The sequence below is a fragment of the Oncorhynchus gorbuscha genome, linkage group LG22 (assembly GCF_021184085.1).
Source record: "Oncorhynchus gorbuscha isolate QuinsamMale2020 ecotype Even-year linkage group LG22, OgorEven_v1.0, whole genome shotgun sequence".
Taxonomy (NCBI): domain Eukaryota; kingdom Metazoa; phylum Chordata; class Actinopteri; order Salmoniformes; family Salmonidae; genus Oncorhynchus; species Oncorhynchus gorbuscha.
In genome coordinates, this window is record NC_060194.1 from 21,228,812 (window position 1) to 21,517,169 (window position 288,358).

The 288,358-nt window shown below is 44.1% G+C and overlaps 4 protein-coding genes across 20 annotated transcripts in view; 1 reads left to right on the forward strand and 3 right to left on the reverse strand.

The window, feature by feature from the left end:
• Window positions 1-7,533: 7,533 nt before the first annotated feature.
• LOC124009227 lies at window positions 7,534-32,907 on the forward strand. Its single transcript, XM_046320810.1, has 9 exons — window positions 7,534-7,651; window positions 7,948-8,082; window positions 13,378-13,544; window positions 23,030-23,170; window positions 23,323-23,430; window positions 24,101-24,155; window positions 28,133-28,199; window positions 29,578-29,689; window positions 31,092-32,907. The coding sequence occupies exons 2-9, from the start codon at window positions 7,960-7,962 to the stop codon at window positions 31,756-31,758; spliced, it is 1,440 nt and encodes a 479-aa protein (XP_046176766.1). The 5' UTR covers window positions 7,534-7,651; window positions 7,948-7,959; the 3' UTR covers window positions 31,759-32,907.
• Window positions 32,367-132,294, reverse strand: LOC124009225 (sodium- and chloride-dependent glycine transporter 1-like). Of its 10 annotated transcripts, none has more exons than XR_006834250.1 (14): window positions 81,506-81,711; window positions 56,414-56,570; window positions 54,603-54,734; window positions 53,941-54,226; window positions 50,909-51,041; window positions 50,548-50,682; window positions 50,166-50,269; window positions 49,066-49,303; window positions 48,622-48,756; window positions 38,301-38,400; window positions 38,081-38,181; window positions 37,526-37,696; window positions 36,913-37,231; window positions 32,367-36,803 (listed from the first exon to the last, which is right to left on the reverse strand). XR_006834250.1 is itself a non-coding variant. In XM_046320807.1 (14 exons), the coding sequence occupies exons 2-14, from the start codon at window positions 103,528-103,530 to the stop codon at window positions 37,013-37,015; spliced, it is 1,941 nt and encodes a 646-aa protein (XP_046176763.1). In that variant the 5' UTR covers window positions 103,531-103,776; window positions 132,037-132,294; the 3' UTR covers window positions 32,367-37,012. The 10 variants fall into 10 exon arrangements, 6 of the variants coding, with proteins under 6 accessions (XP_046176763.1, XP_046176760.1, XP_046176761.1 ...); XR_006834251.1 differs by having other exon boundaries at window positions 32,367-33,775; window positions 33,812-37,231; XR_006834253.1 differs by having other exon boundaries at window positions 32,367-33,379; window positions 33,488-37,231.
• Window positions 132,295-135,733: 3,439 nt separating this feature from the next.
• Window positions 135,734-138,454, reverse strand: LOC124009680 (Krueppel-like factor 4). The gene is made up of 3 exons (XM_046321730.1): window positions 138,232-138,454; window positions 136,695-137,724; window positions 135,734-136,598 (listed from the first exon to the last, which is right to left on the reverse strand). The coding sequence occupies exons 1-3, from the start codon at window positions 138,316-138,318 to the stop codon at window positions 136,423-136,425; spliced, it is 1,293 nt and encodes a 430-aa protein (XP_046177686.1). The 5' UTR covers window positions 138,319-138,454; the 3' UTR covers window positions 135,734-136,422.
• A 116,148-nt stretch (window positions 138,455-254,602) lies between these two features.
• Window positions 254,603-288,358, reverse strand: part of LOC124009403 (E3 ubiquitin-protein ligase RNF220-like) — a 174,238-nt gene continuing 140,482 nt past the window's right edge. The window contains exons 5-16 of one of the 8 annotated variants that reach the window (XM_046321210.1): window positions 286,381-286,476; window positions 284,039-284,081; window positions 282,336-282,440; window positions 280,769-280,812; window positions 278,269-278,398; window positions 271,862-272,045; window positions 271,689-271,744; window positions 271,444-271,558; window positions 264,579-264,687; window positions 262,289-262,489; window positions 261,959-262,033; window positions 254,603-256,314 (exon numbers count right to left, since the gene is read on the reverse strand). In XM_046321210.1, coding sequence (XP_046177166.1) covers window positions 256,243-256,314; window positions 261,959-262,033; window positions 262,289-262,489; window positions 264,579-264,687; window positions 271,444-271,558; window positions 271,689-271,744; window positions 271,862-272,045; window positions 278,269-278,398; window positions 280,769-280,812; window positions 282,336-282,440; window positions 284,039-284,081; window positions 286,381-286,476 — 1,230 coding nt within the window. In that variant the 3' untranslated portion in view covers window positions 254,603-256,242. Of the gene's footprint in view, window positions 256,315-261,958; window positions 262,034-262,288; window positions 262,490-264,578; window positions 264,688-271,443; window positions 271,559-271,688; window positions 271,745-271,861; window positions 272,046-278,268; window positions 278,399-280,690; window positions 280,813-282,335; window positions 282,441-284,038; window positions 284,082-284,240; window positions 284,471-286,380; window positions 286,477-288,358 lie in introns of those variants that run through there. The other 7 variants (XM_046321209.1, XM_046321212.1, XM_046321211.1 and 4 more) reach the window with 7 other exon arrangements.

A 288,358-nucleotide genomic window follows, 5' to 3' on the forward strand; every position in this document is an offset into this window, starting at 1 on the left:
CATGTTTTGGATGCTCTGGACCGACGTGTACGAACGACCGTGTGTCCAGTTCCCACCAATAGCTAGCAACTTCGCACAGCCATTGAAGAGGAGTGGGACAACATTCCACAGGCCACAATCAACAGCCTGATCAACTCTTTGCGAAGTCGCACTGCATGAGGCAAATGGTGGTCACACCAGATGCTGACTGGTATTCTGATCCACACCCCTACCCTTTTTAAGGTATCTGTGACAAACAGATGCATATCTGTATTCTCAGTCATGTGACTGAGGCAGCAGCCACTCTTCCTGGGGTCCAGCAAAAGTGACACAGTTATATACAATTATGGGTCTCTGACATTCTGATAGTGAGTTGTTTATAGTTTACAAAACTATAATATTCATACACAATGTTAATGTTTCTTACACTAGGCATTAGCTTTCAGAACCTATTTTTTCACATCTACAATGTTCCATTCATATCAAATTCAAACGCAATGGAGATGTTATACCTCAATTAATAAAATCTTCCAATAAGTGTAACATCTCAAAATGTAGGGTAGTCTCTATAATCTATATTACATCGAAACAGTCTAACTAGCGTAGAAATATGCATTTACTACTTCACTGGCTTAATCCTTGTTTACAGTATACATACAGTTTAAGGAGGCAGTTGGGTCAAACTGCCCCCTCCTTCAACTACATTAGGAAATGTTTTCGGCAAGGAATGTTCAAAAGATAGTTCACTCCCAAATCTAAGTTAATCAGATGTGTTTTCAGATCTTAAAAGTGGTCTAATATCAAGATGAGAATCATGAGATGGTCCCAAACCATCTGTTGTGTAGATCCAGCTATCTGCCTCTATCTCCCAAAAAATAGATAGTGCAATTGTTTCCCATTCATTTGGGATGGAGGCTTATAGTTGGAGCTTATAACATAATATATATAATATTTAGCAGGCGCTTTTATCCAAAGCGAGTTACAGTAATGCATGCATACGTTTTATGTATCGACAGAAGATTGTGTGGGACGTTAACTCATCTTGACATTAGACCACTTTGAAAGCCTGAACAAACTTTGATTTGAGATTGAACTGCCAACACACAAGTTCATTCATTGATAGTCATTTGGAATAGGTTTAGGTTTAGACAAGAGAACGCAAATAGATCCACATTGGTACTACATGCTACAGTTAGTGTCTCTTCCTCTTCAAGTCCTGCTGATAACCACCTAAGTAACCTTCAGCGGTTGCCCTCCCAGTAGCCAGCGTCACCTGAGTCGTGACAGTGACACTTTGTGCAGGAGTCCACCCATACAGGTTCCCCCCCTGGGATCATCTGGCTGCGGGTCAAATCCACATAGCAGGAGGGCCCTGGGGAAACACACAATAATTTATCTTAACTTGCCATTTGGTTGTGATATTTTGCATTGCACTTCTCTTTCCATGAGGATATAACTGTCACCTCTACCGTAAAGAGGAGAGGGTATTTTCAGTGGAAGTTTAACTACAGACAATAAGACTTGATTAACTCTGAATTACTGTAATTTAAAAACTATGTATACTTAATTGTGCAGTCATAGACCACCTAAAATCAAACCATGAATGCATCTTCAAATGGCTATTTTCCAACTCGATAAACTGCCTTTTAAATAGCTATTGTGTGTCTCAGGTAGAATAGGAGAGAATGGATCGGTCATTGGTAACGGTGTGTGAAGAGCATTATTTCATGCTGATATAGTTATTCTTCCCCCACTACTTCTATTTGTTTGGATAAATGATCACATTCATACAGTATATTGCTGCTTGTGGTGCTGACAACAGTAATGTGACAAAACTAAGGGCATGCATCAATCACAATAAGAAGTCAATTATGAACAACTGTTTCTGCACAGAGAATAGACAATGTGAGGAATGTGAACATCATCTTCCCTGTATCTAGCCCTCTCTCATCTCCCTTTGACCAGAGTCATTTAAAATAGAATGCTTCCTTGTCAATAAAGTATTTGATGACCTGTGATATCGCACAGCCACTTACTGTAAGCGTGTGTGGAGAAAAAGAGGTGCTATTTGAGTGAGTTTTGCTAATTATTATTTAGGAATCATGATTGTAGCTAGCTAATATTGACACTGATGGATATGCTAGCTGCTACTTAGGTGAAACATACTTAGACACGTTCCTTCTTTCCCTCAATGTTCTAGATCATCCACAGGAGATGACCCACTTCTCTGTCTCTCTGGGACATCTTTCAAAACATTGTAATCCGTTCACAGATTCTCTGTAATAACCACGAGGTCAGTTCACTCACCCTCTGGGCATTCAGGGCAGCACTTCCCATTGGTGTTGACAGGGTTGACGCAGGGCGGGGGGGGGGGCACTAGGCAGCGGGCGATGCCATCACTGTCACAGGTACACTGCTCGCACTCACTTGGCTGCCAATCACACAGAACAGAACACAGGCTGTCAGAGACAGAGGACGGTGTCCCAAATGGCACCCTATTCCTTTTATAGTGCACTACTTTTGACCAGAGGCCATAGGGGAATAGGGTGTAATTTGGGTTGCAACCACAGACATAGTCCTACCAGTGTTCTTTAGACTGCCACTGGCAGATATTGTATCACTGTTAGACATGAGCAGTTGGACAGAAAATACCTCCCAGGATGTTATTTGTCATTTATTGAGACAGGGCACTCGACCAAGTCCATATTATGGCAAGAACAGCTCAAATAAGCACAGAGAAATTACAATCCATCATTACTTTAAGACATGAAGGTCAGTCAGTCTGTAAAATTTCAAGAACTTTTAAAGTTTCTTCAAGTGCAGTAGCAAAAACCATCAAGCGTTATGATGAAACTGGCTCTCATGAGGACCGCCACTGAGAACAGGGTAGGTGAATGGATGATAACCACATTAATGGTTCCCACCGTGAAGCATGGAGGAGGAGGTGTGATGGTGCTTTGCTGGTGACACTGTCTGTGATTCATTTAGAATTCAATGCACACTTAACCAACAAGGCTACCACAGCATTCTGCAGCGATACGCCATCCCATCTGGTTTACGCTTAGTGGGACTAAAATGTGTTTTTCAACAGGACAATGACCCAACACACCTCCAGGCTATGTAAGGGCTATTTGACCAAGAAGGAGAGTGGTGGAATGCTGCATCAGATGACCTGGCCTCCACAATCCCCGACCTCAACCCAGTTGAGATGGTTTGGGATGAGTTGGACAGCAGAGTGAAGTAAAAGCAACTAACAAGTGCTCAGCATATGTGGGAACTCCTTCAAGACTTTTGGAAAAGCATTCCAGGTGAAGCTGGTAGAGAGAATGCCAAGAGTGTGCAAAGCTGTCATTAAGGCAAAGGGTGGCTACTTTTTTAATTTTAAATTTTATTTCACCTTTATTTAACCAGGTAGGCTAGTTGAGAACAAGTTCTCATTTGCAACTGCGACCTGGCCAAAATAAAGCATAGCAGTGTGAACAGACAACACAGAGGTACACATGGAGTAAACAATTAACAAGTCAATAACACAGTAGAAAAAAATGGGCAGTCTATATACAATGTGTGCAAAAGGCATGAGGAGGTAGGCGAATAATACAATTTTGCAGATTAACACTGGAGTGATAAATGATAAATGATCAGATGGTCATGTACAGGTAGAGATATTGGTGTGCAAAAGAGCAGAAAAGTAAATAAATAAAAACAGTATAAAAACAGTATGGGAATGAGGTAGGTGAAAATGGGTGGGCTATTTACCAATAGACTATGTACAGCTGCAGCGATCGGTTAGCTGCTCGGATAGCTGACGTTTGAAGTTGGTGATGGAGATAAAAGTCTCCAACTTCAGCGATTTTTGCAGTTCGTTCCAGTCACAGGCAGCAGAGTACTGGAACGAAAGGCGGCCAAATGAGGTGTTGGCTTTAGGGATGATCAGTGAGATACACCTACTGGAGCGCGTGCTACGGATGGGTGTAGCCATCATGACCAGTGAACTGAGATAAGGCGGAGCTTTACCTAGCATGGACTTGTAGATGACCTGGAGCCAGTGGGTCTGGCGACGAATATGTAGTGAGGGCCAGCCGACTAGAGCATACAAGTCGCAGTGGTGGGTGGTATAAGGTGCTTTAGTGACAAAACGGATGGCACTGTGATAGACTGCATCCAGTTTGCTGAGTAGAGTGTTGGAAGCCATTTTGTAGATGACATCGCCGAAGTCGAGGATCGGTAGGATAGTCAGTTTTACTAGGGTAAGCTTGGCGGCGTGAGTGAAGGAGGCTTTGTTGCGGAATAGAAAGCCGACTCTTGATTTGATTTTCGATTGGAGATGTTTGATGTGAGTCTGGAAGGAGAGTTTGCAGTCTAGCCAGACACCTAGGTACTTATAGATGTCCACATATTCAAGGTCGGAACCATCCAGGGTGGTGATGCTAGTTGAAAAATAAAAAATATATTCTGATTTGTTGAACACTCTTTTGGTTACTACATGATTCCATTTGTGTTATTTCATAGTTTTGATGTCTTCACTATTATTCGACAATGTAGAACATAGTAAAATAAAGAAAAACCCTTGCATGAGTAGGTGTGTTCAAACGTCTGACTGGTACTGTATTTGTAATGTATGTTTTATTGTATTGGGTTCATGTAAACCGTTAACAGATGTTTTCCCCTGTCACGGTATTGGATGTTTATCAGCATCTCTGCATGTGGTTCAGATACAGATGTTGGGTTAAATGAAGTGGAAGAAAATAACACCATGAGGCTCTGAGCTTAATGTCTCCTAGCTCATCCAGTGCTGTGTCAGAGGGCCTCTGATTATCCCCTTAGGGATCTCCCATTAACCATAATAACCTCATCAAGAGGACAATGAGCCAAGAGTAAATCTCACTGGTTTGGCTTTTCTATTGCCAGAGTCGTTTCATATTTTAATTCATTGACTGAGGGGGTATTGCCTTTCTGCTTGGCTTTGTTGGCTCTGCTATCCTCTTTCCCTGAAGAAAAGGAGTTTATTCTTCAAGCAGGTTGAACTGTGGCTAATGATTCTGCTGATTACAGCAACAGACAACAAAGAGTTGTATGTAATCAATAGCACAGCAACCTAATCACAAACTAGAAACATAGATGCAATTAGAAACAAACAACAAATATTACTGAAGAACCCATTCAATGGTGTGGATGAGGACTATGAAGGAGATTATCAAAACACTTACAATGTGCCCCGAGAAGAATCTCAATATCAACTGGGTGATTTATGTCTATATCTGTTCTCTCAATTTACATCTGCACTGTCACATTTGAATAGACTGGCTGTAAATGTAGCAAGATTCAGCATTTAACAGCAGCATACTGCCTCCATGTGGCAGTATCTCCACAAGATACAGTCCCTGTCAGTAACAGCTCTTCAGCTACTAACCCCATTGAGCAGGTGTAAAATTAACCAGCTATACTGTATCCAAACAAGATGGCGTAGCAGTCAGACGTCTTTGTCTTGTCATGTGTATATCTTTTTATATATTCTTTATTCGCATATATTTAAATATTATTCTTAACCTCAATTCCAACATACTCTCCTGCAATCCGCCTCACTTAATATGGTATGGATCTGCTATTTTCTTTACTTTTGAACTGGAACCCCCAACAGAAGCTAGCCAGCTAACTAGTTACTATCTAGTAGTCAGCTAGCCACTGCTAGCGGTCATCAGCTAACCTTTAGCCCGAACAACACTTGCCAGTCTGCACAGCGTGATTCAAACCAGAGCAAAGCATACTTCTTTTTCTCCATATCTCTGGATTTCTACCGCAAGCTCTAAACCTTTTGTCCTGAATCTAGTCATGATCAGAGTGGTCACTCCTGGCTAACGTCTCTGTCCCAAAACAAGAACCAATTAGCCTGGAGCTAGGCCCATCTCCCGGCTAGCAGAAGAGGTCCATCAGCCACTCCTTGGGCTACAATACCTATTTTTCCAATTGGCCTGGACCCCTTTTACTGCCGACACAGAGCCCGGCCGATTCATCATGACTTGACTACCGACGTAGTCTGCCCAAGGGGGTTTTTCAACTGGCTCACGACATCCCCTGAATGCCCATCTGCTAGCCGCGGCCCGCTCGCTGTCTAGAGCATATCGGACTGTTTGCTGAAGAGGCCCATTGGACAAATTCTTTGGCCACTATTCCTATTTTGCCAATTGTTCTGGACCCTTTTATCACACGGAGCCCTGTTGATCCATCACGACTGACCTGCCGACAGTAACAGCACGAGAGGGCTACAACAGACTTCTTCTTCCGCTAGCTTGCTAGCTCCGCTAGCTGTCTGAATCGCTGTGAGTTTATGTGGCCTACCACTTTGCGGCTGAGTGGATGTTGCTCCTAGATGTTTCCACTTTCAAAATGACAGCACTTACAGTTGACCAGGGCGCACAGACAGACTTTGGAGCGCCCACTTCAGGAGGTAGCAGAACGACCACCATGACAGTAAGAGGAAAATCAATATACATCAGTCAACTCAATAGACATTTGAGAAGTAAATGACAACCCAGAAATATGATTTTTATTAATTACGGCAATATTTATTGTAGCCTACCTGGAAGTTTTGTCCCAGTTCGTACACCTCTCCCCTGGTACTCACAGGCTATCTTCTCACATCTTGGGCAGCAATCAGTGGGATAGTGGCTGACATGGATGCAAGCGGTGTGCAAAGAGATGCATTCCGTCCTTGCACAAGAAGACCCCTCTGTGGTGCATTCACACTGCTGCAATGGTCCGAGTCTAAAAAATGCCATTCTCCTACATAGTAGACGCTGCCGTTTGCATCACAGGTGTTCTCTTGTCCAGCCACAGAGAAAGCCAGACCGACCTGTACACAGAACAGTAGAGACATCACGGAACGCAGAATCCCCATCGAATAGTGCTTATTTAAAAACATTTTCATGACCAAAAAAACTATTAAAAAACCCCGAAAGATTGTGTTCCAGTGTCCACGATTTAAAAATGCCAAAATGTGCTTTAGTGTTTATGGTTATAGAGCTATATCTGCCACATTGTTGCAGAATATAACATCCTCACAACATTTCTTCAGATGTCCTAGCCTAAAACTTCTCTAAGGTTATGTTCTCGACTCCCGGTCTTTCACAGATTAGAAATATGTAGAGGGAAAGTTATTACGCCTCTATGTGGGTTAAATTACAATTCACACGTGACGACCTAGTCCAGTGCACATACTCTGCTCGTCCGTCAACTGTCTGTGAGCTATAGCCTACTAATTTATGGTCAAATTATGAGAAGGGGTTTTCCCCTACAGAAATAACTGTTATTCATTGTCTAGACAATATTTGAACTGCTTTGAGATAATATTAACTTCTTTTTTTATCGTACCATTTTATGAATTAACAGATTAATTAAGATAAATGTGGTTGTTATATAGATAATACTTCTTGTTTGACTTTGTATTCAATCTTGGTAAAGACATTTGAAAGTAAAAATAAAATAAAAATGCAGCCTATTATATTAAGTAGTAATAATGTTCCCATGGATTTCACGCCCAAAATTAAACCTTTGAACATTTGATTTACATTAGCCTGGTGTTAGAAATAATTTATTCCAAGACGAGGGAGAGTGATCTCGCGATATTTCTGCCTTGGAGACAAGAACGCTAACACTGGAAACAGAAAGCAACAAGGTAAGTTTACTATTTTTTATTTAGTAGCATGTTAGTTCCTCTGAACAGTTGTAAAATGTAGAATTTAAGCACAAAAGTAACGTGCATTAAACAACTAAGTGAATGGTTTTACTGAGACGCTGGACGTTACCCAATTCCGGTTAACGTTAGCTACCGATGCCAGGCAATTGAGGCAACCAACCCACGCTAGCATCCTTCTTGCAAACCGGCTAGGACGCAAAATACTTATAGCCCAGACATACAGTATTTCACTGACAACTTAATTATTCCCTCTGTTATTACCTTTCAACTTCTAGATAAAGTTCCTCATGGAAGAAACCGAATCAGTGTGGAATATTATCTCGGAGCATGTCCCAGAGTCAGAGCTCTCAGAGATCCGGGTCCTTCTTGGAGATGCTCTGATTGACATATACACAGAGATGTATTCAGAGGTAAGGACAAACACATCTCTGTAGTGATTGATAACTGAGCATGAGCATTTTTCCAAACATCTGAATTTAGGTAGCAATCAACAATAGCTGCAATTAACACTTGGCCCCCCCAAAAAGGGTGGAATACAATCGAACAACGTGAAACTATGGACATGCCATCATTACAGGCAAATCACGAGAAGGCATTTGTAGTCTTTGAAGTAGCTCCAATTTAGCTGCATTACATGAGTGAGGCTATACATACAGCTATGTAAGACTAGATCCTCAGATTGTTCCAAAACAACACACTCATTGTGGCCCTTGAGACTATCTTTAGGCCTACGCACTGTTTGTTCTGGAGCCTGTTCTGAAACCACACATTTCCTGTCTAGGTTATCATACAGTTATGTTCTGATAGGGGCAATGGTTTTAATATCCATACTAGCTCAATTAGTTCCATATTAGTTCAATAGTGTAATTACATTCAAACTACACAGGCCAAATTACTAATAGAAGGAGACCCCTGGAATAGAGTGAATAGAGCATGCATATGACACAGGCCCTCAAATTAGCGAAGCAAGTCAGGGGACCAATAAAGGGGTTGAGAGGGCTACCCCTGTCTTGTTGCAAAGACCATTAAGGGAAAGGTAGTACAACTGAATGCCTTCAACTGAAATGTGTCTTCGGCATTTAACCCAACCTCTGAATCAGAGAGGTGTCTTCGGCGACCGGGGAACCGTGGGTTAACTGCCTTGCTCTGGCAGAACGTCAGATTTTTATCTTGTCAGCTCAGGGATACAATCCAGCAACCTTTCGGTTACTGGCCCAACACTAACCACTAGGCTACCTGCATTATGATCATATACCGAGTCATACTGTTTTTATACAGTATACATTCCATGGCATAGATGACATGACCAGGTGAATCCAGGTGAAAGCTATTATCCCTTATTGGTGTAACTTGTTAAACCACTTCAATCAGTGTAGATGAAGGGGAAGAGAGGTTAACAAAGGATTTTTAAGTCTTGAGACAATTAAGAAATTGATTGTGTATGTGTGCCATTCAGAAGAGGAATGGGCAAGACAGAAGATTTAAGATGCCTTTGAAGGGGGTAGTAGATGCCAGGCACAGCAGTTTGAGTGTATCAAGAACTGCAATGCTGCTGGGTTTTTCATGCTCAACAGTTTCCTGTGTGTATCAAGAATAGTGCACCACTCAATGGACATCCAGCCAACTTGACACAACTGTGGGAAGCATTGGAGTCAACATGGGCCAGCATCCCTGTGGAACGCTTTCGACACCTTGTAGTCCATGCCCTGACAAATTTAGGCTGTTCTGAGGACAAAAGGGAGTGCAACTTAATATTAAGAAGGTGTTCTTAATGTTTTGGACATTAGGTTCAAGACTCTTTAGATATCCAGGAAGGACTTAATATTTCTAGTAAGTATTAGAAGGTAGCCCTATTCACACAACAAGCCTTACATTTCCCTCATTCATTTTGTTTAGCTTTTTTCCCTGTAGTAAATTAATGCTTTCCCTCAGCATTAGATCTCTAGATGAGAATCATAGTAATACTATCCAGACTGGCCCTCTCCATCAAGGTCACCATTGTTTGAAGCTGTTCAGAGACAAATAGCCAGCTCCTTTCAAGTTTAACACAGGATATGACACAAGACATGTTTGCTTGAATCTCTGCCAAACCATGTGGGTTTGAGCTATCATGTTCTCTAGACATTTGTAATGCCTGTGTCACTGGGTATGGTTAAGGTACAGTCAATGTTTGGTTTCTTAATGGATAGCATGAAAAAGCAATAATTCTTTTTTTAATAAAGAAAAAAACATACTTAGCCTATTTCAATTGTTTATCACATTCAACCTCTTCAATCTACATGTTGAAGTGAAGTTAACATGTCAATAACCCAGTTTAACTGCACTGGAGTTCCTCCCCCATTTCCTCTGATGGGTTTCACTTGGAGATTTACACAGCAAGGAGCAGCTTGTTACTGTTGTTAGCATCCTGGGGGCTCACACCATAAACACCTAAGTGGACAATGGCTGGCTGGGGAATTACAGGAAGCAGTGTCGCTGCCTGGCCGGAATTCAGCTAGACATAGTGGTAGTGTATGTGCAAAACACTGGGATCGACCGTGTTTAAAGTTCTCCTCTGGACAGCAGTGGGCTTTGAAGTTGTCCTCTCCGTGGAGAATAGGAAGTGAAGGTCAGGGACCAAGTGTAGAAAACGTTAAGACTCCAGACTCTTCTTTACCAGCGCTGTTGTTTCTACCACAGGCCAGATTATTTGCTTCACTTTTTCTCTTTTCTCTTTCTCTTCCTGTCTGGCTTAGAGTTGCAATGGGAGGGTATATTACTGGAAACTATCAATGTTTACCTTTAAACTGCCAGTAAACTTTTTCAAGGACATCTAGTGGCCCTTTTGGGTTCTTCAGATTATCACAGGTGTCTAGAATTATCTCTGGCCCTCTGTGGCCTTAGCAGATGTAAAACATATAATTAAATAAGAATTTTAGAATGACCAAGGTGTAAAACATTCTGAATATAAACCATTAACTTAGTGAATTGGTGTTTATTACGAGGGTTTCAGCATGAAATATATATATATACACACACACACACACACACACACACACACACACACACTGGGGCAAAAAAAGTATTTAGTCAGCCACCAATTGTGCAAGTTCTCCCACTTAAAAATATGAGAGGCCTGTAATTTTCATCATAGGTACACTTCAACTATGACAGACAAAATGACAAAAAAAATCTAGAAAATCACATTGTAGGATTTTTAATGAATTTATTTGCAAATTATGGTGGAAAATAAGTATTTGTTCAATAACAAAAGTTTATCTCAATACTTTGTTATATACCCTTTGTTGGCAATGACAGAGGTCAAACGTCTTCTGTAAGTCTTCAAGGTTTTAACACACTGTTGCTGGTATTTTGGCCCATTCCTCCATGCAGATCTCCTCTAGAGCAGTGATGTTTTGGGGCTGTTGCTGGGCAACACGGACTTTCAACTCCCTCCAAAGATTTTCTATGGGGTTGAGATCTGGAGACCGGCTAGGCCACTCCAGGACCTTGAAATGCTTCTTACGAAGCCACTCCTTTGTTGCCCGCGCGGTGTGTTTGGGATCATTGTCATGCTGAAAGACCCAGCCACTTTTCATCTTCAATGCCCTTGCTGATGGTAGGCTTTGTTACTTTGGTCCCAGCTCTCTGCAGGTCATTCACTAGGTCCCCCCGTGTGGTTCTGGGATTTTTACTCACCATTCTTGTGATAATTTGACCCCACGGGGTGAGATCTTGCGTGGAGCCCCAGATCGAGGGAGATTATCAGTGGTCTTGTATGTCTTCCATTTCCTAATAATTGCTCCCACAGTTGATTTCTTCAAACCAAGCTACTTACCTATTGCAGATTCAGTCTTCCCAGCCTGGTGCAGGTCTAGAATTTTGTTTCTGGTGTCCTTTGACAGCTCTTTGGTCTTGGCCATAGTGGAGTTTGGAGTGTGACTGTTTTGAGGTTGTGGACAGGTGTCTTTTATACTGATAACAAGTTCAAACAGGTGCTATTAATGCAGGTAACGAGTGGAGGACAGAGGAGCCTCTTAAAGAAGAAGTTACAGGTCTGTGAGAGCCAGAAATCTTGCTTGTTTGTAGGTGACCAAATACTTATTTTCCACCATAATTTGCAAATAAATAAATAAAAAATCCTACAATGTGATTTTCTGGATTTCTTTCCCCTCATTTTGTCTGGCATAGTTGAAGTGTACTTACGGTGAAAATTACAGGCCTCTCTCATCTTTTTAAGTGGGAGAACATGCACAATTGGTGGCTGACTAAATACTTTTTTTGCCCCACTGTATACATTTTTTTCACACTTTTATTTTACATTGCCAATATGTATTTGTTGTCAAACTATTGGCAGTTGTGAACATAGTCAATAGTTGGAAGAGTTGCAGTTGATTAAAAATAATGCCATTATTGATTCGATTATTTTTTCATTAATTTGGGACGACAGGGTAGCCTAGTGGTTAGAATGTTGGACTAGTAACCGGAAGGTTGCGAGTTCAAACCCCCGAGCTGACAAGGTACAAATCTGTCGTTCTGCCCCTGAACAGGCAGTTAACCCACTGTTCCCAGGCAGTCATTGAAAATAAGAATATGTTCTTAACTGACTTGCCTGGTTAAATAAAGGTAATTTTTTATTTTTTTTTATTAGTGTAATGAACACGATGGGAGACAGAGAGCTGGTTTCAAGCCCAGGGCGCAGCAGGTGTTTATTGTAAAGGACCACAGGAGGAGGCAGGTAGCTGGGTCCAGTGGCAGGCGGAAGGTTGTACACAGGGGATCTAAAAAGGCAACAGTACAGGCAGGGAAAAGGCTAGTAACGTAGTCCGGGAGATCAGGCAATAGGTTGATAACAGGAAATCCGATAGGCTGAAGTACATACAGGGAATAGGCAAAAGGCATCGTTAGTGAGGCAGGCAAAAACTATCATACACGAGAGGATTACGGGAAAACCAGTGCTTCGACTAGAAGTGTGTCACAAAACAAACAATCTCTCACAATGTTGGGGGGGGGGGGCAAAGAACTGAACTAAATAGTGTGTGATAATTACATACAGGTGTGTGAACAGGTGATCAGAATTAAGGTGATTGGGATCTGGAGAGTGAGCTGCGTTCAGGGGATCTGCGTGTTTGAGAGTGTGAGTTGGAAGCAGATGTTACAATTAGGCTATTTCCTGTTGAACCATATGGTCTATCTACTAGAAACTCATGGACAATATGGATACAGATTTAAAAAATGTGTACTGTATGTATGTATGTGAATATATTAAAGTTATTCAAGTATAAATTACCATTGCCATAATTACAAAAATGTCTGAAGTTTCTGGTAACTTTAGTAAATTACTGGTATTTTTGCAACCCTAGTCTGGCTACAGTTTTACTACACTTTATATTTTTCCAGCAGTAGCCACTTTAATAGCTTTTTCCCTGAAGGAAGTGTTTTTAAAGAATATGGTTTAAACTTGTTGGGGGAAACCAGCCAACTGAAAACACATGCAGTAGTTTTATGCCCAACAGTGGTCAGGGAACAGAACTAAATAGAACACCTCCATTATAGGATGTCTATGGGCCAGGGTCTCAATTGAATATCATGTACATTTCGCAGGCCTTTCTGATACTGTATCTCATAATTCATAATGACTCATCACTCTTTATTGTAAGCCTAAAGTTACACAGTGTTGTCTCCTGATGTCCTATCCTGTGTCTCCCCATGTTTCCTACTGCCAGGTCACTATGTGGCAGCAGATTTGGCGGACGTTGCGCCTTAAACAGGGTAACACGCCGAAGGCCCCTCGCTGCCCCCTGGCGGACCCCCCTGCTATCAAGGAGCTGCTGAAAGCTGAGATCCAACTGCTGCTGGCCACTGTGAGAGAGAGAGCAGCCCAGGAGGGCAGGTGAGGAGAAGACTCCTGTGTGATTTAAAAAAAGACATAGTGCACAAGTAGTGCACTATGTAGGGAATTGGGTGCCATTTGGGACAATACCCATTAAAACTTCTTAAGGATGACGCAGAATACAGTTCCCATGCAGGAACATCAATCAGCGGAATTTCAGAGCGCCACCTATAGTTTTTGATAAAACTCAAACTTTCATTAAACTTTCATTAAAATACACATTCAAGGTAGTGAATTAAAGCTACACTCGTTGTGAATCTATCCACCAAGTCAGATTTGTAAAATGCTTTTCGGCGAAAGCATGAGAAGCTCTTATCTGATAGCATGTACCCCCAAAATACTGCAACGTCACCTAACACGACAGATTTTGCGGCAGCCGGCGCTACCCAAAACGCAGAAATAAAATATAAAACATTCATTACCTTTGACGAGCTTCTTTCTTGGCACTCCTAGATGTCCCATAAACATTTATTTGGGTCTTTTTTTCGATTAAATCGGTCCATATATAGCCTAGATATCGATCTATGAAGACTGTGTAATCAAGGAAAAAACTGAGTTTGATAACGCAACGTAATTTTTAAAAATTAAAAAAGTTGACGATAAACTTTCACAAAACACTTCAAAATACTTTTGTAATGCAACTTTAGGTATTAGTAAACGTTAATAATCTATCAAAATGATCACGGGGCGATGTTTATTCTTTAGCTCCACGTCTTGAAATCATGTCCGGATATTTCTCAACCAAAACATCCTGTCGGAGACCGGAAGAAATCGGCTCCCTTGTTTCGGTTTGACCAAGAAACAAATCCGAGACAAATGACAAGACTGTTGACATCGTGTGGAAGCTGTAGGTATTGCAACCTCGGCCCCATTTAATGTGGGTCACTTTTAACAATTGGTTGAAGTTGCGCATGGATATATTTTCCCATTTTCAGTGATCAGATTTTCCTGCACTTTTCGATGAAACGCACGTTCTGTTATAGTCACAGCCGTGATTTAACCAGTTTTAGAAACGTCTGAGTGTTTTCTATCCACACATACTAATCATATGCATATACTATATTCCTGGCATGAATAGCAGGGCACTGAAATGATGCGCGATTTTTAACAAAAAGCTGCGAAAATTCGCAGCCTCCCTAAGTTAAGTCCTAAGTAACAACAACATGTTTATGGCCTATTAATCATTGTTGCCAACTTGTTTGAATATCAGCACAAGAAGCCCTGGAAGAAAATACTATTATAACGCTTTGGGCATTCCTTCCCCTTCCTTTTATTGTTTTCTCTTCACGTTGGAATTGATAAAACATTCAGTAAATTGTCTTACACCAACACTTCTTCTTATATCACGATGTTTGATTAGCCTAGTACTTTAATTTTTGTGATAAAAATATGTTAACATTTTCATTCACCAGACAGAGGACCAAGGAGAACGTGACGTTGTTGGGTTGAATGTCTGGATCTCGTTTCCCAGGCCATGCTTCTTCCTGTCTTTCTCTCCCTTCCTGTCTCCCTGCCGGTCTTTTTTAGTTCCAGGTGATAACTGTTCAGACCCCATTAGAACCATTGAGACTTTTATTTCCACTGGAAAAGGGTTGGGTCTAGTAAATAGAACAGAGTATAGGGAATACCTAATCAGTTGCACAACTGAATGTATTCAAATGAAATGTGTCTTCCGCATTTAACCCTGAATCAGAGCGGTGCGGGGGGCAGCCTTAATCAACGTCCACGTCATTGACGCCCGGGAAGCTGTTGTTGGGGGTTAACTGCCTAGCTCAAGGGCAGAACGCCAGATTCTTTCCATCTTGCCAGCTTGGGGATTTGAACCAGCAACCTTTCGGTTACTGGCCTTATGCTCTTAACCGCTAGGCTACCTGCCGCCCCACTAGAAGACAGTAGAAGCTAATGTCACAAGATGTCTGCAAATCTCCTACATTTAAGTACTGTTCTATACTGTGTAGCCTAAAGAAACAAGCCTCCCAGATTTGATTGGACTTTGGATGCCAAATGTGAGCCCCTATTTTTATACCTCCCACCCAACAATAGTCCTGCACCCGGATGAGCCCGTTTTGTTGCACCCGGATGAGCCCGTTTTGTTGCACCCGGATGAGCCCGTTTTGTTGCACCCAGATGAGCCTGTTTTGTTGCACCCGGATGAGCCTGTTTTGTGCAACAAAAAGCAGTAATTTACAGGTACCCATGTGAAGGAAGGCCTTTCCATCTCTCAGCAACCGGTAGGAAGCTCTGAAGAATGTAGCTCTGCCTCAACTCTTCCCGTATAATTAGAATTGTGTAACTTTTTGGGGGGTAAAATCAAACAGTTACTAAAGATTGTTTCCAATTTATGTGATGCACCAGTTCAGTATTTTGGCAGTGGCTATCTCACAAAAAACAAATACATAGCTGTAATGTAACATAAAATCAGACCGCCTTATCTTCAACATCAGATTTAGCTGAGACTATGAGACTATTCAAGGTTATTCTATGAATGTGTATCCTATTTATAGTTATAGAACCAAATCCAACCATTGAGGGATTATTTCACTTAAAACAAACCCCGGCGGCACATCCAGTCCTGTGGACAGATCAACGAGGTGAAGACTTTGGGTATCAGTGCCATGTTAACCCTGCTGCCACGTTATGCTTTTGAACATCTGCCCAGTTCCAACCACCCTGCTGCCTGCCGGTTGGTCCTGTTGGTCTCTGCCTCTGCCCTGTGTTTGTGGTTGTGTCCCAGATCAAATCAAATGTTATTTGTCACATACACATGGTTAGCAGATGTTAATGCGAGTGTAGCGAAAAGCTTGTGCTTCTAGTTCCGACAATGCAGTAATAACCAACAAGTAATCTAACTAACAATTCCAAAACTACTACCTTATAGACACAAGTGTAAGGGGATAAAGAATATGTACATAAAGATATATGAATGAGTGATGGTACAGAGCTGCATAGGCAAGATACAGTAGATGGTATTGAGTGCAGTATATACATATGAGATGAGTATGTAAACAAAGTGGCAAAGTTAAAGTGGCTAGTGATACATGTATTACATAAAGATGCAGTAGATGATAGAGTACAGTATATACGTATACATGTGAGATGAATAATGTAGGGTATGTAAACATTATATTAGCTAGTATTGTTTAAAGTGGCCAGTGATATATTTGACATCATTTCCCATCAATTCCCATTATTAAAGTGGCTGGAGTTGAGTCAGTGTGTTGGCAGCAGCCACTCAATGTTAATGGTGGCTGTTTAACAGTCTGATGGCCTTGAGATAGAAGCTGTTTTTCAGTCTCTCGGTCCCAGCTTTGATGCACCTGTACTGACCTCGCCTTCTGGATGATAGCGGGGTGAACAGGCAGTGGCTCGGGTGGTTGTTGTCCTTGATGATCTTTATGGCCTTCCTGTGACATTGGGTGGTGTATGGTGGAACCCTATACCCTACATAGTCTAGGGCTCTGGTCAAGAGTAGTGCACTATGGCTGTGTTTACACAGGCAGCCTAATTCTGACCTTTTTTTCACTCACTTTTTCACTCTGAAAAATATTTGATGTGAAAAGATCTGATGTGATTGGTCAAAAGACTAATTAGTGGAACAAATACCAGAATTGGGCTGCCTGTGGTATGCCTTGTCAGTTGGGAGTAGGGTGCCATTTGGGATGCTGCCTGTGTGTATATCCCCCATGATCCCCTGTCTTTGATTAACTAATTAAGACGTCACTGTAAATCAGATGAACTCCTTTCAGGACAAAACTGCTGGATTATTTCCCTTTAATATTGCTCCAGGTTTGGGCGTTTCTCTTTTTCCTTGCCAAATTCTTCCTACCCAAAGGAAACTGTTGAGTTGACTAAATACCCTGCAGCCTAGGTATTTTTAATGAACAAGGGTATCTCAGTAGAGCAGCTAGAATGAATCTTTCTTTGAAAGTGAACTGATTTAATGGACCTGGTTGGCAGCTGTTTGGACCACCTCTCCCCTTGTGTGGTCGTCCCTCCGTGCCATTGTCTTTGTGATTTTGTGGTTGGCGTTCTCAGTGCAGCTGCACCAGTTCCATTTTGGAGAAATAGAGGGGGTATGCTGAATTCCCATTGATTAAAGACCCTACTCTGAATAAATAGGCTTCAAATGGTGGTTTGATTTCTGAAAGCGGGCCCAAGGAGGTCCTAAATTCACAGAACGGAACTAGCATAACAATTGGAGCTGGGAAGTGGGTTAAAAGTAGTTGTGTGTGTGGTGTAATGTATTTTACAGCCGTAGATGATCAATCTTCCAGGATGGATGGGGATTTGAACAGTCTTTTTTTTGTGTATTGTTAACATGGTGTGGTTTTTGATGTCGTGGCGGGCATCTATGCCATATTTGTGAACTGAGATTAGGACTCCTTCTCTCCCGGGGATTAAGGTACTTAGTGATCTATACTACACTGCCTCACAATGTAGCCTTTGTTCCTGTCATTACAGCTATACCGGGTAGCTCCACAAGCAGCCTGTCACTGGAATGGGACCGTTACATCTACTCACTCCCCCCCTCCACACACTCTTGATTTATTCACCACACACCACATAACCGCAGCCGCAAACAACACCGATACAAAGTCACAAGCACAAATATTTATAACTTCTGGTTGGTCCCCCCTTCTGAGTCTAGGATAAATAATCAATCTCTGTTGCTGGGCAGGGGGTGTTATCATCCCAGCTTGAGTCTGGAACCTTGGTTCTCCTCCACGCCTCTCTCAGGACTTCTTACATTTACATTTACATTTAAGTCATTTATTCTTATCAGACAGGAGAGGCCTAGAGTAAGGGAGTCCACATTCTTGCAGTCTACCACAGTCCACTAGATAATTATTCATCTCATACACAAAGAGCATAAACCTAACAATACTTTCAATCCCTAATAATATGTATAAACTGTAGATTCATATTAAGACCATTTACAGTAATGGTAAAGAACAGTGAAGATATTAGACAGTGAAGATATTAGACAGTGTTATAGAATAGTAATTACAATCTATCAGCCCTAACTCCAGAAACTTTGCTCCTATTCAACCCTTATAGAATAATTATTGGCCTCAGAGACAGGCCCTCTTTGTACTTTCTCTCTGCCCAAATACAATGCACATGTTCCATCTAACCCATAACACAATAATACATCTACTAGGCTAATTATACAATTATAAACAGATCAAAACTGGCTCAAGTCCGTAGCCAACACTATGCTACGGCATTGTTACTTGGTTTGGTAACCTGACAGTGCAGCTCAAAGCCTAAATCTTGAGACTGACCAAGACAGCAGGGAAGATTACAGGTATGACACTTCCCTCCAGGAGACCATCCTCAGACAGGCCATTAAGGTCATATTGGACCCCACACATGCACTGAACGTAGAGGACAATACATTATTATCATATATCAAAACAGGCCGTGGTCTAGAAAGTTGGCTTTGACCAAAAGGATAGGGTGTATTTTGTAAGTTTCTTAGGGGGGTAGCAGACTAGCTGCCTGTTTTCCACTTCGATTGAGCTGTATTTCTCCATAATGTGATTTCAAAAAGGGGGGTTGGGCATGCTTGGCCAGCATCTGCAACAGCCTTTTTTCTGGAGATCAAAAGCGTTTCAGCAGGTGCAGGTAAATGGTAGTGTCCACTCTGTGGCAGCCTCCTGATTTAAATCCCTCAGCGTAGTAACACAACATCCCCACTTTGACGCAGCTGGCTGTTCTCAACCATAATCCAACAGACCTCGTTCCAGGGCTGGTGACTCTTGGAAGCAGGACTGCTGCTGCTCTCTCCATCGCTCTCTCTCCTCTCCATCGCTCTCTCTCCTCTCCATCGCTCTCTCTCCTCTCCATCGCTCTCTCTCCTCTCCATCGCTCTCTCTCCTCTCCATCGCTCTCTCTCCTCTCCATCGCTCTCTCTCCTCTCCATCGCTCTCTCCATTGCTCTCTCTCCTCTCCATCGCTCTCTCTCTCCATCGCTCTCTCTCCTCTCCATCGCTCTCTCTCTCCATTGCTCTCTCTCCTCTCCATTGCTCTCTCTCCTCTCCATTGCTCTCTCTCCTCTCCATTGCTCTCTCTCCTCTCCATTGCTCTCTCTCCTCTCCATTGCTCTCTCTCCTCTCCATCGCGCTCTCTCCATCTCTCTCTCTCTCCATCGCTCTCTCTCCATCGCTCTCTCTCCATCGCTCTCTCTCCATCGCTCTCTCTCCATCGCTCTCTCTCCATCGCTCTCTCTCCATCGCTCTCTCTCCATCGCTCTCTCTCCTCTCCATCGCGCTCTCTTCTCTCCATCGCTTTCTCTCCATCGCTCTCTCTCCTCTCCATCGCTCTCTCTCCTCTCCATCGCGCTCTCTTCTCTCCATCGCTTTCTCTCCATCGCTCTCTCTCCTCTCCATCACGCTCTCTCCTCTCCATCGCGCTCTCTCCTCTCCATTGCGCTCTCTCCTCTCCATCGCTCTCTCTCCTCTCCATTGCTCTTCTCTCTCTCCATCGCTCTCTCTCCTCTCCATCGCTCTCTCTCCTCTCCATCGCTCTCTCTCCTCTCCATCGTTCTCTCTCCTCTCCATCGCTCTCTCTCCATTGCTCTCTCTCCATTGCTCTCTCTCCTCTCCATTGCTCTCTCCTCTCCATTGCTCTCTCTCCTCTCCATTGCTCTCTCTCCTCTCCATTGCTCTCTCTCCTCTCCATTGCTCTCTCTCCTCTCCATTGCTCTCTCTCCTCTCCATTGCTCTCTCTCCTCTCCATTGCTCTCTCTCCTCTCCATTGCTCTCTCTCCTCTCCATTGCTCTCTCTCCTCTCCATCGCTCTCTCTCCTCTCCATTGCTCTCCTCCTCTCCATTGCTCTCTCTCCATCCTCTCTCTCCATCGCTCTCTCTCCATCTCCATTGCTCTCTCTCTCTCCATTCTCTCTCTCTCTCTCTCATTGCTCTCTCCTCTCTCTCCTCTCTCCTCTCTCTCTCTCCATCTCTCTCTCTCTCTCCTCTCTCAGCTCTCTCTCTCTCTCCATCGCTCTCTCTCTCCATCGCTCTCTCTCTCCATCGCTCTCTCTCTCTCGCTCTCTCCTCTCCATCTCTCTCTCTCCATCGCTCTCTCTCCATCGCTCTCTTCTCTCCATCGCTCTCTCTCTCTCCATCGCTCTCTCTCTCTCTCCATCGCTGCTCTCCTCCATCGCTCTCTCTCCTCTCCATCGCTCGCTCTCTCCCTCCTCTCTCTCTCCTCTCCATCGCTCTCTCTCCATCGCTCTCTCTCCATCGCTCTCTCCTCTCCATCGCTCTCTCTCCTCTCCATCGCTCTCTCTCCTCTCCATCGCTCTCTCCTCTCCATTGCTCTCTCTCTCTCCATCGCTCTCTCTCCTCTCCATCGCTCTCTCCTCTCCATCGCTCTCTCTCTCTCCATCTCTCTCTCCTCTCCTCTCTCTCTCCATTGCTCTCTCTCCATTGCTCTCTCTCCTCCATTGCTCTCTCCTCTCCATTGCTCTCTCTCCTCTCCATTGCTCTCTCTCCTCTCCATTGCTCTCTCTCCTCTCCATTGCTCTCTCTCCTCTCCATTGCTCTCTCTCCTCTCCATTGCTCTCTCTCCTCTCCATTGCTCTCTCTCTCTCTCCTCTCTCTCTCTCTCCATCGCTCTCTCTCCTCTCCATCGCTCTCTCTCCTCTCCATCGCTCTCTCTCTCTCTCCATCGCTCTCTCTCCTCTCTCTCCATCGCTCTCTCTCCTCTCTCCTCTCTCTCTCCATCGCTCTCTCTCTCTCTCCATCGCTCTCTCTCCATCGCTCTCTCTCCATCGCTCTCTCTCTCTCATCGCTCTCTCTCCTCTCCATCTCTCTCCATCGCTCTCTCTCCTCTCCATCGCTCTCTCCTCTCCATCGCTCTCTCTCTCCATCGCTCTCTCCTCTCCATCGCTCTCTCTCCATCGCGCTCTCTCCTCTCCATCGCTCTCTCTCCTCTCCATCGCTCTCTCTCCTCTCCATCGCTCTCTCTCTCTCCATCGCTCTCTCTCCTCTCCATCGCTCGCTCTCCTCCATCGCTCTCTCTCCTCTCCATCGCTCTCTCTCCATCTCCTCTCCATCGCTCTCTCTCCTCTCCATCGCTCTCCTCTCCATCGCTCTCTCCTCTCCATCGCTCTCTCTCCTCTCCATCGCTCTCTCTCCTCTCCATCGCTCTCTCTCTCTCTCTCCATCGCTCTCCTCTCTCTCTCCATCGCTCTCTCTCCTCTCCATCGCTCTCTCTCTCCATCGCTCTCTCTCCTCTCCATCGCTCTCTCTCCATCGCTCTCTCTCTCTCCATCGCTCTCTCTCCTCTCCATCGCTCTCTCTCCTCTCCATCGCTCTCTCTCCTCTCCATCGCTCTCTCTCCTCTCCATCGCTCTCTCCTCTCCATCGCTCTCTCCTCTCCATCGCTCTCTCTCCTCTCCATCGCTCTCTCTCTCTCTCCTCGCTCTCCATCTCTCCTCTCTCCTCTCCATCGCTCTCTCTCTCTCTCCTCTCTCTCCATCGCTCTCTCTCTCTCCATCGCTCTCTCTCTCCATCGCTCTCTCTCCTCTCCATCGCTCTCTCTCTCTCCATCGCTCTCTCTCCTCTCCATCGCTCTCCTCTCCATCGCTCTCTCTCTCCTCTCCATCGCTCTCTCTCCTCTCTCTCTCCATCGCTCTCTCCCTCCATCGCTCTCTCCCTCCATCGCTCTCTCCCTCCATCGCTCTCTCCCTCCATCGCTCTCTCTCTCCATCGCTCTCTCTCTCCATCGCTCTCTCTCTCCATCGCTCTCCTCTCCATCGCTCTCTCCCTCCATCGCTCTCTCCCTCCATCGCTCTCTCCCTCCATCGCTCTCTCTCTCTCCATCGCTCTCTCTCCTCTCCATCGCTCTCTCATCGCTCTCTCCATCGCTCTCTCTCTCTCTCCTCGCTCTCTCTCCTCTCCATCGCTCTCTCTCGCTCTCTCCATCGCTCTCTCTCCTCTCCATCGCTCTCCTCTCCATCGCTCTCTCCTCTCCATCGCTCTCTCTCCTCTCCATCGCTCTCCTCTCCATCGCTCTCTCCTCTCCATCTCTCTCTCCTCTCCATCGCTCTCTCTCCTCTCCATCGCTCTCTCTCCTCTCCATCGCTCTCTCTCTCCTCTCCATCTCTCTCTCTCCTCTCCATCGCTCTCTCTCCTCTCCATCGCGCGCTCTCCTCTCCATCGCTCTCTCTCCTCTCCATCGCTCTCTCTCCTCTCCATCGCTCTCTCTCTCCTCTCCATCGCTCTCTCTCCTCTCCATCGCTCTCTCTCCTCTCCATCGCTCTCTCTCCTCTCCATCGCTCTCTCTCCTCTCCATCGCTCTCTCTCCTCTCCATCGCTCTCTCTCCTCTCTCTCTTTCTGCGTCATTGCTTTAATCTTTTCAGCATGGGAGTCATGAAGATGCATGAAGATTAGGACGGGGGATTTGTCATATTATCCCTTCCTGTCTAACTCCACAGTATGTTGGGGGTTATTTGTATGTATCTATTTACTTTCAGGGATGCAGACGCAGACTTGTTCCGGTACAGTCCTAGTGTGGTGAATTATGCCTTGGGTGTCCCGAGCAACCGTTGCGACACTGTGAATAGTAGGCCTACCTCTAGTGGAATACAGTTCAGCCAGAGTCAACATGTTGGAAGGTTAGTCTAACTGTTAAGAGTTAGAAACATTCCCACACTCTAATACAAATGTTACAACACAAGAGGAAAGCGTGCAGCTGAAAACACACATGGTGTATTTCTTGTTATCTGTCATATGGATAGACCTTAGACATGCGTTTCTGGTTCCACAGGTCCTGTTCACAGAGCTCAGTCACTTCTACTACCAACCAAGGTGACATTGATGCCATGAGACACATGCTGAACATCACCCACATAGACGACATTGTGGCCCACCTCAAGTAAGTGACTAATTCCATCAGTGCAACTGTATAAAAAAAAATCAAAGTAGAGATTTGTAGGCAATAATCCCTATAAAATGCAACCCATTTGAAATGAGTATTGTGATAGTCAGTAGTAGTTTTAGTACAGTATGTCTGGCATCAATGCAGGGGAGCTGGGGGAGATGAGGAGGGGTGAAGGCTGGGGGACAACCTGCCCTCTCCTCTCTCCATCCCCCCACAGAACAAAAGCCCCCATTGTAAGAAAGTGAATACCAGATCTTAGCATGCAGAAGATTCCTTTGCTTCTAAAAAATAAAGAAGTGCATCAAGTCTACAATAGTTATATAACTGAGAAAGAGAAATATGCCACTGCTCCCTGAACACCATAAGAAAAGTCTAAAAGTGGATATGGATGTAGTGGTCCCTTTGTGGACTCAGTCTCTGCTTTTGGCTGTTTAGGATTCAAGGTTGTATTCTGTGAAAACAGGCGGCCGGGTTCCTGGAAAGCTGCCCCTTGATTGCATGCTAAGTTAGAATACACATTTTATTTAGTATTTGTTTAACGTTTTTCACTTTTCTTTAGTTTATTCGTTTTAATTAAATGTCTATCAATTCATATGTTCAAACAGTCATTAAATGCTATGGTTTTAGAATTTGACGAACAGTTGTGTCCTCTCCTCACTACCAGATCAGTCCTGTCAGAAGAATGCAATGTGCTGAAAAGACAAGTTCAGTTTCTACAGGTAAGATTCGGTTCGATTCCAGTCAATACCAGATAGTTATTTTGGAAAATAACACTTTTTTTTGTTCCAATTGAAATATTGCCTGTGCTCTGAGAAAATGTTCTGCATGTGCAGTAGTCTGTTGCACTGAGATACAGGGTCTGCTGTACCAAGGGTCTGAGCTATAGCCAGACGATGATATGAGAAAATGTTCTGCATGTGCAGTAGTCTGTTGTACTGAGATACAGGGTCTGCTGTACCAAGGGTCTGAGCTATAGCCAGACGATGATATGAGAAAATGTTCTGCATGTGCAGTAGTCTGTTGCACTGAGATACAGGGTCTGCTGTACCAAGGGTCTGAGCTATAGCCAGACGATGATATGAGAAAATGTTCTGCATGTGCAGTAGTCTGTTGCACTGAGATACAGGGCCTGCTGTACCAAGGGTCTGAGCTATAGCCAGACGATGATATGTATTTGTATTTATTATGGATCCCCATTAGCTGCTGCTAAGACAGCAGCTACTCCTCCTCGAGTCCAGCAAAATTAAGGCAGTTTATACAATGTTAAAAACATTACAGTACATTCACAACAGATTTTACAACAGATTCTTAAAATATATATATATACACACTACAGTTCAAAAGTTTGCGGTCACCTAGAAACGTCCTTGTTTTTTAAATAAAAGCACCTTTTGTTGTCCATTAAAATAACTGGAGTTGAGTCAGTGTGTTGGCAGCAGCCACTCAATGTTAGTGTTGGCTGTTTAACAGTCTGATGGCCTTGAGATAGAAGCTGTGTTTCAGTCTCTCGGTCCCAGCTTTGATGCACCTGTACTGACCTCGCCTTCTGGATGATAGCGGGGTGAACAGGCAGTGGCTTGGGTGGTTGTTGTCCTTGATGATCTTTATGGCCTTCCTGTAACATCGGGTGGTGTAGGTGTCCTGGAGGGCAGGTAGTTTGCCCCCGGTGATGCGTTGTGCAGACCTCACTACCCTCTGGAGAGCCTTACGGTTGCCGTACCAGGCGGTGATACAGCCCGCCAGGATGCTCTCGATTGTGCATCTGTAGAAGTTTGTGAGTGCTTTTGGTGACAAGCCAAATTTCTTCAGCCTCCTGAGGTTGAAGAGGTGCTGCTGCGCCTTCTTCACGATGCTGTCTGTGTGGGTGGACCAATTCAGTTTGTCTGATGTGTATGCAGAGGAACTTAAAACTCGCTCCCCTCTCCACTACTGTTCCATCGATGTGGATAGGGGGGTGTTCCCTCTGCTGTTTCCTGAAGTCCACAATCATCTCCTTAGTTTTGTTGACGTTGAGTGTGAGGTTATTTTCCTGACACCACACTCCGAGGGCCCTCACCTCCTCCCTGTAGGCTGTCTTGTCGTTGTTGGTAATCAAGCCTACCACTGTTATGTTCCAATGACACATTGTGTTAATAGCTAATCCAAGTTTATACTTTTAAAAGGCTAATTGATCATTAGAAAACCCTTTTGGAATTATGTTAGCACAGCTGAAAACTGTTGTTCTGATTAAAGAAGCAATAAAACTGGCCTTCTTTAGACTAGTTGAGTATCTGGAGCATCAGCATTTGTGGGTTTGATTACAGGCTCAAAATGGCCAGAAACAAAGACTTTCTTCTGAAACTCATCAGTCTATCCTTGTTCTGAGAAATGAAGGCTATTCCATGTGTTAAATTGCAAGAAACTGAAGATCTCGTACAACTCTGTCTACTACTCTCTTCAAAGAACAACGCAAACTGGCCCTAACCAGAATAGAATGAGGAGTGGGAGGCCCCGGTGCACAACTGAGCAAGAGGACAAGTACATTAGAGTGTCTAGTTTGAGAAACAGATGCCTCACAAGTCCTCAACTGGCAGCTTCATTAAATAGTACCCGCAAAACACCAATCTCAACGTCAACAGTGAAGAGGCGACTCCGGAATGAGTTGCAAAGAAAAAGCCATATCTCAGACTGGCCAATAGGAAGAAAATCTTAAGATGGGCAAAAGAACACAGACACTGACAGAAAGATTTAAAAAAGTGTTATGGACAGACGAATCTAAGTTTGAGGTGTTCATATCACAAAGAAGAACATTTGTGAGATGCATAAAAAATGAAAAGATGCTGGAGGAGTGATTTACGCCATCTGTCAAGCATGGTGGAGGCAATGCGATAGCCTGAGGGTGATTTGGTGGTGGTAAAGAGGGAGATGTGTACAGTGTAAAAGGGATCTTGAATAAGGAAGGCTATCACTCCATTTTGCAACGCCATGCCATAACCTGTGGACGGCGCTTAATTGGAGCCAATTTCCTCCTACAACAGGACAATGACCCAGAGCACAGCTGCAAACTAAGAACTATTTAGGGAAGAAGCAGTCAGCTGGTATTTTGTCTATAATGGAGTGGCCAGCACAGTCACCGGATCTCAACCCTATTGAGCTGTTGTGGGAGCAGAAGTGCCCATCAAGCAAATCCAACTTGTGGGATTACCTGATTACCTGAACAAATTGACAACTAGAATGCTGTAATTGCTGCAAGTTGAGGATTCTTTGACGAAAGCCACATTTGAAGGACACAATTATTATTTCAATTAAAAATCATTATTTATAACCTTGTCAACATCTTGACTATATTTCCTATTCATTTTGCAACTCATTTCATGTATGTTTTCATGGAGAACAATTGCTAAGTGACCCCAAACTTTTGCACTGTAGTGTGTGTGACGCTGGGCCAATTGTGCGCTGCCCTATGGGACTCCCAATCGCGGGCCGGGTGTGATACAGCCTGGAATCCAACCAGGGTCTGTAGTGACAACACACATCTCCAACCCACTATCACACGCAGGACACATCTCCTGAGATGTGGGGACTAGGACAGGCTAGAACAGAGACAGTTTGTCAGTGTTTGATCTGTTAGGGATGTTTATTCCACCATTTCTGTGCTATGTTAAGCGCAATTCAAAGGCATACTCAAAAGTAGTTGACAGCAATTTGTACAAATGTAGGTATAATGTCCCACTTCTCCGAATGGGCAGTCTACGGTAATGACTAAATTACCACAATATCTCATGATCCTCGAGCTTGGAATGTATGTAGACTAGTTGACATGGTCACATAACACTGGTCTCAGTAGGAGAAAGATTAGACTGAGAAGGTGGTGTCGTGTGTTGTCCTTTTACCACTGCAATAGTAGGCTGTATTATTTTCACAGTAAAAGGGCTGCCATTTCTGTGAAACAGGGTTTGGGTTTCAAGTCGACGCTCCTTTGAGAAGCTGTGGGCTGTGTACATCCCAAATATTACCCTATAGTGCACTACTTCTGATCAGAGCCCAATGGGCCCTGGTTAAATGTTGTGCACTACATACCGAATAGCGTGCCATTTTGGAGTTTACTGCCAGTCTGGTATTCCATCTCCCTTGGCAGCAGCCTGAGCCAGGGTATAGTCTAACCACCCTCCTCTCAGACCTCACATCTAAAATGAATAGCCTCCTCTGTAACTAGATCCCTCCTTCTGTTTGTTTACATTTCAAAAACCAAGAGGATGGGCTAGGCACTCGACAAGCCTCCGCTAGCTAGACAGTGGGAAGTGAGGATGACGGAGAGCTCCATGATGCGTCAGTGGCACACAGTGAGACTTCACATAAATACCTCAAAGCAAAAAGCATGGCTGGTGGTGGGGCTCCTATAGCTATTACCATTCATTACCAGTAGTATTGTAAAATGAGGACCGATATGACCTGGCTGCCGGCAGAGTAAAGACCCTGTTGGTTGGAACTGTGGTTGATGCACTGAGTCTGGATATAGATGTTGAAAGAGAGACCAAATCCTTATGGAACGAACACTGCTGCTGCTGAATGGTTTAGTGGCTTGTTCTGCATGTAACACCCCTCTCCACCCAGCTTCCTTATTTGTCATTTGTTATATTATTACAGCTTAACGGTAGCTGGCTCCGGTAGTTCACCTGTTCTCTGGTGTCTTGTCTGTGGGATTTGTTCCTTGCAGGAGAGTGTGGAACAGGAGCACCAGACACAGCATGATGTCACTGAGGCTCCAGAGCCCACTGTAACAGGTGAGTGAAACACTTACAGTACAGTTATATAGTATCTGGATTGAACAATTCTTGTAACTTTACCAACATTCTCAGGTTTTAACAGAAATCCTATTTGGAATATTCCTTCCAAATCCAGCAATTCTCCAACCAGGATTTCCCCCCCCCCAAAATGTGGGTAAAGTTACTGTAATTTTGCAACCCTAACAGTAATACACTATCCTGGTTGACATAACATATCTATATTGGGCCAGCTGAACACCAGAACCCAGAGTTAATAGGGTTCAGATCTATAATAGTATCACGAGTTCTTCCGTAACATGTGAACTACACTGTCCTGACAATGACTGTCGGTCCCTGTTGAGGTATACATTAGTGTCCTAGGTCTTTTGACATGCAATGCACACTTCCTAAAAACCACCAAAAGCACAGTTGCTTTTCTTTATTGATGTATTGACCTGCCATAAATGACAGAGTCCTGAAAGTTCTGCTGTATCTCCAAGTCATTTAGATAAATTGAGCCTTACTACCATCTAGTGGTTTATTGTTGCAAAATACTTACTTTTTACATTTTGTAATTTCAACAGAATAACCAACAGAAGCCAATGTTGTCAAGCTCTAATCTGCAACAAATATTGAAAAACATTGCAACTTGAGTGAGTAGAAACAGTTAATGAAACTCCAGAAACACATCATCAGGTGAAAAGGGTAATGGTCAATAGAGTGTTAATTGAACTCAGTCAACAGGTATTACCTCTCCCCTCTCAAAGTCCTGTTATCTGGGGCTTTGTGTCCTGGCGCTAATTTCAAAAAGGTCGACCTGGCTTTCAGTCTTCTCACCATTTCCAATAGGATTGCGTGGTGTTATTGAACTTGTCAATCCCATTGGCATTGTTTCTCTGTCTAGTTGATTTGATCCAGAGTTGAGCCTTGCTGTTTTCTTCTCTGTTGCAGAGTAGAATGAATCCCTGGGAAGGTGTCTTTTCTGACCGACATCATTTGTAGCTTAATTAATGTGCTTTAAATTGAGGCCTGTCACTGTATACATCACAATGCCACCCTATTCCCCATGTAGTGCACTACTTTGGCCTCTGGTCAAAAGTAGTGCACTTAAAAGGGAATAGAGTGCAGCTTGGGACGCCTCCACAGTCACAAAGCCACAGCAGAGAAGAGCAGCCGTCTATAGGGGTAATCTGAACTCCTCTTCCTAGAAAAACTGCTCCACCACATCAGTCATTTATTTCCTTTTTTGTTAAGGGCCCCTGTGTTGGTGGTGGCTGTATGTCTTTCTGCCATTGGAAGTGTGGGTTGGAACCTGGCCCTGCCTGCCTGCCTGCTCTAGAATTGTGTTGTAGAAATGTGTGTGAGTGATTTTCTCCTGGTGTGGGTTGATTTGCAGAGCTTCAGAAGGAGAGGAGAGCCATCCAGATGGATATGAAAAGGCAGAGCCTCAGCCTCACCCACTGTCCCTCCTCCTCCCCTGTGGAAACAAGCCTGCAGATCAGATCCAGGTTGGCCTCTAGTCTGCCTATACTCTCCTTTCTAACAAAAACAAAATAACTATTTTACCACTTTCTGTTCTGTGGATTTACAGGCATTTCTTTGTCTGAAGGTTTACATGTGTACTTCCTAGACAAGAACAGTTCCTATTTGGTGAAAGTATCTGAAAGGATCATACTGCAGGGGCTCTATTCAATGACTTAGAATATGTGGACAACTACAAATACCTAGGTGTCTGGCTAGACTGTAAACTCTCCTTCCAGACTCATATTAAGCATCTCCAATCCAAAATTAAATATAGAATCGGCTTCCTATTTCACAACAAAGCCTCCTTCACTCACACTGCCAAACATACCCTTGTAAAACTGATTATCCTACCGATCCTTGACTTCGGCGATGTCATTTACAAAATAGCCTCCAACACTCTACTCAGCAAACTGGATGCAGTCTATCACAGTGCCATCTGTTTTGTCACCAAAGCCCCATATACTACCCACCACTGCGACCTGTATGCTCTCGTCAGCTGTCCCTCGCTTCATACTCGTCGCCAGACCCACTGGCTCCAGGTTATCTACAAGTCTCTTCTAGGTAAAGCTCCACCTTATCTCAGCTCACTGGTCACCATAACAACACCCACCCGTAGCACGTGCTCCAGCAGGTATATCTCACTGGTCATCCCCAAAGCCAACACCTCTTTGGTCGCCTTTCCTTCCAGTTCTCTGCTGCCAAAGACTGGAACGAATTGCAAAAATGGCTGAAGTTTGAGACTTATATCTCCCTCACTAACTTTAAACATCAACTATCTGAGCAGCTTACCGATCACTGCACCTGTACACAGCCCATCTGTACATAGCCCATTCATACAACCAACTACCTACCTCATCCCCATATTGTTTTTATTTTATTGTTTTGCCCTTTTGCACACCAGTATTTATACTTGCACATCTATCAATCCAGTGTTAATTTGCTAAATTGTAATTACTTCACCACTATGGCCTATTTATTGCCTTACCTCCTTACTTCGTTTGCCCACACTGTATACAGATTGTTCTATTGTGTTGTTGACTGTACATTTGTTTATGTGTAACTCTGTGTTGTTGTTTTTTGTTGCACTGCTTTGCTTTATCTTGGCCAGGTCACAGTTTTAAATGAGAACTTGTTCTCAACTGGCCTACCTGGTTAAATAAAGGTTAAATAAAAAATAAAATTATTAAGGAAGTTCAGCACTAGTGTGATTGAAATTTAAAGGCAATGTTCCCGCATTAGCATAGACTGCATTGATGGTAAACACTTCATGTCGTCTCAATCGAATGTTACCTTCACATTTTTATTGCGCAATCTGTAACACTTCAGATATACAGATTGAATAGAGCCCGACTTTGAAGGGTTTAATGGTGTTGTTGATCTTCTCAGGTCGACAGGATGGACAGGTTTTCCTGCAGATGAGACACAGAGACACTTGATACCTGTGGTGGCCACCAGACCCCATCCTCCTCATACCAAGCCACCTCTAGTAACATCTCTAGTAAGGAGTACTCCTCCATTAGACAGGATGAGAGGCCAGCCACGTAGCTCACCCAACACCAGAGAACCCAGCCCTCTCCAACCATCTAAATATGAACAGCTAAGGACTTACAGCCAGAGCTCTGAGGCTTCCCACACCTGCAACAGAGGACCCACCACCACCACCACCCAAGACAGGGACAGCTACCTACCACCCCTGGTCCTCTCTGCCAGTACAGTAACCAGCCTTGAACCCTACCTTAATCCTCCCTCGGAAGAGAGAGTAAAGGGCAGAACTTGCAGGCGTAGTGGTCAGACTGTGACTGAGGGAGCTCAAAGACATGATGACTCATGGTCAGACTCAGTGAACAGCTGGCCCTCTTTATCCTCTGGTGGACACTGTCCTCTAGGCTCCTCCACACAGCCTCCTGGGAGCAAAGGGAGCTGTGAGCAGATGAGCCCCATAAGGATGTTCCACCCTGCTCCCCCCACCGTGCAGAGACCAGCCAGTAGAGGGCAGAGTGTGGCCAGGCACATGTGTCTGCCACAGCGGGACAGCCTGGTCAGCTCCTTGTGAACTGAACTCTTTAGTACAGAAGAAGATTGTTTTTTTGACCAATCAGATCTGAAAAAGATCTGATGTGATTGGTCAAAAGAGCGATTTAGTGGGAAACGTATCATTATTGTGCTGCTTGTATAAAGGCAACCTCTGATACTGTAATATATGTTCTAGCTGCAGTCTGGTCAATATGTCACTCCTAAAATGAGATATCCTCACAAACATGTATCTTATCACAGGTCAATAGTACTCATACTTGTGAAAGGGATGTCGTAACCTCTTTAATATACAGAATGAGTGCTGGCATTGGCTTGTCTTCCACAATGAGACAACAGGCACAGGGATGTTATATGGTGATTTTACAGAGACTGGTAGAAGACCTGAAAGAGAACAAGACAATATGGTTGAATGCTTTTGAAATGATTAAACATTTGATCTACATATTCAACCATTTTAATGAATGCATTTTGAATAAATATGAATGTATTTGGATAAATGTTCATATGTCTCTAATACATGTTTTATTACGGTTCTGCTTTCTCCAATCTAGCGAAAGTGATTACCTGTTTAGAAAGAGAAAACACTGCATGCTGTGTAATCTAGATGGGACATAAACCACACTTGAGTGATCTTTAAAATAGATTTTATTTACCATTTGTAATTGAACAGTTTACGATATACAGCTGACATGACTAAGACAATTCAATGGATTTTGGCCCCAAGGTACAAGAGACATGGTTAGATATATATGATAAAGTACCAGTACTGTGTTCATTTCATTTGTGCTTTATTCTCCCTTATGATAGAATGTACATTGGCATAAATCATGTCTACTCTGCTGACAGTGACAACAGTTTACTCAGACCATTGTAAAGCCTTATTTCAAAACGGAAGTTTGTATTATTAGATCTGTTAAAAACACATGACTTGATTTAAAGTGCTGAAACAACTTGTAAAAAATTCAGACATCTCTGTGATTGTAGTGAATCACAGAGCAGATAAATCCGTTTTAGTACAGTAAAAGCCGACTATGTGTTTTCAGAATTGCTAACATGTATTCATTTCTTACATTCCTTTTACTACAGTGATTTCAATATGAGTTGATGAACAATTTGTTTCTATTACAATGTCACAAATATATGAATATTCATTCAATGTGTCCTTTTACACTACCTGCTTATGTTGATCATTTTAATGGAAGGGTCTCACCAAATGATAAAATGCCAAGCTAATGAAATAATAATCCCAAAAGGAAGAATAAGATAAACAAAATCACCCTTTCATACATAGTTCCCCAATACATTGATATTTTGATCTTATGTCATGTATTGCATTTACAATGTTATCTAGTATTTTATTCAGATCCCCATTAGCTGAAGCAGCAACTACTCTTCCTGGGGCCCGAGCAATGTTGCTGATTATGAGGTTTGATTTTATTTGATTATTTTATATATTTGCCACGTAATGCTCGTAAACTACTCCTCCACCAAATTGAAAAGGCCAGTCTGTTTACACAAAAAATGTACAGCACAGTCGCTATATTGTAAACAGATGTGACTGCAGTACAGTACCACAGTGTTCACTTAATACTGTTGGCATTATTGCTATGTAAAATAGATGAACACTTATTATGTACCGTCTCCAACAGTCATGTAGCTGCAGACATGTCATGTACCTCCAACAGTCATGTAGCTGCAGACATGTCATGTACCTCCAACAGTCATGTAGCTGCAGACATGTCATGTACCTCCAACAGTCATGTAGCTGCAGACATGTCATGTACCTCCAACAGTCATGTAGCTGCAGACATGTCATGTACCTCCAACAGTCATGTAGCTGCAGACATGTCATGTACCTCCAACAGTCATGTAGCTGCAGACATGTCATGTACCTCCAACAGTCATGTAGCTGCAGACATGTCATGTACCTCCAACAGTCATGTAGCTGCAGACATGTCATGTACCTCCAACAGTCATGTAGCTGCAGACATGTCATGTACCTCCAACAGTCATGTAGCTGCAGACATGTCATGTACCTCCAACAGTCATGTAGCTGCAGACATGTCATGTACCTCCAACAGAACATACTGGTAAATGAATTCCTTTTGAATTTCAAGTTTCAACCCAAGCTTTTGTTCGGCAATACTTTTGATATCAGCTGGCTTTTAGAACAAGAATAAGGTACTGTCACTGAACATGGATGATAAATTGTGTCGATAAAATACATGTTTGTTTTTTTTTGTACAAAAAAAGGTCTCTTAAATAGGTAGTTTGTGTTTTGTTAGATGTAAAAATGGATTGTTACTGATTGATTAGAATTACATGACATCAATACTGACACTATCGTGGTCTAAACATAGTAGTTATCAGTCGGGTATCCACTACACATAAATACATATTACACTAAACACTGGCTAATTATACTATAAGAAAATCAAAATGCACCCAAATAAAAACACACAAACACCAGTCCTCTGATAGAGGAAGAATTGTGGGGATAGCAGAGACCAAAGGGTTGCAATAGCATGGTGGTTATCCTAACTTACTACTTACTTACTCCTAACTTACTATTATAAAGAAGAGGACTACAAGTCAACAGTTCAACAAGAAGAAGAAATAAAAGTCCTAGAGGACTCCCTAGCCTCAGCCGGCATGTCGAGAATAATTCTGTTATCAAATGAAGTCACCAGGGTCATTATATACTAACCCACTTTAGCTCATTTACACCTGCTGTCAACTTCTTATTACCAAAATGATATGTATCCATAGTGTTTCTAACTTTTCAAGACACACACATCAGTTAAAAGCAACATCATTATTAATATCCTGTGCTATCGTCATTCCAGGAACACTACTACCCTGCTTTATAACAGATTCAGTAGTGTGGCTGTACTGTGCTTCTGTCATCATCATAGGAGAACACACTAGTCGTGTCTCCATCTGAAGTAAAACTTGAGTCTGTTGGGCTGCATCTAACCTACTGGTGTGCTTGTTTTTTTGTTTAAATAACCAAAAACTTTGGGTGGGTCCCAAATGGAACCCTATTCCCCATTACATAGGCAATGAGATGCCATGTGGGACAAAATAACCACTACCTACTCCCCTGAGTGTCAGACATGCCTCCTGTTGGACTGCAAGGTTTCGTTTCTATTTTGGACAAAGTCTGGATAGCTAATTGTCATGACACTTTTAACACAGTGAAACTGAAGTAAAATGGAAGGAGAACAACTCATAGTCATATGACAGCAGAAACTAGATTTGTGCAGTCAGATAAAGATGTTGAACATTATATACAGTGACGTACGTACTGGTTAAAGAAGAAATACAACATCTGTAGTTTCACCAAGATACGATGCTCTAGCTCTTACGTACGTACTGGTTAAAGAAGAAATACAACATCTGTAGTTTCACCAAGATACGATGCTCTAGCTCTTTAGCAGCTGCATTGCCAGACTACCTCTCTCCATCAGTGTAGGCCAGGCAAGGACCCAGTGGATTTACAATGTTACCACAGACTGGTCGTTGCCTCACTGCAACACAGATGCAACGTAACAGAGCGGAGACAAATGCCTCAAATTAGATGGAGAGATGGGACTTCTTGACAATTGCCAATTCCAGCAACTTGTGAGAGCACTACTCCCACCCTAAACACAACCACAACAGCATCCTTTCACAAAGTGACTGAAATACATGTCCCTCCCACTCCAACCCCCTAAAATAAAACAATTACCAGTAAAAAAATCAAGTCATGGATGAGGAATGGTAAACATTACTGTTATTTCTTAAGATACTGTTGCTTCTTACAACATCAACATGTTTTCCTTATAATTATTTACTATGTTAATTTACAATAATAAAAGATAAAAATAAGACAATTCTATAGAGAGAACGATACTATACAACTACATATAAACTACATAATTCAGTAAAGATGACTGAAGTTTTTTTTTATTCTCCTGGAGACAAGCTCCATTACCAGGCTAACCAATGGCCTCTCTCCTTCCTGTTTCCACATCCAGTCACACCATTACTTGGCTCAGAGCTTTAAAACGCCTGTAAATACATTTATTTTCCTCTGCAAAGACACCTGCTGATGCAAGTCTCTCAGTTTAGAAGAAGTTAACAAAGACACATACTCCAGCTATGTCACCCAGATATTAAAGTTCATGCATGTGCAACATGTTTTTTGGTTAACATGCCTGGTTGGGGCAAATCCTACTTGTGAGTAACAGAGGCTATGAGGCAACACCACTGTGTACTCCCTCCTCGATATGCTAGCTGCTTCGGTCCTCAATCAAATGCTCCCTTCACAAGTGAGATGCCACATTTCGAGATGCATTTCCCGCGGAAATGATTGGAAGACTAAAAAAGAGAGATGGCACTTTATTGTACTGAGTTGCATCCATCCACCCATTTGTTTTTGTGTGTGAACATGTTATGGTTGTCTTTATCTTAGCTCCCTCTCTAATGTAAAGCCTACCATAATCATAGAAACATTTACTCAGGTTTTGAACGTGTTCAGTAAGTAGTAAATTGTTTTGGGACCCTGAGAATGGGCATTGGGAAGTCATGTGCTTCAGTCAGGGTAGCTGTTCAGAAAGCTGGAGACCAACATGCTCTGTGTGTGTGGGGAGTTGGTGCTGTAATGCATGTTAGTTGTTTACATCATTGGAAGTACACGGGCGTAACTGTATAGTTAGTCAAATGAAATATGTGTCAGACGAGTAGCTAAAAAGCCATTGGCTTACTCCAATTTGAGTTGTTCTGGGTAACCCTAAAGCAGCATACGTAACAGTCTGAGTAGTGGACACTATATTGTATCAGAGGGTACTGAGAGTCAAAAGCTATACCGTAGATAAAACAGCAGAAGGGAAAGATCAGTCCCTAGAGTGGTTCCATTCAGATGTCTACAGCACTGACCCAAAGAACACCTGGCCTCCAGCTTTAAAACCCCCAGCACTGCCACTTGAAAAGTTGCCAATTCCGCTGGATATCTTTACAGATGAAGGAGAAAAATGTTGTCCCTCCCCTATTGTGCCATGTATTCACAGTGTGTACACACACCTGCATAATATGAAGAAGAGAAAAAAAAAGCATAATTAAATTATGTCGAAACAAGAGGTGAAATTATTTTGGATGACGGCCAATTTCTCTAGAAATAATAAGCCCTTACAATATGTAAAGGTCTCCAGTGAGTGGGCTCTCCCCCACGTTGCGGTGTGCTGTGGGAAAGGGTGGTTGGGTGGGGACTGGCACTAGCCCAGTGGGGGCCTCTATGCGCTGGGGGTAGTGTTGTGTGCTGTTGAGCCGTTGCTGCCCTGGATGGTGAGGCTGATCTCATCCCTCTTCTCATCCTCCTTCTCCTTCAGCTCCTCTTTCAGGGGACGCACCTCCACCTCTCCCTCTGAGCCTGGGGTGGCGTAGAGGCCTATCCGATGCTCACTCAGGGCCGGGCCCCACTTCACGTCTGGCTTGCACGAATTCTTCAACCGCTGTAAGGGGTGGAGGGTCAGAGGTCAATGTGAGTGAAGCGACATAGGTTCATTATGTATTGCTAATTAGAGGCAGGTAAAACAGTTGGGAAATGATGTAATGCAAGTTACGTAATAACAGAACACTCATCGGGTTCTCCCTTTTACCATCCATTTCTTTTAGATCGAGCGCCCCTTCGACGAAATGTTCCATTTAACAAACAAAACAAAAACGACACTTTCACCAGTCTTAGAATGCCAACCACATCTGCTTTCCAACACAAAACACAGACAGAGCGCTACTGTGGATTTTACCTCTAAAAATGTGCTTCCCTCAGACTTGGCGATCTTGTAGAGAGCATAGATGGGTATGCAGATGACGGAGGACATGGCCATAAGGAAGCCGATGGCTAGAGACCAGCCGGGGTACACATAGTCGTTGTAGGTGATCGGCTTGTACTGGATCACTGTGAAGATCAGGATAAACTGCAAATATAAAAGACAGAGAGGGACCATTCGTGTCAAGTACACATAGAGATCCTATGAATCACTAGTCACTTAGTTCTATCTGTAATTCTTTTGACAAGTAATGAATACTTTGAAACGGACAAACATTATTGACATTTGAAAAAAGAAAGTATGTACAGTATGCTCATCAAGTCGTGTTCTAGGTCTAGGTCATTCTGGTATTCAGACATATATTTTGCACAACAGGTTTTTGTTGAGAACAAGGCAAAAGTGAAAAAAAAGTGTAGCCATACAGATTAATGACAAGTGTGTGGAATGCAGAGCAGGTGAAGCCTCATAACATGTCAACTCTGGGGCCATGGAAGGTAGCTACTGGGAACGGGGTTGATGAAATGCTCTTACAGATATGATGATGGGGGACACAAATCTCCAGCAGACCCGGAAGAAGATTGGAGGGGGGAAACCCAGCATCATCTCAACGTCCTTGAAGTATTTCTTGTGTCCTGTACACAAACAGTACGGCTTGTTGTCAATTAGTTTTCTGATTAGTTTTCACCAATAGCCTTGGCAGAGCATTGTGCACAATAGATATTTATAATCAAGGAAAGACAGTTGGACTCACCATAGACATACATGATACAGATGCACATGATGCAGGAGATGATAACCAGAGAGAAACTAGCAGCATAGTTATCCATCAGCAGCAGCCAGTAGATCCCAGCCTAAAGACATGAGAGCACAGGTGGAGAATACAAAATCAGTATACATCCTGAACATTCGTGCCCTGGGGAGTATTCACTAGGAACCAGAACGGAAGCAAATGGAACAAAACGGTGAGGGGCCTACCTGAATTTGTCCAATAGAATCAACAGTTTTGTTACAAAACAAAAAGTTTTCCAACTGTTTGGGCTAATGATTATACCCCTGAATAATTATGTGTGTGTGTGTGTGTGTGTGTGTGTGTGTGTGTGTGTGTGTGTGTGTGTGTGTGTGTGTGTGTGTGTGTGTGTGTGTGTGTGTGTGTGTGTGTGTGTGTGTGTGTGTGTGTGTGTGTGTGTGTGTGTGTGTGTGTGTGTGTGTGTGTGTGTGTGTGTGTGTGTGTGTGTGTGTGTGTGTGTGTGTGTGTGTGTGTGTGTGTGTGTGTGTGTGTGTGTGTGCACATGCATCTATATTAGGGTTGAATGGTGGGAACTCAGTTATCAAGATTTCCCAGCCAAAACAACTCCCTTTTCCCGGGATAAATAACTGCGTGAAACCGAAACATTATAATAAATGACTTCTATGAGCTGTTAGATGATATGCGATGTCTGAATCTGGCTTCTCTGCGGCCTTCTGCTCTCTGCATGAATCATCAATGCTCAGGGTGGGGACATACTATCCCTCTCAGTATGGAGCACAGTTCACAATGCATGTAGACATATCATCTCATCATGGTAAGCCTACATTTGCTGCAGCATAGTCTATGCTACAGTAATATAAAGACAGAATGTGCGTCTAATTTACACATTTCCATCTCAGTGGAGGCTGCTGAGGGAAGGACGACTCATAATAATGGCTGGAATCGAGTCAATGGAGTGGTCTCAACCACACAGAAACCATGCCTTTGATACCATTCCATTGACTCCAAGCCAGACATACAAATATTGTTGTTTTAAATCCATGCAAGCGTGAGCACTCTCTGGCAGTCTTTCTTTCTCCATCAAGTCCCTTCAAATTGCATCCAAAATAGATAATCCTGTTCAAGTTTAAGTGGGATATATACTATATATATACTAGCCTACCTCTTTCAGGTAATACATTCAATGCAGTATTAGCCTTGTATTTAGATAATGAATGATGGGTTGTGCATAATAAGCTTCTAACTTATCGCCTCTGACTCTTGCGCAATACGCACAACCCTGTGCTCCGCTAGCCTCTACTTAAATAACACTCCTTAGCTCTTGGAGTCCCATGCAGGAAAAGCTAGTCTAGAATAGCTTGCTGGACATGTTTATTTTTTAGCATTTCTTATCCCGATTGGTTTGCTGAATGTTACATACAGCAGTCAACAGACCTCACGGGTAGTTTGAAGAGTGAACACGTGATGGCGGTAGGCTATAGCAGTTATTTATTCAGACCCAACCATTCAATCTTTGTGAAGATAAGTGAAAGCAGTCTGCATTTATTCTACTCCTATATTATTCAAGCATGTCATTACAATGATGAAGGACAACAAAACGTATTGAATTTAACTGTTGAAAGTGAGGAATGTATGAAGCAACAATAGAGAGTGAAAGAGAAGGTAGGCTAATAACATTGGGGGAAATATCATATGAAAGGTACATTGCCTTCGGAAAGTATTCAGACCCCTTCCCTTTTATCCACATTTTGTTACGTTACAGCCTTATTCTAAAATGGATTTAAAAAAAAAATCCTCACCAATCTACACACAATACTCCACAATGACAGGTTTTAATCGACATCCATGGCACCCGGGGAACAGTGAGTTAACTGCCTTGCTCAGGGGCAGAACGACAGATTTGTACCTTGTCAGCTTGGGGATTCGATCCAGCAACCTTTTCGGTTACTGGCCAAACACTCTAACCCCTATGCTACTATCTAGGTCAAATAGAGTAGAGGCGTTGTGCCGTGCAGTGTCACTTTATCTGTTTTTTGAAACCAGGTTCGCTGTTTATTTGAACAATATGAGATGAAAGGGAGTTCCATGCAATAATGGCCCTATATAATACTGTACACATACTTTAATTTATTCTGGATTTGGGGACTGTGAAAAGACCTCTGGTGGCATGTCTGGTGGGGTAAGTGTGTGTGTCAGAGCTGTGTGTACGGTGACTATGCTAACAATTTGGAATGTTTAACACATTAATGTTTCTTATAAAAAGAAGATGTGATGGAGTCAGTCTCTCCTCAACTCTTAGCCAAGAGAGACTGGCAGCATAGTATTTATATTAGCTCTCTGATTACAATGCAGATCAAGACATGCAACTCTGTTCTGGGCCAGCTACAACTTAAATAGGTCTTTCCTTGCAGCACTCGACCATACGACTAGACAATAATCAAGACAAGACTAAACTAGAGCCTGCAGGACTTTGATGTTTGGAATGCGATGTCATAAAAGCAGAGCATCTCTTTATTACGGACAGACATCTCCCCATGTTTACAACCATTGACTCTATATGTTTTGACCATGGCAGTTTACAATCTAAAAGGTAAAACCAAGTAATTTAGTCTTGTTCAACAGCCACACCATTCATTACTAGATTCAGCTGAGGTCTAGAACTTCGGGAATGATTTGTACCAAATACAAAGCTCTTAGTTTAGGGATGTTCAGGACCAGTTTATTACTGGCCACCCATTCAAAAACAGACTGCAACCCTTTGCTAAGGGTTTCAGTGACTTCATTAGCTGTGGTTGCTGATACATATACGTATGGTTGAATCATCAGCATACATGGACACACATACTTTGTTTAATGCAAGTGGTAGGTCATTGGTAAAAATAGAAAAGAGTAGAGGGCCTAGATAGCTGCCCTGCGGTACACCACACTTTACATTTTTTACATTAGAAAACCCTTTGATTTCTATTAGATAGATAGCTCTGAATCCACGATATGGCTTAGGTTGAAAAGCCATAACACATGCGTTTTCTCAACAACAGATTATGGTCAATAATGTCAAAGGCTGCACTGAAATCTCACAGTACAGCTCCAACAGTCTTCTTATTTTAAATTTATTTCAACCAATCATCAGAGATTTGTATCAGTGCAGTATGTTGAGTGCCCTTCTCTGTAAGCATGTTGAAAGTCTGTTGTTAATTTGTTTACAGAGAAATAGCATTGAATTTGGTCAAACACGTTTTTCCCCAACAGTTTGCTAAGAGCTGGCAACAAGCTGATAGGTCTGCTGTTAGAACCAGTAAAGGCTGCTTTATCACTTTTGGGTAGTGGAATTACTTTGGCTTCCCTCCAGGCCTGAGGACAAAGACTTTCCTATAGGCTCAGATTAAATATATGACATATAGGAGTGGCTATAGAGTCAGCTACCATCCTCAGTAGCTCTCCATCTAAGTTGCCAATGCCAGGGGGTTTGTCATTATTGATCGATACCAATATCTGTTCCACCTCTCCCACACTAACTTTACAAATTTCAATTATTTGTTTTTTTATGCATAGCTCACTGTTCATTGTAGCATTTCCTGCCTGAGTTTGCAAACTTTGCCAATTAAGTAGTCTTTAAAATAATTGGTAGCATCAAATGTTTTTGTGATGAATAAGCCATCTAAGTTGAATTGTTGAATTCGTCTTTCTGCCCATAATTTTATTTAAAGTACTTCAAAGTTTTTTTTGATTGTGAAGAAATTTCTTTGTTTGTGCTTTTCCAATTTGACTGAGATCATGCAAGTGACTGATTGATCATGCCTGGGAGGAATTCTCAGTCTCAGAAAGGACGTGTTAAGCTGTATAAGTGATTGGCAGTATGCCCAGTACCATGTTTTGAGAACTGAAGGGGTGTCTCAGTTACAAGGTCTCAGCCTGGAGAGAGGAAGCCTCGTGAGGTATTGGTCGGTCACATGCATGAACCAAACGTTAATGATGAATTAATTATGGATAATGAATAAGCTAAATCATGCAAATATTACTTGCCTGTGTAAGCAGTATATAAGAGAACTAATGGGACTGCCCCGGCGGAGTTCCCGACCAGCGTGTGCATTAAGTTTGTTAGAATCTCTCCAGTTTGCTGATAATAAATAATGATTTATTGAATATTGACTTCAGGTGTCCCTGGTGGTAATTTCCACAACACCATGCGTTATTTCATTGATCTTGGCTTCATCATACAGTTTATTTTTCTTTTCTTTTTGTTGAGTTTATTCACTTCTCAATTTGCAGTAAGTTAGCCAGTCAGATGTGCAGCCAAATTAATTAGCCACTGTCACGATCGTCGTAGTGAGGAGACCAAAGCGCAGCGTGATGTGAATACATCTTTTTAATGAAAGACGAAGTACACTAAACAAACAAACAGAATAACAAGACGAACGTGACCGCTATCAAAACTGAGTGCAAACATGCAACATTACATAGACATACATAAACACTTAGATGGTTAAAAAAACAAACCTACAAAACCCCTAGACAGTACAAAAACACATACATCACCCATGTCACACCCTGACCTAACCAAAATATATAAAGAAAACAAAGAATACTCAGGTCAGGGCGTGACAGTACCGCAGCGGGCCCCAGACTGAAGATCATCTTAGAGAGCGCCACTGGACGGAAAGGCGCCTCTGGATTGAGGAGCGACTCTGGCAGCTCTGGACAGGAGGGAGACTCTGGCGGCTCCGGGACAGGAGGGAGACTCTGGCGGCTCCGGGACAGGAGGGAGACTCTGGCGGCTCCGGGACAGGAGGGAGACTCCGGCATCGCCGGCGTGACAGGTGGCTCTGGCAGCTCCTGGCTGGCTGACGGCTCTGGCGGCTCAGGACAGACGGGAGACTCTAGCAGCTCAGGACAGACGGGAGACTCTAGCAGCTCAGGACAGACGGGAGACTCTAGCAGCTCAGGACAGACGGGAGACTCTAGCAGCTCAGGACAGACGGGAGACTCTAGCAGCTCAGGACAGACGGGAGACTCTAGCAGCTCAGGACAGACGGGAGACTCTAGCAGCTCAGGACAGACGGGAGACTCTAGCAGCGCTGGACAGGCGGGAGCACCTGTAGGGATGAGACGGAGAGACAAGCCTGGTGCGGGGGGCTGCCACCGGAGGGCTGGTGCGTGGAGGTGGCACTGGATAGACCGGACCTTGCAGGTGCACTGGAGCTCTTGAGCACCGAGCCTTCCCGACCTTACCTGGTTGAATGCTCCCGGTAGCCAGGCCAGTGCAGCGAGGTGGAATAGCCCGCACTGGGCGGTGCTGGCGAACCGGGGACACCATGTGTAAGGCTGGTGCCATGTACGCCGGCCCGAGGAGATGCACTGGAGACCAGATGCGTAGAGCCGGCTTCATGGCACCTGGCTCGATGCCCACTCTAGCCCGGCCGATATGAGGAGCTGGAATGTACCGCACCGGGCTCTGGGGAGACTGTGCGCTCCACCGCATAACACGGTGCCTGCCCGGTCCCTCTCTCTCTCCGGTAAGCACGGGAAGTTGGCGCAGGTCTCCTACCTGGCTTCACCACACTCCCCGCGTGCCCCCCCCAATACATTTTTGGGGCTGCCTCTCGGGCTTCCAGCCACGCTGTCGTGCTGCCTTCTCATACCGGCGCCTCTCTGCTTTCGCTGCCTCCAGCTCTGCTTTGGGGCGGCGATATTCCCCTGGCTGTGCCCAGGGTCCTTTGCCGTCCAGAATCTCCTCCCAAGTCCATGAGTCCTGCGTTCTTTGCCGCTGCTGCTGCTGGCCGTTACCACGCTGCTTGGTCCTTTGTTGGTGGGTTATTCTGTCACGATCGTCGGAGTGAATACATCTTTTTAATGAAAGATGAAAAACACGAAGTACACTAAACAAACAAACAGAATAACAAGACGAACGTGACCACTATCAAAACTGAGTGCAAACATGTAACATTATATAGACATACATAAACACTTAGATGGTAAACAACCCCATAAACCTACAAAACCCCTAGACAGTACAAAAACACATACATCATCCATATCACACCCTGACCTAACCAAAATATATAAAGAAAACAAAGAATACTCAGGTCAGGGCGTGACAAGCCACTACATTTGCCCCATCTCTTTCAACCATACAGTTTTTCAATTCCTCATCAATCCATGGAGCCTTAACAGTTCTAACAGTCAGTTTCTTAACAGGTGCATGTTTATCAGTAATTGGAAGAAGCAATTTAATAAATTAATCAAGTGCAGCGTCTGGATGCTCCTCATTAATCACATCAGACCAACAAATATTTTTAACATCATCCACTTAAGAGTCACAGCAAAATCTTTTGTATGATTTCTTATACACTATTTTAGGCCCAGCTGTTGGAACTTTGGCTCTCCTGGATATAGCCACAATATTGTGATCACTGCATCCAATGGGTACGGATACAGCTCTAGAACATTTGTATGATGTTGTTCCTGTACGGTTTGTAAACACCCTGGTAAATTGATTAATAACCTGAACCAGATTACAGGTACTGGTTACTGTAAGAAGCTTCCTCTTCAGAGGACAGCTTGATGAAAACCAATCAATATTCAGGTCGCCAAGAAAGTAGACCTCACTGTTTACATCACATACACTACCAAGCAGTTCACACATATTATTTAGATACTGACTGTTAGCACTTGGTGGCCTATAGCAACACACCAAAAGAAAAGGCTTTAGATGTGACAAGTGAACCTGCAACCACAACACTTCAATAACACTTGACATAAGATCTTCTCCAAGCATTACAGGCATATGGTTCTGAATATATATAGCAACACCTCCCCCATAAGCATTCCTGTATCTTCTAGAGATGTTATATCCTTGTATTGCTACTGCTGTATCATCAAATTAATTATCTAAGTGAGTCTTAGAAATGGTTAATATATGAACGTTATCTGATGTTAGCAAGTTATTGATTTTATCAACCTTATTTCTGAGGCTACATATATGGGCTATTTTCAGCCCAGCCCTTTCCTGGGTAGCTTATCAGAGATAGACATAATTTGGAAAAGTGCAAACAAAGCAAGAGAAAAAAAACCATTCAGCAGTCAATTAATCAGTTGGTGTGTGTAATTGTGTGTGCTGCGGGGTTGAAGCTACACACCCATAGGCTTGGCTCTCTCTCATTCCTTCCAGGCTTTTGGGAGGGATGGTGGACAAAGAGCCTGTCATAGCGGATGTAAGCAAGGTCCCCGTGAGCTCTGGCATTTTTCATGGCTGGGATAAGTTCTTTCCTCTTTTGGCGCACAGCTTCCGGATAGTATTCGTTGCGGAAGATATATGCTCCTCTCAAGTTCTTGGCTCTTTTCGGAACAACTACCTTGTCCTTGAACCTCACAAACTTGACCACTATCGGCCTGGGCCTGACACCTGGGTCGGTGGGGTTTTTTCCAGTTCTGTGGTCACGCTCCACTTCAATCTTCCTGTTGTCCATCTTCAGTTTCTCCAAGATCATTTCCCTTACTTTGTCCTCAGACTCCGTTCCAGGTCTCATGTAGAGATTCTGCAATTCCGTCCACAACCATGTTGTTCAGTCTTGATTGTCCATCGACATAACCTTGATTTCTCCATCATTCTTATTACATACAGAACTGATGTTCTCTCTTCATGATTTACAGATTGCTGTCATCTTGCCATTCTCCTGCTCAAACTCATCGAGCTGAACCTGGGAGAACGGCAAACTGTTCTTCAGGTCCTGGACCTCTTTGGTCAGGTTGTCCATTCTTTTATTAGTTGACTCTTCCAGTATTTGGACACTTGAATCTATGTTCTTGTTGCTGTAACAACTGCTTGTAGAACTATGTTCGTTCGTCTAAAAGATCCTTCACCTGTGATAGAGAGACACCACTGTCCTCAACAACATCGGTACTCCAGCCGTTTTTGGTCTTTGTCATGGTAGCAGCGTAGGTTACACGGTTACTCCTCGCAGTTCCAGACAGGGCAGGTCGTAGTGAAGATTGAAAACAACAACAAACAGCAGGGATCTCGCCAGCCACAATCCCGGGACAATCCTCGGTCCCAGCCACAATGGCTAACCACATTGCGGACTGCGTTCAAGCCCTCCAGAAAACACTGCTAGCTTGACAGACAGCTAGGCTAGCTGCTACTCCAAACAGATCCTCAGACCCGGCCTAGGTCGTCAGGAACACAGCAACTTATGCCAACCGCGTCGCAGGATCCACACTCAGAAGGTAGCTAGCTAGTAATAAACTTCTCAATAGACTTTCAAAACTGTCTTATAGAACAAACTGAGCTCTCCATCGTTCCACGTTCAACAGGAAGTGACAAAATGCATACTAAGAGGACAGTTTAATACAATACAGTGCAGTAATACAGTTCACACTGTATTAGCCTACTGGAGCTAGTTTCATTAATTTACCCAGGAGAGCATATACAGTTGAAGTCGGAAGTTTGCATACACCTTAGCCAAATACATTTAAACTCAGTTTTTCACAATTCCTGATATTTAATCCTAGTAAAAATTCACTGTTTTATGTCAGTTAGGATCACCACTTTATTTTAAGAATGTGAAGTGTCAAAATAATAGTATAGAGAATGATTTATTTGAGCTTTTATTTCCTTCATCACATTCACAGTGGGTCAGAAGATTACCTACACTCAATTAGTATTTGGTAGCACTGCCTTTAAATTGTTTAACATGGGTCAAATGTTTTGGGTAGCCTTCCAAAAGCTTCCCACAATAAGTTGGGTGAATTTTGGCCCATTCCACCGAACAGAGCTGGTGTAACTGAGTCAGGTTTGTTAGCCTCCTTGCTCGCACATGCTTTTTCAGTTCTGCCAACACAATTTCTGTGGGATTGAGGCCAGGGCTTTGTGATGGTCACTCCAATACCTTGACTTTGTTGTCCTTAAGCCATTTTGTATTCTTGGGGTCATTGTCCATTTGGAAGACCCATTTGCGACCAAGCTTTAACTTCCTGACTGATGTCTTCAGATGTTGCTTCAATATATCCACATCATTTTCCTATCTATTTTGTGAAGAGCACCAGTCCCTCCTGCAGCAAAGCACCCCCACAACATGATGCTGCCAGCACCGGGCTTCACGGTTGGGATGGTCATTATGGACAAATAGTTCTATTTTTGTTTCATCAGACCAGAGGACATTTCTCCAAAAAGTACAACCTTTGTCCCCATGTGCAGTTGCAAACCGTAATCTGGCTTTTTTATAGCGGTTTTGGAGCAGTGGCTTCTTCCTTGATGAGCGGCCTTTCTGGTTATGTCAATATAGGACGCATTTTACTGTGGATATAGACACTTTTGTACCTGTTTCCTCCAGCATCTTCACAAGGTCCTTTGCTGTTGTTCTGGAATTTATTTGCACTTTTCTCACCATAGTACGTTCATCTCTAGGAGACAGAATGAGTCTACTTCCTGAGCGGTATGATGGCTGCGTGGTCCCATGGTGTTTATACTTGCGTACTATTGATTGTACAGATGAACATGGCATTTGGAAATTGCTCCCAAGGATGAACCAGACCTTTTTTCTGGGGTCTTGGCTGATTTCTTTTGATTTTCCCATGATGTCAAGCAAAGAGGCACTGAGTTTGAAGGTAGGCCTTGAAATACATCCACAGGTACACCTCCAATTGACTCAAATTATGTCAATTAGCCTATCAGTAGCTTCTAAAGCCATTACATAATTTCCCCAAGCTGTTTAAAGGCACAGTCAACTTAGTGTATGTAAACTTCTGACCCACTGGAATATTGATACAGTATACAATTATAAGTGACATAATCTGTCTGTAAACATTTGTTGTAAAAATGTCCTAACCGACTTTCCAAAACTATAGTCTGTTGACAAGAAATTTGTGGAGTGGTTGAAAAACGAGTTTTAATGACTCCAACCTAAGTGTATGTAAACTTCCGACTTCAACTGTAGCTAGCGACATCTGTGGGCTTTTATGTTTTTCTGTCGTGCATATGTGCAGTAGCCTATATGTCATAAATGTATTGGATAAGGGCACCATCATTTGGGCTTTTTTGGGCTTGGGCTCATAAAATGTATTTAATGTATGACTCATCAGTCTCAGGTAGCGTCAGGCTTGAATGTTCGATCAAAGCTCTAATCAAATCTAGACATAGACCTATTTATATGCCTTTGAATGACACTTCTGGTTTTGACGGGAAATACCGGGTTACCCGGGAGAAAAGTGATTTATTCTCGGTTTGGAACATTATAAAATACCGGAAAAATATTCAACCCTAATGTGTATTTTGTGTGTACGCATGCAGTGTATGTTTGTGTGTGTGTAAACATCTCTTATCCATTACCTGTGTGGTGAGGGGCACCCCCAGCAGGAAGCCCACTATAGCCACTCCTCCTGTGACTACCGTCTTGTTCCTAACGATCCAGTCAGTACCAATCTCATCCACAATGGCTGTCACCAGGGTCTCCAGCAGGCAGAACTACACACAGGGACACATTGACAGGTTTATCACTCAGCATTGACTTCTTATATCTACTTCTCAAAAAAAAAAAAACTTTCTCCAACATGAAAATAAAATACAAAAATCTACGTGTCAAGTTGAGCCCAACTGACTATGTTCGGTCATGCAGCCCTTAAATTCTATAAAAAAAATGTGTCCTATTAGACAGATGCGGCATCCCAAATGGCATCCTATTCCCTACATAGTGACACATTTTCACCTGTGCCCTGGGGGAATATGGTGCCATTTGGGAAACAGCCAGGATGTCATGGTGGTTGACTGACTCACCTGCGTCCCGAGGCCCAGCAGGATGAGCATGAAGAAGAAGAGCAGGGACCAGAGGGGGGAGATGGGCAGCAGAGTGAGGGCCTCTGGGTAGGCCACGAAGGCCAGGCCGGGACCGTGGTCGGCCACCTCAGATACATCTACGTTCAGGTGGTGGGCCATGAAACCCAGGATGGAGAAGATGACAAAGCCTGCATACACGCTGGTCGCACAGTTGGTGATGCTGATGATGATGCTGTCTCTATATGGGCGAACAATCAAAAAAGAGAAAACAGGAAGAACATTTTATTAGTAAAAACTAAGAAATAGGACACGTTTTATAGGTCTCTGTGTAAGTAACCACTAAGAAGCCATCTGTGCATTTCACCATCATTCTTCCTTCCAGTGCAGATTCATGAATACTGAACAGTCAAAGTCTTAATGACATAATCAAAAATCATGATTATACTAAATAGTGAGATATTTTTCCTGGTTTCTTTCAACCGGTGGGTTTATCAGTCACTACAAGATCATTGATTCATAGTATCCTGTCTGCCACTTCACTGCTTCCACCACATGGTGGTGCTAATCAGAAGAGAAAACCTCTTCCAGTTTGCAAGGGAGCTTTGAGTTTGACTACTGTAAACTACAATGAACAGTGAAACCGCAGGTTAAACAAGAGTAAAAAAAAAAAAAAATGTGTCTCTCTACTCCCAGTGCGCGGCCTTTGGCCTCCACCTACAGTACAATGGCATGCAATGCACACCATCACACCATATTCCATCAATTCCTGCGATTTGCAGCTGCCCTCCTCCACTCTGCACCCTTTCTGTTAATCACTGCTGACACTGTAGCGTGATTGCACCCAGAGAAGCAACAAAGACCCTTTCTGATTCACTCCAACCAAGCATGAAAAAGTACTGCAGTGTAACCGCACACACTACCCTTCACTTCTTATACAACTCAGATTGCAGAAGTGGCCCAATTGGTATCAATTTTCCTTTATAGTGCACTACTTTTGACCAGGGCCTATAGGGTGCCATTAGGGACTCACACAGGGTTTATTTGGTAGTAGAGGGGAGAGTTAAGGGGGGAACTGCGGGGGAAGAGGAAGAGTAGAGTACCTGTAGCAGTTGTTGTGGAACTTGTTGTAGGAGGCCATAGTGATGAGCCCACCCCATGCACAGCCCAGAGAGTAGAAGATCTGAGAGGCAGCGTCTCCCCACACCTGGACAGACAGAAAACCATGTGTCAATACAACCACTGAAGAAGACTTATTTCATATCTGAGGCATATGACATCTGATTTTAAAGATGTCTCTGTGTGATGAGACAGCCTACAACGTTACGCTATGAAGAGCTACAGAGCTATTATATGAGTTGTAAAAAGTCAACGTCAACAACTCATAAAGTAGTTCTTAACTAGCTGCAGTAATGACATGGTAATGACATAGATTTACATGACTTATTACTATATTTACTACATTTGCCATATGATTACCCATACCTTAGCGTCGAGGATCTTATGCCACTGTGGGGTAAGGTAGTACTTGATGCCGGTGACAGCTCCCTCCAAGGTGATGCCTCTGATGAAGAGGATGGTCAGCACCACGTAGGGGAATGTGGCTGTGAAGTACACCACCTGAGGACCGCCGAGAGGTGAAGAAGGAGTTAGAACATCTCCTAATGGGTGTCAATGATACATTATGACTAGGAGTTTTTCTTGACTAAGTAACCTGACCGGGAAAAACTACTGGCCCAATCCAATAACTTTTGGAGGTGAGAGAGAGAACGTAGAGAGATGAGCGAGATAAGAGAGAGAAGAGAGAGAAAAACAGGGAGACAGAGCGATAGACACCGCTGCTCACCTTGCCTGAAGACTTGACTCCTCTAATGAGACAGAGGAAGACCACCACCCATGACACGGCCAGACATCCCAGAATAGGGAGACGGACTTCACCAAAATTCCCGATGTCGTCTGAGATCTGCAGAACGTAGTGTCTGTGGGGAACGCACACAATTAATCACAGTGTCTATTCACAACAACGCCTTAATAGAGAAATGCAGAATGTAGAGTCAGTGCCGCAGGGACAAACAATGGCTATACGTTCATTCATGAGAGATAGAGAAGGAGAATTGTTTGGATGATCCCTTGTGTTACAGCGAGCGAATCACATATTTCAATGTAGCAGCATGACTGAAAAACAACTTGGTGACAACACAATGGTTTATCTTAACTGACAATAGGCAGGAAATACAACTCCATTCATAGTATACTGAAGACATCACCCGGAATGAAAGCTGAGCACAAACCATTTAGAAAGCCATTAACCAAGCACACCAATCCCTTCGAATGGCCCCTATTTTCTATGCTAGGGGAATAAAACAGCTACACTACTGGGGATCAAGATACTATTCTTGTCGAGAAAAATATACTTAACATCTAATCTTGTGTACTTCAGACAGTCAACTACAGTATGTGTAATGCTTGATGAATGCGGGATGATTAATCATAGGCCAGGATTAGCAAGGCACACATGCCTGCCATCTGACTGGACAGGACTAGAGCATCTGAAACAACATTGCCTTACAGAGATACACAAACACTCTTCTGTTTACCTATGGTCAGACATGCACTAAGTGACTAAAAGTATGTGGACACCTTCTCGACGAACATCTCATTACAAAATCATGGGCACTAATATGTAGTTGGTCCCTCTTTGCTGCTACAACAGCCTCCACTCTTCTGGGAAGGCTTTCCACTTGATGTTGGAGCATTGCTGTGGAGACTTGCTTCCATTAAACCATAAGAGCATCAGTGAGGTCGGACACTGATTCTGGACGATTAGGCCTGGCTCGCAGTCAGCGTTCCAATTCATCCCAAAGGTGTTGGAGGGGGTTGAGGTCAGGGCTCTGTGCAGGCCAGTCAAGTTCTTCTACACCGATCTCAACAAACCATTTCTGTATCGACCTCGCTTTTCCTTTACTGGAACTAAGGGGCGTAGTTCGAACCACGAAAATCAGCCCCAGACCATTATTCCTCCTACACCAAACTTTACAGTTGGCACTATGTATTCGGGCAGGTAGCGTTCTCCTGGCATCCACCAAACCCAGATTTGTTCATCAGACTGCCAGATAGTGAAGTGTGATCATCACTCCACTGCTCCAGAGTCCAATGGAGGCGAGATTTACACCACTCCAGCCGACGCTTGGCATTGTGCATGGTGATCTTAGGCTGCTCGACAATGGAAACCCATTTCACGAAGCGACTAACAGTTCTTGTGCTGAGCAGCCTAAAAGGCAGTTTGTTACTCTTTTGTGAGTGTTGCAACCGAGGACAGACAATTTTTACGTGCTACGAGCTTCAGCACTCTGTGATCCCCTTCTGTGAACTTGTGTGGCCTACCACTCCACAGCTGAGACAGCAGAATTACAGTATGTGCCAAAACATTTTGAACACTACTTTACTACCCATATCTAGGAGCAGTAGAGTGTGTATTAACCCTTGCAGCATCTACTCCAGTCTCTTTAATCTTGTAGGCTTGACTCAGAGTCAGCCGTGCCTACACCTTCCCACTTAGGTACTGATGGGTTGCAGAATTACAGTAACTCCCAAAATTCCCAGAAGTTCTGGCTGGACGAATCCGGATTTCCTGCTTATTCCTTTCTGATTCCGGGAATCTTCCAACCGGCAAGTGTACACTCAGGCCTTACTTCCAGTACTCAACAGATTTCAAATAAAATCAGTTAGAATTCAAATAAAGATTGATAACCAACTCTGAGTCCGGATTATGCCTTACTTCCAGTACTCTACAGGTCTAGTAGTAACTCCCTGTCACTCGTGCCTTACTTCCAGTACTCTACAGGTCTAGTAGTAACTCCCTGTCACTCGTGCCTTACTTCCAGTACTCTACAGGTCTAGTAGTAACTCCCTCTCACTCGTGCCTTACTTCCAGTACTCTACAGGTCTAGTAGTAACTCCCTCTCACTCGTGCCTTACTTCCAGTACTCTACAGGTCTAGTAGTAACTCCCTCTCACTCGTGCCTTACTTCCAGTACTCTACAGGTCTAGTAGTAACTCCCTCTCACTCGTGCCTTACTTCCAGTACTCTACAGGTCTAGTAGTAACTCCCTCTCACTCGTGCCTTACTTCCAGTACTCTACAGGTCTAGTAGTAACTCCCTGTCACTCGTGCCTTACTTCCAGTACTCTACAGGTCTAGTAGTAACTCCCTCTCACTCGTGCCTTACTTCCAGTACTCTACAGGTCTAGTAGTAACTCCCTCTCGCTCGTGCCTTACTTCCAGTACTCTACAGGTCTAGTAGTAACTCCCTCTCACTCGTGCCTTACTTCCAGTACTCTACAGGTCTAGTAGTAACTCCCTGTCACTCGTGCCTTACTTCCAGTACTCTACAGGTCTAGTAGTAACTCCCTGTCACTCGTGCCTTACTTCCAGTACTCTACAGGTCTAGTAGTAACTCCCTGTCACTCGTGCCTTACTTCCAGTACTCTACAGGTCTAGTAGTAACTCCCTGTCACTCGTGCCTTACTTCCAGTACTCTACAGGTCTAGTAGTAACTCCCTGTCACTCGTGCCTTACTTCCAGTACTCTACAGGTCTAGTAGTAACTCCCTGTCACTCGTGCCTTACTTCCAGTACTCTACAGGTCTAGTAGTAACTCCCTCTCACTCGTGCCTTACTTCCAGTACTCTACAGGTCTAGTAGTAACTCCCTCTCGCTCGTGCCTTACTTCCAGTACTCTACAGGTCTAGTAGTAACTCCCTCTCACTCGTGCCTTACTTCCAGTACTCTACAGGTCTAGTAGTAACTCCCTGTCACTCGTGCCTTACTTCCAGTACTCTACAGGTCTAGTAGTAACTCCCTCTCACTCGTGCCTTACTTCCAGTACTCCTCGCTGGGGCTGGTCCTCTTGGTCTTATTGACCACCTCCACGGCAACCTCAGCGGCCCCGGTGACCAAGCTGCGGGTGACGTTGGCCAAGGTGTTGTTGATGCCCCTGGGAGTCACCACACCGTTGCAGGTGGGCGTGTTCCAGGGGTTGTTGCAGTAGGTCCACGGCAGGAGGTTGGTCATGGAAGAGAAGAAATAGTAGAAGGCAATGCAGATCACCACGTTGTAGTAGATACCGATGTAGGTGGACACCACCATCATCCCGTAGCCCACACCTGGTGAGGGAGAAAGAGAGAGTGGGAGGACTTCAGAATACTACCAGACAAGACTGTGGCTCTCTTACTGAAGACATGTTGAAAATCTGTGGGTTTTCTAAGAATGTTTACATATGCATTCTAAGCTGACAATAGATGCTGCCACTGACGAACGGCAGTGATATTAATGCCAATCACCAACACCAGCACTGGTTGTTGGCTCACTTTTGAACATGACTGAGCAATGGCAGCAGTGTTTTAAACATGACTGACCAACAGCATCAGTGTTTTAAACATGACTGACCAACAGCATCAGTGTTTTAAACATGACTGACCAACAGCATCAGTGTTTTAAACATGACTGACCAACAGCATCAGTGGTTGTTAACTGGCTCACCTTTGAACATGGGGCTGATCCTCCAAACCCCCAGACATCCCTGGCTGGCGAACTGTCCAAATGAGAGCTCCAGGAAGAACAGGGGGATCCCACAGAACACCAGCATGATGAAGTAGGGGAACATGAAGGCTCCTGTAGTGCACAACGCAACATATGGGTCAGTCAACTCTACAGGTCAACAGTTTTGATGAAATTGATTAGAACTCAGATTTGTGTTATTTAACTCTTTACACTATTACTTCTTGTAAGTAGGTCTATGTTTATTATTGCTGCTCACAACCAATGGCTTATCTAATGGTCATTCATATGAAACATTTATAAATATTACAGAAAAGTTCCATGCCATGACAATATCCCATTTCTGCTATGTAATGCTCGGTGAGTGAGTGGACGGATTTTAAGGTCATGTTTCTGTCTAGAATAGAAAATGAGTTCAGAAATAGAAGAGTTGTCATCCCATGACATTGACAATATCCTATTTCTGCTATATAATGCACTGTGAATAAGCAGTCTAATTGTAAGGTCATGTTTAGATCTAGACACAGAGAAAAGGTCATATAGAAAAGCATCCCATGACAATATCCTGTTTCTGCAACGTAGTGCCCTCACGGTGGTCATATTGCAAGGTCGCTGATGTTTTTTACGGCCGGCCAGCCAGCGGTGAGAAAATGTCATCAAGCCAAAGGAGGTGAATGGTGTCCACATCGCCAACAAATTATCATGGTCCAAATACACCAAGAAAGTTGTGAAGAGGGCACGACAACACCTTTTCCCTCTCAGGAGACTGAAAAGATTTGGCATGGGTCCCCAGATCCTCAAAAAGTTATACAGCTGCACCATCGAGAGCATCCTGACCGGTTGCATCATCACCTGGTATGGCAACTGCTCGGCGTCTGACGTAAGGCGCTACAGAGGATAGTGCGTACAGCCCAGTACATCATTGGAGCCAAGCTTCCTGCCATCCAGGACCTATGTACTAGGCGTTTTTAGAGGAAGGGCCAAAAATGTGTCAAAGACTCTAGTCATCCAACTCATCCACTCTAGTCATTTTTATTTTTTTACTTTAGTTTATTTAGAAAATATTTTCTTAACTCTATTTTCTTAAAATGCATTGTTGGTTAAGGGCTTGTAAGTAAGCATTTCACGGTAAGGTCTACACTTGTTGTATTCGGCACATGTGACAAATTCAATTTGATTTGAGTCCTAAGGAGCAACAGACAGAGAGTGATGCTAAGCGAGGCAGCAATCCTCTGTCTGCTTGATTGGTTTAACAGGGGGCCAATGTATCTGGGGAATAACAACCTCAGTGCTGTAGTCTGAGATCATGGGTTAAAGGAAGGACTGGAGAGTGAAGAGCAGACTGCATGTGTCCCAAATGGCACCCTATTCCCTATATAGTACACTACTAGGGTGCCTTTTGGGCTACAGCCCAGGCCACAGCCAGCTGATAAAGTCTACTGTGATGTTATTACTGCAGAGCTTTGAGCTACACCAGCCCCCTTGGCTATAATACGCAGCTATGTGATTGTGTGACCTAATGCACAGGCTACTGTATATGTATGCCCTTCTATGGCGATCCCTGGTCGCAAAATGTATAGAAGACTAAAGCCAACTGTAGGAATGAATGAGGAGGAATGAAGCCAAGAATAACTTGGATCCATCTCAAACAATGTGAGGAACGTAAACTTAAACTTGAACATACTTTCTACTTTGATTGCTTTTCAAAGCACTGCAAAAGGCATTGTGGATAAACTATAATGTATTGCTGTCATTACTACTATATAATCAGTGTGTTGAGTGTGAAGACGTACCTCCTCCATTTCTGTAGCAGAGGTAGGGGAACCTCCATACGTTTCCCAGGCCCACAGCATAGCCCACGCTGGTGAGGATAAACTCTATCTGGTTTCCCCAGTTCCCTCTCCTGGAGTTCTTATCCGTCTTCACAGGTTCTCCTGGAACAGCTCCATTCTAGAACACAAAGAGAGAAGAACATTAGAGATGTTAGAACGTTAGAGAGGAACTGTATCTATTCTACCTCCAGACTGGAGTAGGTAAGCCATTCTCTCATTGTGACACCCAAGTCAAATCAACAACAACAAACTCAACAACAGGCCTATTAGACCAACTACATTCAGCTGAATGTAAAGTTCCAGGGTGCACCAATTTTGAACACAAACCAGCAAAACAGTGTGAAATTGGCTACTGTGCTAGTGAGTAGACAGTAAACACTATACTGTATTAGATGTCCAATGGTCAGGCTAAAACTGCGGACGGCAAAATGAACAAATTATTTCATTCTAGAATACTTTTTTCATTTTCTCCAGTTCTAGGCCTAGTTCTGCATGGCATGTTAGAACTCTAAAGTCGAGATGGGCACATTGGAGCGAACTTGATTTAAACTGAAATAACCATTTGTTGTGTGCACAAAATCAACATTTGGTCTTGTAGTCCTGATTTGAGGTTTGCTCCCTCCATCTGTTGGTATCAGATGGTCCTCGTTCTGACTTGACCTCCTCACTAACCCCAGGAGTTGATGACTGAGATTCCATTACGTCTATCTGCCTCTAACTCACACAGCCTTGTCCCTTCACATGGCACTACAGAAGCAGTATAACAAATCAGTTTATATATTACACTTAATACAACTCCTTCAATTAAATGTTATACTGTAGTAATCATAAATGTGACAAAGGTTTGGATTGCTGTGGGGTTTTGGTGTCTCTTATGGTGTACAGTGGAGTGCACTGTGGAATGTGTACATTGGTTAACGTGCAGTCATTGTCATGGAAGGCTCAGTACGTGCACACGCACCCACCCACACACACACACACGTCTGCTTGCTGAGTTCCCTGGGCCGTTGCTCCCAGCAGAGTCGGCATCATGCAAGCAGGCAACTTATTCATCAGCAAAAAAATGAAGAACAAACCCCAGAAAAATCCCATATTTTCATGATTGCCCCATAGACATCCTTGGAGTCTGATTGCGCCCAAATGTTCAATTTAAAAATAAATGTAACCTTTTCACAACAATCCCCAACCATTTGGTCTTGAATTGTAAACTAAAGAGAGAATAAATACAATATCACCAAACAGAACTCTTGCAAATCAACAACATTATTACAGCCAAAATGTTCCTTTAGTAATCTTTGGCTGGCCATTGAGTGTGAGACGTGTGCACCTGGGCGGGTGCGTGAGAAACAGTGTGTTGAGGCTGCTCTCCTCAGCGTGATGTCTGTGTTTGTGTGTGTTGTGTAGAGTGCGATTGTTTTAGGTGCTGAGAGTCTGGAGGAGGCGCACACCTGCTCAGTGCGAGGTGAGGCCAGCTGTACAGCTGAGAGGTCCCAGGGTGGAATGAGAGCTCAGCCAACCTACACAGTACAGCACAAAACACAACAGACAGACTGGGCTACATGTAGCCTGCTGGCCTCCCACCTGTGAGAAGCCAGGTCTTTCAACACATGATCAGTAGGCACGTTTCCACTGACCCAGGTCAATTCGACAAAAGCAATGGTCGCAAAAAACAATAACATCGCGACATGTGTAGTAGGCCTTATAGAAACGGCAGCTACAGGACACGTGTTCTAAAGATCAACAACATTTTGATCCGTTCGACAGGAGTGGATATTTCTTTATGATGGAAACAGTCTTGTTCCAATAAATTATCATGGCTGAATCATTTTAAAAGGTACGCGGAGCACGATGTCATAGCGTGACTATAAAGCGCCACTCCATATTTAATTATAAACGCCTGCTGCTTGCTCAATACATTTTTTCAACTATAAAATAATGTTTCTTTGCAGGATTTTTGTCCTGACTTTCAAGAATGCCTGAATTGCATCGCCTTGCTCTTCTGGTTGGCTGCAAGTTTCACCATCCAATTAATTCAGATCTACAGGAGTGTAAGTTTCACCATGGCACGGACCATGGCGATACGTTGGCACAGGATAGTTATTAGAACATATGGCAAATATGAGTAAATTGTTGCATTCTACCCATGCTGGCTTTCGTGGGCTACCTGAGACATGAAACAGGTAAGAGGGCATATACAGGCTGTCGCCAATGTATTATTATGCAATTTGCCTAAATGGATCATGGAAACTCTTCAACCACTTCAGTTTGTTTTTTTGGTGTGACATCTGTTTTATTGACACAATACAGTTTAATGGAAACACATCGTGGCAATTTGTATGCAAACGTTCGATATGTCGACAGAAAATCCATGGACAAGTTAGTGGAAACATAGCCAGTGTTTTCCCCGAGGATTTTTTTTCAGCATTGTTTTAAAATGTAGTGGTTGGGTGGTGGATCGATGGCTATTTGCTAGGGGGGGTCTGGGGCATGATGAGGAGCAAGCGGTGGCTGTGCGCTCGTGGCTCTCATTCACACCACTGCCTGCTCTGTGCTACAAATTCGCTGTAACTTGTCACACTAATCTTAAAGGGATAGTGCAATATTTTGGCAATTAAGCCCTTTTTCTACTTACCCAGAGTCAGATGAACTCATGGATACCATTTTTATGTCTCTGCATCAGGGGTTGAAACCGGTTCAGGGAACAGAACTGAAAACTGAAAAAATACAATTTGTTTTCAAGGAACAGAATCAGAACCGGGAACAAAAGTGATCTACAATGTTCCGGAACATAACCACTATTTTAAAAGCATGGGTTAATAATGTTATTTTACATTCCAGGCAATTTGTATCAGTTCCACAAAATTTGCAACAAAGCACCTATGCAAAGCCCTCACTGTGTCACTCAGAAACGTATTCCAGTGTCTCTTCAAGCCAAGCCTCCACCTCCTTCTCCTCCTCCTCCACCATCTCTCACACTCTCCCCACCCGCAAAATTTCAGTAGTCTTGTGCCCTACACTCATCTGTCCAATGCATGTAGAGGTAATAGCTTGCCCTCTCCATAGCAAGCTGCTCTATTCGCACTGATTGGTTAAATAATATAATGTCGAGCTAAATAAAAAACAAATTTGGTTCGAACCGGTTCAGAACTTTATTTTGCTGGTCGAAACAGCTCTGCGTGCAGTTTGACGGAAATTGAAGGCAGTTTCGTGAGCCATTTAGCATGCTAGCTGTTCCCAAAGACTTCCAGTCACTGTGCTAATGGTAGTTAGCAACTTCTTTCAAACGGCATGCTGAGACATGAAAATTGTATCCATGAGTTCACCTGGCAAGTATAAATAGGCTTAATTAAGACATTTTCGCATTATCCTTTTAAAAGCCTGTCTCGGCAAATATGTTTAAAAAAAAACATTTGTTATATATTTTTGGGGAGTAACAATTAAGCAGTGGCGGGCCTGGTGGCAACTCATAGTTTACTCATAGCAACAAACTCAGCAAATAAAACAGACTGAACTTTGACTTTACATTTTCCATCTTGGCTTGAATCTTGAGTAAGTTAGAATTGTGTCTGCAATGAAGCCAGAATTCTAATATATTTCAATAGTTTTATGATTAGCCAATGTCATAATGTAGTTATTTTGTTAAATACTTCTCCCTATTATCTTAAATGTTATTTTTTCAAAGTCATTTTACCTGTCATGCTAGCTGTTCAGTCCGATCCGATTCACAAATCATGGGAATTTAATCGTGCCATGTAGACATTGCCTCCATCCAAGGCACGTATTGCTTGTCAACCCCCTGGACTTGTCCCGGCTAAATTCAATGTCAGAGACTTGCTAGCAAACGCTTATGCTATAAAACTAAATAAATACTGCACTCTGACCCATTTGCTAGATTCATGTTAGATTCATGATAGCAGTGTTAGACAAAGCACGGAAAGTGAACTACAAAATGTGATGGATCTTTATTGGGATTTGCAGTTGCATGCTAGCATCTGAAATAACTTACTCATCTTTGCATCCAGTGGTTCCCAACCTTTTCCGGTTACTGTCCCACTAACTGAATTTTGCTCTGCCCGGAGTACCCCTGAAGTACCACCTCATGTACATTTTACCAGTAGGCCTATGGTTTCATGAGTCCTCTCAAGTACCCCTTGTGGATTGTCCAAGTACCCCTGGTTGGGAACTACTGCTTAAATCAAGCATTGATAGGACTTTTTTCAATGCATTAGAGTTTGGAAAACTATTGGAAAACTATGGAATTAAAATGATTCCTAGAATTTGCTATATTCCGACTCCTCTCCACTATCTGTTCCGATACTCTCTCTCCAAGCTGTCTCTCTGGCTTGGCTACTTGCATCCCAAATGTCACCCTATTCCCTACACAATATGGGTCTTGGTCAAAAGAAGAGCACCAAATAGTGCCATTTGGTCTGTTGCTCTGGATGCTGGCTGTCCAGTGTTTAGGCCAGTGGTGTGTACTCCCTGGAGCACCCTGCTTGGTAAGTCACTGCAGTGAACAGCACAGAGCAGACAGACTGCCCCATTCAGATCCACACACTCAGCCCCATCTCTTCCCTCCCCATCCACATCGCACACACAGCTGGGCCCATCTGCCCTTTACGTAAGATGCACACATGGTCAGGCCATAGCCCTTCTCTCTCCATCTCTCTGAGGGGCCCTTCCAAATCAGTGGACCCAACCTAACTCCCAACACCCTGCCCTCTTCTAGCGCACTGCACACAGGTGCACCGCAAGAGAAAGGAAGGGGAAAGAGAAATAGAGGGGGGAAAGAGACAGCTTTTCAAATCATGCAAGGAAGTGCGAAAGGATGAGTGAGCTCAAAGTTTATGTAAAGAGGATTCCCATTCCCAAGACTTGGGCAAATACTGTATATATACAGGACCAGTCAAAAGTTTGGATACACCTACTCATTCCAGGGTTTTTCATTATTTTCTACATTGTAGAATAATAGTGAAGACATCACAACTATTAAATAACAAATATGAAATCATGTAGTAACCAGATCTCAAATGGGTCCATTTGAATGTGGGTCATTTGGTGCAAACATGGCTTATTGGCTTGTCATGATTTAACGTGGAGATTTTAGTTCTGTTGAAAGATCATTTACACGATAACCACAATAATAATTAGTAAACCTGCCTGGGTCTTGGTCCACATCTGACTAAAACACATACAGACCTACCATACCAGCTAATTTGATGGAGTGACACACACCTAACAAAGCATGGCCAATGACATCTGCGACCTTGTCGTGGTAATAGACATGCTCCATCTCCACTTGATTGTAAACCCAACCTAGGGCTTGACAGGACTCCCAGAGAAGCAGTCTAATATTACAGTACACACAGTATAGTAGACACTAAAATACAGAATTTTGGACAGACACATGGATCAAGACAAAAAGGGAGAACCTAAGCTCCTGATAATACTACAGTATATTGGTATTAATCGCTGCCTGGTGCTGTTGCCCATCTTTCATTATTGCCTGCTGTTATTGTGAAGTTCCAGCCTATGAGGCCTGCTAGCAACCCAAAGCTCCCTGGCATTTACTGACCGTTCCTGCGTGCATCCTCACTAGGCATGCAACCAGCACAAGCCATTATGTAGCCTACCGAACCTGGATGAGCAGCACTATTCCCAAGAATGTGTCCGTTTACTTGCCTGAGAGTGAGACATGGCAAGTTTTGTCTGAACTTTATTTGTCGTGCAAAGCACTGTGCAAAGGACTGGCCCAAATGACTGAGTGATAGGCAATAAACTACAGTATAAGGATACAACTCAATGATCAGATCAGCAAAGGAGAAATTCTGTAGAGGAGATTGAGAGAACGAAAACAAAACTGAGTTTTACACTACTATGTATAAGTGACTTTTTAGCACTGCACAATTGCCCGTTGCACTGTACATAGAGGGAGATTGTGCGTATTCACTTATCGTAGCTGAGTACACACAGGCCAGGGGACCTGAAGACACTTCTGCACATGTACTCCAGCACCTGATTCACACAGCTAGTTACCTCCTGTTGCACCACTATTACTGGGAATTGTAGACTCCTGACCATACCTGAATGTACAGGGTGGGAAGCAACCTAGCGATTAAGAGTGTTGGGGCAGTAACCAAAAGGACTGGTTTGAATCCCCGAGCCGACAAAGTGAAAAATCTTCCGTTCTGCCCTTGAGCAAGGCAGTTAAGCCCCAACAACAACAACAACTGCTCCCTGGGCACCAATCTGATTGAGAGGGGTTGGGTTAAATGCAAAAGACACATTTTGGTTGAATACATTCAGTTATGCAACTGACTAGGTATCCCCTTTCCTCTCATTACTATCAAATCAGTCTGTAGGCCTATGTACAGTAGATCTTGTTTTATGGATTCTTATTCAGCTCTTGGGCCTGGTCTTGTAAATATAGTTTTTAAGTTATGTGCGCAGGACTTGCTTGGCTGCCCTGGTGTTATGCAGTAGTGTTGAACGTGCAAGTCAGAAGGAGCACAATATATCACAAAAGAAGTACAAAAAAATCACAGTTGCATTTAACCTGGCCAGTGCACTTGTCTCTGCATGTGGGCTATAGTAAACTGCTGGTGAGATGGTTACTCAAACGGCTTAAGAATAGGCCTTGCCTATGATCTGTGTCACCGTCACATGCTAAGACAACCATCAGACAAGAGATTGAGGCTTAGCAGCCCATAGAACACATGTATAGCAGCTCTCTGACAATCCTCACCAACCAACGGTATTGTCACTGACCCCATTCTTAAATAAAGAGATAAGAAAGGAGTGGTAGAAGGAAGCGTCGATGGAGGGAATGTGCTCTGTCAGCACTTCTAAAAGGGCCTGAAGACATCTGTTCAAACCACACATAAAGGTTAGAACAGTCATCTGATCCTTCAGTAGGAGGTAGGTCACCTAGTATTCAGCCACTGGTCTGACATGATCCTCAACAGGGGGAGGGTCAGATTCCAACAAAACAATTCAAAACAATTATATATTTGCAGAGGGTGATCAAAAAGTACATTTAAATCAACTTTGTTCAGGTAAAACAATAGGTAAAATAAAGTTGTTTAACTAGTAATAATCCTCAGGTTTAAAGTTACAAGGTACTTATGTTGCCTAGCGATTCATCCTGAATTGAATTCCGCCGCTCCATCGATCGCTCTATACATCAGTCTACCATCCTAGAAGTTGTTTGTGCTGACATCAAAATGAGGTGATTCATTATTTGTGTAGTAGGCCAGCTCTGGTCCAACCCATCGGTTTCTGGGGCTAATCAGAACGGTGTGAATTTGTTTGCATTCGACAAGTCGTCGGGGAGGAAGCAAATCCAGACTCATTGTGTAGAAGAAATGTTAGTGGGCGTGGCATTTTGCTGCAGTGAAGGGTAGCCAGTCAAACTCCTGTCCACCAATTTTAACAAGCATTTTAGTGTAAAAACAAAACATGTATGTGACTGTTGGTTTTAAAGTTTTTCAATACAAAGTGTAACTCTTTTGCATTATTGCCCAGAAGCGAAAACTCTTCCACTGTAAGAACACCCTCCCAACAAATCTAACATTGGAATCGAAGTAGCCTAACACCTCTTCCACCAACTATTCTATCGGAGTTTGAATATCATTTGAAAATAACTGAAGCTGACAGAAGACCAGGTTGTTATTGAAATTCAAATCAAACAAAACCAAGAGTGATTTGATCATTGTAAGCTAAATAATTTCAGTAACAATCATTTAGTGGCACACGTAGATACCCTTGTTAACGAACAACAATTTAACAATAATTTTAAACGGAAAATTGGTGCGTGCATATGTATTCACCCCCTTTGCTATGAAGCCCCTAAATAAGATCTGGTGCAATCAATTACCTTCAGAAGTCACATAATTAGTTAAATAAAGTCCACATGTGTGCAATCTAAGTGTCACATGATCTGTCACATGATCTCAGTATATATACACCTGTTCTCAAAGGCCCCAGATTCTACAACACCACTAAGCAAGGGGCACCACCAAGCAAGCAGCACCATGAAGACCAAGGAGCTCTCAAAACAGGTCAGGGACAAAGTTGTGGATAAGTACAGATCGGGGTTGGGTTATAAAGAAATATCAGTAACTTTGAACATCCCATGGGGCACCTTTAAATTAATCATCAAAAAATGTAAAGAATATGGCACCACAACAAACCTGCCAAGGGAGGGCCGCCCACCAACACTCACAGACCAGGCAAGGAGGGCATTAATTAGAGAGGCAACAAAGAGACCAAAGATAACCCCGAAGGAGCTGCAAAGCCCCACAGCGGAGATTGGAGTATATGTCAATAGGACCACTTTAAGCCATACACTCCACAGAGCTGGGCTTTACAGAAGTGTGGGCAGAAAAAGCCATTGCTTAAAGAAGAAAATAAGCAAACACGTTTGGTTTTTGCCAAAAGGAAACTCCCCAATTATATGGAAGAAGGTACTCTGGTTAGATGAGACTAAAATTGATATTTTTGGCCATCAAGGAAAATGCTATTTCTGGTGCAAACCCAACACCTCTCATCACCCCAAGAACACCATCACCCCAAGAACACCATCATGCTGTGGGGATGTTTTTCATCGGCAGAGACTGGGAATCCGGTTAGAATTGAAGGAATGATGGATAGCGTTAAATACAGGGAAATTCTTGAGGGAAACCTGTTTCAGTCTTCAAGAGATTTGAGACTGGGGTGGAGGTTCACCTTCCAAACATTTAAATGTCTTGGAATGGCCTTGTCAAAGCCCAGACCTCAATCCAATTGAGGATCTGTGGTATGACTTAGAGATTACTGAACACCAGCAGAAGTCATCCAACTTGAAGGAGCTGGAGCAGTTTTTACTTGAAGAATGGGCAAAAATCCCAGTGGCTAGATGTGCCAAGCTTATAGTGACATACCCCAAGAGCCTTGGTGGCTCTACTTGGTGGCTCTACAAAGTATTCACTTTGGGGAGGTGAATAGTTATGCACGCTCAAGTTTTCCATTTTTTTTGTCTTATTTATTGTTTGTTTCACAATAACACATTTTTTTTGCATTTTCAAAGTACTAGGCATGTTGTGTAAATCAAATTATACAAACCCCCCAAAAATCTATTTTAATTCCAGGTTGTAAGGCAACACAATAGGAAAAATGCCAAGGGGTTGAATACTTTCACAAGCCACTGCAACTAACGTCACCTTGGGATTAAACAAGGGTGGGTTCAGTTCTACTCAACTGTAATTAAATAGACCCGGGTCCACAATGTCCTCAAAGGCTGCATTATAAAATGTCTGTGAGGTGAAAGTAATTCCACTAAAGACAGCGAGACTGTGGCTTCTCACCCGGCTAGCGGAGGCCCACATTCCTCCAAATCCCATTGGGCATCGTGTGAATACCTACTTTCCATGGTTGATTAATAAAGTGTAATGGTGAGTTGTCAGGAAAGACGGGAAAGTTAGGCACAATCACAGCAGACGGATGGCTACGATGGCCACCCAGAAGGTTACATCTCTGGGTTACATCACTCAAACAGTGCGTACAGCCACAATCATATCAAGTTCCCCTGGCTAGCTAGCTGGAAGACATGATCCTATAGTATGCATGATGGCCAGCAAAACATACATTTCTAGTTTCCACTGGCCTATGTTTAGAATATTTGAGATAGAGCTTTAAAACTTATTGAAAGTCATATCTTCTCATATTGAATTTGAAATTGTGTATCCATTTTTTATATAAAAACATTAAATCAAATGATTTGATCATTCATTCCCCCCCCCAAAAGCAACAAATTGAATTTGAAAACAAAAACAAGCAATATGTGAGATATTAGGTAGGCTAAATAGTCTGCAATCCCAAATCTAAATAACTAGCATATAACAAACAAATATACAATTCAACCCAATATCCAATCACAAAAACTGTTTCCCACTTCTTAATCAGATAAAAAAAGCTGCAACAATTGTAGGCCAAAAATATTGAAAATATTGAAAGGGTCGACAAATACAAATTCTACCTTTAGTCTGAATTTTTAAGGCCGCCAAATACATCATCAAAACACTGAAATCGCCTTACCTTTGAGATTTCCATTGTAAATGTTGGTCACATACCCCTTTCTCAGCGCTGATGCAACTTGAGGATCTGACTGATACTTACTGTAGGGAGTGTCTGGGGGAGCAGTAGGAGTGGTTTCCAAGTCAGAAACCAAGAGCTGCGCAAAACAGCCAGTGAGTAACACATCCTTACACAACAATAATTATTCGTACTTAGAAGCAGAACAATATTTCAAGTTGAACTAAAATGTACCTCCTTGATTGGTTTTCCTAAATATTTTTAAATGGCTTGGCATGTATGCTGCCCTTTTAATATAGGGTGAAACCCGTAATGGCATAGAAAAACCAATATAAATGTAATTATTTGTATGTTTAGGCTAAATGCGTTGGGAAAAACACAGGATTTGACAGAAAAATGCAAGATCAACTGCAAAAGAGGAATTGCCTTGCTAGTTGACAGTGTTAGTAGTTAAGTTACCACTAGTCTCCTACTGCCAGTCTCTGTAGGCTATTGAGACCCTGGTTCCATTACCACCTTCATGCTCATAATAATCACATCATAAGTTCATATTAATAGGATCATGTTCAAATCCAATAACTGGGTGGATTTATGCAGATAAAACAAAAGGATTGCAAGGCTGAAAGCTACTGACGCTCATACAGAAACAACTGCCTGCGCTGATTTGTGCAGACAACCAGGTCTAGCTTCAGCCACGCGGTTCGCTTAACTAGATCATTCAATTAGTGTGCACTGTGCATGGCTGTTAAGTGATGCGGGAGACTAGCCCGCGGAGCCATTGGCCAACGCAAGCTGTTCACCTGACCCTCGATCCCCCAATCACACACACACACAAAACCAAACGCACACACTCGCAGAATCACTTAAGCATACACAAATAGAAAAACACACACACACACACCTCATCCCCTCAACCTTATCCTCTCTCATCCCCAAATCCATCGCTCTCTCTTCCTGACAAAAACATCAAATATATCATGAACTCTGACAATTCACCTAGCAATACCTCTGAACCCCATCCCAGTTGGCAGAGAAGTTAGCTACAGGTAACTGGCCTTACTGCTCAACCATGAATGAGCATTATTCTTTGGTCTTCATTGGACTGTATAGTTTTGAGCTACAGTACACTTTAAAACAGACATCCCATGCTGTTCCAGAATACAGACAATGTACAGTAGACATCAGACAATGCAGACTACATTTACTTTAATCCCTGACAAGACTTAAAAGGCTAACTTTACCAATTCAATTCAAGGATGATACAATTTAAGACCTTTAAAAGAGTATTCATCATTGTAATAGTACTCAAGAATTTCAGGATTACATAAATTGACCCAGTTTTGTCTCTCCTCAAACAAGAGAAGACAAAGCCATGCAATACTGTCAGACGGTATGATTAGGACATAAACATCTTCAAAGTCTGTTAGCATACGGTCCTGACAGCCTCCCATCATCACGCACATGGCTGAGGTCTGGTTAAGCACACAGAGCTGGGAGCAGGGGAGGTCAGTTCATAATTTTAAAGCAAACCACAGATATTATTTGTGGTTTTGTCCAGCCAGTACCCAATATACAATAATGTGCAACTAAAAAAATTAACTAGGCTAATTATGTTGACTTATTGAGAACTTTTAAGTGACATGCCTGGGATTTTACGGTGGGTATTATTACTACATGGGTCTATAAAGATCTGCACCAATTACTTTTCTAAACTATCTTCAGACAACTGCATCCTAGATGCGTAGCACAATCTTTTGTAAAGATGTTTAGTTGAGAGATATGAGCATTTAACTCAAAAAGCAAGTTTTGAGGAGAGGGAGACATCTCATTCTATGCTTTTGCCTTCCGTTCATGACAGTCCCAAATCTGAGGACTAATTTGCTTCTTCCAAGCCGTGCTCCCTGTCTCCAGGGCATGGTCTGTCAGGTCATGAACAACACTGCACTGAGCTGTGGTAGAGGAGTAATGAAACTGTCCTGTATATGCTACTAAGTCCCTAGGCCATTTACACAGAACCTTACCTGCCGAAGTATGTGTCCCAAATGGTACCCTATTGCCTATGGACCCTGAACCAATGAAGTGCACTAAATAGGGAATAGGGTGCCATTTGGGATATACGCAATGCTTCAAAAAGGTCCAAAGCCTGAGGAAATAAACATTCACACACACTGTTGTTGAACATATTTAACCTTGCTCTTTAATGTCTGCACCAAACATTTGAATATGTTCTGGACGGTCTAATCTGAAGTAAAGACAACGGTCCTTAGTGGTAAACTCAGAGTAAAGTGTCATTAATCCCTTTAAGGGCAGACTCCCCGCCAGCCACATATACAGAAGAAGTAAAATCACATCAAAGTTTATTGGTCGTGTATACAGATTTGCAGGTTTTATCGCAGGTGCAGCAAAATTATTGTGTTTCTAACTACAACATTGCAGTAATAAAAAACATACACATAATCCAGAAAAATAACACAATTAGTTATACATGTTGAGCCATGACTAGATTACAGCATATACAGTGCCTGGCGAAAGTATTCATCCCCCTTGGCATTTTTCCTATTTTGTTTTCTTACAATCTGGAATTAAAAAGGATTTTGTTTTTTTGTGTCATTTGCCTACCACTTTGAAGATGCAATATATTTTTTATTTTGAAACAAACAAGACAAAAAAAACGGAAAACTTGAGCGTGTAAAACTATTCAACCCCCCAAAGTGAATACAAAGTGAATACTTTGTACTTTGGATTGAGGTCTGGGCTTTGACTAGACCATTCCAATACATTTAAATGTTTCCCCTTAAACCACGAGTGTTGCTTTAGCAGTATGCTTAGGGTCATTGTCCTGCTGGAAGGTGAACCTCCGTCCCAGTCTCAAATCTCTGGAAGACTGAAACAGGCTTCCCGCAATAATTTCCCTCTATTTAGCGGCATCCATCCTTCCTTCAATTCTGACCAGTTTCCCAGTCCCTGTCGATGAAAAACATCCCCACAGCATGATGCTTCCACCACCATGCTTCACCGTGGGGATGGTGTTTTTGGGGTGATGGGAGGTGTTGGGTTTGCACCAGAAATAGTGTTTTCCTTGATGGCCAAAAATAGAATTTTAGTCTCATCTCATCTAACCAGAGTTTTTTTTTTACACCTTTATTTCATCTTTATTTAACTAGGCAAGTCAGTTAAGAACACATTCTTATTTTCAATGACGGTCTAGAAACGGTGCGTTAACTTCCTTGTTCAGGGGCAGAACGACAGATTTTCACCTTGTCAGCTCGGGGGATCCAATCTTGCAACCTTACAGTTAACTAGTCCAACGCAATAACGACCTTCCTCTCTCTCGTTGCACTCCACAAGGAGACTGCCTGTTACGCAAATGCAGTAAGCCAAGGTAAGTTGCTAGCTAGCATTACACTTATCTTATAAAAAACAATCAATCATAATCACTAGTTAACTACACATGGTTGGTGATATTACTAGATATTATCTAGCGTGTCCTGCGTTGCATATAATCTGACTGAGCATACAAGCATACAAGTCTCTAAGTATCTGTCTGAGCTGTGGTAGGCAGAAGCAGGTGCGTAAACATTCATTCAAACAGCACTCTCATGCGTTTTGCCAGCAGCTCTTCGTTGTGCGTCAAGCATTGCGCTGTTTATGACTTCAAGCCTATCAACTCCCGAGATGAGGCTGGTGTAACCGAAGTGAAATGGCTGGCTAGTTAGCGCGCGCTACTCACTCTGAGCCTTGGGGTGGTTGTTTCCCTTGCTCTGCATGGGTAACGCTGCTTCAACGTGGTGGCTGTTGTCGTTGTGTTGCTGGTTCGAGCCCAGGGAGGAGCGTGGAGAGGGACGGAAGCTATACTGTTACACTGGCAATACTAAAGTGACTATAAGAACGTCCAATAGTCAACGGTTAATTAAATACAAATGGTATAGAGGGAAATAGTCCTATAATTCCTATAATAACTACAACCTAAAACGTCTTACTTGAGAATATTGAAGACTCATGTTAAAAAGAACCACCAGCTTTCATATGTTCTCATGTTCTGAGCAAGGAACGTTAACGTTAGCTTTCTTACATAGTACATATTGCACTTTTACTTTCTTCTCCAACACTTTGTTTTTGCATTATTTAAACCAAATTGAACATGTTTCAGTATTTACTTGAGGCTAAATTAATTTTATTGATGTATTATATTAAGTTAAAATAAGTGTTCATTCGGTATTGTTGTAATTGTCATTATTACAAATACATTCAAAATAAAAAATAATAATAAAAAAGAAAATCGACCGATTAATCGGTAGCGGCTTTTTTGGTCCTCCAATAATCGGTATCGGCGTTGACAAATCATAATCGGCCGACCTCTAGTTCGGACATCTACTTTGTGCATGACACAAGTAATTTTTGTTTACAGACAGATTATTTCACTTTCACTGTATCACAATTCCAGTGGATCACTAAGTTGACTGTGCCTTTAAACAGCTAGGAAAATTCCAGAAAATGATGTCATTCCTATAGAAGCTTCTGATAGGCTAATTCATATCATTTGAGTCAATTGGAGGTGTACATGTGGATATTCTTCAAGGCCTACCTTCAAACTCTGTGCCTCTTTGCTTGACATCATGGGAAAATCTAAATAAATCAGCCAAGACCCCAGAAAATAAATTGTAGACCTCCACAAGTCTGGATCATCCTTGGGAGCAATTTCCAAATGCCTGAAGGTGTCACGTTCTGACCTTTATTTCCTTTGTTTTGTCATTATTTAGTATGGTCAGGGCATGAGTTGGGGTGGGCAGTCTGTTTATTTTTCTATGATTTGGGGATTTCTATGTTTCGGCCTAGTATGGTTCTCTCTGATTGAGAATCATACTTAGGTAGCCTGGGTTGCACTGTTTGTTTGTGGGTGATTGTCTATGTTGATTGCTTGTTTCAGCGCAGTTCGCATTTGCTTCACGGTTGTTATTTTGTTTATTGTTTTTGTATAGGGTGTCAGTGTTCAGTGTTTTCTTTATTAAAATTAATGATGAACACATACCACGCCACATTTTGGTCCTCCGATCCATCTCGACCGTGACAGAATCACCCACCAACCAAGGACCAAGCGGCGTGGTAAAAGACAGCGACGACAGCAGCAGCAGCAGCAACAACAGCGGCCAGCATCACAGGACTACACAACTTGGGAGGAGATAGACAGGTGGGCGGTCGACCCAGGGAGAGTGCCGGAGCCCGCCAGGGATTTGATGGAGCAGTGCGAGGAAGGTTACAGGAGAATGAGGTTGGCGAAGCCAGCACGGCAGCGCGACAGGTACGAGAGGCAGAAGAGGTGTGGAGCTAAGCCAGGTAGCAGACCTGAGCTCACTCCTCGTGCTTATTATAAGCAGCGCGTTACTGGTCAGGCACCGTGTTATGCGGTAAAGCGCACAGTGTCACCAGTACGTGCCCATATCCCGGTGCGCTATAGGGCAGCCCCCCGAAAGTGCCATGCGAGTCTAGGCATCGAGCCAGGGCGTATGGTGCCTGCTCAGCGTGTCTGGTCGCCGGTATGCCGTTTCGGGCCAGGGTATCCTGCGCCGGCTCTGCGTGCTGTGTCTCCGGGCCGCTGGGAGGGTGCAGTGCGTCCTATGCCTGCGCTCCGCTCGTGCCGGGCAAATGTGGGAGTGGGCCTAAGGGAGATGTGCGCGTAGTAAGCACTAGATCTCCCGTGCTTACCCACAGCCCGGTTCAACCTGTGCCTGCACTCTGGAGGGTCCGGGCTAGAGTAGTTATCCAGCCTGGGGAAGTGGTGCCAAGGCTGCGCACCAGAGCTCCAGTGCTCCCCCACAGCCCGGTCCTTCAGGTGCCTCCACCTAACACTAAGTCTCCTGAAGGTCTCCCCAGCCTGGTGGTTCCTGTGGCAGCTCCACGCACCAGGCAGTCTCTCTGTCTCCTCCCTACAGGTGGTCCCGCCTGTCCGGCGCTGCCGGAGTCTCCCACCTGTCTGGCGCTGCCGGAGTCTCCCGCCTGTCCGGCGCTGTCTCCTAGAGACGAACGTACTTTGATGCGAAAAGTGGAAATCAATCCCAGAACAACAGCAAAGGACTTTGTGAAGATGCTGGAGGAAATAGGTACAAAAGTATCTATATCCACAGTAAGACGAGTCCTATATTGACATAACCTGAAAGACCGCTCATCAAGGAAGAAGCCACTGCTCCAAAACCGTCATAAAAAAGCCAGACTACGGTTTGCAACTGCACATGGGGACAAAGATCGTACTTTTTGGAGAAATGTCCTCTGGTCTGATGAAACAAAAATAGAACTGTTTGGCCATAATGACCATTGTTATATTTGGAGGAAAAGGGGGGAGGTTTGCAAACTGAAGAACACCATCCCAACCGTAAAGCACGGGGTGGCAGCATCATGTTGTGGGGTTGCTTTGCTGCAGGAGGGGCTGGTGGACTTCACAAAATAGTTGGCATCATGAGGGAGGAAATTTAGCCCTGACCTCAATCTGATAGAAAATTTGTGGGCAGAACTGAAAAAGCATGTGCGAGCAAGGAGGCCTACAAACCTGACTCAGTTACACCAGCTCTGTCAGTAGAAATGGGACAAAATTCACCCATCTTATTGTGGGAAGCTTGTGGAAGGCTACCCAAAACGTTTGACCCAAGTTAAACAATTTAAAGGCAATGCTACCAAATACTAATTGAGTGTATGTAAACTTCTGACCCACTGGGAATGTGATGAAATAAATAAAAGCTGAAATAAATCATTCTCTATACTATTATTCTGACATTTCACATTCTTAAAATAAAGTGGTGATCCTAACTGACCTAAGATAGGGAATACTTTTTACTAGGATTAAATGTCAGGAATTGTGAAAAACTGAGTTTAAATGTATTTGGCTAAGGTGTATGTAAACTTCCGACTTCAACTGTATATACTGAGATCGTGTGACAGAACATGTGACACTTAGATTGCCCTAATTATCTAACTAATTATGTGACTTCTGAAGGTAATTGGTTGCATCAGATCTTATTTAGGTGCTTCATAGCAAAAGGGGTGAATACATATGCATACACCAACAATTTTTCACTTCACCAATTTGGCCTATTTCATGTATGTCCATTACATGAAATTCAAATAAAAATCAAGTTAAATTACAGATTGTAATGCAACAAAATAGGGAAAACGCCAAGGGGGATGAATACATATAAAGTGGTTGAAATAGTATGTAAACATTATTACAAGTCACCAATGTTCAATGACTATGTACATTGAACAAACCAACATGTACAGTGTTGGTCCCATGTCACATGAGCTGAGAAAAAAGATCAAAAACATTTTACATACGCACAAAAACATGTATTTCTCTCAAATTTGGTTCACAAATTTGTTTACAGCCATATTTGTGAGCATTTCTCCTTTGCCAAGATAATCCATCCACCTGACAGGGGTGGCATATCAAGAAGATGATTAAACAGCATTATCATCACCCAGATGCACCACTATAAAATATGCAATTTTGTCACACAACACAATACCACAGATGTCTCAAGTTGAGGGCGCTTGCAATTGACATTCTCAAACCAGGAATGTCCACCAGAGCTATTGCCAGATAATGTCATGTTCATTTCTCTACCATAAGTCACTATAGGTGCATCTCGTGCTGGGGACATCAAAAGGCCACTCAAAAATGTGCAGTTTTGTCACACAACACAATGCCACACGTCTCAAGTTTTGAGGGAGCTTGAAATTGACACTCTCACCCTAGGAATGTCCACCAGAGCTATCGACAGGTAATTGTATGTTAATTTCTCTACCATAAGCCACATCCAACATTGTTTTAAAGAACCATAGACAAAGTGTATGGCGTTATGTGGGCGAGCGGTTTGCTGACGTCAACGTTGTGAACAGAGTGCCCCATGGTGGCGGTGGGGTTATGGTATGGGAAGGCATAAGCTACAGACAACCAACACAATTACATTTTATTGATGGAAATAAGAATGCACAGAGATACCGTGACGAGATCCTGGAGCCCATTGTAGTGCAATTCATCCTCCGCCATCACCTCATGTTTCAGCATGATAATGCACGGCCCCATATCGCAAGGATCTGTACAAAATTCCTGGAAGTTGAAAATCTCCCAGTTCTTCCATGGTCTGCATACTCACCAGACATGTCACCCATTGAGCATGTTTGGGATGCTCTGGATAGACGTGTACGACAGCGCGTTCCAATTCCCACAACTTTGCAAAGTCATTGAAGAGGAGTGGGGCAACATTCAACAGGACCACACACAATCACCAGCCTGATCAACTCTAAGCGAAGGAGATGTGTTGCGCTGCATGAGGCAAATGGTGGTCACACTAAATACTGACTGGTTATGATCCACTCCCTTACTTTTTCTAAAGGTATCTGTAACCCACCAATGCATATCTGTATACCCAGTCATGGGAAATCCATAGATTCGGGCCTAATTCATTCATTTTAATAGACAGATTTCCTTATATGAATTGTAACTCGGTAAAATCCTTTCTTGCATGTTGCGTTTATATTTTTGTTCAGTATACAGTGGCAGTGACTAAGATTAAGGGCACGGTAATGGGCGGGGACGTGGAGATAGACGTTTCTCAGTCTCTCTCGGTCCCAGCTTTGATGGACCTGTACGGTCTCCACCTCATAGATGGTAGCGGGGTGAACCGTGCTGACATCCATGCTAATCAACCACACAAAACATCCACGCTTGTAATGGCATGACACCCAACTAGCAACTGAATCAAAAGGTTCAGGTCAAAAGTTTTAGAACACCTACTCATTCAAGGGTTTTTCTTTATTTTTACTATTTTCTATATTGTAGAATAATAGTGAAGACATCAAAACTATGAAATAACACATGTGGAATCATGTAGTAATCAAAAAAACAAATCAAAATATATTTTATATTTGAGATTCTTCAAATAGCCACCCTATGCCATGATGACAGCTTTGCACACTCTTGGCATTCTCTCAACCAGCTTCATGAGGGAGTCACCTGGAATGCATTTCAATTAACAGGTGTGCCTTCTTAAAAGTTCATTTGTGGAATTTCTTTCCATCTTAATGTGTTTGAGCCAATCAGTTGTGTTGTGATGAGAGAGAGAGAGAGAGAGAGAGAGAGAGAGAGAGAGAGAGAGAGAGAGAGAGAGAGAGAGAGAGAGAGAGAGAGAGAGAGAGAGAGAGAGAGAGAGAGAGAGAGAGAGAGAGAGAGAGAGAGAGAGAGAGAGAGAGCGTTACAGTGCATTCAGAAAGTATTCAGACCCCTTCCCCTTTTCCACATTTTGTTACATTACAGCCTTGTTCTAAAATTGATTAAATTAATTGTTTTCCTCATCAATCTACACACAATACCCAATAATGAAAAAGCAAATACATGTTTAGACATTTTTGCAAATGTATAAAAAATAAAAAACAGAAATACCTTATTTATATAAGTATTCAGACCCTTTGCTATGAGACTTGAAATTGAGCTCAGGTGCATCCTGTTTCCATTCACCATCCTTTCTACAACTTGATTGGAGGCCACCAAGGGTAAATTCAATTGATTGGACATGATTTGGAAAGGCACACACCTGTTTATATAAGTCCCACAGTTCACAGAGCATGTCAGAGCAAAAACCAAGCCATGAGGTTGAAGGAATTGTCCGTAGAGCTCCGAGACAGGATTGTTTGAGGCACAGATCTGGGGAAGGGTACCAAAAAATGTCTGCAGCATTGAAGGTCCCCAAGAACACGGTGGCCTCCATCATTTTTAAATAGAAGAAGTTTGGAACCACCAAGACTATTCCTAGAGTTGCCTGCCTGGCCAAACTGAGCAATCGGGGGGCGAAGGGCCTTGGTCAGGGAGGTGACCAAGAACCCAATGGTCACTCTGACAGAGCTCCTCTGTGGAGATGAGAGAACCTTCCAGAAAGACAACCATCTCTGCAGCACTCCACCAATCAGGTCTTTATGGTAGAGTGGCAAGACTGAAGCCACTCCTGAATGCCAAGCTTCATGTCTGGAGGAAACCTAGCACCATTCCTACTGTGAAGCAATAATGTTTTTCAGTGGCAGGGACTGTGAGACTAGTCAGGATCGAGGGAAAGATGAATGGAGGAAAGAACAGAGCAAATAGCTGTGCACCGACGCTTCCCATCCAACCTGACAGAGTTTGAGAATATATACAGAGAGGAATGGGAGAAACTCTCCAAATACAGGTGTGCCAAGCTTGTAGCGTCATACCCAAGAGGACTCAAGGCTGCCAAAGGTGCTTCAACAAAATACTGAGTAATGGGTCTGACTCTGAATACTTGATTTTAAAAAATTAATTAATAAATACATTTGCTAAACAGTTCTTGCTTTGTCATTATGCGGTATTGTGTGTAGATTGATGAGGGGGAAAATAGCAATTTAGAATAATGATGTCAATATTTTAGAATAAGGCTAAACGTAACGAAATGTGGAAAAAGTCAAGTCAAGGGGTCAGAATATTTTCCGAATGCACTTAGTGTGTGTGTGTGTGTGTGTGTGTGTGTGTGTGTGTGTGTGTGTGTGTGTGTGTGTGTGTGTGTGTGTGTGTGTGTGTGTGTGTGTGTGTGTGTGTGTGTGTGTGTGTGTGTGTGTGTGTGTGTGTGTGTGTGTGTGTGTGTGTGTGTGTGTGTGTGTGTGTGTGTGTGTGTGTGTGTGTGATGTATATATATACACTAGTCTAATAAAAGGACAGTTTTATTGCTTCTTGAATCAGAACAATAGTTTTCAGATGTGCTAACATAATTGCAAAAGGGTATTCTAATGATCAATTTGCCTTTTACATTTATAAACTTGGATTAGCTAACACAATATGCCATTGGAACACAGGAGTGATGTTCGCTGATAATGGGCCTCTGTACGCCTATGTAGATATTCCATAAAAAATCTGCTGTTTCCAGCTACAATAGTCATTTACAACATTAACAATGTCTACATTGTATTGTATTGATGTTATTTTAATGGACAAAAAATGTGCTTGTCTTTCAAAAACAAGAACATATCTAAGTGGTATGGACCGGGGTTTGGCACACATTATGATGATTTACGGGTGGTTAACATCATTGGCGAAATGTGAGAGGTCAGTGAGAATAATTCAGGAATGTTATAACCATCGCAAGCACTAGGCCTACATGTCTAGGCTCAGCTGTGTGATTTAACACCAACTACCAGACAAATCAATCGCTGCTATTGTTGTACAGCTGTCAAATCCACACCACATAGGCCATTTCAGTCAAGGAAGTTATGTTTGAAAATGGCCTAAACCAATTACATCTTATATTGTATTTCTTATATCAAAGGAAGTTCACATTGGGCAGTCCTATCTGCGTTTATTATCTGCAGTATGTCTGCTAAATCAGATGGAACACTATGTATTACATCCCAAATGGCACCCTATTCCCCTTATAGGCCTAGTGCTCTATAAAAGGGAATACGGTGCCTTTTTGGGACGAAGCCTATATGTCCGCTGGTTCTTCATACTGATCTCACTAGCAGTAAATTATTCGATTGTTTCTATAAAGCAGTGAGAGCATCTCCAGCCAGCTAGGCTGTGTTGTATTGCAGTGTGGGGCTAGCTGCCTCTCCCCTCCGCCAGCTGTGGGTCCATGAGCACAGCATGGATAGAGACAGAGCCCACAGCACAGGGAGAGCAAGAGGCCCTGAGCACACATACGACTGTGCACTCGCTCTTCTGCTGCCTGACCCCGCTCTCTCTCCCCCTTCACGTAAACAGTCCCACCACTGACTTCCGCTCCCTATACTGGCCCTCTTACCACCACCTGAACCCAGATGGGAGCACTCAAAATAGGCCAGAAAAAAAAGGGGAAATGAATGTTGGATTGGAGTCAGGTGGAGTGAATATGGGGGAGCATCAGTGGTACCTAATTATGGTACTTCAACGATACATTGGGAACTGAAAATCACTGATTTAGCTCATTTAACACCCATTGCTTAATAAAAACACAATTACATGTTTACAGAAACTAGGCCTAAATAGTAGCATACCGTTGGTATTTTAAATCAATCCCATCATTTCAGAGTCCATTTATCCGCTATAATAAGAAGCAATTAATCCCCCTCTTTTGTAAACCGTTGGTGAAAGAACATGAGGGATATTTTCACAGGAGTTAATCTTATTACAGTATTGCAGAATTAGTCTAACATTGCAATCAAACTTCTCCACAGGGTATTGAAGTGAAATATGCAGTACAATAATATAACTGTCGTACCCAGACTTAAGAACAGCAGTAATCTGCTCCAAAACCTCCACTGGGAAATAATTTCTACCTCCCATTAAACAGCCCTCATTAACGTTCTGACAGTCTGTCATGTGCTATAAAATCTGTTAATGTATAGTGAAATCATTTGGGTCAATCATTCCAAGCCAAGTTTTCAACTGCAACATTTTCTTGTCCAATTGAAAACTGTTCGGACAAAATAAAGAGACTTCAGTGTCAGTGATATCTAGGCTAAATCAAGGCACTCACTTAATTTTGAGGCATAAAATCACCCCACAATTTAGTAAATAAAACAGAAATATATAAGGATTAAACAACAATTTGTGGTCAAATCTTTACATCAAAATCAATAAAGAAATCTTGCAAGCTGTAGCCTATTCCCAAACTACAATCTATCATGGCTCCAGACACCAGAAACAATTTCAAGCAGATTTCAAACAATAAAACCACCAAATGAAGCCAAACTATCTTCTATTCTTCCTCAATGTTAAAGGATGTCAGACTAAGTCAGAGGTGCCTACACTACCCTACCATGCAATTAGAAAATCTTCTGAAGCTCTTATTACTTCAATTATTACTCAAGCATGCTCTACAATCACAGATGACCTTAGACAACTGTATTCCTACAGTGGGGTCGGACTACCGCAGAGAATTCATGTAGGCTAGACAGGCTCCTTTATGAACAAGGAAATGGGGCTTGACTTGGGGCTTGAAACAGAAAATGTATTTAGAGAACAACAAATTGAAAAAGATGAAGCGATTTTAGCAGTAGCCTATACCATAAAAGTAGCTATAGCTCCCCTTTGGTGCGGAGAGAGAAACTTATGACACATGATAGTCAGTCAGGGTTGTGTGGCTGTATGGTAGGTAGGTAGCTGTCCTATACAAAGCGACAAGGCACTGTCTGTCTGAAGGGTCTGTCGTGTCAGCTGCACCTGATCCTAGACCTCTCTATGCGACACATCGTCCTGTCAGATATATCAGTTCACATCCAACAACTTCTGTCCCTTAGTCAATTAACCTTCTGAATATAACTTCACTCAGCAAAACCTTAACCTCAAACGGCTTACCATACAATTCACCAATCAAATAGTATGTGGTCTATATCAACTTTTAGGGATATGTCTATAGCATAGTGACAATTATACATGACATACAGCACCACTGATGTTGATGTTACCTGAAACCTAAACTTTCTGAAGCACACAATATCAAATAGACCTAGATTCCAAAGCATGTCCCATACCAGGACTGAATCAGAGGGACATTATATCATTTAAGGAAATAACTCTTCAAACATGTATTGCATCCTTTGTCACAAGCACAATGGGCCATCACTTCATCTGAAGTGCAAATAAACACACATAGCTGAGAAGACTGTCACTCAAATCCGTGTACATCCTAATAAAGGGGGCGATGGGAGGCGAGGCGAGGCGCTGACAAAGTGAACGAAGATAAGTCTGCAAATGGCATAGGAACCTCAAAGGTCTAAATAGAGTATTTGGACACACACTAGAACAACCTATGTCATGTTCAGTATTAGTTAGGTCATGCAGGAAGAAAATAAAACCATACATGGAGAATGGCCAAGTTAGACCAAATAGACAAGCTTTATACCGAACAGCCCAGAGCCTTTGGAGAGTAATAGCAATAAATATTGGCTTTCAAAAACATTTTTTTTGTGGTGAAACAGCATTGTAAAAGAAGCACTGTTCCAGAGATGAGAAATCGAGATGACTACTAGTCAACACCTAAAGTGCCCCTAGACTACTAAGGGCACAGTACATTCATTTAGATCCATGGCCGTAACAAATAGACCCTACATGAACTTTACACACTTCAAAACAAGGGCGTACACTGTACAAATCAAAATATACTGTATATCTCAAAAGAATATTGCTCAATTCAAGCTTTACCTACCGCAAGCAATGCCATTTTTTCTCTTCATAGAAATTGTTCTTTAAAAGTATATGCAATGGTCTCAACGGCCCGTTTCTTTGTATTTGCTACTGAACTATAGGAGGCTTGCTCAGTCTTGACAGCGGCCAACCAAAGGACGTGACAAGACTTGGCGCTCCATATAAATCGGCAAGGAACAAAGTGCCATAACGGATATCTATATATTTGATTTTAAACAAATCTTTTGGTGGAATTGTTTAACTGACAAGTCCCTCGGCCACTAAAGAGGGGCAAAGGAAGAGAGAAAAAACATATGAGCCAACCCCACTTTTTAGAACACTTTTCCCACTCTTTCACAGTTACCCTGCCCACTTCCTTAGAAACTATCACACACCCCTCTGCCAGCACCACCAGAACTTCCCACTGCAATTAGTTATAAAAACTTTTAAGTCCCGCGACACGTGGTTTGGTTTTTAAAGAGCTGTATCCCCCTCCTCACGTGGTATGGGGGCTATTGAGTCGTCACAGACACCCTGAATGATCGCAGAAAAATAAGGCAGTTCAGACAATAGGTCGTCTTGATTAATTCAATTCTTTCAGGACCTTGAACCGTCGTCCAGGCAGCTCCACACAATTGCTGCTTTGATAGTTTGGATTCACTCTCTCCCTCTAATTTGAAAAATCCAAAATTACTTTGATTTAATTTACTGTCGGAAGTGTTCTCCATGAGCTGACAAAATGACAACATTTTGCTTGAGATCAAATGTATCACATCTGTGTATCAAATAGGACACAAGATGAAAAGAATGAGAGAAAAAAAACAGACCTGGTCGGCTGTACAGGCTGCATTGCTGTTGGACTCTGACATGGTTTGATAGTGCCCAGTGGTTCTCTCGTTTCCACTCCTGAGTTCTTCATTCACACCTTTCCTTTCGGTTCCTCAGAAAGAGGGAGAAAAAGAACAGCCTCCTTTTGCCCGGGGTTGATTAATGCCTGAATTATTTTCACCTCATTTCATCTGATGGAGTTCTGTTTCCTCTCTGCCTCTCTCAATCATGCGGCATAGTAGCCCTCTCACTCGCCCTCCCTTCCTCTCTCCTTCCCTCCCTCGCTTTTGCTTGCCCTCCCTCTCAGTGTCCCCCTTCTGTTGTACTTCACGATTTCAGGAAAATCCCCCCTCCCTCCCATTCCCAAAAAGACAGGCGAGATCCACAGCCTTTGCCTCTACCTCCACAATGAATGGGTTGTTGTCATTCCAGCACCTTGGCTGAATACAGAGCGAGGGGAGTTGCTGGTTTAGCTGCCTGGAGTCAGGGCTCCTGCCAAGCCTTCCTCAAGAGACTAAAGAAAAAGTGAGGAGCCGTACGCTTCCACTGGACTCACTACCCTTGCTGTCTCTAAATTTCTTCCACCTTTTTTCAAAGCAGCTGCATCCAGACCACCAACACTCCCATTCATGAACACTTGACTCTCAAATCCCTGTCCCTTGACATGGCCAATTCCTCCCTGTATGTAGTGTAAAAGGCAGACCCCCCCCCCTTTCAAATTATGCACCTTCCTCTTTTCTTTCTTCAGAGGTCCAAACATATTATTTCCACTCTTGACAATGTCTGGTCAACCAATTCGTGACAGCATGGCGAGAACCGTAATTGCATCACAATTTATGGGAATAGATTCCAAAATATGTCACAAAGGAGGGCTTTTAAAACTCTGCTTATGGCCAAGTCCTCAGAGTATCCAGTTAGTGGGGTCAAAAGTTGACTGACACCTGGCATGGAGCCTAATAGACATTTGATAATGGCGGACAATGGAGGCAACCACTTCAGTGAATAGACTCCATGAGTTAATGTGATGAGCTGTAGAATGCAGACAGAAAGTATTGATTTCTCAATCAGCATTGGAACATGACTTTAAAGGCAAATTACCATACCCTCATTGGAGGAAATGAGTACGTACAGACATTAGTTTAAAAAGAAACAGAAAGTTAATTGTGCACTATTGCTATTGTAAAGAGCAAAACAAATATTCCAACAATTAGGCTACTATTTGCTAAATAGAATTTAGGACATTTGAAATTTGATTAGCAGAAAAGTTGATTTTGAAATGAACAACATAAAGGGGCAAGTTATCAAGGTAGTGGAAATAATTTAATGTTTTTTATATACACAAATGAAATGCTATTAAACAACGTGTAGAAAAAATAACTGACCAGAGATGAAGGCCAAATCAGATACATTTTCACGCATGCTAAATTCCAGAAATATGATGGCTGATGGAAACCTAAGGGTCGAAACGTTGTATCGGTAACATCACCTGGGAGCATGAACAGCCATGTGCAGCGTTTTTATCCCCTACAAATCCAGCACCTGCAAAAGAGTACCTGGATGTGAGTATGTTCTTCAGCTTTTCTACAATTCCAGAAATATACATGAAAAGTGGGCTAATCATTTTATATTCCATGAGGAGGAATGAAATTGCTTAGCTAGGCAACAGCACACTTTCTGCATGCTCTTTAGTAGTAAACGTCTGCAGACAAGCGAGTGTGTGGGATAGCAGAATAAATTACACACATGCAGAGCTCCTCTGGGGTTCCATATGAGGCCCAGGCAGCCACAAGCCTGGCGGTGGGGGATTCTGACACTGTAGGTCATTAGAAACTTCACAGGGTCCGCAGCCAACTCCTATTAGTCAGCCACCAGAGAGCCTGTACACCACAGAATAGGTCAGATTTAATGAGGATTTTGCACTGCGCTATTTTGCCTGCTGCTTATCAATAGTTGAAAGGAGAGTGTTGTGGAGAGGGTGACTACAACCATGAAAAGAGACAAGATTACTATAAAAGCCAGTTGACATGTTGGGGAACTTGTTTTCCTAATTGCTCTGTTATGTCTGCTATTTAGCTCCAATTAAACATCACAGATGCCATGTTCTGTAATTGCCCGGATCTGTTAAATGTTTTAATTTTTTCCCCCTTTACAACTACTGCTTGAGTGTAAATTCAAAATCATTTAAACTAACATTCCCACATAAGGATTTGTCATTAAAAAGTCAGATCCAATGGCATAGTCCCTTGGGAAGAGAACAAGAGCGTGATAGTTCAATCTCCAGACTCCACAGAGACAGACAGATCTCCCAGGACAGATGATGGGGGTCAACCGGTTAACCTTTTCCAGGCACCTCCCTACTGGGTGTCAGTCATACCCAGGTCATACCTTGCCCATCGCACACAACCCTGCTACTAAGAATATATAGGCTAACCCCAAACGAGACAGGGAGATGGGGACCTTCCTCAGAACTCACCACCACACTCCTCACACTAATGACCCTGAATATGGTAGTGGCGGGGGGCAGGGTGATGGAGGCCATTGGGACAGGACAACTTCCGACTAAGGCATGCAAGAATTTAGAAAGGGTCGTCTGGCTGTGCACAGCCCATCAATGAGGTGGCCCGGCAGCCTGAGAAAAGCCCAGTTGCTATGGAGCAGGGGTAGGCCACAGTCCTGCCAGAGAGTGAGAAAGGAGAGAGAGAGAGGGAGAGAGAGAGAGAACACGAGAGAGGGAAGGGGGCGTAGCATTGGGAGTTCCATTTCAAATCTAAACTTGCAGTTTTTATTTCCTACTATGCTCCTATCAGAGAGTAGATCTCACCCATTTCAAGCATTTGAGTTGAGTTCTCTAGAACATCAAATCTGCAAGCATTTTTTTGCAAAGGATATTCTCATACTTCTTGAAAGGATAAGGCTACCGTTATATTAGCAATAAGATAGAAAATCTTCCTATTTCACAACATTTCAATCTAATAGAAATAAAACCAAAAAAAGCCTTAAAGTGGCACAGAATGCTCCCATGTTTGAAATTAGCTGCCTTTGGGACTCTTTCCTATTCAGAGCACGCTGCCTCTATTGACAAGCAAACAAGGGTCTTCAGTGTGTGCTAAATTACTACTGCTGACCAAACATGTCACTTCGCAACTTACTGCCCTGCTGGATGTGCCGTTTCCAGATCTCACTCAGTTGGTATAGACTAAAGATACCAACGCACGCACACACACGCACACGCACACACACACACACACATATATATATTTACAAATATTGCAAAGGCAAGCTCCAACAAACATGACTTTTATCCCATCACTTGACACACAAAGCTTTTTGCTGAAATAATAGGAAGACACATAAAAAAGCAATTTGTCATTGATCTTATTCTGTTTTGGGTTGTCTAATTTCTAGTTTTGGGTCTTGAGAGGAGGAAACAGAGTCCATGAAACAGTCATGCCCTTATATTGCAGGCAAGACAAGTGTAATAGCTATGTTTTTATTTTATTTTAAATTGGCAGCATCAAAATATCAGTGCTAATGTAGAGGGACGGCAGGGTAGCCTAGTGGTTAGAGCGTTGCAACCGGAAGGTTGCAGGTTCAAACCCCCGAGCTGACAAGGTATAAATCTGTCGTTCTGCCCCTGAACAGGCAGTTAACCCGCTGTTCCTAGGCCGTCATTGAAAATAAGAATTTGTTCTTAACTGACTTGCCTGGTTAAATAAAGGTAAAATTAAATTAAAAAAACAAGCTACTCAGAGAATTTCCAATGTACAGTGCATTCGGAAAGTATTCAGACCCCTTACCTTTTTCCACATTTGGTTATGTTACAGACTTATTATAAGACAGATTAAATTGTTATTTTTCCTCATCAATCTGTACACAGTATCCCATAATTACATAGCAAAAACAGGTTTAGACATTTTTGCAAATGTATTAAATATAAAAAAACTGAAATATCACACAAGAATTCAGATCCTTTACTCAGTACTTTGTTGAAGCACTTTGGCAGTGATTACAGCCTTGAGTATTCTTGGGTATGATGCTAAAAGCTTGGCTTACCTGTTTTTGGGGAGTATCTCCCATTCTTCTCTTCAGATCCTCTCAAGCTCTGTCAGGTTGGATGGGGAGCGTCGCTGCACAGTTATTTTCAGGTCTCTCCAGAGATGTTCAATCGGGTTCAAGTCAGGGCTCTGGCAGGGCCACTCAAGGACATTCAGAGACTTATCCCAAAGCCACTTCTGTGTTGTCTTGGCTGTGTGCTTAGGGTCTTTGTCCTGTCGGAAGGTGAACCTTCGCCCCGGTCTGAGGTCCTGAGTGCTCTGGAGCAGGTTTTCATCAAGGATCTCCCTGTACTTTGCTCCATTCATCTTTCTCTCTATCCTGACATCCCCACAGCATGATGCTGCCACCGCCATGCTTCATCGTAGAGATGGTGCCAGGTTTCCTCCAGACGTGACTCTTGGCATTCAGGCCAAAGAGTTCAATCGTGGTTTCATCAGACCAGAGAATCTTGTTTCTCAAGGTCTGAGTCCGTTAGGTGTCTTTTGGCAAACTCCAAGTGGGCTGTCATGTGCCTTTTACTGAGGAGTGGCTTCCGTCTGCCCACTTTACCATAAAGACCTGATTGGTGGAGTGCTGCAGAGATGGTTGTCCTTCTGGAAGGTTCTCCCATCTCCACAGAGGAACTCTGGAACTCTGTCAGTGACCATCGGGTTCTTGGTCACCTCGATGACTAAGGCCCTTCTCCCCCGATTGCTCAATTTGGCCGGGCGGCCAGCTCTGGTCTTGGTGGTTCCAAACTTCTTCCATTTAAGAATGATGGAGGCCACTGTGTTCTTGGGTACCTTCAATGCTGCAGAAATGTTTTGGTACTCTTTTCCAGGCCTGTGACTCGGCACAATCCTGTCTCGGAGCTCTATGGACAATTCCTTCAACCTCATGGCTTGGTTTTTGCTCTGACATGCTCTGTGAACTGTGGGACCTTATATAGACAGATGTGTGCCTTTCCAAATCAATCATGTCCAATCAATTGAATGTAACACAGGTGAACTCCAATCCAGTTGTAGAAGCATTTCAGGGATGATCAATGGAAACAGGATGCACCTGAGCTCAATTTGGAGTCTCATAGCAAAGGGTCTGAATACTTAGGTAAATAAGGTATTTCTGTTTATTTTTAATACATTTACAATAATGTCATTATGGGGGTATTGGGTATTGTGTTTAGAATGATGAGGGGGGAAATCATTTAATCAATGTTAGAATAAAATAAGGCTGTAATGTAACAAAATGTGGAAAAAATTAAGGGGTCTGAATATTTTCTGAAGGCACTGTAATGTTGCTCCATGGTTCATGTTTCCTATGAGTGGTGGGATTTTTAGCTACCCTTGAGCAAAAGTAGGAATTAATCTTATGTTCCTTCTCCTCATTTTATTTATTTTAGTTGATACCGATTTGTTCCCCCCCCAAAAGTAACAATTGCCTAACTATCAAGCTCAAAATGAGTACTGAGTGTGGACCTCTAGAACATCTCACTGTAACGTCCACAATACAATCACAGAACACATTTTAATTTCAGGTGTAGACTGGGTCACGGGATGCGTTTAGCAGTCATTCAACTTTATCGTAGAGACCTCTGTTAATTGGTATGACATGTATTTTTTTTCTCCATCTAGTCTTCTTTAGTGATAGATGTAGCATCCAGTGCAGTGCTGAAGAGATGTCCAGCTCACTCGTGGAGATGCTAATGTTTGGTCCTATTAAATCCGCCTGCATAAAGATCTCTGTCCCTTATTGCAATTAACTTAATATCTCATCACCTCTGATTAGGTTCCCAAGTAAGTGATGGGGTGTTTGAAGGCTTGGTACATGGAAAACTTGGATAACCCTCAATTTACTCAACAGTTCAGACCGGGAAACAGAAAAGTGACAGCAAGTAGCTCTGGAGAATCTCTCAGGCTGGAAGGACAACATGACACGGAGGACAGAAACCAAAGAAAGTTTTTTTTTTTAACTGCGATTTTTTGGCGCGACTGACAGCCTTTGTCTGGGCAACAAAAAGGACAAATTCCTTGGTCGGAAAACAACTTCCTGAGCATTTCTTCCAGTTTGAAGTGTGACGTTTGCTTAGCCTGGCAGCATTCAGGGACACAGGAGAGCAATCTCTAACGCTTGGGTTAACCTGAAGTTTCCATGATAATTTCTCCCCTCCGTTATTTAGCTGGAAGGGCCCCAGCTGTTAATTCTTTATAAATAGCGTGTAGCTCAGATCCCCTCCAGGGAGAATGGGGCTCAGTGGAGTAGCTTGGGAACAAATCGGGCTGGAAAAAGCACACAACATACACAATTTGACAAACATATGGGATCATTGCTGGAGATTAAAGTGAGTTATATGTGACTTGAGTTCGCCTCACGTGGATTCAACAATGAGCAAATTAGAAGAGCAGCAGCAATCGTAGTTGAGCTGAAATACTATGAGAAGTTACAGAGCTTTGCGGGAAAAAAATAAATTCCCATATTTTTTGGAGGGGGAATAGGTTACCAAAAGTTTGAAAATCTCATATTTGACTCGTAGCCTACATACACAGCAAATATTTCTGGAGTAACACTGAATTTACTAAAATCATTCAAATAGAAAATGATAATTTGAATGTGTTGGCATCAGCTCATTGTGCTAATGTATCTGGTATTTCATTCTTCCTGTATACTTTCGTAATCTTAAAATTAAATTAACTAATATATAAGAGTGGGAAAAACTTCAACAGAGGAACATTTTTGTGCATTGGCCAGGTTGAAGGCCTTGTCTCTAGCTAGGTCAACATAACTGGTCCAGGGTGGTTGTAGGATTCTAGGTCCTACTTGGAATTATGTCAGAGTTCCAGGAACCAGATACAATGTAACATAGCTTAGTGAACATGTGAATAATCAACAACAACAAAATATATACAGTAGCAGTCAAAAGTTTGGACACACCTACAACTCATTCCAGGATTTTCTTCTACATTGTAGAATAATAGTGAACACATCAAAACAATGAAATAACCCATATGGATTCATGTCGTGTGTTAAAGTGTTAAACAAATCAAAATATATTTTATATTTGAGATTCCTGGAATGTATTTCAATTAACAGGTGTGACTTGTTAAAAGGTCATTTGTGGAATATCTTTCCTTCTTAATGCCTTTGAGCCAAATAAGTTGTGTTGTGACAAGGAAGGGGTGGTATACAGAAGATAGCCCTATTTGGTAAAATACCAAGTCCATATTATGGCAAGAACAGCTCAAATAAGCAAAGAGAAACAACAGTCCATCATTACTTTAAGACATGAAGGTCAGTCAATGTGGAAAATTTCAAGAAAGTTTCTTCAAGTGCAGTCACAAAAACCATAATGCGCTATGATGAAACTGGCTTTCATGAGTACCACCACAGGAAAGGAAGACACATAATTATCTCTGCTGCAGAGGATACGTTTATTAGAGTTACCAGCATCAGAAATTTCAGCCCAAATAAATGCTTCAAAGACTTCAAGTAACAGACACATCTCAACATCAACTGTTCAGAGGAGACTGCATGAATCAGGGCTTCATGGTCGATTTGCTGCAAAGAAACCAATAAGAAGGAACACGAAAAATTGACAAATTTGAGATTTTTGGTTCCAACAGCAGTGTCTTTGTGAGACTGTCATGTTTTGTCATTAATTATCATGTCTTGTCCCTGTGCTTCCCCTTCTATTCGTTTCCCTCTGCTGGTCTTATTAGGTTCTTTCCCTCTTTCTATCCCTCTCTCTCCCCCTCCCTCTCTCACTCTCTCGCTCTCTCTTCTCTCTATCGTTCCGTTCCTGCTCCCAGCTGTTCCTATTCCCCTAATCAATCATTTAGTCTTCCCACACCTGTTCCCGATCCTTTTCCCTGATTAGAGTCCCTATTTCTCTCCTTGTTTTCCGTACCTGCCCTGTCGGATCCTTGTCTATATTCACCGTGCTGTGTCTATGTTTTGCCCTGTCGTGTCGTGTTTCCCTCAGATGCTGCGTGGTGAGCAGGTGTCTGAGTCTGCTAGGTTCAAGTGCCTTCCCGAGGCAACCTGCAGTTCTTGATCATGTCTCCAGTCTGTTCTCGTCTTTACGAGTAGTATTATGCCTTTTGTTTTGTTAAGTATCTTACTGGATTAAAAACTCTGTTTTCGCCAAGTCGCTTTTGGGTCCTCATTCACCTGCATGACAGAAGGATCCGACCAAGGAATGGACCCAGCGACTACAGACGCTCGTAACACTGCCGTCGAGATCCAAGGAGCCATGCTCGGCAGACACGAGCAGGAATTGTCTGCTGCTCGCCATGCCGTGGAGAACCTGGCCGCTCAGGTTTCCGACCTCTCTGGACAGTTCCAGAGTCTTCGTCTCGTGCCACCTGTTACTTCCTGGCCTGCCGAGCCTCCAGAACCTAGGGTTAATAACCCACCTTGCTACTCCGGGCAGCCCACTGAGTGCCGCTCCTTTCTCACCCAGTGTGAGATTGTGTTCTCTCTCCAACCCAACACATACTCTAGAGAGAGAGCTCGGGTTGCTTACGTCATTTCACTCCTTACTGGCCGGGCTCGAGAGTGGGGCACAGCTATCTGGGAGGCAAGGGCTGATTGCTCTAACAAATACCAGAACTTTAAAGAGGAGATGATTCGGGTTTTTGACCGTTCAGTTTTTGGTAGGGAGGCTTCTAGGGCCCTGGCTTCCCTATGCCAAGGTGATCGATCCATAACGGATTACTCTATTGAGTTTCGCACTCTTGCTGCCTCTAGTGAGTGGAACGAGCCGGCGCTGCTCGCTCGTTTTCTGGAGGGACTCCACGCAGTGGTTAAGGATGAGATTCTCTCCCGGGAGGTTCCTTCAGATGTGGACTCTTTGATTGCTCTCGCCATCCGCATAGAACGACGGGTAGATCTTCGTCACCAGGCTCGTGGAAGAGAGCTCGCATCAACGGTGTTTCCCTGCTCCGCATCGCAACCATCTCCCTCCTCTGGCTCAGAGACTGAGCCCATGCAGCTGGGAGGGATTCGCATCTCGACTAAGGAGAGGGAACGGAGGATCACCAACCGCCTGTGCCTCTATTGCGGATTTGATGGACATTTTGTCAATTCATGTCCAGTAAAAGGCCAGAGCTCATCAGTAAGCGGAGGGCTACTGGTGAGCGCTACTACTCAGGTCTCTTCATCTAGATCATGTACTACTATGTCGGTCCATCTACGCTGGACCGGTTCGGGTGCTACATGCAGTGCCTTGATTGACTCTGGGGCTGAGGGTTGTTTCATGGACGAAGCATGGGCTCGGAAACATGACATTCCTTTCAGACAGTTAGACAAGCCTACGCCCATGTTTGCCTTAGATGGTAGTCATCTTCCCAGTATCAGATTTGAGACACTACCTTTAACTCTCACAGTATCTGGTAACCACAGTGAGACTATTTCTTTTTTGATTTTTCGTTCACCTTTTACACCTGTTGTTTTGGGTCATCCCTGGCTAGTATGTCATAATCCTTCTATTAATTGGTCTAGTAATTCTATCCTATCCTGGAACGTTTCTTGTCATGTGAAGTGTTTAATGTCTGCCATCCCTCCCATTTCTTCTGTCCCCACTTCTCAGGAGGAACCTGGCGATTTGACAGGAGTGCCGGAGGAATATCATGATCTGCGCACGGTCTTCAGTCGGTCCCGAGCCAACTCCCTTCCTCCTCACCGGTCGTATGATTGTAGTATTGATCTCCTTCCGGGGACCACTCCTCCTCGGGGTAGACTATACTCTCTGTCGGCTCCCGAACGTAAGGCTCTCGAGGATTATTTATCTGTGTCTCTTCGGTACCATAGTGCCTTCTTCCTCTCCGGCCGGGGCGGGGTTCTTTTTGTTAAGAAGAAGGACGGTACGTGGATTATCGAGGGCTGAATGACATAACGGTTAAGAATCGTTATCCGCTTCCCCTTATGTCTCAGCCTTCGAGATTCTGCAGGGAGCCAGGTGCTTTACTAAGTTGGACCTTCGTAACGCTTACCATCTCGTGCGCATCAGAGAGGGGGACGAGTGGAAAAGGTTTAACACTTAGGGCATTTTTATCGTTTGTCTGCCAATGCGCCAGCTGTTTTTCAGGCATTAGTTAATGATGTTCTGAGAGACATGCTGAACATCTTTGTTTTTGTCTATCTTGACGATATCCTGATTTTTTTTTCACCGTCACCGAGATTCATGTTCAGCACGTTCGACGTGTTCTACAGCGCCTTTTAGAGAATTGTCTCTACGTAAAGGCTGAGAAGTGCTCTTTTCATGTCTCCTCCGTTACTTTTCTCGGTTCCGTTATTTCCGCTGAATGCATTCAGATGGATTCCGCTAAGGTCCAAGCTGTCAGTGATTGGCCCGTTCCAAGGTCCTGCGCTTTTAGGTTTCGCTAATTTCTATCGCGGGCTGAATCACAGCTCTTACTTCTGTCAAGACGTGTTTTAACGCTTTTGATCTTCTAAAAGAAACGTCCGCTCCTATCCGTTACTCCTGACGTCACTAGACAATTCCCCTTATGCCATTCATCCCAGCCTTCGTTCAGATTCTGCCATCAGCGCAACTATGAGCCAGGTGCTTTTACTAGGGGGCGACCGTTCCTTTTGTCGTTTGGACAGGAACCTACATCCGTTCTGCCAAACGCTTAATGCCCCATCTCGTTGCGCATTTCAGAGAGGGGGATCCCGTCTGTTTAGTTCTTCTGTGGCTTCTACTGGAAAACTGGGGAATTGAAAGACAGGTTTACGCACACTCCGTTAGGGCATTTTGAGTACCGGGTTCTGCCGTTTGGTCTCGCCAATGCGCCAGCTGTTTTTCAGGCATTAGTTAATGATGTTCTGAGAGACATGCTGAACATCTTTGTTTTTGTCTATCTTGACGATATCCTGATTTTTTCACCGTCACTCGAGATTCATGTTCAGCACGTTCATGGCGTGTTCTACAGCGCCTTTTAGAGAATTGTCTCTACGTAAAGGCTGAGAAGTGTTTTCATGTCTCCTCCGTTACTTTTCTCGGTTCCGTTATTTCCGCTGAATGCATTCAGATGGATTGCTAAGGTCCAAGTTTCAGTGATTGGCCCGTTCCAAGTCGGGTAACTCTGTCGAGTTGCAGACCGCTCCCTTTCGACCAGGTTTCGCTAACTTCATTCGGCGTTTCATTCTGTGATTCTTACGGTTCAAGTTGCTGCCCTTCACCCCTCTTACTTCCTTCCGTCAAGACGCACAAATCATTATCGAGAATGTGTTCAGGTTCCGCCCAGGGAGCTTTTGATTTCTAAAAGAACGTTTTACGTCCAGTCCTATCCTCGTTACTCCTGAGTCGTCACTAGTTTCATCCCAGTCTAACGGTCAAGCAGAGAGCCAGAGGTAGGCTGGGAGCCTTTCTCAGAATCCCAGCGTCTTCCAGCTCCCCGATACGCTCACAAGGTTCATCCTTGCGCTACCGGGTTTTCTCATCGCCTGTCGCCATCTGAGCCCAACTATGATGTGGGTCCAACGTTCCCATCCGCTAGCCCAGGCGAATGGCACCAGTGGTTGGAGGGGAGGTCTGCACTTTGCCGTTACAGGGCACAGAACTTGAGTACATCCGTTCTGCCAAACGAGGATTAAGAGTCCAAGGTATTGTTGCGGCCAGAGAGTGTGGATTTCTTACCGTCCGGGTAGCAAAAACACCAAGCCTGATGCCTTATCCCGTCTGTTTAGTTCTTCTGTGGCTTCTACTGATCCCGAGGGATTCTTCATTGGGCGTGTTGTCGGGTTGACAGTCTGGGGAATCCTGAAAGACAGGTTAAGCAAGCACTCACGCACACTTCGTCGCGTCCATCCTAGTCTTCCATGTCTCCTGTTTCCAACACTCTGCCAAGTTAGCTGGTCATCCCGGTGTTCGAGGCACTCCCGTCTATTCGCCAGCGCACCTATTTACAAGGACGTAAGATCATGGACATACGTTCTCGGGGACGGGGTCACCAATACTTAGTGGATTGGGAGGGTTACGTCCTGAGGAGAGGAGTTGGGTTCCGTCTCGGGACGTGCTGGACCGTTCGCATTTATTGATGATTTCCTCCGTTGCCGCCAGGGTTCCTCCTCGAGTGCGCCAGGAGGCGCTCGGTGAGTGGGGGGTACTGTCATGTTTTGTCATTAATTATCATGTCTTGTCCCTGTGCTTCCCCTTCTATTCGTTTCCCTCTATGTCTCCTGTGACATCTTCGCTGGTCTTATTAGGTTCTTTCCCTCTTTCTATCCCTCTCTCTCCCCTCCCTCTTAGTGGATTCTCACTCTCTCGCTCTCTCTTATTTGATCTCTATCGTTCCGTTCCTGCTCCCAGCTGTTCCTATTCCCCTAATCAATCATTTAGTCTTCCCACACCTGTTCCCCGATCCTTTTCCCTGATTAGAGTCCCTATTTCTCTCCTTGTTTTCTGATTAGACCTGCCCTGTCGGATCCTTGTCTATATTCACCGTGCTGTGTCTATGTTTTGCCCTGTCGTGTCGTGTTTCCCTCAGATGCTGCGTGGTGAGCAGGTGTCTGAGTCTGCTAGGTTCAAGTGCCTTCCCGAGGCAACCTGCAGTTCTTGATCATGTCTCCAGTCTGTTCTCGTCTTTACGAGTAGTATTATGCCTTTTGTTTTGTTAAGTATCTTACTGGATTAAAAACTCTGTTTTCGCCAAGTCGCTTTTGGGTCCTCATTCACCTGCATGACAGAGACACAGAGTAGATGAACAGATTTGTGGTTCTCACCGTGAAGCATGGAGGAGGAGGTGTGATCACTGTCTGTGATTTATTTAGAATTCATGGCACACTTAACCAGCATGACTACCACAGTAATCTGCAGCAATACACCATCCCATCTGGTTCGCACTTAGGCAGACTATCTTTTGTTTTCAAACACGACAATGACCCAACATACCTCCAGGCTGCGTAAGGGCTATTTGACCAAGAAGGAGAGTGATGGAGGGCTGCATCAGATGACCTGGCCTCCACAATCACCCAACCTCAATTAAATTGAGATGGTTTGGGATGAGTTGGACCGCAGAGTGAAGGGAAAGCAACCAACAAGTGCTCAGCATATGTGGGAACTCCTTCAAGTCCGTTGGAAAATCATTCCAGGTGAAGCTGGTTGAGAAAATGCCAAGAGTGTGTAAAGCTGTCATGGCTACTTTGAAGAATTTCAAATATAAAATATATTTTTTGATTACTACATGATTCCATATGTGTTATTTCATAGTTCTGATGTCTACACTATTATGAAAAACCCTTGAATGAGTAGGTGTTCTAAAACTTTTGACCAGTAGTGCACGTTGATTCGATTTGAAATGGTGGGGGAATTTGAGATGCTTTTGGTGAGCCTTGGACATTGAAGGAATCAATTGAAGTAATCAAAGTGATAACTAATGTGAAGACGGGTGTTCCTGTGTGGGAGCCCTGAGAACAGCAGACCCGCTTTATCCCATGCCTATATCTCCCATTCACTAGACAACGGGCAGAGCAGGTTGAGTTCAAGCGCAACAAATTACCTAAATATGGGGTGAAAAGCCTTTGAAAGACCTCAAATGCACTGTTGAAAATAATAATGATAAAAGAGCTGAGAAGATTTAAGAGGCCCGTTGAGGGAACACAATGCTCAATAGCTGTCCATAATTTTACAAACTCGCCAGCGGATGAAAGTGGGTCTCTTTTTTAACTTTGTTTACCCTTTCTTTGGAGGGGGCTGCCATTAAACAGAAGGGAGAGGAAGAAAAGTTGGAAAAAACGTCATTTTCAGCCTGAGTGGTTTCTTCAAATGAAATCTAAAGGCCGAAACTCAAAGGGTTCTTTGGTAGGGGGATCTTTAAAAGGAAGCGCAGCAGTGGACGTGTTTGGCATTTGGTGACCTTCCTTCCCCCACTGTACCTTCGCCACAGTGGCTGCATTTTCCCTGGTTCTGCCACTTGGTGCACTGTACAGTCCACAGAGGTTCAAACATAAACATAAATCATGTTTAACTTCCCTTTTGCTCCCTCACACCTGTTCCCATGCCCTGAAGGCAGCACGATTGCACAGTTACAAAGATGTGAACACTTAAGCTAATATAAGTGAGTGATTGACAGCTGAATATGGTCATCCTTACATAAGGAGGAAAGAAAAAGCTTTTGGGCAGACAAACTTAACTTGAGACTTATTGTCTTTACGCAAACTTCACATGGCAGGGCAACTGTTAACAACATAAAGTCGTTGAGACCATCCACTCATACACACCTCAATACTACAGTCACAGTCTTGCCAGTTTTCCAAGGTGAGAATGTAGATTCGGTGTTATGTAGCAACATTTGAAATTGTGCGTTTTACTTTGGACAAAAGTAGAGACTCAGAGCTAGAAAATGGGATGTCATACACTGCAGTTGAGGAACAATGGAAAAGTAATTCTGCTTTGGAAGTTGCGAAACTTGAAAACCCACATTTTGAGAAAATGTCCCTTGAATGTTTTGGTACACCTACCGGAGAGCTCTTCTTTGTCTACACCCATTCAGCATCGTTCACACCCTCTAAAGCCTTAGCCCCACCCATCTCTTTAAGGATTCTCATGTGAGTCTATGTGGTAAACACAAACACACACTATATCAAATAAAAATCTAAGTTTATTTGTCACATGCACAGGACACAGACGGTGTAAACGTTTACTAGCATAGTGGTTACTAGCATAGTAGCAATGTCCAAAACAGATACAAAAATTTAAAACATGTTGTTTTCTTATTATTAGATGGCGCTTACCCGACACACTTATCTAAATTGATGGGTCATATGAAGGAAGACCTGTAACCACCCACCAGCCACATCTAGCTATGTGGATGGGTCACTATTGTCCGGCCAAAGTGGAACCTTTTGTTTAGACATGTAGCTAGCTAGGTAGCTAAACAATGAACCGGCATAATCCCAACTCATACTACTACCAATACAAACATTGCCATAGCTGTAGTATGAATCTGCAGGTAGCTAAAGCTAAACAAACAAGGTTCAATGTTAGCTAGCTAACATTAGGCTATACCTAGCAATGCAAATGTTTTTCTGATTCGAATAATATTACTACACAGATCATACACATAACGTTAGAGCCAGCAAGCTAACATTTGCTAGCTAACTAACAGTACGCTTTAACTTGCAATAAATAAATAAAACTTTCTGACAAAATTAGAAACATATATCTGAAAATGTAGCTAGACTCTTACATGGATGAACGCTTCACAGCAGACTTGAAACATTTAACATTTAACGTTTTGTTTGTAGATACATAATTTGGCTAGCATTGTGTCAAGTCACTCCGGTTCACACTGAACATGGCGTGTGCAGAAAGTAGACCATCACTTTTTCCAACTGAACTTTCGATAGCGCCTGCTAAATTTAGGGCATCAATGTTGTTGAAAGTAGCACAACTTTTTGTAGTTCTAATAAATGTTTACGTTCAAATGCCGCTCCAGTGAAGTAGTGACATGGAAATGCGCCTAATTTCCTGAAACAAGTCACAAATATCTAGCCAACATTTTTCAATTGAATAACATTGTTTGTGAACTTTAGAGCTGTAACGATTTGACACTTTGGCTTTGGTTAAAGGCAAGTACAAACGCATACTAGTAGTAGGCATCGCTCCTGCTCGAGAGTCTACACATCCTGTGTGATGGGAAACAAGATCATCATCTCACTGGCTCCTTCTCTTGCGAGGTCTCATTGGCTATTGCCGATCACTGTTCTCAAAACTTGTCGTTGCACATCACACTACAAGAGCATTGCAGATTGTGTGACTATATAATCAAACATGTTTGAAAATATTGGGACGTCTGGGACTGGTAGCCCTCAGATTGCGTTTCTAAACCGCTCACATTAAAACTAGCGTCGATGACGAGGTAGGCAACGACATGGGGATTTAAAAAAAATTTTTTTTTTAGAAGTGTTGATAGAAAGCACTTTTCAAAATCGTTTGACATGCTCGTCACCATTGTATGACTAGAGCCTGAGCGATATGGTATTATTGGATCCGATACCGATTTTAGAAAGGCAAAAGTCACCGATTACCGTTAGATCTGCTGATATAAAGTAATTTAGAGGTGAAAATAATTTCTTTAAAAAAATATTACAAAATGACACAATAATCTTTTACACTAATTACCAGATACTCTAAATTATGATTTAACAAAATATAAAATTGTACATTATTTATGAACATTTTATTTGTGGTTTACAGGATATCCACCAAAAAGCAACTATATCCTCTATAAATACAACAGTAAATATAAATAGTTTACCTTCTTAGGTACAAGTTAAAGATGTGGCACTGTATAAGAAGTTCGCAAAAGTGTTTGTGCTAGACCACCACAAGGGGTGGCTGGCTGAATTAATTAAACTTTGTCTCAAAGTAAATCTGAAACCGCACTGTTCACAATTTCACAAATAAGCATTGAAATGCAGTAACATGCTGTTCGTAATGTCACCGCTACTTGTCAACGGCAGCATTTGTCTTGAGTAGATTTACTACAGTGTTTAAAACAGTCAAAGGTTATGTAAACAAACACTTCATGGCAACCTCGCAATGAGTACATTATGACACGCACAAGCTAGCTTTTCATTACGACAATGTTTTCTCACAGAACCCATATGTACATTACCCTGTCAATACAACATATATTGGCTATACATTTCAACTGCAAATGGCTATGCGCTGATGACTGGAAACGTTTAAGCAGGCAAATTCTTGCCGGACTGCTTTTAGTCACACATTCTAATTTAGCTAGATAACTAATGATAGCTACTTATCTCCCATGTTAGCACATGGCCCGAATGATAGATCTGTGCCAACTGTCTTGCTTTTGAAGATGGCATATTTTGGAAAACAAACAAAATAAACCCACTAGCTAACATAATAGGCCTAGACAGTAACAGTATTATTTTTGTGTCGAGTGTTCACTTTGGCACCAGTCCAGTGTTAGCACACACGTAGCACAGATAGCTAGCTAACTATATTGCTGGCTAGATAGCTAAGCTAACAACCTTGCTGGCTAGCTAGCCTGCTAATGTTAACTAAGTGAGAGTGTGATGAGGACAGGGCTGCTTGATTGGTGTATTTTTTTTCATTTACAAATACGCTGGCTGTTATAAACTACTCACTGTTAAACCAACATGCTTACTCTCTCTCACATTGTGACCTAGGGCTGTATGATGTTCAATGAGCAGCTAGTAGAGAGCCCTCTTCAGGTAACCATTGAAAATGTTTTTTTTAATACCTCAAATGAGCAGACATATTTGTTTATTCTATGTACAGTTGAAGTCGGAAGTTTACATACACCTTAGCCAAATACATTTAAACTCCGAGTAAAAATTCCCTGTCTTAGGTCAGTTATGATCACCACTTTATTTTAAGAACGTGAAATATCAGAATAATAGTAGAGAGAATTATTTATTTATTTCATCACATTCCCAGTTTGTCAGAAGTTTACATACACTCAATTCGTATTTGGTAGCACTGCTGCATTTAAATTGTTTAACTTGGGTTAAACGTTTTGGGTAGCCTTCCACAAGCTTCACACAACAGGTTGGGTGAATTTTGGCCCATTCCTCCTGACAGAACTGGTATAACTGAGTCCGGGATGTAGGCCTCCTTGCTCACACATTTTATATAGGATTGAGGTCAGGGCTTTGTGATGGCCACTCCGATAACTTGACTTTCTTGTCCTTAAGCCATTTTGCCACAACTTTGGAAGTATTCTTGGGGTCATTGTCCATTTGGACGACCCATTTGCGACCAAGCTTTAACATCCTGACTGATGTCTTGAGATGTTGCTTCAATATATCCACATAATTTTCTTTTCTCATGATGCCATCTATTTTGTGAAGTGCACTAGTCTCTCCCGCAGCAAAGCACCCCCACAAAATGATGCTGCCACCCCCGTGCTTCGCGGTTGGGATGGTGTTCTTCAGCTTGCAAGCACCCCCCTTTTCCCTCCAAACATAACAATGGTCATTATGGCCAAACAGTTCTATTTTTCTTTCATAATTTCTCCAAAAAGTATGATCTTTGTCCCCATGTGCAGTTGCAAAATGTAGTCTGCCTTTTTTATGGCGTTTTTTGGGCAGTGGCTTCTTCCTTGCTGAGCGGACTTTTAGGTTATGTCGATATAGGACTCGTTTTACTGTGGATATAGATAATTTTGTACCTGTTTTCTCCAGAATCTTCACAAGTTCCTTTGCTGTTGTTTTGGGATTGATTTGATTTTCACACCAAAGTACGTTCATCTCTAGGAGACAGAACGTGTCTCCTTTCTGAGCGCTATAACAGCTGCATGGTCCCATGGTGGTTATACTTGCATACTATTGTTTCTACAGATGAACATGGTACCTTCAGGCGTTTGGAAATTGCTCCCAAGGATGAACCAGACTTGTGGAGGTCTACAATAATTTTTATGAGGCCATGGCTGATTTCTTTTGATTTTACCATGATGTCAATCGAAGAGGCACTGAGTTTGAAGGTAGGCCTTGAAATACATCCACAGGTACACCTCCAAATTACGTCAATTAGCCTATCAGAAGCTTCTAAAGCCATGACATCATATTCTGGACTATTCCAAGCTGTTTAAAGCCACAGTTAACTTAGTGTATGTAAACTTCTGACCCACTGGAATTATGATGCAGTGAATTATAAGTGAAATAATCTGTCTGTAAACACTTGTTGGAAAAATTACTTGTGTCATGCACAAAGTAGATGTCCTAACCGACTTGCCAAAACAATAGTTTGTTAACAAGAAATTTGTGGAGTGGTTGAAAAACAAGTTTTAATGACTCCAACCTAAGTGTATATAAACTTCCAACTTCAACTGTATATAATATTGGCATAAGTGGAATAATATTATATAATAATCTTGGCATCTGTGGAATAAAGACCAATAGAAATATTTCTGTGAAAGGCTAATATCGTCCGATAATATCGGTCATCTTATTTATTGGTCGGGCTCTATTCGAGGTGGGGCTTTGAGTTGTGTTCTCCATTTGGCTGTTCCCAAGAGACGAGCAGGAGAGCAGCAGTCAGACAGGATGCTACTCATTGTCCTACCACATCTAAATGAGGTGCCGAGCAGACAAATGTGCAAATCCCTCCCTCCACTCCCTTCCCCAACATATCTTCTCTCAAAGCATAAAAGACATCTAGCTGTCTCGTAAAATGGTCTGCCAAAACCTCATCCGGCTGCCAATTCAGGGAAAGTGAGCCCAAAGCTATAAAAGATGTTAGAGAGCTATTCAAAAGATAAGGCCTTCCTTAGAAAGGTTGGAAAGAGTCAGAATTGGGTTTCTGAAGCACAATTGCAAGCAAAATGATACCAGCCTGTCCATGCAATATATATACTCTGCTTGAATAGATAGAAAACCAGGAAGAACAATTTTAGCAGCAAGTGAAATTAAGTATACAACGTCTAAAACATAAATTAGGTTTTGTATAACTATCTGTATATACACTATATATACAAAAGTATGTGGACACCCCTTCAAATGAGTGGATTCAGCTATTTCAGCCACACACGTTGCTGACCAGTGTATAAAATCGAGAAGCAAAGTCAGCACAATAACTGTTTGTCTGGAGCTTCATGCAATGGGTTTCGATGGCTGAGCAGCCACACACAAGCCTAAGTTCACCCTGTGCAATGCCAAGCATCGGTTGGAGTGGTGTAAAGCTTGCCGCCATTGGACTCTGGAGCAGTGGAAACGCGTTCTCTGGAGGGATGAATCACGCTTCACCATCTGGCAGTTCGACGGACGAATCTGGGTTTGGCGGATGCCAGGAGAACGCTACCTACCCCAATGCATAGTGCCAACTATAAAGTTTGGTGTAGGAGGAAAAATGATCTGGGGCTGTTTTCATGGTTCAGGCTAGGTCCCTTGTTTAAAGTGAAGGGAAATCTTAAAGCAACAGCATACAATAACATTCTAGACAATTCTGTGCTTCCAACTTTGTGGCAACAATTTGGGGAAGCTCTTTTCCTGTTCCAGCATGACAATGCCCTTGTACACAAAGCAAAGTCCATACAGAAATGGTTCGTCAAGATCGGTGTGGAAGAACTTGACTGGCCTGCACAGAGCCCTGACCTCAACCCCATCAAACACCTTTGGGATGAATTGCAATGCCGACTGCGAGCGAGGCCTAATCGCCCAACATCATTGCCTGATCTCACTAATGCACTTGCGGCTGAATGGAAGCAAGTCCTTCCCAGAAGAGTGGAGGCTGTTATAGCAGTAAAGGGCGGACCAACTCCACATTAAAGCCCATGAAATGTTTGACGATCAGGTGTCCACATACTGTAGATACTTTTAATCATGTAGTGTATGTAATGCAATATACTGTATGCAAGGGAGCCGGGGCAGTGAAGCAGTGACAGTTAGTGATGGCGGGAGAAGGGTTCGGTCCTGTGGAATGACTAGCATCACTGTCTGTCAGTAGAAGACAACAGACTCAGCCATTGCGACTGGAGCATGGGGGAACCAATCACAGAAGGGGAGGGAAATGAAGGGGAGGATCTCTGGCTCTTATCTACCTTTGACTTCACGTTTGGACCTCAAGGTCGACCTCAGGGTTTGACCTTACTCATTCAACCTTACTTTTTTCCTGTCCAGATAAGAGAGTTTTAACATTCTATCTCTATCTATTTTCCTGTTTTACTAACAGCAGTGTGAAATTTGAAGTTTGAAAATGTTGTTGTGAAGAACATGTGATGTTGTTGTTACTGAGGCCTTGGTCTGAGCATATTTACAGATAGGGACACACTGTCCAGACAATTACAGAAGTGGCTGCTGCAAAAAACACATCGGCCAAATCAAAAAATCACCCTGTAGTATACCTGCTTGACAGACACATGGGCCCGTTTGGGTAAAGCCACACAAGGTCCAGTTACTTCAGTACTACTACTATAGCCAGCCACTCTCCCCATCTTCTCAGTAGTTAAACATCGAAAAGGATGGAGGCATGGCATACAAGATTAGGGATGGTCAAAACCAGTTTCTTACAAACTATGTAAACATAAGACAAATAGAAAATACATAAAAAGACAAATGGAACTTCAGAAATTCAAAATAGCGTCTTGTAGAATCACATCGATCAAGTACAGGTAACACCTTGTTGACGACGATAAATAGGGTAGGCACGTCTTCAAATGATAGGCTGAACCAAAATAACAAATATTCACCCAAATTACTACTAAAAGAGCATTCAAATGAAAGTGATATTTATTGACTTTATCCCAAGTAAATGTATAATCGAAATGACCTTCCAAGCTCTTTGGTTCATATGCAATAATCTTTCATTTTGAGTGCGAAACAATCATTTCATTTTCCTTTGATCAAATTCTAAAATATTTTTGGGAGGACAGAATTTATAGCCTTTTCGGTTCCCAATTGGATTCTCTCTAACACAGTACAAATGTAGCACTATTAACATAAGAAATTTAGACAGTAGGTCTACAGTAAAAAATTACTACAAAACTTGGGAAATTACACAAACTTTACTTCACTACTGGCTGTGCAGTAGCTGGTGACAGCTAATGAGACCTCCACATTAAATCATGTTACAAATGTTTTTACAACTAGCTAGAAATCTAACTATATTTACTTTCTCTAATGAACATCGTTAGCAACAATAAAAATGGTAGACATGCTTTTATTTAATTAGCCTACATTTTGTTAGGTAGGCCCATAGGCCTCTTCAATTCACCTCCAGTTAGCTGATCCTTGGAACATCTCTGTACAGAGCTCATAAGGGGAGCGTAGGGTCAACTGATGGTCAACAGCTGTACACTGCTATTCGTCATGAATGACAACAATACTGCTCATGTGAGTAGCTTCAAGAAGAACTGATTTCAAATCGGACAAAAAGAACACTCTGTTTCTGACAGGGTGTGTGTGAGGAGATCAGTAATGTGGAGGGAGGGGGGGGGACTGAATAGAAATACAAACAAAAACTCCAACTCACCACAATCACCGAAAATGGCTTTTCCTCCATGCTTCAGTCAGGGGGCGCTTTCAAGTGGAGGGACCTCTTCCTCTTTCGTGACGATGTGGTCTATGTCCGTGTTGCTGTGTGTCTCTTTTTGGGACTTGTCTTCTTCTGGACACTGGTGTGTTTCAGTAGCAGCAGCTGGCGTGCGGCTTCGCCCCGTTGCTCACTCGATTCCCTTGTTTCAGACCGCAGCTGAAGTGGCGTCTTTGCTTTGTGTTAATTCTCCCCTAATCCAGGAACGTTTCTATGCTGTGAAACAGACATGTGACAGGGAGAGGAGTGGAGGCAAAACGTTAAGTTCCTTTCCCAATTTCAAACAATTTCATCACTGGAAAAATTAAACTTTTGTCCTTCCCTGTCTAAATGTTCAGGACACTTATTTTTATCTGAGCACCAGTGGTGCTGATATCTCTCCAGATAGGAGAGAAAACTAGATGAGCATTTTCCTGAAAACCCATCACTGAAACAATGTGCTATTGTACAAACAGATGACTCTACTGTTGGTAAAAAAAACTCTGACTTCTCATTGACTGCACATTGTACAACAAGTGCAGAGAGCAGTAATCAACATTAACCCAAGAACATGGGAAATTCACAGTGTATATAAATACTTCTCAGCATAAATTGGTTTGTAACTTAATTTTGCATTTTTCCATTCGATTCAAGTATGTGACAAATGTTAAATTGTTCAACTCAAACACTATATTTGGCTACTCTCTGTATCAGGGAAGGACTGTTAATCCTATAAACAAAATAATTTCATGGGAAAATGCAAAGAAAATCACTATAGCAAAAATGTGTTAAATTGAATTACTCAACAACATGACAATACAATTTATCTAAGTATTATTACAGCATTTTTAAAATATAAAACAAATAAATAAATAAAGGCTTCCAGGAAATATGGGCATTATAAAGCTACTATGCCCATTTATCCTTAAGGGGGAAAAGGAATGAAGTAACACACAGTTAACATATTTAAGCTGATCTATATCTATTTAACCTGTTTTTCAAGTACTGTATGACACATATGTTTGATGTTTTTGAGTAGGTACAATGTTATATAATATATAATATAATATCCGGAACTTAATCCAAACAACATAGCCTACTTCTGCAGTCAGGACCCTCAGGCAAAACAACATAATATGACAGTTGTAACTTGTAGCTTCACCAGTTTCACATCTCCCAGGTCATACTTGTCTACAGTATTTTACACTCGCCAGGTCTTAACCTCTTCAGCCAAGTCTTAACCTCTTCAGCCAAGTCTTAACCTCTTCAGCCAAGTCTTAACCTCTTCAGCCAAGTCTTAACCTCTTCAGCCAAGTCTTAACCTCTTCAGCCAAGTCTTAACCTCTTCAGCCAAGTCTTAACCTCTTCAGCGTCAATGCTTTGGGAGTCTGTTGACCTGACATACCACAGTGTGGTAGAATGCCAAGGCTACATAGTTAGTCTTGTCCTCAGTTTAACTCCGCAAATGTGAGTGTGACCAACTGACCATTATATTACATAGCCCAGTAGACTATATTCAACATACTGCAAAAATATATTTATGCTACAAAGTACTACTTTTAAAAAATAATTTTGTCTTAAGTGTTTTTGAGGGACATACATCAAATACAAATCATAAACATGACCACAGCAATTCAGCAAAGGCACTTTCTACCACAGGCCTACTTATCTATCAACACTACATCAAGAGCATGCTGTAAAAAGGTTTGCCAAATATAGCTCCCGTTCAAATGTAACGCAGAGATAAATCAAACCTGCTCTGTGGCCAAATGTTGAACCCAATGCAACAAATAAACATTTAAAACATTGATTAAAAAACAAGTCTTACCATCACAAAAGTAGCAATGCCCCTCAAAGAGAACAAGGGTTGGGTTTTACCAGACAGCGTAGGCTTTAAAAGGAACTACTAGATAATGATGTCAGGCTCAACGGTGAGAACCAACTGGTCTGCAGAGTGTACCGTTCTGTAACTATCCCACGCTCTCCACACAGTTAGTTCTGTTCATTTCCCTTAGGTCTGCTCCAGTAGTACATATAAGTGTTGCGCCACAACCATTGGAAACCCATGGGAGGAGTAAAAAGGGGTTATTGGTGGAAAAATACAGGTCTGGTCTCCTTTCTTGTGTTCTCAATCTGAACACCCATTGCCGAGAATGAGTAGACTATATCCAAATCATCGATTTATTTCTTTGACTGACCTATATCTAACTGCATCGATGTAGAAATGTTCCTGCTGGCAATGTAAAAAGGATCAACTAGGTAGTGATTAAGCCTAGGGTTTCTTAGAATATTAGGAAACAATTTACAACATGATCATGATTGTGTAATTATTATTAAGAACAGTGACAAGTTGTTATTTGTCATTGTAACACTGTACACCAAATTCAGTCACAGAAGTATCTTCTACAAATCTAAATACTAGCTTAATTTAAACTGTTTTAAGTATAATAATAAGTAATAAAGATACATATTACATTGTACTTACAAGAATAATTAGGCCACACAACACTAAGAGTGCAGTTCATCTATAGGCCAACATGCCCATATGTGACCGACCACCTAGATTTGGTCTTTTGTAGCAAAATTGTGTTTTTTACATCGTCTAAAAGTAGAGACTCAGGAGATACAAAATGTTATATCATACACCACACATTCCCAGTGGGTCAGAAGTTTATATACACTCAATTAGTATTTGGTAGCATTGCCATTAAATTGTGTAACTTGGGTTAAACATTTCAGGTAGCCTTCCACAAGCTTCCCACAATAAGTTGGGTGAATTTTGGCCCATTCCTCATGACAGAACGGGTGTAACTGAGTCCGGTTTGTAGGCCTCCTTGCTCGAATATGCTTTTTCAGTTCTGCACACAAATTTTCTATAGGATTGAGGTCAGAGCTTTGTAATGACCACTCCAATACCTTGACTTTGTTGTCCTCAAGCCATTTTGCCACAACATTGGAAGTATGCTTGGGGTCATTGTCCATTTGGAAGATCCATTTACGACCAAGTTTTAACTTCCTGACTGATGTCTTGAGATGTTGCTTTAATATATCCACATAATTTTCTTTCCTCATGATGCCATCTATTGTCCTGCAGTTGTCACGCCTTGGTCAATATGTTTTGTGTTTTCGTTATATATTTTGGTCAGGCCAGGGTGTGACATGGGTTTATGTGTTGGATTCGTATTGGGGTTTTATTAGCATTGGGATTGTGTATGATTAGGGGTGTGTCTAGTTAGGCTTGGCTGCCTGAGGCGGTTCTCAATTGGAGTCAGGTGATTCTCGTTGTCTCAGATTGGGAACCGTATTTAGGTAGCCTGAGTTCACTTTGTAATTCGTGGGTGATTGTTCCTGTCTCTGTGTTGTAGTCACCAGATAGGCTGTAATTAGTTTCACGTTCCGTTCTGTTGTTTTTGTAGTTAGTATCAGTTATTTCATGTACCGCGTTCTTTCATTAAAGTCATGCGTAACCTACACGCTGCATTTCGGTCCGACTCTCTTTCTTCAACAGACGAACGCCGTTACAGAATCACCCACCTCTCACGGACCGAGCAGCGTGTAAACTGGCAACGACGTAGACAGCTGGAGCAGAAAAAGGAGGACAAATTATTCGGAGAATGGACATGGGAAGACATGTTGGATGGTAAAGGTTGTTACACTTGGGAGGAGATATTGGCCGGAAGAGATCGCCTCCCATGGGAACAGGTGGAGGCACTAAGGAGACTGGCCCCCCAATGGTGGAACAAACTCCCTCACGACGCCAGGACAGCGGAGTCAATCACCACCTTCCGGAGACACCTGAAACCCCACCTCTTTAAGGAATACCTAGGATAGGTTAAGTAATCCCTCTCACCCCACCCCCCTAAGTTTTAGATGCACTATTGTTAAGTGACTGTCCCACTGGATGTCATAAGGTGAATGCACCAATTTGTAAGTCGCTCTGGATAAGAGCGTCTGCTAAATGACTTAAATGTAATGTAATGTAAATGAGAGCAGAGGCAGCCGGAGATAGGAGCCGACGATACGAGGGTACACGGTTGGCAAGGAAACCTGAAAAGCAGCCCCCAAAAAATTATTGGGGGGAGGCTAGAAGGGAGAATAGTTATGCCAGGTAGGAGACCTGCGCAAACTCCCTGTGCTCACCGTTGGGCTAGAGAGACCGGGCAGGCACCGTGTTATGCTATGGAGTGCACAGTGTTTCCAGTGCGGGTGCATAGCCCGGTGCGGCACATACCAGCCCTTCCTATTGGCCGGGCTAGAGTGGGCATCGAGCCAGGTAAGCTTGGGCAGGCTCGGTGCTCAAGAGCTCCAGTGCGCCTGCACGGTCCGGTCTATCCAGAGCCACCTCTACACACCAGTCCTCCGGTAGCAGCTCCCCGCACCAGGCTTCTTTTGCGTGTCCTCGATCCAGTACCACCAGTTCCAGCACCACGCACCAGGCCTCCAGTGCGCCTCGTCTGTTTAGCGCAGCCAGAGCCTTTCTCCTCTCCTGCGCTGCCGGAGTCTCCCGTCTGCCCAGCGCCGCCAGTCTGCCCAGCTCTGCCAGTGCTCCCAGTCTGCCCAGCTCCGCCAGTGCTCCCAGTCTGCCCAGCTCCGCCAGTGCTCCCAGTCTGCCCAGCGCCGCCAGTGCTCCCAGTCTGCCCAGCGCCGCCAGTGCTCCCAGTCTGCCCGGCGCCGCCAGTGCTCCCAGTCTGCCCAGCGCCGCCAGTGCTCCAAGTCTGCCCAGCGCCGCCAGACAACCAGTCTCTTCCAGATCTGCCAGACAACCAGTCTCTTCCAGATCTGCTTGTCAACCTGAATCTTCCAGTTCCGCCAGCCAGACAGGATTTACCGGAGCCTACTACCTGCCTGAGCTTCCTCTCAGTACTGGGCTTCCTCTCAGTACTGGGCTTCCTCTCAGTACCGGGCTTCCCCTCAGTCCCGGGCTGCCCTTCAGTCCCGGGCTGCCCCTCTGTCCCGAGCTGCCCCTCTGTCCCGAGCTGCCCCCCTGTCCCGAGATGCCCCTCTGTCCCGAGATGCCCCTCTGTGCCGAGATGCCCCTCTGTCCTGAGATGCCCCGCTGTCCTGAGATGCCCCTCTGTCCTGAGATGCCCCTCTGTCCCGAGATGCCCCTCTGTCCCGAGATGCCCCTCTGTCCCGAGCTGCCCCTCTGTCACGAGCTGCTCCTGAGTTATGTGGGGATCTGGGTGAGGACTACTAGGCCATGGTCGGCGGTGAGGGTGGATTACCCCAGGACGCAAAGGGGAGGAACTATTACATTAATGGAGTGGGGTCTACGTCCCGAGCCGGAGCCGCCACCATGGACAGAAGCCCACCCGGACCCTCCCTATGGTTTTGAGGTGCGTCCGGGAGTCCGCACCTTAGGGGGGAGGTTCTGTCACGCCTTGGTCAATATGTTTTGTGTTTTCGTTATATATTTTGGTCAGGCCAGGGTGTGACATGGGTTTATGTGTTGGGTTCGTATTGGGGTTTTATTAGCATTGGGATTGTGTATGATTAGGGGTGTGTCTAGTTAGGCTTGGCTGCCTGAGGCGGTTCTCAATTGGAGTCAGGTGATTCTCGTTGTCTCGGATTGGGAACCGTATTTAGGTAGCCTGAGTTCACTTTGTAATTCCTGGGTGATTGTTCATGTCTCTGTGTTGTAGTCACCAGATCGGCTATAATTAGTTTCACGTTCCGTTCTGTTGTTTTTGTAGTTAGTATCAGTTATGCCCTACCCTGTGCCCTGTGCTCTGACCTCTTTCTCCCCTCTCTCTCCAGATGAAATCTCGCGTCTTGTGACGGCCGGCCGCCCAACAACCTTCCCGCTTGACCCTATCCCCTCCTCTCTTCTCCAGACCATTTCCGGAGACCTTCTCCCTTACCTCACCTCGCTCATCAACTCATCCCTGACCGCTGGCTACGTCCCTTCCGTCTTCAAGAGAGCGAGAGTTGCACCCCTTCTGAAAAAACCTACACTCGATCCCTCCGATGTCAACAACTACAGACCAGTATCCCTTCTTTCTTTTCTCTCCAAAACTCTTGAACGTGCCGTCCTTGGCCAGCTCTCCCGCTATCACTCTCTGAATGACATTCTTGATCCAAATCAGTCAGGTTTCAAGACTAGTCATTCAACTGAGACTGCTCTTCTCTCTATCACGGAGGCGCTCCGCACTGCTAAAGCTAACTCTCTCTCCTCTGCTCTCATCCTTCTAGACCTATCGGCTGCCTTCGATACTGTGAACCATCAGATCCTCCTCTCCACCCTCTCCGAGTTGGGCATCTCCGGCGCGGCCCACGCTTGGATTGCGTCCTACCTGACAGGTCGCTCCTACCAGGTGGCGTGGCGAGAATCTGTCTCCTCACCACGCGCTCTCACCACTGGTGTCCCCCAGGGCTCTGTTCTAGGCCCTCTCCTATTCTCGCTATACACCAAGTCACTTGGCTCTGTCATAACCTCACATGGTCTCTCCTATCATTGCTATGCAGACGACACACAATTAATCTTCTCCTTTCCCCCTTCTGATGACCAGGTGGCGAATCGCATCTCTGCATGTCTGGCAGACATATCAGTGTGGATGACGGATCACCACCTCAAGCTGAACCTCGGCAAGACGGAGCTGCTCTTCCTCCCGGGGAAGGACTGCCCGTTCCATGATCTCGCCATCACGGTTGACAACTCCATTGTGTCCTCTTCCCAGAGCGCTAAGAACCTTGGCGTGATCCTGGACAACACCCTGTCGTTCTCAACTAACATCAAGGCGGTGGCCCGTTCCTGTAGGTTCATGCTCTACAACATCCGCAGAGTACGACCCTGCCTCACACAGGAAGCGGCGCAGGTCCTAATCCAGGCACTTGTCATCTCCCGTCTGGATTACTGCAACTCGATGTTGGCTGGGCTCCCTGCCTGTGCCATTAAACCCCTACAACTCATCCAGAACGCCGCAGCCCGTCTGGTGTTCAACCTTCCCAAGTTCTCTCACGTCACCCCGTTCCTCCGCTCTCTCCACTGGCTTCCAGTTGAAGCTCGCATCCGCTACAAGACCATGGTGCTTGCCTACGGAGCTGTGAGGGGAACGGCACCTCAGTACCTCCAGGCTCTGATCAGGCCCTACACCCAAACAAGGTCACTGCGTTCATCCACCTCTGGCCTGCTCGCCTCCCTACCACTGAGGAAGTACAGTTCCCGCTCAGCCCAGTCAAAACTGTTCGCTGCTCTGGCCCCCCAATGGTGGAACAAACTCCCTCACGACGCCAGGACAGCGGAGTCAATCACCACCTTCCGGAGACACCTGAAACCCTACCTCTTTAAGGAATACCTAGGATAGGATAAGTAATCCTTCTCACCCCCCCTTTAAGATTTAGATGCACTATTGTAAAGTGACTGTTCTACTGGATGTCATAAGGTGAATGCACCAATTTGTAAGTCGCTCTGGATAAGAGCGTCTGCTAAATGACTTAAATGTAAATGTAAATTTCATGTTCCGCGTTCTTTCATTAAAGTCATGAGTAACCTACACGCTGCATTTCGGTCCGACTCTCTTTCTTCAACAGACGAACGCCGTTACAGCAGTCCTGCAGCAAAGCACCCCCACAACATGATGCCACCCCCATGGTTCACGGTTGGGATGGTCTTCTTCAGCTTGCAAGCCTCCCCCTTTTTCCTCCAAACATAACGGTGGTCATTATGGCCAAACGGTTCTATTTTTGTTTCATTACCATCTTTGTCCCCATGTGCAGTTGCAAACCATAGTCTGTCTTTTTTATAGCGGTTTTGGAGCAGTGGCTTCTTCCTTGCTGAGCGGCCTTTCAGATTATGTCGATATAGGACTCGTTTTACTGTGGATATAGAAACTTTTGTACCTGTTTCCTCCAGCATCTTCACAATGTCCTTTGCTGTTGTTCTGAGATTGATTTGCACTTTTCGCACCAAAGTACGTTCATCTCTAGGAGCCAGAATGCGTCTCCTTTCTGAGCGCTATGACAGCTGAGTGGTCTCATGGTGTTTATACTTGCGTACTATTGTTTCTACAGATGAACATGGTACCTTCAGACATTTGGAAATTGCTCCCAAGGATGAACCAGGCTTGTGGAGGTCTACAATTATTTTTCGGAGGTCTTGGCTGATTTCTTTTGATTTTCCCATGATGTCAAGAAAAGAGGCACTGAGTTTGAAGGTAGGCCTTGAAATACATCCACAGGTACACCTCCAAATTATGTAAATTAGCCTATCAGAAGCTTCTAAAGCCATGACATCATTTTCTGGAATTTTCCAAGCTGTTTAAAGGCACAGTCAACTTAGTGTATGTAAACTTCTGACCCACTGTAAATGTGATACAGTGAATTATAAGTGAAATAATCTGTCTATAAACAATTGTTGGAAAAATTACTTGTGTCATTCACAAAAGTACATGTCCTAACCGACTTGCCAAAACTATAGTTTGTTAACAAGAAAATTGTGGAGTGGTTGAAAATCAAGTTTTAATGACTCCAACCTAAGTGTATGTAAACTTCTGACTTTAACTGTACATTACACCTAATCTCGTTCCTGAAACTTCCGCTCAAATACACGGAAGGTCTGTAGGACAAACCAATCAAACGTGGCCTTCATTAGTTAGTGTTAGGTTTAAAAATCTAATTTTAAGAAGATTTTTACCTTCATTTAACTAGGCAAGTCAGTTAAGAAGAAATTCTTATTTACAATGACGGCCTACCCCAGCCCGGACAACGCTAGACCAATGGTGCACCTCTCTATGGGACTCCCAAACACGGCCGGTTGTGATATAGCCTGGAATGCAGTGCCTTAGACAACTGCACCACTCAAGAGTAGAGGTCGACCGATTATGATTTTTCAACGCCAATACCGATACTGAATATTGGAGGACCAAAAAAGCCGCTAGCGATTAATCGGCCGATTTTTACATTTTTTAAATTAGTAATCATGACAACAATTACAACAATACTGAATTAACACTTATTTTAACTTAATATAATACATCAATAAAATAAATGTATCCTCAAGTAAATAATGAAACATGTTCAATCTGGTTTAAATAATGCAAAAACAAAGTGTTGGAGAAGAAAGTAAAAGTGCAATATGTGCTATGTAAGAAAGCTAACGTTTCAGTTCCTTGCTCAGAACATGAGAACATATTCCAGACATGAGTCTTCAATATTCCCAGGTAAGACGTTTTAGGTTGTAGTTATTATAGGAATTATAGGACTATTTCCCTTTATACCATTTGTATTTCATTAACCGTTGACTATTAGATGTTCTTATAGGCAGTTTAGTATTGCCAGTGTAAGAGTATAGCTTCCATCCCTCTCCTCGATCCTCCCTGGGCTCGAAGCAGCAACATAACGACAACAGCCACCCTCGAAGCAGCGGTTACCCATGCAGAGCAAGGGGAACTACGAGAAGGCTCAGAGCGAGTGACATGTGAAACACTATTAGCGCGCGCTAACCAGCTAGCCATTTTACTTCGGTTACACCAGCCTCATCTCGGGAGTTGATAGGCTTGAAGTCATAAACAGCGCAATGCTTGACGCACAATGAAGAGCTGCTGGCAAAACGCACGAAAGTGCTGTTTGAATGACTGTTTACGCGCCTGCTTCTGCCTACCACAGCTCAGTCAGATACTTAAAATACTTGTATGCTCAGTCAGATTATATGTAACGCAGGACACGCAAGATAATATCTAGTAATATCATCAACCATGTGTAGTTAATTTGTGATTGCGATTGATTGTTTTTTATAAGATCAATTTAATGCTAGCTAGTAACTTATTTTGGCTTACTGCATTCGCGTAACAGGCAGTATCCTTGTGGAGTGCAACGAGAGAGAGGCAGGTCATTATTGCATTGGACTAGTTAACTGTAAAGTTGTGAGATTGAATCCCCCGAGCTGACAAGGTGAAAATCTGTCGTACTGGCCCTGAACGAGGCAGTTAACCCACTGTTCCTACTTAAATAAACTTACTTGCCTATAAAATATATATATATATATATATATATATATATGTGTTTTAATTGGCAAATCGGCGCCCAAAAATACCGATTTCCGTATGTCATGAAAAATTTAAATCGGCCCTAATTAATTGGCCATTCTGATCTATTCGAGAGCCCCAATATAAATTGTGGAAAAGGTTAAGCCATAATTATGACTTTTTGACTGTGTTAAGTAGTAACCGTGACAAATACTTTACTCAGTAAAAGTAATTCCTATAGAATTCTATAGTCACTCCCCCTAAGGACAACTTTGAATGGCTGATATCCCAGGTTAGATGTGCTGTGTGTGCAATAGTGTGGGGACAACATTACACCAAGAAACACTTACCTTGATGAAGCCCCCAACCTAAAGATATTGAAAGTGTATTTTCTTCTGGAACCAAGTTACATGTTCCTCAGTACACAAACACGCACGCAACAACAACGAGCCATACCACACGATGCTGGGCCTAGTCACATTGACCCACTCCCCTGCTGAAAGATCAGCAACAAAATGTTGGCACCATTGTAACAGGTTATAATCAAGTCCTGGTCTCCAGCATGGGAACAGAAGAGGAATAGCTTGTGTGGTAGTCTCAAGTTGGATTACCCCAAATCATCTTGTTTCTGACACACACACACACACACACACACACACACACACACACACACACACACACACACACACACACACACACACACACACACACACACACACACACACACACACACACACACACACACACACACACACACACACACACACACACACAAATGCAAGCTTTGCAGGTCCATCAACCCTTTTGAATACCTCTCACACTCTACAGTAACATGTGGATCATGAGAGAATGTTCATAAATCAGCAGAATGTTAATACTTAGTTTGAAGTGAGAAACATTCATTCATAACACATCTATAAAGACTCTATATCGCATGAAGCAATACTTAATTTAAAGTCAGACCCCTTTGGTCATTTATAACACATACATAGAGGCTGAATGATGTAAACACAAATGTATTAACACTTAGGGAATGATCACTAACAGCTAAAAACAAATAAACACAAGATATGTTCAAACTATGCATTTCCTTTTATTTTTACATTTTAAAACAATACAAATACATTGAGTTCTTAAAAGTTCAGCAATGCAATGACATTGAACATTACACAGGGCTGTGAATAGTGTGGCTTGTCTAATGGATTAAATTGTGGGTTTTTTTGCTAATCAATCTAAACACAATATCCCTGAATGACAATTTTTTTATTTGCCCAGAGCCCCTGACCTCCAGGGGGCCCCATTGATTTTTTTAGTCACTGTCACTCAGATATCATATTAACATGGCATAAGTCATAGCAAAGTGTGTAGAATTGCAGGAAATTGTTTTGCCCACAAGGTGAAGGAGGTCCCCCAATAAAATCTCACTTAGGGCCTACCAAAAAGGGGCATGTTTTAAAAACATGAGCTTGGATCACAGGAAAACACTACATTTCTGAAAAAGTTTAAGAACATCAGACATAGACCATATCTATGAGATCATCAGGTCCTAGATACACTTGCCGGGAACACTTCTTCTTCAATGCTCCCTTTTCTGAGTAGACCTTGGCTTAGGCCAACTTATCGATATTGAGATGGCTCATGTTCTGGAAGAAAGATGACTGTATATTCAGGAGGAATTGTGGGAGTAATGACCAAAGGTCAACATCTAGCCTGATAACTACGTATTTGCAAATAGGCCAGTGGTTCCTTGTTAAGTCAACTTGTATCACTCTAATTAAAAGGTGTAGTGAGGCAGCTAAGCTGAAATATCCATAACGATAGTTAATTTTGTGTAAATAGCACCAAGTGGGTCTAGCTGTTAGGCTCTTGCCATTTAAAAACAATAATATATTCTAACAATGGGATCACTATTGGCTTTGGTTAGGATTAGCCTATAGAAGAATGAGTGGAGTATGCATGCCGGTGTCTGCCATCACATCAAGCAGATTAATTCATATTAAGTGGGCAGGTTCTAAAACACACTTGACCTATATTGTCCTATAGCCTCTTCATAGCCAATGTTAGGCTAAGTGGTGTAGTGGAATTCAGCAAATCCCATTACTCTTATCCTAAGCAATGGTATGAAAAGCAGTAATGACAATCTGCTATGGTATGATTGGCCTCCTCCTACTGTCTCTGGAGCTACATGATACTAAACCTCCTCCCCTGCCCTCCACCCACCACCCCATAGATAGCACTGGGGCTCACACTACAGATCCTCACTGCTGTTTGTTGGGCTAGGGCTAAATATGGCTTTAGCTTTTGAGAGAGTTCACTAAAACCAAATACAACTAGCTACGTGTGAAATTGAGAAAGACATTCTAGATACACTTGAAAAGTTATTTTCGTAGTAATTACTGGCATTATTATCAGTTGTGTTGTTTCGCTTCTCCTTTATATCCCCTCTGTTATGTCTGAGTGTGTAAGAGGACACACTACTTCACCAGAGACAGATATAGGCCTAGACCTAGTGTCAGTTTCCCGGTATAGTGGAGATGTACAAAGTATTGAATTTCACTATTCTGGAGTTTCTGGTTTATGCTAAGGATGAGTGACATCCAACTGGTGTCTGAATATGAAGCAAGTTACTCACTGGACTTGAGTAAACATCAATGAACATCTCTAAACATTGTGGTCTGGCTGTAATACGGCAAAGCAGCTTCTCGTTGGATTTTTCACTTTTCACTGGGTGAAAACACTAAGCCAAACTCTACTCCAGTCCACCTGACTATAACAGAAAAAGTTCAAAATACACCACTTTGCACTGGGTGGGAAGGAAACATTTTATAATTGATTTCTGTGGTAAAAAAAGTATGAGAAACATGTCATGTTTAATTTCATGTTACTCAAGAAATAAAATGGGTTACATAAACAAGATGGAAATGTCTGTTTCAGGCCCTGTGGGGTGGGGCGGTTGAATGACCTATCGTTGAATTAACAGTGATGACATATGTGACTAATTTCAAGAAGAAGCTAGGTGTATGTCACACGTCACTAGTTCACAGGATAGGTATTTGAAGATAATTTTTTTGTAGAACTTCCTTCTGGAACATGTGAACTTTCATGTGCCTTAATAACAAACTTTTATGCCATCTGTAAATACGAATAAAATTGTTAAAATTACGAACCTAGTTGGTTTTGCAACGGAAAAAGTCAGGAGCGGGACGGAAAGTACACTGGCAATACTAAAGTGCCTATAAGAACATCCAATTCTCGCTATACACCAAGTCACTTGGCTCTGTCATAACCTCACATGGTCTCTCTTATCATTGCTATGCAGACGACACACAATTAATCTTCTCCTTTCCCCCTTCTGATGACCAGGTGGCGAATCGCATCTCTGCATGTCTGGCAGACATATCAGTGTGGATGACGGATCACCACCTCAAGCTGAACCTCGGCAAGACGGAGCTGCTCTTCCTCCCGGGGAAGGACTGCCCGTTCCATGATCTCGCCATCACGGTTGACAACTCCATTGTGTCCTCCTCCCAGAGCGCCAAGAACCTTGGCGTGATCCTGGACAACACCCTGTCGTTCTCAACCAACATCAAGGCGGTGGCCCGTTCCTGTAGGTTCATGCTCTACAACATCCGCAGAGTACGACCCTGCCTCACACAGGAAGCGGCGCAGGTCCTAATCCAGGCACTTGTCATCTCCCGTCTGGATTACTGCAACTCGCTGTTGGCTGGGCTCCCTGCCTGTGCCATTAAACCCTTCAACTCATCCAGAACGCCGCAGCCCGTCTGGTGTTCAACCTTCCCAAGTTCTCTCACGTCACCCCGCTCCTCCGTTCTCTCCACTGGCTTCCAGTTGAAGCTCGCATCCGCTACAAGACCATGGTGCTTGCCTACGGAGCTGTGAGGGGAACGGCACCTCACTACCTCCAGGCTCTGATCAGGCCCTACACCCAAACAAGGGCACTGCGTTCATCCACCTCTGGCCTGCTCGCCTCCCTACCACTGAGGAAGTACAGCTCCCGCTCAGCCCAGTCAAAACTGTTCGCTGCCCTGGCCCCCCCAATGGTGGAACAAACTCCCTCACGACGCCAGGACAGCGGAGTCAATCACCACCTTCCGGAGACACCTGAAACCCCACCTCTTTAAGGAATACCTAGGATAGGATAAGTAATCCCTCTCACCCCCCCCCCCCCTTAAGTTTTAGATGCACTATTGTTAAGTGACTGTCCCACTGGATGTCATAAGGTGAATGCACCAATTTGTAAGTCGCTCTGGATAAGAGCGTCTGCTAAATGACTTAAATGTAAATGTAAATGCAATAGTCAAAGGTTAATGAAATACAAATGCTATAGAGAGAAATAGTCTTATAATTCCTTTAATAACTACAACCTAAAACTTCTTACCTGGGAATATTGAAGACTCATGTTAAAAGGAACCACCAGCTCTCATATGTTCTCAGCAAGGAACTTAAACGTTAGCTTTCTTACATGGCACATATTGCACTTTTACTTTCTTCTCCAACACTTTGTTTTTGCATTATTTAAACCAAATTGAACATGTTTCATTATGTATTTGAGGCTAAATTGATTTTATTGATGTATTATATTAAGTTAAAATAAGTGTTAATTCAGTATTGTTGTAATTACAAATAAATAAAAACAATCGGCCGATTAATCGCTATCGGTGGCTTTGATCCTCCAATAATCGGTGCCGGTATCGGCGTTGAAAAATCATAATCGGTCGACCTCTAGTAACAACCTCTCCACCCCGCTGATCCTCAACACTGGGGCCCCACAAGGGTGCGTTCTCAGCCCTCTCCTGTACTCCCTGTTCACCCAGGATTGTTTTAAGGTGGAGATATGGTTCTTCTGTTGCAGTCATGCACAATGTTCTTTGTTGGTCATCAATCGATAAGATAATTGAAAGGAACATGCTTATTTTATTTCATAATATACATAATTTAAAACGGCCAAGTTCTATTCACAATGGTATTCAGTTGGTAAGAGACAGACATTCCGCAAATACTAGGAATAGATTATCCACCATCTATGCGTTGTCCTGACAGAAAAGAGAAATAAGCAAAATAACATTTTGATTTAGAGCAATAAAGAAATTGAATAAATTAACTGAGCAAACCAGAATCCTTTCAATATATACATTTAAAAATGATTTTAAAACTATTTAAATATAATACATAGAAATGTTGTGGGACTATCGTAGATGAAGAATCAATATTTTTTTAGATTGAGTATTTATTGGGTCATTATGTTAGTATATTATCTATGTTTGTAATAGTGTGTTATATGTGGAAATGTGTTCGTATTATAAATTGTATTTGAATGTTTAAGGACTCTTGGAAGATTAGTCCAAATGGGGACCCAAAGAGATCCAAATCAAATCAAAAATCAATCATGACTGCATGGCCATGCACACCTCCAAGTCAATCATCAAGTTTGCAGACGACACAACAGTGGTAGGCTTGATTACCAACAACTATGAGACGGTCTACAGGGATGAGGTGAGGGCCCTCAGGAAAATAACCTTACACTCAACGTCAACAAAACAAAGGAGATGACATTGGACTTCAGGAAAGAGCAGAGCGAGCAGTCCCGTATCCACATCGACGGGACAGTAGTGGAGAAGGTGGAAAGTTTTAAGTTCCTCGGCGTACACATCACGGACAAACTGAAATGGTCCACCCACACAAACAGCGTGGTAAAGAAGGCGCAGCGGCGCCTCTTCAACCTTAGGAAGCTGAAGAAATTTGGCTTGTCAGCAAAATCACTGACAAACTTTAACAGATGCACAATCGAGAGCATCCTGTCGGGCTGTATCACTGCCTGGTACGGCAACTGCTACGCCCACAACCGTAAGGCTCTCTAGAGGGTAGTGAGGTCTGCACAACGCATCACCGGGGGCAAACTACCTGCCCTCCAGGACACCTACACCACCTGATGTCACAGGAAGGCCAAAAAGATCATCAAGGACAACAACCACCCGAGCCACTGCCTGTTCACACCGCTATCATGCAGAAGGCGAGGTCAGTACAGGTGCATCAGAGCGGGGACCGAGAGACTGAAAGACTGAAAAACAGCTTCTATCTCAAGGCCATCAGACTGTTAAACAGCCATCACTAACATTGAGTGGCTGCTGCCAACATACTGACTGATCTCTAGCCACTTTAATAATGAAAAATGTATGTAATAAATGTATCACTAGCCACTTTAAACAATGCCACTTTATATAATGTTTACATACCCTACATTACTCATCTCATATGTATATACTGTACTCTTTACCATCTACTGCATCTTGCCTATACCGTTTGGCCATTGCTCATTCATATATTTTTATTTTTATGTACATATTCTCATTTATTCCATTACACTTGTGTGTACAAGGTAGTTGTTGTGAAATTGTTACTTGTGAGATATTACTGCATGGTCGGAACTAGAAGCAGTAGCATTTCACTACACTCGCATTAACATCTGCTAACCATGTGTGTGTGACAAATAAAATGTGATTTGATCAGTCTAAGTCCTATCATCAACTGATTTGAGCCAGTGTATGGCTGTGGATTGACTGCATTGTTTGAATGGAATGTTGGCATGTTGACAGTTAATTAGAAAAAGTTATGGAATCATTCCTCTAAAACGGGCTGGTTATTCTAATGTGTGACTTTCAGTCTGATGAGGGTATACTTTCATACCAGCATGAATGACAATGCTAAACAAGAAAGACATTTTACATTTTGAGGCAGCAAAACATGGATGTTGGCCTATATAAAAAAATACATGGTACCTGCTACTACTCATAATACTGCATGCCTGGCATTCTGAGATGCCTTCTCATACCAGTCTGGTTAGTTGTGAGATATGCACCGTTAACACCATCCCAAAAACAACAATTAAATATTTGGGTGCAAAAGCACACATTGGACACGGCAGTCTCCCTTCAGTTTAATTATAGAGCTTTGGGAAATTTCCATTAGGGCCTACAGTGCTGTGTCTGTCCGTCTCTCACCCATCCTTCATCTTGGGCGTCTTCCTACAATGCAGTAGTGAGTGTCACGGAGACACTCTCCTCATTCACACAGTGATAACTGAAATGTAGGCTACTCAATAGGTCTAGGCTACACGTTGTATTCGGATTCATTTCATGGTTTTGTTTTAGTGCATTGTCGAGTTATAATGCAGCCTTATGTAAGAGTAGACAACTTGTGTCATAGCATAACTGGTGGCATAATCCAAATTATATGATACAAATTAGGCCTACTACAAATGTCTTTGATTTAGGCCTATATCAACCATGTTTATGTAACAGGTCTTCAGCATAGTGCAGGGTAAGGTTTAATAAAGGCAGTGTAGCACTTACAGTGCCTTCAGAAAGTATTCATTTGATAACACTTGACTTATTCCACATTCTTCCGTGTTACAGCACGTGCCAAACTCATTCCACTGAGGGCCAAGTGTGCGGGTTTTTGCTCCTCCTTGTACTTGATTGATGAATTAAGGTGACTAATTAGTAAGGAACTCCCCTCACCTGGTTGTCTAGGTCTTAATTGAAAGGAAAAACCAAAAACCAGCAGAAACTCGTCCCTCCGTGGAATGAGTTTGTCACCCCTGTACACAGCCTGAATTCAGAATGGATTCCATTTATTTTTACCACATAATGACAACGTGAAAACATGTTTTTAGATACTTTTGCAAAAATTAAATACAGAAACATCAAATTTACATAAGTATTCACAACCCTGAGTCAATACATGTTAGATTCACCTTGGGCAGTGATTACAGCTGTAAGTCTACGATTGTTGCATACCTGAAATGTACAATATTTGGACATTATTATTCTTCAAGCTCTGTCACGTTGGTTGTTTATCATTGCTAAACAACCATTTTCAAGTCATGACATACATTTTTAAGCCGATTTAAGTCAAAATTGTAAATAGGCCACTCAGGAACAATGTCGTCTTGGTAAGCAACTTCAGTGAATATTTGCCTAGTCTTATAGGTTATTGTCCTGCTGAAAGAAGAATGTGTCTCTCAGTGTCTGTTGGAAAGCAAACTGAACTAGGATTTTGCCTGTGCTTAGCTCTATTCCATTTATTATTTAAAAAATTAACTCCCTCGTCTTTGCCGATGACAAGCATACCCATAACATGATGCACCCCTCCAACATGCTTGAAAATATGAAGAGTGGTCCTCAGTGATGTTGGATTTATTCAGGACAAAAAGTTTGCAGTTTTACTTTAGTGCATTCTTGCAAACAGAATGCATTTTCTGGAATATTTGTATTCTGTACAAGCTTCCTTCTTTTCACTCTATCATTTAGGTTAGTATTGTGGAGTAACTAAATGTTGTTGATCCATCCTCAGTTCTCTTATCTCAGCCATTAAACTCTTTCTGATTTAAAGTCATCGTAAAGTCAGTCATTTAAAGTCATTGTGAAATCCCTAAGGGATTTCCTTCCTCACCGGCAAATGCCTGTATCTTTGTAGTGATTGGGTGTATATGTTTTGTAAATTTAATTTAACCTTTATTTAACTAGGCAAGTCAGTTAAGAAGAAATTCTTATTAAAAATGAAGGCCTACCCCGGCCAAACCTTAACCCGGATGACGCTGGGCCAACTGTGCACCGCCCTATGGGACGCCCAATCACGGTGGTTGTGATACAGCATGGAATTGAACCAGGGTCTGTAGTGATGCCTCTAGCACTGAGATGCAGTGCGTTAGACCGCTGAGCCACTCTGGAGAATTGGTGTATTGATACACCATCCAAAGTGTAATTAATATGCTCCATGCTCAAAGGGATATTCAATGTCGGCTTATTTTTTATTTTATTTTTACCCATCTACCAATAACTGCCCTTCTTTGCGAGGCAGGAAAACCTCCCTGGTCTTTGTGGTTGAATCTGTGTTTGAAATTCACTGCTCGACTGAGGGACCTTACAGATCATTGTATGTGTGGGGTACAGAGATTAAGTAGTTATTCAAAAATCATGTTAAGTCCATGCAACATATTATGTGACTTGTTAATGTCATGTATTGTCATGTCTTGTCCCTGTGCTTTCTCTTCTCTTCGTTTCCCCCTGCTGGTCGTATTAGGTTACTTTCTCTCTATCTCTCTCTCTCTCTATCGTTCCGTTCCTGCCCCCAGCTGTTCCTCATTCTCCTAACGACCTCGTTTACTCTCTCACACCTGTTCCCTCTTTTGCCCTCTGATTAAGTCTCTATTTCTCTCTCTGTTTCTGCTTCTGTCCTTGTCCGATTCTTGTTTGCTTTGTCCTTGTTCCGTCCTGTTGTAATCTGCCTCTTCATCAGATACTGCGTGTGAGCAGGTGTCTTTATCCTCTACGGCCCGCGCCTACCCGAAGGGACCTGCAGTCTGTTGCCGCTAGCCCTGCAATTCTCCTCAACTACTAGAAGGGGGACTCTCCTGTTAAGATTGAGGATTTATGTTTTCCCTGTTTGGACATCTCCTGTAAAGATTGAGGATTTATGTTTTCCCTGTTTGGACATTAAAAGACTCTGTTTCTGTTATATCGCTTTTGGGTCCTCACTCACCTGCATAACAGAAGAATCCGACCAAGAATGGACCCAGCGACTTGGGATCCTCTCTACTCAGCCGTCGAGTTCCAGGGAGCGATACTAGGCAGACACGAGCAGGAATTGTCTGCTGCTCGACATGCCGTTGAGACCCTGGCCGCCCAAGTCTCCGACCTCTCGAAACATATTCACAATCTCCGCCTCGATCCACCGGCTACTTCCAGGGCTTCCGAGTCTCCGGAGCCCAGAATTAATAACCCACCGTGTTACTCTGGGGAGCCCACTGAATGCCGCTCGTTCCTCACCCAGTGTGATATTGTGTTCTCTCTCCAGCCCAACACGTACTCCAGGGGTACAGCTCGTATCGCCTACGTCATATCTCTCCTTACTGGACGGGCTCGTGAGTGGGGCACGGCAATCTGGGAGGCAAGGGCTGAGTGTACTAACCAGTATCAGAACTTTAAGGAGGAGATGATACGTGTTTTTGATCGTTCAGTTTTTGGGAAAGAAGCTTCCAGGGCTCTGTCTTCCCTATGTCAAGGTAATCGATCCATAACGGATTACACTATAGAGTTTCGCACTCTTGCTGCCTCCAGTGACTGGAACGAGCCGGCGTTGCTCGCTCGTTTTCTGGAGGGTCTCCACGCGGAGGTAAAGGATGAGATTCTCTCCCGGGAGGTTCCTTCCAGCGTGGATTCTTTGATTGAACTCGCTATTCGCATAGAACGACGGGTAGATCTTCGTCACCGAGCTCGTGGAAGAGAGCTCGCGTTATCCGTTTCCCCCCTCTCCGCATCACTACCATCTTCCTCCAGTGGCTCAGGTGCTGAGCCCATGCAGCTGGGGGGTATTCGCATCTCGACTAAGGAGAGGGAACGGAGAATCACCAACCGCCTCTGTCTCTATTGCGGTTCCGCTGGTCATTTTGTCATTTCATGTCCAGTAAAAGGCCAGAGCTCATCAGTAAGCGGAGGGCTACTGGTGAGCGCTACTACTCAGGTCTCTCCATCAAGATCCCGTACTACCTTGTCGGTCAGTTCGGCAGCTTCCTGCAGTGCATTGATAGACTCTGGGGCGGAGGGCTGTTTTATGGACGAAGCCTGGGCTCGGGAACATGACATTCCTCTCAGACAGTTAGGGGAGCCCACGGCTATGTTCGCCTTGGATGGTAGTTCTCTCCCCAGGATTCAGCGTGAAACGCTACCTTTAACCCTCACTGTCTCTGGTAATCATAGCGAAACCATTTCTTTTTTGATTTTTCGTTCACCTTTTACACCTGTTGTTTTGGGCCATCCCTGGCTAGTGTGTCATAATCCTTCTATTAATTGGTCTAGTAATTCTATCCTCTCCTGGAACGTCTCTTGTCATGTGAAGTGTTTAATGTCTGCTATCCCTCCTGTTTCTTCTGCCCCCTCTTCACAGGAGGAGCCTGGTGATTTGACAGGGGTGCCGGAGGAATATCATGATCTGTGCACGGTCTTCAGTCGGTCCAGGGCCACCTCCCTTCCTCCTCACCGGTCGTATGATTGTAGTATTGATCTCCTTCCGGGTACCACTCCCCCCCGGGGTAGACTATACTCTCTGTCGGCTCCCGAACGTAAGGCTCTCGAAGATTATTTGTCTGTAGCTCTCGACGCCGGTACCGTAGTCCCTTCCTCCTCTCCCGCCGGAGAGGGGTTCTTTTTTGTTAAGAAAAAAGACGGGACCCTGCGCCCCTGCGTGGATTATCGAGGGCTGAATGACATAACGTTTAAGAGTCGTTATCCGCTTCCCCTTATGTCTTCAGCTTTCGAGATCCTGCAGGGAGCCAGGTTTTTCACTAAGTTGGACCTTCGTAACGCTTACCATCTCGTGCGCATCAGGGAGGAGGACGAGTGGAAAACGGCGTTTAACACTCCGTTAGGGCACTTTGAATACCGGTTTCTGCCGTTCGGTCTCGCTAACGCTCCAGCTGTCTTTCAGGCATTAGTGAATGATGTACTGAGAGACATGCTGAACATCTTTGTTTTCGTTTACCTTGACGATATCCTGATTTTTTTTTTCACCGTCACTCCAGATTCATGTTCAGCACGTTCGACGTGTCCTCCAGCGCCTTTTAGAGAATTGTCTTTATGTGAAGGCTGAGAAATGCGCTTTTCATGTCTCCTCCGTCATTTTTCTCGGTTCTGTTATTTCCGCTGAAGGCATTCAGATGGATCCCGCTAAGGTCCAAGCTATCAGCGATTGGCCCGTTCCTAAGTCACGTGTCGAGCTGCAGCGCTTTCTCGGTTTCGCGAAAATCTATCGTCGTTTCATTCGTAATTTCGGTCAGGTGGCAGCTCCTCTCACAGCCCTTACTTCTGTCAAGGCGTGCTTTAAGTGGTCCGTTTCCGCCCAGGGAGCTTTTGATCTCCTCAAGAAGCGTTTTACATCCGCTCCTATCCTTGTTACACCTGACGTCTCTAGACAGTTCATTGTCGAGGTTGACGCGTCAGAGGTGGGCGTGGGAGCCATTCTGTCCCAGCGCTCCCATTCTGACGATAAGGTCCACCCTTGCGCGTATTTTTCTCATAGCCTGTCGCCGTCGGAACGTAACTATGATGTGGGAAACCGCGAACTGCTCGCCATCCACTTAGCCCTAGGCGAATGGCGACAGTGGTTGGAGGGGGCGACCGTTCCTTTTGTCGTTTGGACTGACCATAAGAACCTTGAGTACATCCGTTCTGCCAAACGACTTAATGCGCGTCAGGCTCGTTGGGCGCTGTTTTTCGCTCGTTTCGAGTTCGTTATTTCTTATCGTCCGGGCTCAAAGAACACTAAGCCTGATGCTTTATCCCGTCTCTTCAGTTCTTCAGTAGCCTCCACCGACCCCGAGGGGAGTCTCCCTGAGGGGCGTGTTGTCGGGTTGACTGTCTGGGGAATTGAGAGGCAGGTAAAGCAAGCACTCACTCACACTCCGTCTCCGCACGCTTGTCCTAGGAACCTTCTTTTCGTTCCCGTTCCTACTCGTCTGGCCGTTCTTCAGTGGGCTCACTCTGCCAAGTTAGCCGGCCACCCCGGCGTTCGGGGTACGCTTGCTTCTATTCGCCAGCGTTTTTGGTGGCCCACTCAGGAGCGTGACACGCGTTGTTTCGTGGCTGCTTGTTCGGACTGCGCGCAGACTAAGTCCGGTAACTCTCTTCCTGCTCCTGCTCCTGGCCTTGCTGTGTCTAAGTCTGTCCCCAGCCACCGCATCTCTCCTGGTCCTGCTCCTGGCCTTGCTGTGTCTCAGTCTGTCCCCAGCCACCGCATCTCTCCTGCCCTTGCTGTGTCTCAGTCTGTCCTCAGCCACCGCCTCTCTCCTGGTCCTGGTCTTAGCCTTGCTGTGTCTCAGTCTGTCCCAAGTTGTCACTCTCCTGGCCTGTTTGGTCCTGATAGCTCAAACTCTTACAGTTCTCTACCCGTGTCTCATTAGAATAATATAGCACTATGATTCCCTCTTCATCGTTTCCCGGTACGGTCCTGAGGAAAGGAGTTGGGTTCCATCTCGGGACGTGCTGGACCGTTCGCTGATCGATGATTTCCTCCGTTGCCGCCAGGTTTCCTCCTCGAGTGCGCCAGGAGGCGCTCGGTGAGTGGGGGGGTACTGTCATGTATTGTCATGTCTTGTCCCTGTGCTTTCTCTTCTCTTCGTTTCCCCCTGCTGGTCGTATTAGGTTACTTTCTCTCTCTCTATCTCTCTCTCTATCGTTCCGTTCCTGCCCCCAGCTGTTCCTCATTCTCCTAACGACCTCGTTTACTCTCACACCTGTTCCCTCTTTTGCCCTCTGATTAAGTCTCTATTTCTCTCTCTGTTTCTGCTTCTGTCCTTGTCGGATTCTTGTTTGCTTTGCCCTTGTTCCGTCCTGTTGTAATCTGCGTGTGAGCAGGTGTCTTTATCCTCTACGGCCCGCGCCTACCCGAAGGGACCTGCAGTCTGTTGCCGCTAGCCCTGCAATTCTCAACTACTAGAAGGGGGACTCTCAAGTTAAGATTGAGGATTTATGTTTTCCCTGTTTGGACATCTCCTGTAAAGATTGAGGATTTATGTTTTCCCTGTTTGGACATTAAAAGACTCTGTTTCTGTTATATCGCTTTTGGGTCCTCACTCACCTGCATAACAGTTAAGCCAATTTTTTATCCTGAACATATTTAGGCTTGCCATAACAAAGGAGTTGAATACTTATTGACTAAAGACATTTCAGCTTTTAATTGTTTATGAATTTGTAAACACCGTTAAAAACATAATTACACTTATATTTTGGGGTATTGTGTGTAAGTCAGTGACACAAACTCTCAATTTAATCCATTTTAAACTAAGGCTGTAAAAACAAAATGTGAAAAAGATCAAGGGGTATGAATAATTTCTGAAGGCACTGTATCTGTACGACTTTAGTGCCACAATACAGGCCTAGGCTAGGCCTAATTCTGGTTTCACACTGCTTTGTGAAAACATAACACAGTACCAGTCAACATTTTGGACACACCTACTTATTCAACGGTTTTTCTTTAATTTTACTATTTTCTACATTGTAGAATAATAGTGAAGACATCAACACTATAACATAACTCATATGGAATCATGTACAGTAGTAACAATTTAAAAAGTGCTAAACAAATCAAAATAGATATTTATATTTGAGATTCTTCAAAGTATCCACCCTTTGTCTTGATGCCAGCTTTGCACACTCTTGGCATTCTCTCAACCAGCTTCACCTGGAATGCTTTTCCAGCGATCTTGAAGGAGTTCCCACATATGCTGAGCAGTTGTTGGCTGCTTTTCCTTCACTCTGCGGTCCAACTCAGTGTGCCTTGAATTCTAAATACAGCACTGACAGTCTCACCAGCAAAGCAACCCCACACCATAACACTTCCTCCTCCATGCTTCACGGTGAGAACTACACATGCGGAGATCATCCATTCACCTACTCTGCATCTCACAAAGACATGGCGGTTGGAACCAAAAATCTCAAATTTGGACTCATCAGACCAAAGGACAGATTTCTACCGGTCTAATGTCCATTGCTCATGTTTCTTGGCTCAAGCAAGTCTGTTATTATTATTGGTGTCCTTTGGTAGTGGTTTCTTTGCAGCAATTCGGCCATGAAGGACCGATTCACGCAGTATCCTCTGAACAGTTGATGTTGAGATGTGTCTCTTACTTGAACTTTGTGAAGCATTTGTTTGGGCTGCAATCTGAGGTGCAGTTAACTCTAATGAACTTATCCTCTGCAGCAGAGGTAACTCTGGGTCTTCCTTTCCTGTGGCGGTCCTCATGAGAGCCAGTTTCATCATAGCACTTGATGGTTTTTGCGACCTCACTTTCAAAGTTCTTGGAAATTTCATTTGACTGACCTTAATATCTTAACGTAATGATGGACTGTTGTTTCTCTTTGCTTATTTAAGCTATTCTTCACATAATATGGACATGGTATTTTACCAAATAGGGATATCTTCTGTATACCACCCCTACCTTGTCACAACACAACTGATTGGCTGATATTCATTTTGAAGGAAAGAAATTCCACAAATTAACTTTTAACAAGGCACACCTGTTAATTTAAATTAATTCCAGGATACTACCTCATGAAGCTGGTTGAGAGAATGCCAAGAGTGTGCAAAGCTGTCATCAATGCAAAGGGTGGCTACTTTTAAGAATCAGCATTTTGATTTGTTTAACACTTTTTTGGTTACTACATGATTCCATATGTGTTATTTCATAGTTTTGATGTCTTCACTATTAATCTACAATGTAGAAAATAGTAAAAAATAACGAAACACCCTTGAATAAGTAGGTGTGTCCAAACTTTTGACTGATACTGTACGTCAGCATACATACGAATTAAATGCAACATATTAGCTTACATCAGCTCCAGAAACTTGAGTTCTGGAGCCAGAAACGACAAAACATGTAGCTAAACTCTGGGTAGTGGAAGCAGGCTATTTCTGTCAAAGGAATGTCTTCAGAATGCCAGTGCAGGGCCAGCTGGCCAATGGTATCAGTTCACATTCTATGCACCTGGTCAAGACTTTCTCCACAACAGTGGTGTTTAGTCCCCGACCTAGGCCCTACATGTTAGTACAGTATGTAAACCATTTAATGTCAACGTTTTCCTGCCAGCCTCCCCTCAGAGGATATAAACTCCTTAAATGTGTGGATATTAGGCCTACTAGCTTTCAAACAATTGACAAATAAGCATAACATATGTAAAGATAAGTAAAACAGGTCAAATTCTCCCAAATGTGTCTTAACAGTAGGCTACAACAACAATAATAAATGCCATTTAGCAGACAATTTAATCCAATGCAATTTATAGTCACGGATGCATACACTTTGTTACATATGAGTGATCCTGGGAATCACACCAACTATACTGGCCTTGCAAGCGCCATGCTCTACCAACTGAGCTACAGGGGTACAATATTGTGTGACATTTCCACTTAAGAAGACAATAATTTAGTTGAGCTAGTCCTAACTCATAGCTAAGTGGGAGAAACGAGCCATGACAACTAGGTGGGAACTGATAGGACACCTACTGTACAGTGTTGATGTACAGTGTCTTTTTTTAAAGGTGAATTTAATCCCATGTATTATTATTACATTATAATTATTATTTTATTTTTTATTATGCTATTGCAAGCCAACAAAATAATGAATGAATGTCTTCTGAGTTCTAACATGACTGAACTGGAACAGCATTCATATTGAAGCCAGGACTTTGATATCTTTCATGGTCATTTGTGGCAGTTTGGCAAAGGACTGTTATTAGAGAATACTTTAGAAAATAAACCTAGCTGATAATGAATAGGTCTACGCAAAACTAACATTTAGATACAGATCTGTGTGATGGATGCATTCTGTATGTTGTGTGGGAGGTTGCTGAAGGACTTATTGTAAGTGATGAGGAATGTATAAATTTTTTAACTTTTTTTTTTTTAAACAACACAAACCATAGTAGTAGTTGGGCTAGACCTGTTAATTTTCTACGGTGAAGTTTGACAAAGTATTATTGTAGAGTATTTTTGGCATTTGGAAACAAGGTGGCAATTAAGGTAAATATTTAAATGTAGGAAACCTGCATGAAGGAAACATTCACAAGCCATAACAGTGGGCTAGTTAAAGTACCTGTACCTGTTCATTTCTAAAGGTAAAGTGTGATAAAGTATTTTTGGAATTTGGAAAATAAACCTCATACTATTCATTTCAATCCAGTTCATAGTGGTGTAGTGGTTCCGGTCTAAACTGTTGAAATATCATCCATTCTTTCTTTTTTGAAAGTTGACAAAGTTCCGAAAAACATTTGCTGTGTTATTTTTTCTTTAGAAAAGTAACTAGTGCTATAAAACACCATCAATACCACCATCACATTTACAATGGCAACATTGACCCCTGGGGGTAGCACCACTTCACAGCAGCAGCGCAGAAGAAACAGGCCTATTGAAAAATCACACTGCTGCTAAATGATAATAACAGTCACAAATCAAATTATGTTTGGGACATTTTAAAATGTTCACAATACATTTTAGCTAGCTATTTTGGTTGTGATAAAAGTTAGACCCTAGAATTGGGTGTGAGAGAGGCCCTGCTGTGAAGGTGAGGGGGGCAGGGTTGCATACATGCATGTATGGTAGAGCTACTATTGACATAGGCTATTTCCCAGCTTTTCCACAAACAGAGTGAGTATGGTTATAGACAAAAACCCTGACCAAAACCATAATGAGTACTGTCACTATAAATAATAAATTACAGTAAATTACACATTACATTGGGGGAGATTCACAAACGTCCATGGGGGTTCCAGGTGTTAAGTTAAAGCTAAAGTCTAATATGTTCTGCTATCCCATGGTCATTTCAATAAATGGTACGAAATGATACTAATGGGTTAAATGATAACCCAAGATCTCAGACTGTATTACTCAATTGTTTGTTTTTTCTTGTCACTTGAGTGTTTGTAAACAAACAAGCTCCAACATATGTATAATAAAACTATGACTCAAGCCTTTCATCTCTACATTAGAATATATCTATGAATTAGAGGGTGATGATGATGATGATGAACAACGGCTACGCTATTGTTACCGAGTCTAGTTGATAGGTAATCGACTAGCCGGACTGTTCCCCGGACTCCAGTTGTAGCCATTCGTACAATGCACAATCAAGGCTATTGAACCTGACATTGGTGTCTGTCGTTATTCCTTTATCTAACATATCATACCGAAACAGCTATTTCCCCAGGCTTGATCCAGACCAATCCCTCAGGTTACCAAACAGTGTCATGCTGTTGAAATGGCAGAATGTGCCTTTAAAATGTTTGTAGACTTCTTGAACTAACTTTTTGAGAAATGTTCAACGTTGCACAGTGACTTCCTCTGGTGAAGCCCTGGCATCGTGTAAAGGTTGGTCAAGATTCTCACCGCGTATTTTGACAAAATCCACAGAAGCACAGCAACCGGGAAAGTAACGTTAGCTGACACACTGCCACGTAATGTTACATTTGGTCTTGCATTTTGTATCAGTAACTAAGACACCACTGTATCTTAAGTTCATTCATTCAAAAATCGACTTAGCTAGCAAGTGAATAGTTGGAGATAAATTCACTCGAGTTTTCGTTGAACAGAGAAACAACGTAATGGGCAAGCGTTGAAACGTCTGTATCACATCCTTGTTAAACAAATATGTATCATTCTCTGAGTAAACAACTAACGTTAGCTAGCAAGCTCATTTCAAGTATCTTCAGGAAAGCCAATATTGAAGCATTAACATATTTCTAGCATCCAGACATGGCAAGCCTACTGGCCCTTGTCTTTACTGTGGGCTAATAAGGTTGATTGACGCCTCTATTCAAACTACTGAATGTGGCAAAACAACTAGCTAGCTATAACAATGTATGAACATCTTATTTGAATGGTTTGTGTCATTAATTGCTTACCATAGCGTGATGTCGTGAACATATGGTGGTTAAATATCAATATAGAATGTTCGGAGTTTCATCACCTTGTCTTGAGCCTTCCTCTTCTTTCAAAATACGCCCCCCGTCTTTTACTAACATAATTTCAATAATCGCTCCGTCTATAATTTCAGTTTTGAGTGATGAGCAGCAGCGCGTGCATTACTCCATTCGCCACAGTTTGGTCCAGTATCCACTACAAATGATGAGCTGGAACCGAGAGATTGAGAAACAGCCTTTATCTCCAGGCCACCAGACTGTTAAACACTAGCTGACCTCCGCCCAGTACCCTGCCCTGAACCTTGCTACCCGCCTGGTACTCTACCCTGCACCTTAGAGACTGTCGCCCGATGTACATAGTCATTGAACACTGGTCACTTAATAATGTTTACGTACTGTTTCACCCACTTTATATGTATATACTGTATTCTAATCATGACTCATCCTTTATAATTTATGTTCTTATTTTTCTGGACCACTAAACTTTGATTTGATGATGAATAATGACAGTGATAAGAGATACTCATGAATATTACACTGATGGGTCAGGTAGCTTGCCTGACATGCTTTTGTAACAGGCTCGCACATGCTGAAGAGAATGTGAAAGCTCCTTTGTGTGAAATCAGGTGGCTAGAAACAGCTAGACTTACTATGCAGTAGTAGGCTACTATGCATTGTAATTGAACCAACATTTGTCATGGAATGATGTACGAGAATGACATTCTCAGGCTAAAATTATATCTAATAGCTGTCTACAAGTTTGTATCATTTGCAGGATGTCTTTGCTGATGTCGGTGGAGAGAGACAGATGCCAAGTGAGCACAGTTCAACTGTCACATGAAAAGACATTGAAATTTGGTCTGTCCACCCTGGCCTTGATTTCAGCATCCACAGATGTCCAGTACAGTAGAGCAGCAGTAGAGTAAAGTACAGTATAATGTATTATATTGTACTTCACTGTACTATTCTCTACTGTACTCTACTGAACTAAACACTACTTACTGTACTGAACTAAACACTACTTACTGTACTGAACTAAACTCTACTGTGCTCTCCGGGATGCTGGCCGGGTGGCCCCCCTAGGGGGGGGTACTGTCATGCCTGCCCCCGCTCTCCCTGTCTGGCGCTCAAGGGCGCCAGGCTGCCCTTCATAACGCACACCTGTCACCATCATTATGCGCAGCAGCGCTCATTGGACTCCCTTTGTTGATCGCCCCGTCTATAACTGTCTGCTCCCCCGTTTGTTCCCTGTGTCTGCATTAATGTCGTTTTTTGTTCTTGTCCAAACGCTGTCCTGTCCTGTTCCATGTCATGTCCGTTGATAATTAAACGTTCACTCCCTGTACCTGCTTCTCGTCTCTACCAGCATCAACACTTACATAGTCTTTTACTATGGTATCCTCATCTACAGTAGTTTACTGACCACTCAGAGTAGAATAACACAAAATGTTCCATTTGGATTCAATCCCATGTGTAATAAACATATTATTGAAGTATGCAAATATAAAAGGGAAAATGTGAATGCCATTAGGTTGCCTGGTCAGAGCTGTACCCACCCCACTGGTTAGTTTAGCTTCTGACCTAGTGCGGAGTTGACCCAGCTCTGGATTCCTCTTACGTAAACAAATGAAACCATAACAGGGCCTCCATGACAACAAGCCACAACCCCAAACAGTGTACATTTCCTTCGGAAAGTATTCACACCCCTTGACTTTTTCCACATTTTGTTACATTACAGACTTATTTTAAAATGGATTAAATACAGTGCCTTGTGAAAGTATTCGCCCCCCTTGAACTTTGCGACCTTTGGCCACATTTCAGGCTTCAAACATAAAGATATAAAACCATATTTTTTTGTGAAGAATCAACAACAAGTGGGACACAATCATGACGTGGAACGACATTTATTGGATATTTCAAACTTTTTTTAACAAATCAAAAACTGAAAAATTGGGCGTGCAAAATTATTCAGCCCCCTTAAGTTAATACTTTGTAGCGCCACCTTTTGCTGCGATTACAGCTGTAAGTTGCTTGGGGTATGTCTCTATCAGTTTTGCACATCGAGAGACTGAATTTTTTTCCCATTCCTCCTTGCAAAACAGCTCGAGCTCAGTGAGGTTGGATGGAGAGCATTTGTGAACAGCAGTTTTCAGTTCTTTGCAGTGATGGGACAAGACTGTAACTACCAATTGGAAACCACGAAATTGGTATCTCGCGGGCCGGATTGAAGTGCCGTACCCCCCCCCCCCCCCCCCCCCCCCCCCCCCGCTGTAACAAAATGTGGAAAAAGTCAGGGGATCTGAATATCACTGTATATTCATGAGTTAAAATCTGCCATCGCTTTGACTGTGTCAATACTTGGCTTCTAGAAGATTTATGTTATTACTGTAAAATGAGAAGTAATGTGTTTTAACACTTATGACCATATGTCTACCTCAACTTTTTGACACTGTTACTGAATGGTACAGTCAACTGTCCAAAAAGATAAGATATAGTTAGGCCTATATTTGGGGGACGTTAAATTATTATACATATCCTCATTCCCTGCAACCATAAGAATAATAGACAAGCAACCCAGTTACCCAGTCACTTAGGATGCCTATCTGTTAGAAGGGAAGGGACACAGCTAAAGTAAACATTGTATTTCCCACACCATGCTAAGTCAAATCCAGGTTGAACCACCCATATTTCAGACAGAGTTGTATTATTCAGCTCAATGTAGGCCACATAGCAGGCAAGGGGAGGAGGAAATGTTACGTTCACACAGAAGTCCCATTTGACTTAAGACACACACCACCTTGTTTGGTATCAGAGTCTAGAATACCTAAAACATACAATTCTAGTTCCACATATGGAGCAGAAACACTTTTGAACTTAAGCCCATTCATATGTGGAGGTAATGGGAAGTCAAATGAAAAAATGAGAGCACATTATACTTGCAATATTATTACAATGTGGATCAACAGTTTTGGTAAGGACTGCTTTGTCAGGAAATGTGTTTGTGTTTAGATGAGTGTATTAGTTAATGTAATTTTGGAGATTAAGGTGAACAAAGATAATACTTTTCTTGAGTACAAAGACCAAGGAAGGAGTCATTGTCTTGCTTTGACTTGGCTCAAGTGAATTCTGATGTTACAGCTTGGTTACATCAGTGCAATGGTACAGACTGCCCTCATGAGGTAGATGATAGAATTGACAACATACTTCACTTTTAAGTGCCTAATGAATGCAAGTCGGTCAAATGAACAGGAGAGGGCGACAATCGCCATCTGTACAGCCTACCATGACATTGACACCCAATATCCACCTTATAACAGTGTATTACTGTAAATATAGGCCTAACTATTGCTATGACATCTCTTCAGTTTGGCTTTGAAATAATTCAATTACATTGGTGGGTGAGAAGTAGTGAAGTATCCAACCTATAGTTCTTCAAATCACTGTGCTCAGTACTTTATGGGGGTGTCATAAAATGCCTACTAGGTGTCTGTGAAGGTGTGTAAATGATATAATTTTAGATCCACAGTATACTATGGGCCATGTTCAGTAGTATGTCCTTAGGCTTGTCTTAGGAAGCTTCAATGAGTGTTGCCTGTCACTATTACAAAGGGGACGGGATGTCAGAACTCATCCTAGACCCAGCGTTGTAAAAAGTTATGCCCTTTATGAGTGTTTCGATTTCTTGGCCAGATCCTTGGACACTAATCTTAACACTATTCATGTCAAATAAGAAAATTCAAACAATTAATTTCCATATCATTTTATTTTCATAAAACACAGAGCTCTTGTAACACTTTGTCTTTCTGATTTTACAAAACTATATTGCACTTACAGAGTGGATAATATTTTCCCAGAGCTTCAAGTATCTCTAGTACAGTTTTGGGAGAATATTTCCTTACAACTTTAGCATCATTTTGTATACAAAATGTATGAAACATTGAAAGGCAGTGTTAAGTACCTGATTTAATTAAGAGCACTTTGAGAAGCATAATAAGCCTAAGCATTCAAACAATTAAATAGAAAAAAAGTGTTTTGAAATACACATAATTTTATTGGAAAAACTATAGAAAACCATGGGAAGTCTGGTGATTCTTGTAAACAGCAACAAAGTATCAAAGTTACGCAGTAGGCCTAAGTGATAGAAAACAAATGTCCATTTACATGTAGGCATATGTACAAAAAATATTGGGTAGGCTACAGCCAGCCGTTGTTCAGTGTTTTATTTCAAAAGCCAAAATAGCAACCATCAGCAGTCACCAACACTCAATAATTTAAATGCAAGAGTAAGCAAGAAAGGCTCTCCTTTTCCTTAAATATTGTACTCCCATCATTTAGAAGAGAATGATAGTATGTACAAGCATTTACATGTCATGTCCAGTCTATCGCCATGATACAAAAATAGAACGTTCAAAGTCAGATCCAACAGTCTTGGTTTACATGTGCCTCTTCATGTGCAGTGCGAGGTGATCTGAGCGCGAGAAGGCCCTCTCACACAAGTGGCACTGGAAAGGCCTCTGACCGGTGTGCTTTCTATAGTGACGAGTCAGCTCGTCAGACCTCGCAAATTTCCAACCACAGCCTTCCCAATTGCAATGGTACGGTTTCTCACCTGTGGATTACAAGGACAATACAGTTAGATTTTCGTGCATAATAGGCTAGTGTCAAATTTTGGAGGGGTTATATTGTAAATTAAATGTGTAATTACCTGTGTGTGTTCGCATGTGAGCCTTTAGATGGGAACTCTTGGTGTAAGTCTTCCCACATCCAGGGAATTCACAGCTATGAGTGGCTGTGCGCTTTCTCGCCCAAGACCGACGGCCCCGTTTGGGTTTGCTATCTTCCGGCGCGTAAAACTCCAAAAGTGGCGATGATGGTGGGGTCAACATCACCCCCGGCATGGACGGGTGGTGCACCCGCATGGGCTCCCTGAACATCCTGTACTGTCCATGATACTGTAGCGCACCTTGGTGATGCGTGTACTGCGGTGGATATGGCTCATACTGTTGCGGGTGTGCCATGTTAGTATGCTGATGAGAGTTCATCTCTGTCAAGTGACAGTCTTTGCGCCCCATCCCATCTCGGGACACACTCTGTTGCATGCCATGAGGTGCAAACCCCTGAACAGCAAGTTGATGGTGCGTGAACTCTGTGTGCAGGGAACGCGCGTGTTTCTCATCATACATGTGTCCTATGAAGTCACCTGCCATCATGCACGACCGCTCAGTGTTTTCTGTCTTTATTTTGTATCCCATGGGATGAGAGTCGGTCACTTGTAAGTGGACTGGAGTGGCAGTAGCTATATTCAAGGCCCGCAGTTCAGTGTACTCCCGCCTGTCCGTGGCAGGCTGCTTCAGCCTGTAGTCTAACAGTGTGTCGCTCTGATAATTCATCTCTGGGGTTAGCAGCTCGGCTACCAGACTGTGCCCAGGACTTGTGTTGAAGTTATAGCTGCCGTAAGCATTGGGTGTGAGCTGAGAACCGTCACTGTCATGCCCTGTGCTGCAGCTTTCCGGCGACTCAGGCAGTGAGTATGAGCACGACTGTTGAGATGAGTTATTGGTTCCACTTTCAGATCCAATGGTGTTGGATAAAATGAACTCTAAATCCAAGAATTTCCCCAGGTCATCTTCATCTCTGGTCACTGCAGGTGATTCAACGATACTGAGCTCCACTTCAATCTGGGATCTCAAGTCATCACCTGTTGTGCTGGTATTGCAACCGTCCACTTTCCAGTCCTATAATGTAAATAAAACAACATTGTCATTTGAATATTGTTTCAGTCCAGAACCTCTTTCCAAAACAGTTGTGGGTTTTTCTTTGTGTAGCCTATATATGCTATACCCACTGGGCACAGACGTCAGTTTTGATTTACCTTTGTTGGAGTCAACTAACATGAAATAAACTAAAATCAACCAAAAATGTCACCATGTATTTGGAGTTAGGTTTAAAATTGGGGAAAATTACGAAATTCCCTTAGGTTGATTACTTTTTTCAAATCCAATTAGTTTTCCACGCTGATTCAAAGTCATCACATTGCATTTTTTGGGTTGAAATGACGTGGAAACAACGTTGATTAAACCAGTTTTTGCCCAGTGGCTATATTTCTCTCGAGCAAATAAAATAGCGAAATAAACAAAAGAAAAGCAAGCATTATAATTAAAAATTGCACACTATGTTATCAACTTTGTATGTTCAGTTAGTTTCTGTTGAAGAAATTACATCGGGGTAAAAAGTACACTTACATGGACAATTGCAGACTGTCTTTCCTCCATGGTCTTACTGCTTGAAAACGTAGTAATCGACGGCAGCGTCGCATCAGCGAGAGCCATTATAAAATGTTATTTTAGTTAACCTTTTACACCTGTCCAAATTCAGTAAGGCAAACGATGCTGAGATATTTACCCCCAAAACATCTAACGCTATGTAGCAATCCAAATCGAACCAAACGATATAAACCCTGATGACTGTAGTGCCCACCAGTTATAGCCCCGTCCTGGACAGACTTTGTGGGCGTGTCAGAATTCGTTTCACCTGTCGACCAATAGGGTGAATGTTGAGGTGGACTTTACTACGATTTTACATGCCAACATGCATATGTATGAGAAATGCATTTATTTTAAAATCTTGCAAAATATCTAAATCGTATTTACAAGAGCCATAGCATGTTTGCCTTAATTCAATAATCAAAAGGTTGAATGGGCCTATAACAGTTTACATTTCAGCGCGTTATAGTTTGCAGAGAAAGCTCATTTTGGATTTTTTGAAAGCCAAGTTGAATTTGTTATCATCATTTGTGAAGTCTATAGTTGTGCAATTACATTAATTGCAAGTCTATTACCCTCTAATTTCAATCACATTATCAATCAATAATAATAACCATGTATTCATATTATTCTTGTATATGTTTTTATACATATATATTAAGGAGATGTGTTCTACATTTATATTTATTCGTAGTTATTTTAGTCATTGTCCTTTGTGCTTTCCTACTCAAAAACAAGGACTTCAGATTCCATCAGGGAATATAACTGAAGGGGGCGGGCGACACTTACCGCGTGCAAACTCGCTGTGCAATTAGTTCAATAATATGATAATTTCTCTGATATAATTGATCTTAAATAAATGGATAAGGGTTTATACGCTTCAATAAATAGTAATGACGGTATGGCCTTCTGAATTAGCCCAGTCAGAAATAAATATTTTCAAGTGTAAAAAAAAGTAGCAATCCTAGGCCTAACTCTCATGAATGTATCACCCGATGATCGCATAATTTTGCAAGTAAAATATCCAGCTACTTCTAGTTTATTTTCACCTCTCTCGAACATACCATATGTTCGATTTGACAGTCTATAGATATGCCTAATCTCAATCGGCAATATCAGGAATTTGTCTCAACGTGATTCCCTAGTTGTTTAACATTCAAACAAATAGAATGTGTGACATTGTGCCATTCTCAGGATCATCGAAACAACGTGTTAATCTTAACGGTACACAAAGCAGTTACATGTTCGCTTTACATCAACAAACCCATTCGTTGGCTTGATTATCATCCAAATCAAGGTACTTGGCACATAGAGCATCTGCTGCTGGGCTTGTCATCCTGATTACAAAGATACATTGTTCAAATATGTTCAAATATGTCATAGAATCATATATTTTTTTTGTTGAGCTGGCAATATACAATTTAAAGAATAAACAAACAAATGTCATCTGATGCTCAACATGACAAGCTGCAAAAACATATTTGAAACATTGTGTTGGGCAGCCAAAATTCTGCTTCATGCACTATCGTGCTATATTGCAGGCCTATTCTTTAATAGACTACAATAGTTGTTTCTAATTGAGCATAAAGTGAGTAAGAAATATGTATATCCTAATTTATTCAGAATTAAACCAGAGACTCCTAGACTATCAAGAGCTCATGTGCGGAGTAGACTGCCCTGCAAGATCATTTCCTCCGAGCCTTTATACTCCGTTATTTTTAAACGTCCTACGCAAATCAGATTCCGGAGTAACCGTTGTGTCGAGAGCCAAGTGGAAATGGAGTTAGTTTCCTGAGGAAAAACTGGACACTTTTCCTCCACTCCACTTTCACTCTTCTGTGACTGCGTGTACTACACACGCAATCGCACATGTTTTTTTAGTGTCATACACACTCAACCAGTCAAAGACATGTCCAACGATAACAAGTAGATATTTCGTTTTGGGATGTTGGCTCAATGTCAACCGAAACGAAAGCACAAAGCACGATTGAAAAGTTTTAGTAAAAATTAAAAACGGCCATAAAGAACTTATCATTAAACTCATAACGTATAGGTAGCTATATACCTGCTACATTTTAAGAAAGAGAACAAAGGACATAGAAATAAGAGGCTATAGAAAGGCACAAAAGGAGAACGCTATTTCCTATCTTGTATAATCAAATACAGTAAGACATCTAAGGACAAATAGAGAGAAAGATATGAATGGTTGGTAAAAGGGTCACATTTCTCCTTTTGTATTTCTCTGTGGTCAAAGAGAGGAAGGCTCCTCTTGTTTTCCAAACACAATTTAGAAGATTGCACATTGGCAGACAGTGCCATGGCCCACTTCCTGGATCCATTTGATTTACACGAAAATCTATGATGGGACATCACTTATCTTGATGAATTATCTTGCAAGCTGCTCATTCCCAAAATATTATTGTTCTCTCGGAACTGTACTTTTCTCATAACTTATGCGTAAACCATATACCTCACAATTACTTATTATTGTGATTCAAATTTTAGCTTGCAAATCTAACTTGTGTTGCTGCAGCAACCATTGGTATCAGTGAATGAAAACATAGCAGAGGTGGTGTAAAAGTATGATTTGTTTCCACACACAGCAGTGGTCCTCTTCCATGACATTGTCATGCATCTATGTGCTATAAGTGCACGATAACATATGTTTACACAAATGGGTTTATGTCCAAAGATACAATATTTTTTTTTGCAGACTATGCAGCATTCACACCACAATAAAAGAGTACTGTGTCAATTGGCTTTGTATATACAATAATGCGTTTATTTTGGCCAGATTTAGACTAAGCACCCCTTAGCCTTAGCACCTAAATCATGGCCTTTTGTGCGTGGATGAAATGTTTCTACTAATGGCTCTATATGAAAGTCTTCTTTCTGTCAAGATTACACATTGTGGCTTTATCAAATATATTTTGTAGTTTAGTCACACTACTCCAATTGATGATTACTACCTTTTATTTTTGAGTCATTCATCATTCTGCCCTGTAATTGGCTCTCTGTCTCTACCGCATGATTGTCCGTCATCACAAGCTAAGACAGATGGATCATGTCTGTTCAAAATAAAAAACATTATCACACTATGTCAGAAGTAGTATGGAGGTTGATACCCGGACAGCAGTAGTTGACGTTACTTCAATCCATGGCAGCCATATCACTCAGCCCCATTAGTGTGACCAAGTAAATATTTGTGCCCACCATCAACTACCCCCTTTCCCGTTCAATCTTCCCTTAGCCTGCTGACCATGTTATCTGTATGAACAAGCCTAGAAGGCTTCTCTCCTCTCTATCTCCTGTAGGAGACTGGACAATAACAAAGAGGCTGGAGACGAGACCTCAATCACCACATGACTGGTTAAATGTCCCAGCCAGGAGCCAGCCGACCTGTCTGCTAGAATGAAAGGAACAGACACAGGTTACTTCAGATGCTGTATCTTAATTTGATCATCCTGTTGTTGCACAACTTTTCCTGAACAGCAGGAAATGCAAACGTGTAGTGCATTCCAGGTTTTAAAAAAGTATTCTAAAGTTTGTAATTTCCACTTTAAAATGTGATTTTCCCTAACTTGATTTGCCCTAATTAAAAATATCAACCCCTACATGAAATGTCCATGAATTATAATCCACATAATAATTCACATTTCCTGTTTCTGTAGGATTATTTTCCTACTGTAGCAAAGTGGCTCAAATTAAGATTTTACTGTAGTTTGTGTGTGGTGTGTGTGGACAAAGCAGAGAAGCCTGCCTAGATACCCCATACCATGATAGTCTCAGGACAAAGCAGAGAAGCCTGCCTAGATACCCCATACCATGATAGTCTCAGGACAAAGCAGAGAAGCCTGCCTAGATACCCCATACCATGATAGTCTCAGGACAAAGCAGAGAAGCCTGCCTAGATATCCCATACCATGATAGTCTCAGGACAAAGCAGAGAAGCCTGCCTAGATACCCCATACCATGATAGTCTCAGGACAAAGCAGAAGCCTGCCTAATACCCCATACCATGATAGTCTCAGGACAAAGCAGAGAAGCCCTAGATACCCCATACCATGATAGTCTCAGGACAAAGCAGAGAAGCCTGCCTAGATACCCCATACCATGATAGTCTCAGGACAAAGCAGAGAAGCCTGCCTAGATACCCCATACCACCATGATAGTCTCAGGACAAAGCAGAGAAGCCTGCCTAGATACCCCATACCATGATAGTCTCAGGACAAAGCAGAGAAGCCTGCCTAGATACCCCATACCATGATAGTCTCAGGACAAAGCAGAGAAGCCTGCCTAGATACCCCATACCATAATAGTCTCAGGACAAAGCAGAGAAGCCTGCCTAGATACCCCATACCATGATAGTCTCAGGACAAAGCAGAGAAGCCTGCCTAGATACCCCATACCATGATAGTCTCAGGACAAAGCAGAGAAGCCTGCCTAGATACCCCATACCATGATAGTCTCAGGACAAAGCAGAGAAGCCTGCCTAGATACCCCATACCATGATAGTCTCAGGACAAAGCAGAGAAGCCTGCCTAGATACCCCATACCATGATAGTCTCAGGACAAAGCAGAGAAGCCTGCCTAGATACCCCATACCATAATAGTCTCAGGACAAAGCAGAGAAGCCTGCCTAGATACCCCATACCATAATAGTCTCAGGACAAAGCAGAGAAGCCTGCCTAGATACCCCATACCATAATAGTCTCAGGACAAAGCACACAATTAGATATTTTCACTGATTGTTGTTTTGTTTTTGTTTGAACATATTTTAAATGTTGTTGGTCCTTTAATCATGGTGTGTTGTGTTGGTCATTAGACCATCCTACATCCTTCTCCTCTCTCTTCTCTCTTTTTGATGCATGATAATAATAACCCAGAAGTGGTTGGGACATACTGTAGTCTTTATTTCTTCTTCTTCTTCCCCCAGTTCTGTTTATCTTCCTGTCCGGCTGTAGTTTCACTCAGGCACTTCAACAAATGAATAACAATCTAATCTAGTGACTTCAGTCACTAGTAATTATCCTCCATCCCAGAAGCAGAGGGGAAACCCACTCCTATCTAATATAATTACGCTGCCTTGCATGACATAAAAAAGCAACACATAAGCTTTACCTTTTCTAATATATCAAAGGAGGTGATGCCATTGGTCAACTAGAGTGGGAGTAGGAACAAATACAGTCTTGGGATAATCATGGGAAAAGAAAAGCAATAACACTGGCTGGGTAGTGGCTGGTTGGCTGACTGGCTTGGTAATCAGCAATTCTGCTCTTCCTGAGAGCAGCACATGCATGCTACATGAACTAGTCTGTTGTATGGACTGTGCTGGTGGAATCTGCTGGCTTTCTGTGAACATCTACATTAAATATTTTTGTTAGTTCACCAAACCCCATATGCAGTTAGAAACTTTCAGGTGCTATAAAAACGACATGAAGAATTGCTCTGGTCTCTTTATCACACATTTTAAAGGGGAACCTGTATTTAAAAAATATATATAATATCTATTTCTATGTACTGCTGCTGTATGTTTAGTTTTAAGTATAAATGGTTTCCTCTCCATGGTTTAACTCCTGTGCACTTAAGTATCCAAAGTGGGTAAAGTGTTTTGGTAGCATTCACCACTAATTCACACTTAATAAGATCAGGACGACAGCTGCTTAAGTAACAGCTTCCAGCAGCAGTTTATCATTATAACGATGACCACAGGGATTGAGGAGAAACAGAAACACTACTAGACTGAGACAGAGCAGGATAAGGTGTAGAAATGTTTGCTCTGGGCTGATACTATGAGGTGGGGATGGGGTGTAGGTTCGGGATGGGGAGGTTGAGTGGAGGTGTATGGCACTATAATGATACCTGAGTCTACTGTACCTGAACTGGCCATCACTGTCTTTTCGCACAGTGATTTTGCAGTGATGTCCATCTCTTTCCACAGAGTTTAACAGTCTGCTGCTTTCACTGGCTCACTGGCTTACTGGCTCCTGATGGCCCCTGACCCAGCCAGGGTCCTGTTCTCAGTCACTCATCCCCCTCTTGGGCCCTTTGTCCTAGGATGTAATTGCCCTTGCCGGCTTTGGAGGAACCCTTGTCTGGGGACACAAAACCGTCTCTCTGTGTGTCTGCATCTGGCTGGGGTCAAAAGGACAGCCCAAGAGGACCCGTTTCAGCCCTCCTCGCTCTCCTACTCACTAACAATGGCGTAAATACCTGGGAAAAGCAATTATTTGCTCTCCTATCTGTTCTCCAGCTTTCATATTCTACTGCTGCAGTCAGAATTTAGTTGAGCCAAATAAATATTGTGTCACTTACTAGAGTCCCTGCTTGAACACAATTTGGCTAGCTAGACTCTCCATCTCACGTTTGAAACTTCAGCCACCTAAATGTTTACAGCACAGGGAATCACGTTTGATACTTCAGCCACCTAAATGTTTACAGCACAGGGAATCACGTTTGAAACTTCAGCCACCTAAATGTTTACAGCACAGGGAATCACGTTTGAAACTTCAGCCACCTAAATGTTTACAGCACAGGGAATCACGTTTGATACTCCTTCATGTGTGAAGGATGCCACTACCAACTACATTTACATTACATTTAAGTCATTTAGCAGACGCTCTTATCCAGAGCGACTTACAAATTGGTGCATTCACCTTATGACAACCAGTGGAACAGTCACTTTACAATAGTGCATCTAAATCTTAAAGGGGGGGGGGTGAGAGGGATTACTTATCCTATCCTAGGTATTCCTTAAAGAGGTGGGGTTTCAGGTGTCTCCGGAAGGTGGTGATTGACTCCGCTGTCCTGGCGTCGTGAGGGGGTTTGTTCCACCATTGGGGAGCCAGAGCAGCGAACAGTTTTGACTGGGCTGAGCGGGAACTGTACTTCCTCAGTGGTAGGGAGGCGAGCAGGCCAAAGGTGGATGAACGCAGTGCCCTTGTTTGGGTGTAGGGCCTGATCAGAGCCTGGAGGTACTGAGGTGCCGTTCCCCTCACAGCTCCGTAGGCAAGCACCATGGTCTTGTAGCGGATGCAAGCTTCAACTGGAAGCCAGTGGAGAGAATGGAGGAGCGGGGTGACGTGAGAGAACTTGGGAAGGTTGAACACCAGACGGGCTGCGGCGTTCTGGATGAGTTGAAGGGGTTTAATGGCACAGGCAGGGAGCCCAGCCAACAGCGAGTTGCAGTAATCCAGACGGGAGATGACAAGTGCCTGGATTAGGACCTGCGCCGCTTCCTGTGTGAGGCAGGGTCGTACTCTGCGGATGTTGTAGAGCATGAACCTACAGGAACGGGCCACCGCCTTGATGTTGGTTGAGAACGACAGGGTGTTGTCCAGGATCACGCCAAGGTTCTTAGCGCTCTGGGAGGAGGACACAATGGAGTTGTCAACCGTGATGGCGAGATCATGGAACGGGCAGTCCTTCCCCGGGAGGAAGAGCAGCTCCGTCTTGCCGAGGTTCAGCTTGAGGTGGTGATCCGTCATCCACACTGATATGTCTGCCAGACATGCAGAGATGCGATTCGCCACCTGGTCATCAGAAGGGGGAAAGGAGAAGATTAATTGTGTGTCGTCTGCATAGCAATGATAGGAGAGACCATGTGAGGATATGACAGAGCCAAGTGACTTGGTGTATAGCGAGAATAGGAGAGGGCCTAGAACAGAGCCCTGGGGGACACCAGTGGTGAGAGCGCGTGGTGAGGAGACAGATTCTCGCCACGCCACCTGGTAGGAGCGACCTGTCAGGTAGGACGCAATCCAAGCGTGGGCCGCGCCGGAGATGCCCAACTCGGAGAGGGTGGAGAGGAGGATCTGATGGTTCACAGTATCGAAGGCAGCCGATAGATCTAGAAGGATGAGAGCAGAGGAGAGAGAGTTAGCTTTAGCAGTGCGGAGCGCCTCCGTGATACAGAGGAGAGCAGTCTCAGTTGAATGACTAGTCTTGAAACCTGACTGATTTGGATCAAGAAGGTCATTCAGAGAGAGATAGCGGAAGAGCTGTCCAAGGACGGCACGTTCAAGAGTTTTGGAGAGAAAAGAAAGAAGGGATACTGGTCTGTAATTGTTGACATCGGAGGGATCGAGTGTAGGTTTTTTCAGAAGGGGTGCAACTCTCGCTATCTTGAAGACGGAAGGGACGTAGCCAGCGGTCAGGGATGAGTTGATGAGCGAGGTGAGGTAAGGGAGAAGGTCTCCGGAAATGGTCTGGAGAAGAGAGGAGGGGATAGGGTCAAGCGGGCAGGTTGTTGGGCGGCCGGCCGTCACAAGACGCGAGATTTCATCTGGAGAGAGAGGGGAGAAAGAGGTCAGAGCACAGGGTAGGGCAGTGTGAGCAGAACCAGCGGTGTCGTTTGACTTAGCAAACGAGGATCGGATGTCGTCGACCTTCTTTTCAAAATGGTTGACGAAAATAAATACATCTCATTATCAAGTAAAATTCTGAATCCAACAGTATCTGCCCACCTGCATATTCACATCATGGACTGATTTGTTTACATTGGAGGTTGTACATGTGGTTATCTTTCAGTCAATCACTCGGGATATAGAGCCCCAAAAGTGGAGGTGTCATAATACCCATTAAACCAAGTGGCACACAGGGAAATGTTTCCAATTGTTTTTCCACCATTCATTTATCTCATATGAAATTTTAGGAACACTTCAAATAAGGTGTGTGTTTCATGTAGGCTACCCTGGCATGACGTATTGATAACCATGTAAATCTCCTCAGACAAGGTGACTGTTATTAATATATTTAGCTCTATTTACTCTCAGATTCGAAAATGCTAATTAGCGTCAAATTAAACATCATGCAAGACTACAAATCCCTGCAAGCTCCTGCAAGTCATCTCTAGCTGATGCTTTTGCTAACAGGTATTGTGTCAATTTCAAATTTGCACAACACAGTTCACAGAATTGTCCATTTAAAGAAATGTATTCAAATTATTCATGACTAAATTTAACAGTAGATAGTTAATCCAGAGATTCTTACCTTTGTCTTGATTTGGCAGTCTCGTCCAGATCATCATGGCATTTGTATTTCTTTATGATAGCTACATTAGCAGCTAATTAGCATTTCATTTTTGGGGGGTAAATAAAGTCAAATATATTGATAAAAGTCACCTTTTCCAAGAGAGATTTACACGATTATCAAAACATCACACCAGGGTAAGTGTTTCTAAAATCCCCTATGGAAAAAATGAATGGTGGAAAAACGATTGGAACCATTTCCTTGTTTGACTGCTAGTTTTCAAGGGTATTATTTTACATTTACATTTAAGTCATTTAGCAGACGCTCTTATCCAGAGCGACTTACAAATTGATTATGACTTATACTGTGGTACTCTATAACATACTATGGAGAGTCAACGTCCAATCCTATTCACCTGAAGCAAACTGAAATCACGGCCAACGGGCCAATGAGTGCCGAGCCCGCCCTCGGAAAGCCCAGCCTTCCTGGCTATAATCGTGGGGTATGCGGGGCTATAATATGTGGCACACGTTTGAGGGTTGGTGTCAGGTTAAAGGAGTTTCTCCTTTTCAGAGCTCTTTGGTGGACATTTTTATGTTCTTACAAGAGCTTTTTGAGCAGGGCCTTTCTTTTTTCACATTGACGGTTTATATGGCAGCCATCTTGGCGTGTCATGTAGGGATTGACAGTTCTACCCTGGAGTCTCATCCTCTGGTGGTGCAGTTCCTGAAAGGCATGCATTGGATGAGACCAGTGTATAAGCATATGGCACCGACCTGGGACCTGCTTTTGGTCCTGGACGCTCTGTGTGAGCCTCCGTTTGAGACTCCATCGGAGTCTGTGGACCTGAACGTCCTTTTCTACAAAACCACCCTGCTCGTGGCCTTTGCATCAGCCAAGCGCATTGGGGATCACCACACAGTGCACCTTTCTTGTTTGGAGTTGGCTCCTGGCAACTCCACATTGATGTACCATCCTAAAGAAGCTTTTGCCCCAAAGGTTATGCCTATGTCTTAAAGGTCCCTGACTTTGGAGCTGTTCCCTTTCTCACCACATCTGTTTGCTTCCAGTGAACAACAGAGGTTGCATGGCCTGTGTCCAGTGTGCAGTTTACACACATACTGTATGGTAGGACCAAGTACATCTGTGTTTGGTACCAGCTTTTAGTCTGTTTAGCTAATCCAGCTCAGGGTAGGGTGCTTTCTCAGCAGCATCTTTCTCTTTGGAATGTATCTCCCTGGTATATGACAGCAGAGGACACCTAGCAGTGTACGTGCTCACTCCACTAGGGATGTGATGGCCTCTTGGGAATTGTTCGGGGGCATGAAGATTTGTGATATCTGTGCTGCAGCGAGATTGGGTTCCCCACAGACCTTTGTGAGGTTTAATCACATGGATGTAACTGCTCCCAGTGTGGCTCATGGTGTTCTTATGGCTGTGTTCTTATGGCTGTGTTCTTATGGCTGTGTTCTTATGGCTGTGTTCGGGTGTTAGGCAGCGTGCACATTTATCTGGATTACATTTACATTTTAGTAGGCGCTCTTATCCAGAACAACTTACAATAGTGAGTGCATACATTTTCATACTTTTTTTCATACGGGTCCCCTGTGGGAATCAAACCCACAGCCCTGGCGTTGCAAGCAACATTCTCTACCAACTGAGCCACACGGGTTACCGCAGTTCCCCTGTGGGATTGAGTCTTGGGCTTCCTTGGTGTCTGGCAGCATGCAGATTGCGCATTTTGCCGGGTCACCCCACTTTCCATGTGGGTTTGATCCTTGGGCTGCCGTAATACGTTGATGAGGCGGTGCACGAATAAGCATTATCATGTCACAGCAGGTGCCCTGCTTGCGTGAGCTCTGACATTCCAGACTCCTTGGGTCTCTGTGTGAGCCTTTTTGGAACTCGTAAGGTCTATGGACTTGGACAGCCATTGTCAGTGTGTTTTGTCCGGGTTACCACAGTTTCCCTGTGGTTTTGAGCCTTGGGCTGCCTTGATGGGCAGCAGCGTGCGCATTTTATCAGGGTCACCAAAGACCCCTGTGGGTTTGAGCCTTGGACTGCCGTGGCTCATCGACTCTGGTCGATGCTATGCAGAGCGTGTGTGCACTTTAGCAAGTCACGACACGTGCTCTGTTGTTTTGGACTTGCGGTTCCTTTGTACAAGTTCTGACATTTCAGGCTCGCAAGGTAAGTATTGTTCTTGGAACCGTGGGGTCTATGGACTTGGGATGCAGTGGCAGTGTGTAAGTGCGAATAGACAAGTTGTAGCAGTTCTGGTTCCCGATATGGGGCTTTGACATTTCAGGCTTCTTGGGCTTCTGTAACCCCTTTTTGAAGACGGTGGAACCTGTGTGTGTTTGGGCTGCCGATCGCCTCCTAGTTTGGTACCCTCTGAGCCGGCTTGGGGCATGATTGTATGTCCCCATAGTAATTTATACAGAGTGACTGACTGAAAGGGAATGTACAGTTATGAATTTAACTACTGTTCCCTGAAGGAGGGAATGAGGTTTAACACATTTTGGTCCTGCTCTGTCAGGGCTCGCTGAAGAGTGGTACTGAATTGAGAAGATGTATGCGAGCCCCGGTATTATAGCCAGGAAGCCGGGGCTTCCGGGGGTGTGATTTCAGTTTGCTACAGGTGAATAGGATTGGTTGTTGACTCCCCAAAGTATGTTATACCTCATTCCCTCCTTCAGTGAATAGTAGTTATATTCATAACAGCACGTTTTACATAGACAAGTGTCTGAATAGTGTAATGTTATTCCAACCAAAGATGCATGCATGTGAATCGTGTGGGCTGCAACAAAGACACAACAAATACAAAGAAGCGCTGTGAAAATCACACACTGTGGCCGCATGGGTCTTTGAAAGCCTCTGAATATTTTCTTTGGCTGCTTAGGTCTCTTGACTCCATGACAAGACTGCACTGATTTCAGGTGGTTACATTTTCCATTAGAAATACACCTTGAAAAAACACTCATGACGCCTGCAGACTTGGCGTCTTGTGTCAGTTCATTGGGGCTGACTTCTTTAGTAAAGAATGTGAAAAATAGAGTCTAAAAGTGTTGTCTCTTTGGAGCTGATTGTCTCGTTCACCTTTCAAGACCTGTTCCCATTTAAAGGCATTGTCATTACTCAGTCTACACCCGCTGACATAATATAAATGCTGAAGTCAGATTAAATAGTAGAGACTTGCATGCAGTGCATCACCCCTTGACCTCTCATTCACACCAGGTCGACGCTGATTCGTCTAAGGTTTTCAAAGAGCCTTCGTCAAAAAGAGAAATAAATGACATCAATCTAAACATTGCATCATCTGACATCCATCCAACCCATTTGAATATCGCCTGATTGCTTTGATTTGGTTTTCTTCAAGGTATGAAGGTTAACACTTTCTTAGGGTTCACATACAGTATAACAGTATTGGAGCTCCTTGAACTGCACACCAATCTGATATAAAAACACTGCTTTTGTGTCAAAGAACCAAACATCAGGCAGCCTTGCATTCCTAACGAAACACTCACAGCACAACAAGAAAGTTCCAACTCGTGTTGTTGTCATGGATAGTTCTAAAATATCATTATGCTTGAAATACAGCTACTGCTTGACAACTGAGGTGGTTGTCGTGATGGTTCAGTTATTCAGTTACCTTATGTTACAGTACTGAAAAAGGGATCTGTTTTCAGTTGTTCTCAAAAAAACAACCCACTTGTAATGATAGGATTCTATTCAGCAATAATAAACACATCAGCCTTACTGGTAAGATATTCTGTCTTTCTTATATATATTTAAAAAAATATTTGTTACAAGTGGTAGTAAGAAGGTACATTTCATTTCATATCAGCTAATGTGTAGCTAGTATCAGTGTGCAATAAGTCATCAAAAATGGACTGCTGAGAGATTATTGTTGTGCAGTTGTCTGGATACAATCAATTAACTTTGGCTAGAGACATTATTTAATATCCTTGCACTTCATTCTGTACATCCCCCTAAGTACACAAGGAATTGCTCTCTCTAGCTGGGTAAAACAAACTCATATTGACAGTTGACAGAATAATCCTGGGTAGATCATCAGAGCAGACCTGTGGCTCTAGTCCTGGACCAAACAGGTGGAACAGGTCCATCCTATAATCCTGCAGGTTGCCATGGAAGCCTTTGGGCAGCTAATAGGCAGACATCTGAGAGATTCCAGGATAGCTGCCAGTTCGGTTGTTCTCTCTGTGTTACCCAATCACACTTGACCTGACTGAGCTTAAACCTCTGTGGATAGTCTACCACATGCTAATGCTTTCCTCATTGGACATAGACTTTCTGGCATTGTCACCCAAAATAAATCCCTTAGCCAATTGAGCAACATGGATATTAACTTATGTTAAACGTACTTACTGATTCCTTCACATCTTCATATCAAACTGTCATGTTTTGTCATTTATTATCATGTCTTGTCCCTGTGCTTCCCATTCTATTCGTTTCCCTCTGCTGGTCTTATTAGGTTCTTTCCCTCTTTCTATCCCTCTCTCTCCCCCTCCCTCTCTCGCTCTCTCTTCTCTCTATCGTTCCGTTCCTGCTCCCAGCTGTTCCTATTCCCCTAATCATCATTTAGTCTTCCCACACCTGTTCCCGATCCTTTTCCCTGATTAGAGTCCCTATTTCTCTCCTTGTTTCCCGTACCTGCCCTGTCGGATCCTCATATATAATTCACCGTGCTGTGTCTATGTTTTGCCCTGTCGTGTCGTGTTTCCCTCAGATGCTGCGTGGTGAGCAGGTGTCTGAGTCTGCTAGGTTCAAGTGCCTTCCCGAGGCAACCTGCAGTTCTCAATCAAGTCTCCAGTCTGTTCTCGTCTTTACGTGTAGTATTATGCTTTTTGTTTTGTAAAGTTTATTCTGGATTAAATACTCTGTTTTCGCCAAGTCGCTTTTGGGTCCTCATTCACCTGCATGACAGAAACACTCTGGTTGTAGAGACATGAATGAGGCATTTTGAATATATTTCAAATATCTATGTTCTTCATCCGCATTACCCTTATCATTTCCATTCCATTGTCAGTATTGAAGGGATGTTGAGACAGATATAAGTCCAATAGGTTTGCACAGTCAGTGGGGTTTATTGCAGTGATACTCATGACCATTCTAATGACTACCAGGTGTAAGTATAAACACTCTACATGCCCTTGTCGACAAACACCTCACTAATTTGATACGGTTCCCCCTGAAACCAATGTGTATACTCAGTTTTCACTTGGGTTGCCATTGTCATGCTGAGTGTCATGGGACAAAGAAAGGCCCTTATCCACAACAAAGACTTTCACATCCAAGTGGGATGTCTATTTTATCACGTGTGTGTCATTGGCTTTCTATTATTCACAAGAATCTCAAAAGATGTGACCATTCACTGAACATAGCTTTTTAACATTGCATTTGAAAATAGCAGATTTTGTATACAGTGTTTATTTTGTTCAGACACTCAAATGAGCACCCTACAGGATAGAAGCCAATGTGGTTGGGGAGGGAACAAACTGGAAACAAATTCATGGTTTTATTTAGCATTGAGGTGCCCAGGCAGCTGGGATGCACATGTCTGAGCCCACAGGAACGTGACAGATGCATGCACGACGGCTGCTGCTTCTACTGCAGGGGGTCTCGACCATCTCCGTTCTACATGCCCAGAGTTGACGGGAAACACTGGGGCTTGCCTGGACAAGAGGAGACCCTGACGAGCTGTGCAGTTACACCCCAGCTACACTGTCTGACACCACCCGCAACCCCACATTGGGACAACAGTCAGCACCACATTCAAGCCTTCATGGACTCCGGAGCCGCGGATAATTTCATTGACCAAGACTTCGCCCGAGAATTACAAATCCTCTGCATGAAATGTCCCATCCCTCTGCAGATGCAAGCCCTCGATGGACGCCCTATCGGCTCCAGCCAGGTGGACTATCAGACCAAGCCCATTCTACTGCAGGTTGGGGTGAACCACTCAGAGACTCTTAGTTTTTAGGACCATTCAAGATCCTGAGTCACATCAACCCGGTCACCTATCATCTACAGCTTCCCAGATCTATGAGGGTCTGTCCATCCTTCCATGTCTCCCATCTCAAACCGGTAAGGACCAGTCCCTTCTCTCCCCCCACACCTGCCACTCCGCCCCCGGTAAGGACCAGTCCCTGGAAAGGCAATGTCCACTTTACATTAATTTCATGGACTTCATAAAGGCATTCGACACGGTAGACTGACCAACCATATGCAACCCGTTTCAAGAAATGTCGCACGTCCCATGTGTAACTCTGTGTTGTTGTTTTCGTCGCACTGCTTTGCTTTATCTTGACCAGGTTGCAGTTGTAAATGAGAAATTGTTCTCAACTGGCCTACCTGGTTAAATAAAGGTGAAATAAATAACAAATAAAATGTCACTACTTCACAGGAGAGCCATTTGAACATATATATTTTTTTATGATCAAAATACATTTTTGGGCATAAATGCCTTCTCGAACAGGTAAACTTTTATGTGCCTTAATAACAAATTTGTATGCCATCTGTAAATACAAGTAAAAGTGTTAAATAATGAGCCTAGTTGGTTTCGCCACTGAAAAATACAAGAACCGTGGCTAAGATAATGGATAGGCTGATCATGCCGAGAGATGAGTTTGGATTGGTCTGCCTTGTAGCATGCTTCTGTCTGTAACATGGGCTGCTAAGTATGTGTTGATAATCCTGTCTACTGCAGCTTCTTTGAAAGTTATCATGAAGAACTGACAAAGTTTTCCTACTGCTCTCAACATTGCTGCCCTGAAGTTAATAGTACTGTCTGTCATGTTTGTCATTTATTATCATGTCTTGTCCCTGTGCTCCCCATTCTGTTCGTTTCCCTCTGCTGGTCTTATTGGGTTCTTTCCCTCTTTCTATCCCTCTCTCTCCCCCTCCCCCCTCTCACTCTCTCGCTCTCTCTTCTCTCTATCGTTCCGTTCCTGCTCCCAGCTGTTCCTATTCCCCTAATCATCATTTAGTCTTCCCACACCTGTTCCCGATCCTTTCCCCTGATTAGAGTCCCTATTTATTCCTTTGTGTTCCGTTCCTGTCCCGTCGGTTCCATGTTTAGTATTCACCATGCTGTGATTGCGTTTCGCCCTGTCCTGTCGTGTTTTTGCTGTGATTGTGTATCGCCCTGTCCTGTCGTGTTTTTTGCCTTCATCAGATGCTGCGTGTGAGCAGGTGTCTCTGTCAACTACGGCCTGCGCCTACCCGAAGCGACCTGCAGTCTGTGGCCGCTTCTCCTGTCATTCCCCTCTACAGACTAGAGGATTTCTGTTATTCCCTGTTTGGACTTGAATAAACTCTGTTTCTGTTAAGTCGCTTTTGGGTCCTCTATCACCAGCACGACAGAAGGAACCGACCAAGGAATGGACCCAGCGACTTCAGACGCTCGTTACACTGCCGTCAAGATCCAAGGAGCCATGCTCGGCAGACACGAGCAGGAATTGTCTGCTGCTCGCCATGCCGTGGAGAACCTGGCCGCTCAGGTTTCCGACCTCTCTGGACAGTTCCAGAGTCTACGTCTCGTGCCACCTGTTACTTCCTGGCCTGCCGAGCCTCCAGAACCTAGGGTTAATAACCCACCTTGCTACTCCGGGCAGCCCACTGAGTGCCGCTCCTTTCTCACGCAGTGTGAGATTGTGTTCTCTCTCCAACCCAACACATACTCTAGAGAGAGAGCTCGGGTTGCTTACGTCATTTCACTCCTTACTGGCCGGGCTCGAGAATGGGGCACAGCTATCTGGGAGGCAAGGGCTGATTGCTCTAACAAGTTCCAGAACTTTAAAGAGGAGATGATTCGGGTTTTTGACCGTTCAGTTTTTGGTAGGGAGGCTTCTAGGGCCCTGGCTTCCTTATGCCAAGGTGAACGGTCCATAACGGATTATTCTATTGAGTTTCGCACTCTTGCTGCCTCTAGTGAGTGGAACGAGCCGGCGCTGCTCGCTCGTTTTCTGGAGGGACTCCACGCAGTGGTTAAGGATGAGATTCTCTCCCGGGAGGTTCCTTCAGATGTGGACTCTTTGATTGCTCTCGCCATCCGCATAGAACGACGGGTAGATCTTCGTCACCGGGCTCGTGGAAGAGAGCTCGCATCAACGGTGTTTCCCTGCTCCGCATCGCAACCATCTCCCTCCTCTGGCTTTGAGACTGAGCCCATGCAGCTGGGAGGGATTCGCATCTCGACTAAGGAGAGGGAACGGAGGATCACCAACCGCCTGTGCCTCTATTGCGGAGTTGCTGGACATTTTGTTAATTCATGTCCAGTAAGAGGCCAGAGCCCATCAGTAAGCGGAGGGCTACTGGTGAGCGCTACTACTCAGGTCTCTTCATCTAGATCTTGTACTACTATGTCGGTCCATCTACGCTGGACCGGTTCGGGTGCTACATGCAGTGCCTTGATTGACTCTGGGGCTGAGGGTTGTTTCATGGACGAAGCATGGGTTCGGAAACATAACATTCCTTTCAGACCGTTAGACAAGCCTACGCCCATGTTTGCCTTAGATGGTAGTCATCTTCCCAGTATCAAATTTGAGACACTACCTTTAACTCTCACAGTATCTGGTAACCACAGTGAGACTATTTCTTTTTTGATTTTCCGTTCACCGTTTACACCTGTTGTTTTGGGTCATCCCTGGCTAGTATGTCATAATCCTTCTATTAATTGGTCTAGTAATTCTATCCTATCCTGGAACGTTTCTTGTCATGTGAAGTGTTTAATGTCTGCCATCCCTCCCGTTTCTTCTGTCCCTACTTCTCAGGAGGAACCTGGCGATTTGACAGGAGTGCCGGAGGAATATCATGATCTGCGCACGGTCTTCAGTCGGTCCCGAGCCAACTCCCTTCCTCCTCACCGGTCGTATGATTGTAGTATTGATCTCCTTCCGGGGACCACTCCTCCTCGAGGTAGACTATACTCTCTGTCGGCTCCCGAACGTAAGGCTCTCGAGGATTATTTGTCTGTGTCTCTTGACGCCGGTACCATAGTGCCTTCTTCTTCTCCGGCCGGGGCGGGGTTCTTTTTGTTAAGAAGAAGGACGGTACTCTGCGCCCCTGCGTGGATTATCGAGGGCTGAATGACATAACGGTTAAGAATCGTTATCCGCTTCCCTTATGTCATCAGCCTTCGAGATTCTGCAGGGAGCCAGGTGCTTTACTAAGTTGGACCTTCGTAACGCTTACCATCTCGTGCGCATCAGAGAGGGGGACGAGTGGAAAACGGCGTTTAACACTCCGTTAGGGCATTTTGAGTACCGGGTTCTGCCGTTCGGTCTCGCCAATGCGCCAGCTGTTTTTCAGGCATTAGTTAATGATGTTCTGAGAGACATGCTGAACATCTTTGTTTTTGTCTATCTTGACGATATCCTGATTTTTTCTCCGTCACTCGAGATTCATGTTCAGCACGTTCGACGTGTTCTACAGCGCCTTTTAGAGAATTGTCTCTACGTAAAGGCTGAGAAGTGCTCTTTTCATGTCTCCTCCGTTACTTTTCTCGGTTCCGTTATTTCCGCTGAAGGCATTCAGATGGATTCCGCTAAGGTCCAAGCTGTCAGTGATTGGCCCGTTCCAAGGTCACGTGTCGAGTTGCAGCGCTTTTTTAGGTTTCGCTAATTTCTATCGGCGTTTCATTCGTAATTTCGGTCAAGTTGCTGCTCCTCTCACAGCTCTTACTTCTGTCAAGACGTGTTTTAAGTGGTCCGGTTCCGCCCAGGGAGCTTTTGATCTTCTAAAAGAACGTTTTACGTCCGCTCCTATCCTCGTTACTCCTGACGTCACTAGACAATTCATTGTCGAGGTTGACGCTTCAGAGGTAGGCGTGGGAGCCATTCTATCCCAGCGCTTCCAGTCTGACGATAAGGTTCATCCTTGCGCTTATTTTTCTCATCGCCTGTCGCCATCTGAGCGCAACTATGATGTGGGTAACCGTGAACTGCTCGCCATCCGCTTAGCCCTAGGCGAATGGCGACAGTGGTTGGAGGGGGCGACCGTTCCTTTTGTCGTTTGGACAGACCATAAGAACCTTGAGTACATCCGTTCTGCCAAACGACTTAATGCCCGTCAAGCTCGTTGGGCGTTGTTTTTCGCTCGTTTCGAGTTTGTGATTTCTTACCGTCCGGGTAGCAAGAACACCAAGCCTGATGCCTTATCCCGTCTGTTTAGTTCTTCTGTGGCTTCTACTGATCCCGAGGGGATTCTTCCTTATGGGCGTGTTGTCGGGTTAACAGTCTGGGGAATTGAAAGACAGGTTAAGCAAGCACTCACGCACACTGCGTCGCCGCGCGCTTGTCCTAGTAACCTCCTTTTCGTTCCTGTTTCCACTCGTCTGGCTGTTCTTCAGTGGGCTCACTCTGCCAAGTTAGCTGGTCATCCCGGTGTTCGAGGCACTCTTGCGTCTATTCGCCAGCGCTTTTGGTGGCCGACTCAGGAGCGTGACACGCGCCGTTTCGTGGCTGCTTGTTCGGACTGCGCGCAGACTAAGTCGGGTAACTCTCCTCCTGCCGGTCGTCTCAGACCGCTCCCATTCCTTCTCGACCATGGTCTCACATCGCCTTAGGCTTCACTACCGGTCTGCCTTTGTCTGCGGGGAAGACTGTGAGAGCCGCCAATAAACGCAGGATTAAGAGTCCAAGGTATTGTTGCGGCCAGAGAGTGTGGCTTTCCACTCGCAACCTTCCTCTTACGACAGCTTCTCGTAAGTTGACTCCGCGGTTCATTGGTCCGTTCCGTGTCTCCCAGGTCGTCAATCCTGTCGCTGTGCGACTGCTTCTTCCGCGACATCTTCGTCGCGTCCATCCTGTCTTCCATGTCTCCTGTGTTAAGCCCTTTCTTCGCACCCCCGTTCGTCTTCCCTCCCCCCTCCCGTCCTTGTCGAGAGCGCACCTATTTACAAGGTACATAAGATCATGGACATGCGTTCTCGGGACGGGGTCACCAATACTTAGTGGATTGGGAGGGTTACGGTCCTGAGGAGAGGAGTTGGGTTCCGTCTCGGGACGTGCTGGACCGTTCACTCATCGATGATTTCCTCCGTTGCCGCCAGGATTCCTCCTCGAGTGCGCCAGGAGGCGCTCGGTGAGTGGGGGTACTGTCATGTTTGTCATTTATTATCATGTCTTGTCCCTGTGCTCCCCATTCTGTTCGTTTCCCTCTGCTGGTCTTATTGGGTTCTTTCCCTCTTTCTATCCCTCTCTCTCCCCCTCCCCTCTCACTCTCTCGCTCTCTCTTCTCTCTATCGTTCCGTTCCTGCTCCCAGCTGTTCCTATTCCCCTAATCATCATTTAGTCTTCCCACACCTGTTCCCGATCCTTTCCCCTGATTAGAGTCCCTATTTATTCCTTTGTGTTCCGTTCCTGTCCCGTCGGTTCCATGTTTAGTATTCACCATGCTGTGATTGCGTTTCGCCCTGTCCTGTCGTGTTTTTGCTGTGATTGTGTATCGCCCTGTCCTGTCGTGTTTTTTGCCTTCATCAGATGCTGCGTGTGAGCAGGTGTCTCTGTCAACTACGGCCTGCGCCTACCCGAAGCGACCTGCAGTCTGTGGCCGCTTCTCCTGTCATTCCCCTCTACAGACTAGAGGATTTCTGTTATTCCCTGTTTGGACTTGAATAAACTCTGTTTCTGTTAAGTCGCTTTTGGGTCCTCTATCACCAGCATGACACTGTCGACAAAGCTCAGTGGGAAAATGTTGTGATGGACTATGTTCTGGAGGATGATCATGCCATGCTGACTTTCTGACTCTGAAAATGAATCAGACAATTAAGAAATCCCTGATTTCGGTAAAAACATTTTCATTGAACCAGACATTGTAGTCTTCTGATTACAATGGTGGGGAATACATTTGACAGAGTTGATAGAGTTTTCAAATCAGTGCCCGGTGGAAGCAGAGGGATGTTTGCCAAATGCGGAGAAAGAAAACTGTTGAATAAAACTCCGTCTCTGGATTACATCTTCAAACAAAGGGCAACCATGGCATCCATGACAGAGGGAGAAGCGTTCATCCATGTTCATCCATCCGTGTAAGAGTCTAGCTACATTTTCAGATATTATACCTTTCTGATTTAGTCAACAAGTCATTTTCATTGCAGGTTAAAGCATACTGTAAAACTGGCTGGCTTGATAGCTAACGCTATGTGTATGATCTGTGTAGGAGCTCTAGAAAGGCATGAATTCCCAAGTTGGAATTTCAAGTTGGATGACTGTTCAAATTGATTTTTCCTGGTATGAGTTTTTTTGAGGGGGAGTTCCCTGTTGTTTTGAACACGGCATTAAAGGGACAGATACATCTGATTTGATTTGATTATGGTTAATTGTTTTAGCTAGCTAGCTACATGTCTAAACAAAAGACTCCACTAAGCAAGTAACCATTTCACTGTACCGTTTACACTTTCTGTATCCTGTTCATGTGACAAACAAACATATATTTTATTTTATATAGTGTGTGTTTACCAGAGACGGTGATGTGATGAACAACATCACCTGCAGCAAAGTTAGTTTGGGATATAGGCCAAGGACTAGATCAAGTTTATTTTTACTACTACTTTTTGCTACTACTTTCACCACTTTTTGTTTTGAAATCTTGGGTTGTTTACTGAACTGTGAATCCTTAAAGAGATGGGTGGGGCTGAGGCTTAAGAGGGTGTGAACCATGCTGAATGTGTGTAGATAAAGAAGAGCTCTCCAGTAGGTGTACCAAAACATTCACATGCATTTTCTCAAAAGTGGAGTTACAAGTTTATCAACTTTCAAAGCAGAATTACTTTCTCATTCTTCCTCAACTGCAGTGTATGATATACCATTTTCTAGATAGGAGTCTATGTTCATCCTGTCATGCTCTGACCATAGTTCTGTTATTTTATTATTTGTTTTAGTATGGTCAGGGCGTGAGTTGGGGTGGGCAGTCATGGCCTGAGGCAAAGAAAGATGCCCAAGAAGGGCAACATTGGAAAACTTTAGTACAGGCCCTATGTTCATCTGGGAACGAAGAGGATTAAGTGAGTAAGTAAGTAAGTCATTAAGTAAGTACTGGGGTAAGACTCCCATAGGAAAGGCCTGGCAATGTTCACACCCATGTGGATTTTGATATTAAAACCTGACACCTGGTCCTAAATCTATTGGCCCAATGTCGCTGTGATGATAAAGACAGAGGCATGTGACATGGCTGAGCAGGCTGTCAGGTACAGAACTAGCTGTAAGAGCCAACTCAGGTGAATAAACACAGCACTGTGATACGAGCTGTTTTCTACAGGCCCATTGGAATGCACATGACTCATTCAACCTGGTGAAGAGGAGTGACAGTTGTCAACACTCTCAAGTGAATTCGTATGTCGAGCGCAATAGAGACGTATCAGTAGAAAATATATACAGATATACACAGACTTGAGTGGCTACCGGGTGGTGGCAAACAGAAGGGAAATTGTGGACTTTTGTATTGATTGCTTTACAAAACATTAAGAACATAAAACATTAAACATTAAGAAGCTCTTTCCATGACATAGACTGACCAGGTGAATCCAGGTGAAAGCTATGATCCCTTATTGATGTCACTTGTTAAATCCACTTCAATCATTGTAGATGAAGGGCTGGAGACAGGTTAAAAACATGTTTTAGCCTTTAGACAATTGAGACATGGATTGTGTATGCGTGCCATTCAGAGCGTGAATGTGCAGGAACTGCAACTCTGCTGGGTTTTTCACTCTCAACAGTTTCTTGTGTGTATCAAGAATGGTCCACCACCCAAAAGACGTCTAGCCAACTTGACACAACTGTGGGGAACATTGGAGTCACCATGGCCCAACATCCCTGTGGAACACTTTCGACAACGTTTAGCGTCCATGTAAAGCTGTTTTTTTAAGCTGCATGCAAATACTTATTAGCAAAAATTTAAATTATAGAGTTGGCATTCTATAATCTACGAATTTGGCCATTTGTAGCAAATGTTTTGACGTTATAGAATTGTTTGAATCTTGTGCATGGCTCTGCTGAGGTAAGATGTTTCATAATGTTATTATCTAATGCCTCCCCTTTTCTACTGTAAATTCAATCTGCTAGCCTTTGAAATGCTGACAGGAAGATGAGACTGTTGTTGAACCTATTATGAGATTTAGCCCTGAATGTCTCCAGGCCTTTGAAAGTGCAAGTGTTCACTCACAAGCTCCTCCCCTCATATTCAAACCAGGAATTAGAGCTGGCATTGGTTAGAAATGATTTATGGCAGCATTTTGAATAAAGCCTTGTAAAATGATTTCCCTTATGTCTTAATTAACTTTTTGCTAATGTTTTCTTACAGAACTAAACAGGACGTGACAGCATTCAGGAGCCTTCATGCCATGCAAGTACTTAAAGTTACTTAGCTGTACATGGTAACTGCTGATAAGCTGCATGAGACAATGATTAATGAAAGAACTCTGCATGAGTATTCCATTTTTTAAAATGTACTATTTACTATTTGCATGTAATTAAAATGATTTATTATTACATATCATCTGTGGAAATGAATATAAAACATGACCCGTACCAAACAGAATACAAAACACACGTTATAATATAACAAATGATTAGGCTACAACTAATGCACATTATAATGTTTTTCATGGTGCAATTGCAATCTAACCAAAATCAGGATTAAAGGGGAAAACTTCTTAAAAGAGGCCAATCAAGTTCCACGGGAACACAGAGGTCTACAGCCTACCATTAGGACCAATTAATGAAAGCCTTGATTGGAATGGGGAAAAGGACAGGCCTGGCCCAGGGCTAGATTAACAGAATTCCAGTGCTGCTCACAGCTATAATTATGTCCTTATCCATAAAATATGACTGGCATCTCCCAGGTAAGGGTCAAGCCATGTCACCTGAGGTAAGATTGATGTAACACGGCCATGTGACAATGTGATGTGAACCTATTGATAATCTGTTGATTCAAGTGACAGAACCAATATTTACACTGAACAAAAATATAAACGCAACATGCAACAATTTCAAAGATTTTACTGAGTTAAAATTCATATAAGGAAATCAGTCAAATTGAAATAAATGTGTTATTCCCTAATCTATGGATTTCACATGACTGGGAATACAGATATGCATATATCATATCTGTGGTCCCAGATACCTTAAAAAAGGTCCCAGATACCTTAAAAAGGTAGGGGCATGGATCATAAAACCAGTCAGTATCTGGTGTGACCACCATTTGCCTCATGCAACGTGACACATCTCCTTTGCATAGAGTAGATCAGGCTATTGATTGTGGTCTGTGGAATGTTGTCCCACTCCTCTTCAACTGCTGTGCGAAGTTGCTGGATATTGGCGGGAACTGGAACACGCTGTCGTACACGTTGATCCAGAGCATCCCAAACATGCTTAATGGGTGACATGTCTGGTGAGTATGCAGGCCATGGAAGAACTGGGAGATTTTCAGCTTCCATTGTATACAGATCCTTGCAACATGGGGCCGTACATTATCATGCTGAAACATTAGGTATTGGCAGTGGGTGAATTGCACAACAATGGTCCTCTCATCACTGTATCTCTGTGCATTAAAATTGCCATTGATAAAATGAAGTTGTGTTCATTGTGCGTAGTTTATGCCTGCCCATACCATTACCCTACCACCACCAAGGGGCACTCTGTTCACAACATTGACATCAGCAAACAGCTTGCCCACACGATGGCAGGTTTGCCATCTGTCCGGTACAGTTGAAACCGAGATTCCTCCGTGAAGAGCCAGTGACCATCGAAGGTGAGCGTTTACCCACTGAAGTCAGTTACGACTCTGAACTGCAGTCAGGTCAAGACCCTGGTGAGGATGGCGAGCACACAGATGAGCTTCCCGAGATGGTTTCTGATAGTTTGTGCTGAAATTATTTGGTTGTGCAAACCCACAGTTTCATCAGCTGTCTGGATGGCTGATCTCGGGACGATCCCGCAGGTGAAGAAGCCTGATGTGGAGGTCCTGGGCTGGCGTGGTTGCAAGTGATCTGCGGAAGTTGAGGCCGGTTAAATGTACTGCCAAATTCCCTAAAATGACGCTGGAGGTTTGAGAAATTAACATTAAAATCTCTGGTAACAGCTCTGGTGGACATTCCTGCAGTCAGCATGCCAATTGCACACTCCCTCAAAACGTTCGACATCTTTGGCATTGTGTTGTGTGACAAAACTGCACATTTTAATAAGCTTCTTGATTTGCTACACCCGTCAGGTGGGTGGATTATCTTGGCAAAGGAGAAATGCTTACTAACAGGGATGTAAACAAATGTGTGCATAACATTTTAGAGAAATTGTTCAAAGCTTCATAGGAGCATCGTTAAAATTCCAAGCTGTTTCCCAAAACCATTGTTGTTAACGTTGTACTTGAAAATGCTTGAAATGTAAAACTTGCCTCAGACCACTCATAGAACAGCTAAGTGCATCCTTAGAGGCTTTTTTTTGCCATACTACATCACTTTATACAGAAGATCTCTGCTAAGGATAGTATCACATGGCTTATCTATCTCTGTGACCACTGAGCAAAGTTCACTACAAATGCAGATTTTTTTACCCCTTTTTCTCCCCAATTGGTAGTTATACAGTCCTGTCCCATCGCTGCACAACCCAGCCAAGCTGCACTGCTTCTTGACACAATGCCCACTTAACCCGGAAGCCGTACACCTGGCACAAGAACATCCCTGCCTGCCAAACCCTTCCCTAACCCGGACAATGCTGGGCCAATTGTGCGCCACCCCATGGCTCGTGGCTGGCTGCGACAGAGCCTGGACTCGAACCAGGGATATCTATTGAAGCAGCTAGCACTGTGATGCAGTGCCTTAGACCACTGCGCCACTCGGGAGGCCACTAATTGGTCTTCTGACTAATCTTCAGAGATGGGGAACAAGTCACTATTGTTTGAGTCACAAGCAAGTCTGAAGTCACAAGGTTCGAGTCTCAAGTCGAATCCCAAGTAGAACAAGTCAAGACCTGAATCAAGTACAAGTCATGCATTCCAAGAGCAAGTCAAGTTGAGTCGAATCACAAGTTTTCAAGTCAAGTCTCAAGTCAAGCAATAAAAAAAACTATACATGCAGCAACTTGTTCAAGTGCAAATCTTTGTCTATTTATTGAGACTACCAGACAGCCCTTTTCATTATTTTGTCTACAACACATTTTGATTAGTTTGTGTCATTGTAAAATAGGGGCCTTGTATCAGTCGTAAGGGCATGACATCAGCAGAAGGCAAGGCAGGTTGACATGCTCAGAGTGTACATTTACGTACAATTCTTGGTGATCCAATGGTGACAACACAATATACAAAATATATACATTTACCAAATATACTGTACATAGCAAGAGCACAAAAGAAATAGCCTCTGTATCAGGCTAGACCTGTCCTATCTGAATGGACACAGATAGATGGCAAGACTGTACAGCCTCCCCTTGAGAAACCAAATGGAATCTGTCTAACAGGAGCTCAAACAGGTAGGCTTTCATAATATAAGCACATGGACCATACAATTCCCCAATTGGCAATTACAACCAATAAACTGGTTCTACAATGTAAAAGGCAATTTCCATATCCATTGATACATTGGTACATTTGTCTTAATGAGACTTAATGATTATTCATGATACTTCAACACCATGCATACATGGAACAATAATTGTATCTTATTCAACGTTCCGACTCTAAAGCGTATAGTGCAGGCCACGTAGCCTACTTCTGTGCACACTGAGGCACGCACGTTCCTATTGCACACAACAAAAATGACAGAGGCATAGGACACAGAACTCCGACATAACCTGGGAAATATGAACAAAAGAAACCATAAATTGAATTAAATAACAGAACCTCTACCTCAGGATTCTTGCGAACGTTCATGTGCACTATAAACATTTCTCTGGCTGCGGGTAGCATAATCCACGTAGGCAAAGGTACCACAAAATGAGTGGCAAAACATTACAATACCTGGACAGATCATTTCAAGTCCAAATCAAGTCTCAAGTTATTTTCTTTTCTATCAAGTCAAGTATCAAGTAGAGGTCAACCGATTAATCGGAATGGCCGATTAATCAGGATTTCAAGTTTTCATAACAATCGGGAATCGGTATTTTTGGACACATTTCTTTTTTACACCTTTATATAATCTTTATTTAACGAGGCAAGTCAGTTAAGAACACATTCTTATTTTCAATGACAGCCTAGGAACGGGTGGGTTAACTGCCTCCTTCAGGGGCAGAACGACAGATTTATACCTTGTCAGCTCGGGGGATACAATCTTGCAACCTTACAGTTAACTAGTCCAACGCCCTAACCACCTGCCTCTCATTGCACTCCACGAGGAGACTGCCTGTTAAGCGAATGCAGTTAGCCAAGGTAAGGTTGATGTTATTACTAGTTTATCTAGCGTGTTCTGCTTTGCATATAATCGATGCGGTGTGTATCGTTGGTCTAATGTGTACCTAACCATAAACATCAATGCCTTTCTTAAAATCAATACACAGAATTATATATTTTTAAACCTGCATATTTAGCTAAAAAAAATACAGGTTAATAGGCAATATGAACCAGGTGAAATTGTGTCACTTCTCTTGCGTTCATTGCACACAGAGTCAGGGTATATGCAACAGTTTGGGCCACCTAATTTGCCAGAATTTTACGTAATTATGACATAACATTGAAGGTTGTGCAATGTAACAGGAATATGTAGACTTATGGATGCCACCCGTTAGATAAAATACGGAACGGTTCCGTATTTCACTGAAAGAATAAACATCTTGTTTTCGGGATGATAGTTTCCGGATTCGACCATATTTAATGACCTAATGCTCGTATTTCTGTGTGTTATCATGTTATAACTAAGTCTATGATTTGATAGAGCAGTCTGACTGAGCGATGGTAGACACCAGCAGGCTCGTAAGCATTCATTCAAACAGCACTTTTGTGTGTTTGCCAGCAGCTGTTTATGACTTCAAGCCTATCAACTCCGGAGATTAGGCTGGTGTAACCGATGTGAAATGGCTAGTTAGCGGTAAGCGCGCTAATAGCGTTTCAAACGTCACTCGCTCTGAGACTTGGAGTGGTTGTTCCCCTTGCTCTGCAAGGGCCACAGATTTTGTGGAGCGATGGGTAACGCTGCTTCGAGGGTGGCTGTTGTCGTTGTGTTCCTGGTTCAAGCCCAGGTAGGAGCGAGGAGAGGGATGGGAGGTATACTGTTACACTGTCAATACTAAAGTCCCTATAAGAACATCCAATAGACAAAGGTTAATTAAATAAAAATGCTATAGAGAGAAATAGTCCTATAATTCCTATAATAACTACAACCTAAAACTTCTTACCTGGGAATATTGAAGACTCATGTTAAATGGAACCACCAGCTTTCATATGTTCTCATGTTCTGAGCAAGGAACTTAAACGTTAGCTTTCTTACATGGAACATATTGCACTTTTACTTTCTTCCCAACACTTTGTTTTTGCATTATTTAAACCAAATTGAACGTTTCATTATTTATTTGAGGCTAAATTGATTTTATTGATGTATTATATTAAGTTAAAATAAGTGTTCATTCAGTATTGTTGTAATTGTCATTATTACAACAAAAAAAAGGCAGATTAATTGGTATCGGGTATTTTTGGTCCTCCAATAATCGGTATCGGTATCGGCGTTGAAAAATCATAATCGGTTGACCATTTGTGACTTGAGTCCGACTCGAAGTCCACAACACTGCCTGTTAGATCAGCTCTGAAAAAGATCAGAGCTGATCTGACCAATTAGTGGAAAAAATATCAGATTTGGGCTGCCACTTTGAATGTAGCATAAATGCAGAAGTTAGGACATGCTGGTCAGGAGTGGATAACATTAATCATAGATTTTTTTAAAGAGACCATAATGATGGACACTAGTGGTTGTCCATCATTATGCATAGGCATCCCCTCCCCACACCTGAAGTTTAAACACAGTTGCTTGGGGGATAGGGATGAGTGAAATGGGGAGGGGAATAATTGTTGGAATCAAGGAAATACTGTCTTCAACAAATTCAATGAATCTATACAGCAGCTGCTGGTTATCAAGCCACTCTTATGGTAGATCTCTCCACCATAGTTTGTTTCACATTCGTCTATAAAGAGCAAGTGAAAAGCAAAAGTACATTAATTTTGAGAATTAATTCTGCCTATCACCTACAGATGTAATATCTTAGTTTGAGCCAGTTTACTACAGCAGGAACATAATCATGCAGAAACAGGAAATATGAATTATTATGTGGATTAAAATGAATGGACGTTTTTGTAGAGTTTGATACATTTTTCATTAGGGCAAATCAAGTCAGACATTTCAAAGTGGAAATTATCAAATTTAGAAGTGTTTTTAAAACTCAAATACACTACAAGTTTGCATTTCCTACTGTGCAGGAAAATTCTCAGAAACAAAAGAGTGATCAAATTAAGATCCTACATCTGTAGGCCTGGAGCCTGAGTAGAAGGGTCCTAACCCCTTATCACGCAGTCCCTCTTGAGTTTCCGTTGGTGCTGAAATGCTATCTCCACCTGCCTTTGGCCCGACCGGCCTGTGAACGAGTGATTACAGGACCAGCCACACACTCCGGCTAGCTACAGATTTAGGATCTTCATTTGAACCAGTTTGCTACAGCAGGGAAATAATCCTGCAATAACAAGAAATGTGAAATATTATGAGGATTATAACTGATGGATATTTTTTGTAGGGTAAATCAAGTCTGACATTTTAAAGTGGAAAACTTTAGAAGCCTTTTAAACCCTTAAATACACTACAAGTTTGCATTTCCTGCAATTTTCAGCAACAAAATGGTGATCAAATTAAGATCCTACATCTGTACAAGGTGTTATTCTAATATCAAGCTGTATTTCCTAGGAAGACAATACTGAGACTAGGGAGACAATAATTCATTTACACAGTTCGCTCCGTCTCTGTGGTTCCAATGGCTTGTTATATAGCCTTCTTACAGGGAAACCTAAAATGGGTCATAACCAATCTAGCACAACATGATGATAATTTTTTTGAATCATGTTTTTGAAGTTATGTGGTTTATCTTGTCTCTTGGTAGAATGTCGTTTGTGACAGTTTAGATTCTAAATTGGTTTGACCATTTGAATCATCGCAGAAAAAAACGGTCAGCAACAAAATCATTCACTAACATGGACATCCTGTTTATCATAGCATGCTGATACATCTCAAGAGCCATGTGGTTACATACCATATAGTTTATCTCACCAAAACAGTTATTCAAAAGACAACACTGACTGGGGTAAGGATCAGGTCACAAAAAGTTCTTCACCTCAGACATATCTGCATTTATTACTAGATGCCACTCAGAAGATGCCTTGGGCCCATCAGCGTGCCAGACATCTCTGGAGTTGGACAACATTGGACAGATGACAAGAGAATGCAGAACAACAATTAGGAGCAATCAGATAGTTGTCTGTTCGTCTTGCCAGAAAATACTAAAATCCTGACTTCACTTCTTCAACTCTAAATATGTGGGGAAGACGTGCACTGCACAATGACATTTCCTTCTTAAAGGGAGGTAGAGATCAGGCCAAAATGGAGCACAACTGTCAATGTACAAAACTGCTTATTACCATGCTATAGTTTTAACATTTTCCACAACTCTAATGTCATTCTAGGTTGGAGCAGAGGTTAGTTATAGGCTGGTGAGTTGAGCACATGCATTTCTTGTTTTTCATTCGATTGAAAATAGGATCTCTCAGAACCACATGTATTAAAGGTCCATTGCAGCCATATTTATCTCAATATCAAATCGTTTCAGGGTAACATTTAAGTACCTTACTGTGATTTAAGACAAATGTAAATGGTCAAAAAGGAACAAAAATATAATCTTAGCAAAGGGAAATTTCTCAAGCAAGAATTTTGCTAGGACTGTCTGGGATTGGTCTGAGTGGGGATGGGGAAACTGAAAATGTTCTGTTATTAGCAGGGAGGTTTGAAACTCAATTTCTTATTGGTTTTATTTGATGTTGAGAAAGGGAGTTTGAGATTGAACATGTGGAGACTTGTCCATTGAGAAATGCACTTTCTGGAAGTATACCCACATTCTGGAAATATATCCACAGAACATATTGGAAATCCACTGGGCTCACACTGGTTGACTCAATGTTGTTTCCAAGTCATTTCAATTAAATTACGTTGAACCAACGTGGAGTACACATTGAATTGACGTGTGTGTACAGTGGGAAGTGTGCAAAACTTTGATGCCTGAGGATGGGGCGGCAGGGTAGCCTGGTGGTTAGAGCATTGGACTAGTAACTGAAAGGTTGCAAGTTCATATCCCTGAGCTGACAAGGTGCAAATCTGTCATTCTGAACAGGCAATTAACCCACTTTTCCTAGGCTGTCATTGGAAATAAGAATTTGTTCTTAACTGACTTGCCTAGATAAATAAAAGTAAAATACATTTTAAAAAATGTCCAAGTTGCATCATTTCTGGTAAAGGGTATACAATGTGTACATTTAATCCATTTTGTTTGAACATGTTCTTAATTTACTGTAAAGTTAATGACTCATCTTCACTAGTAATAGTTATCAACCTTTTTTGGTTACTGTACCACCAACTGAAATTTGCTCTGCCCGGAATACCCCTGAGGTACATGTGCATTTTATCAGTAGGCCTATGGTGTCATGCAGGTGAAAGAGGACCCAAAAGCGACTTGGCGAAAACAGAGTCTTTAATCCAGTAAAGTGAATACAAACAAAAAACACAACTTTCACTCGAAATGACGAGGACCAACTGGAGACTCGATCTTGAACAGCAGGTGAACAGTAGGTTGCCTCGGGAAGGCACTCGAACCAGACAGACTCAGACACCTGCTCACCACGCAGCATCTGAGGAAAACACGACACGACAGGGCGATACACAATCACAGCACGGTGAATTCTAAACAAGGAACCGACAGGACAGGAACGGAACACAAAGGAAGAAATAGGGACTCTAATCAGGGGAAAGGATCGGGAACAGGTGTGGGAAGACTAAATGATTGATTAGGGGAATAGGAACAGCTGGGAGCAGGAACGGAACGATAGAGAGAAGAGAGAGCGAGAGAGTGAGAGAGGGAGGGGAGAGAGAGGGATAGAAAGAGGGAAAGAACCTAATAAGACCAGCAGAGGGAAACGAATAGAATGGGAAGCACAGGGACAAGACAAGATAATAAATGACAAAACATGACAGTACCCCCCACTCACCGAGCGCCTCCTGGCGCACTCGAGGAGGAATCCTGGCGGCAACGGAGGAAATCATCAATGAGTGAACGGTCCAGCACGTCCCGAGACGGAACCCAACTCCTCTCCTCAGGACCGTAACCCTCCCAATCCACTAAGTATTGGTGACCCCGTCCCCGAGAACGCATGTCCATGATCTTATGTACCTTGTAAATAGGTGCGCTCTCGACAAGGACGGGAGGGGGAAGACGAACGGGGGTGCGAAGAAAGGGCTTAACACAGGAGACATGGAAGACAGGATGGACGCGACGAAGATGTCGCGGAAGAAGCAGTCGCACAGCGACAGGATTGACGACCTGGGAGACACGGAACGGACCAATGAACCGCGGAGTCAACTTACGAGAAGCTGTCGTAAGAGGAAGGTTGCGAGTGGAAAGCCACACTCTCTGGCCGCAACAATACCTTGGACTCTTAATCCTGCGTTTATTGGCGGCTCTCACAGTCTGTGCCCTGTAACGGCAAAGTGCAGACCTCACCCTCCTCCAGGTGCGCTCACAACGTTGGACAAACGCTTGAGCGGAGGGAACGCTGGACTCGGCAAGCTGGGATGAGAACAGAGGAGGCTGGTAACCCAGACTACTCTGAAACGGAGATAACCCGGTAGCAGACGAAGGAAGCGAATTGTGAGCGTATTCTGCCCAGGGGAGCTGTTCTGCCCAAGACGCAGGGTTTCTGAAAGAAAGGCTGCGTAGTATGCGACCAATCGTCTGATTGGCCCTCTCTGCTTGACCGTTAGACTGGGGATGAAACCCGGAAGAGAGACTGACGGACGCACCAATCAAACGACAGAACTCCCTCCAAAACTGTGACGTGAATTGCGGGCCTCTGTCTGAAACGGCGTCTAACGGGAGGCCATGAATTCTGAATACATTCTCGATAATGATTTGTGCCGTCTCCTTAGCGGAAGGAAGTTTAGCGAGGGGAATGAAATGTGCCGCCTTAGAGAACCTATCGACAACCGTAAGAATCACAGTCTTCCCCGCAGACAAAGGCAGACCGGTAATGAAGTCTAGGGCGATGTGAGACCATGGTCGAGAAGGAATGGGGAGCGGTCTGAGACGACCGGCAGGAGGAGAGTTACCCGACTTAGTCTGCGCGCAGTCCGAACAAGCAGCCACGAAACGGCGCGTGTCACGCTCCTGAGTCGGCCACCAAAAGCGCTGGCGAATAGACGCAAGAGTGCCTCGAACACCGGGATGACCAGCTAACTTGGCAGAGTGAGCCCACTGAAGAACAGCCAGACGAGTGGAAACAGGAACGAAAAGGAGGTTACTAGGACAAGCGCGCGGCGACGCAGTGTGCGTGAGTGCTTGCTTAACCTGTCTTTCAATTCCCCAGACTGTTAACCCGACAACACGCCCATAAGGAAGAATCCCTCGGGATCAGTAGAAGCCACAGAAGAACTAAACAGACGGGATAAGGCATCAGGCTTGGTGTTCTTGCTACCCGGACGGTAAGAAATCACAAACTCGAAACGAGCGAAAAACAACGCCCAACGAGCTTGACGGGCATTAAGTCGTTTGGCAGAACGGATGTACTCAAGGTTCTTATGGTCTGTCCAAACGACAAAAGGAACGGTCGCCCCCTCCAACCACTGTCGCCATTCGCCTAGGGCTAAGCGGATGGCGAGCAGTTCACGGTTACCCACATCATAGTTGCGCTCAGATGGCGACAGGCGATGAGAAAAATAAGCGCAAGGATGAACCTTATCGTCAGACTGGAAGCGCTGGGATAGAATGGCTCCCACGCCTACCTCTGAAGCGTCAACCTCGACAATGAATTGTCTAGTGACGTCAGGAGTAACGAGGATAGGAGCGGACGTAAAACGTTCTTTTAGAAGATCAAAAGCTCCCTGGGCGGAACCGGACCACTTAAAACACGTCTTGACAGAAGTAAGAGCTGTGAGAGGGGCAGCAACTTGACCGAAATTACGAATGAAACGCCGATAGAAATTAGCGAAACCTAAAAAGCGCTGCAACTCGACACGTGACCTTGGAACGGGCCAATCACTGACAGCTTGGACCTTAGCGGAATCCATCTGAATGCCTTCAGCGGAAATAACGGAACCGAGAAAAGTAACGGAGGAGACATGAAAAGAGCACTTCTCAGACTTTACGTAGAGACAATTCTCTAAAGGCGCTGTAGAACACGTCGAACGTGCTGAACATGAATCTCGAGTGACGGAGAAAAAATCAGGATATCGTCAAGATAGACAAAAACAAAGATGTTCAGCATGTCTCTCAGAACATCATTAACTAATGCCTGAAAAACAGCTGGCGCATTGGCGAGACCAAACGGCAGAACCCGGTACTCAAAATGCCCTAACGGAGTGTTAAACGCCGTTTTCCACTCGTCCCCCTCTCTGATGCGCACGAGATGGTAAGCGTTACGAAGGTCCAACTTAGTAAAGCACCTGGCTCCCTGCAGAATCTCGAAGGCTGATGACATAAGGGGAAGCGGATAACGATTCTTAACCGTTATGTCATTCAGCCCTCGATAATCCACGCAGGGGCGCAGAGTACCGTCCTTCTTCTTAACAAAAAAGAACCCCGCCCCGGCCGGAGAGGAAGAAGGCACTATGGTACCGGCGTCAAGAGACACAGACAAATAATCCTCGAGTGCCTTACGTTCGGGAGCCGACAGAGAGTAAAGTCTACCCCGAGGAGGAGTGGTCCCCGGAAGGAGATCAATACTACAATCATACGACCGGTGAGGAGGAAGGGAGTTGGCTCGGGACCGACTGAAGACCGTGCGCAGATCATGATATTCCTCCGGCACTCCTGTCAAATCGCCAGGTTCCTCCTGAGAAGTAGGGACAGAAGAAACGGGAGGGATGGCAGACATTAAACACTTCACATGACAAGAAACGTTCCAGGATAGGATAGAATTACTAGACCAATTAATAGAAGGATTATGACATACTAGCCAGGGATGACCCAAAACAACAGGTGTAAACGGTGAACGAAAAATCAAAAAAGAAATAGTCTCACTGTGGTTACCAGATACTGTGAGGGTTAAAGGTAGTGTCTCAAATCTGATACTGGGAAGATGACTACCATCTAAGGCGAACATGGGCGTAGGCTTCTCTAACTCTCTGAAAGGAATGTCATGTTTCCGAACCCATGCTTCGTCCATGAAACAACCCTCAGCCCCAGAGTCTATCAAGGCACTACATGTAGCACCCGAACCGGTCCAGCGTAGATGGACCGACAAAGTAGTACAGGATCTTGATGGAGAGACTTGAGTAGTTGCGCTCACCTGTAGCCCTCCGCTTACAGATGAGCTCTGGCTTTTACTGGACATGAATTAACAAAATGTCCAGCAACTCCGCAATAGAGGCACAGGCGGTTGGTGATCCTCCGTTCCCTCTCCTTAGTCGAGATGCGAATCCCTCCCAGCTGCATGGGCTCAGACTCTGAGCCAGAGGAGGGAGATGGTTGCGATGCGGAGCAGGGAAACACCGTTGATGCGAGCTCTCTTCCACGAGCCCGGTGACGAAGATCTACCCGTCGTTCTATGCGGATGGCGAGAGCAATCAAAGAGTCCACATCTGAAGGAACCTCCCGGGAGAGAATCTCATCCTTAACCACTGCGTGGAGTCCCTCCAGAAAACGAGCGAGCAGCGCCGGCTCGTTCCACTCACTAGAGGCAGCAAGAGTGCGAAACTCAATAGAATAATCCGTTATGGACCGTTCACCTTGGCATAAGGAAGCCAGGGCCCTAGAAGCCTCCCTACCAAAAACTGAACGGTCAAAAACCCGAATCATCTCCTCTTTAAAGTTCTGGAACTTGTTAGAGCAATCAGCCCTTGCCTCCCAGATAGCTGTGCCCCATTCTCGAGCCCGGCCAGTAAGGAGTGAAATGACGTAAGCAACCCGAGCTCTCTCTCTAGAGTATGTGTTGGGTTGGAGAGAGAACACAATCTCACACTGCGTGAGAAAGGAGCGGCACTCAGTGGGCTGCCCGGAGTAGAAAGGTGGGTTATTAACCCTAGGTTCTGGAGGCTCGGCAGGCCAGGAAGTAACAGGTGGCACGAGACGTAGACTCTGGAACTGTCCAGAGAGGTCGGAAACCTGAGCGGCCAGGTTCTCCACGGCATGGCGAGCAGCAGACAATTCCTGCTCGTGTCTGCCGAGCATGGCTCCTTGGATCTCGACGGCAGTGTAACGAGCGTCTGAAGTCGCTGGGTCCATTCCTTGGTCGGTTCCTTCTGTCATGCAGGTGAAAGAGGACCCAAAAGCGACTTGGCGAAAACAGAGTCTTTAATCCAGTAAAGTGAATACAAACAAAAAACACAACTTTCACTCGAAATGACGAGGACCAACTGGAGACTCGATCTTGAACAGCAGGTGAACAGCAGGTTGCCTCGGGAAGGCACTCGAACCAGACAGACTCAGACACCTGCTCACCACGCAGCATCTGAGGAAAACACGACACGACAGGGCGATACACAATCACAGCACGGTGAATTCTAAACAAGGAACCGACAGGACAGGAACGGAACACAAAGGAAGAAATAGGGACTCTAATCAGGGGAAAGGATCGGGAACAGGTGTGGGAAGACTAAATGATTGATTAGGGGAATAGGAACAGCTGGGAGCAGGAACGGAACGATAGAGAGAAGAGAGAGCGAGAGAGTGAGAGAGGGAGGGGGAGAGAGAGGGATAGAAAGAGGGAAAGAACCTAATAAGACCAGCAGAGGGAAACGAATAGAATGGGAAGCACAGGGACAAGACAAGATAATAAATGACAAAACATGACATATGGTCTCATGAGTCTTCTCAAGTACCCCCTATGGGTAGACCAAGTACCCCAGGGGTCCTAGTACCCCTGGTTGTGAACCACTGGTTTACAGTAATATCTAACCGGATCATATTGAACAGTCTCACAAACAATTTCCACACTTGTGTCACGACTTCCACCGAAGTCGGTCCCCCTTGGGCAGCGTTCGGCGGTCAACGTCACTGGCCTTCTAGTCACCGCTGATCCACTTTTCATTTTCCATTTGTTTTGTCTTTGTTTTACACACCTGATTTCAATCCCACAATTACTTGTTCATTATTTAACCCTCTGTTCCCCCTTGTTTTTTTGTGAGTGATTGCTGATTGTATTTTCGGCCTGTCATGGTGTGCGTGTATTTATTACTTTGTATATTTTACATTTTGAGTAAAAGTATGTTGATTACTCATATCTGCTGTCCTGCGCCTGACTCTCTACACCAGCTACACATAGGACCCATTTCAACTTGTGGCTGGTGGTGATGGGAATTGATGGGAATTGTTATTGTCGATAGAGAAAAAAGGGCCCGGTACTTTGATCTACATTTCCTGCTGAACCATGAATTTGTTTGGGGAACAACAGTAGGCAGCCAGCAATCTAGCCAGGTCTACCCCGTTCCTGCCTTGCTCCAAACCCTATCAGTCCTTGCTGTCCCCAGTGATTTGAAAATGTGTTCTGACCGCCTTATGACACAACTGGGACCATGAACCAAGCCCCTAAACAAACACAGACTCAGTGACACTATGCCAGTTCCCATACCAGACTACAGACCACACAATTCGCCAACGTAATCGATGGCACGGCAGAAAGCAGATTGTCATTTTCCACAGGTCCTCCTCCAGAAATGGCGCCCATGATAAAATCTCACCATGACCACATGAAGAGAAAAACCAACATCTAATTATCCAATTAAAGCTGATGGGGACGAGGGTGAGATAAAGAGCCCAATGTCGATGTTCACAGCCACTGGCAAAAACATGGAGTATTTTTTCTGGCAGACGCCAGAGATGAATGTTCTGCCCTAAAAGGTCCACATCCTGTGAGGCTGTTTCTCGGAGATTCTCTTTCGAGGGCGATGGACAACAGTTAGAGCTATGTAAAATGTTGTAACTCGCTGAAGCAGCTGACAAAGGCTTTGCATTAGGAGGTCAAGGCATGTCCATTACAGATTGGAAGGAATCCTTTCAGTAAAGCAGTGAAATCTGCATCTGGACGAGGAGAAGAACACCGAAGTCACAAACCACAGTGATCTTTGGGTGGTGCAAGAAAATGTCAGTTATCAGAATAAAAGAAAAGGCAAAAACCTCCCTCCAATGATATCTGAGATGAGTCATCCTGGCATGTTGTGTTCAGCTTGGTTTTTATCCATTTCTATTGTGTGCTTAGGGTTAGAATAAAACATTTCAAAATAGATAAACAATTCTGACCTTTCTGCAAACGATCTTTTCCGTCTCTTTCCTTAAATGATGATGATTCATTCCCCATTTAAAACGTATTAGATCTTGTCTAAGCTACGTTCCTGAGCATGGCCTTATCAAAACAGCAGTCATCGTCACATCAAATACACACAATGAACCGCTTTCATCGCCATTCAGAAACTCTTATTCAATTCACGATACAAATCTTTAGTACAGAAAACACAGCGGTTGTGTAGCTTCAGCTTGTATTGTCAGGTGCTTGTATGAGATTGTAAAACTTGACACTGAGTTGAAAGCCTGACATGCAGGTGCTTCTGGCGAGTTTAAATAAATGCTCTCTGGCATTCAGCAACTATAGTTCCTGGTTAATAATTATGGTCTAAGGCCAGGAGCAACTCTGCCTCTGTTATGGGGATTCATCTCAAAATGAGAGTGAACACATGATGGTAACAGACAGCTAGACCCAGAAGTCAGGTAATGCAATGTCTTCTACCCAAATGCAGCATATAGCTAACACACTCAGCTGAAACAGAAAGAGATTATATATTGTTTTGTTGCTATGCTCTGTGTGAAAGAGATGAACGAGGCAGTAACCCATCATGACTTTATGTTCTCTCCTGACAATGGCCGGGTCCCAAATGCGAGTCTCAAATGACTAGCTATTCTCCTATGTAGTGCACTACTTTTGGCAAGGGTCCATAGAACTCTGGTCAAAAGTAGTGCACTACATAGAGAATAGTGTGCCATTTGGGATGCATGCTATGTCTCTACAGCTGCTCTTGGGTTTCTGTCTGCCCCATGTCATGATAATATACTCCAATCCCCAATGACCCCATCTCTTTTCAGAGCAGCATATCTAATACCAGGAAGCAGAGCTACCTGCTTAAGGCTACTGTACTCCGACCTGGTGTATTTGTCCCTGGAGGCCCACTCAGCCACAGTACGGTTGGTGCCTTGCTTCAATGTGACACCTATCGCCACCACCCCAAGGCACTGTGACAGAGGACTTTTCTATGAGCTGAGCAGCCTGAGTTCCCTGGTGCCTGAAACCATATAGCCCCTACATAACAAACAGTAATTAACAGAGAACACAAGGACACACAAACTGTAATGCAAGTCCTCTCCTCTCTTTCACTATTTTTGTTTTGTAACTTATTAAATTTGGTAACAGGAGCTGAGGGGATTTGACCATGTTGTGGGACTGAAGGGAGTGGAGATGGGGGTTTAAGGACTGCTCCAGGGACTTTGAGGCAGGATAACCAGGTAAGGCTGGTTTCTGAGGTTGTGAGAAAAAAATATTTCCTCACGTTACACTTACCCTTACAGGGTCTTCTTCCCTCTGAGGATAGTTTCCTTACCTCCATGGCCTGTGGCTTTTTACACAGGCTATGAATGAATCTCCTCTTGAATGAATGAGACAGTGCCACAGAGACTAGAATATTTACCATATCCTTTTTTGTAGGGAATGTCTTATTTCTCCCTGAATGGGTAATCAATTAATTCCCTTTTTTCACTTTTTGTCTGTTTTAAATACGTTTAAAGATATTTCCTCTGGCAACACTACAATAGAAAACACAACTATTTTCCTGTTCTGGGCCAACTCTGCTTCTCTTACCATGTACTTGACCCAGAGGTAGAATACACCATATTAATTTCCAAAAATTCAGGTGGCCCTATGCCATGACTATATGGCTCATGGATATGTTGTTTGAAAGTATGAAAGACACTTGGGAATCCAAGTCTGTACACCTGATGTAACTAGCTCCACAAACTCTTGACAAATAGCATTGATTTTTGACCTCAGAACAACAACAGTCCCCTGAAGACATGGAGCAATTTGTTATGGTGCTGCTCAGAGGTATTGCCTTCTCTTAACATACATCCCTTTTATCTTTTACTCATCTCAGCTGTCACTTTCACAGAGTGACACTGCTCCAAAGATGGGGGATCCTTTCCTCCCAGTTCTTGACACATTGTGTTCTGTGTAATTGTAGCTGCTTCACCAACTCTCTCTCTCTCTCTCTTTCTCTCTCCCTCAATAAGTATCATTGTCTTTAAAGGAACACTATTCTCAGGGGAGCAGCAGAGATCAAACAGCATGTCTCCAGTTGACGTTCCGTTCGGAAGGAAGTGGTGGAATTCTGAAGCTCTGGGCAGCGAGGATTTAGCTTTGAAGGGTCAGGAGAACATTCCATGGGTCTGTGGGCCATCACGAGTCACTGCTGATGATACATACAAGTCACATTTTTATCTGATTAAAAACCAGAGGCTTCGTGACAAACCATTTATTTTCCTTGAAAATCCCTGCTATTACAAGATTATTGCGTAGCCTCATCATCATTTATAAACATTGTGGCTTATCTGGTATTATAATTCTGAGCAGGCCTTATAATATTGGCACAACTGGGTACAGTGTGCCTCGTTGTATCAGTATTACAATATAGGCTTACTGTTATGATAAGGGAGTAGTAAAGTGTTAGCACACAGGCAGGCAACACACAATTCCACACTCCATCCCCCAGGTGGCAGCACCAACCGGGTCAAGGGATGGGCTTTGCCAGGAAGCCTTGATGAGCACATCAGGTGCATCCAATTAAGGTGATTGTCAGACCATAAGCCTTTCAGGCAGCTTTTTTTTCTTTCTTTGTGTTAACATCTTTAGTTCGGCATCCCTTTTTAGTTTGGTATTTATTTTGTCACCATTTAAACAAATAATAATCCGCTTGGACTGACCGACCAAGAGGTCAAGATGGAACTGTCCCTGGACATAAGGTAAGGTAGCTGTCTCCTGGGTACATACATTCAACACCTAGGCACATACGTTTACTTTTCATATTAATGTACATATCAAATCAGGTTATAGGCCAGTTAACTAGGGCCTATGACCCCTAGACGTAGCAAGTGTAGCAATATTAACAGGCTAATAAATCGGATTTGTAACATATGGTATCATTTATGGTTCTAGTCTGGGTGGTTTTGAACCGGTTTGGTTTTGGTGCATTTGTTGAGTATGTAGCAGATGTTTGTGTCGAGCTAGCATACTAGGTGAGGCTTGCAGAAGTGCTAGTGTGCGTGTCAGGTTGCTTTCTAGCAAGATAGCTGACGGTTTTGGCCAACAGAATCGTTTGATATGGCCGTGCCCTTGAAGGTAGTCAATTTCTTGCATCTGTTTAGTCGTAGGGCTGAAGAGATGTTTGGCTTGTGGGCCATAACATTTTGTATTCTGTTTTTGGCTAAGGTTTTGGTAGCTTTTGTTGGAGCTGTTTGCTGGATTAGATTTCACACTTTGGAGTCTGGAGGACTCTGTTGCACATGTGTTAGTGCTAGTGGCTAACTTTGGTTATGGTTTGTAGCTTTTGTGCATGGTGTGCTGATTTTTGCCTGGTTGGTGTGGTTATCTCTGGGGGTTGGAGCGAGTGCATGCCTGGGTTGGTTAGTGGTGAGCTAGTGGCTAACTGTGGCTATGGTTTGTAGCTTTTGTGCATGGTGTGCTGGTTTTGTTTTTGCCTGTTTTGAGTGGTAATCTCTTTGAAAATGTCTGTTTTGAGGCTGTGAGCTAGTGGCTGTGACTTCTAGTGGCTGTGACTTCTCAGTTGATTTATTGTCTCTCTTTATCATACTGATGTTGACTATGGGGGTGTTTGAGCCAGTGGTGTGTTGTGGATAGTTAAGGTTTTCTCAAGCTAATGAAGGATCAGTTATGTCAGGTGGCGGAATTGCTGGAGGCTGAAATAGCAGATGAGTTGAACAAGTTAGACGTTGCAGTGCCATTATGCGAGAAGTGGAGTGAGTCCTTGTCTCCTGTTTGTGTGGATAGCAGTCAGGAGGAAGACTTGGAAATGGCAAGGCTATAACAGGAGATGGTACTGCTGAAACGGCAGATGAATGAAACTGCATAGAGGGGAGAACGTTTGTTGCCAGTCGTTCAGACAGTCTTGTCACCAAACCAGTTTCCACCAGTGATCAAAGTGATGAGCTAGTTTCCCCAAGTGATGTAACCCCAGTGTGAAGTCGGGTGTGTCGGGGAGAAAAGTCTCTCAAGCAGAGTTTTGACGTATCCCCAGTTTGAAGTTACTCGTTCAGAAAAGTGCTGATGGAAAACCAGATAGGGAAGAGGATGATTTGTGTGGGGACTTGGAGGAAACATTATTTGCCAAAGTAGAGTGATTCCCAGGAAATGGATCTCCCTAGTGAAGAAGGTGATTCTTGTGCATCTCTAGCTGAGACCTTCTGGGCAGAGATATGTGATGGAATTTGCCCTCTGCAGGTTGAGGATGAAGTTGATTCAGTTGTCAATTCAGGGGAGACTTTCTTTGTTGTTGAGTGACACTGAGCAACTAAGTTCTCTTTGTGGTTTGAGTAATGATTTGGTTCCCCCAAGTGATCTGTTGGATTCAGTGGTTGTCAGTGATTCTTTGGTTCATTTAGCAGACACATTCTTTGCCACAGTAGCGGTTGTGGTTCTTCCGCAGGCTGCCCATGAGGTTGTTTTGGTGTCAGGTGTTGATTTAGCTGACACATCTCTCGCTAAGCTGTGCGAGAGAGGAAATTCTTCACTGTCATGTTGTGATGTTCATGGGGATACGCTGGAAGGCCGGGTCTGGGTTTTGCAGGATGACACGGCTGTGTCTTGTGATGAAGAGGTGAGTTTGGTGGAAAAGCCAGATCCACCAGTGTCATTTCCTATTGTTAAGGAGCTGTTGACAGTTCCTGCAGCATGTAGGCCTAGTGAGTCTCCTGTTAAGGTGTTGGAAAGTGTAGAGGATATAGCTAACAGTTCCCCTCCAGTGAGTGCTCAGTGCTGGTGAAAAGAGGCATTTGAGAATGTGGATGGTGTTGCTAGTGAGTTTGCTGAAGTTGTAGTCCATGTTCACTTCACAGCACACTCCTGCTTACAAGCAAATATTAATGCAGGAAGCACCATTGACTCGGTCTATAAAAAAGTGGTCAGTTGAAGCAGATGCTAAACTACAGGACAGTTTTGCTATCACAGACTGGAACATGTTCTGGGATTCTTCCAATGACATTGATGAATACACCACATTAGTCACTGGCTTTATCAATAAGTGCAACGAGGACGTCGTCCCCACAGTGACTGTACGTACATACCCCAACCAGAAGCCATGGATTACAGGCAACATTCGCGCTGAGCTAAAGGGTAGAGCTGCCGCTTTCGAGGTGCGGTACTCTAACCCGGAAGCTTATATGAAATCCTGCTATGCCCTCAGACGAACCATCAAACAGGCAAAGCGTCAATACAGAGTTAAGATTGAATCAAACTACACCGTCTCTGACACTCGTCTTATGTGGCAGGGCTTGCAAAGTATTACAGACATAAAAGGGAAGTACAGCTGCAAGCTGCCCAGTGACACGAGCCTACCAGATGAGCTCAATCACTTTTATGCTCGCTTCAAGGCAATCAACACTGAGGCATGCATGAGAGCATCAGCTTTTCCGGACGGCTGTGATCACGCTCTCCGTAGCCGATGTGAGTAAGACCTTTAAACAGGCCAAAATTCACAAAGCAGCGGGGCCAGACGGATTACCAGGACGTGTTCTCTGGGCATGTGCTGACCAACTGGCAGGTGTCTTCACTGACATTTTCAACATGTCCCTGATTGAGTCTGTAATACCAACATGCTTCAGGTTGCCTTCCTGTTCTCCCTGTGCCCGAGAACATGAAGGAACAAAGGCAACCTGCCTAAATGACTACAGACCTGTAGCACTTACGTACGTAGCCATGAAGTGCTTTGAAAGGCTGGTAATGGCTCACATCAACACCATTATCCCAGAAACCATAGGCCCACTCCAATTTGCATACCGCCCCAACAGATCAACAGAAGATGCAATCTCCATTGCACTCCACACTGCCTTTTCACACCTGGACAAAATAAACACCGACGTGAGAATGCTATTCATTGACTACAGCGCAGCATTCAACACCATCGTGCCCTCAAAGCTCATTACTAAGTTAAGGATCCTGCAACTGGATCCTGGACTTCCTGACGGGCCGCCCCCAGGCAGTGAGGGTAGGTAGCAACACATCTGCCACGCTGATCCTCAACACTGGAGTCCCTCATGGGTGTGTGCTCAGTCCCCTCATGTACTCCCTGTTCACCCACAACTGCGTGGCCAGGCACGACTCCAACACCATCATTCAATTTGCAGATGACACAACAGTGGTAGGCCTGATCAACGGCGAGACAGCCTATAGGGAGGAGGTCAGAGACCTGGCCGGGTGGTGCCAGAATAACAACCTATCCCTCAACGTAACCAAGACGAAGGAGATGATTTTGGACTACAGGAAAAGGAGGACCGAGCACGCCCCCATTCTCATCGACGGGGCTGTAGTGGAGCAGGTTGAGCGCTTCAAGTTCCTGGTGTCCACATCACCAACAAACTAGAATGGTCCAAACACACCAAGACAGTCGTGAAGAGGGCACGACAAAGCCAATTCCCCCTTAGGAAACTGAAACGATTTGGAATGGGTCCTCAGATCCTCAAAAGTTTCCACAGCTGCAACATCAAGAGCATCAAGAGACTGGTTGCATCACTGCCTGGAATGGCAATTGCTTGGCCTCTGACCGCAAGGCACTACAGAGGGTAGTGTGTACAGCCCAGTACAACACTGAGGCTAAGCTGCCTGCCATCCAGGACCTCTACACCAGGCGGTGTCAGCGGAAGGCCCGAATAATTGTCAAAGACCCCAGTCACCCCAGTCATAGACTGTTCTCTCTACTACCACATGGCAAGCAGTACCGGAGTGCTAGGTCTTGGACAAATAGGCTTCTCAACAGTTTTTACCAGGTAATCAAATGGCTACCCGGACTATTTGCATTGTGCCCCCAACCCCTCTTTTATGCTGCTGCTACTCTCGGTTTATCATATATGCATAGTCACTTTAACTATACATTCATGTACATACTACCTCAATTTGACCGACCAACCAGTGCCCTCATACATTGGCTAACTGGGCTATCTGCATTGTGTCCTGCCATCCGCCCCCCACCACCCGCCAACCCCTCTTTTACGCTACTGCTACTCTCTGTTTATCATATGCATAGTCACTTTAACCATATCTACATGTACATATTACCTCAATCAGCTCGACTAACCGGTGCCTATATATAGCCTCGCTACTGTTATGGCCCCGCTACTGTTATGGCCTCGCTACTGTATTTAAAAAAAAGGTTTTATTTCACCTTTATTTAACCAGGTAGTCTAGTTGAGAACAAGTTCTCATTTACAACTGCGACCTGGCCAAGATAAAGCAAAGCACTGTGACAAAAACAACAACACAGAGTTACACATGGAGTAAACAATAAACAAGTCAATAACACAGTAGAAAAAAAAGAAAGAAAAAAATGGTCTATATACATTGTGTGCAAAAGGCATGAGGAGGTAGGGGAATAATTACAATTTAGCAGATTAACACTGGAGTGATACATGATCAGATGGTCATGTGCAAGTAGAGATACTGGTGTGCAAAAGAGCAGAAAAGTAAATAAATAAAAACAGTATGGGGATGAGGTAGGTAAATTGGGTGGGCTATTTTCTGATGGACTATGTACAGCTGCAGCGATGGGTTAGCTGCTCAGATAGCAGATGTTTAAAGTTGATGAGGGAGATAAAAGTCTCCAACTTCAGCTATTTTTGCAATTCGTTCCAGTCACAGGCAGCAGAGATCTGGAAGTGTTTATAGCCTCTTATATAGCCTAGCTACTGTTATAGCCTAGCTGCTGTTTAAAGCCTCCTATATAGCCTAGCTACTGTTTAAAGCCTCCTATATAGCCTAGCTACTGTTATAGCCTAGCTGCTGTTTAAAGCCTCCTATATAGCCTAGCTACTGTTTAAAGCCTCCTATATAGCCTAGCTACTGTTATAGCCTAGCTGCTGTTTAAAGCCTCCTATATAGCCTAGCTACTGTTTAAAGCCTCCTATATAGCCTAGCTACTGTTATAGCCTAGCTGCTGTTTAAAGCCTCCTATATAGCCTAGCTGCTGTTTAAAGCCTCCTATATAGCCTAGCTGCTGTTTAAAGCCTCCTATATAGCCTAGCTGCTGTTTAAAGCCTCCTATATAGCCTAGCTACTGTTTAAAGCCTCCTATATAGCCTAGATACTGTTTAAAGCCTCCTATATAGCATAGCTACTGTTTAAAGCCTCCTATATAGCCTAGCTACTGCACCAACCGGGTCAAGGGCTCTTCCAGGAAGCCTTGATAAGCACATCAGGTGCAGCCAATTAAGTTCAGTCCAGGAGAAAGAGGAGGTCAGAAGCCTCTCAGGTGGCCTTCTGTTTGTTTCTTCAGGTTAACTTCTTTTGTTGGGCATGCCATTTTGTAGTTTGGTTTTTCTACATATTTATTTAGTTACCATCTGAACAAATAATAATCCACTTGGACTATTCGATCAAGAGGTCGATTCCACATCAAGTAACTAATTTAAATCTAATTTAACTGCTTGCATGAGTTACTTGATTTGGAATAGAGTTCCATATAGTCCTGTACTCCTCCCATAGTCTGTTCTGGACTTAGGGACTATGAAGAGACCTCTGGTGGCATGTCGTCTTGTGGGGTGAATGGGTGTCTGAGCAGTATGCCAGTAGTTCAGACAGCTTGGCGCATTCAACATGTCAATATCACTCACAAATACAAGTAGTGATTAAGTCAAGCCTAAACAAGTTCAGGAGTAAAAAGGGACTCAATCTGTGTGCAATAGTGTTTAACATGATTTTTTGAACTGCCTCATCTCTGTACCCCACTCGCACAATTATCTGTAAGGTCCCTCAGTCAAACAGTGAATTTCAAACAGATTCAACCACGAAGACCAGAGGTTTTCCATTTTGGATGGTGTATCAATAGGCCCAGTCACTACAAAGATACAGACATCCTTCTGAACTCAGTTGCTGGAGAAGATGGAAACCGCTCAGGGATTTCTCAGAGGCCAATGGTGACATTAAAACAGAGTATAATGGGTGTGATGGGAGAACTGAGAATTGATAAACAACATTGTAGTTACTCCACAATTCTATCCTAATTAGCAGAGTGAAAAGGAAGCCTGTACAGATAAAAAATATTCCAAACGTGCATCCTGTTTGCAACGAGGCACGAAAGTAATACTGTAAAAAATGTGTCAAAGCAATAAACTTTTTGTCATGAATACAAAGTTATGTTTGGAGCAAATACAACACACTGAGTACCACATTCCATGTTTTAAAGCATAGTGGTGTAATCGTTAAGGACTGGGGAGATTTTCAGGATAAAGAAACTAAATGGCGCTAAGCACAGGCAAAATCCTAGCGGAAAACCTGGTTCAGTCTGCTCTCCACCAGAAACTTGGAGAAAAATTCACCTTTCAGCAGGACAATAACCAAAAACACAAGGCCAAATTGTCACTGGAGTTGCTTACCAAGAAGACAGTGAATGTTCCTGAGTGGCCGCGTTACAATTTTGGCTTAAATTTACTATGGCAAGACCTTAAAAGGGTTGTCTAGCAATGATCAACAACCAACTTCAAATCAAATTGTTTTATTGGTTACATACACCTGTTTAGCAGATGTTATTGCGGGTGTAGTGGAATGCTTGTGAATTTGACAGAGCTTGAAACATTTAGAAAATAATCATGGGCAAAGGTTTCACAATCCAGGTGTAGAAAACTTAGAGACTTTCTTCAGAAAGACCCACAGCTGTAATCACTGCCAAGGGTGATTCAACAAAGTATTGACTCAGGTGTGTGTGTACTTATGTAAATGAGATTACATTTTCAATAAATTTGCTAAACGTGTTCTTAATGATGAAGTGGAGTATTGTGTAGATGCGTGAGAAGAAAATCAATTTAATCTATTTTGAATTCCATTTAAGTCTTATGATGAAATGAGCCATTTGCAGTTTCACTGTACCGGCCATGTGTACTTAGACTTGCATTGCTTAATCTTTAAGACATATGAGCATATGATCAACGGGATCAACGTCACAAAATGTGCAATAAGTCAAGGGGTATGAATACTTTCTGAAGAAACTGTATGTTGAATCAAATATTTCCAGTGGTCTGGGGGAGCTACGGAAAGTGAAGTCTGCTACCTTCATACTGCAGTACTCTCTCCAGCCCTTTTGGAAACAGGAAGCCCCTCTATTTGTGTGGTCATGGAAGGGGTCATCTCACCTTTCCATCTGGTTAAGTGCCTACCACTGAACTGTGGTTATTACACCTGCCATAGGTTAGCCTGCACACGCACACTGAGCTCCAGAATAGACATACTGCTCTCTGGTGATAAGGCCTATACTCTGAAACAATCCATAAACAGCCATGTTTCCAGTTTCATTGTCAGAATAGAATACATAATGGCATGGTGCATAAAAAGAACTAACTTTGTTGTTGATAGGCAGTAAAATGAAGTTCAAACAAATGAAAGTGAAGAGTTGACATTTTCCAAAAGTCAGTCAAATCAGTCGATACATAGTTAGCACACTGTATTAAGGTGAATCAGACTGCAGGTGAGACTGGATCTCGGCACCTCTACCTTACACTGGTACTGATTTTGTGGCATTATAGGACATTTTACAGATACTATCAGATTTCTACTGAAATTCTGGATGCTTTGGTACGGTTGTGTGGGTGAACGGAGATGGACAGGAAGACTGGAATGTGCTTGTGCTTCTTACCAGCATTGAGGCTTTTTGGGGCTGTCAGGTCTCTAAATAATGCCTTCTGTCATGTTCTTTTTAAATCTTTCAATTTAGGCAGACTTACAGGCTATACCAACATAGCTTTATTTGTAATTATTTCTTTATGTAAATGTACTGTTGTCACGTACCCAAGTGGGTGTCTGTGCACATTTCTTTCCGATTCCCCAATCGACAGCAAACACCCAAATACACTCTATAAAGCACATGTCAAACTCAAGGCCCGCGGGCCGTCTTTTCAATCTGCCCCACGGGTAAAGTGATTGTTTTGTCAGGAAAAAATCTGTCGACATTTAAATGACTAAAACCGAAACGGTTTAGAAGTGATAATGGACCTACAGCTTGCTAACAGTCATTTATAGTCTCTCCACTCTGTCCAGCTTGCTAACAGTCATTTATAGTCTCTCCACTCTGTCCAGCTTGCTAACAGTCATTTATAGTCTCTCCACTCTGTCCAGCTTGCTAACAGTCATTTATAGTGTCTCCACTCTGTCCAGCTTGCTAACAGTCATTTATAGTCTCTCCACTCTGTCCAGCTTGCTAACAGTCATTTATAGTCTCTCCACTCTGTCCAGCTTGCTAACAGTCATTTATAGTCTCTCCACTCTGTCCAGCTTGCTAACAGTCATTTATAGTCTCTCCACTCTGTCCAGCTTGCTAACAGTCATTTATAGTCTCTCCACTCTGTCCAGCTTGCTAACAGTCATTTATAGTCTCTCCACTCTGTCCAGCTTGCTAACAGTCATTTATAGTCTCTCCACTCTGTCCAGCTTGCTAACAGTCATTTATAGTCTCTCCACTCTGTCCAGCTTGCTAACAGTCATTTATAGTCTCTCCACTCTGTCCAGCTTGCTAACAGTCATCGTAAAGAAAGCAGGACTGTCAAGGAGCATAAATTCCAAAAGCGATGGATAGATAATGTTTGTTAGCAAATTGTGACTCTGAGGAAATATTTTTGAAGTATGGCCCTCAGCACCTCATTGAACACTGAATGTGGCCCATGGGGAAGATACGTTTGACTCCCCTGCCCAACAGCATCTTTGGTTGACAGTGTTGGTTCCCGGGAAGACTAAAATAGGAATCTCATCCAAGCTGCAGGAAAATGACAGCTTTCTTCTTTGGCGTGGTCCTCATCTACCTGCCAGTTTCAAAGGCTGCCCCTTGCTAAGCCTGATGTGTCCAGGCTCCTCCCATCCCAGGACTCCCTGTAGAGCTCAGAGACCTGTCCAGATCAGTCTCTCTCTCCGAGGGTCAATGGACAGTTTGAGTGGCTCTAATCTAAATTGGAATTCCATTGCAGTCTAGTTTACAGATGTTTAAATACTACATAGCATCAATAAAATGTCTGCATTGTTACAACCCCAATTGATTTAGATGGCTATTCATATTGAAATGAGGTCTACTTACATTATGAACCAATTACTTCAAAAATGGTGTGCTGTGTGGTACTACTGTACCTACAGTACATTTATGCATCACCAAATAGGACCCTTACTATATAAAGTACAGTACTGTGAAGTTGACAAATGTGGTTGAATCAAACGGTTGTGGATATACATTTAATATAAAAGTCAATCGAACATGAGCGATCAGCATTGCCTTCAGCGACCAGGGCATGCCGTATCTGTCATTTAGGTGCTGAGTAAATTACAGGCCAGAGTTTCTTTTGGAGTGGCCGGGGGTTGGGGCCTAGCTACCTGCCCACAGGTGTATGGGTCTGGTCTAGTGGACATGTCCCCTGCAGTGCAGTGTGGTGGTGTAGGCCTGGGGCAGAGCAGAGTTTGAGGCAGGGAGTGGGGCTGTCTGCTGGGAGCCCTCCTCCCCTCTCTGCAGGGTCCCTTACTACAGCGCAGACCCTCAGACCTGCCGTGATGCCTCAGCAGACACACAGGTGAGTCTCTCATGCCAGTCTCTCTCCAGGTGCTCCGCACCACTGCCACACACTTTTATACCTGTCTAAATTGAAACTTGTGAGAAATGCATGTTGCTTAGTGTAATTGAATGTACTATTTCTTATATCAAAGCTAACATTGTATAATGTCTTGATGGGTCTGAAAACAATTCTGGTAAGTGAAGTGTAATCAATCAATTGTGATTGTTATAGCTTGCACATTTGTCAGTTTTCCAGAAATATGTAAATCGACAACTATTTTAGTTTCATTTTGATTTAATTAGACATTCCTCAATCAGTTAAGTTGATTAACATGTTTAGAAATGTGTTTGTCTGTCAATCAAAACTTGTTTAGTGATTACAGAATGTAACGTGTTACAAACACAAACTGATGTTGTCTAACTGCTCAATGTTAACTGTCGAGCGTTCCAGTTTATTGTTATAATTACTCCATAACCACACACACATCTCAGATATTTCTCCAGGGACACTAAAATAACTTAGTATTTCTCCTTTAAATAACATGCTGTCAAATGATATGCACACATTGGGTAAAGGTTTACGCTTGTGATAAGAGTTCAGAGGAAAATAATTCCGTTAATTACAGTAGTCACAGATTCCTGGCAGAGTGGAAATGTTTCCATGACTGAGCTTCAAATGTGAAACTGTGGTTGTCCCAAATGGCAACCGATTCCCTTTATAGGTTGCTATGGGTCAGGGTCAAAAGTTGTGCACTATAAAGGGAATAGAGTGCCAGTTAGGATACATACTGTGTTTTTAAAGTACCGAAATAAAGGAATGGCCAGTGTACCAGTGGATCAGATGTAAAGATTGAGGCCAAAAACAACACTGAGTTTACAGCCAAAAGAACCGCAGAAATGTCTCTTTGATTCCACCACCAGTACATTGTTCTTCAGGGAACAGCTAGTGACGTAAACATTCGCAAGGGCCAAACATGGATCAGGTGTTTCAGAATACCATGTACTTTCCTAAGACCAATTCTGAAGGAATCTACATGTTCTGAAATAGGATACAACATAACTATGCATTATTGACACATTTAACTGGACTATATATGAGACTTAAATCACAATAGATCATGTTGTACAGATGTGAGAGAACTGGTGAAAATTGGTGTCATTGGTTTGAACAAGTTCTTCAATGGCAAGCCATCACACAGATCAGTCTTGTGCAAGTTCAGGCTGAGTTTGTAGGTTAACTGTAGGCTTGCTGTGTAGACTGTGCCCTATCTGAGGCCTTGATTAGGGTGTGGCTGGCTACTGACTACAGGGGAGCTAGTTGGTGGCTGAGTCATAGGAGTTAAGCCCAATAAAACAATATAACATATCTGAGTTTTATATGGTTAATCACTCAACACACTTTGACATTGACAAATTGTTGGATGTGTCATCAATTGCTAGTCCCTTAAGCTTCACCGTTTATGCTTCTTGATATAGAGTGGATATAATGCACACTCATAACTACCATTGAACTAATTCTTGTTATGTAACATGATTTTTGACTTACTCTACATACAGTAGCAGTAGGCCTGCATGAACTTTATGGAGCATGGTAGGACTAATAGTTCTCAGGCAGGCCTACTGCTACTATCAAGCAACTTCTGACCAGGAGGTTGATTGAAGCCTAATGCTTGATGGCCGCTGGGTTGGGGACTGATGCCACTTGTCTGCTCTGTGGGCTTCCCAATAGTGTGCCAGCAGGCATCCCTGTGATGGTCTGCTGGAACAGGAGTCGGGAGAATGGTGTTGCAATTTAAGCGGCCATTACTACCTGCTAGCTGTCTGTCTTGCCGGCCTTTATTGCCTGGGGATTCAATTGGATTGGAGCTGTAAACCCTTGTTTCATGGGTTTGGGCAGGTAATTGAAGGAACTCAGGCCCTCATTCAGGCTCCATGGGGGGCTACAATCGCAGGCCAGCCCTGCCTTTGGGCCTCTCTGCCAGGAGCTAAAGAGGGCACAGCAGGGGAGATTATCAAACACCACTGGTGTCTTGTTTCAACTCCAAACACGTAAAACTGGATTCCAACTACTTGATCTATGCCTGTTATGTCTTATACTGCATATTGCAATGAATAATGATTCATGGTATGATTTAAATTCATGTACTATTTTGATATCGAAACTAACCTTGTATAAGGAGGTCTGGAGGAAACTCAGGCAAGTCAAGTGTAATCAATAAATTGTGCTTGTTAAGATGTAGTAATATGTAAATTATGATTACTATTGTAATATTTCATGTTGATTTTATTAATTTAATTTATCACCCCCTCCCTAGGAGAGGGGGTGACCTTGATCGTTTATAGTTAAAACGAGAGGCTGCCTGGATCTTTAACTTAAAGACCCTTGCTCCATTCGTTCTCAACGTAGACTTTGATCTGAAGCCATTTTTGTGATTATTGTGACTTTGCCATTGTAATTGTTTGTAAGCTTGTGTAGTCGAAAATTAATTTATGATAGTATGCTATCCATTTGTTGTTTGCATGCTGTTCTTTGTATGCCATTTTAATATTTGATAAGTAACCAATGATATTAGGCCACTCTTGGCCATGATTACAGACACCTGTGTCTTTTGACACTGTATACACGAGACATCCCGCAGTGTTTGTGATTATACCCTGATGAAGACAGCTTGGCTGTCGAAACGTTGGTAATTACATTTTTTTGCATCTGAGCTCCTGGAGTGTGCGGCTCTCTTTAATTTTCAAGTTTTCTACTCCGCTAGCCAGCACCTCGCCTCAATAGGTGTGAGTTTCTTTTTCTTCTAGAATGTTGATTTCATGAAACATTCCTAAATCAATTTTGTCGATTTTAAATGTGTTAAGAGATATGTTGCTGTCTATTAGGCGTCAATTACAACCCGGTCACAACATGGATACTAATATTTGATGTGTTAGTTGGGATTTGGCAACTGAGTTCCCTTTACACAGGTGAAGTTTCTATAGAAAGCAAAGGAGAGCAACCTGTAACCGGAAGAGAGGCTCTGAAAACCTCAACCCTTCCCTTAACCCTCCCCACCACACCAGTCCTATGCAAATGACAAGGAGGTATAGTGTCAACTCTTCAATAGTAACCGAAACAGCAAAAAGCAACAGCAAATACTCCCAATAATCCCACTGTGAAAGAAGGATGTGCTAAAATGGCACAAAGAGGTTCAAAGAGTTCAGCATTGTAGACATAAAAGGGCTGGGTCCCCGGCGTTAAGTGCTAAGCTTAGGAGTCGGACAGTGAACATCTCAAATGTCTATCGTGAGCTGTCTCAAATAGGCTTGAGATGAGAGGGATGCTGAAAGCATGGGTGTTAGGCACAGTCGCAAGCTTTTTATTAAGATGAACAAGCCCTAGTAAATAGAGCACAACGTCTTAACCATCCTATAAAATTCCAATGACATGTAATTTTGAGGCTTCGCTAGCATGTCAGTAGTACAACTGATCAAAGGTGATCCAAAGGCTAAACTCATGTTCCTCTTTTGGCTCTTCCCTGTATTTTCACAGCTGGCTGACGGTGGTTGTTTCAGGCCGAGGTGTATTCCGTATGGCAGGCAGGGGAAGACAGGATGCCCTGCATGCCCTGTCTCCACGTCACCAGCTGCCTGGGTCAGGTCTGTAGACAGAGAGAGAGGGGCAAGGTAGTCCTGGCCAGGCTTACAGTACCTGGCTCTGGTTCTGGCAAAGAAGCTGAGTAGCAGTAAAGACTATCGCACCACAGAGCACTTCCCCCCATCAACACTACAATAACTCACCACTGCTGCCTGATACACCCCAGCCTAGGCCAGGCCAGAGCAACTATCACCTCCTGGGACACATTGTAATAGAGGTGTGGAGTATAAATGCTGACGATAGTAAGCAGTTTGATAATGCCCTTTTAATGTGTTTGATTTAACAATAAAATGTTAATCCCAGCACTTTATCCAGCCCGTATGTAGAGCAGATATATATTTAACAATGTATGAGCACGTACCTGTATATCCTCACCATGTAACCATAGCCTGACGTGATACACACACCCATGTCAACGCTTTGATTGAATTGAACCTTCTAAACAGAGGTACGGTGTAGGTGTCCCTTAGACAGCCAATGGGGCCACTAAAGATGTTGTATGGAGGCAGAGGATAAGAGAGACCAGGGAATCCCTGAAGGTGTCAGCAACAGCAGTGCGGCCCACGATAGGCAGATAAAGATCAGTATCAGTCCATGTCTGCACTCATCAGCTGCAGGGTAGTGGCTACACAGTCAGGGCCTGGGGCTGCTATGGTGGGGGAGAAGTACCTCCACTATCAAATCAACTGTATGTGTCACGACGTCCACCGAAGTTGTTCCCTCTCCTTGTTCGGGTGGCGTTCGGCGGTCAACGTCACCAGCTCTCTAGCCGCCACCTATCCATGTTTCATTTTTCCTTTTGTTTTGTCTATTTACACACCTGGTTCCCATCTCATTATGTTCCTTATTTAACCCTCTGGTTTCCCTTTCTGTTTTGTGCGTGATTGTCTTTCGTTTATTCCGGTGTGTCGGATTTTGAGTCCTGTTTTGTCCTTGTTTGGAACGGGATTTTTGTTATGTTTTTTGGATTAAGTAAATCAGTGTTTGTTACTCTTACCTGTGTCCTGCACCGGACTCCTTCGCTATCTTCTAGATAGACTCTGACAGTATGTAAGTCTGGTCAAACTGCATTCTTTCCCCCCTGCAGTAAAAGGTCTTATATACTGTAACTAAGCTACAGTAACCATGTAATGTATGTTATATTTGAGCTGTAGTTTTGAGGGAAGCCACTGCCTTGGTCCTCTAACCACTGCCCTGTTAACATAACCTCCATTTTAGTGTCAAAAGCCGAATATGACGGATGTCTTTAAAAAAAAAAGTTTTATATGTAAGACTAACTTAGAGCCTGACCCTTAATTTACACACCTCAGCCTGTAAGCCCCAGCCTTACCTTACATCACAACATACCAAAATATATCATTAAGAGACTCCATTAACATGGCTATGGGCCAGAGAGAAATTACTCGGCATCATAAAGACAAGCAATCTCAGAAAGGTTCAATATCAAGGGGAAACATTCACACTCTGACTAAAACTGACTGTGCATACATATTTGGTACCACTTAGGCCCAATTCCCTGATAACATTAACTGCATCACTGTGTAATCAGTTCACTTAAGGAAGAATAAGAATACTTTGTTAATCCTTACAAGTCATAAATGTGCCTTCTGTGGTACCAAACCCCTCCCATACACATAAGGGTGAAGAGGCTGCAGCAGAGGGAGAAAGGCATAAACATGGACATTGTCTATGTGCTCTCCATAGTAATAAATTATACTTTATAGACAAAGTCAAACAGCAGTACCAGAGCGAGTTGGAGGAGCATGTTGATAAAGTACATTTCCCAGCAACCTGAATAATCCCTTTGCCCATTAGCCTCAAGCCATAACCATGTACTGTAGGTTCTACAGCTGCAACATTGAGAGCATCCTGACTGTTGCATCACTGCCTTGTATGGCAACTGCTCGGCCTCCGTCTGCAAGGCACTACAGAGGGTAGTGTGTACGGCCCAGTACATCACTGGGGCCGAGCTTCCTGCCATCAAGGACCTCTATACCAGGCGGTGTCAGAGGAAGGCCTTAAAAATGGTCAAAGACTCTAGCCACCCTAGTCATAGATGGTTCTCTCTGCTACCGCATGGAAAGCGGTACCGGAGCGCCAGGTCTAGTTCCAAGAGGCTTCTAAAACAGCTTCTACCCCCAAGCCATAAGACTCCTGAACATCTAATCAAATGGCTACCCAGACTATTTACATTGCCCCTCCTTTTATGCCGCTGCTACTCTCTGTTTTTATCTATGCATAGTCACTTAAATAACTCTACCTATGTACATATTACCTCAATTACCTCGATGTAAAGTGCTCCCGCACATTGACTCTGTACCGGTACCCCCTGTATATAATCTCGCTTATTGTTATTTTACTGCTGCTCTTTAATTACTTGTTCCTTTTATTTCTTATTCTTTTTCGTATTTTTTTAAATGCATTGTTGGTAAGGGTCTTGTATGTAAGTAAGCATTTCACCTGTTGTATTCGGTGCATGCAACTAATAAAAATTTGATTTGATTTGAAGTACAGCAGCTCAGCTTGTTTGCCTTGAATGTCCACCGAGACAAACCTTGCAATGTCGTCTCAAGACAGTTCGTATTATTCTGCATAAAATTCTGTGACACTCCATTTAGTATGATATGTTACATTACGTTACATTATGAATGGAATAGCGGTCGTTAGAGGACGTATAGTGTCATTAGAGGATGTATAGTGTCATACGTCTTACTCGGTTGTGCAATAGCATACAAATTGGATGTTGTAACTTATCATACGTCTGGGAGGACGTATAGTGTTGTATGTCTTTATCTGAGATAAAGACCACTTGTTGCATTGTAATAACAAAGGAGAACTAACGGTGTACAGAAGCCCTGAAGCTCAAGGCAAAAACTAAAACAACTAAGTACACTCTTGGAATTGTCTTTTTTTATATATATATATATATATTTTATTATATTCTTTATTATATAAATTATATTCTTTATTTAACTAGGCAAGCCAGTTAAGAACAAATTCTTATTTACAATGACAGCCTACCCCGGCCAAACCCTCCCATAACCCCGACGATGCTGGGCCAATTATATAGTATCTCGTTAGAACGACTTATAAGTTGTTTGAATGACTTCTGCATGAAGCAGCCAGAGCTGCCAGTCTGCAAGAAGCTGCCAGTCTGCAAGTAGCTGTCAGTCTGTAAGGAGCTGTCAGTCTGCAAGGAGCTGCCAGTCTGCACGGAGCTGTCAGTCTGCAAGGAGCTGCCAGTCTGCACGGAGCCGCCAGAGCTGCTAGTCTGCCAGGAAGCCGCCTGAGCTGTCAGCCTACAGGGAGCAGCCAGAGCCGCCAGTCAGCATGGAGCAGCCAGATCTTTCAGTCTGCCAGGATCCGCCAGTCAACCAGACTCTTCCAGATCCGCCAGTCAGCCGGGATCTGCCAGAACTGCCAGGATCTGCCAGTCAGCCAGGATCTGCCAGTCAGCCAGGATCTGCTGAAACCACCAGCCAGCCAGGATCTGGTAGATCTATTTACCTGCCTGAGCTTCCTCTCACACCTGAGCTTCCTCTCACTCCTGAGCTTCCTCTCACTCCTGAACTTCCTCTCACTCCCGAGCTTTCTCTCACTCCCGAGCTTTCTCTCACTCCCGAGCTTTCCCTCAGTCCCGAGCTGCCTCAGTCCCGATCTGCTCTTCAGTCCAGTGGGTTTCTGGGTGAGGACTACTAGGCCATGGTCGGCGGCGAGGGTGGACTATCCAGGGACGCGAGGAGAGGGGACTAAGACATTGACTGAGTGGGGTCCACGTCCCGCGCCGTAGCCGCCACCATGGACAAACGCCCACCCGGACCCTCCCTATTGTTTTGAGGTGCGTTCGGGAGTCCGCACCTTAGAGGGGGGGTTCTGTCACGCCCTGGTCGAAGTATTTTGTACTTATCTTCATGTATTGGGTCAGGCCAGGGTGTGGCATGGGGTTTTTGTTTTGTGGTGTGTTTGTCTTGGGGTTTTGGTGGTGGTATTGGGATTGTAGCTTAGTGGGTTATCTAGCAAAGTCTATGGCTGTCTGGAGTGGTTCTCAATCAGAGGCAGGTGTTTATCGTTGTCTCTGATTGGGAACCATATTTAGGCAGCCATATTCTTTGAGTTTGTCGTGGGTGATTGTCCTTAGTGTCTTTGTTCCTGTCGCTGTATTTAGTTGACAAGTATAGGCTGTTTCGGTTTTCGTTACGTTTATTGTTTTGTAGTGTTTGTGTTATTTCGTGTTTACGTTTGTTTGATTAAACATGGATCGCAATCTACACGCTGCGTTTTGGTCCGACTCTCCTTCACCACACCTAGAAAACCGTTACAAATACATAGGCTACTGTAAAATGTAGTTGAGTATTTCTTGAAATAGAAACACCATAATATAAAATAATTTAATTAAGCTCAAATATCTTAAATTGTAAATAATAAAGGCCAGTATCAGCTTCTTTTCATAAATGAAAGGGAATAAATTATCTCAAACTGCAGCAGTCATGATTTGTGCACATAAGCAAGCACCAACAAGCTTCAGATGTACGTTGAGCATTGGAAATGCACTCTACAAATTAAATCACATTATTATGAAAAGACTGAAAATACACTTGCAAAAACTTAATAAGATAAAGAAATATTAGTAGGAATATAGCGATAATATAAAAAAGAAAAAGGAGAATGGAATATATTTAAAAAGTCTAAAATTAGAAAAGACATTGAGATATAGCTGTCTGTGAGTAGATGCTATTTCTCAAAGATTTTGATATTTTTTGTAGTGTCTATTGTGCTTTTTTTATTTGATTGGAGAAAGAAAACAAGTAGGACCTCAGGTCTTGTCTCAATATTGCCATCTGCAGGACTCTATTAGTACTATATTAGATTTAAGTAGGGAGTCTAAGATAGCCCCACATAGTCAAAGGCCTACACAGTCAAAGGCCTACACTTCACTGCTGGAGGGATTACACAGTGGTCCTTGATTGTGAGCTAGAATTACATTTTGAATGAAATGTGTGCAACACAAGAGGTAAGCAAATGTAGGGATGTAACATGATATCATAAAGGAATCGCTTAGACCGCCCTTAGCAATAGGACTAGTTATCGCAGGAGTGTAAGCTAAGGGTCAGGCAGATTGACAGACAAGACTCGGAGGTGAGACCACGAGACCAAAGCTGGCTGCCTCAACTCACCTGCCTGGCTGCTGCACAGTACTGTTATCACCACTGTCAGTACTGTGAGGGCATGCAGGATGCTGGGTGCTTTGGGAAGCTGATAGACTGGATAAGAATCATGGCTCCCATAGCAGGGGTTCAACTCTTATTATAGCCTAGGCCAGTGTTTTCCAACTCCAGTCCTCAAGTTCCCCCAACAGCACAACTTTTTGTTGTACCCCCGGGACAAGCACACCTGATTCAACTGATCATCAAGCCCTCAGGTGAGTGTGTCCCAGACAACAGCAATAATGGGTCCTGTCGGGGGTCGTCTAGGACTGGAGTGGGGAAACACTGACCTAGGCGGTATTATGAGATAGGAGTTCATTATAGCTGACACTTCAATTGTTTGTTCTATAGAATAAATCCATGTAATATTGATGTTTTTATGTTTTCTGTATAGAATAGGCCACATAAGGCTATATTACACTGTATGTTGTTGGATTGTGCAAACGATTGATCTAATTTAAACTTTTATTTTAAAGGAGACATATTCTGCCTTTGACACTTACATGGAGGTTGTGTTAACAGGGCAGTGGTTAGAGGACCAAGGCAGTGGCTTCCCTCAACACTACAGCTCAAATATAACATACATTACATTGTTACTGTAGCTTAGTTACAGTATATAAGACCTTTACTGCAGGGGGGTAAGAATGCAGTTTGACCAGACTCACATACAGTTGATTTGATAGTGGAGGTACTTCTCCCCCACCATAGCAGCCCCAGGCCCTGACTGTGTAGCCACTACCCTGCAGCTGATGAGTGCAGACATGGCCTGATACTGATCTTTATCTGCCTATCGTGGGCCGCACTGCTGTTGCTGACACCTTCAGGGATCCCCTGGTCTACATACGGTCTGGATAAAGTGCTGGGATGAACATTTCATTTTTTTTTTTAAATCAAACACATTAAAAGGGCATTATCAAACAGCTTACTTTCATCAGTATGCATCAGCATACTCCATGCCTCTATTACAATGTGTCCCAGGAGATGATGGTTGCTCTGGCCTGGCCTAGGCTGGGGTGTATCAGGCAGCAGTGGTGAGTTATTGTAGTGTTGATGGGGGGAAGTGCTCTCTGGTGTGATAGTCTTTACTGCTACTCAGCTTCTTTGCCAGAACCAGAGCCAGGTACTGTAAGCCTGGCCAGGACTACCTTGCCCCTCTCTCTGTCTACAGACCTGACCCAGGCAGCTGGTGACGTGGAGACAAGGCAGGCAGGGCATCCCGTCTTCCCCTGCCTGCCATGCAGAATACACCTCGTCAGCCAGCAATGAAAATACAGGGAAGAGCCAAAAGAGTCATACTACTAACATGCTAGCGAAGCCACTGACCACTACTGGAGATAGTTTTTCCCCCTTGCATACGGGAGAATTTTGGTGGTTAGGGGATCTAGAATGACAAAGGTTAGGTGAATTTAGAAAGCAGGTTAGGTGAATTGGGTTAAGTTTAGAATTGTCACGCCTGCTCCCACTCCCCCTCCCTGGCGTTCGAAGGCGCCAGACTCCCCAGCATTAAGCACTCCTGCCACCATCATTATGCACACCTGCCTTCCCCCGTCACACGCATCAGCGATTATTGGACTCACCTGGACTCAATCACCTGTGTCATTACCTCCCCTATATCTGTCTGTTCCCAAGCTCTGTTCCCCACTTCAGGATACATTTTCATATGTTGTTGTGTTACCTGTGTGCTGATGCCGTTCCTGTCTTGTTCAATGTTTGTTCCTTATTAATTGTTGACTCCCCGTACCTGCTTCTCTACTCCAGTGTCTGTCTTCACAAGAATAATGGTTAGGGGAAGAGTTAGCTAAAATGCTACAGAAACGACAGAGACGAGACTCGAATACGCAACCTGTTGATTGCTAGATTCCGATTTCGCCCACCATTCCACCTTGATGAACCTCCCTATTTTGTTTCTGTCTAAAGTCATGACTGAGAAATACGTTTTGAACTTTCATCCAACTCGGACAAAATTTGCCCACGGAGGACCGCCGCTGTGCTCACCTGTTCAAGTGAGCACAGCACAAGAGGGTGAGTCCAAACATGTCCTGTATGCTGCTGCATAAATGATGTGAGATGCCAGGGAGATATGTATAGTGTAGCTAAGAAAGTAATGCTAAGTGTATGTTGTGTCGTAAGCTGTTAGTGCCTCACCCTAATAATTTGGTCCTTTTCCCCCTCATAATTTTGCCTACTGTTCTGACTTGGTGGTGCATGTGCACATGTAACCTATTACCTGTTTTTGGGAAATGTAATCATCAAATATTGTAAGAGCTTTCATTGTCTGCTTATAGGCCCCTTTTATTTATCCTACAGTTCTGACTTGGTGTACAGGGAGAACACTGTAAGAACGGCCCATATTCTGTCGCTGTACATTTCAAAAGTGATGAACTAATAGTTATATTGACTACGCCCATCCTAGCTCGCTCATTAATGTCTTAATCGAAATTATGGATTGCCTCTAATCCGCTTGTCGTCACCTTATGCCATATTTTTATTTAAGCAAGTCAGCCATATCAGCTATGTTTTTAAAAATGCAGTAAATCGGCTGAATGAACTGTTTCACTGCCAGACAATGCTCTGCTGATGGCCAGGTGTAGCCGTGGTATAGTGCATTTAATGCATTGTTTAGTGTTGTTTTGTGTCTTTGCTGGCATGCATCCCACATATTTATTATTTTTTCTCACCAAGATTTACATGCTAAAATTGCCAATGGGTATCATACATCTTGGAGGTGCACAGAAATATGTTAAGTATGTTTCGTATGACTCTGAAGTCAGGCTGAACCATACCTATGATGTCATTAACAGGGCAGGCCCTCTTTTGGCAGCCAAGCTGAAACTCAGACACTCAACTCAGATTATTAAGTGCAGACAGGATAGGCGAGGAAGCTGTATTCGCACAAGCACCAGGGGATTATTAAAGAGTTAACAGAGTTCCAAGGTCTTAGCTGAGATGGCAACGGGCGGCCCTTGTGTTTCTATAGTCATCATAGCGAGTCGCTCCACACTTTGCAAGAAAAAGCCTCTCCCATTTCATCGTATTGGTATCTGAAGCTGTAGTCCTGCACTAGTACTGTCCATTCTGAAGACATACGTCGTGCCATTTCACTTTGCAAAAGCATTCCATGTCCTAGGAGGAAATACTGCTTTTATTTTTTTATTTACATATATTTTCACATCCCTCCTTTTTGCATCAACAGGGGAGGTGGAAAAGTGGGGAAATCCCTTGTTTTCTGTTCCATTTGTGTGGCCTACAAACTCTTGATTCAGAGGTAGAGTAGATGCGACCACAAAGTAGTCCCCTGTTGCCGTGCGTTACATAGTTAAAGATCTGAGGTTAACTGATGGAGACATGCAGGCTAACGGAAGGGGACCTGGCTGGTCCCCTAGCGGCAGGCATGAGAGGAAATGCCTCTGTTCTGGAGACCATTAGTCGCTGGCCCATTAGGAGCGCATGAACTACTACAGGCAAGAACATGATCATCCAACACTTCCTCCACCTCCTCAGTCACCAAACGGATCCGTCAGGAGGCTAGGAGAGTTAACCCTGTTCACTGGCCATGAGGAGTGATTGGCGCTGTAACATTAATATGCGCATAGTGACACACGTTTTACGGTCATGCTTAGTACGCGAAAGGTGATTGGCCTGTATGTAGGACTTGGTTGACTATGCCCAGTACTGTTGAGACACCATATCTGAATTGCCCTCAATTCCTCTGTATACAAGTACATCTGTGTACACTCCTAGATCCATTGCCCCCAAAACACAGATAAAGAGGATCCAATTCAGACACTCAGTGGTCATGGGTTATTCTGTTCAAACAGAGACAAACACTTTTTGTTAGAGGTACTTTGGATTGATACAGAGATTGGATTTTCCCTAGTAGATAGCAACCATTCAAATAGCACAAACCGTGGCCTACCACAAAATAATCTAACAATACACATTACATTAATTTTATTTCGTAAATATTTTCTTAACTGCATTGTTGGTTAAGGGCTTGTAAGTAAGCATTTCACTGTATTGACAAATACAATTTGATCTGATTTAGATTTGATTGGAAAGGTAGATGGAGCACCTGGTATGAGCCCCTTTGACAGAGACAGATAGAACGAGAGAGACACAGACAGTGCAACAGGGGGGTTGGGTTGCTTATGTATTCTCCTGTGATATCTTTGGAGATCTACCTGTATGGTGTAGAGAGCACATAAATCACAGTTAGGCCTATGTCATCGGACCAGCACATGAAAGAGTGCCTTTCACATACATTAACTGAATTAGAATGTAGAATAAATAGGAGTTAGCATTGTGTACTTGCAAGGTTGTAGTCAAGCCAGCTTTATGGCAGTTCTTTTGATCTCTGTATTTGGCACAATGCTGAGGTGTGGTTCTCTTTGATGACTGATAAGAGGATGGGCACTAAATGCATATACCATTAGTCATTTAATAGTTAGTATTAATACATGTATATACATGCACTGGATTACGTGTATGTGGGAATGTTTAAGAGTCCGACAGTCCTTGTTTCATAAGAAAAGCAGCCATGTTCACGTGGTTGATTATGAACAGACAATCCCACAGCCTCGTACTGTGTATAGGGATTCTCCTCTTGTGATTTTATTGATTGTCAGTTCATTAACTGCTGCAGCCATTAATGCATAAACAATTGTGGTCACACTTACACAGAAAACAATTGTGGTCACACTTACACAGAAAACAATTGTGGTCACACTTACACAGAAAACAATTGTGGAATTTTTCGCTCGCTTGCTTTCATCTCATCGACACGATGATGACTCACTCTAAGGAAACCTAAACTGTCTTCTAAGGTCCCCACCCTTAATGTTCAGCACCATACGCACCTCTACATTAACGTCCTCTTATTGGTTGGCCAGGTGGCAGATAACCACAGTGCAGAGGTTGGAGAGGAGGGTGGAGCTCGCCATGAGTCATTAACTCCTATGCCACTCTCACAAACTGGTTCCCCTGATATCTCCAGATCAGTCATTTCTATGAGGATAGATTGACAGTTGTATCTTCTGTCAACAAAATTAAGCAGAAATGAAAATGCCCTTTTTCAAAATCTAACGTTAAGTTTTCATACAGTTTTTGTTAATGATAGCACTACTGCTTAAGTAGCCTACCAATCAATGAATCTATTGACCAGGTAAAGCAATTCAACAATCTATTCCATATCAGTGCATATCGTGCGCCCAACCTACACCAACCAGAAGGGAGAAAGCATGACTACTACAACATGCACTGTTTCACAGCTGTGCAAACCTGCCACAATCAGCCTCTGAATCACCACTTCATTCCCCCCTCAGCAAACTGAACTTGGACTGTAAATAGAAGATTAAGAAACCCAACATGTATTCACACATTAGAACATCAATCACCTGAGAACTGTGGTCCAGACTGACTGGGGTAGATTGTAATGCTTTTTCAGTTACCCCATTCCTCATATGGGCCTCTTACTGAAGCGAGATCAGAAAGCTGTTTGCCAATGCAACTTCAGTGATAAGACAATCTCTTTCAAACTTTACTAGAGATACATTTGCAAATGTTTAAATTATTTCTGATTATCACAATTGATTATTCAATGTTGACTGTAAAGACACATGACTTTTACACATGCACAATTGAGAGCATCCTGTCGGGCTGTATCACCGCCTGGTACAGGAACTGCACTGCCCACAACCACTGGGCTCTCCAGAGGTTTGTGCGGTCTGCAAAACGCATCACCGGGGGCAAACTACCTGCTATCCAGGACACCTACAGCACCCGATGTCACAGGAAGGCCATAAAGATCATCAAGGACAACAACCACCCGAGCCACTGCCTGTTCACCCCACTACCATTCAGAAAGCGAGGTCAGTACAGGTGCATCAAAGCTGGGACCGAGAGACTGAAAAACAGCTTCTATCTCAAGGCCATCAGATTGTTTAACAGCAATCACTAACACTGAGAGGCTGCTGCCTACATCCAGACTTGAAATCATTGGCCACTGTAATAAATGGAACACTAGTCACTTTAATAATGCCACTTTAATAACGTTTACATATCTTAAATTATTCATCTCATATGTATATACTGTATTCTATACTATCTATTACATCTTAGCCTATGCCGCTCGGTCATTGCTCATCCATATACAGTGGGGCAAAAAAGTATTTAGTCAGCCACCAATTGTGCAAGTTCTCCCACTTAAAAAGATGAGAGAGGCCTGTAATTTTCATCATAGGTACACTTCAACTATGACAGACAAAATGAGAAGAAAAAAATAGTACATGTTCAGGCCCATCTGAAGTTTTCTAGATAGCATTTGGATGATCCAGAAGAAGATTGGGAGAATGTCATATGGTCAGATGAAACCAAAATATAACTTTTTGGTAAAAACTCAACTCGTCGTGTTTGGAGGACAAAGAATGCTGAGTTCCATCCAAAGAACTCCGTACCTACTGTGAAGCATGGGGGTGGAAACATCGTGCTTTGGGGCTGTTTTTCTGCAAAGAGACCAGGACGACTGATCTGTGTAAAGGAAAGAATGAATGGGGCCATGTATCGTGAGATTTTGAGTGAAAACCTCCTTCCATCAGCAAGGGCATTGAAGATGAAACGTGGCTGGGTCTTTCAGCATGACAATGATCCCAAACACACAGCCCGGGTAATGAAGGAGTGGCTTCGTAAGAAGCATTTCAAGGTCCTGGAGTGGCCTAGCCAGTCTCCAGATCTCAACGCCATAGAAGGCACTGTACGTCACATCATCACATCATCACACCATACAGAGTGTATAGTTACAACAAATCACCTGGTCTTACATAATGGGCTGTGACCAGAGGAAGAACCAATTAAATATTATTAAATTGGCCCAGGATGTAGTTATTATGCAATTTCCAATCTAATCTGCAGTAACAAACATCAACATTGATTGATAGAAGTAGGCGTTTCTCCTTTCAGACTGATAGTTTTGGACTACACTGTACTGTAAACCTTTGCCCTCAAGACATACAGTAGATGAAACCTGATTATTAGCAACCCTAACGTATACACAATAAAAACATAGAGACAGATATGCTCTAAATCTGACAAAAGTTTGCACCATCTAATTGGCTAAGCCACTGATCTGGCATTAGACAAGTGACTCGCAGTTTGAAAAATACTGACTATGGTAGTTTTAGTCCTAACCCTAGCTTCATGTCCACATTCCAGCTCAACCCTAACCCTAGCTATAACCCTAACCCTAGCTATGACCCTAGCTATAACCCTAGCTATGACCCTAACCCTGGCTATGACCCTAACCCTAGCTATAACCCTAGCTATGACCCTAACCATAGCTATGACCCTAACCCATAGCTATGACCCTAACCCTAGCTTCATGTCCACACGTGTCAAAAATAACAGAAAAGCCGCACACTGAATATGCTCCAATTACCACCTTTATTGACAATGTTTCTATCCACAAGGATCTTCCTCAGGTCAAACAGTGAGTGCTCACATCCCCACATGACGCATGGTGGGTGTGGAAACAATTTGAAACAATTCATTTGCCCAGCACCTTAGGATGTGCATATGACACACAAACTTTTCTACACCCTGGCTCAACCCAAACCCTAGACATAACCCTAACCCTAGCTTCATGTCCACATCCTGGTTCAACCGGAAATCTTTACAGAAATAGTTACATAGTAATAAGCACACTGTCATGTAAAGGTTGACCCAATGTGCTTTGTGAGTTGGAATTACTCTCTATTGACAGAAATTGTAATGACATGTTATCGCCATGTTACTCATTTACTTGACTCCCTTACCGAGTTCGGCAAACAAGTCAAGCTATATTTGGTGCACAACAGCTTGTGTATGTGTGTGCGTGTGCATACTGCTAAATGGCATATATTATTATTATTATTATTATTATTACTTAGTAGTGAATACTGTAAGTTTGAGAAGGAGAGGAAGAAGAAATAATGAGAGAGCAAGAGGGCCAGGAGGAATATAGCGTCTCTCCAGAGTGGCTGGGGCATGGGCCACGGCACGTATCAGAAGGCCTCCTGGGACACTACAAAACAACGAGCTGCTTCCAAAATCAAGAGGAAATTCAAGGTTTCGCTATTGCACAACTTCAAAGCAGTGAGATGGGATGGCAATTTACATTGGTGATTTTCTATTTAGATGCCATTGCAACAGTGGCACCATTGTATCTAATATCTAAGAGTCTCTCTCTCTCTCTCTCTCTCTCTCTCTCTGCAAAATTCTAACATTTATTCTTCCTGTCGCCACTGACCCTTGAAAGTTATATTCAGCTAGGCAAAGAATGGTACATAATACACGCATGCCTGACAAATGACTATACACATCCAAATGAAAATGATACAAACAGTGTGTATGACTCAGAGATTCTGATAAGTATAATTTGTTTGCGTTAAGCTTTGATATCCATCTATGGTTCTTTTTCAACGTAGGCCTCATGTTTTTTTTGTCCTGCTGTTCTCTCTCTCTTTCTCGCTCTCACTCTCTCTGCACGGTTCTATGTGTGTGGATTCCGTCAGAAGGAGTCTCGGTGGCGGCTGCAGTGGATACCATTCTGTCATTATTGCCCCTGACTTATCCAATATCTCCTAAACAACATGATGGTGATAAGAACCTGCAGACGTGACGACACGTCCCCAGGGACAAAACATAATAAATCATTTCTGACAAACTGCCGACATTACTCTTGCATCTCGCTGTCACTGTCATTCAATTTGTGGATGGGACATACCTGCCAACATCAGGCGATAAGGAAATATAGGAATATGAGGAGGGGATAGAGAACATAGTGAGTTTGACTGGTCCCACGTGGCTCAGTTGGTAGAGCATGGTCCCACGTGGCTCAGTTGGTAGGTAGAGCATGGTCCTGTGTGGCTCAGTTGGTAGAGCATGGTCCTGTGTGGCTCAGTTGGTAGAGCATGGTCCTGTGTGGCTCAGTTGGCAGAGCATGGTCCTGTGTGGCTCAGTTGGTAGAGCATGGTCCTGTGTGGCTCAGTTGGTAGGTAGAGCATGGTCCTGTGTGGCTCAGTTGGTAGAGCATGGTCCTGTGTGGCTCAGTTGGTAGAGCATGGTCCTGTGTGGCTCAGTTGGTAGGTAGAGCATGGTCCTGTGTGGCTCAGTTGGTAGGTAGAGCATGGTCCTGTGTGGCTGTTGGTAGAGCATGTTCGTGTGTGGCTCAGTTGGTAGAGCATGATCCTGTGTGGCTCAGTTGGTAGAGCATGGTCCTGTGTGGCTCGGTTGGTAGGTAGAGCATGGTCCTGTGTGGCTCGGTTGGTAGGTAGAGCATGGTCCTGTGTGGCTCAGTTGGTAGGTAGAGCATGGTCCTGTGTGGCTCAGTTGGTAGGTAGAGCATGGTCCTGTGTGGCTCAGTTGGTAGGTAGAGCATGGTCCTGTGTGGCTGTTGGTAGAGCATGTTCGTGTGTGGCTCAGTTGGTAGAGCATGATCCTGTGTGGCTCAGTTGGTAGAGCATGGTCCTGTGTGGCTCGGTTGGTAGGTAGAGCATGGGCCTGTGTGGCTCAGTTGGTAGGTAGAGCATGGGCCTGTGTGGCTCAGTTGGTAGAGCATGGTCCTGTGTGGCTCAGTTGGTAGAGCATGGTCCTGTGTGGCTCAGTTGGTAGAGCATGGTCCTGTGTGGCTCAGTTGGTAGAGCATGGTCCTGTGTGGCTCAGTTGGCAGAGCATGGTCCTGTGTGGCTCAGTTGGTAGAGCATGGTCCTGTGTGGCTCAGTTGGTAGGTAGAGCATGGTCCTGTGTGGCTCAGTTGGTAGAGCATGGTCCTGTGTGGCTCAGTTGGTAGAGCATGGTCCTGTGTGGCTCAGTTGGTAGAGCATGGTCCTGTGTGGCTCAGTTGGTAGGTAGAGCATGGGCCTGTGTGGCTCAGTTGGTAGGTAGAGCATGGTCCTGTGTGGCTCAGTTGGTAGGTAGAGCATGGTCCTGTGTGGCTCAGTTGGTAGGTAGAGCATGGTCCTGTGTGGCTGTTGGTAGAGCATGGTCTTGTGTGGCTCAGTTGGTAGGTAGAGCATGGTCTTGTGTGGCTCAGTTGGTAGGTAGAACATGGTCTTGTGTGGCTCAGTTGGTAGGTAGAGCATGGTCCTGTGTGGCTTAGTTGGTAGGTAGAGCATGGTCCTGTGTGGCTCAGTTGGTAGGTAGAGCATGGTCCTGTGTGGCTCAGTTGGTAGGTAGAGCATGGTCCTGTGTGGCTCAGTTGGTAGAGCATGGTCCTGTGTGGCTCAGTTGGTAGAGCATGGTCCTGTGTGGCTCAGTTGGTAGGTAGAGCATGGTCCTGTGTGGCTCAGTTGGTAGGTAGAGCATGGTCCTGTGTGGCTCAGTTGGTAGAGCATGGTCCTGTGTGGCTCAGTTGGTAGAGCATGGTTCTGTGTGGCTCAGTTGGTAGGTAGAGCATGGTCCTGTGTGGCTCAGTTGGTAGGTAGAGCATGGTCCTGTGTGGCTCAGTTGGTAGGTAGAGCATGGTCCTGTGTGGCTGTTGGTAGAGCATGTTCGTGTGTGGCTCAGTTGGTAGAGCATGATCCTGTGTGGCTCAGTTGGTAGAGCATGGTCCTGTGTGGCTCGGTTGGTAGGTAGAGCATGGTCCTGTGTGGCTCAGTTGGTAGAGCATGGTCCTGTGTGGCTCAGTTGGTAGGTAGAGCATGGTCCTGTGTGGCTCAGTTGGTAGGTAGAGCATGGTCCTGTGTGGCTCAGTTGGTAGGTAGAGCATGGTCCTGTGTGGCTGTTGGTAGAGCATGTTCGTGTGTGGCTCAGTTGGTAGAGCATGATCCTGTGTGGCTCAGTTGGTAGAGCATGGTCCTGTGTGGCTCGGTTGGTAGGTAGAGCATGGTCCTGTGTGGCTCAGTTGGTAGGTAGAGCATGGGCCTGTGTGGCTCAGTTGGTAGGTAGAGCATGGGCCTGTGTGGCTCAGTTGGTAGAGCATGGTCCTGTGTGGCTCAGTTGGTAGAGCATGGTCCTGTGTGGCTCAGTTGGTAGAGCATGGTCCTGTGTGGCTCAGTTGGTAGAGCATGGTCCTGTGTGGCTCAGTTGGCAGAGCATGGTCCTGTGTGGCTCAGTTGGTAGAGCATGGTCCTGTGTGGCTCAGTTGGTAGGTAGAGCATGGTCCTGTGTGGCTCAGTTGGTAGAGCATGGTCCTGTGTGGCTCAGTTGGTAGAGCATGGTCCTGTGTGGCTCAGTTGGTAGGTAGAGCATGGTCCTGTGTGGCTCAGTTGGTAGGTAGAGCATGGTCCTGTGTGGCTCAGTTGGTAGGTAGAGCATGGTCCTGTGTGGCTCAGTTGGTAGGTAGAGCATGGTCCTGTGTGGCTCAGTTGGTAGGTAGAGCATGGTCCTGTGTGGCTGTTGGTAGAGCATGGTCTTGTGTGGCTCAGTTGGTAGGTAGAGCATGGTCTTGTGTGGCTCAGTTGGTAGGTAGAGCATGGTCTTGTGTGGCTCAGTTGGTAGGTAGAACATGGTCTTGTGTGGCTCAGTTGGTAGGTAGAGCATGGTCCTGTGTGGCTTAGTTGGTAGGTAGAGCATGGTCCTGTGTGGCTCAGTTGGTAGGTAGAGCATGGTCCTGTGTGGCTCAGTTGGTAGGTAGAGCATGGTCCTGTGTGGCTCAGTTGGTAGGTAGAGCATGGTCCTGTGTGGCTCAGTTGGTAGGTAGAGCATGGTCCTGTGTGGCTCAGTTGGTAGAGCATGGTCCTGTGTGGCTCAGTTGGTAGAGCATGGTCCTGTGTGGCTCAGTTGGTAGGTAGAGCATGGTCCTGTGTGGCTCAGTTGGTAGGTAGAGCATGGTCCTGTGTGGCTCAGTTGGTAGGTAGAGCATGGTCCTGTGTGGCTCAGTTGGTAGGTAGAGCATGGTCCTGTGTGGCTCAGTTGGTAGGTAGAGCATGGTCCTGTGTGGCTGTTGGTAGAGCATGGTCTTGTGTGGCTCAGTTGGTAGGTAGAGCATGGTCTTGTGTGGCTCAGTTGGTAGGTAGAACATGGTCTTGTGTGGCTCAGTTGGTAGGTAGAGCATGGTCCTGTGTGGCTTAGTTGGTAGGTAGAGCATGGTCCTGTGTGGCTCAGTTGGTAGGTAGAGCATGGTCCTGTGTGGCTCAGTTGGTAGGTAGAGCATGGTCCTGTGTGGCTCAGTTGGTAGGTAGAGCATGGTCCTGTGTGGCTCAGTTGGTAGGTAGAGCATGGTCCTGTGTGGCTCAGTTGGTAGGTAGAGCATGGTCCTGTGTGGCTCAGTTGGTAGGTAGAGCATGGTCCTGTGTGGCTCAGTTGGTAGAGCATGGTCCTGTGTGGCTCAGTTTGGTAGAGCATGGTCCTGTGTGGCTCAGTTGGTAGGTAGAGCATGGTCCTGTGTGGCTCAGTTGGTAGGTAGAGCATGGTCCTGTGTGGCTCAGTTGGTAGGTAGAGCATGGTCCTGTGTGGCTGTTGGTAGAGCATGTTCGTGTGTGGCTGTTGGTAGAGCATGATCCTGTGTGGCTCAGTTGGTAGAGCATGGTCCTGTGTGGCTCGGTTGGTAGGTAGAGCATGGTCCTGTGTGGCTCAGTTGGTAGGTAGAGCATAGTCCTGTGTGGCTGTTGGTAGAGCATGTTCGTGTGTGGCTGTTGGTAGAGCATGATCCTGTGTGGCTCAGTTGGTAGAGCATGGTCCTGTGTGGCTCGGTTGGTAGGTAGAGCATGGTCCTGTGTGGCTCAGTTGGTAGGTAGAGCATGGTCCTGTGTGGCTGTTGGTAGAGCATGGTCTTGTGTGGCTCAGTTGGTAGAGCATGGTCCTGTGTGGCTCAGTTGGTAGGTTGAGCATGGTCCTGTGTGGCTCAGTTGGTAGGTAGAGCATGGTCCTGTGTGGCTCAGTTGGTAGGTAGAGCATGGTCCTGTGTGGCTCAGTTGGTAGGTAGAGCATGGTCCTGTGTGGCTCAGTTGGTAGGTAGAGCATGGTCCTGTGTGGCTCAGTTGGTAGATAGAGCATGGTCTTGTGTGGCTGTTGGTAGAGCATGGTCTTGTGTGGCTCAGTTGGTAGAGCATGGTCCTGTGTGGCTCAGTTGGTTGGTAGAGCATGGTCCTGTGTGGCTCAGTTGGTTGGTAGAGCATGGTCCTCTGTGGCTCAGTTGGTAGGTAGAGCATGGTCCTGTGTGGCTCAGTTGGTAGGTAGAGCATGGTCTTGTGTGGCTCAGTTGGTAGGTAGAGCATGGTCCTGTGTGGCTGTTGGTAGAGCATGTTCGTGTGTGGCTCAGTTGGTAGAGCATGATCCTGTGTGGCTCAGTTGGTAGAGCATGGTCCTGTGTGGCTCGGTTGGTAGGTAGAGCATGGTCCTGTGTGGCTCAGTTGGTAGAGCATGGTCCTGTGTGGCTCAGTTGGTAGGTAGAGCATGGTCCTGTGTGGCTCAGTTGGTAGGTAGAGCATGGTCCTGTGTGGCTCAGTTGGTAGGTAGAGCATGGTCCTGTGTGGCTGTTGGTAGAGCATGTTCGTGTGTGGCTCAGTTGGTAGAGCATGATCCTGTGTGGCTCAGTTGGTAGAGCATGGTCCTGTGTGGCTCGGTTGGTAGGTAGAGCATGGTCCTGTGTGGCTCAGTTGGTAGGTAGAGCATGGGCCTGTGTGGCTCAGTTGGTAGGTAGAGCATGGGCCTGTGTGGCTCAGTTGGTAGAGCATGGTCCTGTGTGGCTCAGTTGGTAGAGCATGGTCCTGTGTGGCTCAGTTGGTAGAGCATGGTCCTGTGTGGCTCAGTTGGTAGAGCATGGTCCTGTGTGGCTCAGTTGGCAGAGCATGGTCCTGTGTGGCTCAGTTGGTAGAGCATGGTCCTGTGTGGCTCAGTTGGTAGGTAGAGCATGGTCCTGTGTGGCTCAGTTGGTAGAGCATGGTCCTGTGTGGCTCAGTTGGTAGAGCATGGTCCTGTGTGGCTCAGTTGGTAGGTAGAGCATGGTCCTGTGTGGCTCAGTTGGTAGGTAGAGCATGGTCCTGTGTGGCTCAGTTGGTAGGTAGAGCATGGTCCTGTGTGGCTCAGTTGGTAGGTAGAGCATGGTCCTGTGTGGCTCAGTTGGTAGGTAGAGCATGGTCCTGTGTGGCTGTTGGTAGAGCATGGTCTTGTGTGGCTCAGTTGGTAGGTAGAGCATGGTCTTGTGTGGCTCAGTTGGTAGGTAGAGCATGGTCTTGTGTGGCTCAGTTGGTAGGTAGAACATGGTCTTGTGTGGCTCAGTTGGTAGGTAGAGCATGGTCCTGTGTGGCTTAGTTGGTAGGTAGAGCATGGTCCTGTGTGGCTCAGTTGGTAGGTAGAGCATGGTCCTGTGTGGCTCAGTTGGTAGGTAGAGCATGGTCCTGTGTGGCTCAGTTGGTAGGTAGAGCATGGTCCTGTGTGGCTCAGTTGGTAGGTAGAGCATGGTCCTGTGTGGCTCAGTTGGTAGGTAGAGCATGGTCCTGTGTGGCTCAGTTGGTAGAGCATGGTCCTGTGTGGCTCAGTTGGTAGGTAGAGCATGGTCCTGTGTGGCTCAGTTGGTAGGTAGAGCATGGTCCTGTGTGGCTCAGTTGGTAGGTAGAGCATGGTCCTGTGTGGCTCAGTTGGTAGGTAGAGCATGGTCCTGTGTGGCTCAGTTGGTAGGTAGGCCATGGTCCTGTGTGGCTGTTGGTAGAGCATGGTCTTGTGTGGCTCAGTTGGTAGGTAGAGCATGGTCTTGTGTGGCTCAGTTGGTAGGTAGAACATGGTCTTGTGTGGCTCAGTTGGTAGGTAGAGCATGGTCCTGTGTGGCTTAGTTGGTAGGTAGAGCATGGTCCTGTGTGGCTCAGTTGGTAGGTAGAGCATGGTCCTGTGTGGCTCAGTTGGTAGGTAGAGCATGGTCCTGTGTGGCTCAGTTGGTAGGTAGAGCATGGTCCTGTGTGGCTCAGTTGGTAGGTAGAGCATGGTCCTGTGTGGCTCAGTTGGTAGGTAGAGCATGGTCCTGTGTGGCTCAGTTGGTAGGTAGAGCATGGTCCTGTGTGGCTCAGTTGGTAGAGCATGGTCCTGTGTGGCTCAGTTGGTAGAGCATGGTCCTGTGTGGCTCAGTTGGTAGGTAGAGCATGGTCCTGTGTGGCTCAGTTGGTAGGTAGAGCATGGTCCTGTGTGGCTCAGTTGGTAGGTAGAGCATGGTCCTGTGTGGCTCAGTTGGTAGGTAGAGCATGGTCCTGTGTGGCTGTTGGTAGAGCATGTTCGTGTGTGGCTGTTGGTAGAGCATGATCCTGTGTGGCTCAGTTGGTAGAGCATGGTCCTGTGTGGCTCGGTTGGTAGGTAGAGCATGGTCCTGTGTGGCTCAGTTGGTAGGTAGAGCATAGTCCTGTGTGGCTGTTGGTAGAGCATGTTCGTGTGTGGCTGTTGGTAGAGCATGATCCTGTGTGGCTCAGTTGGTAGAGCATGGTCCTGTGTGGCTCGGTTGGTAGGTAGAGCATGGTCCTGTGTGGCTCAGTTGGTAGGTAGAGCATGGTCCTGTGTGGCTGTTGGTAGAGCATGGTCTTGTGTGGCTCAGTTGGTAGAGCATGGTCCTGTGTGGCTCAGTTGGTAGGTTGAGCATGGTCCTGTGTGGCTCAGTTGGTAGGTAGAGCATGGTCCTGTGTGGCTCAGTTGGTAGGTAGAGCATGGTCCTGTGTGGCTCAGTTGGTAGGTAGAGCATGGTCCTGTGTGGCTCAGTTGGTAGGTAGAGCATGGTCCTGTGTGGCTCAGTTGGTAGATAGAGCATGGTCTTGTGTGGCTGTTGGTAGAGCATGGTCTTGTGTGGCTCAGTTGGTAGAGCATGGTCCTGTGTGGCTCAGTTGGTTGGTAGAGCATGGTCCTGTGTGGCTCAGTTGGTTGGTAGAGCATGGTCCTCTGTGGCTCAGTTGGTAGGTAGAGCATGGTCCTGTGTGGCTCAGTTGGTAGGTAGAGCATGGTCTTGTGTGGCTCAGTTGGTAGGTAGAGCATGGTCTTGTGTGGCTCAGTTGGTAGGTAGAGCATGGTCTTGTGTGGCTCAGTTGGTAGGTAGAGCATGGTCCTGTGTGGCTCAGTTGGTAGGTAGAGCATGGTCCTGTATGGCTCAGTTGGTAGGTAGAGCATGGTCCTGTGTGGCTCAGTTGGTAGGTAGAGCATGGTCCTGTGTGGCTCTGTCATGTTTGTCATTTATTATCATGTCTTGTCCCTGTGCTCCCCATTCTATTCGTTTCCCTCTGCTGGTCTTATTAGGTTCTTTCCCTCTTTCTATCCCTCTCTCTCCCCCTCCCTCTCTCACTCTCTCGCTCTCTCTTCTCTCTATCGTTCCGTTCCTGCTCCCAGCTGTTCCTATTCCCCTAATCATCATTTAGTCTTCCCACACCTGTTCCCGATCCTTTCCCCTGATTAGAGTCCCTATTTCTTCCTTTGTGTTCCGTTCCTGTCCTGTCGGTTCCTTGTTTCGAATTCACCGTGCTGTGATTGTGTATCGCCCTGTCCTGTCGTGTTTTTGCCTTCATCAGATGCTGCGTGTGAGCAGGTGTCTCTGTCAGCTATGGCCTGCGCCTACCCGGCGACCTGCAGTCTGTGGCCGCTTCTCCTGTTATTCCCCTCTACAGACTAGAGGATTTCTGTTATTCCCTGTTTGGACATTTCCTGTTAAGGATTCAGGATTTGTCGTTTTCTGTTTGGACTTGAATAAACTCTGTTTCTGTTAAGTCGCTTTTGGGTCCTCTTTCACCTGCATGACAGAAGGAACCGACCAAGGAATGGACCCAGCGACTTCAGACGCTCGTTACACTGCCGTCGAGATCCAAGGAGCCATGCTCGGCAGACACGAGCAGGAATTGTCTGCTGCTCGCCATGCCGTGGAGAACCTGGCCGCTCAGGTTTCCGACCTCTCTGGACAGTTCCAGAGTCTACGTCTCGTGCCACCTGTTACTTCCTGGCCTGCCGAGCCTCCAGAACCTAGGGTTAATAACCCACCTTGCTACTCCGGGCAGCCCACTGAGTGCCGCTCCTTTCTCACGCAGTGTGAGATTGTGTTCTCTCTCCAACCCAACACATACTCTAGAGAGAGAGCTCGGGTTGCTTACGTCATTTCACTCCTTACTGGCCGGGCTCGAGAATGGGGCACAGCTATCTGGGAGGCAAGGGCTGATTGCTCTAACAAGTTCCAGAACTTTAAAGAGGAGATGATTCGGGTTTTTGACCGTTCAGTTTTTGGTGGGGAGGCTTCTAGGGCCCTGGCTTCCTTATGCCAAGGTGAACGGTCCATAACGGATTATTCTATTGAGTTTCGCACTCTTGCTGCCTCTAGTGAGTGGAACGAGCCGGCGCTGCTCGCTCGTTTTCTGGAGGGACTCCACGCAGTGGTTAAGGATGAGATTCTCTCCCGGGAGGTTCCTTCAGATGTGGACTCTTTGATTGCTCTCGCCATCCGCATAGAACGACGGGTAGATCTTCGTCACCGGGCTCGTGGAAGAGAGCTCGCATCAACGGTGTTTCCCTGCTCCGCATCGCAACCATCTCCCTCCTCTGGCTTTGAGACTGAGCCCATGCAGCTGGGAGGGATTCGCATCTCGACTAAGGAGAGGGAACGGAGGATCACCAACCGCCTGTGCCTCTATTGCGGAGTTGCTGGACATTTTGTTAATTCATGTCCAGTAAAAGCCAGAGCTCATCTGTAAGCGGAGGGCTACAGGTGAGCGCAACTACTCAAGTCTCTCCATCAAAATCCTGTACTACTTTGTCGGTCCATCTACGCTGGACCGGTTCGGGTGCTACATGTAGTGCCTTGATAGACTCTGGGGCTGAGGGTTGTTTCATGGACGAAGCATGGGTTCGGAAACATGACATTCCTTTCAGGGAGTTAGAGAAGCCTACGCCCATGTTCGCCTTAGATGGTAGTCATCTTCCCAGTATCAGATTTGAGACACTACCATTAACCCTCACAGTATCTGGTAACCACAGTGAGACTATTTCTTTTTTGATTTTCCGTTCACCGTTTACACCTGTTGTTTTGGGTCATCCCTGGCTAGTATGTCATAATCCTTCTATTAATTGGTCTAGTAATTCTATCCTATCCTGGAACGTTTCTTGTCATGTGAAGTGTTTAATGTCTGCCATCCCTCCCGTTTCTTCTGTCCCTACTTCTCAGGAGGAACCTGGCGATTTGACAGGAGTGCCGGAGGAATATCATGATCTGCGCACGGTCTTCAGTCGGTCCCGAGCCAACTCCCTTCCTCCTCACCGGTCGTATGATTGTAGTATTGATCTCCTTCCGGGGACCACTCCTCCTCGAGGTAGACTATACTCTCTGTCGGCTTCCGAACGTAAGGCTCTCGAGGATTATTTGTCTGTGTCTCTTGACGCCGGTACCATAGTGCCTTCTTCCTCTCCGGCCGGGGCGGGGTTCTTTTTGTTAAGAAGAAGGACGGTACTCTGCGCCCCTGCGTGGATTATCGAGGGCTGAATGACATAACGGTTAAGAATCGTTATCCGCTTCCCCTTATGTCATCAGCCTTCGAGATTCTGCAGGGAGCCAGGTGCTTTACTAAGTTGGACCTTCGTAACGCTTACCATCTCGTGCGCATCAGAGAGGGGGACGAGTGGAAAACGGCGTTTAACACTCCGTTAGGGCATTTTGAGTACCGGGTTCTGCCGTTCGGTCTCGCCAATGCGCCAGCTGTTTTTCAGGCATTAGTTAATGATGTTCTGAGAGACATGCTGAACATCTTTGTTTTTGTCTATCTTGACGATATCCTGATTTTTTTCTCCGTCACTCGAGATTCATGTTCAGCACGTTCGACGTGTTCTACAGCGCCTTTTAGAGAATTGTCTCTACGTAAAGGCTGAGAAGTGCTCTTTTCATGTCTCCTCCGTTACTTTTCTCGGTTCCGTTATTTCCGCTGAAGGCATTCAGATGGATTCCGCTAAGGTCCAAGCTGTCAGTGATTGGCCCGTTCCAAGGTCACGTGTCGAGTTGCAGCGCTTTTTAGGTTTCGCTAATTTCTATCGGCGTTTCATTCGTAATTTCGGTCAAGTTGCTGCCCCTCTCACAGCTCTTACTTCTGTCAAGACGTGTTTTAAGTGGTCCGGTTCCGCCCAGGGAGCTTTTGATCTTCTAAAAGAACGTTTTACGTCCGCTCCTATCCTCGTTACTCCTGACGTCACTAGACAATTCATTGTCGAGGTTGACGCTTCAGAGGTAGGCGTGGGAGCCATTCTATCCCAGCGCTTCCAGTCTGACGATAAGGTTCATCCTTGCGCTTATTTTTCTCATCGCCTGTCGCCATCTGAGCGCAACTATGATGTGGGTAACCGTGAACTGTTCGCCATCCGCTTAGCCCTAGGCGAATGGCGACAGTGGTTGGAGGGGGCGACCGTTCCTTTTGTCGTTTGGACAGACCATAAGAACCTTGAGTACATCCGTTCTGCCAAACGACTTAATGCCCGTCAAGCTCGTTGGGCGTTGTTTTTCGCTCGTTTCGAGTTTGTGATTTCTTACCGTCCGGGTAGCAAGAACACCAAGCCTGATGCCTTATCCCGTCTGTTTAGTTCTTCTGTGGCTTCTACTGATCCCGAGGGGATTCTTCCTTATGGGCGTGTTGTCGGGTTAACAGTCTGGGGAATTGAAAGACAGGTTAAGCAAGCACTCACGCACACTGCGTCGCCGCGCGCTTGTCCTAGTAACCTCCTTTTCGTTCCTGTTTCCACTCGTCTGGCTGTTCTTCAGTGGGCTCACTCTGCCAAGTTAGCTGGTCATCCCGGTGTTCGAGGCACTCTTGCGTCTATTCGCCAGCGCTTTTGGTGGCCGACTCAGGAGCGTGACACGCGCCGTTTCGTGGCTGCTTGTTCGGACTGCGCGCAGACTAAGTCGGGTAACTCTCCTCCTGCCGGTCGTCTCAGACCGCTCCCCATTCCTTCTCGACCATGGTCTCACATCGCCTTAGACTTCATTACCGGTCTGCCTTTGTCTGCGGGGAAGACTGTGATTCTTACGGTTGTCGATAGGTTCTCTAAGGCGGCACATTTCATTCCCCTCGCTAAACTTCCTTCCGCTAAGGAGACGGCACAAATCATTATTGAGAATGTATTCAGAATTCATGGCCTCCCGTTAGACGCCGTTTCAGACAGAGGCCCGCAATTCACGTCACAGTTTTGGAGGGAGTTCTGTCGTTTGATTGGTGCGTCCGTCAGTCTCTCTTCCGGGTTTCATCCCCAGTCTAACGGTCAAGCAGAGAGGGCCAATCAGACGATTGGTCGCATACTACGCAGCCTTTCTTTCAGAAACCCTGCGTCTTGGGCAGAACAGCTCCCTGGGCAGAATACGCTCACAATTCGCTTCCTTCGTCTGCTACCGGGTTATCTCCGTTTCAGAGTAGTCTGGGTTACCAGCCTCCTCTGTTCTCATCCCAGCTTGCCGAGTCCAGCGTTCCCTCCGCTCAAGCGTTTGTCCAACGTTGTGAGCGCACCTGGAGGAGGGTGAGGTCTGCACTTTGCCGTTACAGGGCACAGACGGTGAGAGCCGCCAATAAACGCAGGATTAAGAGTCCAAGGTATTGTTGCGGCCAGAGAGTGTGGCTTTCCACTCGCAACCTTCCTCTTACGACAGCTTCTCGTAAGTTGACTCCGCGGTTCATTGGTCCGTTCCGTGTCTCCCAGGTCGTCAATCCTGTCGCTGTGCGACTGCTTCTTCCGCGACATCTTCGTCGCGTCCATCCTGTCTTCCATGTCTCCTGTGTTAAGCCCTTTCTTCGCACCCCCGTTCGTCTTCCCTCCCCCCTCCCGTCCTTGTCGAGAGCGCACCTATTTACAAGGTACATAAGATCATGGACATGCGTTCTCGGGGACGGGGTCACCAATACTTAGTGGATTGGGAGGGTTACGGTCCTGAGGAGAGGAGTTGGGTTCCGTCTCGGGACGTGCTGGACCGTTCACTCATCGATGATTTCCTCCGTTGCCGCCAGGATTCCTCTCGAGTGCGCCAGGAGGCGCTCGGTGAGTGGGGGGTACTGTCATGTTTGTCATTTATTATCATGTCTTGTCCCTGTGCTCCCCATTCTATTCGTTTCCCTCTGCTGGTCTTATTAGGTTCTTTCCCTCTTTCTATCCCTCTCTCTCCCCTCCCTCTCTCACTCTCTCGCTCTCTCTTCTCTCTATCGTTCCGTTCCTGCTCCCAGCTGTTCCTATTCCCCTAATCATCATTTAGTCTTCCCACACCTGTTCCCGATCCTTTCCCCTGATTAGAGTCCCTATTTCTTCCTTTGTGTTCCGTTCCTGTCCTGTCGGTTCCTTGTTTCGAATTCACCGTGCTGTGATTGTGTATCGCCCTGTCCTGTCGTGTTTTTGCCTTCATCAGATGCTGCGTGTGAGCAGGTGTCTCTGTCAGCTACGGCCTGCGCCTACCCGAAGCGACCTGCAGTCTGTGGCCGCTTCTCCTGTTATTCCCCCTCTACAGACTAGAGGATTTCTGTTATTCCCTGTTTGGACATTTCCTGTTAAGGATTCAGGATTTGTCGTTTTCTGTTTGGACTTGAATAAACTCTGTTTCTGTTAAGTCGCTTTTGGGTCCTCTTTCACCTGCATGACAGGCTCAGTTGGTAGGTAGAGCATGGTCCTGTGTGGCTCAGTTGATAGAGCATGGTCCTGTGTGGCTCAGTGATCTCTCTTTTGAAGAACATATCAAGACCATTTCGAGTGATAAAAAATATTATGAGGAAGGTACACTTTTTTTTTCTTCAGTCAGTTGTTTAATCAAGAGTTAACTTGTAGATATAGAGATTGAAGATATCCCTCTAGTGGTGTGGGGGCTGTGTTTTGGCAAAGTGGGTGGGGTTATATCCTTCCTGTTTGGCCCTGTCCGGGGGGTGTCCTCGGATGGGGCCACAGTGTCTCCTGACCCCTCCTGTCTCAGCCTCCAGTATTTATGCTGCAGTAGTTTGTGTCGGGGGGCTAGGGTCAGTTTGTTATATCTGGAGTACTTCTGTCCTATTCGGTGTCCTGTGTGAATCTAAGTGTGCGTTCTCTAATTATCTCCTTCTTTCTCTCTCTCGGAGGATCTGAGCCCTAGGACCATGCCCCAGGACTACCTGACATGATGACTCCTTGCTGTCCCCATTCCACCTGGCCATGCTGCTGCTCCAGTTTCAACTGTTCTGCCTTACTATTATTTCACCATGCTGGTCATTTATGAACATTTGAACATCTTGGCCATGTTCTGTTATAATCTCCACCCGGCACAGCCAGAAGAGGACTGGCCAACCCACATAGCCTGGTTCCTCTCTAGGTTTCTTCCTAGGTTTTGGCCTTTCTAGGGAGTTTTTCCTAGCCACCGTGCTTCTACACCTGCATTGCTTGCTGTTTGGGGTTTTAGGCTGGGTTTCTGTACAGCACTTTGAGATATCAGCTGATGTACGAAGGGCTATATAAATAAATTTGATTTGATAAGAGCGTCTGCTAAGTGATAAAAAATATTATGAGGAAGGTACACTTTTTTTTTCTTCAGTCAGTTGTTTAATCAAGAGTTAACTTGTAGATATAGAGATACAGGATAAATATCCGTGACAGTAACTACTTCCTCTGGAGGTAAATCACTCAAAGGAACGTTGACATATACCTGCCTAGCACATGCCTTTTCTCTGGAAGAAGGAAAACAAAGGACAACAACCATCAGAGGCAGCACCAAGCACGGTGTACTTCTCATGGGTTTGGCAGAGTAAAATACCACATAATTACCACAAACTCAAAGTGAATTTAGTGAAGTCTTGTTTACTCAAACCTGGGGAACTGCCAATGTATTTTGACAGCCTTCACAGACTGAGACTCTCTCCAATACAACCCAACATTGCAGAGTCATGTGCATCCTTTCAAGCACACCCTTCTCATTAACCTGTGGTGAGTTATTCACAATTTTTGATGAACTAATAAGGTTTTATATGTAAGATGGCTAAATAAAGACCTAAATTATTGATTATTATTATATTATTATTTGTGCCCTGGTCCTATAAGAGCTCTTTTGCCACTTTCCACTAGTCGGATTGAGACAAACTCACACTCATTCTTATGTTTAATAAATGTATTGTATAGTGTGTGTGTGTGGCAGGCTTACAATGATGGCCAAAAACAACATTTGACAGTGCTCTGACCCTGGTGCTAGAGGGGGTACGCAGCTGGAGGTTGAATGTTTGAAGGGGTACGGGACTATAAAAAGTTTGGGAACAACTGGCCTAGAACATATCAATGATAATATAATGAGCACACAACACAGGATGTGTTATATGGACTGCCCTTAATCTCTCATGGACAGATTCTGCAGTGGTGGGATGGAATGTGTAGCGAACAGTAGTAGTTCTAGTGTTTGGGTTTTCGTCACTGATTATTTATGTACCAGGATTGGGCGAAAGCGGTGCTTAAACTTTGCAAACCGGAACTCCCAATTTCTAACAATTGAATCACGCAGCTGACACATTAGGCAATATTAGGCAATATGTTAGTTCTGGGTTAACTCGAGATTACACCACAATCCACACTTTGGTTTTGGTTGAAAAGTCACGGCCAAGAAAGGCTAAAGTTAGCATTTTCAGACAAAAATTTGACTCAGCGTAGAGTGTCTGAAGTTACACATCACGCTATTACAGCAGTGTGACTGTTTTGGAATAAAATGTTCAGTACATTTTCTTAAACATCCCCTGTATTGTGTGCTTTTTGTTCAAATAAGTATATGTATAATATATGTTAATAATAATATAATATGTTCTAGGCCATTTTGAGAACTTAAGGAGCATCAGGTACTGCTGGAATGTCTACCATGTCCATAGTTTTGTGGGTAATTACATTGGTCACTCAAAACATTTATAAAGTATAAATACCCCACACTTTAGATGAGGCCACACCAAAAAAATGTTCCTGATGATTAGTAAATGGTTTAAGGACCTATATTAAACATCTTATGAATGATCTAATGCTTAGAGAAGATCTTATGTTAAGTGTTGGTACATCTTTGGCACATCTAAAGCCTTTTCTTACCGGGTGTTGCTGTAGGCCACCAAGTGCTAACAGTCAGTATCTAAATAATATGTGTGAACTGCTTGGTAGTGTATGTGATGTAAACAGAGGTCTACTTTCTTGGAGATCTGAATTTTGATTGGTTTTCATCAAGCTGTCCTCTGAAGAGGAAGCTTCTTACAGTAACCAGTGCCTGTAATCTGGTTCAGGTTATTAATCAATTTACCAGGGTGTTTACAAACCGTACAGGAACAACATCATACAAATGTTCTAGAGCTGTATCCATACCTATTGGATGCAGTGATCACAATATAGCTGCTATATCCAGGAATGCCAAAGTTCCAACAGCTGGGCCTAAAATAGTGTATAACAGATCATACAAAAGATTTTGCTGTGACTCTTATGTGGATGATGTTACAAATATTTGTTGGTCTGATGTGATTAATGAGGAGCATCTGGATGCTGCACTTGATTCATTTATGAAATTGCTTCTTCCAATTATTGATAAACATGCACCTGTTAAGAAACTGACTGTTAGAACTGTTAAGGCTTCATGGATTCATGGATCTGGCTGCACATCTGACTGGCTGACTTACTGCAAATGGAGAAATGATGTGACTAAACTCAACAATAAGATGAAGAAACTCTATTATGAAGCCAAGATCAATGAAATAAAGAATGATGGGGAAAAACCTGAGTACTTTATATGAAATTATGGGCAGAAAGACAAATTCAACTCCATATTTCATTGAATTATTCACCATGAAACCATTTGATGTTGCCAATTATTATTTATTTGGCAAAGTGGGCAAACTTAGGCAGGAAATGCTAACAACGAACAGTGAGCAATTGTATTCGTGCATAAAAAGACATAATGAAAGAAAAGCAGTGCAAGTTAGAATTTTGTAAAGTTAGTGTGGGAGAGGTGGAAAAAGTATTGCTATTGATCAATAATGACAAACCTCCTGGCATTGACAACTTAGGTGGAAAGCTACTGAGGATGGTAGCTGAATCTATAGCCACTCCTATCTGTCATATCTTTAATCTGAGCCTAGAGGAAAGTCTTTGTCCTCAGGCCTGGACCGAAGCTAAAGTATTTTCTCTACCCAAGAGTTGTAAAGCGGCCTTTACTGGTTCTAACAGCAGACCTATAAGCTTGCTGCCAGCACTTAGCAAACTGTTGCAAAAGATTGTGTTTGACCAAATACAATGTTGTTTCTCTGTAAACAAATTAACAACAGGCTTTCAGCATGCCTATAGAGAAGGGCACTCAACATGTACTCCACTGGCACAAATGCCTGATGATTGATTGAAAGAAATAAGAAGAAGATTGTGGGAGCTGTACTTTTAGATTTCAGTGCAGTCTGATATTATTGACCATAACCTGTTGTTGAAAAAATGTGTTATGGCTTTTCAACCTCAGCTCTGAATCCATGATATGGCAATCTATCTAATAGAACTCAAAGGGTTATCTTTAATGGAAGCTTCTCTAATGTCAAACATCTAAAGTGTGGTGTACTGCAGGGCAGCATACTAGGTCCTCTACTCTTTTCTATTTTTACCAATGACCTGCCACTGGCATTAAACAAAGCACGTGTGTCCATGTATGCTGATGATTCAACCATATATGCATCAGTAACCACAGCTAATAAAGTCACAGAAACCCTTAAAGAGTTGCAGTCCGTTTTGGAATGGGTGGCCAGTAATAAACTGGTCCTGAACATTTCTAAAACTAAGAGCATTGTATTTGGTAGAAATCATTCCCTAAGTTCTAGTCCTCATCTGAATCTGGTAAAGAATGGTCTTTTGTCAAACAATTTGAGGAGACTAAAATACTTTAGACATTACTTTAGACTGTAAACTGTCCTGGTCAAAACATATAGATTCAATGGTGGTAAAGATGGGGAAAGTCTGTCCGTAATAAAGAGATGCTCTGATTTTTGACACCACACTCCAAATAGCAAGTTCTGCCGGCTCTAGTTTTGTATAATCTTGATTATTGTCCAGTCGTGTGGTCCAGTGCTGCAAGGAAATACCTAGTTAAGCTGCAGCTGGCCCAGAACAGAACGGCACGTTTTGCTCTTAATTGTAATCATAGGGCTGATATAAATACTATGCTTGCCAGTCTCTCTTGGCTAATAGTTGACTGACTGTATCACTATTTATAAATATTGTGTTGAAAATCCCAAATTGTTCAGTCAACTTACACAGCTCTGATACACTTATCCCACCAGACATATTTTCACAGTTCCCAAATCCAGAACAAATTCAAGAAAGCATACAGTATTATATAGAGCCCTAATTGCATGGAACATCCATCTCATATTGCTCAAATAAACAGCAAACCTGATTTCAAAAAACAAACACCTTGTGGCACAACGCCTCTCCCCTATTGGACCTAGTTTATGTATGCATTGATGTAGGAAACGTGTGCCTTAAGTTCTGTCTTTGAGCTGTTCTTGTCTATTGATGTTCTGTGTTCTGTTTCATGTGTGGACCCCAGGAAGAGTAGCTGCTGCTTTTGCAACAGCTAATGGGGATCCTAATAAAATTTGTGAAATGTTACTAAAATTTTCAAATGTGGGAGAATGGATCAATGATTATACTATTTATTAAATGCTTTGTGATGTCGAGCTATGTTGAAGTGCAACCAATTCTCTTTATTTATACAAAGTACAGCTCATTGAGTGGTTGGCTCTTTCAGGATATAACATACTTCCTGAGAAGCATGCAAAAACTATTTGTGAAGATAACACTGTTTACCTAACAGCTTGTATCAAAGGTTCACTCTGATCTTTTCATTCTCCCAAAGTCAAACAGGATGTGATACCTTAACTCTCATGCATCCCTGCACCAAAGTAACAAATGCATTCTATAAGGCTTGGTAGTCTGACATACAGGCTGGTCTGACATGTACATATACGCGGTGACGGAGCGGTGACGGAGCAGGTGAACCCAACTGCAGGCGAGGAGACGGGGATGAGGTAACTAAGGTATTTATTGAAATGCAGGGGAGGGGGGGATGGGGTGCAGGCCAGGGGAAGCTCGGGTAGGTAGCAGGGAACCAGGAACTGAGGCTGGGGCAAGGTAAGCAGGTCCAGAGCAGAATCCAAGGAAGCAGTTGAGCAGGGGTCCAGGTCAGGGAAGCAGGACGGATGAGACGAGGGACTGGAGACAGAGACCAGAGTGGATGGAACTGTAGCAGAGAGAAAAGCAGCGTCAGGCTAGAGAAAAACTGGATAACAAGCTCTATGCAGGAACAAACGGCTTGAAATGCAGACTGAACAGAGGCTACGATCTGGCAGCATGGAAGTGGCAGAGCTGAGTATTTGTCGGTCTTGATTATGGAACAGGTTGCAGCTGGTGGGGATCCGCTCTGCCTCCAGCACACCTGTCTCCACTCACACAATCACATACACCCACATACAGAGAGAGAGAGAGAGAGAGAGAGAGAGAGCACTGGGGGAGTGGGGGCAGGTTAGGAGAGACACAGGATGAGAGGTAGAGGGCGTGGCAGGAGAAGATGTAACATCTTGTGAGAAGAGGATCATGAATAGAGATGGTATGTCAATTAAGTAATGATACATTCTTAGAAAAAATTCTTCCAAAATGGTTCTTCGGCTGTCCCCATAGGAGAACACTTTTTGGTTCCAGGTAGAACTCTTTTGAGTTCCATGTAGGTTCCTCTGTGAAAAGGGTTATATATGGAACTCATATGGGATCTACATGGAACCAAAAGAGGTTCTTCAAATGGTTCTCCTATGGGGACAGCCAAAATACCCATTTATGTTCTAGATGGCACCTTTTTTGTATAAGTGGGGCCATGTATGTGAGCGCTATTTTAATTTGATCAATCTGTTGTCACAGACAGTTTTCCTGTGCAGCAGGAAATGCAAATTGTAGTTAATGCATGGTTTTAAAAGTCTTCTGAAGTTTGTAATGTCCAAACTTCAGTATCAACTCCTACCGAAATGTTCATAAATTATAATCCAAATAATGATTCACATTTCCTGTTGCTGCAGGATTATTTTCCGGGTGGGTATAACTTGTGGAACGTTCCAACAGGAATCTGTTCCAAAACCTTTGAAGTACAAGGTTGCCAACAAACGACACATACAAGGTAACACGATCAAGCCACCTAGCAAACTAGCTGCCGAATAGGCATCAACTCACCATGTAATTTATTTTGAATGTTTGTCAATAGCCTACCAGAGTAGACATTTTTTGGAATAAACATGAGTGAAAAACACAATAAAATAGCTCACTCCCTACCCTGTATTTTATTCTGTTGCTATTCAACTTTGTACGCGTTGTTTGTTGGCAACCTTATTATTTACGAAGTTATTGGAACAGATTCCTGTTGGAACGTTCCACAAATTAAACCCACCCTTATTTTCCAGCTGCGAGAAGCTGGTCAATTTAAAATAGCACCTATGTACATGTGTTTTAAGATTGATGTCACTGATGAGGTACAGTAGGTCCTCTGTAGTGTTCAGCAGAGAACTACATGCATTAATCACTCCACATGTAGATGAGCTCTGCTATGGGAGGATTACTGTCAAGTGGTTCACCTGTCCCTCTCTTTGTCAACAGTCAAACCTCTTCACCCCACAACCTTTCATTCACTCATCACAAAGTGTTGTGGAAGTCATCAGGTGCATGGCTGAGTTGTAGACCACACCGGTAGAATAGATGGTACAAGCTATACAGGCCTAGGATCTAAATTTGATCATCTTTTCACAGCAGAAAAATAATCCTGCAGCAACAAGAAAGGTGGATTATAGTTAATACATTTTTTTGTAGGGGTTGATACCCTTTTTAGTTAAGGCAAATCAAGTCTGACAGCTTTAAGTGGAAATTACAAACTTTAGAAGCCATTTTAAACCATGAATACATGACAAGTTTGCATTTTGTGCTGTAACAACAGGGTGATCAAATTAAGACGAGTTTCAATTGGTGATGTCACTTGCTCTGAGACTTTGAAGTAGTTGTTTCCCTTTCGTGGAGCAATAGCTGACGATGCTTTGTGGGAGGCACTGTTGATGTGTTCAGAGGGTCCCTGGTTCGAGCCCAGGTTGGGTCAAGGAGAGGGACGGAAGCAACACTGTTCCTCTGGCAGGTTATTAGCTGTGTGCTGTGCGTGCCAATCATTTATACCACATAACTTACTGCTCACATTCTCTCTCGCAGAAATGAGCCAGCTACAGATAAAAAATATGACTGTAACTCACAGGTGGCTAGTGGCACCTTAATTGGGGAGGACGGGCTTATAATAATGGCTGGAAGGCCATTGAATGGAACATTTGAAACACTTGGTTTTCATGTGTTTGATACCACTCCATTCCAGACATTATGGGCCATCCTCCCCTCACTAGCCTCCTGTGCTAGAATGACTTACTGTTGAGAACTGTTTGATATCCAAGTTGTTATAATGAAAAGTCATAGCTTTTTTACAGATCGTGTGTGTGTGTGTGTGTGTGTGTGTGTGTGTGTGTGTGTGTGTGTGTGTGTGTGTGTGTGTGTGTGTGTGTGTGTGTGTGTGTGTGTGTGTGTGTGTGTGTGTGTGTGTGTGTGTGTGTGTGTGTGTGTGTGTGTGTGTGTGTGTGGTATTACCTGACTGCTGCTGTGTCAACCCACAAAACCTGGACAGGCCAACTGCATTAGTGTGTCACATGATCATGTGGACCGTGAAGACGTTTTGAACCATTAACAGACACACACAGTTGATCCTGGTGAGGTTCAGAGAACTCATTATACCCTCCCAACATCAGACTCAGTAACCCTGGGATTCGGATGTCTAATCTTTCATAATCTATCATTACCACTACGTATGATCACAACATTTCAGTCAGACACATTCATCCGCTTGATAGGATCAGGTTGCAGGTAAAGCTCCATGTGCTAAAGAAGGAGAGGCTTTGTAGATGACCTGCAGAAAGCTCAGTCTTCCACGGGGGTCAGGTTGGACCTGTGGCGCCTCCCCTCGCCCCTCGTAGACGAGGCTTGGACAACATGTCCCTGATCAAAGAGAGCACGGCTGACCTAGAGGATACGGGGAGAAGTGGTGACAGTGAATCTGATCTGTGGTCAGTGATGCATCACGTCTATACTTTGAACGAGACCCTTCTGGATGCCAGATTAAATACCAAGGAGGGTTTGTGAGCGAGGAAGCTATACTGTTGTTAAGCAACAGTATAGCAACCTCGGCCTGACGAAGTCTACCAGAGACTCCAAGCCAAACTCTACAGAGTCCACCAACTGGATGCTTCATCTGCAGAATCCTCATTCAATTTCCTCAAATATTCTAAACCCATTTCAATGTTGTGCTCCTTAAAATTGTGAAAACATTTTAGATTTCCCAAGAATTTTACGAAGCTCTTTTTCCCTCGATATGATTCAATGACAATCGGGGCAACGTGCATGGAGACAAATGAGCGAAAGCAATGTGCATGTGGCACAATGTGAGATATTCTTACTTGTCTCGTGGTGTTCAAAGTCAAGTGCTCAACAAGAGACAGGCAGAGGTTGACTAAACCAGTCCAACAGGTTGGTTTCCCCGCGAGCCTTGTTCATTCCTTTTTGATGTCGCTCTAATAATAGGCATCTTCATTACTACTTGAATAGTAAAGATGTGAAGAATGCAAAGAGAGGAAGACCAACTTTGACTTCCTCAAACGTTTCATCTCTATCACACAGCTGGGGGAATATAATACAGTACTGTGCCTACGAATTAATACACAAAGAATACATGACATGGTGGAAACCTTTGTCGATACATCCATTTTTGGACTTAATGATATACACTGAGTGTACAAAACATTACAAATCCTTTCCTAATATTGAGTTGCACCCCCTTTTGCCGTCGGAACAGCCTCAATTCGTCGACTCGAGTATCTGGAGCATCAGCATTTGTGGGTTCAATTACAATTACAAACTAGACACACTAATGTACTTGTCCTCTTGCTCATTTATGCACCAGGGCCTCCTACTCCTCTTTCTATTCTGGTTAGTGCCAGTTTGTGCTGTTCTGTGAAGAGAGTAGTACACAGCATTATACGAGATCTTCAGTTTCTTGGAAATTTCTCACATGGAATAGCCTTCATTTCTCAGAACAAGAAGAGACTGGCGAGTTTCAAAAGAAAGTTATTTGTTTCTGGCCATTTTGAGTCTAATCAAACCCACAAATGCTGATGCTCCAGATACACAACTAGTCCAAAGAAGGCCATTTGTTTTGCTTCTTTAATCAGAACAACAGTTTTCAGCTGTGCTAACATAATTGCAAAAGGGTTTTCTAATGATCAATTAGCCTTTTAAAATGATCAACTTGGATTAAGTAACACAACGTGCCATTGGAACACAGGAGTGGGGATTGCTGATAATGGGCCTCTGTACACCTATTTAAGAATTGCATAAAAGAAATCAGCTCTTTCCAGCTACAATAGTCATTTACAACATTAACAATGTCTACACTGTATTTCTGATCAATTTGATGTTATTTTAATGGAAAAAAATGTGCTTTTCTTCCAAAAACAAGGACATTTCTAAGTGAACTCCAAACTTTTGAAGTGTGACATTTCCTGAGCTTTCCTACTGTATATCCCCTAGATATGGGACAGACACTTCAAAAGCTCATTCCTTAGGGTTTATTTTTGACTGTCTTTTTTTGCCATTTATAAATGTGTTATACCAATGTGTTTCCATGGACTATAGTAGAAAAGGACAAATTCCATATTTTATCAAATCAAATCAAATGTATTTATATAGCCCTTCGTACATCAGCTGATATCTCAAAGTGCTGTACAGAAACCCAGCCTAAAACCCCAAACAGCAAGCAATGCAGGTGTAGAAGCACAGTGGCTAGGAAAAACTCCCTAGAAAGGCCAAAACCTAGGAAGAAACCTAGAGAGGAACCAGGCTATGTGGGGTGGCCCGTCCTCTTCTGGCTGTGCCGGGTGGAGATTATAACAGAACATGGCCAAGATGTTCAAATGTTCATAAATGACCAGCATGGTTGAATAATAATAAGGCAGAACAGTTGAAACTGGAGCAGCAGCATGGTCAGGTGGACTGGGGACAGCAAGGAGTCATCATGTCAGGTAGCCCTGGGGCATGGTCCTAGGGCTCAGGTCCTCCGAGAGAGAGAGATAAAGAAAGAGAGAATTAGAGAGAGCATATGTGGGGTGGCCAGTCCTCTTCTGGCTGTGCCGGGTGGAGATTATGACAGAACATGGCCAAGATGTTCAAATGTTCATAAATGACCAGCATGGTCAAATAATAATAAGGCAGAACAGTTGAAACTGGAGCAGCAGGACGGCCAGGTGGACTGGGGACAGCAAGGAGTCATCATGTCAGGTAGTCCTGGGGCATGGTCCTAGGGCTCAGGTCCTCCGAGAGGGAGAGAGAAACAGAGAAGGAGAGAATTAGAGAACGCACACTTAGATTCACACAGGACACCGAATAGGATAGGAGAAGTACTCCAGATATAACAAACTGACCCTAGCCCCCCGACACATAAACTACTGCAGCATAAATACTGAAGGCTGAGACAGGAGGGGTCAGGAGACACTGTGGCCCCATCCGAGGACACCCCCGGACAGGGCCAAACAGGAAGGATATAACCCCACCCACTTTGCCAAAGCACAGCCCCCACACCACTAGAGGGATATCTTCAACCACCAATTTACCATCCTGAGACAAGGCTGAGTATAGCCCACAAAGATCTCCGCCATGGCACAACCCAAGGGGGGGCGCCAACCCAGACAGGATGACCACATCAGTGAATCAACCCACTCAGGTGGCGCACCCCTTCCAGGGACGGCATGAGAGAGCCCCAGTAAGCCAGTGACTCAGCCCCTGTAATAGGGTTAGAGACAGAGAATCCCAGTGGAAAGAGGGGAACCGGCCAGGCAGAGACAGCAAGGGCGGTTCGTTGCTCCAGAGCCTTTCCGTTCACCTTCCCACTCCTGGGCCAGACTACACTCAATCATATGACCCACTGAAGAGATGAGTCTTTAGTAAAGACTTAAAGGTTGAGACCGAGTTTGCGTCTCTGACATGGGTAGGCAGACCGTTCCATAAAAATGGAGCTCTATAGGAGAAAGCCCTGCCTCCAGCTGTTTGCTTAGAAATTCTAGGGACAATTAGGAGGCCTGCGTCTTGTGACCGTAGCGTACGTGTAGGTATGTACGGCAGGACCAAATCAGAGAGATAGGTAGGAGCAAGCCCATGTACTGCTTTGTAGGTTAGCGGTAAAACCTTGATATCAGCCCTTGCTTTGACAGGAAGCCAGTGTAGAGAGGCTAGCACTGGAGTAATATGATCACATTTTTTGGTTCTAGTCAGGATTCTAGCAGCCGTATTTAGCACCAACAGTTTTTTTCTGTGTTTTATAACCTATTGTACAACAGCTCAAATCAAATCAAATCAAGAAGGTGAGAAAGTGAGAACCTGAGCCCTGCACCCTCCAGCATTCGCTAATAACCCATCCTCATCCGCCCGACTATATGTGAGAAAGTGAGAACCTGAGCCCCGCACCCTCCAGCATTCGCTAATAACCCATCCTCATCCCCCGACTATATGTGAGAAAGTGAGAACCTGAGCCCCAAACCCTCCAGCATTCGCTAATAACCCATCCTCATCTGCCCGACTATATGTGAGAAAGTGAGAACCTGAGCCCTGCACCCTCCAGCATTCGCTAATAACCCATCCTCATCCGCCCGACTATATGTGAGAAAGTGAGAACCTGAGCCCCGCACCCTCCAGCATTCGCTAATAACCCATCCTCATCCGCCCGACTATATGTGAGAACCTAAAGCCCCGCACCCTCCAGCATTCTATTAATAACCCATCCTCATCAAATCAAGACTATATGTTAGAACCTGAGCCCTGCACCCTCCAGCATTCGCTAATAACCCATCCTCATCCGCCCGACTATATGTGAGAAAGTGAGAACCTGAGCCCCGCACCCTCCAGCATTCGCTAATAACCCATCCTCATCCGCCCGACTATATGTGAGAAAGTGAGAACCTGAGCCCCAAACCCTCCAGCATTCGCTAATAACCCATCCTCATCTGCCCGACTATATGTGAGAAAGTGAGAACCTGAGCCCTGCACCCTCCAGCATTCGCTAATAACCCATCCTCATCCGCCCGACTATATGTGAGAAAGTGAGAACCTGAGCCCCGCACCCTCCAGCATTCGCTAATAACCCATCCTCATCCGCCCGACTATATGTGAGAACCTGAGCCCTGCACCCTCCAGCATTCGCTAATAACCCATCCTCATCCGCCCGACTATATGTGAGAACCTGAGCCCTGCACCCTCCAGCATTCGCTAATAACCCATCCTCATCCGCCCGACTATATGTGAGAAAGTGAGAACCTGAGCCCCGCACCCTCCAGCATTCGCTAATAACCCATCCTCATCCGCCCGACTATATGTGAGAAAGTGAGAACCTGAGCCCTGCCCCGACCCGAACCAGCAAATACAGAAAGTGTGCTGTAGCCTACAGTCAGAGACGGTGGAATTATGATTTGACAAGGGGTGCAGGATTTTTGGGGGGCCTAATTTAGAGATGTTTCTGCATATAATTTACAACAATTTGGCAGGATATTTGTTTGTCAACTTGTCTATAATTAGATACATGGAGCTTCTGTTCATTCATGATATGTTGCCCTAGAACAGGGTTTCCCTCCTGGGGGCACGTTTTGGTTTTTGCCCTTGCACTACACAGCTGATTCAAATAACCAACGGATCATCAAGCTTTGATTATATGAATCAGCCGTGCAAAAACCAAAACGTGTACCCAGGGTGAGCCCCGGGGTTTGGACCACTAGAGAGAATATTTGTATTTGTCAAATGGCAGTCAAGCATCATTCATCATGTCACCAGAATAAGACGTTCAATATGGAAAGGAGCATCAACTCATCACTGTGCACTTTCACCACTATGTGAAGTTCATCATAACTTGTTTCATCTGTAGCCCAATGAACAACACGGTGTCCTGGGTAGTAGTGGGAGGACCACACAACATGTCAAAATCAGATCAAACTTCATTTGCCACATGCGCCAAATACAACAAGTGTAGTAGACTTTACAGTGAAATGCTGAATACAACAAGTGTAGTAGACTTTACAGTGAAATGCTGAATACAACAAGTGTAGTAGACTTTACAGTGAAATGCTGAATACAACAAGTGTAGTAGACTTTACAGTGAAATGCTGAATACAACAAGTGTAGTAGACTTTACAGTGAAATGCTGAATACAACAAGTGTAGTAGACTTTACAGTGAAATGCTGAATACAACAAGTGTAGTAGACTTTACAGTGAAATGCTGAATACAACAAGTGTAGTAGACTTTACAGTGAAATGCTGAATACAACAAGTGCAGTAGACTTTACAGTGAAATGCTGAATACAACAAGTTTAGTAGACTTTACAGTGAAATGCTGAATACAACAAGTGTAGTAGACTTTACAGTGAAATGCTGAATACAACAAGTGTAGTAGACTTTACAGTGAAATGCAGAATACAACAAGTGTAGTAGACTTTACAGTGAAATGCTGACTTACAAGATCTTAACCAACAGTGCAGTTCAAGAAGAACATATTTACCAAGTAGGCTAAAATAAAAAGTAATAATAAAAAGTAACACAATAAGAATAACAATAACGAGGCTATGTACAGGGGGCACCGGTACCGAGTCAGTGTACAGAGCTACAGGCCAGTTGAGGTAATCTGTATGTACATGTAGGTGGGGGCAAAGTGACTATGCATAGGAAGCAAACAAACAGTGAGTAGCAGCAGTGTACGGGGGGGGGGGGGGGGGGGGCTTCAATGTAAATTGTCCTGTGGTGATTTTTATGATTGTTCAGCAGTCTAATGGCTTGGGAGCAGAAGCTGTTGAGGAGCCTTTTGGTCCTAGACTTGGTGTTCCGGTACCACTTGCCGCGGTAGCAGAGAAAACAGTATATAACTTGGGTGACTGAAGTCTCTGACAATTTTATGGGCTTCCCTCTGACAACGCATATTATATATGTCCTGGATGGCAGGAAGCTTGGCCCCAGTGATGTACCGATCAGGATGCTCTCGATGGTGCAGCTGTAGAACCTTTTGAGGATCTGGGGACCCATGCCAAATCTTTTCAGTCTCCTGAGGGGGAAAAGGTTTTGTCGTGCCCTCTTCATGACTGTCTTGGTATGTTTGGACCATGATAGTTCGTTGGTGATGTGGACACCAAGGAACTTGAAACCCTCGACCCGCTCCACTACAGCCCCGTTGATGTTAATGGGGGCCTGTGCGGCCCGCCTTTTCCTGTTGTCCACGATCAGCTCCTTTGTCTTGCTCACATTGAGGGAGAGGTTGTTGTCCTGGCACCACACTACCAGGACTCTGAACTCCTCCCTATAGGCCGTCTCACCGTCTCATCGCTCATCATGATCCGTTGTATTGTGTCTGCAGCAAACTTAATGATGGTGTTGGAGTCGTGTTCGGACACACAGTCGTGGGTGAACAGGGAATACAGGAGGGGACTGAGTACACACCCCTGCGGGGACCCCGTGTTAAGGATCAGCATGGCAGACATGTTGTTGCCCACTCTTACCACCTGGGGGCGGCCCGTCAGAAGTCAGGGATCCAGTTGCAGAGGGTGGTGTTAAGTCCCAGAGTCCTTCATTTAGTGATGAGTTTGTGGGCACTATGGTGTTAAACGCTGAGCTGTAGTCAATGAACAGCATTCTCACATGCAGTTGAAGTCGGAAGTTTACAGACAAGTACATTTAAACTCAGTTTTTCACAATTCCTGACATTTAATCCTAGTAAAAATTCCCTGTCTTACGTCAGTTAGTATCACTACTTTATTTTAAGAATTTATGATGTCAGAATAATAGTAGAAATAATTATTTATTTCAGCTTTTATTTATTTCATCAAATTCCCAGTGGGTCAGAAGTTTACATACACAATTAGTATATGGTATCATTGCCTTTTAAATTGTTTATTTTGGGTCAAACGTTTTGAGACGCCTTCCACAAGCTTCCCACAATAAGTTGGGTGAATTATGCCACATTCATCCTGACAGAGCTGGAGAACTGAGTCAGGTTTGTAGGCCTCCTTGCTCGCACATGCTTTTTCAGGTATGTCCACAGATTTTATGTAGGCTTGAGGTCAAAGCTTTGATGGCCACTCCAATACCTTGACTTTTTTGTCCTTAAGCCATTTTGCCACAACTTTGGAAGTTTGCTTGGGGTCATTGTCCATTTGGAAGAATCATTTTCGACCAAGCTTTAACTTCCTGACTGATGTCTTGAGATGTTGCTTCAATATATCCACATCATTTTCCTCCATCATGCCATCTATTTTGTGAAGTGCACCAGTCCCTCCTGCAGCAAATAACACCCACAACATTACGCTGCCACTCCCGTGCTTCACGGTTGGGATGGTTATTTTCGGCTTGCAAGCCTCCCCCTTTTCCTCCAAACATAACGATGGTAATTATGGCCAAACAGTTCTACTCTGGTTTCATCAGACCAGCGGACATTTCTCAAAAAATGCATTTCTCAAAAAATGTTTTTTTTATAGCGGTTTTGGAGCAGTGGCTTCTTCCTTATTTAGCGGCCTTTCAGGTTGTGTTGATATAGGCTACGTTTTACTGTGGATATAGATACTTTTGTACCTGTTTCCTCCAGCATCTTCACAAGGTCCTTTTCTGTTGTTCTGGGATTGATTTGCACTTTTCGCACCAAGGTACGTTCGTCTCTAGGAGACAGAGCACGTCTCCTTCCTGAGCTGTATGATGGCTGCGTCATCCCATGGTGTTTAAACTTGCGTATTATTGTTTGTACAGATGAATGTGGTACCTTCAGGCGTTTGGAAATTGCTCCCAAGGATGAACCAGACTTGTGGAGGTCTACAATTTTGTTTTCTGAGGTCTTGGCTGATTTCTTTTGATTTTCCCATGATGTCAAGCAAAGAGACACTGAGTTTGAAGGTAGGCCTTGGAATACATCCACAGATACACCTCCAATTGACTCAAATGATGTCAATTAGCCTATCAGTAGCTTCTAAAGCCTTGACATAATTTTCTGGAATTTTCCAAGCTGTTTAAAGGCACAGTCAACTTAGTGTATGTAAACTTCTGACCCACTGGAATTGTGATACAGTGAATTATAAGTGAAATAATCTGTCTGTAAACAATTGTTGGAAAAATTACTTGTGTCTTGCACAAAGTAGATGTCCTAACCGAGTTGCCAAAACTGTAGTTTGTTAACAAGAAATGTGTGGAGTGGTTGAAAAAATGGTTTTAATGACCCCAACCTAAGTGTATGTAAACTTCCGACCTCAACTGTAGGTGTTCCTTTTGTCCAGGTGAGTAAGGGCAGTGTGGAGTGCGATTGAGATTGCGTCATCTGTCGATCTGTTGGGGCGGTATGCGAATTGGAGTGGGTCTAGGGTGTCTGGGAGGATTCTGTTGATGTGAGCCATGACCAGCCTTTCAAAGAACTTTATGGTTACCAACGTGAGTGAGCTGTAATAATTTAGGCAGGTTACCTTCGCTTCCTTGGGCACAGGGACTATGGTGGTCTGCTTGAAACATGCAGGTTTGGTCAGGGTTAGGTTGACAGTTGGTCCGCGCTTGCTTTGAGTACACGTCCTGGTAATCCTTCTGGCCCAGCAGCAATGTAAATGTTGACCGGTTTGAAGGTTTTGTTCACATCGGCTACCGAGAGCATTATCACACAGTCATCCAGAACAGATGGTGCTCTCGTGCATGCTTCAGTGTTGCTTGCCTTGAAGTGAGCATAAATAGCATTTAGCTCATCTGGTAGGCTCGCGTCACTGGGCAGCTCGCATCTAGGTTTCCCTTTTATAGTCCGTAATAGTTTTCAAGCCCTGCCACATCCGACGAGCGTCAGAGCTGGTGTAGTAGGATTCAATCTTAATCCTGTATTGATGCTTTGCTTGTTTGATGGTTCGTCTAAGGGCATAGGGGGATTTCTTATAAGCTTCTGGATTAGTCTCCTGCTCCTTGAAAGCAGTAGCTCTACCCTTTAGCTCGATGCAGATGTTGCCTGTAATCCATGGCTTCTGGTTGGGATATGTACGTACAGTCACTGTGGGGACAATGTCATCGATGCACTAATTGATGAAGCCGATGATTGAGGTGGTGTATTCCTCAATGCCATTGGATGAATACCAGAACATTTTCCAGTCTGTGCTAGCAAAACCGTCCTGTAGTGTAGCATTTGACCACTTCCATATTGAGCGAGTCACTGGTACTTCCTGCTTTAGTTTTTGCTTGTTAGCAGGAATCAGGAGGATAGAATTATGGTCGGATTTGCATAATGGAGGGCGGTGGTGAGCTTTGTATGCATCTCTGTGTGTGGAGTAAAGGTGGTCAAGGATTTTGTTCCCTTGGTTGCAGATGTGACATATTTGTTTCCCTGCATTCACGTCCCCGGCCACTAGGAGCGCCGCTTCTGGGTGAGCATTTCTTTATTTTCTTTGCTTATGGCCTTATAGAATCGGTTGAGAGCGGTCTTAGTGTCATCTTCGCTTTGTGGTGGTAAATTGATGGCTACGAATAATACAGATGATAAATCTCTTGGTAGATAGTGTGGTCAGCAGCTTATCATAAGGTACTCTACCTCAGTCGAGCAATACCTCGAGACTTCTTTTAATATTAGTTATTGGCAAAAAGACACACACCCCCACCCCTCGTCTTACCAGAGACAGTGTCTCTGTTCTGCTGGTGCACGGAGAATCCTGCCAGCACTATATATTCCGTTTCTTGGTGGGAAGGAGAAAGTCTGAGAATGGATAGAAGAAACAATGTGAGAGGACGAGGAGGAGGGCCATAAAGAGGAAGAGGAGGAAGAGGAAGGCAAAGAGTGGAAATATCTGTTGAAATTCGAGCAACAGTTATAGACCATGTTCTTGTCCATGGACTGACAATGAGGGAAGCAGGACTTAGAGTGCAACCGAATTTGAGACAATTTTCTGTGTCCACCATAATAAGGACATTCAGAGAAGAGAACAGGTACAGTATACTACTTTATTTTTGTAATTGCAAATTTACTGTACTACACTAAAAGCAGGTGTTTCAATAGACATTTGTAAAGTTAATCACTGTATGTATTATACTGCAAGAATATGTTTTGTAACTGCACAACTACTTTTTGTAGAATTGCAAGGCTGCCACATGCAGGTGGAAGGACAGCTTTATTCACTCGGGAGCAAGAGGCCGTTATAGTTGGCATGGTCCTTCAAGATAATGCAATACGACTCAGAGAAATCCAGGAACGAGTGATACAAGACAGCACACACTTCCAGGGAATCGACAGTGTGAGCATTTCCACAATTGACCGTGTCCTCCATCGTAACAGGATGCGAATGAAACAAGTATACAGAGTACTTTTTGAGCGCAACTCACCAAGGATGAAAGAACTGCGAGCTCAGTATGTGCAAGTAAGTGTACATTCAGAAACATTTACTGTAATCCAGATGGTCTACAGTACTAACACAAACTATGTGAATGACATTACTCTTCAGTACATACAATGTATGTGAATCAGAAGCCCAATTGTACTCTACAGTATAGCACTGTCTCTGTACGACTTACAAAATCCTACATACAGTGTATTGTATTTCTACAAAGACAATATTTGACTTGGAATCCTTGGACAGACACCATGAGTTCATCTCTGTCGATGAAGCAGGCTTCAATCTAACAAAGAGGAGAAGGAGAGGCCGAAACATGATTGGACAGTGGGCCATTGTTGAAGTCCCTGGTCAACGAGGTGGTAATGTCACAATCTGTGCTGCTATCAGCAACCATGGTGTTCTACATCACCATGTTACACTCGGGCCATATAACACTCAGAACCTTCTAAGATTTATTGCCAATTTAAGAGATATTTTATTTGGGCAGCAGGTTCAAGAGCAGCAGGGTCAAGAGCTAAATGAGAATCCCATTCCCACCTATGTGATAGTGTGGGACAATGTCAGTTTCCACCGAGCTGCTCAGGTAAGGTACTTGTACCTCCCTCCATTCTCGCCTTTCCTGAATATGATTGAGGAGTTTTTCTCCTCTTGGAGATGGAAAGTGTATGATAGACAACCCTACACCAGAGTAAATCTGCTGCAAGCCATGGATTTAGCCTGTGGTGATATAGGTGAGGAATCATGTCAAGGCTGGATACGGCACACAAGAGGCTTCTTCCCCCGTTGCCTCAGGAGAAACAATATTGCTTGTGATGTCGACGAAGTGCTCTGGCCTTACCCAGCCCAAAGACAAGAAGAAGCACATTGATCACATGTTTACTCCTTTGATTTTTGTCCCTTTTAGTATTGTATACTGTATTACAGTGCATTATAGGCTGTATACTGTACAATGGACAAATTGTATGGCCATGAACATTGTGCTTTCCATTTATTAACAGTACTGACTGATCAATAGATTTTGACTGGTTGCAGGTTCATATCAACAAAGAACAAGTATTACAGTATCACAGAGACAAAGGACAAGTTTGTGAGATGCAGGGTACAGTACTGTAAAAATAGGGGTACAAGGAGGAGGAAGAACAAAAAACTAAATAGCAAAGAACAATTTTGAGCTACTATGATAGAATATATCTTCGTTCATCAAAAGACAATGACGGAAAAATATGAATATTTTTTTTAGATTAAAAATGTACTTCTCCCTGAGAATTGTATGTTTTGAACAATGTGTTTTCTATTTTTCGGTGTGTTGTTTACTGACTGCTTGAGAGTGTATATCGTTTTGATCACTTTGTTTCTGATTTGAGAGCAGTGTTTGATTTTGAACACAGGTAAAACTGTTTTGAGGCGAATGTTTCATTTTGCGAGAGGAGTCAGAGGTTATGTAAATAGCGCTTGAAGATGAGGTTTTGTGTTTAATGTTTTCAGGAAATGGAACAAGGTTTCAGAAATTGTGTTTTAGCAATTTTGAAAAACTGTAAAGGAACAAGTTTCTTCCAGTCCTGCGGTGAGTAATGGCTGTTCTGATGTCCAGAAGTTCTTTTCGGTCATAAGAGACGATAGCAGCAACACAGTAAGTTAAAAAAGAAGTTACACAAAAAGCAAAAATAACAATATTGCACAATTGTTTGGGAGAATGTAAAATGTCAGCCATGTTCTTCGGAGCCACATATTGTTTGACTTCATGTTTACTTTGATATGATGGTTATTATATAAATATTTGCACTAAAGTCGTTTCCACTGCCATTTCACGCATAGTTAATTTTAGCGACACAAAAAGGTCCCACCATGTCGAATGAACAAAATATCTGTTGGCATTTATAACATTTTACCAAAACTTCCTGTTTCCATCACCGCTGTCATGACCTTTTTTGGTATGACTTTACTTGCATAAAAACTGTGGATGGAAACATGGTTAGACTAGTACTTAATTGATACCCAGAAATTATTTTATATTGATATAAAAATGACTGCAGGTTGGGCCTTTAATGACTGGCACATGCACCCGTGCGCGTGCATACACAAACACACACACACACACACACACACACACACACACACACACATTGGATCAGCAACAACCACGCCAACACACAGTTCTTCCTCAGGTGTAAAATGATTCTTAATAGTTTATGGACATGCTTGGACAAGATAGAAGCCCAGAATCCATCTCTGACATTTCCTGGTGTTGATTCCTTACTATCTGTCACCTCCGTTTCCCTGCTGCCATGTCTGAACTCCTCAAGCAGGAGTCTCTGTGTCGACAGGAAGTTAACAGAATGCCTTTCCATAACATAATGCTCAAGCCCCTGAAAAAGGCAATCCGTCTCAAATGTTCTGTTCCTCCATGCAGACAGCGCCATGTGAAATGTCAGTGGTTTATGTTTATGTCCATTTTTCACAAACAAACAAAATGTCTCATTTTGACTGGAAGGGATTTAACAGAGAATCAGCTTTAGTCTCAGCGATCTGTCTGATGTAACTTAACCTCAACGTGTCTAAAAGTAGTAGAAAAAGAAACAGCCGTTTGAAACCCCTCCATTATCAAACCCGGATAAAAGCTATTGTCTGCTTCAATGTGCAATTTTCCTCAGAGAGATCGTGTGTAGAAGAGAGAGCCATATAAAATAGACTCTTCACACGTCAAGCAGAGGTCATAGGAGCCAGCAGTACCTGTATAAATCACACCACAATGCCTTTGCATCCCTGTATTCAATAGGTGACATAAATAACCATTGGGACTTCTGGTTTCCACTGTTCCGACCGGGACACAAAGGCTTCTGAAACAGCACTGCCTTAGGACAAATCATATGACACTCTCAAACAGGAAATCTCTAAATCGCACACTCATTGTCCAGCTACATCAAATCCCTTTTTCACCACAAAAAGAAAGAGCTGGGGGGAAGGGAAGAAGACAGAGACACAAAAATTAGACTTACTTTGTTTAACAAGACCCTTTATGACTTAACATTGGAGGCTTTTACACTATTGAAGGCATTCTTAAGCAGCATTTTCAAGAGCATGTGAAACAAAAGTCACAAAAGATGGAAGCATTTGTCACAGGTATGTCACATTGCCAGGAACTGAAAATCGGCTGTACAGAAATAAAACAATACATTCACACATAGTAGGAGACATTTCCTGCTCCTGTCTAATGAGTTTGATCTCAACTGTCATAGGAGACTTCAGACCCACATTCACATACTGGAGAAGAGGGAACATGAAAGCAGAACCATTTCAAAAGCAATATTTGCAAAGCAAAAATGAAAAGCAAAAATATGATGACAAAAATGTCACTCTCAAGATGGTAACATTAGTCTTAGCATACTATTTGCATGAAGTTATTCATGTTTGTTTAAAAGCCTACAGTACATTTGGGCATTTCCTTGTATGAAGTATAAAGTAAAGAGTACAAAGTACAGTACAACTTCAACATACATTATATTGCATTTGGCAACACAAATGTCCTATATCCCTCTCTCACATTGTTAAGTGGAGGAGTATCACCACACTCATCCGCCCCTACAGTGCTACAGTAGATCTCCTGAAAGGGGACTTCAGAAGTTCATTCATCAAAGCAGGTATTTGAGTTTTTAAGCCTCTGAAACAGGAAAATACATTATTTGGGGGGATCCGGTTTTCCTGGTGGTGTCAGGCCTAGTCAGACATGATCACGTGTGGCTGATGAGGGATTGAATCCATGGTGGACTTAAAACCGTTCTCTTCATACTGCCTGCTTCTGTTTGCACAGGTGAGGACAGTCCCATCCAAGTGTGCCTCAGGCAATCGTTTCTGTCCTTTTCAATGTGAGAGATAGCTGGAAGTAGAGACAATATAGAGGTACCCCTCCCCCTCGTGTATCTCACTACAGTGGATGCATGATGGCAGGCAGGCAGGAAGGGAGATAGGCAGGCAGGCAGGCAGGAAGGGAGACAGGCAGGCAGGAAGGGAGACAGGCAGGCAGGAAGGGAGACAGGCAGGCAGGAAGGGAGACAGGCAGGCAGGAAGGGAGACAGGCAGGCAGGTAGGGAGACAGGCAGGCAGGTAGGGAGACAGGCAGGCAGGAAGGGAGACAGGCAGGCAGGAAGGGAGACAGGCAGGCAGGTAGGGAGACCGGCAGGCAGGTAGGGAGACAGGCAGGCAGGTAGGGAGGCAGGCAGGCAGGTAGGGAGACAGGCAGGCAGGTAGGGAGACAGACAGGCAGGTAGGGAGACAGGCAGGCAGGTAGGGAGGCAGGCAGGCAGGAAGGGAGACAGGCAGGCAGGTAGGGAGACAGGCAGGCAGGAAGGGAGACAGGCAGGCAGGTAGGGAGACAGGCAGGCACGTAGGGAGACAGGCAGGCAGGTAGGGAGACAGGCAGGCAGACAGACACACACAAGGAAGGATGAGGAAGCCAAGATGAATGACTCATATGGCCAGACTTTAGACTTGCTGTCTTTTTATTTAATTTATTTATTTTACCTTTATTTAACTAGGCAAGTCAGTTAAGAACAAATTCTTATTTTCAATGACGGCCTAGGAACAGTGGGTTAACTGCCTGTTCAGGGGCAGAACGGCAGATTTGTACCTTGTCAGCTCGGGGGTTTGAACTTGCAACCTTCCAGTTACTAGTCCAACTCGCTAAACCACTAGGCTACCCTGCCACCCCCACAGTCTTTTAGCTGTGATTATATATCTAATGTACAGTTTCATGCACTGATAAAAAGCCATAGCCTCTGTCCCCGAAGTGCCAAACCCAGAGGCATGTACAGCATGCCAGCTGACAACCAAACCCACTGAACTCATTGAATTATCATAAAACAACATTGATTCATATTTTAACTCTGAACCAACATTTGCATTTTAGTAAAGGTATTTTAAGCAACATGCAATTATGCAATGCAGCAGCCAGGAATTGTATAACCTTAATTTGTTTCTATTGCCCTCCAGTGGCTTTTATAGGCATGTTGATTATGAGGAAGGATTTCAGGCATTCTTTCCCTCACAACTTCCCATTAACCAAAACATCACTTACATTGTTTCCTATGATGTTAAACAGTAAGCCACTGAATAACCAGGTACAGTCTTTTATATTTTGCATAACGTCAATAGAAAATAACATGTAGTAGAGATAGAGGTATAAGCACGAGGGTGCCGTTGTCAGTCTATCCCTATGACTATGCATCAGATAACAGTAGCCCCCTATGGGGATAAAGCACTAGGAAGAGTCAACATTGTCCCCCTTGTGTCCCACTGGTTTCATATTGACTGGAAGGATTAGTGTGTTGTCATCCTGGTGATAGGAGATAACAGAGGACAACTCAGTGAGGACTCCCCTTCCTCTTTTATTAATCTGGCCTGTCAATTGGATTCAGTAGTGGTGCTTCTGTACATGGGCTGTCAATCATTCTACTGACCTAGAGGTGAAGGGTCAACCATCTGAATTCAAACAGGCCCATGGTAAAATTCAGGGGTGTCCAACAAATCCCTTGGAGGGTCTAGTGTCTGCAGGTTTGAGTTTTTTCCTTTCAATTAAGACCTAGACAACCAGGTGAGGGGAGTTTTTTACTAATTAGTCCTCTTAGTTCATCAATCCAGTACAAGGGAAGAGTGAACCTACATACACTCGGCCCTCCGTGGAATGAGTTTGAGACGTGCTCATGGATTATTTTTTGTGGTTTAGGTAATCGTGAAAGGTGGCAAAAAATATTTTGGCCCGATTCTGGTGACTGTGCGTGTGAATAGCCCTGAACAGCCTGTTTCCGTAGCATACTATTTTACCCATGGCTGGGGTCCCTCATAACCCTGAAAGGGGGGCCCTTTCCGGCTACTGACAGACAGCACCAGCTGAGCCTGGGACTCGGGTATGGCAGAGACATCACTAGCTGAGGTAGTTAGTGTAATAAACCAAGTTACTCTAAGTAGAAATGTAGAAAAGTACAATGTTGAGATAGATAGGGTACTGTTGTTTTAACCTTTCTTCAGCATCTCAAGACCTTTCGCAGCAGTTCAGAGCTGGCTATGGCTAAGCATATACTTTTTGTTAACACATCTATACACAGTGCACTACATCATCAACTTTGCAATTGTCCCTAGACAGACTCTGGACTTGTTAATGAGGCTCACAGTCAACACCGCACTGAAGTTGGTGCTTGTTCACTTAATCCATGTGCATGCTAACATTAGCATTGAGCCGGCGCAAACCACTGTGTTCTCTAGCCAAACAAACAACATTGTAGAACTATGTCAAACACATTGTAGGGGACTTATCATACCTTAAAAACCTAAGTCCTTCTTAACCATGCATTGTGTTACTGTGTGTTGTGGTATAAGTGCAACGTTTACTGTGCCTTGTAAAAACCTCAACAACAAGACACTTCCCTTTAAACCAACTCATGTCCCAGTGGCAGACTTATCACATGGATTAGTACTGTCAATTAGAGGTATTACTATCCAATTACTGGGTGATATCCCATTGAGACTTTACGCAGCGACTTGCGGAAAGAGTAGCGACATACTGGTGTTGTAACTGTACCTTCCATTCAGAAACAACAGGTCCAACTGAGAATTAGCCTCCAGTCAACATGTCTGCCCTTACAGAATGAGTAGTGGTGCTTCTCTACAGTCATCTACCGCTCAGCTTTTTTTTAAAAACCTGACTTAAAAAATGTAGGACCATTGTCACATAGAAAGCATTTATTTTCTATAGTGGAGTAGGTCAGGGCATGACTGGGGGGGGTGTTCTAGTTTATTATTTCTATGTTTTCTATTTCTTTGTTGGCCAGGTATGGTTCCCAATCAGAGGCAGCTATCTATCGTCTCTGATAGGGGATCATACTTAGGCAGCCTTTTTCCACTTGTTGTTTGTGTGATCTTGTTTTTGTATTGTTGCTTTTGAGCCCTACAAGACTGTACGTTTGTTTGTTTGTTACTCTTTATTGTTTTGTTGCTGGTTCACATTTATATAAATTATGATGAACCCAATCCACGCTGCGCTTTGGTCCACTCCTTATAACGATCGTGACACCCATGCAACATTAACCAATTAAAAACAGTTCTGTAGCAATGAGGTTTGTGCAGTAGGCTATAGGCCCAATACATTATCACAGCATATTGACTATGCTTGAATTGCCCTTCCAATGTTGTTCTTCTCAGACCATTTTGAAATTATATTTTAGGTTTGATCACACTGGTAATAGATCATTTGTTGTATCCCTTGTGAGGCACAGCTTTTTACTGGATTGATGGCCTGTGTCTGAGGGGAGGGAGGGAGCAGTGGGGAGGCTGCCACTCACCCGACTCACCGTCCCTCCTCTCACCCGACTCACCGTCCCTCCTCTCACCCGACTCACCGTCCCTCCTCTCACCCGACTCACCGTCCCTCCTCTCTCCCTCCTTTCACCCGACTCACCGTCCCTCCTCTCTCCCTCCTCTCACCCGACTCACCGTCCCTCCTCTCTCTCCCTCTCATCGCTGAGAATTATTTCTGCCTCATTCACCAATTCATGTTGTTATTCACATGAGCAGATAAAGTGAAATCGTCCTCGATATTAAAAAAGACACAAGCCGCTAATAATAACAACACAAGCTTATGGAACACTTTGCGCCACTAATTCCTTGTAGCTGCAGTCCTGGATGTAGCGTGAGTGGAAGTAGGGAGAACACACGTATATCAAACTGTTGAACAAAGTGTTGAAATGGCTGAATAACAACTTAAACATGGACTTACTCAGAGAAAAAGCATCTCTTTGGTGTATTTGTTGGTCATGGTTTTAAAAGTGTTGAAATCTCACATTATCTTCTTTGCTGTGCGTTCAAGCCTTCTTCTTTACACTTGATTTGCTCTCTGGTCCTGCTGGGTAGGCAGATTTCTACTTTCAGACACATGCACTTGGGCTGCTGAATGAAGTGCAACTACCGCCGACAGCACAAACTAATAAAAAATAGGAATGCAAGGCTTTATCATTGAGGTTTTTAGAGAAATGTTTGGTGATCGAATAGAAGTGGCTGGCTTAGAGGTAACTGGCTTAGAGGTAACTGGCTATGAGGTAACTGGCTATGAGGTAACTGGCTTAGAGGTAACTGGCTTAGAGGTAACTGGCTATGAGGTAACTGGCTATGAGGTAACTGGCTTAGAGGTAACTGGCTTAGAGGTAACTGGCTATGAGGTAACTGGCTTAGAGGTAACTGGCTTAGAGGTAACTGGCTATGAGGTAACTGGCTATGAGGTAACTGGCTTAGAGGTAACTGGCTTAGAGGTAACTGGCTATGAGGTAACTGGCTTAGAGGTAACTGGCTATGAGGTAACTGGCTATGAGGTAACTGGCTTAGAGGTAACTGGCTTAGAGGTAACTGGCTATGAGGTAACTGGCTTAGAGGTAACTGGCTATGAGGTAACTGGCTTAGAGGTAACTGGCTTAGAGGTAACTGGCTATGAGGTAACTGGCTATGAGGTAACTGGCTATGAGGTAACTGGCTTAGAGGTAACTGGCTTAGAGGTAACTGGCTATGAGGTAACTGGCTTAGAGGTAACTGGCTTAGAGGTAACTGGCTATGAGGTAACTGGCTATGAGGTAACTGGCTTAGAGGTAACTGGTTTAGAGGTAACTGGCTATGAGGTAACTGGCTTAGAGGTAACTGGCTATGAGGTAACTGGCTATGAGGTAACTGGCTATGAGGTAACTGGCTTAGAGGTAACTGGCTATGAGGTAACTGGCTATGAGGTAACTGGCTATGAGGTAACTGGCTTAGAGGTAACTGGCTTAGAGGTAACTGGCTATGAGGTAACTGGCTTAGAGGTAACTGGCTTAGAGGTAACTGGCTATGAGGTAACTGGCTTAGAGGTAACTGGCTATGAGGTAACTGGCTTAGAGGTAACTGGCTTAGAGGTAACTGGCTATGAGGTAACTGGGTAACTGGCTTAGAGGTAACTGGCTTAGAGGTAACTGGCTATGAGGTAAGGTAGAGGTAACTGGCTTAGAGGTAACTGGCTTAGAGGTAACTGGCTATGAGGTAACTGGCTTAGAGGTAACTGGCTATGAGGTAACTGGCTTAGAGGTAACTGGCTTAGAGGTAACTGGCTATGAGGTAACTGGCTATGAGGTAACTGGCTATGAGGTAACTGGCTATGAGGTAACTGGCTATGAGGTAACTGGCTTAGAGGTAACTGGCTTAGAGGTAACTGGCTTAGAGGTAACTGGCTATGAGGTAACTGGCTATGAGGTAACTGGCTTAGAGGTAACTGGCTATGAGGTAACTGGCTATGAGGTAACTGGCTAGAGGTAGACTGGGTGAGGTAACTGGCTATGAGGTAACTGGCTATGAGGTAACTGGCTATGAGGTAACTGGCTTAGAGGTAACTGGCTATGAGGTAACTGGCTATGAGGTAACTGGCTATGAGGTAACTGGCTATGAGGTAACTGGCTTAGAGGTAACTGGCTTAGCTAATTGCTTTGACTGTTTACATTAGACTAAGCAACATATTTACCTTGGAATTACTATTACTTCGTATGTATTTATGATCCTGTCTGCTGTAACCTTAGAGGACTGATTGCGAAACATAAACATTGCTGTTAAACTGAAGTATACTGCTGTCATAATGTTAGAATGCCACTACTGAAGGAACTTGACTTCCCACTCTCCCGTCTGAATGCCATGCACAGTTGGCCAGGTACAACGTCAGTCAGAAGTGGGGGGTCCTCCCCCCAACCCTCTCTCCCTCCCTCACCCCTCCAACCCCACCGATCTCCATTTGTCATCTCCCCCTTTCAAGATAGAAAAATAGCTGGATACTGTGGTAAGAACCCCCCCTCCCCCTTCATCTCCCTCCTACCTTTACCTGTACGAAGCAGTCCCTCAGCAACCTTGACCACCACCTCCCATTCCCCTCCACCGCTCTACCCCACCCCGTACCCTCTCTCCCCACCACCACACACAAAACAGTCAGTGTTCCCCTGGGGCCAACTGGAGATGAAAGCCGGTGTGTTGAAGCTGGGGACAGAGGGGAGAAGATGAAATGTCTCTGATAATTGTGGGAGCATCTCTGCCTTCATTGCAGGGCCCAATCAAAGGCCTTCGTTGTCTGAAGCCTGTCTCTGCTGGGTGGCGGTGGGGGTGACAGAGGTGGCAGGTTTCATGATCCTGTCTATGTGGGGGGTAGCAAGCCAGGCAGCAGGTATATAAGATAAGATTATATAAGATAACACCACCCTGGCATGGTTAACATGAACTCTGGGCAGTAGCCTATGTTAGAGAAAGTCTTGTAATGCATCGTTTCTTTATTGCATTTACCATAGGCTGAAAAGTATACTTCCTTTTCAATTGTGTTTTACTAAAGTAAGTGTGAAAACACCAATAGCATCATATGCCTGAGATAGTTGAGTAGACGAAGAACCCACCTACTCCGTGCAATGAATTCACATCTCCGTCTCTTCTACTGCATTAGTTTATTATCAAAACAGCTACTATTTAACTGATCATCACTCTGATTTCAAAAGGTAATTTGTTTAGCTTTTTTCTCTCACCCACAGTACTTCTACCATTGACAACCTGACCAAATGTACAGGCATGGACTGCCTCCTTGAAAAAGCGTTGTCTTGCTTCTAGTGCTCTCATGTGGACAGTGAGAGTAAATGCCAAGGTGGCTGAATAACGGACATTTAAGTAGATATTTGTTGCATACAGTACAAACACTACATACAATTCAATGGAAAAAATGTCATGCCAAAAATGTGTTGGATATAATAGCCTAGTGTGAGAACTTCATACTAGGCATCGACACTGTGTGGGATGTGGGTGTGTGTGTGGGCAGCCAAATTGCACACTTTTAAAATAACCACAATAGCTGTAAAACATTAGGAGGCAGCTAATGTAAGTCAGCCACAACTTTGTGAGAGAGAGATTAGGGAGGTAACTTTGGAGCACTCCCACATGTCGGTTTTCAGTTTCTCTGGTGGCTTTGCCTTAATGTCTCATTGCACACCGCAGATTACAGTAATCCTGTACATGAATACACACAGAAGCAGTTTCACCTCACCTAGTCAGTCGCCTTGTTATTGAAAAACATCCCACTCTAAATCCACATAATGTCATTCTCCAATCTCTTAAGCATTCATGGATACGAAAGCAATTTGGAGAAACTGTAATTATGGGATTAGCTTGGCAGAGAGGAGAGGACCCTGAAGATCTTTACAACCACGCTAGCTAGGGTTGCCTCTTTAATTCTTTCTTTATTTTGTAGATTTTGTATATCCGAAAAAGGTGAAGATTATTGAGATGACAAACACCTGGACATCTGTGCAAAAGAGAGTAAATTCATTCAACAACTTCCAGAGCAATCTTAGGATAACGATAGATAGTAAATAGGAGAGATTGGCTATGTGATCGGCTGATTGAGTCTTAACTGGTTCAAATTGCCCTTTCTAATTGCACCTCCAATCCACGACGGGTCATCTAAAACGTTGTCTCTGGCACCACCAAGGCGAGAAATAGAAAAGGACACAATACCATATGGCCTATGTCAAACACTCTCCCTTCCCCTTTCTCCAAACAGGGATCCCTTGACTGACGGAATCCTTTTCCGATGAACCACCTTGGGTTGGATCGATGTTGTAAAAAGGCCATGGTGGAGAGCAGGCTCTTAATTGAATGAGTTGTACCAGCAGCAATATGCTGAGTGCCAGAGAAGGAAGAGGAGGATGCTAGTAGGGGGAGGTAGGGTAGGGGGTCCAAGTAAAATTCCCACATGAAGGTGTAAATTACCATTGGTACAGACGGGCAATGCAATAGAGGAATTACCGAACACAGCAGGGAAGGCCTGTCCTATTGATCGGTCTGTGGAGATGTTTGTAAACTAGCAATAATGGCCCTCACACTCTATACTCCCCCATCAGGACAAGCTTTGACCTCCAAAAGCAATTTCTATAGATCTGCTTCGACTTGGGGCCCCCACTTCCTGGGTCCAGAGCCACTCAGGCTCCAAGCCTAGCCGTAACCCGACCCTCAGTCACAGCCCTCCTAATGCACCAATTATGGATTGGTTGGGTGTCTGGCCTACAACCTTTTGACAGGCTGGGCAGGGGGTAAACGATACAGGCTCTGTAACTTTGATTTAACCATAAAGCCTTAAAGGCACATTTAAATAACATTTGATTTGATTTAATCTGGCCCCCTGCCGTCAAACCCCTCAGTCTTCTCTTCTCCTACAGGCTAGTGGTCACTCCTTCTCCACTTTAACCTCCACACACTTCACACTCAGGGCATCAAGCACATGTATATCCACTGGTCAATCCTAATCTGATTGACCTCAGCTTGTCCTCTCCTGTTGGGGTGAGATTGAGTGTTGATATCCAGACTAGGGGCTTCACCCCAGAACCTTCAGCAGGAGTACAGGGAGAAGTTCAGTTACACAAGAGGTTTATTAGAACCGCTGCTGGCATTCCCACTCATTTAGCACTCCTTTATTAGCATATGATTCTTTTGCTTTCTACTGGATGTGCCTTTCTTTACCTAGGCATGGGAAAGGTAATATTGGTTGAATTCAAGGTTTGGCCAAGGATCTAAGAGGTGGCGAGGGAGAAAAATTACTTTCAGTGATCATCTTGTAGTTTTCCACCAAATTACTGAAACAGGTTTCTGCTGAATGGGCAGTGTTCCTTGGCTGAATTGTTCTAGCGACGTTAACAAGCACATACACTTTCGCCTGCCTGCCTGCCTGCCCGCCCGCCTGCCTGCCTGCCTGCCTGCCTGCCCGCCCGCCCGCCCGCCCGCCCGCCCATCTGGAGAGCATCCATCATTGGGAGTGTTGGGAAGTTCGAAACCCTTTAGAGTTATTGGACACTTTTTGCCTCTAAATGGTATCGGAGGCTGCTAGTTCCAGCGACGTCTATTTTGACTAGTTTAATTCTAGATTAATGGCTATCTATTGGCTTGGCTGTTGGGAAAACATAGAAATTCTGATCACTCACCATGTCATATGAAACATTCCCATGCTTTTAAAACGTGATTTTCCTGAGAATGGAATGATACTGAGAAATTGTTGAAAATGAGGATAATGCAATTTCAGTGTTAGAGCTGATTGGAAAGACAACCTGAAAGTTCTGCCTATTTGGTGGGATGGAGTTTTGGCCTGCCTGGCAACATCACCAGGTGGTAAATGAGTTAATTAAGTGTTTTTTGGGTGTTTTTATTTTTTTAATTTCACCTTTATTTAACCAGGTAGGCCAGTTGAAAACAAGTTTTCATTTAGAACTGCAACCTGGCCAAGATAAAGCAAAGCAGTGTGACAAAAAACAACAACAGAGTTACACATAAACAAACATACAGTCAATAACACAATAGAAAAATATATGTACAGTGTGTGGAATTGTAGAAGATTAGGGAGGTAAGGCAATAAATAGGCCGTAGAGGAAAAATATTTACAATTTAGCAATTAACACTGGAGTGATTCATGTGCAAATGATGATGTGCAAGTAGAGACACTGGGGTGCAAAAGAGCAAGAAGATAAATAACAATATGGGGATGAGGTAGTTGGGTGTTCTATGTACAGATTGGCTGTGTACAGGTACAGTGATCGATAAGCTGCTCTGACAGCTGATGCTTAAAGTTAGAGGGACATATAAGTCTCCAGCTTCAGAGATTTTTGCAATTCGTTCCAGTCATTGGCAGCAGAGAACTGGAAGGAAAAGCGGCCAAAGGAGGTGGTGGCTTTGAGGATGACCAGTGAGATATACCTGCTGGAGCAGGTGCTACGAGTGGGTGTTGCTATGGATAAGGCGAAGCTTTAGCTAGCAGACTTATAAATTACCTGGATCCAGTGGGTTTGGCAACAAATATGAAGCGAGGGCCAGCCAACGAGAGCATACAGGTAGCAGTGGTGGTTAGTATATGGGGCTTTGGTGACAAAACGGATGGCACTGTGATAGACTACATCCAGTTTGCTGAGTAGAGTGTTGGAAGCTATTTTGTAAATGGCATCGCCAAAGTCAAGGATCGGTAGGATAGTCAGTTTTACGAGGGTCTGTTTGGCCGCATGAGTGAAGGAGGCTTTGTTGTGTAATAGGAAGCCAATTCTAGATTTAATTTTGGATTGGAGATGCTTAATGTGAGTCTGAAAGGAGAGTTTAGTCTAACCAGACACATAGGTATTTGTAGTTGTCTGAACCGTCCAGAGTAGTGATGCTAGTCGGGCGGGCGGCAATCGGTTGAAGAGCATGCATTTAGTTTAACTAGCATTTAAAAGCAGTTGGAGGCCACGGAAGGAGTGTTGTATGGCATTGAAGCTCGTTTGGAGGTTTGTTAACACTGTGTCCAAATAAGGGCCAAAGAAGGGCCAGAAGCCATTTGGAGGTTTGTTAACAGTGTCCACAGAATGCCCAAGAAGCCGGTGTTTGGAGGATATATTGGCACAGGTGATGTTAGGATGCCAGAGACGGAACCCAGTCGTTCCATCTTTTTGTTCTGTATCTATGGATGTGCTCTCTCTCGTCAGGACACTGTTGTTCAGAGGAGCTAGCCAACACAGCTAACACAATAACTTCAAACTGAAGCAAACAGGCTGCACATAACTTCGTTTTTTTCTTTGTAGATATCCATAAAAATTATTATTTCGACTGGCTAAGAAAAGCTGCCTGCCTGTCTGTCTCATCCTGACCTCCGACACGTTCATTATTTAGTATGCAACAGCTAGAGATTGAATTTGAATATTGAAACAATGTTGCAAATGTCAGAGACGAACAGTAAGGTTTATACAAATCTCCACTGTTGAAAACGTAATGTTAGTCTAAAAGAAATGTGAAATAATGTCTAGATGCTTTTTATAGCAGAGATCAAGCTTTTATATTGCCTGGCTGGGCTGATGAGACAGTGGATTGCGCAGTAAGATGGAGTAAATATGCATTTTAGCCGGCGGTAAATTGTGGAATAAACACTGGCTGGAATGCGGGTTTTAACCAATCAGCATTCAGGATTAGACCCACCCAATATACTGTATAATAGACCCACACACGCTCTACCAATAACAGCTGGTTTTTAGTTTCCCCCCTCCCCACACAAGACCACTCCCAGACAGTCCTAGCAAAATTATTTGACAAATTGCTCTTTTTTTCTTTTGATCCGTTTTCTTTAAAACAATCATAGTTGTTATCCATAAATTATTTGATATTGAGATAAAAACGGCTGCATTGGACCTTGAACTAGATTTAAATTCCGGACCTAAAGAGAGTAAGGAGCAATGAGTGATGGGGTCTAGCAATAAAGGCAGCACGCGAGGACAACTTTCAGATTTACAATCATTTAATTAATGTCAAATGTAGTTTACAAACGGGAAAGACACGTACCATTTTCAAGAATATACAAAGACACAAATTATTTGACACAATCATCTTGTGCAATTTGTCATCTTTGGGGCAGGTTGAAATTCATCTCCAGTTGAAGGAACCACAGTGAGAAGAGCTTAACCCTTAATTCTCAACAGTGTTGTGAAGCAGATTCACAGAAGTCACAGCTCTTGTCTTGACACACAGGTGTAGCAAGCTTAAACATCCTACCACGGGTTCAAAGGTGACCCACACATACCTTAGCACAGCTTTAAGTGTTCATTTTCCTATGCATGGTTACCTGTACATGTGACTGCAAAGTGGAACTAGAACAAAAACCTATACATGTACTGTATGAACAGAGGTACAATTCTACAGATCCTTTTAGGTTCTATGAGCCTGTGATCATAACTTCTAACAGGCTGCTCCAAAACATACCCTTTATAGAAACAATACTGTCCTAAAGATGTGTACTGCTTCTATGAAAACAAACCTGCTCTATGTCTACATTGTAGCGATCGTTATCAAATAGTCACCATAAAATAGCATCTAAATCAATAATGGAGGGAGATGGTGAAAGAATCTTAAACCTAAACCAATGCAATAAGCACTAAACTGGAGAAAGTTCTGAAAACAGTAGTCCATGAAGTGAAACCTGGTCTGGACTGAAATAAATATAAAAATCTTTGCATTTGTGACTAAAGTCTTCATCTATTGTTCCCCTTCACAAAAAAATGGAAGCTTTCTGTACATGTGTTAATATATCTTCAGGGTTTCCGTTGGGGTTTGAATTCAGTCATAAACCTTTCATTTCTTTATTTTTTGTCAGCATACATCAATACAGACATCACAGGATACATGGTTTTACAAATACAAAGCACACCACCTTGCTGTGGGGTAGTGTTCAGTCACTGGGCTTTGGCAATCAGTTGGCCAACCCAACATGGCGGCCCACTCCTTTTCCCAGATGGGAAGGACCTACCTTTACGAGCTACCAGGTTGGAGCCTTTGCTGGGTAGCACAATGGAAGGAACACTCAAACATTTCTGGAGGAGAAGCATTTTATGAGGCTTTATCAGAGCAGAGGACAAAACAGAAAACCAAAGTGATTAGTAAAGTTATATGATGAAAAACTGAGGTGGGAGGTGGAGGTTAACTCAACTGCATTCCAGGTTGCGATTTTGAAAACAGCTGTTTGGCCAGCGTTGCAGTTCTGTAACAATTGAAAGCCATCATCTCTCGCTTAGTCTAGGGTTAGAGCCATTTGAATCTTTACATTCCATTAAAAAAACTAAATAAAAATAAACATCATCTTCTACAGGTGTTACTGTATAGTTTAATGAAAAATGTACACCATCTAAACCTTGAACGTCTAATTGAGTAGTTTATTATTATTACTTTAAATGTATTCCTGTACAATGAAATAGAACTTCAACCTCAAGACGACAACATTGGTTTAAAAATACAGAGGGCTTTCTTTTTGTCCATTTTTTTTAAAACACCCCCCCCCCCCACCAAAACTCAAAATAAAAACTGGACTTTAATAATATATACTTTGTGTGTGTATGTGTTCGTGTGTATGTGTGCGTACATATGTATACAAGTGTAACCTCTATGTCATTTACACAAAACACTGTAAACATACACAGACTAATATACATGTGCTTGCACTGATTCTTGGGATTTGGTTGACTTCACTATAAACACCACAACTGAAGGGAAAAGGAGGTTGAAAAGAAGAAGAGGATCCCCTGGATGTTCCGAGGTTGTCGGTTTGGTTGAACGCTGAAAGAGTTGATTGTTTTCCTTTCCCCCTTACCAAGTCTTCAAACAGGGTGCGACTACCGGTGGTCAGCTTAACATCTAGCTTGGCTGTCCTGATGGCTTGAACCAAGAGGGGTTTTCCACACAGAGGGAGTTACACCACCACCTCCTCCCACCTGAACACACCTCTCCGCAGGGGTGATGGTGCTCAGTGAGTAACACAGCAGTGTGAAGCTGGGTCATCGGAGCTACAGGATCAAAAAACACAGAACCAGAAGTGTCAGACAGGGTGGAGGGTATCTGACTGGACTAGACCACCCACCACTACAGGGCAGGGTATCTGACTGGACTTCACCACCCATCACCAGGGGGCATCTGACTGGATAGATCGTCCACCACTAGAGGGAATGGTGGAGGGAGCCAGTGAGGTCATAATGAACTACTTGGTTAGGTTCTGTTCCAATGTTTGGTTGGTTGGTTGATCAGTCAGTCCTCCCCTGGTCTGAAGAGTCATTCAATACATCAGTAATCTCTCTAAGCTCTGAAGGGGCTTCACAAACCCAGGCTCACGCAAGGTCAACAAAAACAAATACTGAGAGAGCAAATGGAGATATGAGGAAGAAATGGAGGGAGGAGGGGTTGGAGGTGTAGGCCGGTCAGGGCAGGCTCCATCTTCTTCACATGTAGACGCGCCTTAGATCTCCTGGCGACGTGATGGTGTTGCATTGTGGGCACAGTTTCTTGTTTCCCTGTGGGACAGCGAGAGAGCGAGAGGAACATGTCATTGTTGAGGCCACAATATGAACAGTTGAGGGTTTCAACAAAGCATAGAGAATCTGTCCTAGACTGACAGTACAGAGATGGTCCTGTAATAAACTCAGCAATAAACGCCCTTTCACTGTCAACTGCGTTTATTTTCATGTACAGTGGGGCAAAAAAGTATTTAGTCAGCCACCAATTGTGCAACTTCTCCCACTTAAAAAGATGTGAGGCCTGTAATTTTCACTTCAACTATGACAAACAAAATTCTTTTTTTAAATCCAGAAAATCACATTGTAGGATTTTTAATTAATTTATTTGCAAATTATGGTGGAAAATAAGTGGAAAAAAGAAATACTTATTTGCCTCACTGTATGTACTTAACATGTATAAATACTTGTATGGACATAAGATTCAACAACTGAGACTGGGGGGAATGGCCCTAGCCCTCACCCTCTGATCCAACAGGTCCCAGACGTGCTCAATGGGATTGAGATTCAGTCTCTTCGCTGGCCGTGGCAGAACACTGACATTCCTGTCTTGCAGGAAATAACACACAGAAAGAGCAGTATGGCTGGAGGCATTGTCATGCTGGAGGGTCATGTCAGGATGAGCCTGCAGGAAGGGTACCACATGAGGGGGGATGATGTCTTCCCTGTAACGCACAGCGTTGAGATTGCCTGCAATGACAACAAGCTCAGTCCGATGATGCTGGGACACACCGCCCCAAACCATGACAGACCCTCCACCTACAAATCAATCCCGCTCCAGAGTACGGGCCTCGGTGTAACGCTCATTCCTTCGATGATAAACGTGAATCCGACCATCACCCTTGGTGAGACAAAACCGTGACTCGTTGGTGAAGAGCACTTTTTCCCAGTCCTGTCTGGTCCAGCGACGGTGGGTGTGTGTCCATAGGTGACGTTGTTGCCAGTGATGTCTGGTGAAGATCTGCCTTACAATAGGCCTACAAGCCCTCAGTCCAGTCTCTCTCACCCTATTGCGGACAGTCTGAGTACTGATTGAGGGATTGTGCGTTCCTGGTGTAACTCGGGCAGTTGCTGTTGCCATCCTGTACCTGTCCCGCAGGTGTGATGTTCGGATGTACCGATCCTGTGCAGGTGTTGTTACACGAGGTCTGTCACTGCGAGGACGATCAGCTGTCCGTCCTGTCTCACTGTAGCGCTGTCGAAGACGTCTCACAGTACGGACATTGCAATTTATTGCCTTGGCCACGTTTGCAGTCCTCATGCCTTGCAGCATGCCTAAGGCACATTCATGCAGATGAGCAGGGACCCTGGGCATATTTCTTTTGGTGTTTTTCAGAGTCAGTAGAAAAGCCTCTTTAGTGTCCTAAGTTTTCACAACTGTGACCTTAATTTCCTACCATTTGTAAGCTGTTCTTGTCTTAAGGACCGTTCCACAGGTGCATTAATTGTTTATGGTTCATTGAACAAGCATGGGAAACAGTGTTTAAACCCTTCACAACGAAGACCTGTGAAGTTATTTGGATTTTTACAAATTATCTTTGAAAGACAGAGTCCTGAAAAAGGGACGTTTCATTTTTGCTGAGCTTAGATCAAAACAACCACATCAGTACCGAATGGGTATAAAACCACATTCAGCCAGTGTATAGATCCCCACACATGCCTTAGTCAGTGACAGATGGCCTACAGTGGAGCATCAAAGCCTGCTCATCATCCTGTTCCAAGGTTCCTGCTCTGCTCTCTCCCACTTTGAATCCCCTATAAAGCTGTGTACAGGGTGTAATTAAAAGTCAGTAGGAGCAGGAGCTGAGAGCAGGGCAAGGTGAGCTGTGTGGTCTCCTCTCTCTCTCTGTATAGCTAGCTATCTAGCTTGCAATGGAAATCTATTAGCATATTTCATGAAATGACTGTTCTAAAACATCTTATTGGGTTTAAAATAATGAATAATGACACTTTGTGAGTGAATTAAACATGTTCAGTTGCTTTCATGAGCCTATTCTCTCACTGCCCAGAGTTTAAGACAACGGTTTAGCTATCTTGGAAGTAAGAACAAATCCAAGAAATGTACACTGCTCAAAAAAATTAAGGGAACACTTAAACAACACAATGTAACCCCAAGTAAATCACACTTATGTGAAATCAAACTGTCCAGGAAGCAACACTGATTGACAATACATTTCACATGCGGATGTGCAAATGGAATAGACAACAGGTGGAAATTATAGGCAATTAGCAAGACACCCCCAATAAAGGAGTGGTTCTGCAGGTGGTGACCACAGACCACTTCTCAGTTCCTATGCTTCCTGGCTGATGTTTTGGTCACTTTGAATGCTGGCTGTGCTTTCACCCTAGTGGTAGCATGAGACAGAGTCTACAACCCACACAAGTGGCTCAGGTAGTGCAGCTCATCCAGGATGGAACATCAATGCGAGCTGTGGCAAGAAGGTTTGCAGTGTCTGTCAGCGTAGTGTCCAGAGCATGGAGGCGCTACCAGGAGACAGGCCAGTACATCAGGAGATGTGGAGGAGGCCGTAGGAGGGCAACAACCCAGCAGCAGGACCGCTACCTCCGCCTTTGTGCAAGGAGGAGCAGGAGGAGCACTACCAGAGCCCTGAAAAATGACCTCCAGCAGGCCACAAATGTGCATGTGTCTGCTCAAACGGTCAGAAACAGACTCCATGAGGGTGGTATGAGGGCCCGACGTCCACAGGTGGGGGTTGTGCTTACAGCGTGCACCGTGCAGGTGGTTTGGCATTTCCCAGAGAACACCTAGATTGTCAAATTCGCCACTGGCGCCCTGTGCTCTTCACAGATGAAAGCAGGTTCACACTGAGCAACGCCTGGTTCACACTGAGCAATGCCTGCAACATCCTCCAGCATGACCGGTTTGGCGGTGGGTCAGTCATGGTGTGGGGTGGTATTTCTTTGGGGAGCTGCACAGCCCTCCATGTGCTCGCCAGAGGTAGCCTGACTGCCATTAGGTACCGAGATGAGATCCTCAGACGCCTTGTGAGACCATATGCTGGTGCAGTTGGCCCTGGGTTCCTCCTAATGCAAGACAATGCTAGACCTCATGTGGCTGGAGTGTGTCAGCAGTTCCTGCAAAAGGAAGGCATTGATGCTATGGACTGGCCCGCCCGTTCCCCAGACCTGAATCCAATTGAGCACATCTGGGACATCATGTCTCGCTCCATCCACCAACGCCACGTAGCACCACAGACTGTCCAGGAGTTGGCGGATGCTTTAGTCCAGGTCTGGGAGGAGATCCCTCCGGAGACCATCCGCCACCTCATCAGGAGCATGCCCAGGCGTTGTAGGGAGGTCATACAGGCACGTGGAGGCCACACACACTACTGAGCCTCATTTCGACTTGTTTTAAGGACATTACATCAAAGTTGGATCAGCCTGTAGTGTGGTTTTCCACTTTAATTTTGAGTGTGACTCCAAATCCAGACCTCCATGGGTTGATAAATTTGATTTCCATTGATAATTTTTGTGTGATTTTGTTGTCAGCACATTCAACTATGTAAAGAAAAAAGTATTTAATAAGAATATTTCATTCGTTCAGATCTAGGATGTGTTATTTTAGTGTTCCCTTTATTTTTTTGAGCAGTGTATTTTCAAGAATTAGATTTATCTTTTTGCTTAAGGAGAAGCATAAGAAATAGCGCAATAACATTTCCAATAACCTTTTTAAGGAATAGCAACTTCGCTTTACTTTCTCCATAAGTCTATAGTTACGTAAAAAATGCAGTTAAGAAGAAATGTCTTAAGGTTTTGTGAATCTGGGCCCTGAACACTTACCCTGGCATGTATCCGACCTGTGTTAAAATTAGTTTTCTTTCAAATATTTTGAGCGTTTGATTGAGTCTGCCAAGTGTCATCTAGCTGAACCCCTCCCCCTACAAGTGCTGACACACCACCAGCTCAAAACACGAAAGACATGTAGACTACCAGCTTTCACTGGTCTCCTGTCACTGGCTCATTAACAGGAAAGAGAAATGAGAGTTATGGGGAAGGTTACTGGAGCCACACTGTGAAGAGGTATAGTATACTACCAGTGTTTGTGCTCAGAGTGAGAGTCAAGGGACCTGTGTATGTAAAGTCAGAGGTACTCCCTGACTGACTTGGGATCTATCTGGCTAACGGTTCTAGTCAGAGTATGCAGAGGACACAGAGTTCATACACTGATCCCTGACACACTGATGTGGTGGGCTGGGTTAGCCCTGTGTGTGTGTGTAAACCTGAGTGCACAGGGTCAGGCCCTGGCTTGCAGAAAGGGGTAAATAAATCTTTGACAAGGGAGCACACAGCTGTAAGCAAACAGTGGAGTCTCTGTGCTGCCAGAAGCAGGAGTCGGGGGGCAGCTGGGGGCCCGAGCAGCTCTCACATCACGGTGCAAAGAGGATTTGTGGCTCCCAACAAGTTTGCTCATGTCTAGAGATGACCAGGCTAAGAAGATGGCGGATGGCCTTGAGTAGAGGTGGTCTCCATAAAGGCAGCATGCAGTAACACAAAAACTGTTAGGGAGTCTTGGACCAAGCCCAAACTCGTTGTCTTCACAGCCTACAGGTTCATTTTGAAAGTGAATCAAATCAGACACACTAGCTACCGTACTAGCTGCCTTCTTATATTCTTATACACTAAGAACCCCCCCCTTCACCCCCGTCCTCTACCCTGCACCCTGGCTCCAATGACAACCAGATTCCTACATCTCTCTTCTCTTTTCCCAAAGAAATGACGGCAGGTCCTTTCTTTCGTTTCTTCATATAGAATAAAAGAGTTACCTGATCTTAATGAGCCTGGTGTACGGAGTGGCCATATGGTTACACGCATTTACTTGGATCAAGATGAGGGGAGCCCTGAAGCGCAACGCTTGTATTGCTGTCTTCGGGCAACATTTGAATGCCCACATTAGGAACAAGCTGCTGCAGCAGGCACACATTTGTTACCCACCCTTCAGACTTCCCCTCCCCCTCCCTCCCACCACACAGCAGCATATTTAATATATTGGGTATTGGAGGAGGATGAGGGGGGCTGACCTGTGGCTGGGAAACATTTTCTTACGAATTGTGCTTCCGTGTGTAGTAGCAAAACACAGGAGGAGAGGATGAGGATGGAGTGCCTTAGTGACAACAAATCCTCCCCAAAACATACAGCAGAGATCTTGGAGGTTTCCCTTCCTGGTTGAGCCTACTGTACTGTACAATAAGGGTTCATGAGTTAGGTGGGCCTCACTACTGTGTTTGTAAAGAGAGGAGAAGAGGTACTTACACCCTTGTGGTCAGATGTGACAAAATTGTCTAAATGATTTACTTCATTATCCAAAGCTTCCACTGGCTAATCACTGACCAACGACCAAATTAGAAAAAATGAACAACAAAACAAACATAGCTCAAGAGTGTGTGTGTGTTAAGTTTGTGTGTTTACACCTAAGAGGGTATAATTCATAGGTTCGAGTAGACCTCTGTTTCAGGGTTGTGCGTGTGCGTGTGCGTGTGTGTGTGTGTGTGTGAGAAGTGGGATGTTCACTCACTATGAGACTGTTCTATAATCAGTGGCTGTAATGTGATGAAGTAGTGTTGCCATGCAACAGCAGTGTTGTGATGTGTTGTGGAGGCTGGGTGGATTGGTGTTGGGTTCTCACCAGAGTCCTGAGCCAGCATTCCTCACAGTGGACGTGCCAGCACTGGATGGAGGTGAGGGGCATTGTGTACGAGTCCTGCCACAAGGGGGGAGGGAGACAGAACATTAGCATAAGAGTTTAAAGGGGAACTGTGTGGACTGACACAAATGTACACAAACGCACGGTTGCAGGCACACACGGCACAACACTGGACAAGTCTTGACGAACGACGGTACCAAACCAAAGCACCAGGCAGCACAGCTAGAAGCACAGGCATGGAGGAGGGAAGCGGCCAGCCCAGCGAGCAGACGGGCAGAGGGAAGGAGGGTGGATGAGCACAGAGAGCCTTACCCTCCGGAGCGGGAGCAGCCGTTTAATCCCGCCGCCGCTGCAGCCCATAACGTAGCCTCTATACAAACAGTAAATGCTCAGCGGGGGGAGGGGCTTTGAGCTCTCAGCAACCCGCCTCTCATTTGGCGCTGTTACCGCGAGGGCCCGCCCCCATTGGCCCAGATTCTTGTCTTCAGCCCTGTCTGTTTGGAATCTCTTCCTCTGTAGGGAAGTACAGAGGGGGCACTGCTGAGCACTAGAATGTGGCGGACTACAAAGCATAGAAAGAAACGGGTACGGACGGACTGGACTGGACGGACACCGACACATGCACTCACACACACACAACATCAGGCGGCACTGGAGAGAGAGGCCAATAAGAGTTTCTGTTGCAGTTCTTGTGGCAGGCTCTGGTCAAAATAAGCTATTGATCATTTTACAGGCCAGAATATGCTCTTTGTATGAAATGTACTGAAACAGAACAGAAGATGATGTGAAATCCAATGCATCCATCTAGTGTCCAGTTCCATAAAGCAACAGTAGGAGGTGGTAGAGATTCACTGACAAGAACCTGCTGAGGTGGTCTGCCTGTATGATGCTTAAACAAGTGTTCAGATAACACAGACTACAAACAAACTCCTTGACGAGCTTGTAGAGAAAGATCCTCAACTCTACTGCCTAACAAGCCCATGCCACTTTGTGTTTCAAAATGAGTGATGAGGTGTAAGCAGTCAAATATAACTCCTGACCAACTGTGTTGGTGGGTTAGACCTTCAGGTCATTGCATAGGCTATTTCCTCACCCTTCTAAAAAATGAGAACAAAACCTAGTCAACAAACAGGTGTGAAGAGCTTCTTCACTCCTCAGCTGAGTGAGATTTGTGACGGGAGGAAAAGACAGTAATGACGAATGAGCTTTACGATGGTCACCGGAGGGCAGGAGTTATCAACATGCATCCATTCTCCTCTCGTGTCTGTCACCCCGGGGCTGAGGCAACCTTTAGGAGGGGCAGGCGTCAGTAATTGCTTGCTTTTCACAGAGTCGTGGGCCCGGGCCGGGGAGCAGGGGTTGCCATGGCATCTTCACTCATGCTGCAGGGTGATAGGATGGCAGGGTGGGGTCTAAGTACCACCACAACACACTCTCAGGAACACCTCTGAAAGGATTCTGATTGGTCAGGTGTGAGGTGTTGTTAATCCATGTAGTCTGATTCTCTCTCAGACCAGAACAGCTGAGCCAGTCATTAGGGACATGACAGATAATCAACTCTCAAGGAAGTGGATGCATTGATGGATGTCAATCACCAAGGTGACCATCAATAACTAAAAGAGAGGAGTTAATTTTGGGACGGGGGGGGTCAATAAGTTATAATGAACCATCAGTTGAAATGGTCAGAGAAAGTCCTCAAAGCTGCAGGGTGGTAATTGGCCAATTCAATGGGATGGTTCCAACTGGGGCTCCAAAGTTATACGACAGTTGGTGCAACAGAATCTCTCTGACACACACATCAGGGGGCAGGGAGGGAGGAGGGCTGACTTTCAGGCCATGCAGGAATCACTTCAACCACCAGACGTCAACACAAAGTCTCTGCCTGCACACCACAACGTTGCATCCATAATGGCACACTAGTCCCTATATAGTGCACTACTTTTGACCAAAATGTAGCACTCTATTGCGGGCCTCCCGAGTGGCGCTGTGGTCTAAGGCCACTAGAGATTCTGGTTTCAAGTCCAGGCTCTGTAGCAGCCGGCCACGACCGGGAGACCTATGCGGCGGCGCACAATTGGCCCAGCGTCGTCCGGGTTAGGGGAGGGTTTGGCCGGCAGGGATGTCCTTGTCTGAACGCGCACTAGTGACTCCTGTGGCGGGCCGGGCGCAGAGCACGCTGACACGGTCGCTAGGTGTATGGTGTTTCCTCCGACACATTGGTGCGGCCGGCTTCTGGGTTAAATGGGCATTGTGTCAAGGAGCAGTGCGGCTTGGCTGGATTGTGTTTCAGAGGACGCACGGCACTCGGCCTTCGCCTCTCCCGAGTCCGTACGGGAGTTGCAGTGATGAGACGGCTAACTACCAATTGCATACCACGAAATATGGGAGGAAAATAAGGGGTAAAAAATAAATTAAAAAGTTTATAAAAAAGTAGCGCTCTAAAAAGGGGAATAGGGTGACATTTGGGAGGCAACCCAAGAGTTGGTATACTAGTGGATGGGCGGGTTGCTTGGGTTCAAAAACTCTTATGGTAGACATGCATAGAGACAGAGAGAAAAGCACATTGATGCCCAGAGAAGAAAGGAGTGTAGTGGTTCCTTACCATGCAGATGAGACACTTATATCTGTCCCCTCGGAGGATCTGTTTCTCCAGCTCCCGGATACGAGCCTTTAGTGCTTCGAACGTGGTGGCTGTCGAGCCCTCTGTGATCCTGTAAAGAAGAAAAGCTGGGGTTGGGTCACAGTGACACTCCAAGAGAAAGGATCAGTACAATTACATAATGGAATCTCTTGTTTTAACTCTTCGGTAGCAGCACTGCAGGGATGCAGAGGCCAAGGTATTTTGGTGGCCATTTTATGCGTTATCATTCTTAATCTTCTACCTCAGTCCCAGTATCTGAATTGCTTTGAGATTGTTCCTGGTCAAGTTTTTCATTAAGTCCTTGCTTGTCAGGACACCGACAATGTGCATGACATGTCCCTATTTAATAGCTGTCTATCTGTCTGTATCCTCCCAGGTCCTATCCCTACACTGACTGATCCAAGATTTACAGCTCCCTCCCCTCTCAGGCCCTCCACTAAATATCCCGATTAATGCCCTTGCCTGGAGAATGTACATTTAAAACTGTCCTGCAGCATATGAACGAGCAGTAACTAAGTCAATATGGCCATCAGTGATTAGCCGGGACGCGGCGCTGGCCAGATGTTTATGGTGATCCGCTCATTTTCCAGCCAGATGGAGCGCTGATCTACAATATTGATTTACTATTGGACCAGCTCTCAGCGGGAGGCAGAGCGCTCCCCCACTCCGATTAGTGGTCGGTCGGAGGGCCCATTGCCTCGGCTATCTATGGCTTCATTTATTATACTACCGGCCTTGTGTGGTTGTTCAATGAGGAGTGAGGGCTCTGAGGACCACATACACAGTACAGGAGGAGAGACAGGCTACTTACCTAGGGTGATCGCTACATTGAATAAAGCACTGTTTTTGTCTTTTCATATAGAGATACTCACAACAATGTCATGTTTTCTTAACAGAAGGACGCATCATTTGAGTTAAGCCGAATATGACTTCAAGACCTTGAATGTTCCTTTGTCTCCTGTTAGTCCAATAAAATGCAGCTGATTGTGACTCAAGTCAACTTGAAATTCGTTTGACTGGACAGAGACCTTGGCTACAGAAAGGAGAGGCCAGTCATTGTCTCCTGTCCTGTGACACCACGGCCATAAAGCTTTAAAATCTCCTCTTATTAGTTAGGAGCTTGTAAAAATGCATTTAGTCTTGATTAGCGTGCCTGCTTATAAAGCAGCCCCAGAAGCGCCGTCCTCTGTAGCATGCTGTTTTCCCTTTTAACAGCTTCATAAATCCCTGCAGTGGTTCACTCAACCAACACTGTCATTGGGCCGCACGGAGTAAAACTTTACCCTATAAAGACCAACCCTTCTCTTGTCTTTCTCAGACACGAGGCGGGTTGACAATGAATATTCATTTAGCCAGTGATTTATAAGAAACCACATTCTAAAAGTTATTTAATTCCCTCGTGCAATAAAAGGGGGTTTTAATCTTTTTTTATGTGGAGGCCTGAGCCATTGGAAAGATGGATGGTGGACCAGAGTGGGGGTGTGTGCCCCTGGTTTACTACACACTAGGCAGAGGGGACTGGATTACCTCACCGGGCTGAAAGTAATCAACCATTTGATGACTGTATCAGGGGGGGCCAACCCCAACCCAACCACAAACAGGCAGGCTGGCTGGACATCAGGCATGCACTGCATTACTAAACTGGATGATAGCAATTATTAGTATCTATATACCACTCTCAACATACCTTGACATAATGATTCCCTGTCATTGTCACGTCACAGCGCTACCTCATTGTATTGTCTTCATGGATAGGTAACCGTGTCTTTACTGGGCATAAGCCTGTGTATAAATGATTACAATTCAACTAGTAAAGGAAGACGGTCTACGCAGTTCCAGTTTCGCTAGACTTAGACGCCAAACTATCATTTGTAACGCTACACCTCAAAAATCCATGCTATGATAGTGGCTTATAATATACCAAACAACCTGTGCTTAAACTTGAAATGATTTATAAGATGAGTTATTGGCTATACGTTATGCTAAGGGAAATACAAGTAAAGTAAACATTGTGGGCATAAAACAGGGCCGTGAATCAGGCCTGGGCTCGGTTTCTGACCACAGTGGGACTCTGTGGGGCACTGAAGCTGTAGTAGCCTTGAGTACAGATAAAACCTTACAAGACTTACAATCTAACCTGAAATACTACATCATGCAAAGAGGAACCTGGCTGCTACACCAGCTCTGTGTAGCTGGGACACTAGACTACAGGTCTTTGGAGGACTACCTGGGCTTGTGTTCAGAAGGGCACAGAATTTAAAACTCGTTCTCCCTACTGAACACAATCCCTGAAGCAAAAGAAGGGGACGATGGGGCCAGAGAACACCTTACTAATATTGAGTTGCAACCCCACCCCTTTTGTCCTCAGAACAGTCTCGTTGAGGCATGGATTCTACAAGGTGTCGAAAGCGTTGCACAGGGATGCTGGTCGATGTTGACTCCAATGCTTCCCACAGTTGTTTCAAGTTGGCTGGATGTCGAGTGGTGGACCATTCTTGATACACATGGGAAACTGTTGAGCGTGAAAAGCCCAGCAGTATTGCAGTTCTTGACACAAACTGGTGCTCTTGACACAACTCTTTTTGTCTTGCACATTCAACTGGTCAGTCTATGTCATGGAAAGAGTTTTGTACACTCAGTGTATGTCATCTCAGTGGTGATCCTCCACTCTGACCGCTACAGGATGGAAAGCGAGAGAGAGAAAGAAATGGAGAAAGAGGGAGCTCGTCCTTCTTCCCCGTTAAGTGTTCTTTGTTCAGTCTGAATGTGAGGCTTTGCCTCGCGCCCATTTCTCATTTGATTAGCCAGCCTTGCTAGGCTCCCTGCACCCCCTCTCTCCGGGCCTCTGCCCCCTTGCAATCCATCTCCATCAGCCCGTTATCTTCATCTAGCGTCCACCTATATCCCAGCCTTTCATCTCTCAGGCAGGGAGCGAGGCAGGCATGGAGGGCCAGTGGTGGCCTCCTGAGCACACTACTGGCTGGTGTAATTACAGTTAGATACGGGCGAAAGGGAAGAGGAGAGACCCAGGGGACTGAAAGCCTTTTACAATAGGGATTAATCCACGTCCACCTCCTTCCCCATTCAACCATTTCACTCTGTCATCTGTACATACAGCATCTTTGTGTGATAGGACTATGCAAACATGTACGTGAATTTACAAACCCTCGGAAACTCAAATGTAGATATACAAATAAAAACGTGAATACTGTTGAAGATCAAGTCAGAACATAGGTCTAGTTAACAAAACCCACACATTCCAACAAAAATATAAATTATATATATGGAGAGTGGGACATCACTATTATATATATTTTTTTATGTAACCTTTATTTAACTAGGCAAGTCAGTTATGAACAAATTCTTATTTACAATGACTGCCTACTTGTAAAGCTCCCCAAACCCGGATAATGCTGGGCCAATTGTGCGCTGCCCTATGGGACTCCCAATCATGGCCAGTTGTGATACAGCCTGGGATCAAACCAGGGTGTGTCGTGACGCCCCTAGCACTGCAGTGCCTTAGACCGCTGCGCCACTCAGGAGACTTACAGTCCATGGCTGCCTCAGGTGGTTAACTAAGGCCTTAACTAAACTGACACCAGAAAATAAAAGTCCCAAATGATTTCTTCAGCTCCAGCCATATGTATGTGAGGGTCTTCGATGGCTATAGGGGGAGGGCTCCTCTTTCTCACAGGGTCCAAAGGGGGAGAGGCAGAGGGAGGGGGTTGGGTAGAGTCATCACATATAAATTGAGGACAGATTCAATTATTTGCGGAGCTACATGGAAATCTCTGCCATTGTTTCAAGCTGAGCATGAAATTTTGCAGCAATCACATTGGCGGCATTGGAGAGCTCATTTATCTTGTTTGGGAACGAGTGGGTCTGGAGACCCCGATGCCAAGAGATCATTACCCATCTGGGATGAGATCAGAGATTTCACTACCGCAAAACGCAAGAGCACACACACACACACACACACCGTATCAACGTAACGAAAGGAGACATATCTCATTTTCATCTGGGATCGAGGGCTGAGAAAGACATACGCATTTTGCAAACAGCAAAGTTGTTCCTCTGAAATCATTCAATCCCTTCAATTTGGACTCTTTAAAAGGATTCTCAAATGAAGTCTCTTTTCCATCAGGAAATTGCCCATAAACCCCTGCATGCCCATTTGTTTTCTAGATTTTGGTACAGAAGTCAGAATGTAACAACATACAAGCAACATTGTACTGTTGAGGAATGAATGACACCAACTCATGTAATTATTATTTATTCCTTGTCTGGTCTATGACAATAGTAAAAATAATCAAACAGGCTTGTTCCTCCCAATGAGCCAACAGATAGTAAGGAGGGACTGTTAAACTATTATTCCCGGAAGAACCCCTCTCGGTGTTTGACAAATGACATCATCTCCCGCCGTATAATACAATACCCTCCCAACATCCTGTGGAACCTGATCAAATAAGGCCTCGCAGAAAACAACGGCAGGCAGAGAGAAACATGCTAAATATCTGTCAGAAATATAGGTTCAGCTGGAGAGTTACAGTGACTGTCTGTAGATGCATCCTAAATGGCACTATGTAGGGTGCCTAAAATCTAGGCACCCTACATAGTGCACTACGTTTGACTTTCTTTTTCCCCATAGGGCACAATCAAAAGTAGTGCACTATACAGGGAATAGGGTGCCATTTAAAACGCAAAGTCAGTGGCTCCAGAAACCTCTCTCTCTCTCTGCCTGGCTGATGGAAATATGATATTAAATAAACAGGTGTGTCACGTCTGGAGCAGAGCAGCCGATAGCTAAGCTAATAAAGCTGATTCAGGGGGCAGGCTGGAGGCCCTTCTCATGGCTAAGGTCTACTCTTCCTTCAGTCTGACAACCAGCAGGAGTGATCTATGCCCAGTTCGCCTAACACGCCTAATACCCCTACTCCTTCATATAATGGCAGAGCGGTATTCTCTCTCTGTGGCGAGTGTGTGTCTGGGTGTGTCTCTGAGGGCACGCGTGTGCATGTGTGTATGAGAGGGGAGGCAGAGAGTTTCAACATAGTTACAGCGATTAATCAATCTCCTAAGCCGTCATGCTTCTGGCCTCACCACTTAGGGAACAATCCCCCGTCTAGCTTCAAGCTGGCACGGACAGACATCTACACACCGCAAACTCACTATTCCTACACACTCCCTTTTGCCTAAACCCCTACACCATTTTCCTGATAGACACAAGGCTTTCCCTCCCTATCCCTCAGACAGTCACTGTGTTTACATGTCTCGGTCGGTCTGTCTGCCACACAGACAAATCATAATGACGCTGCCACAGAGGATGTGCTGATGATGAATTCATCCCCCCACTCTGCACGCACACACATTTATCCTGGGTACACACACCTTCAACCAGAAGAGAGGGAGGGAGAGATCGGACCAGATACGTGATCACAGTGCACCGATGAGCCCAGATCATGTCTACGTCCCAAATGGGACCGTATTCCCTTCATGGTGCAGTACATTTCTATGGGCTCTGGTTAAAAGCAGTGCACTATGTAGGGAATAGGGTGACACCATTTGGGACGCACCCAAGATCAATGCATCTCAAGCTGCTCTGATTATGCACCAGTCCAGTTCTCCAACAGCAGGCTGATATTTAATATGTGGCCAGAACAACTCTAACCGATAACTGAGCAATGAAGCATTTAGCCTGCCGGAGAGGCAGACAGGCAGGGCAGCCCTGCCAAGAGGACACAGTCAGTGGAGATGAGTGTGTGTGCGGCTACGGGTGTTAACAGGAAGTAATCGTGTGTGTGGATTTATAAAACACTTGCAACGATGGTACTACTACTACGCCCTTCACAGGAAGTCAATGATGATGGCGGCTGAGGGAGAATAAGAAATGGATCCGTTTGGCTGCTTTGTTGTTGAAACCAAAACATTAATTTATCTCAGTCAGTGAGCAGGCTGGGAAAATTGACACTGAGGAAAAGAAACAGTCAAATGAAATGTGAAGAAGGGGTGAGAAAGAAGAGACAGAGAGATTGTGATGGAAGACAGTTTCCGACCCGTGGCCACATTTAAGATAGGGGTGGAGGAAACTGAAGCAACTGAGCCAAAATGGAGAGCAAGAGGAGGAATATGCCAGACATGCAGAAGCAAGCAATCAACAAAGTCCCCCCTCTCCACTAGCTGTGCTACTCTGACCCCAATTACCCATTCAGAGGGGCTGGCCATGCTTCTGGGCACCGCTTGTCGGGGAATATGGATGAGGACACGGAGATGAGGGAATTAGAGAAGCTGCCCTTTACCATGCACAGATTATTCACATTTATCTGGTGCTTGGTAGGGAGGCAGGGGAGACTGTGTTTCTACTACACTAGGAGGTCTGCCAGCCTGCTACTTCTCCCCAGGCCCAGTGTGTGTGTGTGTGTGTGTACCACCTTCCACTAAGGGAACACTCCTGGAGGATGGTAGAGCATCTAGGCAAACAATTCCACATGATTAGGTTGTAATGAATTGGGGAGGTAGCCGGCTAGGTATCAAAAGGGGGAGGTAGTGTGTGGGGTGATATTAGGATTCCTGCGTGGTGCTGTGTGTCTGGCCCAGATGGAGCACACAGCTAGAGAGGGGATCAATACGGTGGGACCCTCCTGTGATCAGACCAGGGGATGAAGTGAGGCTTCGCTAGAGGAGGAGGAAAAAATGACCACACAAAATGCATCATTTATGACACAACAGGCCAGTCGTAGGAAGGAAAGAAAGTCTTCTGAGAGTAATAGAAACGTGATATTAGAGGGCCGGGGGAGGCAGTGGATGGATTTCTGGGGGGGGTTCTTACTTCTCTATTTCGCTGTTTTTACAGGTCCGGGGCACGTTGGAGGATGAGCAGGCGGCGTTGGGGTCCTGAGGCGGCTGCTGCTTGCTGCTCTCCCCGTTGCTCGTAGAGGGCATCTCTGCAGAGAGAGAGGGAGAAAGACGGGGAGATATTAGCACCGACCTCAACATTCATCAATATGGTCAAAAATGTTCAATAAGGTAACCATAAATACAGAGGATGACATCTTGTTTCAAGCCTAAACTCACCGTCACTGGCCCATTTGGAGAACTCTGGTGTTATTCTGTTGGACGGCATTCCACCACTGGAAGAGCAGAAACAAACAATGCTGTGTCTTGAGAAGGAGCTCAACGCCACAAAGCAGAAGGTGACAATAGAGTAGAGTTTACTAGCGTACAGTAGAGTAGGAGTGAGAACCTACTTCAACACCGCCCCGCGCAGGGCCTCCCGTTCTTTGGCTTCTCCTTGGTCCTCTCCGGAGCAGGGAATGATGTCTGCCTCTGTGTACTGGGCCTTGCCGTACTCCAGCGTGTCGTCTCCATCCACGTCCAGGTCGGCGTCGCTGTCGTGGTTTTCCTTCGTGCTGCACATGGCAAAGCCTGTTCCTGAGGAGAGGGAGTGAGGCGAGAGAGGAGGGCGTCAGTGTCTAGGCTCTTTCAGACCATGCAACCTTTGTCAATGTTGAGGAGGAAAATAACCATGTAATACTGTACATACCAGGGGTACTCAACTACTATTTGGGAAGATCCAGAAATGGTCTAGGTGGCAAAGGTCTGGATGGATAATGTAATTTATCGGCGTAGTAACAAACCCCCACCTCGCAACCCACACCTCTCTTGTTGGTGGAGAGAACATTTTGCAGTTTTAAAGGTAATTTCCTTCAAATCTACACATTTTTCCATGTCTTATGTGAGCAAAATCAATGGGGGCCCCCGGGGTCAAGGCCCATGGGCACGTAATCTAGGCTAATGGGCACGTAATCTAGGCTACTAGTTGATCAACTGTTATCCAGGGTGACTTACAGTAGTGACAGAGTTGGTGGAGTACATCTAATTTATCAGCATTTAACACCCCCGTAGTGAATGCATACATTTTCATCTGTACTCGTCCCCCGTGGGAATCGAACCCACAACACTGGCGTTGCAAGTGCCATGCTCTACCAACTCAGCCACACAGGAGCCCATTCTGGGTCCAGATGCATACCACCAGTTGAGTATGGCTGGTATATACTACACAACCTCTGAAACATTCCTTTCTGTCATTTCAAATGGGATGACATTGCAAACCAGGCCTCCAACAAACAGTAGCCTGTCCTCTAAGACCCTGTCTGCCTATCCCTCTCTCTACACATGTAGACCAGCAGGGTAACAAAGATCTGAGTTAGTCTATTAAACCTGCTGGTCAAGCACATTGATTGAAATGGACATGTTGAGATACTGCCATCTCTCCCTCCTTTCCTGTGAAGTATTGTTGGCCAGGTGAGGCTGTAAGCGGCAGACAGAGGGAGGGGCTCTGTCAACTGCCAGTGGCTGGTTATCTAGTTATGGAGGCTGGCTGACTGGCTGTAGGTCTGACTGGCACCTCTATAAACCCTGTGACGAGCGGCTCGCCAGACAAACTCCTGCTGCTGTCTGACTGGCCCTTTCAGCTCCACTTAGGGCCCTGTCTCTCACCTTGCCTGTGCTGCCATTGAGAGACACACAGTGCTGGGGGCTGATTGAGTGGTCAGGGGCTGACTCTCCCACTCATCTAGGGCTGGACACTGATAGCTGACTCATGTCAAGACAGGAGATGGTACAATGCTGTGGTGGAGTACAAACAAACTCGGACGTTAAGGATAAAAAATGGCATGGGCTCATATGAAGACATGGGCTAGGTAGAGCAATGGATAGAGGTTCTAAGGCCAACCTTCTACAGAGACCCAGAAGACAGGTAGCCTTCCTCCAGCCTCTTCCCCTCTCTCCATTGAGGCTGAAGGAAGCTCTGTGCTAAGGGACTGGAGCTGCTGCTGGAGAAGAGGGTAAAACCCATGTCCCTGCCTGCCACCAAGGACAACCCTTTTTACAATTCTCCCATGCTTGTTAGTGATCATATATATATAAACAAAAATATAAAATGCAACATGCACCAATTTTTAAGTTTTTGCAGTTCATATAAGGAAATCAGTCAATTGAAATACATTCATATGTATTTCACATGACAGGTCTCTACTGGGAAGCCTGGCCCAGCCCATTTTCCCCCCACAAAAGGGCTTTATCAAAGACAGAAATACTCCTCAGAACACCCCCACCCCCCCTCAGACAATCCGGCAGGTAAAGTAGCCAGATGCGGTGGCCCTGGGCTGGCGTGGTTACATGTGGTCTGTGGTTGTGAAGCCGTTTGGACGTACTGCCAAATTATCGAACACAAAATCGGAGGCATTTATATTTTTATTCAGTGTTAAAATGGACGTTTTAAGTTGGATTTGATCCCTGTGGCTGGGTGGAGCGTATGTGAACAATGGCTGTGGTGCACAAATATGTCTGTTCAGCTGCTGGTGGTGGAGACAGTAGTACCAGACAGCTGAAGGGACCAGTGGGCAGCATAGGAGCCTGTCCTATCCAGATATACCACAACACCACCATGCAGGGACCATGAAGTTATTTAAATAATATCTGCCCACTGGTCCCTTCAGCTGTCTGGTACTACTGTCTCCGCCACCAGCAGCTGAACAGACATATTTGTGCACCACAGCCATTGTTCACATACGCTCCACCCAGCCACAGGGATCAAATCAAACTTAAAAGGTCTCTTTTATATGATTACTAAAAAGCATGGGAGAATTGTGAAAAGGGTTGTCCTTGGTGGCAGGTAGGGACATGGGTTCCACCCTCTCTTTTCTTCAGCAGCAGCTCCAGTCCCTTAGCACAGAGCCTACCCCGGCCTCCTCGAAGAGAGAGGAAGAGGCTGGATATATTGATGCACCACAGCCATTGTTCACATACGCTGAGGCTGAAAATGTGTTTTTTCTCTCCCACAGCACAGTCAACCACCTGGACCTGGGGAATACCTCAAAGGCTGCTGTAAAGGAGGGAGGTCTGGCGGTCAGAAAGGTAATACACTGCAAATGATGCCCAGCATTTCATGAATCTACTGTGAACGACTGGTGACACGTAGGAGAGGCTAAAACAAAAACAGACTGCCCCTTTGTCCCGCCCACTAATGGCGTCCAGTGACCAGGCACATTGGGGAGGAGAAAGTGACAGAGGGTTGGAAGGAACCAGAAATCACTGTTAATCCAATCAATTGATCAGGGTATTGATACTGTGGCTAGTTAGCGATGCATGGCTGGAGCCAGGAGATGGGAGGGGAGAGATAACAGCATTGATTTTTAAAAGGCTGTGGTGTTGAGTGGTGGCAAGAAAGAATGGGTCTAGATGCTTTCACTGTCCCCAACCCCCAACAGTTTGGGGCCACAGTGGCCCCTAAGAAGAGGACTTTCCAGAGTTCAGTTTTACTAGATGGGATTAGCATTAAACCCAGTGGGACATGGATAAATATTCCCCTTAAATGTACTCTCCCCAACTGGAACTGACGGAGATGGGCAGACTACTACTGCTGCATTCCATCCAGTTCAATCTTCATTTCACCACAGCGGTAAGTGTGGAAGAGGACTATAAAGACAAGTTGGGAAAACAAGATCCCCATCACACTGATAGTTGACTGCTAGAAAGTAAAACCAAGGGATGCTATAAAAGCAGGTGGCATGTAATCTAACCATCCAGCCCAAATTGGTGTGTCCAAAGTCTAAGTGTCAGACCCGGTTGTTGTCCCACGAGCAGACGAGAGGACGATGAGAGGACTACCGCAGTTTTAAGTCACGGGCTACGTCTCAAATGGAACCCTATTTCCTATAGAGTGCAAAAGTAATGCACTATACAGGGAGCCGTTTGGGACTCAACAATGCTGTTGGGCAAGGCAGGCATGGTCTGGTCCTGCTGCTCAGCCCCTATCTCTCCCTTTAACCAGTCTTGGCAGGCAATCTAATCTCCCCTGAAAAGGTCAGCGCCACCATAACTGCCTTTCAGTCACATTATTTCATTATTTATTTATCCTCTCCTATCCTCCTCCTCCTCTCAGCCTCCTCCTCCTCTCAGCCTCCTCCTCCTCTCAGCCCCCTCCTCCTCTCAGCCCCCTCCTCCTCTCAGCCCCCTCCTCCTCTCAGCCCCCTCCTCCTCTCAGCCCCCTCCTCCTCTCAGCCCCACCTCTCTGGCAGATCAGCTAGGGTCGATATACAGACACACCAACGCACACATCCCTGCACACACACACAGGTGCACCTAAACATATCCACCACATGCATTATCATAACCAATCTTGTGCATCTCCTTGACTTGAACATGTAAAATGCATGTGTTCTTGCCTGTGTAACATGGACCTGACCGTGACATGGCACACCTATCTCCATATAACACCTATTACCACGGAGACAGACTCAGAGACAACGTTAGGTTTCTGAGCTGTTAGGAGCGAGGGAGGGTCAAGGGGCCAATCAACATAAGAGACAGCCTGACCAACAACACCCGGTCGCCATGGCGCTGATATCCCTTATCATCCTTCCCCAGTCGGCTCTGGTCGAAGGCCGTCATATCTCACTGGCATTTACAGGACACATCTGGGGAGATGAAGGGACAGAGATGGAAGAAACAAAGATGGCTGCCATCTTTGAAGCCCATTTACAAAGGAGAAAGCGCTGCCTTATATCCCTGGTGCCATCTTCAGTCAGCGGACCCAAATCCCCTCTCCGTGGATCGGCCGCCTTGGTCTTCACTATCAGGCAGTAGGGATCAGATCTGACCCTCTTCATCAATACAGCAGCCTTTAGAGCTGTCTCCCAGGTCCTCATAATCCATGTACACAGGAGAACCAGGGCCCCACACGTCTCAAGCAGAAAAGTGTTCCTGTTTGATTATCCTCCCACCCACTGACTGCCTTTGACTTTTCTGTGCTGTTTAAAGGGCTTCCCTTTGCCTTTCTTCCCTCCCCTCAAAGGGAGAGAGGTGTCAGTGTTGGTGCTGGTGTCTCACAGAGGATAGCTTAGGCCTCTTATCCAATTGAAGCCCCTTGTCTCCGTCTCTCCTCTCCACATCAACCACCCCCCCGTGGGCTGGAAGGATGGTGGATTCTGCCTGGCTGGACCCATTGAACCATGGTCGACTGCAGCAGAGCTTTCAAGGCAAATCCACCTTCTGAGGTTCTGGGGGGAGGGGGTCACTTTCAAGTGGCATCACCAGCACCTCTGACTTTGACCAGCCCTTATCTGTGTCACATCACAGCCCGCCAGAAGGGGTCTACTGCTCATTAGATGAATGGACAGACAGACGGACAGCCTCAGGAGGTTCAGTTGAGAATTCAAATTGATCTGTAGGCAGTTGATGTCTGTCTGTCTGTCTGGGTTTGCGGTGAGAGTGAGAGGCCAAAAGGCACACATCTTATTGGGCTTTGTAATGCAGTTTTACTCTGGATCGAATTTGGGGACTTGGGGGGTTTAGCGACTTTGCAAGGTTGAAAGAGGCCCTTAGAGAAGACTTGACTTTCCTGTGATCTCCAGAGACACACCACGAGGACCTGTAGCCAATTCATTTTTACAGCTCTCTATAGCAATGAAATAAGGCCTGTCAGACATGAAATAATGAACGCTGACCTATGACCAAATCATACACTTGTCCAATTAAGCGGACTACACTAGTAATTGATCATAGACCAATGACCTACTAAATATTCACAAATCATGTAGGTGAGCACACAGTGGCTTGGCTGGATCAATGTATTACAGCTTCTAAATCACTAAACTAGATATATCTGGTTGCTTGATAACCTACATTTAAAAGTCACTATTGGAGAGGGAGAAATTAAAATATATACAATTTAATGGGCAATGTAATCAACAGCCTAATGCCGTCTCGTTGTCAACGACTACTGATAATGGACTATGTATTGAATTCTAGCCCTTCCTATTGATGACGTGGGCTAAGATATGTTTCAGAGGGAGATACATGGCGAGAATGTGAGAAAGAAAGTGAGAGCAATAGAGAAGGAAAGAGCAAGATAAATAAATAAATGGAGAGAATATGAGAGATCAGTCTGTGTTCCCTAGTGGGCAGCTTTGTGTCCATGGCTATAATTGCATTGCTGGGCTGAGGGGAACCCAAAGGGTCACTGGTCCCTTTCCACACACACCACTCCTCACCGGTTCAGACAGGTCAATTGCACAGCTAAATGTGTTTTCCTTTCTCTCCTAAAGGGGCTGGGGCCAGGGCCGGACTGGGCTGACCCCTGCCTGGACCGGGGCTACATGCCCTCACACTGTAGCTGGAGCCAGAGGCACATCCCAAATGGCACCCTACTCCCTATTTAGTGCACTATGGGCCCTGGTCAAAGGTAATGCACTAAATAGGGAATAGGGTGTAATTTGGCACGTAAACCTAGAGCTGTCCACCCTGTAATTGTGGGCATGGTAGGCATGTTAGCCTCTGCACCCAGTCACATCCTTTTAAAAGGCAATGATACACTGCCTCACTCTGTTGTTGTTACTGAGGAGGCTTGGGACTAGCAGGGACTAGCGTTTAGTGAGTGCTGTGGTGGAAGCACTGGGTTTCCAGACTCATACTTTGTCACCCTAAACATGTAGTTGATTCTCAAATGTTACATAAATGTTTTGAACCAAAGTAGCCTAATAGATTTTTTTTGTGTGAAAAATAGGTTTGCGATCCAAATGGCACCCTAGTCCCTTTATAGTGCACTACTTTTGACCAGGGCCCATAGGTGTATAGTGTCACTGTTGTGTACCTCTGAAGCCTCCTTCCAGCAGGGTGGTAGCTCTGACCCTCTTCTGGCCGCACCACTCGTACTCCTCGAAGCGGGTCCCGTTCTCTCCGTCCATGTCTGCAGAGTCATCCTCAGCAAACGCACCCTCCCTCTGAGAGAACAAAGACACTGTCAACACTGAACCAGACACAGGGTAGGGCTTGGAGTAGAAAAATACATGTTCTCCTATGTCAGAATTTGGAACTATTCGCATAATCAAAAGGATCAACCAAAAATGATCTGAATGATTTGAATTCCAATTATACTATATCACCAAAATGCTTATCAATACTTTTCATATATTTGTTATTAATACAAAACTAGCTATGAGGCACAATAGGTGATAGAACTACAATAAATGGATCTGTGAAATTTGGAAAAACCATCACTAAAGTAAGGGACCGAGGGCAGAATCATGACCAACGTTATAGAAACCATCACTAAAGTAAGGGACCGAGGGCAGAATCATGACCAACGTTATAGAAACCATCACTAAAGTAAGGGACCGAGGGCAGAATCATGACCAACGTTATAGAAACCATCACTAAAGTAAGGGACCGAGGGCAGAATCATGACCAACGTTATAGAAACCATCACTAAAGTAAGGGACCGAGGGCAGAATCATGACCAACGTTATAGAAACCATCACTAAAGAAGGGACGAGGGCAGAATCATGACCAACGTTATAGAAACCATCACTAAAGTAAGGGACCGAGGGCAGAATCATGACCAACGTTATAGAAACCATCACTAAAGTAAGGGACCGAGGGCAGAATCATCGTTATGAAACCATCACTAAAGTAAGGGAACATTATAGAAACCATCACTAAAGTAAGGGACCGAGGGCAGAATCATGACCAACGTTATAGAAACCATCACTAAAGTAAGGGAAACCTAAAGTAAGGGCAGCAGAATCATGACCAACGTTATAGAAACCATCACTAAAGTAAGGGACCGAGGGCAGAATCATGACCAACGTTATAGAAACCATCACTAAAGTAAGGGACCGAGGGCAGAATCATGACCAACGTTATAGAAACCATCACTAAAGTAAGGGACCGAGGGCAGAATCATGACCAACGTTATAGAAACCATCACTAAAGTAAGGGACCGAGGGCAGAATCATGACCAACGTTATAGAAACCATCACTAAAGTAAGGGACCGAGGGCAGAATCATGACCAACATTATAGAAACCATCACTAAAGTAAGGGACCGAGGGCAGAATCATGACCAACGTTATAGAAACCATCACTAAAGTAAGGGACCGAGGGCAGAATCATGACCAACGTTATAGAAACCATCACTAAGGGACCGAGGGCAGAATCATGACCAACGTTATAGAAACCATCACTAAAGTAAGGGACCGAGGGCAGAATCATGACCAACGTTATAGAAACCATCACTAAAGTAAGGGACCGAGGGCAGAATCATGACCAACGTTATAGAAACCATCACTAAAGTAAGGGACCGAGGGCAGAATCATGACCAACGTTATAGAAACCATCACTAAAGTAAGGGAGACCGATGACCAACGTTATAGGTAAGGGACCGAGGGCAGAATCATGACCAACGTTATAGAAACCATCACTAAAGTAAGCAGAAAGGGACTAAAGTAAGGGACCGGGCAGAATCATGACCAACGTTATAGAAACCATCACTAAAGTAAGGGACCGAGGGCAGAATCATGACCAACGTTATAGAAAACCATCACTAAAGTAAGGGACCGAGGGCAGGGCAGAATCATGACCAACGTTATAAGGGACCGAGGGCAGAATCATGACCGACGTTATAGAAACCATCACTAAAGTAAGGGACCGAGGGCAGAATCATGACCAACGTTATAGAAAGCATGACTTCTATAAATAAATACATTATGTTCTGGGAGCTAATGACATGTGTTACAGTGTGAGTGAGCATGAACCTTTGAGTTGGTCAGGATACCTCACTTGCCATCTATTATATTTAGGAACCAGAGATTCAGAGGAGGAAGAAGACTTTCCTACAGGGAAGAGAGGTGGGCGGACCATTCGACAGGAGAAAGGTATTTGCCTACACTAATGATTCTTTCCCTGGACGCTTCAGTTGAGCATCTAACTGCTACTAAGATATGACTAAGATGTTATTACCAACAGAAAGCAGAGGAAAGCTCTTTCTTTGAGACTGGAGAAGTCCAGGTTCAGTGTTTGGTGAACAACTAAAAGAACAGGCTGTCAGACAATGTGTCTATGTGTTCTGAGTTTTTGTCATGTCTATGTTGTGTCAAGTCTAGGGGAAAGAAAGGGAGCAGAGTTGATAGATACTAGATAGCGTGGTGGTGACCAGTGACTAGAGAGAGGTGACTGGTTGACTAGAGGACTGAGGGGCCTGAGGCTATGGGGGAACGGGTATGGACGTGAGGCTACCTTGAACAGACATTGTTCCACATGCCTACTCATCTCCTCCTCTGTCCCTGCCAGCGGCGCGCTGCACAGTGGACATACCTGCCCATCCTCTGGCTTCCGGCGCTTCATCTTCCCAATCCGGGCTGAAACACAAAGAAACAGAGGAAGAGGTGTTTAGAAACATGGGGAAATACAGGGAAATCTGAGACTTGTTTTTGTATTTCTCTGTTTTAAGTTCTGCCCTGAAATATCACATCGGTAGGTGAAAAAAAAGTCCATCGACTTCAGCAGACAGCCATGCGGCTACAATGACATGATTGGTTGAAATGCAGCAAAAAAGGACGCAATCCAATGAAAACAGAATGAACGGAATGTTCTTGATCAGAATCTAATATAATGAGTTGTTTGATCATATTAAACCCGTGTGGATAACCAGGCTCATAGCAGGCAATACAGCCCAGCAGAAAGTGTGACAGAGGCAACCTTTTAATATGGCAACATGGACCAAAAACACACTGTAAATTCATGGTAGCCTATTGGGAGTTTTCTACCTCCTCTGTCCTCCAGCTGTGTACGATGTGGCGCTCTCCTCTGCTTGGCAGAAGATCAGCAGTGAACGCTGTTGGCATTCACAACATGTCAGAAAAGTTTGCTGCCTCGCTGGGAATAACATGGGTCAGCGGAGTGGAGGGGAATCGTTGCACCTCAGGTCTCCTAGACGACGCCACAGCGTTTAGTCTGGTACCAGAAGATCAGGAATTACAAAAGCGGGCGGGGAGGCCGTCATGACAACCATCCTCAGTGCCACAAATACTCTAATGTCATGAGTCTACCCGCTAATGTTAGGCCTATAACACATTGACAGGACAAAGAGAGGGGGCAATATACTCTTCATGGGAACACTGTTTCAGGAGAACCATCCACGGTGCCACAACTATGGTCTATTTATTACCCCTACATGTTCTCACACATTGACAGGACAAAAAGAGAGGGAAATCTATTCTCTTCATAGGTCCAAACAGTGTTTTAGGAAGATGCCTAAACCTAGAAGGTTCCTCCTCTTTCTCCAGGATGACAGGTAAAGATGGTCTACTGTAGGTCTAGGTCACGTGACTGAAATGAACAATCCTTCCACGTCTATCTCTCTCTAGTCACGACCCCCCCACATAATTAGAAATTTAACACAGCAGAACAGCAGCCATTGCGCCGTAAGTCTTTGTCGGCTTTTCTTAACTGCAAATGGCGTGCGGGGACATTAATCTTTAGGTGGCTGTGATTGCGAAAGGGGCCAAGGGGGACCTGAAGAGGGACGGCGAAAGGAGGGACAACGCGCCATAACTCCAGGGAGATTGGGACAACTCCTCATATTCTCTCTCCCAGGCCAGGGAACGGCTGATGGTAATTGAGGAGGGCGTCATTAAACGCTGAGAGAAAGGGACGATTAATTAGGCACGGCACAAGCCCCCCCCAAGAATCATTCAGGTTCCACATGAGAGGTAATAGACATTAATGGAGGCTTGAGTTTAAACAAAGTCGGCACCGTTCCCTTTCAGCACTGAGGCTGCTCCCGAGGCGAGCGTACGCTAAATGTCAATGGAGGCATGGAGGGAGCCTGGGCCTGCAATAAGCTGGGGTGTTGAGGAGGGGACGGGGGGCAGGCTCTTACCGTGGCGAATGCAGCAGGGGGCAAGGGGGGCTCCGTTGTGCAGTCCAAGGGGAGCACTTTTGACACTTTCCTTGGCGTAGCGCCTGCACCAGCAGAGGTCATCGACTGTTAACATATCAAGAAGGTCAAGGGTTAATAGATCCTCTGCTCGTGTAGGCGCTAGGTCAAGGGAAAAGCAGGGAGGGAGACACACAGGGGCAGCCAGGGCTCCCGACCCTCCCACCAGCCAGCCCTGCTATCACACTCAGTGGGTCAACAAGGGACAGGCCTGGCTCTGTAGATGTAATGTAGGCTACAGCCTGAAGCTGGTCCACAGTGTGAAGGGGCTGTCAGCAAGGGCTGTGTTCAACATGGTCCTCTGGCTATACTTAGCCATAATGTGTGATATAGATGCAGGGTCACACCCATCACAATCCAACCAAACAGGACAGATTGACACCTCACTCATGGCCAATGTGCCTGGTCAAGGTCCCACAGACTCCGACTCTCTCTGTCAGTTGGTCCATTCAGACCCATGACTCCGTATTCCCACTCTGAATAGTAGGGTGACCAGACGTCCCCGATTTCCAGCAACAGCCTGTCCCTGGAAATGTCCCCGATTAGCCCTCAGAAAGAATAAAGCAACTCTGGAAGCTAAATTGAGGCTGATATTTCAATAAGCAAAACACTGTATCCAATCAGATTTGCATGTAAAAAAATGTTGTCTGTCCCTGTACCAAACTAGTTTGCTCCCATGGCTTTGCCTGAGACCTCATGATAATGTTTGATCGGTAATACACTGTAACCACCGCATGAACAACCATGGCCAACAGCATATGCTACCGACCGTTGGTGACTTTCTAAAATGACTAGATAGTTTTTGTAATCCTAGCCTGAGGCGGGTTAATACATTTCTGTGTTCATTTATAAGTATTTGAAAGGGCTAGAGAGAAAAATTGGTAGTTCCGTACAAAAGACAAATTTTCGCACGCAGCTACATAACTAAATAAAATGTTTTATTTACTAAATCTGGTCACCATACTGAAGATGCACTTTCGCATCGCCAGATGCTGCTTCAACTTGTATTGACAATTCCAACTGTAGTGCAGGTGATATTTTCAGTAGTGTATTGAAAAAGTATCAAATAAAACTGTTTTAGAACATAATCATAGGCTACTTAATAAATATGAATAGAATATTATTTGATAGGGAAATAACTTATTTTAGTAAATATCCTAAATAGAAATGATTGAATTGTGTCACAAGCCAATAGTGGCATTATTTTTAGAACATTATTGTAACATTTTCACCAAGATAATGAAGCTGCTACCATGTTGTGTTGCTGCCATGCTGTTGTTGTCTTAAGTCTCTCTTTATGTAGTGCTGTGTTGTCTCTTCATGTGTGTTTTGACCTATATTTTTAATCCCGCAGGAGGCCTTTTGCCTTTTGGTAGGCCTTCATTGTGAATAAGAATTTATTCTTTAACTGACTTGCTTATTTAAATAAAGGCTAAATTTAAAAAAATAGGCTCTAATCATGTCATTCCATACAAGTAGGCTTTGTGAAGTTGCAGATGAGATACCTTCATTAATATATATATATGCTGTAATTCTACAGGATGTTGTACCAGAAATGCAGTTATAAATTAATAAATTACCTTTAAGAAAAATATAAAAGTGTAAGATGGTGTAACTTTCAAAGGAAAAATGAAATGTTTACATACCATTCAATCGCGTTTGCCTATTAGCTCGCACTCGTAAAAATGTCTGCAGGTAGGAAGAAAGGAATCACACAAAATATGCATTAGATATGGACCTTTGCATGTATAATGTTAATGGATACATTAGTAGCAGTGCATGGGCCGATTGCTTTGGATTCTACAGTGTGCCCTGCAAGTTACATCTTGATAGTAAACAAAAACCTACTTCTCTTTTAGGCTGTATCGTGTCTTCCATAACAGGGTCGGTAAGTTTTGGTCAAAGCCTTTTCAAGCCGACAAACTCACTTGTTCACGTATATCATATAGGTCTCCTGGTACTAGACCTCACCATTAATACAATTTTGTGTCAATAATTTTATACGGATGCCAAAGGATTGAATGTGCCGCCTACAAAGCTGCTCTGTTCATTGCCGTCGCCATGTTGGCTTGGCGTGTGTCATGTGACCAACACAGGAGTGAAAGTTCAGAGGACGTTTGGTCTCCTACCGACGTTGGCCACTAGATGGCAGCAATACGTAATACAGAGGCTGGCTTCAATGGAAGTTGACTTAATATGACATTTCAAGTTTGTCAAGTAATTTGTGGGGTAAACAAGTTGTATGCATCATATCTAAACGTATTTTTTTTTGCAGTCAATACAAATAGTACAAACGTTTTATTTCATTTTCTGAAAATAAGTGTTTCATAATTTTGTACAATCTCATATCAAAGTGACATAAGAAATGAGCTATGAATTCTCCCCATCTAAACTTGTTTGAAACTGACAGGCATGATCAGTGATTGTGAATACCACTAAGATATGGGTTAAGTGGGACCACCTATCTTTCTTCTCCCCTCTCTTCCAGAGTGTGTAGGCTATGTGCTGACACAAGCAGGGCCAGCAATGGATGGATGTTCACTCATTGACACGGGCACAGAGTGTGGTCACAAATTCAAACTCCTGCCGAGTGGATCGTCCATCATATACCAGACAGGCCTCTTACACTGACACTTAAGTCATGCTCATATCCAACCTGCACCATGATATGTTGATCCACTGTGTATGCTTCCCAAATGGCACCCTATTCCCTATTTAGTGCACTACTTTTGACCAGGGCTCATAGTGCTCTGCTCAAATATAAAGCACTATTCAGGGAATAGGGTGCCTTTTTGGGACGCGAGCTATCTAAATGGCTTACACAATTACATGATGAGGAAAAATAACAAAAATCTAAAATTTCAAGGGAGGTTGGGGTCTCCATTTACTTAATCATTTGTATGAAATGATTTCAGCAGCAGCTTTACTAATGAAAATATATACTTTAACCACTGCCCCTTTAATAGGCCTGTCAATGTATGGATATGACTTTATGGTATAAGGGAGAAAACCACTTAACCTCAATAATAGATCATTGCCATATGAGTTTGAAATACTACATTTTGAGAGAGAAAAAGTATGGTATATAAAGCTACATTATAGCTTTGATTAAAACACTGTGCTGTATGAGTAAGTTCAATCCCAACTAATCTTCTGTACGTATGCGACCTAAATAGCACCGTATTCCCTATATACTGTAGTGCACTACTTTTGACCAGGGCCCATTGGAGTCTGATCAAAAGTAAGGCACGGTGTAGGGAGTAGGGTGTCATTTGGGGTGCAAACTGCAGTTGTGAGGCCTCCAGCAGAATGAGGTGGAAAACATGTCAAGGATGCTGTAGACCAGAAGAGATACCATCCGGACTTAGGGAGCATAAGAGCATAGCTTGAGGTAAACTATGGATGATTACCTATCTGAACAGGGAAACACATTACAGGCTGGGCAAATCTTTACCAGAGATAGTCTGAGGATAGATGGGCTCCGATGCCATTTGGGGGGCACAACCAGGTAGGATAGAGGTAGGCGGCTTGGCTGATTCCTGATGGAGACTAGGACCTCTATTGACTCCCTGATCCACTCCATGATAGCGAGATGATTGGCTGAGTCAATGTTGTGTGTTCAACACTAAAACAACAAATTATTACCTTGTCGTCTTTCACCATCGCCATGGTGACACCTGTGAGTTTGCCTAATGTTTAACCTCTAACAGAGAGCAGGGGACTTTTTTGCACGTTGTCCTTACATTGCCTGTCCTGTTATTTTTCCAGGAGTAGGTTTCATAGTGGGTTTTATAGATTTTTCCTGTCATATGACAGGATATGATGATGGGATTATGATGCTAAATATGTGGGCAAAGACCAGCATCCTGGAAGGGTCCCAAATGGCAACCTATTCCCTACACAGAGTACTACTTTTAACCAGGGCTCTGGTCAAAAGTAGTGCACTAAATAGGGCATAGGGTGCCGTTTGGAACCTAGCCCAGCTCACCTGGTATCTGTCGGAGTGGTGGGCGTCTTCAGAGGAAAGAGGGGAGACCACCGGTGACTCTCCCTCGCGTTTGATGTGCACCGACAACAGCATGGACTGAGGAGAAAGAGCAAGACAGTTATTGTGAGAGGAAGAGAAGAGGGGCATGCTGCAGTGGGGGAGCAACATTACAGTCATCTATAAACCTTCTCTGAAAGACTCAGACGAGCCTCCGACATTACAGTCCTGACCCACTGACAAACTTAATTGAGTTAATTTCTCAAATGAACAAGAGAAAAGGGTGTGGAAGGGGAAATAGTGCTGACTTTACGGGGAAGAGTTGACAGAGATCCAGCTCTTTACGAGGCTGCTATGAAATATTTGTATTTACAATGTGTTCCTATTAATCAAGGAGAGAGGAGAGAGCAGGGGCTTAAGTGGCCGACAACTATAATCTAATATTAATATGTGAGAAACGGCAGACCCCTAGTGCCGGGACAGTAAATTAAGCATTTGTTCATGGCTTTATATCCTTCAGGACTGCAAGGTCGGGTAACTGCTTTTTATTTGTGTAGCTTCAGAGGCGTTGAGCTTGGGAAATATTTGTGCGTTGTCTTTTATTAATTTGTTTCAACTGGACTAGTTGCAAATGTGTCAATTAGCACAAGCCCCTGACATCAACTACTACTTCTAATTCTACTTAAGTGTAATAGTGTGTTGACTAATATACAGATTAATGTCAGTGTTAGATACAGAAGGTGCCATGTTAGTTAGCATGTGCCGCTCGCTTCATCTCGACTCGCCGTCCAGTTGCCCCCTGGCCCCGAAAATTAAGAGGCGTGGGGCTGGCATGGAGTTGCTATGGCGATAGCGTGGTTGAGAGGGGCGGGAGGCATGTGTGAAGCGGGAAAGGTTAATCCCCTTTAGAACCAGTAGGCTCGTCTGGATAGTCTGGAAGGCAGAGTGTTCACATGAAGCAACAGCCCCTGTGATCCTCAACCAGCCTCTTCATTTTTCACATGGTGTGGCGGAATACTAAGCACCTACTGGGGAATGCTCAGTCACGCCTCGCTCAGATGGCCTGTTCTGTTCCCTTCACCCCGGTCCCTGTTCGTTCCCTGTTCCCTTACTCCCACTCTCCTCACCTAACCACGATGACTCCTGTTCCCCCAGCCCGTGTCTGACTCTCCTTTAGCCCCTGTCTCTGACTCTCCCGTAGCCCCTGTCTCTGACTCTCCCGTAGCCTCTGTCTCTGACTCTGAATCAGGCCCTACCAGAAAGTAGTAGTGAGGAGCGGTGAGCCTGCAGGCTTACATAATAATTTGTAATGTGTGCTGTTACTACAGTACCACATCTGTCTCCAATCTCTTAGAGAATATCTTATGTCAAGTGTTATTGAAGTGTTGTGGTTGCAGTTTCACCTGATACATCTAAAGGCTTTTCCTATGGGGTGTTGCTATAGGCCACCAAGTGCTAAAAGTCAGTATCTAAATAATATGTGTGAAATGCTTCATCGTGTATGTAAATAGAGAGGTCTACTTTCTTGGGGACCTGAATATTGACTGGTTTTCATCAAGCTGTCCTCTCAAGAGGACGCTTCCTCATTGTAACCAGTGCCTGTAATCTGGTTCAGGTTAATAATCAACCTACCAGGGTGTTTACAAACACTACAGGAACAAGATCATCCACATGATGTATTGATTTACTAATATTGTAGAACTTTGTTCTAGAGCTGTATCCGTACCCATTGGATGCAGTGATCACAATATAGTGGCTATATCCAGGAGAGCCAACGTTCCAAAAGCTGTGCCTAAAATAGTGTGTAACAGATCATACAAAATATTTTGCTGTGAGTCTTATGTGGATGATGTTAAAAATATTTGTTGGTCTGATGTGAATAATAAGGAGCATCCATGCGCTGCACTTGATCAAGTTATGAAATTGCTTCTTCCAATTATTGATAAACATAAGAAACTGACTGTTAGAACTGTTAAGGCTC

Bases quoted from the DNA above. Each gene is read 5' to 3' on its own strand.
- LOC124009225 (XM_046320803.1), bottom strand. From the start codon at position 81,547: ATGTCAGAGTCCAACAGCAATGCAGCCTGTACAGCCGACCAG. The intron at 51,042-53,940 runs GTAAGGCACGAG...CGTTCCCCACAG, and splicing joins CCCAGCGAGGAGTACTGGAA to ACACTACGTTCTGCAGATCT. The intron at 37,697-38,080 runs GTAAGAGCATTT...TTATATTTGCAG, and splicing joins TGTCCCCCATCATCATATCT to TTTATCCTGATCTTCACAGT.
- LOC124009680 (XM_046321730.1), bottom strand. From the start codon at position 138,318: ATGGCTCTCGCTGATGCGACGCTGCCGTCGATTACTACGTTTTCAAGC. The intron at 137,725-138,231 runs GTAAGTGTACTT...TTTACATTATAG, and splicing joins GACAGTCTGCAATTGTCCAT to GACTGGAAAGTGGACGGTTG. The intron at 136,599-136,694 runs GTAATTACACAT...TGTAATCCACAG, and splicing joins TCACATGCGAACACACACAG to GTGAGAAACCGTACCATTGC.
- LOC124009227 (XM_046320810.1), top strand. From the start codon at position 7,960: ATGGAAGAAACCGAATCAGTGTGGAATATTATCTCGGAGCATGTCCCA. The intron at 8,083-13,377 runs GTAAGGACAAAC...TCCTACTGCCAG, and splicing joins ACACAGAGATGTATTCAGAG to GTCACTATGTGGCAGCAGAT. The intron at 23,171-23,322 runs GTTAGTCTAACT...CTGGTTCCACAG, and splicing joins CAGAGTCAACATGTTGGAAG to GTCCTGTTCACAGAGCTCAG.